The sequence below is a fragment of the Lissotriton helveticus genome, chromosome 9 (genome assembly GCF_964261635.1).
Source record: "Lissotriton helveticus chromosome 9, aLisHel1.1, whole genome shotgun sequence".
Lineage (NCBI taxonomy): Eukaryota > Metazoa > Chordata > Amphibia > Caudata > Salamandridae > Lissotriton > Lissotriton helveticus.
In genome coordinates, this window is record NC_136070.1 from 934963427 (window position 1) to 935251784 (window position 288358).

General features: G+C 44.6%; 1 protein-coding gene across 2 annotated transcripts; it reads right to left on the minus strand.

Moving 5' to 3' along the window:
• Positions 1 to 47550: 47550 nt before the first annotated feature.
• PCBP4 (poly(rC) binding protein 4) lies at positions 47551 to 223181 on the minus strand. Of its 2 annotated transcripts, none has more exons than XM_078661160.1 (13): positions 223033 to 223181; positions 112714 to 112876; positions 107234 to 107257; positions 107115 to 107147; positions 97556 to 97672; positions 90135 to 90266; positions 87428 to 87556; positions 78415 to 78489; positions 78021 to 78062; positions 77028 to 77103; positions 68872 to 68924; positions 68145 to 68314; positions 47551 to 49481 (listed from the first exon to the last, which is right to left on the minus strand). In XM_078661160.1, exons 2-13 carry the CDS (start codon positions 112807 to 112809, stop codon positions 49166 to 49168), a joined length of 1263 nt encoding a protein of 420 aa, XP_078517286.1. In that variant the 5' UTR covers positions 112810 to 112876; positions 223033 to 223181; the 3' UTR covers positions 47551 to 49165. The 2 variants fall into 2 exon arrangements, with proteins under 2 accessions (XP_078517286.1, XP_078517287.1); XM_078661161.1 differs by lacking the exon at positions 223033 to 223181 and adding an exon at positions 179946 to 180359.
• Between the last annotated feature and the right edge of the window lie 65177 nt (positions 223182 to 288358).

A 288358-nucleotide genomic window follows, 5' to 3' on the forward strand; every position in this document is an offset into this window, starting at 1 on the left:
CTTATGAATCATCTGGAGACAGTGGACACGAATGAATACATTCAAGTGGAAACTGCAGACACCAGAGTTAGCAAACCTCACAAAATATATGAAATAACTTTACGTATAGAAGGGGATAAGACTAGAAAAATAAGGGGCCTTTTTTGGGATAATCTCTCCAAGGGCTATGACATCCTTCTAGCTGAAAAAGATTGGCCACCAGAGTTTGTCAGGGAGTGCCCACATGGCGAAGAAATAATTATGCCTGCCTTCTCAAATCATATTCCAATTCATAAAAAATATACACTTGCAAGAAAGTGGGCAGTAGCTCAAGCTCCTGCTTTATATAAAAATCATGTGGGATGGGATGAGGAATCTCCTCCACACAAAATCCAGTTAAATCACAACCTACTGCACAAAGGCAGTATCCGATTAAGCAAGAAACTAAAAAACAGGTAAAAGAAATTCTAGATCAACTAGAATACCAGGGGGTGATTGAAACTTGCACCTCACAAATGAACAACCCTTTGTTTCCTGTCTCCAAACCAGACAATTCATATCGTCTAGTTTTGGATTACAGACACCTTAACTCATGTTGCAAAACTTTTGCAGTGCAAAACTCGCATAGTGCTGCACTAATGAATAACATAGTGCGCAAAAAATATAAAACAACATTAGACATCTCTAATGGATTCTTTTGTCAAAATATAGCACCAGAGAGCAGATACTTGTCAGCGTTCTCAATAAATGGCGCTCAAAAAGAATTCTGTCGGTTACCCCAGGGGTACAAGAACAGCCCAGGATTATTCTCAGCGAGAGTAACAGAGTTACTACAAACATATGATGACGAAGCATTATCTTATGTCGATGACATATACCTAACAGATGATGACTTGGATACTCACTTGAAGAGAGTGAACACCATAATACTTGGGTTCGCAGCAGAGGGTTACAAATTCAACTTTAAAAAATCTAGAATTGCCCATCTAACAGTCCTGTTCTTAGGATATGAATTATCAAGTGAAGGCAAAAGCCTGGCTGACAATTTCCTAGAGAAATGTGCCGTACTCCAAGCACCTAGAACACTAAAAAACCTACAGTCAATTCTAGGCTTCCTAAATTTCGGAAGAACATACATTGCAAATTACGCAGAAAGGGTCAAACCCCTTTATGATCTAATAAAACCAGATTTAAAAAAAAACAATTGGACTCAAATACACACAGAAATTCTGAGATCCTTACAAACAGATATGTTACTTAAAACAAAATTAGAAACACGTGATAACACACGCAACCTTGTGATTCGAGTCATCCCAGGAAGATGCGGATTCACATACCTGACCTCTAACGAGGGAGAAAAGGTACCAATTGCATTCAAATCACACTTGTACACAGAAGCTGAAAAGAAATTCAGCATTAAAGAAAACATTGTTCATGCAGTTCAAACCGCAATAGCTAGAGAAAAAGATAAAGCTGACGGTAGACACATCACAGTCAGAACAGCAGAATCAGCCTTTGAGGCATTAACAACCCCGTGTAATTTACCAACAACAGCATTGAATCCGGAATGGATACAATGGGTAAATTCCATTACAATGGACAAAGTAAAATACTACTTTGATCCAGAACTAAAGGAACTAAAATATCTAGAATATGAAAGAACATTCCCTCTGCCAATCGACATTCTGCCATTACGACAGTACGCTTGTGTAATCTATACAGACGGACATGCTCAACCCCCCGTTTGGGGAGAACAAGCATACAACCCCACATGTGAGATTACAAAAGAAGTGTGGCGCGGAGGTAAACTAAGACCTCTATTAACAAAAACACACTCAGTAGAAACTAATTCAGAACAACAGACTGAAATAATAGCATTGAAAATGGCGCTAGATAATGCAGATCGCGAATTCCCGACACTTATAGTGTCCGATTCATATTACTGCGTCAAATCATATAACAACGATTTGCAGAAATGGATTCAAAACGGTTACAAAGATGACACAGGTGCAACAATAAAGCAAAAACTGCTTTGGGAACAAATAGTTCTGTTAAAAAGAGAACTACCAAAGACTCACGTGATACACTCACTGAGTCATCAGCGTGATGGCGTTCACGTTGCAGGGAATTCATTGGCTGAGAAAGCCACAGCGGTAGCAACTGAATCGGCTTCCGTAGCTAGAAAAAAGCGTGCAGTAAAATACATTGACGGTGAAACAATGCTGGCGGTGAAAACGTCATCAAAAGGCGACTGCTCAGCGTTACCGATCAGTTACCCACTCAAATATACATACATAATCGATGCAAACTCCGTTCCTTTTGCTCGAATCCCTGGAGTGGGGGATAGAGTGATTCCAAACATGGACAGGAGAGGCTTGTTAATAGCAGACGCACATATGGGCGAGGGTCTCAGACACCTCAAACTAAAAGATTCTCTGGAAGAGTTACAATCAGTGTACTGGTGGCCAGGCATGGGCCTGCATCATACCATTTTTGTAAAAAACTGCCCAAACTGTAACAGAAATCGCAGTGGTGAAAGAAACGGTATATTACCTTGGCGTTTCACACCAGAAAGGATCAACAATAAAAAATAAACCCAATATGAAAAATGCGTCGTATTAACATACAGGGACTAGTTTTCACTTATAATGTAGACCCCAACTTTCGGCTGACGCCAGAACTGTTATATCAAGATTTGCAAGTCTATAATGGCATATACGCTAGAAGCATGCTACGTACTGACCAATATCTTTCCATTGCCTCTCGGGTTTGTGGGGAGTGCTTGGCCAGAATGAGCATTGCATTTGCGGGAATCTTCTCACTTCCTTCCTGAGGGATACGGGATGGTGTAAAGAAAAAACCAAAGGCAGAGAGCGATCTATAACAGCAAAGGTATTAGGTTCGGGAGCTGGGTGGGTCAAACATCTAATAAGTGTCCAACGTAGTCTAAACAACCTGCCAAGAAATTCTCTGAAGGGATTCAGTCCGTACGAATTATTGTTTGGGACTAGGATGTTAGTCTTAGATCTTGACAGTCAGACTTCAGTGGTGAAAGAAAAAAGCTTTGATATCAAAGATCGTTTGGCTATTTTGCAGGACTTAAACGAAACAAGAAAAGACCTGAGCAACATAAAGTTGAAACAACAGCCAACAACCACTGAAGAAACACCGCCTGTCCCAGCAAGACCTGTCTGGATTCCAAAAATCGGGGATCTAGTCAGAGAAAAGATCGCGGTAAAGAAGGAATTTGGGCCTTCTTACAGAAAAGCAGTTCCTGTCTTGTCCATCAACGGGACAAGATCAGTTGTACTACCGCCGCTTGCTGGTAAAAAGGAGAACCGAGTTGTATCCATCGACCTGGTAAAACCACAATCATGTGGCCGATAACAAACAGTAGGCCAAGTGGACTCCCGATAAGTAGTAGAACACCGAGGTTTGCTACAAGTACAGAGGTGCTAACTAAAAGGCTAATCACATTCGAAACGCCTACAGAACAACAACAAGGACTATGCAACAATGCAATGGAACTCACACCTCTGAAAACCCAAATAAAAACGTTTAGTAGAGACACACCAACCTACAATGAAGTAACAAATGAATATGCAAGAAACAGTAATCCTGAAGCAATTGGAACAATTGATAGAACAGCATCTGGCTACTTCATAAACTTCAATGATTCCTCTGAAGACCTCAGTGAATCAAAGACACAGCCATCAACAAAAACCCTTAAAGACAAAGCTAAGGAACTTTTGAAACAACTGAAAGAAACCTATCTGATTTCTCCATGGATTGAATTTTGGGTGTCCTTTGGTGTATTTATCCTCATACTTTGGCTCATCATGGTACTATGCTTGGGACGCTTCATTGAGGGAAAATATGCAAAAATGGACACAGCAAGCCAGAAAATCAACTTGATCCTCAAGCCACACACGTCTTCACACGTCGAGAAAAGAGAACTTTCTATAGTCAACTTCACAGCCAATCCTATACCGGGTGGGGTAGCATGGGACAATACTGACTATGAAATTTATGGTCCGGTTGAAATCCTCAAATATCCACACCAAATCAAGATCTCGTTGAGTGACTTTGTAAAAACCAAACTCATTTGCTGATGATTGGGACTTTGAAAGTATTAATGACATGATGTCTGACCTAGTGATGTCTGCTAAATTTACCAAACATGATTATTTGCAGGGTTCGTCTAATTATGATAGTATGTACTGCTACAACCACTATGGTAACCATTTTCTACATAAATCTGCACAACCTAGAAATGTTTTAAATTATAATCAATGGGAACATTGTGCAACCCCTCCAAAAGGAAGCTCAAGAACCTTTTATGACAAATATTCATATTTTTCAGGGTTCAATACAAGTAAAGCTGAAACATTTTATTTTAAATTGTCAAATAAGACAGGAACAAAAACCATGCTTACAAACACAAAATTGATATATTCTGACTCATTTTTTGAACAAATGAATACATTTGGTTTTGATTATAGGGACAAAAATGTGGAAGTGAAAAGTGTTTGGGGTACAAGAGAATGGCAAGTTCAGGGTGTAGAATCATTGTTTCGAGCCTGCATGATCCCAGAACAAATTATATTCTTGAATGACACTATTCAACAAACTACCTGTCTTGGATTAGCCAAAATCAAAGACTTAAATAAACCGTCTATTCCAAAACCAACAATGAACAGCAATAACTCTGCAGATGAAGAGATAGACGTAAACTATGTATTAAACCAAAACAGAACAAATCCTGATTGGAAACAATGGTTAATCTGGCCCACAGATACTAATAACTGTCAAGACAGATTCCTGAACAAAACACAGGGGTTCACATTGACCAGGCCAGACCCTAGATATTCCCAAAGACAACACCCAGGGATAATCACCACCTACAGTGTGGGCAAACTCTGCCTTCAATGGCTACAAACTTCTACACTGACAGAAATTAAGCAACACCTAACTTTACTTACTGATGGTGCTGACTTGCGTGATTTCATTATGGGACCGCGCAAACAGCGTCAAAAATGCTTCATAGCAGCCTCTATATATGCAGCTTACAACGAGGCCTGGAAGATAACTCAAATTGAGACAGCAGAAAGTATACGGGAAATTGACCGTATTAATTTGGAAAAATCGCTTTCTGTAGTGGACAATGGGTTAATGACTCTGTCCTCCAGAATTTTTTCATTGGACAGCATTGTGTCTTCAGCAATCGACATAATATCGCAAGACTTACTGTTGTTACAACACGGTCAGTCGCAATTGCGTTCTATTATACAGCTTGGATGGACGTTACAAAATCTGCGTTCAGGCTATGTGCCTTGGCGTTTAATCAACACAACGTCACTATTCAATATCTTTAACCTTACTGATAAACAAATCAGTATGGCACAAGAGGGTGCTGATTATACAATCCTGAGCATTGAGAAACTCGAGAGATTACCATTGACAATGTCAGAACGACCTGTCATTGAATGGATAATACATGGGATAATTAATATTCCGATATCTACTTTCAGGTTTCAATACTGCCAAAAATATATACAGGCTGGCATGTACGAAAAATTGGGAAAAGGGTACATTAAGTCAACATGGAACTTGCCCTATTCACATGCATGTGTCAGTAATAAAGGACAGAAAGTGTTCCTTAGTGACAATAATTGTGCAATGTCACTAAGCGGTACACTTCTGTGTAATGGAATTAGTTTGCATGGAGCCTGTGAAGGGAACTCAAATAACCTTTCATGTCACCAGCTAGGCACACCTGCAACACAGATAGAACCATTCTTTAAAAGACTCTATAACGGGAGTTACATCCTAATTGTGGATCGCAGATGTTGTAGTCTACTGCCCGGGGTTCCTTATCTCATAAGTACGACTGCGAAGGTCATGTGCTGTGGACGCTTATTGTTCCCCAGCTCCTTTCCAGACAGGGAGGCAAGGACATGGCCTAACTTGAAAATTACTTCTATTTGAATTGATACTTTAAGCAGAATGAAAACAGTGCTTCTTCAGACGCCGACCAGGCTCACGTCATCAAAAGAAACGTATGATCTCCTAGTCGCAAGGACGACTGCAGAGATTCACTCATTGTTATCAACTAATTCCCCCATACATTTCGCAGAAATCCTGAATGAAATCTTAAATATTTCTGATACCAGTGGAGTCTCAAATGTATTTAAGACATTGTTTTCAGGGGCATTAACACCATTCAAAGCCATACTGGGTATTTTTCCAGACCTCGTCCATTCGATTTTTGGAGGAGTTCCCCTCATTTTGGGACTAATTGCAGGAATCCTATTCTTGGTCCTTATATTTCGTTATGGCAAACCATGTCACAGACAAAACACCTGCGACAAGGGAAGAAACAATCCGAGCCATTGGATACCGGGACCGGATATCAAAAATCCCGGGACTAACCCGGCTTAGAGACCTGAACATGACTTGGTTTCTTTCATTTCGGCCGATATGGCAAAGATGTGTTTTACCTGTATTAAGGTGCATGCTGTGCGGAGAAGAATGCGTGTTGGACACCTGTCTGACGCTACAATCGGATGCGCCAATGGATGCAGAAACATTGTTGGGTCCGGTAACGGCTCATGCATTGTGCTGCCCTCAACGGCTGCCAATCCTGATGACGGCATTCGTGGAAACTTCACCACTACGATTGAGGGGTAGTGAAGATCAAGATGAAAGCAGCATCGATCAGGTACGACCTTCTGTCAGCAATACTACTCAAAACGTCAATGGAGACAATCATGCACATGAATGCATGGTTACATCTTATTCCAAGTAAGTGGAACTCTCACAGGAAGCTGTTGACAGCTTTTTCAGCAGTCTCAATGATATGATGTTCTCACCAGAGCAGAAATAACGACTCTTGAGCAAGCTAGCACACGGCGTTCCCGACACCTTGAATTTGGCCTTCAACTTTAATAATAAAGTAGCGAGAACAATTTTTTCCTCCAGTTCACGGACAGCAATTTTTTTAGCAGCCCCAAAATATTTTTATAAATTTTTCGGGACACTTATCTTCTGCTTAAAGTAAGAACTATTCTTAGAGAACTAATTTCTATTTTTAAAAACTTCATAGACATTAGCTGCCCGTTGGTATGTTCATAAATGTTTTTGAACTGTGATGAAGTGGTCTCGAACTTTTCTTCTGTATTAAGAGCCATTTCATGTGTAATTCTCATATTCAATTACTAATAATGTATACATATGCGTGATTAATTTAGCATTATTCTACTGCTTGAGTGCATATAGTACATGTGACTATTTTTTCCCGTATATTACATAATTTCAAAATGCATTATGTGTATTTTGGGGTGGTAAGGTATACACGATACTCTACAGTATGTTTTACTATGCCTAGATTCGTAAATATGGCCATAGTTAGCGTGGAGTGGGTGTGATGTATTCCTATAGGTTCTGTATAGATCCCCCTATTCCTGACCCTATTCTGGTTAACAAATTAACTAGCAGCCATCCCATGATGCAGAAACCGTTATCTGATTAAGCCAGACCACGGCACAGGAGCGCGTTATCTGATTAGGTCATAACGCTTGCCATCTAATTAGGCAAGCAATATTCCTCCAGCCCCTGATAAGGCATACGGAGTTCTCAAAACAAATCAAACCTATGACAACCTGGAAAAATCCCTGCGGCCATTGTTTTGATTTCTCAAAGAACTTCAGTAAAAGAATGTGCTAACGACCAGCTCGTATGACATCCTTATTGACGTATCTATGTCCATCCTTACGTCAATCTCGGCACCTTACAGGTATAAATATTACCGACATTGCCTTAAGCAAACACACGCGGTGGTGACGAGATCGGAGCAGCGAGAATTGCCGAAGCCCAGCAGAGAGCGAAGCCCACTGGCGCTGCCCCGCCTTCCTGACGCGCTGAGAACGAGACGCTGCCTTTCTCCTGCCGAGAAATCCAGCTCCGGCGCTTCCGAGCAGCCCTTGCAGGCAGCTTGGAATATCGAGACCACAGACGAGAGATACCATCCCTCAACCATCCTAGATCTCAGGTACAGAACTGAATAACCCCTTGCAGAGAATTCTTGAGTCAGTCACTTGGCAAAACAAACTTAACTCAAAACTGCTACTTTCTACTCCAGCCCACGTATTAGGCTTAGGTCAGGTACACCGGGGTAGGCGTGGTTAGAAGCACCAGTTGAGTACGATTAGTCGAATGTATATGTGTATGTATATATTCTATCCATTTTAAATAGCATATGGCTTAGCAACCATATCAATGCTTTTACAGTATTATTTTATACTTCTGCTTTTATTGTATGCACTTTACTTAACCATAAGTATTGCAATAATATCGATTCATTTCTCTTGTACGAGAAAAGAGACTGATCAATAAACAACATCTTTTATTGAACACGCCCGTCTCTTCCTTTTCTCTACAAACTGGTGAAACTAAGAATGCACGTACTGACTGAGTAAAATAAGTTGTCTTTTGTTTTCACACGACTCTAGAGATACACTCTTGATTAGGGGAGAGCAAAGTTGTCATGTTCTATGGTTGTCAGAAACTAAATCCCTTCTTGTCTATCCAGGGAGGTTCAACTCCTCCTTGCCTATTCGAGAAAGTTTCTAGTGAACTCTGAGCTAGCTGGCAAACCCAAAACTTTAAGTCTAATATCGACAGTAGAAGACCTAGTTAACGTCTGGTCTAGGTCTATACTATTGGAGGTATTATTCCAATGCGCAGAGCCTATTGGGATAATAGGAACTACACTACAGTAGGCCTTGCAGTATTGAAACACGAATTTAAGAGTTTTTTCACTACCAGGACATGTAAAAGTTAAAAGTACCCATCCAACTTCTTAAATACACTACACCCTGCCCTAAGGGCTGTTTAGGGCCTACCCTAGAGGCGACCTATATGTATTAAGAAGGAAGGTTTAGTCCTGGTAAAAGGTTTTTTTATCCAGGTAGAAATGGAGTTTAACCCTGCATATGCAGGCTGCAATGGCAGGCCTGAAACATGTTTAAAAGGCTAATTAAGTGGGTGGCACAATCGGTAGTGTAGACCCACTAGCGGTATTTAATTTACAGGCCCTGGGTACATGTAGTACTACTTTCCTAGGGACTTAAACATAAATGAAGTGTGCCAATTCGGTGTAAATCAATGTTAGCATGTTTTAGGAAGTGAGCACAAGCACTTCAGCACTACTTTGCAGAGGTAAAGTGAGTCCTAAGGCCAACAAAAACAAGATCAGCAAAAATGGAGGAGTAGGGCAAAACCTTTAGGGGAAGACCACCCTAAGGCTGACAGGTCTGACAGGGAACTAACAGCCTCATGCATCAATATTGCATTTTGCGAATCGTTAATTGCGAAAAATAAGGAATCGCAATTAAGGAATTGCAAAATGTAATGCATCAAAAAATCGCTAAAAAAATAGCGATTCCCTAAAATTCCATAATTGCGATTCTCTAGTTGAGAATCGCAATTAAGGAATACCACCCCATTCATCCCTATGGGCCTAGAGGCCCATAGGAATGAATGGGAATGACATTCTTAATTTGCGATTCACCATTAGAAATTCGCAAATTAAGAATGCAATTTCAAGGGTGCAGGGGTGTCCAAAGGACACCCTGTTGCACCCCTGAAATCTGCCCATAAGTACATTTTGCACACACACATGCCCCAAGGGCATGTGTGTGTGTAAAATGAAACTTTGAAAAATGCACTATAGTACATTTTTCAAAGTTTTCGCAAATTACCATGAAGGTCAACTTCATGGTAATTTGCACCCCTTATTTGCGAATTCGCAACTTTTTAAAGTTTGATGCATTGCATTTAAGGAATCTCAATTTGAGATTCCTTGAATGCAATCGCAATTTAAGAAATCGCAATTTTGCGATTTCTTAAATTGCGAAAATACCAAAAATGATAATGCATCCCAAAAATGTGAATTGCATTCGCAAACGGCCGAATTTTGCGATTCGCACCATTTGCGAATGCAATTTCCATTGATGCATGTGCCTGAATATATTTTGATGTCTCGGTAAGGCTTCCATTGCCAAACTTCAGTACTATCCATTGACTTGGGCCTACAGGGGCAAAATGGCAAAGTTGTCCGGCAGTACATGTGTGTTCTAAAGGAGAGGTTAGAAAAAACACTGAATCCACCATATTCAGCATGATCACAACATGGAATCTGTCTGTTGTAATGGGGCACTGTGTTTTTGAGAATTAGAGAGCCCTGGGTGACAGGGCTACAACAGGTTTGACTAAGCATGGGCAGGAAGTGAGGGTACGAAGGGGAACAAGGTGCATAGGGAGAACAGAAGCATGGAGCGTGGCTGCCATGTATGTAGAAATGGAAGAAATGCAAGGAGGAGAGTAACAAAAGACTGAGATGGGCAAGTGGTTGATAGAGCACAGTTGTGTGCCTGGGAGAAGCACAGGGAGTAGGGCTGCTGCAGGACAAATACATCTAGCAGGCCGGGGGGAGGGGGGTTAAAAGCTGCTGCCAAAAGCAGGTGCACCACAAGAATGAGGCACACCGCAGGGAGCAGGACTTTGAGCCAAGCAGACTATAGCACTGTTTTGAATCTTCCTCAATGATAGTAAAGGTGGGAGTGATTCGGTTTCAGGAGACTTCATGGTGTAAGTAAAGAGTTCCCAGTCAGCATATCTCCTGCTGTGCCTTTATCATTTTAACCATCTATACCCATTCCAGTCTATCTGTCCAGTATTGGGCCAATAAATCCCTGCCACATCTGATCTACACTTGCATTCCTCTAACTTGCACACTGGACAAAGCTAAAAGAAAACCTCTGTTGACTAACATTAAATGCACTGAAAGTCTCAGCGACAAGAATTGGCATTTTATTTCCAATATAGACAACTGGCTATACTTCCATTTGAGTCTAGTACACTCAAAGACTTGTTACTGAGTATGAGTTCTGCCACACCATATTTTTGGCCCACTGTCGCATTTGATCGAGGATAGCAATTCACTTTTTTATCCAACAGCAGCTCACCGCTTCAGTCATCCTACCCCCTTCAACTTCTCATTTAATTTGAATTAATGAATCAATCAATTTATTTGATAATGCACACAAATCACCCCCACAGGGGTACCTCAGTGCAGAGTGAGTACAGCCAGATGAAACTGGGTTAAAACAGAGCGGTTTTTAGTGCTTTCCTGAATTTCGTTGTAGTCAGGGCTGGGTCTGACATGAAATGGCAGTTTGTTCCAAAGGGTAGTAGATAGGAGAATTTTTTTTTACTTAGCTGGGTTTCGCATGTGAAAGCTACATTTCATGGCTCTGATATAGTACCCCTCTCCTTTTCATATAGTGATCAAAGTACTATTGTCAAGCAATGTAATATTGAGATCTTCCATGCTCCATTAGTTCATGAATGTCAATATATAGTTAACAGTTTATTACTCAGTCCCCTTTCTTGTAAGTAATAGACACAGATGTTCCTGCAGTTTTTGTTGTCTTAAGAGGAAATGAACCCTGATTGTTATGATGTAAAACCCCAGCAGGATGGTGCCTCACCAATGGTATCGGGTGTCTCTTAGAGATTCATGGCTTGGCAAGCGTCTCACTCAACTTGCTCCGCACCTAGCTTCTTGTTCAGTGTTACATAGCTTTCTCTTGCATGTGTGCATTCTTCGCTTTTTGCCCAAATTTAAGTGTTCATCATGTGCATTCCCCCGGCCTATACCTTCAGATCAGGTATTTAATGTTTTATAATATGCTTTTATTGGTTTTTTTGTTAGACAGGGGCACTTTAAAACATCATCTTACAATTACATTATTAATTATAGTGAGACGTATGCTCTTTATGTGCAGTTAAGGTAAGTAACTAACCTTACAAAAGAAACCCAATAAAAAGAAAAAGAAATTATCTAACAACCAGACCTGAATGTAAACGTTTCAGGCAAAACGTATCTTAGCATTCTAAGATTGTTTACCTGTTGGCCTACACTGCGATTATGACTACAGTGTGGGGTAGTGGGGTATTATGATCGTTTGTGGCTAGGCAATGTTCAGGCCATAGTATTGTATTTTGTCAGTGGCGGTTCCTTTTCTAAGGCGGAGGAGCGTCGCCCCACTGCTCAAAAGAAAAAAGAAAATGATAACGTATTGTTTTTATAATTTTATTTTTCCTATTGAAGTTAATGGCTCTCAGGGCATTGCGGGCCTGGCCAGAGCAGGGCGAGATGTGGTTTCCACTCCTTAAGTGCGCGTGACTGCTTGGCTGGCCCTCTCGAGCCAGTCAAACAATCTTGAGCACTTTGTATCGTCTCCACCAGGCTTGCTTTACACAGTCTGGTGAGGAACATGCAAAGCCTCTCAATCCCCATCTGAGTACTGAACCATCAGACCAATCACAACGCTGATCACATTGGTTTTCATGGGCACTTCATCCACTGCCCCATTAAATGCAAGTGCCTTCTTCTTACATTGGTCAATTTCTGTCCATGTATTGTCCTTTATTTTTCGGGAGAGACCTAGATGTTTCATAGTCTCGCACCTTCAGTGTTTCCTCTCACTTCTGTAGAATCCTGTACGCTCATTTCCGGCATAGCAGATCTCCCATGGCAATTGTGAAATCCAGCCTCGTTGTTGAGAAGGGGATAGCTTATTACTGAGTGGTTGTGATGTATCTATATTAGTTTACTCCAGTATGTATTGGTGCCTTCTTAGGCCATCATAGTAATGAAAATGTTTAAAATGTACATGATTGAGAGTTCAATTTGGGAACAGATTTACTAAGCCTGTCCTTGCGTTGCGCAAGAGAACACAAGGACAACGCAACGGCTTAAGTAAGATTTACAAACCCAAACAAGTGGTGATTTGCACTGCCTTGGTTGACTTTGCAAAGAAATATAATGCAACACAGTGACTTGCACTAAGTTACTTTATATTTTGAGCTAGGAGACGTTCCATGAGTGGATCATGGTCGCACCTGCGCATCACCCGATGGATATGACGACATTTCAGATTCACAGAGGTTTGTAAACCTGGGATTTTGTCATATCAGTACACCTCACAGAGGATGGCGTAACAAGAGATGTAACATCTTTTTTCTCTTCGTTAGTTCCTATTTCTCATTCTGCATCACACATAGAAAGAGGAAAGTGCCTCTTTGGATTGCTTTTGTGCAGGAAGGTACCCTTTCCTATAAGAAAACAATACTGCCCATAAAACAGGCACCCTTGCACTATGGTAAAAGAGTGTTTGCATTGGTGCTAGACAGCACACACTGCACCAGTGCAAGGAGATAGCAGAAATGCTCCATATCTTTGTAAAATATGGAGCATTTCTGCTCTCTTTCACACAACGCAGTACAGCAAGGTCCATTGCTGCACACGTTGCATGAAATAGTTAATCCAGCCCTTTGTTTGTGCTGTAAAAGCCTCACCACTAGAAATTGTTTCCTCTTCCCTCACTTTTCTGTCTAATGATTGTTATCTTGCGTCCTTGTAAGTGATTGTGGAATCTTCCTTATTTGCTATTCATATTTGTGGTAATCAGTAAGTTGCTCTTGTCTAGTATAAACTGTATATGGCCTGGGCTTCCCAGGGGCCTGCGTGTACGCGAACATCTTCATGGCCAAATTCGAGTTGGATTATATTCTGGAAGATTGCACCTGGCAAGAAGGCCTCGTGTATTACAAGAGATATATAGATGATGTCTTCATAATATGGAAACGACCAGTTGCGGATCTAATCCGAAATATCAAGAGCTTGAATCTCGCTAATCCGAGGATACAATTCACACACAACATCAACAAGGAAGCTTTACCTTTCCTGGATGTTTGGGTAGAACTCAGTGAAAACTCTATCAACACAACCCTTTACAAAAAGCCCACAGACAGAAACACTGCACTTCTTTACGGAAGCTTTCATCCTTCAAATCTTATCAATAACTTACCGGTCTCCCAATTCATGAGAATCAAGAGAATTTCTTCGGATAAAACTAGCTGTGACATGCACATTGAAGCACAAAAGCAACGATATCTGGATAGAGGATATCCACGAAAATTACTGGAAGCCCATGTGGATCACATCAAGGCTATTCCGAGGTCAGAACTTCTGGAAAAAAGACCCAAAACTGAGAATAAAAGAATGGTTTTTGTGTCGAAATACTCCACTGCCTCTAGAGACATCAAACGCATCATTTTAAAGAGGTGGGAGATAATACAAGTTGAGAAAGACTTTGGCAATTTATTCAGTGATAAACCTTTGTTTGCGTACAAGAGAGCGCAAAATCTCAAGGAACTGCTCAATAAACCCAGACGCAACATTGACACTAACCAACAACCTGAAGAGTACAAAGGCACCACACGCTGTTATAATTGCAAAAATTGCAACAATATAATACCGGGAAACATCTTGCTACACCCGAGGACAGGTGAAAAGATTCAATTAAGGCATAACACAACTTGCAATTCGGAGTATGTAATATACTCAATCAAATGCCCATGTGGCCTCATATACGTTGGCAAAACAGAGCGTAAGTTGAAATTGCGATTATCTGAACACAAGAGTCGAATCAGAAACAAGAATTTGACATCGCCACTTGCAAAACATTGGTGGGAAGCTGGACACACCATAGCACAGCTACGATTCCAGGTGATTGAACTACTCCCACAACGACTGGGCTTGGACAATTCCAAGATCCTACTGCAAAGAGAGGCTTTTTGGATTCGAAAATTACAGACATTGACCCCCTCGGGGCTCAACGACAAAATGGACATGGCATGTTTCCTATAATGGCATAAGAACCTGAAAACATTGATACCCTTAGGACACTCTCACACGTGGGTGCATACCTAACACAAAACACTAATTTAGTAAATTCCATAGTAATGACAAAGGCAGATATTATTTTGCATTTGAATGTGATACTTTATTTAAACTCGATTGTTTGATTGTTAAAATTTTCAACATAATAAGGCCCAGTATGTAAATAGGCAGAGTACGGCTTGCATCGACAGTGGAATTGTTCGAATTGTTCTAATCTCGACCTTTTTCTTCTTTTTTCATCTCTTTGTACATAACTTTATTATACACTTCACTTCAGGCAGTTTACATATACGTTCACCCGCAAAAACACCACTCTAAAATGGCCGTCATATTGCCTTCCTAGTCCTTCTTTAATGTTGAAGTCACTCGCTGACATCAAAAAGGGACTTAGCGTCAGCTCTCGTGTTATCCGAAACGCGGAGGCGCGAGCCCATCTTGGCGAATACTTGCACTAGCAGCCGGTAAGAAACCAAAATCTTGGTTACCGTGATTCTTTCCAAATGAAGTGTGCGCGCTGAGGCTAAGTTTAGTAACACGCGTTCTTTTCCTTAGAACGGACGTGTTTACCTACGAAGTAAAGCGGGACCGGCCACATTCCCCATCCCGCAGGTAAGCGGAAGCGCCCCTTGAAGGCGAAGAAAGTCAGCATTCTTTAGGCAATATTTTTAACTCCCACTCCTTAATTCCAATGTCTTGCAGGCAACCTTGTCAAAACAGCGACTTACTGGGGCTTAAAATTCACACATACCCTACAGGTAAATAGCATTTTCTTCCTGATTGCTTGTTCAAACCTCGCTACAGTTGAGCATTTACTAAAGGTTCATTATAATATGTCCACTCACGTTTTTTCAGACTGGACGCATTTTTGACAGCTTCAGGTGAGCGCCTTAGATTTATATAAGTGATTTATATAAGTGATGGCAATTCACTAAAAATCAGACAATTGATTGCATTATTCGCAATAAATAACTATACTGGTTCTCCACAGAACTTTGCAGGGAGAAGACATTGCACACTATTTATAATAGTGGCAACACACAAAACAGCAATAATTAGGTAAGCAACAAGTAAATAACCAGAGACTTAGTACGCATACACCTATCCCCCTTGATATCAAGAGTAATAAGGTTTTCTTTTTCTTTCTTTCTTTCCTTTCTACACAGACCCCTGACGAAGGGGCATGGCCCTGAAATGCATTGGGTGTTATTGCAATGTTTTGAATACATTCTATGATTTATTGATTTAATATTGATGTTTTGATGCATATATGAATTTTTGTGATTGTTCGTGATTCACCATACAAAAACATATGATGATTGAAATAATATGAATTTTTTGTGATGAATTATACTAGATAAAATACTTGACAGCTTGACAAAAGGAGTATTTCATAATTTTGTTGTGTGTGTTTGGAGTCCTGGTGGCCTTTTGGCACCAGGCCATATACAGTCTATATTCAAAGTGTGCAGGCACTAATCCTAACACAGCACACACACTGGTTTAACTTGCATAAAGCTTGAACACTTTGAGTGCAGCCCCCGCTCATACATTTCTTGTCTAGTATAAGGCATGTGCCCATTGTTCTTTGGAGAGTGAGGTCAACGCTCATGTTTAGAAAACCAGACAATTACTTAAGCAAATACTACTCTGAGGAAACTAGAAACCAAGAATGGGACCTCTCTATGCTGGCATTTCATCGATGCACTCTATTGCTGCCTCTTGTGATCCATATTAGATGGTACGTACCATGGTCATTCTTACAGATTCATCAGACTTAAGGTGGTAGAGCCCTCCTTCACTACTAGGTGGCATACTTCATCAGTGATCCCCCTCCTTGCTTGTGTGGGATTGAATACAAGCGAGCTCACCCTTCTATGGGAAGTTCTAAAGTCACAAGTATTGATGTATGAGAAAAGAGGCCATGGTGTTCTGGAGTGTCCTGATGTTTATTTTTATAAGGACAGAAGAAAAAGACACCATCACTTTGTCCCAGCCAGGTCGGGTGCAAAGTGTGGAGGATCTTTCTCTAATGGCAGAGGGACTGTAGGCATTGGTGGGCCTTCTGGGACACAGAGAGACCAAGGCATCAGTGATTGATTTGAATATATCCAACAAGAATAAGGGTCGTACACTTCTGGGGCAATTTGAGTAGAGGCAGCGAGAGTGAAAGAGATCACGCAATTTTCTATAGTTGTTTGGTTCACGCTACTATTCGCATTTTGCTTATCGTTTAGTGGGGCATATTACCAAGCAATAGCGATAATTATCGCTATTGCTTGGTTAGAGACAAAAAATTACCGCTGAGCTGCGGCGATTTTTATCGCAGATAAACCTTGGTATTACCAAGGTTTATCGCAAATGCGATAAAAATCGGCCGCAATGCATGAATATCGCTGAAAAGTCAGCGCTATTCATGCATTACCGAGCTAATGCTCTTAGCCATGTTATCCACCTCCCATTGGATAACATGGCTAAGAACTGCTCAGGGCAGGTGTTAGCTTTTGGAGATATTCGCGCTTAGCGCGAATATCTCCAAAAGTTGGTAATAGGAGATAGCGATGTTAGAGACTGTTTCCAGTCGCTAACATCTTGGCACGCCCACTTTGTATGTCATTAGTGATAAATATCACTGATATGCAAAGTGGGGCCCAAGATGGTCGCTATCTCCTACTAGCTGTCGCTAACTGGTGTTAGCGACAGCTAGGTAATAGGGAGATAATTTTATCTCCGCTTTCTTGGCTTTTAAAGCCAAAAAAGCGGAGATAAACCCCCTTGATAATATGCCCCAGTGTCCCTTGCAGTTTGTTGGGGTTTTCTTTTTCCCAGTTCCTATCACTTTTGAAGCTTCTGATGACTCTTACCTGACCATCATTTCCAGTCCTTGTTTGGAGAGACGTGCGGGGATTCTTTGATACTCACCGGTCCTGGAGCAGGATCCCTGGTACGACCTGGGACTTGTCAACGGCCCTTTCTTTAGAATATGTGTGAGAAGCTCTCCAAATGTTCTCGGCTTGTGCACCACTGAATCAATTATCCACATTTTGTTTCATAATTCATTTGGTTATTTATCAAGAACACCCCAGAGTAGATTCAACTATTCACTGCTACCCTCCTTGATGTAAAGTTTACAATAATGCTGTCACACCAGGCATTATGAGGCTGGGTGATGAAAACTGCAGTAAATCTCCAAAGAGGCCCAAGAGAAGACGTACACACTAAGGCTTTGGGAGCTGAGCTGAGACCAGTGTGTGCTTCTCTTCTCTTATGCTGATCTTTGTTTTCCCTAGGGCAACATTTCATGGCTTGCATAGATTTCAGAGAATCGGTGACTTATATCTGAACTCCTGTTTTAAATTTTTACCACCTCAAGAATTTAGACAACCATGCACCTTTGCACACTAACCATAGGGACACATGCGTAACAAAGGGTAGAAAAGAGATGTAGAATAGACCGATAGGGGTCGGTTCTGACAAAATGCCTGGACCCATGTTTGGGCATTTGAGTGTGGGCTGAAAGATGTTGACCGCATTAAGGATCTAGACAGGGCCCAGGACTTGTAGGTGCCCACCTACAAGTCCTGGGCCCTGTCGGGTCGGAATTATCACCGAAAGAGCGACTACCGCAACAACACTCTTTGTATTTCTAGCCCTGAGGAGTTGCGGGAAACTGTCCCCTGTGCGACGAACCACGTGTCGGCTGGTTTCTTTCGAACATTAAAGACACCACTGTTGAATCAACCTACTCCAAGGGCAAGATTTGTTATCATTTTGTGTTATTTGAAATTATTTGTTTGATAGGCTTTGTGTCCTTTCCTTTCTATGTCCACTTTGACAAAACTATTGTATATACGAGAGTGTGCATAGGTGATTTGTTTTACATGTTGACCTCATAGCAGGGTTGGATTATTGCCCGGTGAATATAATTTTAATCCTACAAACTTGTGAAAAGAATAAAATTGTAGATGCCTTCTAGGTGGTCGTTTTTGTGATCCGCAACATCTCTTTTCCCTCTGTTCCCATCCACCAAACAACAACAGGAACCCTTAAAACAGTGTGGACTCATTTAGCATACATAGATACTTAGGGCATAAGATCTTCTCCATTGGGCTGAGGCGCATGTGCTGGAACAATCCCACTCGAGCAAGGAGGTGTGCCACCTCTTGATGGTAAGGGGGTCCTTGATCCTTAACACTGATTGTCCATGACAATGGCAATAGTTCCACCCAATATGGAACACAAGGGACAGCAGTAGAGTTCATCAATTGAAATCCCAGCACTGAGAAGTCTAGATCTCTAGGATTTTTCACCGTGTTCGCTTTCTCCAAGTAATGTTAGGAGGGTGAACTCTAGACTGTGTTTCCCTCTGTTCTCCCCTTAGAAGACTTGTTTAGAAAAGCATCTACCCCTGAGATCACAAATGTGTCAGGTCATCTCTTACCTGGTTAAGTAGTTCCTTCAATGGGTATGCACCTGTTTCCTCCTTGTGTGCACCATGTATGGTACATATACTGGGTGTTTAAAAGTACATCCTTATTGTGTTTCTGGTTGTACTCCATATGACTTATTCCCTGAGGACTTCACTACATACAAGCAATGCACTATATGACTGTCTCAATGTTAGGTAGGCATGGATGCCTCGGTAATCATATTTTCATAATATCTCATGCTTATGCACAGCGACGTATGCTCCACTAAGTTTAAAGCACATCTCTGAACCTCATGCATCTCAGTCAACACCTTTCTTAGAGGCCATACTTCATTCACCTACCAAATAACTCTACACTCCAAAAGGTCACAAGTATGTTTTTGTATCCATCCATAGTAGCAGCCAGCCATGGCCAGTGATTGGAATGTATCCATTACGTAGACCAAGGCCAGGCAACCAATTATCCTGGTTGGGAAAGGTTAACCATAGGATTTGTAATACCACATTTCTTTCAAATTTAGATCCTGAATTTCTGGTGGCTATTGGCTTAGTGGACGAATGCGTCCACTGTAGATGCCTGTGTTGACCTCAGGGTCACAGGTTTAAATCTCGGCGTATCCACTCAGCCTTTCATCCTTCTGAGGTTGTCAAAATTCAGCGCCAAGATACCCAAAGGTGAACGAGCGATTTACAAATGCATGTTATGTTCTAGTGTATTTCATATTGTCATCTTTTATTCCAGAAGTAGGTCTCCAATAATTATAATTTCTAGCTATGATGACAGTTCTGAAACTAGATAACTTTGTAGGTAAATGTGCACTTTTATGGGATGTTTAGTAGGTGTACAGAAATTATTATTGCCACTGTTCATTAATAGTCAATTTAGTATGATGATTGCAGATAGCTCTGCCTGTTTCTCTCAATTATAACTGGATTTTGTTTTCATAATTAAATGTTTTGCACCCTTATTATTTTTAATCTGCAACACGTAAATGTATTTACCATGTGCTATTCATGTTAAAGTTAACCATAGCTAATGTAGGCCTCAATTTAAAATGACAGTTGCCATATTCCTTTCTTGTCATGTATTTTTCCTTCTTCTTGTTACTGCAGAAAGGCTGCTGTACCCGCAGATGTTAAACGATGTATATTTTGTTACATTTATTTTTTTATTTTTTTTTATTTTTGGAAGACCTTTATTTATAACGGTGGTACACAAAGCCCAACAGAAAGCCCGAAGGCTTAGTAGTACAGTATACAGCAAAACGTCAGTGTATAGAGGATTAGTTACAGATTTACAGAGGTCAAATTTCAAATTTCAGTTCGTAAGGAGAAGTAGTATCAGGATAATTTAAATCAGAACATCGATTTCAGCCGCTAAGATCAGGAGAAATAAGTACACTTTTCGTTTGTTATACAAATACTGCAACTATCCTCATAGGAGGAAGCATATGAATGATCAGTAGCACACACCAATTAAACTTCAATAATCGGGAAGTCAGTCCACTATATAGCTGATAAGAAAAAAGAAAAAAGAATAGAAGGCCCATAGAACAAAAAGAAATAAACGAAAAACCCTCCGTCCCACCCCCCACCCCGCACCCCTGCAGTTGGCTACGGCCTACCCCCCCTAGCAGTGTGCCTGTCGCCCCAAAAAAGGAGTCCCGAAGTATAGAAAGGAAGAAAAAGGTCCTAACCTATAACTACAATAAGAGTAGTGGGAAGCGGGGAGGAGCCTTCCACCAGTCCCTCGGCATCTCCCTCCCGTAAGTCAATAACAGCACAGAGTGTAAAGTCCGGTAACAAAAACCATCACTAGCAAACAAGTTTCATAGCACAAGTTCGGCATATGGCGCAATCAGGGAAATCAGCACGTCGCACATCTATCACGGTCAGCAACGAAGAAACTGTAGGATTGCAGTGGGCAGTGTTCATCCCTGTCCCTTCTTATCTTTTCTGCCACTGCTTACCAAAGTGTCCCAAGCGAGCGTGAACAGCAGCCCAAAAGCGTCAATTTGGTTCAACCACACCACGGCCATACCCTTCCCACGCTGATCCAGTGATCCCGGCCAGGGCCAAAAGTACATCTTCCACATGATACGCAGCGGAGCTTGGCCAGGGAGGAAAGACTCAGTGTGAAATAAAAGCTGGAGTGGCCCCCCGGGTGACCGGGAGCACGACTTGGGGCGAGCACTCACGTCGCGATTCCAATCCGAAGACCACATGTCGTCCCGGGCAAGCAATATTTTCAGCAAGGGACGTTTCGGGGCTAGGGGTCTCAAATCTGTCAGTGCCGCATAGTGCCGCCATCTTGTCGTAGTCGGGCATAGAGGGAGGCATGTCGCTATGTACCCTTTGAGCAGCCATTCTCGATCGCCCCAGTGCACACACGATATCATCCATCTTGCTGGTTAGGGTTCGGACATAATGCAGCAGGTCGTGGCGAAGGGCGACAATAGCTACCATAAGACCGCCATAGTACCCGTCTCTTCCGTGCCCCCTCTCCATCATGTCTCTCTGCTCCATACTTCCACGTCCCCCTCGTGACTCAGTCTCCTCGAGGCTGCACTCCATAGTGCACGTTGCGTTCATTGGCAGAGACCCACTGATTCGGGTCAGGCAACACACAAAGGAGCACCAGATATCTGCGTAGCGCAATAGTGACCGACAAAACCAATATGGTGCGATAAGCCACTATCTATAAAGGGGGGGGGGGCAGCCCCGCTCGATGTTAAGTAAGCAGAAATTCGGGAGCCTCCCGCCGACAGCGGGACAATGCACCAGCAGTTTTCCCGGCAGCAGATGATCAAAGTACCTGCGATCGTGCGATTCACCCCAAACAAATCGTCAGGCACGCCTAGGAGTCGTGCCTGCAGTCCAGCAGGATATGTGTCTCGAAAGTCGGCCGTTTCTCGCCAGAAATGATCCGACCGGCACCTCTCAGTCGCAGACGCCCGTTGTTGTTCACTTGGTGGCCAGCCCCGATATCTACTCGAGGCCCCGGTCACAGGGCTGCTACGGGCCGCAAACTCTAGCCGAGTGTTTCTCCTGTTTGCGAGTGGGCTCGAGCCTCAGGATTTCTCCGCGGGTCGTCGGAAGTTGGCATTTTCTTCAACATGTCGTTTCAGTGCAGGATCGCCGGCAGGATATGCGCACAGGAGGAGACGGTCTTCGGAGCCGAGGGACTAGGCGCCCGTCCCGGACGCCATCTTGGCTCCTCCCCTTTGTTACATTTCTTATGTGTGGGACTAAGAATGTCAGTACTGCATTTAGAATTTTATGAAGAAATACCAGTCAATACATTGTGTTTTCTGTCTCTCGATTTTTGATGTATATGTGGAGGCTTAAACAGAACAATTTTTCAAGCTAATGGTCTAAGTTTTACTTTGATTTGCCTCTTTTTAACAGTCTTTTTTAGGCTAATTCTGTTTTTTAATATGTTAACTTGGCTTTGTATGAAAGGTTCTTTAGTTTGATTGTCTTGAGAGTTTTTATGAACTGAAGTATGTAAAGCACTAAGGGCCCTATTTATGAGAAATGAATGCAGCACGGTGCCGCAAGTCATTTTGCTGCGATGCGCTGCGTTAGTTTCGAAGCACAGGGATGCGGCATATTTACAACAATATGTCGCATCTCTGTGCTCTTCCCTGCACTGGCAAACAAACTGTTGTCATGTGCAGGAGCAGGCACCATTGCACCATGGTGCAAGGATGCCTGCATCATGGGGAGATTGTTTTTGTGCAAGAAGGTGCACTGTCCTGCACAAAACAATCAATTGAAGTGATTTCCTCTTCCAATGTGTGCTGTAGAATGCAGCACGCTTCGAAATAGAAAAACAACAAGGAGAAAGGAAAATATTTCTCCTTGTAGTGCCTTGCTACGGCACCCCTAGGGTGGCGTAGCATTCTGACGCATTTCCAGGTTTACGATCACTTGTAAATCTGGAAATGCATCAGTAGGCATGGGTGTTGCGTGGGAACACCCACAGCAACAACCATGCACGCCCCTTACACACAAAGTGTTGCGTGAAAAGGGGCAATATTTACAAGCACGCAGAAAGCCACGCATGGTGGCTTTATGTGCTTGTAAATATCACGCAACATGACGCACCAGCGGCGCAAGGGACTTGTAAATAAGCGCCTAAGTTATGATCGGTTTGACTGGTCTATGAAATTGAGCTATTGTACCAATGTTTTTATTGTTTTCTTTTAAATATTTATGTATTGTGTTCTCAACCTGTTCTTCTATGGCCATTGTGCAGAAATAAAGATTTATTGATTAGAAAGTGTATCTTTGTGTATACTTCATAGAGCGAAATAATGAGCAAACACCTGGGAATGAGAACATCCTGGAAATAGTGTATCATCTTGCTGGAGATATGGAACTGAAAATTGGTTAGCAAAAACTCCATGGTGCGTTAGTCAGGGAAAATAACGAAGCTCACATTATCAGAAATGTACTAAACGTAATTGGTTCCCTTCATGGGATTCATGTGTAGCTCAAGTGAGTTTGTGAAATTGTGGGGCATATTACCAAGGGCCATTATCGCCACATTAGCGGGATTTTTTCCCGCTAAAGCGGCGATAATTTTATCGCCCAATTACCAAGCTGTCGCTAACACCAGCTAGCGACAGCTAATAGGCGATAGCGAGCATTTGGGGGCCCACTTTGCATGTCAGCGATATTTATCGCTAATGACATGCAAAGTGGGCGTGCCAAGATGTTAGCGACTGAAAACAGTCGCTAATATCGCTATCTCCTATTACCAACAATGGCTTAGTTTTGGAAATATTCGCGCTAAGCGCGAATATCTCCAAAAGCTAACGCCTGCCCAGAGCAGTTCTTAGCCATGTTATCTAATGCAAGGTGGATAACATGGCTAAGAGCATTGTCACGATAATGTGTGAATATCGCTGTATTTACAGCGATATTCACGCATTTCGCCTGTTTTTTATCGTTTTAGAGATAAACCTTGCTAATAGCAAGGTATATCAGCAATATAAACAGGTGAAGGGCGGCGATAGAAAAATTCCCGCTATGCCAACTTAGCGAAAGTTGTTGGTAATATGCCCCTGTGTTCTTTAAGTAATGAAATGTAGACTTTTAGTAGATGCCTTTTCTGCATCCTTATGGGATAATAAGGAGTTTGATTCTTGGGCAATCACCTTCCCCATTTGCTCTGTTTGATTCATAGACACTACCTTTAGACGCTATTCTGCCTGACTTTTTCCCACTGCTTCCTTAGCTTAGCTAAGTGGGGTATTTCCATTCCTGCAATCCTTAGTCTGCTTTTATTTATATTTTGAGTCAACATTATGATATTTTGTCTTTGTATTTATGTTTTTGTATGGTTTTGAAATATATTTTGTAATGCATTCATGTATTACCTACTGATTTAAGACTAATTTGATGTTAATTGTGTAACTTTGCTAATCCTTTAATAAACCTTCATGGTTTGCAAATCTAAACTCTGTCATTTTTGTTGGGCCAAATGTGCTTCACTTTATTGAAATATATTGGTCTGTAGGGCTAGCCTCAGTCGAAACTAAAAGTCTATCTACTTGATTGTAGGTGGTGAACATAGTAATAAAATAATGCTGTTAGATTCAAGATGATGCTACATTTAAAGGGGGGGACAATCAATCAGCAAGGCATTACCTGCGGTCACGCTGTGAGCTGCTCCTGGGTGGGGAACGCTGTGTGTCTCGCCGCTGCTGCTCCATCCTCGCGGCTGGAGACTACAGCTCCCAGTGAGCTTTGCGGGCACTTCCTGCCTCCCGCCCTCTTAGCGCCCGGAGGCGCTACAAAGTACGGACGCTCCCTCGGTGGAGCGGGGGGACAATCAATCAGCAAGGCATTACCTGCGGTCACGCTGTGAGCTGCTCCTGGGTGGGGAACGCTGTGTGTCTCGCCGCCGCTGCTCCATCCTCGCGGCTGGAGACTACAGCTCCCAGTGAGCTTTGCGGGCACTTCCTGCCTCCCGCCCTCTTCGCGCCCGGAGGCGCTACAAAGTACGGACGCTCCCTCGGTGGAGCGAGGGGACAATCAATCAGCAAGGCATTACCTGCGGTCACGCTGTGAGCTGCTCCTGGGTGGGGAACGCTGTGTGTCTCGCCGCCGCTGCTCCATCCTCGCGGCTGGAGACTACAGCTCCCAGTGAGCTTTGCGGGCACTTCCTGCCTCCCGCCCTCTTCGCGCCCGGAGGCACTACAAAGTACGGACGCTCCCTCGGTGGAGCGGGGGGACAATCAATCAGCAAGGCATTACCTGCGGTCACGCTGTGAGCTGCTCCTGGGTGGGGAACGCTGTGTGTCTCGCCGCCGCTGCTCCATCCTCGCGGCTGGAGACTACAGCTCCCAGTGAGCTTTGCGGGCACTTCCTGCCTCCCGCCCTCTTCGCGCCCGGAGGCGCTACAAAGTACGGACGCTCCCTCCGTGTCGCGGGACGCGCGCGGGCGTCGCCGGGCTGAGCCCGGGCAGAGGGCGGGCCGTCTGTGGCCGTCCGGGGCAGGAGGAGGCAGGGCAGGGCCTGTCACCCTGTCCAGAACCATGGGGAAACGCAAACACGTCACAAAAGAGGGAGAAGGTAAGAACGCCAAAGTTCCACGCAATTCAGAGTCAATCATCTCATTTCTTACCTCTGCGGTGGGGGCTCTGACAAATGAAATTGCAAATGCAGAGAAAGAATTGGGTCTCGTTCAGACTGGAGCGCCTGCCTCAGACCTCCCGGTTGATCCCCATTCTCACCCCCAGCATCAGACAGACTCGGCTCGTCCAATCCCACTTGAACCTAATATAATTTTGGTGCCCCCCCCCTTCCACTCGTATGGCTAACCAGTCACCACCCCAAGATAAGGGTAACGCTGTAGTACAGGAGCCAAAGCACTCCCCCATGCCAAACAGCACAAAATCCAGTGACAATACTCCCCCTCATCAGCCCATACCCAAGGCAGACTTAACAGCTCCACAGGGATTCCACGCCAATTTGGCAGACTTGGTTGAAGAGATGTTTGAATCCCGGCTGGAACCACTACTGGTAAACATCGCTAAAGACATTGTGGACACCTTGAAACAATGCGTAGACAATATTTTGCATAAATGTGGTCGCATTGACACCTGCCTCAAAGAGCTGGAGCTGCATACTCAGGGGAAGCGGGACTTGGGAAATTCTGATTTGATTGATAGCCACGAGGTGATTATGGCCTCTCCAGGGCAGGTAAACAGACCAGGTCCCATAATAAGCACAAATCCGCCCAAAGGCACTAAAACATCTCACGGGGAGGCACAGAAGACCATAGTCACGGGGGTCATACCTGAGCATAAGGCAGCCTATCCATCAGTTACAGAGCAAAGAAATAAGAGGTCACATGCAGGTCGGAACCACATAGTGGATCTCCCCCCAGATGCAGCACCCCTTGTTATCATTCTAACAGGAATCCCACGCCTAAATGGTAATCAGAGGGAATCAGAACAGGATCTACTAAACAGAACCAGAAGATGGTGCACACAATTTAGTACTGGGAGTGCAGATGTGGGAAAACATATCATAGCTGCAAGAAGGGTGGATTGGGTGGGGCGACGGGAGAAATGTATTCCCGGTGATTGTGTGATAGTCAACTTTAACATTCCCAATATGGCGAACACACTACTCTGGGACGGATCTGCCCTAGATGGTGCAGGTATAAGACCCCTGCCACTGGGTTTCTTTTATCCACCTCCATCTCATCCACAGCCTAACATAAGATCTTGGCACATCCCCTCACCATTAGGTCTCGTGGGGAGGGCAGGGACGGGGGAAGCGAGACACTACTCTTATCAAGCACACCAGGCTCGTCTATGGGCGGGGGTAAGGACTGTTACACCGGTACACATTGCCCCCGATAACTCAGCTGACACCAGGGCGGACCCTGTTGTGCTGAGTAATAGGTTCTCACCCCTCGCAGATCCTTCAACCCTGGATCTAGTGGATTGACAACTACCCAATGTACTGCCCGCACACGAGAACCACCCTGTAGCCAACCCATATCATAAAACATCGGTACTCAGCTGGAACATAGCTGGGCTAAGGAGGAAAGCCGGGGATGATAGATGGGTAAATTTTGTATCAGATTATGACATCCTGTGTTTCCAAGAGACGTGGGATACAATTGGTAACTTTTACTTAAACGGTTATCGTAGTTTTTCAGTCAAAGCAACTGCTGGGAGGGGAGGGAGGCCCAAAGGGGGCCTGTATAGAATCATTGCTTTAAAATTGGCAGGCTCCATGAAGAAAATAGATTCACCATCGGATAGTTTCTTATGTGTGGAATGGGCTAGGCCAAACCTCCCAATAATTGTAATTGTAAACTTTTATAATGCGCCTGATAAGGTTCCGGGTAACACTCACCTGAGTTCCTTATCCTCTTTTTTATGTCACTATAAAGCACAGCAATCAACTACATCAGAAATCATGCTCATGGGAGACTTTAACACACACCCCTGCGGATGGGACTTTTTTTCTAAACAACATATGGCACCCCCGTGTGGAAAAGTAAATTTTGCCATGTTCTGTGTCCCTACGCGTCCTCCATCATATGTTATGTGCGCATGATTAATATGCATATGTATTCCCCATGTTCGATTAAGGACGCAATTATATTTGTGCCCACCTCTAGTATGCCAATTTCCAGTTCTCGTGAATACTACGAATATCAGGCCTATTTAAAGTCACGTTGCCACGTTTCTCAGTGTGCACGTTATTCCATTGTAAAGTCCCCGTTTCTAGGCCTCAAAAGGGCCTGGACACCAGATTCAGCTCCTGTCTCCTGAGCCTCGCTGAGGAGCGATACAGCCCCCACCCGTGTTCCTGACCCTTCACTTACTTCCTGCCTCACAGTGCCCGGTTCAGCCTGGCTCTGCCTCTGAGTCTGCCAAGAGTATGTTATGATTCTAGTTATCAGTCCAGCCCTCCTTCTCTGCATTCCTAAGCTACTGAACCGCATCAATAGTTTCCGTCATTGTCTAGCCTTTACGTCTCCATGTAAGAGAAATACTGCATTTAATGGTCATTTAATATTCTTCATCACGCACTACATGTAGAATAATGCATGCACCATTCTTAGAGTCTGTTAGCCTTTACCCCGATAACTTTTGGATTCTATCAACATGTTCTCTAAACATCAGATACTAGATACTGCTTAGGTACATGTCGCCCTGACTCTCCAGACTTCAGTCTCTGCTCCTAGCACAGAGTTCATAGCCCCCAGCTTCTTCTAGTAACACGTCATTGCCAGTTTGCGCGCACCATTAGGTCAGAGGTCCCGGCTCCTTAGGTAGCCCCCTCCATGTTTCCGCCCCATTCATGACATATTCTGTTACGTTTGCATCACATGTCTATGTATACGCCTCTGTTACACCTACTTTCACCCTTATCTTTCGCGACTGCTATTGACCACACCCACTGCTCCGCCTATCGTATGTATTGTAATGCAACTGTTTTAGTATATATGATCGTGTATTGTTATTAAATGTTAGCGCGCTCATCCCAGATCCTGCCCGGCAGCTGTCGGAACCCCCCTGTCAAGCGCTGCCATCCTGTTCCCGTGCAGGTTGTCCTGTTCCTGTCCTTTATGCTGTAATAAACCTGCAAAACTCCTACTACCTCGAATCTTGACTCTTATTTATTGAGCTATCTGTTATTCATTTATCCATTCAAAAATAGAGGTATTATTTATTTATTTACCACATAATGGCGCCCGAATAGGGACTTGCCCTTTCCCCACGCGCCGGTGAAGCCACGCCGGCCCCCTGACCCTCTGCAGCCGTGACGGAACCATACCGTGCACGTGCAGATATTTCTGCTTCAAGTATCCCTCAGGCCCACGGAGGAGACGGAGGTGGCGGTCCAGCATCCAGACGAGGCGGTGGAGGAACGCGGCGAGTCCCGACCAGAGCCCAAGCCGAGAGTCCAAGGTCCGAGGTATCCGGAGGCCCACCCGTAACAGAAGTCCGAAGTTCGTCCGTCCGGCGTCGAAGCAGTCCAGTCCAGTCCGAGGCCTTCCGTTCTTGCTGCCCGGTGAGTACCGTTGCTGGGGTAGTATCTAGACAGGGTCAATCTAATTGACTCTGGTCCGTGGGTTGGTGGTACACAGACCCACAAACGAAGTGTCCACTTCGGTGGATGCGGGTCCTGACGTGTCTCTGTATGAGACCGGTAAGTTTCGTACTGTTTCAGCAGTGCATCTAGTTTCTGTTCTAGTCAGTTCTGTTCTCGAGAAAATTCATGTATTCTGTTTTCAGTATTCCAGGTAGTATTCTGTTCGAACTGTTATTCTGAATGTTATTCATGTATTTTAATGTCGTGGTATGAGTGTGAAGTAATTATTGTGTTTATTGTGTATTGTGTTGTGTCCAGATTATAGTTCAGTCATGCCGCTATTTTCAAAACTGCGTCAGTTAAAAACCAGAAAAGGTCTGCTAGAAGCAGCAGTTCCTGTCCCGCCTAGGGACAGTCCAGGTCATTTTATGTATCAAAAGCATGGCATAAGTGCCATACTATATCTAGATTTATGGGTAGAGTATACCAAACAGTTAGAAGAAAAGTATAGATGGCCCGTATCGGGTACATGGGATGCCGAGTGCATCATGAGAGTAGAAGAAGCATTATGGAAAAAGAAAGCCAGACAGTCACAGAAAGATGCCATTGAGTTATGGCGCAAAGAATCTCATAAAAGAACCGAAAAAGAAATCAGAAAGTCAGAATTAAGTAGAGAATCCTTAGAACGAGCCCAAGAAAGGGAATTAATCGAGATAGGTGAACGAGTCAAAACCGAACAGTCAGACAGACAGAGGCATGCTCTTATTAAGGGTATGTATCCTCTTCTTGCCGAGTGCTTGCCAAAAGCGACCCCGGAGGCATCTAGTAATTTTCCGCCACCATTAGTTCCGACCAAGCTACGTCACAAACCGACCGCAGCTGATATTTTCATTTCGTCCTATTTGGACGACACAGTCCCAGAATATGCAAATCCTGTTCCTGCTCCGCCAGTCCCTGTAAATCAGGCACTTCCCGCTCCTCCAGAAACCGGAGTACCTGTTACGGTACCCCCGGTCCAGCCTGCCATACAAGTCCAGCCTGCATTTCCATTTCCCACTCTGCCAGGACGAAGAGCATCAGTAGACGACTCTAGTTTAGGGGCCGCAGGGGGAGGTCCTCCAGGAACCCCGCCGCCACACAAGCGTTTAACGTTAGCCGAATTACATGCACAAGCGTCACAGCGTACGCCCAGGTATCAGTCTGTTGCAGAAATAAGAAAAGCCCTTACCGAATGTGGCTATGATCCAGTCCCAGGCGAGGATAATATGGTTTTATATTCATTACGCGTGAGAAAGGTGACCGAGTATCTAGTCACCCTACCAGATATGAAAGAAGATCTAGACAGAATATATCGTTTCATCCGTACAGGGAATGATCCAGAAAGTATTAGTGACGTCATGTGCCAAAGAAAAGTTGAAGTCCAGCTCATGATATTAAAGTTTCTGATTAATTGTCTAATAAGGGAACAAGATTATCCGACCAAAGATCGAGCCGAAATGAAAATCCTGACACGGTGGAGTGATAATATAGCCGAGGGTAAGCATAAGACCATCAGTAGTGTAGAGAGTATGTACAAGAAGATTCGTAAAGAAATAATAAGGATACACGAACAACGTAAAGAAGCACAAGTAAGCGAAAAAGAAAATGACTCTTCTACAGAAGAGGTAGAGGACGAGAATCCCGACAGAATAGCGTATGTAGGAAAATCTAGATTTCCAGATCGCCATTTGCGCCTAGAACACAAGTCAATTTTTCATCATCCAGCACCAGAACAAGGTTCTCTGGAACAAGTATTTCAAGCTACCGATCACATTCTGAAATCACGAATCGGTTATAGCGAGTTAAGTACTATGCATGAACAAGAACTAGTCCGATCAGCAGTCCGATGGATTACTGATTCTACCACTTTTCCAGACGAAATAGTGGCACAAATGTTTCTGAAAATGCCCCCAGCCGAGCAGCGACTGGCGGGTATGTATATGATCCAGCACCTCATCACATTGTATGAGGGTCAACATTCTGATCCAGGTCCGTTACACGATGTCCTGAACGAGTTACTCCAGTATAGATGGAAAGGTTTAGGTACTGATTTAATTAGTGTCATTCTAGAACAGCGCCACAAATACAGAACGTTTTTGAACCCGCATTTTGTTCATGTCTCACCTCCAGAAAGTAAACCCTTTTACATAGACAGACAGAATCCGTTACGAGAAGTACATCCAATTAAGACAGAGGGTGGTGAAATGCAACGAGTGTTTGTTTACACCCCTATCACAAAGATGGAACTCTTAGAGATGAAAAAGTTAATTCCCTGTCATGATAAAGATCCAGCAGGGTTCCACCGAGAATTAAAAGACATGCTCCGTATGGGAGAATACACGTATCCAGATATCATTAAAATGTTAAAAGTCTTGTTGCCCGCAGGGGTATATGAGAAACTCAAAGAAAAAGAATGGGAGGTGGGAGAGAAAAAGATCGATTGGACAGTCCTAGAAGCCGAAGACAAGGCACGAGTACCAGGTACCGGTCTTGGAGATAAATGTAAAGAATTACCAGAATTATTAATACAAGTTTTGCCTAGGTTATTGACAACTAGAAAAGAAGACTGGGATGCAATCTCAGCCTGTAAACAGAAACAAGATGAAGATATTAGTGATTATTATTCTAGATTTGAGAAATGTTTTACCATAAACAGTGGCCTCAAGACAAGTAGCGAATCATACCCTCATCTTTTTGTTACTAAATTAGTCGAGAATTCAAGTCCACAAATTAAGAATCGAGTTTTGAAAGTCGAAAGTACCTGGCAAGCTAATACCCCGTCCCAGATGTTACAGATGCTTCAATATCACCAGAATAGAATCAGAGAAGAGCAAGAACACGAAAGGAAACGTATGAAAGACACGAAAATGAAAGTACTAGTTGCACAATCCGTTCCTCAAGACAGTCAGAAAAGGGGTCCGAATCAAGCCAGTCATCCTGCAGCTCCCGTTAAAGGAAACTGCAATTATTGTAAACAGCCAGGTCATTTTATAAACGAGTGTGCAGTTCTGAAACACAACATAGCTACCGGTAAGACTAAAGAAAGACCACGTCCGCCGAGACAAGAACAAGTTACACAGACTCCGCAGTCACAGAATGCACCACAGACAGTTACAGCACCGCAGCCCATCGCTGCAACACAGCATGTTACACAGCAGATGTACCAGTATGCACAGTCTGAGTATCCAGAGTATCAGCCATATTCATGAAACAGCCTAGAGAGGGAGGTAGGCTTGCCTCTCATCGAGATACCTGTAGATCAAGAAGGTCCCTATGTTCATAGTCAAGTATTAGGGAAAGACAGAAAGTTTTTGATTGATACAGGGGCAAGTAGGACCACTATAAGTCACGCCGAAGTTCCAGGGGCTCCGCTCTCAGGCTCTAGAAATGTTTCCCTTGGATTTTCAGGAAAACCTATTGTAAATGAAATATCAAAGCCAGTTACTCTAGAAGTAGGTCCATTGTCCCGCACTACTGATCTGTTACTTACTAAGTCATGTCCAGAAAATCTATTAGGCATTAAGACACTGAAAGAGTTAGGTGCAGTTATATGCTGTTCCCCAGAGGGAATACGATTGTTCCTACGTGACTTCAAGGGTCACTATGTATTACGAGATTTTGATCCCAGATTGTCCAATGTTCCGCAGCATCTATGGGCGCAAGGTCCAACTGATGTTGGCTTTATGCAAATCACACCCCATCGTGTGACTCTCAAGCCAGGTGTAGTCCTGCCACGAATCAGACAGTACAGATTGCCACCTGAGGCTGTAGCAGCCTTATCCAAAATTATTGACGAGCTCATGGCTCAAGGAGTAGTTGTAGAAACTGACTCCAATGTATGTAATTCTCCGATCATTCCTGTTATGAAACGTACTGATCCGAATGCACCTCCAGTATATCGTTTAGTGATTGACCTTCGGGAACTTAATAAATGTATTATTCCCCAGTATCCAGTTGTCCCAGATATCTCTTCCCTGTTGACAGCCATTGATTCTGAAGCCTCATTTTTTACAGTCATAGACCTCAAGAATGCGTTTTTCAGTGTTCCCATTCATCCAGACAGCCAGTTTCTTTTCGGATTTTGTTTAAATGGAAGGAGCTATATGTTCACACGCGCTCCTCAAGGTTTCACAGAAAGTCCTAGTATTTACAGTCAAGCACTCAAGAGACAACTAGACAACATTCACATGCCAACTGACACTGCCCTGCTCCAGTATGTCGATGATCTACTGATCACAGCCCGTTCTGAACGTGCTTGCGAGCGAGCATCCCTTACAGTCTTGTATTTCCTAGCCGAGATGGGACACAAGGTGTCCCCTTCGAAGCTTCAATTCTGTGTCCAGCAAGTGGTCTACTTAGGACACTTACTGTCCAAGAGGGGTAGGCAGTTGACACCAGACCGTATCCAGTTAATAGCGAGTCTTCCTCAGCCCAAGACCCAGAAGGAGGTACGTGCTTTTATTGGCCTTACTTCTTACTGCAGACAATGGATTCCTCAGTATGCATTTCTAGCCAAGCCACTGATACAGTTAACGACACAGGAGGCAGTCGTATCGACTGTCCTCCCTTGGACATCTGAACATACACTCAGTTTCAATGAGTTAAAGAAAGCCCTATGCCAAGCTCCAGTTCTAGCAACACCGAACTACAGTAAGCCTTTTACACTTTTCGTCACTGAACGCGAAGGTACAGCATTATCTGTTCTTACACAAGATCAAGCAGGACAATACAAGCCTTGTGCTTATTTTTCAAGCACATTAGATCCTGTAGCCCAGGCTCTGCCTGCGTGCCTCAAGTCAGTTGCAGCCACAGCACTTGCTATCAGACAAAGTGATTCCATAGTATTAGGACATTCCTTGACAGTACAAGTTCCACACTCCGTGGAAGTTCTTTTAAACCGAACACAAACTCAGCACTTGACAATTGCACGTTTAACAGGTTATGAACTGACACTGTTCCAGCCACACATAGAAATCAGACGCTGCAACGTTCTAAATCCTGCTACATTGTTACCATCAGTTACTTCGAATTCTGCCACACACGACTGTGTGGAAGTAGTTAACATCATGACAAAGCCAAGACAAGATCTGACAGATATTCCATTACCAGATCCCGACCTGACACTTTATGTGGATGGTTCATGCATGAGAACTAGTACAGGAGAACTAGTAGCCGCGTATGCAGTGACTACTGACACTGAAGTTATTGAAACACACCGCATTGACACCCTGTCTGCTCAAGCAGCGGAGCTAGTTGCTCTGACTCAAGCCTGCATACATGCCAAGAACCTGAAAGTTAATGTTTACACAGATTCACGTTACGCATTTGGAGTTGTACACGACTTCGGAGTGCTCTGGCAAGAGAGAGGTTTCATGACTTCTCATGGAACCAAGATTCAGCATGGTCTCCTTATTCAGGCTCTGTTAGATGCTATACATTTACCGACATCCATTGCTATCATGAAGTGCAAAGCATATACGAAAGTTACTGACACTATTTCCCAAGGTAATGATCTAGCAGATCGCACAGCCAAGCTTACAGCACAGACACCAGACATACCAGTTAACAAGACACCGACATCCACTCTAGAACAGACTACCTGTATGACAGTTAAGGACCCTACTCAAGATGTCATAGATATCCAGTTACATGCTACTCCCGATGAAATCAAGAAATGGTCCGAACAAGGAGGGGTACAGACAGATCAAGGATGGTTAACGAAGGGTAAAGCCACATGGTTTCTCCCCGACTCTATGGTTCAAGTCATTATTAATACCGCACATAGTCCAGCACATTTAGGAGAAAAAGCTATGTTAGACAGTATCCAGAATATTTGGTTCAACAAGCATTTACGAGCTGCAGCCAAGCAGAAAGTCCGTACCTGTATGATATGTTGTCAGTTTAATCCAGGTAAAAGTGTCCCGGTGGAACAAGGTGGATTCCAGCCCCCTGACCACCCTTTTGAAGTCCTCCAGATGGATTACATTCAGATGGAGCGATGTCGAGGTTTCAAGTATGTCCTTGTAGTTGTATGTGCTTTGTCCAGGTGGACGGAGGCATATCCAGTCCCAGATTACACAGCCGCGACCACTGCCAAGCAGTTGGTTCGTGAGTTCTTCCCCCGTTATGGACTCCCTAGAGTCGTATATTCTGACAACGGCCAGCCATTCTCATCTGAACTCATGAAACATGTTTCCCTTTTGTTAGGGTACCAGTGGAAGTTCCATTGTGTACGCCATCCTGAAGCAGCCGGTCTCGTAGAGAGACATAATCAGACCCTGAAAATCCGAATTGCAAAAGTTTGTCAAGAGAAAGGTGTGGACTGGCTAATAGCTCTGCCGGTCGCCCTGTTCTATATGCGCATGGTCGCACATTCCAGATCAGGTCTGTCCCCGTATGAGGTCGTTTTCGGCCGCCCCCCTAACATGTGGGGTACACCTAGACCCCGAAGTATTACCGATGTTTCAAGTAATATGCTGACAGATTACCTAGCTTCCTTGATGTCTGCCCTCAACTCTTGTCGTTCACAGGTTGCCGCCGCATTTCCAGACAATACCGAGGTGGCACCGCATGAAATCGTTCCCGGATCCATGGTCTTAGTGAGAAATTTCGATCGTTCAAGTCCACTGGAGCCTCGCTGGAAGGAGCCCCGACAGGTCCTCCTGGCCACCCGCACAGCCGTGAAGTTGGAGGGACGCAAAGGCTGGGTGCATCTTTCGCATATCAAAAGGTTTTATGGATTGAAACCAGTTTCAAAGAACATTTCCGAACATTTAAAGGACTGCCAAAGTACTATTCTTAAGGACTGTCCCGCAAAAGACACTGATACTGCACCCTCCCTGTTAGAGACAACTCCGCAACAGGAGTATAAGAAGAAATTAAGGTCTAGTAAAATAAGTCAGCCAGTTTGATTGTCTAAGTCCTCCCCTAGGTGAAACGGTTAGACCGGTTTCTGACATGTATAAAATAGACCCCCATAGTGAGAGAGTTAGTCAAAACTCAATCCGATGTATCGTTTTTCTATGTTTCATATTATTTCTCAGTATTATGATTTCCTGCACCAGTTATGCATTTTACTTGTATTTTCCAGTTTCTCATGTAAATAAGTCTTCTAATGTTACAGTAGAGCACACGTTTAGTGATCTGCCTCCTCATGAACTCTCTTACCGCCTCGCTATGCGTAACAATTCTTTTATCCGCATGTTACATTATTCACACCAGACCAGCAATGCCACTAATTGTTGGGTGTGTGGTCGACTCCCCCCTTTCCAGACCCCGAAGGGAGTTCTGCCACTCTTTCCTTATCCATTTTCACAAAATGGTTCGTGTGGAGCATGGTCCACGTTAACGTCATCTTCAACAGATATGTCTTTTCTGAACAGTACATGTTTCCCAGACAAGCAAGGTCTTCCCCACAGAACAGGGTTAGATCTAGAAAATGAAGTTTATAATTTGGGTAATTATTCTTCGAATTTCATGGTCCTGAATGTTCAGTCTGATTCCACTCCAGACTTACCTGCTATTTCAGTACTACCAGTCAAAGGCGAATTATGTGTTAGAAATAATGGTTCCGTACATGTAGGACATAGCGATTGTACTACTATTGTCAAATACAGTGACAGTGGGAAATCTATTTTCAAAGCTTCACGTCATTCTTATTTTATTTGTGGTCAAACCGCATATGTTCGTCTGCCCCTCGATTGGGAGGGAACCTGTTACATTGCCTTCCTACTGCCACCAGTTTTCCTAGCTCCATCTGATTATCATAGAAACACACATCTAGTACACTTTAGACATAGAAGGGAGATCGAGTCCCCAATTGTCAATTATACTGAAACTGCTCTAGAACAATATACAGATTTCAATAGAGGTTTCTTTTTCTTTATAGGCCCTATCCAGAATAGTAAGCTAATTCGTAGGTTAACCAGAACCCTTGAAGCCGTAGTCAATGAGACTGCCTCTGCTCTAGGTAACTTAACTGAAGAGCAATCTGCTATGAGATTTGTCGTTTTAAAGAATCGTCTCGTCCTTGACGTCATACTGGCCGATAGGGGCGGGGCCTGTAGAGTCATCGGATCTAGTTGCTGCATTTTCATTCCAAATAACGCACCGTCTGTTTATTCAGCTATAACCAGACTCCATAAAATTGCCCATCTGTTACACCAAGATCCAGGCACCTGGACATGGTCCGGTTGGTTCTGGAATATAATTTCCGCTTGGGGATGGAAAGTCTTGTCCTTTCTAGGTATTGCAGTAGCGATCATATTCAGCTGCTGCCTCTGTATACAATGTGGCCCTGCGATTTGCGGCATTTGTGCTACCTCTTGTATTCCTAGTCCCAAGTCCCGTTCTAAATCCCGTTCCAAGAAAATTCGAGACGAGCAAATGATACTGTATGAAATGATAGATGGTATCATGAATATTGATGTTTCCTGATGGAAACGTAGTGACAAGGAGGGAATGTGGAAAAGTAAATTTTGCCATGTTCTGTGTCCCTACGCGTCCTCCATCATATGTTATGTGCGCATGATTAATATGCATATGTATTCCTCATGTTCGATTAAGGACGCAATTATATTTGTGCCCACCTCTAGTTTGCCAATTTCCAGTTCTCGTGAATACTACGAATATCAGGCCTATTTAAAGTCACGTTGCCACGTTTCTCAGTGTGCACGTTATTCCATTGTAAAGTCCCCGTTTCTAGGCCTCAAAAGGGCCTGGACACCAGATTCAGCTCCTGTCTCCTGAGCCTCGCTGAGGAGCGATACAGCCCCCACCCGTGTTCCTGACCCTTCACTTACTTCCTGCCTCACAGTGCCCGGTTCAGCCTGGCTCTGCCTCTGAGTCTGCCAAGAGTATGTTATGATTCTAGTTATCAGTCCAGACCTCCTTCTCTGCATTCCTAAGCTACTGAACCGCATCAATAGTTTCCGTCATTGTCTAGCCTTTACGTCTCCATGTAAGAGAAATACTGCATTTAATGGTCATTTAATATTCTTCATCACGCACTACATGTAGAATAATGCATGCACCATTCTTAGAGTCTGTTAGCCTTTACCCCGATAACTTTTGGATTCTATCAACATGTTCTCTAAACATCAGATACTAGATACTGCTTAGGTACATGTCGCCCTGACTCTCCAGACTTCAGTCTCTGCTCCTAGCACAGAGTTCATAGCCCCCAGCTTCTTCTAGTAACACGTCATTGCCAGTTTGCGCGCACCATTAGGTCAGAGGTCCCGGCTCCTTAGGTAGCCCCCTCCATGTTTCCGCCCCATTCATGACATATTCTGTTACGTTTGCATCACATGTCTATGTATACGCCTCTGTTACACCTACTTTCACCCTTATCTTTCGCGACTGCTATTGACCACACCCACTGCTCCGCCTATCGTATGTATTGTAATGCAACTGTTTTAGTATATATGATCGTGTATTGTTATTAAATGTTAGCGCGCTCATCCCAGATCCTGCCCGGCAGCTGTCGGGACCCCCTGTCAAGCGCTGCCATCCTGTTCCCATGCAGGTTGTCCTGTTCCTGTCCTTTATGCTGTAATAAACCTGCAAAACTCCTACTACCTCGAATCTTGACTCTTATTTATTGAGCTATCTGTTATTCATTTATCCATTCAAAAATAGAGGTATTATTTATTTATTTACCACACCCGGGTGCAACCAGTCCCCACTTTGAACATACGGCGCAGGGAATGGAGCTGGAAGAACTACTTGCCGACACAAACCTGTTTGAATTAGCGGGGCCCGAGGGCGAAAATAGGGCTCCGACGTTCATAGGCAGAGATGCAAATACTGTCATTGATTATATTTTTATTTCAACAGGCCTTGTAGAGGCGGTATCCGACCCCGAAGTTAAGGTGACAGCATTCAGCGACCACAATCCTCTGACCCTGACCCTGAACTCTGGGAGTAACACTGCAACCCAGGTTGATTGTCTGGGCGGCGGTAGTGATTCCATTATTCCTAAGGATCAGGGGAGAAGATTAAACTGGTCCAAAGTGGTCCCGGATACATTTTTTCACCATCTCAATGTAAATGCATAGGCAGATCTCTTAACATGCTCAGACAGTACGGCAGCTGATACAGAAATCATTAAATCTTTTTCTAACATTTGTACACAGGTATGCCATGACCTAACCCTAAAGAACAAGCGACCTGAAACTGACCGCCCTAGGTGGTTTGACAGGGAATGCTCTAAGGCACACAAGGGGCTCATGGAGGCCCTTAAACAGCAGCCGAGAAACCGTGAGAAGGTGACTCAGTGTAGAAAGTTGTACAGATTATCCATCAGTAATCGGAAAAAGTCTATAAAAAACGAGGCTTGGGACAATCTCACATCAATTAACATCCTCAGAGATAGTTCTAAATTCTGGGCTGTGATTAATCATCCCTATTTTGCTGAGGAGGAAAACTCCATCATGGATTGTGTTATCCCAGAGGAAGATTGGGTTGTCCATTTCAGCAAAATTTATAACAGCGAAGAGCCACTAGCCCTAGATAGTCTCCATCAGCTCACAGCCCCTGCTGTCCCCTCTCAGTTTAGCGAGCATGAGGTAAGCCGGGCCATTCTGGAGATGACAAAATGTAAGGCCCCGGGCCCAGACGGGGTCCCCGCAGATCTTTATAGGTCACCCTTGACCACGAGGGTAAAAATACTTACCAACGTTTTTAATTCCTCCATAACAGCTGGGTTCCCCAAATCTTGGTCCTCCTCAACCATCATCCCCATCTATAAGAAAGGTCCCCGATCAGATCCGGCCTGTTATAGGCCAATATCACTTATCGACTCAGCCGTTAAAATTCTAGGCAGAGTCATATTACAAAGACTGGGGGACTTCATCAAGGAGAAGGGGGTCCTCTCGGATCTGCAGTATGGGTTTAGGGCTAGGAGAGGAACCATGGACCAGTGTTTGAATCTACTTATGCTGGTTGGCAAATACACAAAGGCCAAGGAGGGCAACTTATATATGGCGTTTATGGACCTCTCCTCGGCTTTCGACTTGGTCAATCGAACCAAGTTATGGCCCATGCTTGTCAGCCTGGGCATTGATGCATCACTGGTAAACTTCCTAGCGGCACTCCACTCAGATCTGACAGCCTCCATTAGAACCGATCGGAAGGGCAACTGTACTCGGCCATTTCGTTCCAAAAGGGGTGTTAGACAGGGCTGTATATTGGCCCCCCTCCTATTTACTCTCTATATCAATTCACTAGGGAGAGAGCTGGAGCAATCATCACCCGATATTCCTCGCGTAGGGGATACCCTGGTGCCCACACTTCTCTACGCGGATGACGCGGTGCTCCTAGCCCGAACAGGGATCGGGTTACAGAAACTCCTTGATGCTTTTGGAGAGTTTATGGGCTCACTTGATCTGGTGATCAATAATAAAAAATCCCATATCATGGTGGCAGGGAAGCGCCGGAAAACTCAAAAAGTGAAGACGTTTACCTGCATTGGCGAGGGGGTGACCAGGGTACCAGTCTTTACCTACTTGGGTGTCATTTTTGAAGAGGGGGGGCCCTGGACGGCCCAACAAAATGCCAAAAGTCTAGCAGTCAAAAGATCAACCTCAGCTCTATTGAGGTTTGCAAGGAGATTGGGCTCTCGCCCAATGGATGCCCTACTGAAAGTGTATAAAACAAAATGTCTGTCTATAGCCAAATATGGCGCTCCCCTGTGGGGTTTTTCGCCATAAGGGAAAATACAAATTGCAGAAAACACTTTCCTCAGAACACTGCTTGGAGTTCCGCAATCAACACCAGTATTTTCCTTGCACACTGAGTTAGGCATAGGGTATGTCACTGATGAGTTACAACTGGCCCCCCTAGTCTATTGGGCTAAAATCTGGCTAAGCAACGAGATCCCCTTGAACCATTGCATTCTCAAGGATTGTATGGCGCTAGATAAAGTGTCGAAAATTCCCTGGCTAGCATATATTAAGAACATGGTGAATAAATTGGGTAGGCCAGACCTTTACAAACATCCTACCAACATAGTTAAAGGGGATATAAAATGGATCAAGGAAAATTTCTTGCTAAGGGCGTGTCAGGCCAGGGAGGAGGAGGAATTAACTAAGCCAAGAGTTAGAGCAAACTTTCTGCTCCTAACCACTCCTTCTCTAGAACCCTACCTAAAAATTGTAAGCAAACCCTTTCACCGCCACCTCCTCATCAGATTCAGGTTTAACATTATTCAATATTCCCTCGGGAATTTCCCAGTGTGGGGGGTACCTGACTCATCAAGTCCTTGCAGTTGTGACAATTTCTCAGAGCAGACCCTGATGCATTTTGTCATGTTCTGCGAGCACTACAAGGAGGGTAGAAGGCGTTTTTTAATTCCTATCCTGAGAGAAGTAGGCTTCCTACAAGTACGCCCAGCCTTGTTGTATCTACAATTATTGGGTACTACCAAAGTAATTTTCGGGGTTGCTAGCTTCCTGGTAGCTGCTATGCGTATTAAGACCAGGAAGCTATCCCCGAACATTCAGGTGGAGTGACTAAAGACACGGATCTTACTGTTTTTATTGTTTTTATTGTTTTAATCCATTTGTAGTATGCCCACTTTTAATAACTATTGAATGTATTCTTATCATCATGATTGTTGTATGTTCCTAAATTGATGAAATGTGCCATTTTATTGTATTGATTCTGCTTTTATGATTTTAATCAATCGAATAAAGCTTGTTTTGACTGACTGACTGACATTTAAAGGGTTCTACATCAGACAGGCATCTTGCTACCATGAGGATGCACTTCGAGTGGAAGAAAGAAAAACACTACCAGAAACAATGTATATTAGCTCTGGAGCACACCGTCGAGTAACAATAAATACATGCTAATCAAACAATACACAATTAAACCTTGAGGTCTTATTTTATTACCAAATGTGAAAGACGAGGTTAGTAGACCAATTTATAATAAAACAATATCGCTGTTCGTTTTTGCAATGACAGAATCCATAGAAAGAGTATTATGTAAGGTGTTCGAAGCAATCTCAGACATTACAACAAGTGATACGAGTAATAGTTCAAATTCATGGTCTGATGAGATTTATCTTGACTTGTCTCAAAGTTTAAATTACAAACAAGATGTGATCCAAGTAAGATTCCTAATTCATGGCCCGATTAAATTTAGCTTGAGATGTCATAAAAGTTTCTTGACAAAACGAAAAGTCAGCCGACACGTGTTTCGCTAATTTGCCTTTACCAAGGCTTAACTACAGTAACATAGAACTGACAATCCAAAAATTAAACAAAGGGAAATCTCCAGTAGGAATGTCTCAAGTGCCAGTGATAAAGCTGTACAGGTAACTTGGTATAATCTATATGAAGATTCTCTGTCATGAAACAAAAGCTCCATCAGTAGAAGCCCACACATCTACAGACCAAGCATGTCCTTCCGTTACTATGGGTGACTGACATGCCCTGACATCTTTGATATTTTGGAATTACACTTCTCATTGCTTTTGTTGTCTCTGTTCCTGCCTGTCAGCAGAGACAATCTTCAAGCCAGATGCAGAGTTCCTCTTCTCAGAGGCTTTATGCTCATGGTACATCTTAGACTTCTTCTGCAGCATCACTTCAAAGATCTTCCTTGTATCCTTTAAACTCTTTATCCTCTTCGACAGCTGTCTTCGGAGGTCTCAGGTTAGTGATTAGCTAGGGAGAGTTACATTTTTTTGTTTGGATTGTGAAAGGACTGTTGGATTCTTGAACAGCCTTGTCTTGTACGTTGTGCTGTAACAACAGTGTCTTGAGCTTTGTCATGCAAATCTTGGGGCATATTACCAAGGACCTTATCGCCGCTGTAGCGGGAATTTTTGCCGCTAAAGCGGCGATAATTCAATCGCCCTATTACCTAGCTGTCGCTAACACCAGTTAGCGACAGCTAGTAGGTGATAGCGAGCTTCTGGGGGCCCACTTTGAATGTCAGCGATATATATCGCTAATGACATGCAAAGTGGGCGTGCCAAGATGTTAGCGACTGGAAACAGTCGCTAACATCGCTAACTCCTATTACCAACTTTTGGAAATAATCGAGCTAAGCGCGATTATCTCCAAAAGCTAACCCCTGCCCAGAGCAGTTCTTAGCCATGTTATCCAATGGTAGGTGGATAACATGGCTAAGAGCATTTGCTCGGTAATGCATGAATATCGCTGACTTTTCAGCAATATTCATGCATTTCGGCCGATTTTTATCGCTTAGGAGATAAACCTTGATAATAGCAAGGCTCCTAAGCGATAAAAATAGGCGCAGCACGGCGATATAAATATAGCCGCTAACCAAGCTTAGCGATATTTTTCGCTTATGCTTGGTAATATGCCCCCTTGAGTGGAGCTTTATTTGTTTTTAAGCCTCAAAATTTAGAGCTTTAACAACAGCACATACAACTTTTCAACAGGACCAGTCTCTTGACAATTACTTTGGCACTAGCAAGATACAGGTGCTGTGCCATTGATACATTTAGTATTTACCATAAATGTTTAGCACAAGAAAGCCACTAGGAAGAGAGCACAGAACACCTGTGAAAGTTTACATTTGACAAGATGAGCTTTGTGACTACAGTCTGGTGATATCTCTAGTGTGCCTATCCCTCGCTATCCCTTGTAGACCTTCTTTACCATCAATATTGAGCACAATCTAGGCATGTTTGGCACTTTGCAACGGGGAAGAGATTGCCTGGTTTCACGTCATACCTACATCAACATTCGAACCCACAGGTTTGTGGGATCTTGACTTTGACTATAGGAACAGAGAACCCTTTGGCCCGGTCTTTAAACAAGCATTAATACAAAAAGTTGAAATTGAATCAATGCAGGTGCACTGCTGCACCCTTGAACGGGTAGCACATCACATGGTTACATTGAGTTCTCCATTTATATTGAGCCCTAGGCTTTGGTATGTGGTCACATTGTTGCATGGCATGTTTGTTGCATGTTAGCCATGTTTGTTCTATAGACAGTGGCTTTGTAGGGTTCCATGATCAAGTTGCATGCGACCTATGATCACTTTTGACCCACGGAGCTACTGTCCTGCGCTTTGTTAATTATCAGGGTATAACTCGTTCTAAGTATGGTTACTGGTGAACTCCTTTGTTGAAGCAGGTGGTTAATATAGTGTATTTGTACTCCAAATGATGTTGAGATTGATGTAGACATCCTACAGGTGTGGCAGCATGGCATTGTTTCTGTTGACACACCACGGTTTGTACTAATTTATCTTGAGCTATGAAAACATTTTGCGTCGACAACTAAAACAGCAACTGAGATTTAGGTATGGCCGTCTCACACTGATGAATTATCTGGATTTCTGTCTCCCCACACATGCAGATATTAAGCCAAATCACTTGGTCCTGAGCAGACCCTTACACTCAGAAGGGGTCAAAATGTCGACATTGCGCTGCAATGTATGCACATGTATACTAAGAAACTTCTTGACAAACCAGGAGGTTCCTATGGTGTCTTTCGTATATATTTCTGTAGTTTCTACGCTCAATTTAGCATTGCGTCGTTTGCACTTTGTTGATATTAGTTGTACTGTCATTTGCATATATATCGGAGGAGAGAATATATATAACTGCAATAAGAAAGCTTCTCTGTCTGAGGATTTATTTTTGTGTAAGCAATCAAAGTGAAAACTACCACTGGTTTATTGAAATAACTCATTAGTTGGTGGTTTCTCCAAATTAATGTTAGAGGTGGACCCGCTTGTTTAAAAAGAGACCCGCGGTATACTCTGTTCATATAGCTAATACTGACCCTGGTCCCCGTGGGCATATAGGGTGGTCCTTGTGACATAATACATCTTGACTTTGACAGCATTATCCAGTTCAGCCTAGTTGACAGCTTCAAGGGACTTTTTGGCCTCTGGTTTGATTGAGGAGAACATACAATGTACAGAGAATGCACAGACTAATCACAAGTTTGCCCAAAGCTCTTCTGCCTTCATGACACACAGGTCACTATTTCAGCCTCACCTGTGTCATCAACTCAGCACACTGAAATCTGATCTTCATTTAGTTTCTACCCAAAACCCCTGTGACATCTTATGGTGCAGGAGCTGTTGGGATATGGGTCTTTTTAGAAAATTACATGTGATAGAGGGACAATCTGAAAGGCTTAATTTCTAAGTCTGTTCACTCATCCCCTAAACACACGGGGGCATATTATCTAGGAAGTGGCGGTGGGAGGCATTAGCCTACATTGGTTTAACGCCTCTCTTCACCACCGGGCTGCATCATATTACCAAGGATATGGTGCAGCCTGGCGTTTCTCCCTGCGATGGTCCTAAGTCTTACGACTTACCGCCAACACAGGCACCCTTGCACCAGAGTGCTAGCAGCACACATGTAAGTTACAAAATGGCATAAAAAAGGTTTAATTATGTACAGCAAGGGACACCTTCCTGTGCATAAACAAACCGTGGCATTTTACTTAAGACCAGGATTTTTCTGGTCTTAAGTTTGGTGCTGCCACCTATTATCGCCTCTATTGATAATAGGTGGCAGCATCAAAGTGAATGTGTGTTGCGGTGGAACGCCCACCGCAACACCCACTGCACCCCCCTTTCACACTAATTGTAGCGTGAAAGGGACCATATTATCAAGGCAGCATTAAGCCACGTAACATGGCTTTTAGCCACGTTATGTGGTTTAACGCTGTCTTGGTAATATGGCGCTGACCCTATCGCCACCACAACGTCATAAAAAATAATGTTGTGATGGCTATAGGGCCTTGTAATATGCCCCACAGTTCCTTCACTCTGCTGTGAATAAAGGAATTTCAGAATGCCCTCTCTGGACATAGAAAACATGACCTGAATGCAGTTTAATAATGTCCCTGGGAAAGATAGCTCATCCCAGCACTACAGGATTCATAAAAGTACCATATTATGAAAGATGCATCTTACCTCGACCTCTCCAGGCACCTAGAACTATAAAAATACATTTTAATTACATTCAGGTGAAACATGTCCTGCAAGTTTCTCAAGAGTATGTACTAGTTTCAGGAAAAGGCCATCTCGGCGTTAAGGGGCCAGCAGTGCAGCACATCTGTTGTGTTGTTGTGATTTAGAGATTGTTTAGTATGTGTGTGAACAGTTAGCTTTCTTATGTTCATTGACTGCCCTCCAAATACGCAGCTCAGATGCAAACCAGATTGGGACAGAATATTGCATTCCTGCTTCCTGCAGTCACATTATGATGACCACAAGCCTTGAAATGACCCAAATGATAGTAATATTGCTCCACCGCAGACATGTTTTACTTTTTTTCATTTTGTTAAGAGCATTATCGCCGTCTATCGCTGGAATTTATCGCCCGGTTAGCGCGTTATTAACAACGCGTTTCTCCAGGGCAATAAAATTCAAGCGATAGGGGGGAAATGGCAAAAACATCGCTGGAAAACCAGCGTTGATCTCCTGAATACAGCGATAACCTTGCTGATACGACCATTTAGGTCGTATCACCATAACACCAATGTAAAACATACATAACTCATGTTTTTTGCAGATGTCTGGAATCAGCGTTAAGGGCGAGTTAGCGCTCAAAAGAATATTGCTACGCCGGACGGGGCTGCGTTGTAAATATCACGAAACCCCGTTAGCGATATTTCACAATGAAGTTTCACGAGGCACGCTCACCTTGCATCTCAACACGCGCTAGCGTGTCCTTGTGGATAGAGCAATAATATTGTAGCCGCTTTTCGCCCGGAAATGGACGCTAAAGCGGCGATCATGTTATTGCCATCCCTTGCTAATATGCCCCGAAGATCACAAATCCATTACCAAGAAAAACATGACCATAGATGTTCTGTGGGTGTGATCAGAAGAGAAATATGTAGGTATGAAGAACAGTGCGACCCCCCCTCCTCCCCCCCACCCCCCGCAAAAGGAAAGCAGCATTGGCAAACTCAAAAATCCTATTTGTGGTTATGGTTTCTTGATTTAGCGTACTGATAATGGTTTACCCGTTTACAGCATTGAAAATCGTCACAATGATACAGAACTGAATCCTTTCATCACAGCTCAGGACCAGGGCTTCTTAAGTGTTGCACAAAGTTGCAAATCATGAAGTACTTTCCACACTGCTATTGTTTCTCCCTCAACCTGTTTTTGTGTATTCCTATATTCCTTCTTCACAAGGTCCTTAAAAACAGCTACAGTTGTCACTTGAGAAGTTTAAATATTCAATATGTCAGAGCCAAAGTATCGAAAAAATCTCTTTTATTACTGCACAATAACTGGAAGCAAAATTTCATACAAATAAATTATTTTTTAAAAAAGTTTATAATTTGGAATTGTGAACCAGACCTTAACTTGGGAGGAACAGCTCTAAGGGCAACCTCTGTTAGCCTAATGAGACAACCCAAACTTGCCGTGCAAAGCATTGTGGGTGCTAATATACAAATTACTTAAATACGGATACATATGATGCTACGGGGAATGCTACAAAAAGTCCTGTCGTGCGCAAAGGAATCACGGCATGGGCTTACCCATAATGCTTTGCAAGAGGAAGGGTGACTCCACTTGAAGGAAAGTGATGAAGAGAATACCTTTGTATATATGTCACAAATGTGAGTGTAACAAAAAGAGCAAGTGTGTTATGACATGAAAGATGGAAACATATCACTCTCGATGGGGGACGTATGGTGATATATGGGGAGTCAGAATGCCCACCACCGTATGCAAAAAAGGGAAAGGTCACATGAGGGGAACAGTGCAAGCCATTACCAGTGTGTAATAGAGCGAGCTCTTGGAATTAGATTGACATGCCCCTGTTGGATCAAGGAAGGAAAACAACTGTCTCCAATTCTGGAATGCAAGGAAATCTGGAGTTGATGTGATGAATCCCTTAGTGTTTAGGGAGTCAGCCTTGCAGTGAGGGGGATGGAAGCAACGCCCTCTCAGTGTTGGATAAATGCATAGTTCAGGTTTACGGCGATAGAAGGTTCATGCCTCCTCCTAGTAGTAGATAGATGGCGTTCTCTGGTGAGAGGTAGAGACATTCACTTTCATTGTTGGGATGAGGGCCTATGGTGGTGACAGGAGTCAAAACATCTCTCTTTTTACAATGACAGAAAAGTGAGGGCAAATGGAATCTATCTAGTAAGGAGGAATGCAACACTCACCTCCCACAGGACACAAAGGGACAGCCCAACCAAACTGACGGGAAGGGTTTACACTCCTCTTCTGCCTGCGGGAGATCTATTGTGGGAGATGTATAACTCATCAATCTCAAAATCACAGAGGAGTCCTGTGCCCAGACATATGGAGAACAATAAAGCTCTAATCATAAAAGGAATAATACTGGCCTCTTCCAATCTAAAGCCAAGGAATTTCTTGGAGCGAAAGGAGCTCAGACGGCCCTTGCAGTGTCAGACAGGTGACCAGGTGATGATAATGGATGGAGGGAAGGAGTCAGACCCTCCCAGTGCAAGCTCTCTCAGAGACTCATCATCATTTTCTTCACAAAGAGCCAAAGATAAATTGATATGAAACACACACACCTATCTCGGCCCTCCTCCTCTTCCTTTCCCATCTCCTTCTGCCTGTATACTTCAATCATATTCTCTTCTATACATTAACATTCATGCCTCTTCTCCGTGGCTCTCTACGGTCTCTGAGAAACATGTCTGTCGTGGTGGGAGGGATCTTCTGATCTTCTTCCTAGTCCTCCTCCCTCTCAGTGCTGGAAGTGTCCTCTGAAAATTACTGTATGGCTTTCTAGTCCTGAGTCGTCCTTAGAAGGCACGATCTTCAGTGTACAGTTAGGGCAAACCCTCCACTCCTCGCTGTCCCAGATCACCCTTCTCTCTACATGCTCAGTATGGTGAGAACTTCTGCCTCTCTGCTTTCTTTGTTCCGTTGGCGGCGCATATCTTTGCCATGTAGGAGGACAGGCCGGCCGCAGCAGGGTTCATGGCTGAGGGGGCCATGGCCAACAGAGGATAGGGCTTGATCCCCAGGAAGTTGGACAGCGGAAAGGTGTATGGCGTTGTGAGGAAGGACGGAGAGTGCCCAGCTAATGTGGGCATAGCAATCGCCTGCTGCAGGTTGGGTGCTTGGGAAAAGCTCATACTGACTTCAGATGGAGATGATGTAGAGGCAGCCTGGGCAGATGATCTAGCGGTCTCTAAACTGCAGACGGAAAGAGAAAGAAGACACAAAACAGGTGGTTAGATAGACCAATTTACATATAGATATGTCTACTCATTAATGTTGGTATCTGGATCTGCCCACTCTTTCACTTATAACATTGACAGAAATTCATTGGAAAGGTTAGGAAGATAGAAAAGGGCAAGGTAAAGGCCAAAGGCCAGCGACCCAGTAAAATAAATAAATAAGAGAACCAGGAAAACTATAGAGTGAGGGATAAGTGCAAGCTAGAAACAAGGCTAAAAAGACCAGCGGATAGAGGACTAAAGTCACAAAACCAGAACTAAAGAGTTAACATTCCAACATAAATTTGGGCGAAATAGGAAGGAGAAACAGAACAATTCACAAAAGTATGTGAAAATGGGAGAGAAATAATAGCAAAGAGGAGCAAAAATCAGAGAAACAGAACACTGGTTAGAGACAGTAAAGAGGAGAACCAGTAATTTAGAAAAGAACAGATATAGAAAACAAGTATTAGAAAATAGATTAGAACATTGGAATGTTGGGAGCTCCATTGAAACAATGGAGTGCTCTGGGCTTATAATGGCTGGTATAAGTCTGGAGCTCCAACATTCCAATGTTTCTTTGTTCACAGCTCTGGCTGTGAAAAAAGGGTTCAGGGAAACTGAGGGGATTCCAATCCCCTCGCGCTCCCAAAAGGCTTTTTTTTTTTTAGAACATTCTGTCCTCTAGTGACAGAATGTTCTAATAGCCTTATAGCCCTTCGTAGATGGGCTATACCGCTATTAAAGTCCCTCTCCCTTGTTAAAGGCCCTCGCCTTCGGCTCGGGGCCTTTAACGCTGGAGAGGGCCTTTAATAGCCGGTATAGCCCTCTACGGCGGGCTATAAGGCTATATTAAGAGCAACGGAATCTGAGCAAAAGAGTGAGAAATACATGTAAGAATCATCATTAGTAGCAGGAATGTAGGTGAGATGTTTAGAAAACATACTCCCATTAGTTGAGCACCATTAGCAAAACCTAAAAGCAAAATATTAAGTATCTTCACCCAAAGGCTTGGAAATCAGAATATAATAACATGTCTTCAAATAGCACGTGATAACACAGTTTTGCAGTTCCTAAGTGCTCCACATTCCTGTCACATTAATTCAAAATGTTTTTATTTTTATTTTTTATGTAGTAATAAGATGCGCTCTGCAGCTCACTTCTCCTCTATGTCATAGAACAGTAAGACATAAAGAAAGCCGATGAGTGTGACAGATTGCATGGTAAATTGGTCTACTCTGAAAAGAGAAAAAGGTTTTACAGTACTTTTGAACAGCGGATCGAGCTGATTTCTTGATGGAGCCTATCCCATAATTTGGGGAGTGAAGAAGAAAATCTCCTCTCACTCCTCCATTGAAATGTGGACTTCAGGTCATGAAGACACGGCAAACTGCAACTACCCCAAATTTTAGGTTAACCCTACAGTTAGCTTTTAGCTACCTGTTATCAAAAACCTGGTGCGGACATACCAATACTTATACTGGGGCTAAGGGTCAGTTCATGTCAGTATTGTTTGCTTGTATCTTATTTTATGTCCATCTGCTGAAGCTGAATAGTTTCTATACCATCCTTTTGAATGGATGATTTCTGTCCTTCACATAACTTTTTTATTTTGCTTCCATCACTGCATGGGAGTGTTTGTGTGTTTTTTTGCTCTGTAACTCCTGTGTCCTGCCCATATCCTCTGTGTTACTTCTCCACTGCCTCAAGCTCGTCTTGCTCCCCCCCCTGCCGGACCTGGTTCTGCTTGCCTTTATGTAGTTTAAATGCCCCCAGAACAGTATCTCTGTTGGCCAAACAAATGCTCTTGTCTGCTTTTACTTTCCTCCTCCAGTCCGCCGCCCATCTATTGTTACTCTCACTTCCACATCATTTTTGTTTCTTTTTGGGAGCTGGGCTGCTCCTCTGTAAGAAAATTCTGTGTGGCCCACATGTTATATGTTTTTTAATTTACCACTCCAAAATGGCCAATCACTATCTTGGAGTGGTAAATGAAAACAATAGAACAATGTCTGCTGTCATGCTCATCACAATGGGGCTGCTGGAGTGTCATGAAACATAGGTGTGCATGTACTTTTTTGCCAGTGCTGTTCTGCATCAGAAAACACGTTTTTATTTTTTTATTTTGATAATGTGGAACAGTTTCGGCAAAAAGCAAACTAAAATGGTTGGGTAACGCCATTAAAAGGTGGGACCTGTTGGCTTTGACAAAGCTTGTTAACTTTGGACTGATGAGAAGCTAATTTGGCCATGTCTGGATTCAGACACACTTCTCTCACTGGAGACAGCATCAAGCAATTATGTCGTCTTGTAGACGAGCAATAAGTGGGGGACAAGGAACATGAATAAATGAATACAGGCAGAGCCAAGATTAAAACAAGGCAGGAAAAGACTAAAAAATATATCCTGTGAGAACCAGGACTTTTTACATTAGAGGGTGGGACAGTGTTTTAAAACAAACAGCAGAATCAGTGATAGGAGGAGGTAAAATAAGGAAACAGGAAATGTACATTGTGTAATGCACAATCGATGCAAACCCAGTATCGCCAGGAAACTCGCAGAACTACAAGTCAAAAAACATGAAAGAGCAACAAAAAAAGGACCAAACTAGAGAAATGAGAACCAAGAAACTGCCATGAGAACCAAGAGGACAAAAAGAAGGGGGAGTGACAAGGCCTAAAATGCATCAATAGAACAAGAAATGAGGGAAGTCGAAAGACCACTAGTCAAAGCAAAGGTAGAAAAAGCAGAAACAGAATTCAGGGCAACAGAACAAGACGTTGTGGCGGATGGTCAAGAAAAAGGCAGGAAAACAAAGAATCCATAATGTAGACCGAAGGTTAAAAGGCAAGAAGAACAACAGCTGGGAGTAGCAGCCAAGACAAAGCCCAACAAATTGAATCACAAAATAAGAGCAGTAGAGGGAGGATTAGATAAAGTGAAGATAGAAGGTCTAAATTAAAAGCAGCAGGAAGGGGGCCACTCAATACAAAACATGTCAACCATAAATAAAATCAGCAGAGGGTGGTAGTCAAGACAAAGGAAGGACAACCACAAATAAGATCAACAAAAAGAGTGGGAGCTAAGAGAAAGGAACAACATCTATAAAGTAGAGCAGCAGAGGAAGTGGTAGTCAAGACAAAGGAGAGACCTCCATAAAAAAGAGCAGCAAAGGGAAGACCAGTTCAAGATGGTAGCAGAATCATGAACAGCTACAGCGATTGGAGGAAAAGAGCCATGAAACATGTACAGGTCAATTACAAGAGCAGCTGAGAGATGAAAAGGGACAGGATACAGTCAATAAGGAAAACAGCAACAAGATTAGAGGGAAGCCTAAGGCACCAAGATAAAAAGAGGGATTTAGGAGTGAGCCACAGTGTCAAGAAATATGAATAAAATCAAGCACTGAGGTAAACAGAGGGGTGTCTAGGGCCAATATTCAGGCCACAACTGCACACACTTATAAAAAGCCTAGACTCATTTTTTTTTCATTTCATCAACTTTTATTCGATTATAAAATTTGTATAATCATAAAAAGTACAGTTTTATAAAGATCATTAAGTAAAACAATAAGTAAAAAGATCATTTACATGAGACGCTTATAATGTTAAGAAACGATTTTGCGACGGGTTATTGTTACTGATTTTAAGAAAGTCGCTACCAGTTTTGCTTCATGTGCGTTTTTCGGTGTCTGAAGATAAGCGAGTGCTGGATATGTATGTCTATGTCCACTTAAACGGAGGAGGGGCAGAATCCATTTTTTTCTTGCTGGTCTATAATATTTACAGAACAAGATGACATGGACCGTAGATTGTTGGGAAAGTCCGTCACAAGGGCAGCATGTCAGGTTTCGGGACCAGTTATTCAGTTCAGGAAATGAGACTATGCGGAAGAAAAGGTCGAACCGTAGTCTTGTCAATAGGAATTTTTCATAGTTCGAAAGAAAAAACGTCAAGTAGGGCTGCATCAGTTTCTCTGGCTGCAATATGCGGATTTTTTCATTTTGTGTTTTAACAATCTCTGCTTGGTTGCGAAGCTCTCTTAGATGGCCCAAGCAGAGTTCTTTAAGCTGTTTCTTTGAAATGTCTTCTATTGAGGGTGGTTCAAGAAAATATTGCTCGCGATCTAGGTCTTGGAGAAATTTATGGATGTAGTTGAGCCACGGTATTTTTCTCCAGTGTGCTAGGCCAAGGCATTCAGTAATAAGGGAACGTGTTATATGGCTTGCGGGATTACACCATATGCGGTGCCAGAGTATGAGAGGCTGGCATCGTATGGTGTCTGTTACATATTCCATGCCCAGCTCCCGATGTGTTGATAGAATCGGGGAGCTTTGGGGAAGGGCTAGGATATATTTAATAAAAGCGTTCTCCGTTACCTGGAGTTGGTCAATGCGTCCGTGGCCCCAAATGCCTGCTCCATACGTGGCCACACTATGGCATTTTGCGTAATAAATCGTTAGCAGTTCCGCTGGAGCAGGTTTTCCAAGTTTTCTGGAAAAAGCACTTAGTGCTGATACTGCTCGGCGAAAGTTGAGGTTCCTGGCTTCGATTGCTTTGTGCCAGGTCATTGTATCTTCCACAAGTATGCCCAGATAAGGGTATACCGATGTTTTTTCCAGCTTGTTATTGTTGATAAAAATTGATTTTGAGGCACCCCGTTTTGGTCCGATAGTCATTGTGAAAGTCTTTTTAATGTTTACTTTTAGACCCAGGGAGTCCATGAATGCCACGTATTTGTTCAGCTGTCGTTGGAGTTGGTTGGGGGTCCGAGCCAGGATGACCGAGTCATCGGCATACAAAAGGATGGGTATCGGGCGGCGTGCTATCTGTGGAAGGTCCTGGCTCCCTTCCAACATAGCCTGTTCAATCCCGTTGGTGTATAGATTGAACAGGAAGGGAGCCAGTACACACCCTTGCCGTACTCCTCGTGATATTTTGAAGGGGCGTGATAGTTCGCCGCCAGTGCCATAACGAACTCGGCCTTCAGCGTTGGTATATAATTCCCTGAGAAAGGCTAGTAACGATGGATCCACTCCAAGGCTAGTCATGATCTGCCACAGCTTTGCATGCTGAACGCAGTCAAAAGCCGCGCTCAGGTCTACGTAAACCAAGTAGATGTTGCCTCCCTTCGCGCGTGTATATTTTCCGGCCAGGAGGATCAGGTTTAGGGCCTGTTCCACCGTCCCCAACCCCTTCTGGAAGCCGTATTGCAGGTCTGTGATGGTGTTATTTTCCTGGGCCCAGGATTGTAATCGGTCCAGGAGTAATCGACCTGCAATCTTGCCCGTGGAGTCCAGAAGGGAAATTGGTCGGTAGCACGCAGGGTCATTACGGTCCCCTTTCTTGAATATTGGCAAAAGGGTGGATGATGACCATGATGGAAGAAGTCCGATTTCAGTGACTGCGGACATTACCCGGGTGATTATTAGTGACCAGTAATCGCTATTGTGTAAAAACAAATCCATAGGCACCCCGTCTGGGCCGGGAGCCTTACCGGTTTTTGAGGCTTTGATGGCCTTTCTAATCTCAGCAACTGTGAAACGTAAGTTAATGGGGTGGAAATTGTTCTTTACTTGTTCCCGAACTTCTGATTGGGGTGGATCCGTTGTTGAGCCAAACATTTTTATAAAATGATGGAGCCAGTCATTCTCTGTTATTGCCACGTCTAAATGATGGGGGTCAGTGATGTTATCCAGAAAAGGTGATCTTATTGTCTGCCAAAACGTGATACTATCTTTTTTTAGTGCACTCTCATGTAGTTGGCGCCATAGGTCTTGCTTTATCTGTCGCCTACGGCTTTTCCGTGCGTTATTGTACTTTTTCCGCCGGTATGAAATGAGTAGGGCATCTCTAGGTTTTTGTCGGAGAGCTTCTTTAAGAGACGTGAGGGCCTTTCGGCAGTCAGAGTCAAACCATCTCGTCGTGGGGGGTTTTAATTTATTTGATGTGTTTTTGAATAGCTCTTCCCTTATTGCTCCTTGGATGTTGTTAAAGGAGGTAATAATTAATTCGGGGGATGCCTCTGCAGACAGACAGTCCGTTAGCCATATCTGTGTTTTTGCGAGTATCTTTTGCGTGGTCTCTTCTGGGTCGATCTTTGACCATTTGATGGTGTAGCCGTTCTTTTTCTTTATGGCCAGTGATTGTTGGTCAAGAGAGGTGGCTTTTGTTAAAGATAAACCTACTTTTCCCGTAAGGAGTTCCACACTTAGGGGATAGTGGTCGCTGATTGGACTGGATCCTACTTTATAGTTTTTTAGTAAGCCTTTGCAGGTGTTTGAGGCTAAGATAAAATCTATGGTTGTCATACAGCCTCGCCCGTGAAAGGTGGGTAAAAATTCTTGCACCGGGTTAACTAGCTTATTGGCAAAGTCTAAGTCCAAAGTGAAGAGAATTTCATTAAGCTTATTTCCGCCCGGAGTGTGAACAAAATGAGGGATGGGATTTCCAGATTCGTTCTGTAATCCACAAATCCCACTTTTATGGTTTGGGCATAATGCTTGATTAAAATCGCCTCCCCATAAATAGTTGAGTGTTATATTGAGATTTGCACTTTGTAGTGATGATATGAATGCCATCATTTCATCTAGATGGGAGCAGCATTCTAGGGCGCCTGCATTGTTGTAATAGTTTATGAGTATGAATAAATTTTTCGTTGCTGCCACCTGATGAGTAATTTGAATGATTTGAAAGATAGATGTTTCCTTTAATAGTTTCACTCTGAGTGGGACGATGTTAGAAAAGTAAATCATGAGTCCACCTTTTGGCCTTCCCATGGCGCTCGGTGTTGCTTTAGTGAAGAAGGTCTTATAGCCCACTAGGTGAAGAGGGGTTGTGCGCCAGGTCTCTTGGAGGCACAGGATTTGGTGGGTCCTCGCAGTATTCAGCCATAAAGGACATGTTATTTTTGCGGTTAGGCCTGCGATGTTCCAATAGGCTATGCCTACGCTCGTGACATCTTTATCTTTCACATTGATGGATAATGACATGTTGTTGGTATTAGCTTCACTGGCTGTATCTAGCTCATTATTTGATCTTTGGCTGATATCCGCTTCTGCTGGGAGGATACTAATCCGGAGGTCATTTAGGTGGGGTAATGATATCTCAGGTGTAATGGGCAACTCTGGTCGTACTAAATGTTGTTTATCAGACACAGAGTGTTGTGTAGTGTCAGTTTTATGGTGACTAAGTTTGTCCAGAAATGGTCAGTCGACCATTTCGAGGCAGTCGAAACGATTTTGGGTTGGGAAGCCCTGCCATCCTTCGTATGCTTGGTACGGTCTGTCCTGCCAGTAAGGAATTTGTCGTTCTATGTACCTTTCACTTGGTCCACCCCTGACTGGATAGTCATGCGAGTATTCCGTCTGGTTCCATGGTACTTGGTGTCGTGGATCGTGATTTCGTGGATATTTGGGATGGTGGTGCCATTCCCACAATGGAGGGTTACGATGTTGCTTCGCTGGGGGGTAGAAGAAGGAAAGGTGACAGGCATCTATTCCCCCTTTCTTGTCGAGTTGAGGCCAAGCGCAGATGTAGTCTACAGTTGCAGGGTCTCTACAGGTTACGATGATACAGTCACCGCGTATTGTTTTTTTCGATTTGCCTATCCAGGCTGCCCTTCGGGCTGCGGTGATCCCTCCCGAAAGGTGAGATTCGAGGGGTCTGTTGATACTAAGCCACTGCATGGCCTTATTTTTAAGCGACCATGCAGTTTCCGATGTATCATCTGTTAACTCGGGTACTCCTGTTAGAACTATTGTATAGGGAGTAGCTTCCGGGGGCATGTGGGCAGGACGTCTAGCTGTGAAAGGTTTTTTTGGTGTGTTTTTGGGTGTATTTTTGAGTATTTTTTGAGGTGGCAGGGACTTCGATGTATGCGATTCGGACTTTCCTGGGCAGATTCTGCTAGAATCTATGTTTGCTGCTGGGCATGGAGTGCCTACCGTAGTTGTATCCATTGGTGCTGTTTGCTGTGCTATTTTAGGAGGGGGTTTCTCCTTCTGAGGATGAGGAATATTCACATTGGGTTTGGGTGTTGTGGTGGTTTGTTTTGGATTCCTCTGGGCTATTGAAGTTGGATTTGAATGAACAACTGTTGTCTGCGTGTGCAGTTGGTTTTGCTTTTTGGGTGGATGCACGGTGTTACGCTGCCCCTTTATGTCTATCCGGGTATTTGAATCTAGAAGGGTGGCCGAGATTATCGTTAATTGGGCTTCAAGGTTTCTGATGCTTAGCTGAATTGGCTTTAAGTATTGATATAATAGGTCTTTAGTTGTAGTAAGAACTTGCGAGGTGATTCTGCAGGTCTTACATTGGTTAGGGGTGGTATCATTTGAGATTGCCTTGTGTGGGAGAGTTGTTTCGGGGATGTATAGTATGCTATTAGACGTTGAGGAGTTTGAAAGAGGCATTGGATGTTCCTGACACTGTAGACTGTGTGTTTCTCCGCTGTTTGTTAATCGGGTTTTCGGTATTGCTCCTTCTCTCGCACCTTGCTGGGGCAAGCTGTCGGTGGGTTGGAAATCTCCCTGGGTTTGGCAGCCAGCTAGGTCGGGAGTTACTTCCAGGTCATCTGATGTTATGGAGAGGTCCGACTCGGAGTGCGTGACCGACAGGTCAACTACCGATGGTACAGTGTTTAGGTCGGGAGCTGGTAGGGTCACCGGAAGGGAGCTGTTTTGGGTGTTAAAGTTGATTGGGGAGGCGGCGTTTGCTATAGCACCTAATGAGGATCGCTTGGCATTTGCGCTCATAAGATCTAAAGATACTCTCTTCTCCATTAGAGCTATGCTTTGATTTATAGTCTCGTTGACCCGTGATATAAATAGGTCAATGGGGCCTGTTACTTGTGCTACCTCCTGCGCATGTTTGGATTTGGGTTTGGAGGTACTTCTTGTTTTGGCTGGCATATTTATTTTGTTGCTGGGTCGTTGATGAACGGGGGTGGCCCGGACCGGACTCTATCGGGCACTAACGGGCAACAACGGGCCCGCCCTTGGCCCGGGCTTCGCCCCGGGCTGCGTCCCGCGCAGCGGGTGACGCGAGAAGTTGTAGTGCTTCGCTGGGGGCGGGGCACTGGAAGGGGGCGCGGCTCTCACAGGAAGAGGACCAGCTGGAGATGGTGAATGCTGGTCCTCGCAGTCCTGGGGCCGGCGCCTCGTCCTCCTCTGCGTCCTCACGCTCCCGGTCGCTCAGCGGGGCTTTAACTGGAAAGCTGTGCTACTCCTGTAGCTGGGGTCGGCAGCAGGAACACAAAGAGAGTCTTTAGGCGGTGAGTCCGTCTCCACAAGCCTAGACTCAAGCATGCAACAGAAGTAGACCTGAGAGCAACGTGATGTATTTCTAACACAAGAAGTAGCGTAGGTGAGGAGAGGTTAGAATAACACATAGAGTAAAAAGAAAGTTGAGAAGATTGAGAAAACCAAGAAGGAATAATCCCAACAGAAAGATTAAGAACCGGGGCCAACACCAGGAATATGGAGATCAAATAAAAGGGCATTACAATCAGAGACAACAAAATTGAAACATGCAAAAAAGGATTGATCAGACCTGGAGAATCTCAAAGGACCTACTCGAAGGTAGCAATGTAGCCATCACTTGGCTGCTAAAAAGGGGCCATGAGTTATATGCTTGCGACTGATCCCTGTGTTATCGACAGGCCCCATGTTTTTAAAAACAAAGGGCCATATTATCAAGAACGGCGATAACATTATCGCCGCTTTAGCGGCAGGAAACTGCTGCTAAAGCGGCGATAAGGGGCTTGGTAATATGCCCTTGAAAATTCCCATAGAAGCCCAGGTTCTGGTGTGAAGGAGATCAAATCTGGGCTTCTATGGGAATTCACAAGGGCATATTATCAAGCCCCTTATCGCCGCTTTAGCAGCAGTTTCCTGCCGCTGATAATATGGCCCAAAATGTGTAACCAACTTTACTGAAAAGTTTTGCGGCAAGACAAAGCATCGCACGATGCAGGGTAAGATCAACAAACATACATGACATAGCAGCAGCCACAGCATCAATAATATATAACACTGCAGTATCAGATCGATAGAACGTAATAACTGCACCATTTTTCCCATATACGTTCATGCTTCTTAGGACAGCCACAAACTTCAAAGAGTGGCTTCTCGGGTGGGCACACCAATCCAGCCTGCACGCCAACTCCTAATTGTTGGCGGTTTCTGTTGTTTCCATACACAAGCCAAACCCCGTTTGGCAACCAGGCAAGCCATCCCGACAGGTCACTTATTTAAATACCAAAAATTCTATATCCGCCTTTCATCATCCTATCCTTCTTAGTGTAGTGCCATTACACTGACTGATAGAAGCTCTTCTGGTATTTTTAGTGTTGTAAAATGGCAAAACTGTGGTTGCAAGTGCTATAAAGAGAGCCTAACCTTATTCCCAAACTTTGTCAGACTACTTTTCATTTACCTCAATCTGATGGGGCCAGGGGCGTTGCACATTGTGCTACGATTTCAGCATACAATGTAGATAATTTTTACAAAAAAAATAATTAGGAACATCACACAATAGAGGCTATAATAGAACTAGGACATTGAGAGAAAAATAGCAACCGGAGAAACATAATGCAAGAAGAATCCATCAAACAGTTAAAAAACTGAATTTATTTACACTATGGGCAAAGATGACCAGCCTTGAAACTAAAGCCCTCATTCTTGTGCCAGGCTGTGATGGGCATAGTGGTGCAAGGTGCTCTTTGAGTATTCCGGTGCCAGATTGTGACATGAATGGAGAGAATGGATGTTCTAATGGTAATACTGGTGCTATGGGGAGATGGGCATTTAATTGAGAGATGCTCTGAGTGTAATGATGGTACAAGGTGCCTTTAAGGCATTAACCTTGGCCTACAAAGCCCTTCATGCTGTGGGAGCTAAGTATCTCCAAAGGAGACTCGCCTTTTACCACCTGGCCCGTTCTCTCAGGTCAGAATCTCTGTTCTTGGCGACGGTGCCGCGCGTAAAGAGAGCGCGCACTGGAGGACGCTCCTTTGGACTGCTGGCGCCACAGCTGTGGAACACCCTGCCGCTGACACTCCGTGGAGCCACTAGTTTATTTGCTTTTAGGAAGGGTCTAAAAACTTGGTTGTTCTCCCTTTAGGTTGCTTTTTTTTCTCTTTCTGTTACGCCCTAACTCTGTTTTTATTACTGTGTTGTGTTATTTTGCTGTAGGTCTCATTATTAAAGCGCCGGGACACTCTTTATGAGTAGCCGTGCGCTATATAAAAATAAATATAACATAACATAACATAACATAACAAGGCACCAGGAGGTGAAAGATTATCTGTATCCACTGCTAGTGCCAAGGTGTGATAAGAATGGAGGTGAGAGATGCTTAGGGCACAGTGTTGGTGCAAGGCTGTCATAGGCATGGTGAGGAGAGATGCTCATTGGGTAATTCTAGTCCTAAGCTGTGATGGGCATGCTCCATATACAATATTAGTGCCAGTTCACTATACATAACAAGTGAAAGTTGCTCTGTATGCATACAGGTGAGAGATGCTTCATAGCCAGTACTCATGGCGGCTGTAATGTGAACATTTATTTTATGTAAATATTTTACGCGCCCAAGAAGATTATTTCTTACACCCCTTTTAAAAGACTTTAGAGTCAGACAAGTCCTTGTCGCATTAATGTAGTTGCAGCTTCTGCCTAATGACCGAACGCTTTTTGTTGTAATGAATTTCTTGAAAGCCGCACTCAGATCCAGAAATTCCAGATGTGACTGAGCGCTGCTAGGGTTTTGCGATTTCACACAATTTTTTAAAATTAATTTTACATGAAATGTTGTGTTTTATATGTTGTTTTTTTACCTTTTATGGCTGTGATCACTGCTGAATAAAGATTATTATTATAATTATTAATGTGAACAAGTTGAAAGATGAACCAGGTAGCTCAAAGTATACCAGTCCTTAAAATAGGACCTATATTCTTATAAATATGTTGAATTACTCTATTAAAGTGTTGAACATTTTCATTTTGAGGTAAACGCATCATATCAGCAGTTGTCAACCGAAGGAATAAGAAATGGCTCCCAAGTTTAATAATTTGCTTTTTGGCTAAAAATCAGGGCGTGTGTCATCAACATTTTTCTCCCTTTGTATACTCATTCAGATTCTCTATATTTTTCAAAATTGCTAAAAAAGGAATTCAGCTGGTTTTTAGACCTAAAATTAGATCGAGGCAGTATAAATTTAACAATTGGTATGTTTAAAACTAAAGAATTGTTTATCTATTTTTAAGTGTCGGTCTCTTATTTAGCTTGTCGTGTTATGTTTACACTCCTAACAGCATCTTTTAACAAGTAAAAAGATAACTCTCCGAATTTTGACTGGGTCTGGACAGAAATATATTCAATTCTTATTTTTCATCATCTAATGTGAATATTTTTGCTGTGAGTTAATAGCCTTATTTTGAACATTTGTTCTAAGCTGTGAATGAACATCACTGACTTATGATGTTTGAAAAAGGCTTACATGGAAAGCTGAAGGAATCTGTCTGCCTGCCTAAATATTTTTCTTAGTTTTTGACACAGATGCACTCAGTTTCCTGTGGCTCAAACGCTGTATCTGGCGTTTTTTCTCTTTAGTTTTATATGTAAGGGATGGGAAAGGCGCAGCTATGAGTGGAAGCCCAAACCGATAAACTTGAAACCGATAAACTAGAAAGGATGTAGAATAAGCCTTAGCCAACAATGTGCCCAAGACCAGTTTTGTGGAAAATATTCTGAGATTGTCCATGAGGTTGTATCTTTGGACAAACTGAGTTGGGGAGCTAATCTGAAATTCCAGAAATATTCCCTCTACTATCCGTACTGTCAATGTTCAGGGGTCTGTGGGAGAAGTATTGTCAATATTACTTGATTCAACATGTGGGAGAAGAACACCTTCTGTACAACATATCCCAAGCAGGAGTCTGACATCTGATGGTTAAGGTAGCAGGACACTGATAGCTGAAGTTGCTTGAGCTCTGTACCTGGAATTGATAAACAACTTGAATAATCTAAAAACAAAGGCGTCCCTTGGCTACTCATGAAACTTTAGTTAGACCACAGGGGTAGAAATACTTTTTTACCCATATTAACACTGCTGCAACGTTAAAAACCCAAGTGCAGAGGACAGACAGGAGAGGATTAATCTGAGTGATCTCTGGTGTGCAAGCCAATTAGGTAACTGGTGGGAGCAGTACTTGGGGCATATTATCAAGCAGGGCGTAAAAAATGATCGCCGTTTTAGCGGCAGAAAACTTCCGCTAAAGCGACGATAATGAGCTTGATAATATGGCCTTGTGAATTCCAATACAAACCCATGTTCTGGTGTGAACGTGGACTTCTATTGGAATTCTCCAGGGCATATTATCAAGCCCATTATCGCTGCTTTAGCGGCAGTTTTCTGCCGCTAAAACTGCGATAATTTTAACGCCCTGCTTGATAATATGCCCCCTGGTGTGTTGGAGGTATATCTCTGAGGTGAGGATGGGTGCTGCGCTGGAGAAAGGTCCCTTTCACAGCTCTGGAGAGCACATGCCTAACCCTCAAATTCACGTTGGAAGCTGTAGCTTTTGACCCCTACCGTAGCACATATGACAATCGGATGTATGCGTTGGAGGTTCCATTGTCACATGGACTGAGACAGGACCGAGCAGGGCTCTGTTGTCTAAAGGGGCAAGCCATGTGTGCCTTCTCTATTGATTGTGACTACTATCAGCCCACTTGGCTGTAGATGACTGACAGAGGTGGCAGCAATACCATTTAAAGTGGCATGGCACCATAGGCCATGCCAAGGGAGAGTTGCTACTGGGTTCTCCCAACTTTTCAAATTAGGCTCTTTGTGTCCTGCATAGGATCCTTCACCAATCCAATTGGGGCATCGATGTCACATGTGATCACCGTATGGCATGTTTATATGGAGCATGAATGACACCAATGGCCAGCAACACTGTGATCCATTTTGTATTTGCTGCATTCAAGCGCTACTTAAAATGGCGGTTTGGAAGGAGAGTCCAGCCAACGAATGTGTATGGCATGGCTCCACTTTTTGGGGGTCTTCTGAAGCTGATCAAAATAATAAATATTAAGGACACAATACAAAAGGCCCATTGGAGCTAGGGCGTTCCTGCCCTGGCCCATTGTTCCCTGGAAAGGCTACCCCCCACAGATGAACAGGTAGTTAAGTCTGGAAGCCTCCCTTGCCTTAGTCCTCTTGTTTTGGGTCTCAACAGGAATCTTGGAGATCCACACCAGTTGCAACAGAGATACCCTTTGTGCTCTAGGGTTGGATTATCCACCATCAATTCTTGCCAGTGTTGGGACCAGAAATGTTGGGACTTCACCTAAGACTACCAGGAGAGGATCACTCAAATGAGATAGCTGACCATTTCTTTAGGAGGGGGACAGGAGATGTCCTTGCATGAGGAAGATGCTACTCAGAAGGGGGCCATGAAGGGGCTGAAGCAGGATGAGTTGCAGACATTCACTACCACATCAGGGTAGGACCTGCATCACTCTGCAAGGATGAGGTCTAAGTATCCTGGAATGATCTTGCAGTGGGAGTCAAAACATGTGCACCATGCACAGAGGATAAAGAAGAACTTACAGCCTACAAGTTTCATTTCAGAACTTAAGTATTAATAAGTCATATGGCATTAAAAAAGTGGACTACAGTCAGTGGGTGCAGCAACCAAGAGTACTGGACAACCACATCGAGTGACAGGCTTGTGCCAGCCTAAGTCCTAAGTACTCAAAAATAGAGCCTAGGTTGTTTCAAAGGTAGGTTTTGTGTTTGGGCCATAGGAAGAATCCAAGAAACAAGCCATGAGCATGCTAAATCCATTTTGCGAGTGAGAATAGCATTTCCGACTTGAAAGATGGGGCATCGATATGGTAGGTATCAGTGGTTTACAAGCGCATTTGCAGTTGCAAACTGAGCAGTTACCGCAACTTCAAAGGAGGTAGTAACTGATTCCTGTTTGACAATCACATCAAGTGACCTTGGGGGAGAGGGCAGGGAGGGGATAGGCAGTGATTCAGAGGACCATTTCTTGCTCTCCCCAATGTCTTCCCAAACATCAAATATATATATATATATATATTTTTTTTATTTTTAAAACGTTTCCCGTTTGGGAATTCAAATTTAGAGGCAGTGATCTGATGATCTTTGTAAGTTCACACCCTTGCATTGACAGCCAATCACATGGGGCCACAAATTGCGACCTCCCTAATTAGCATTCATTAGGCAGGCCATTTTGCGAATGAAGAATTTGCACAGGTCACGTCACAAATTGCATTCTCATTTGCAAGCCAGTCGGTTTGCAAACTGCACATGCCTAGTTTGCGAACGGGAACAGTACATCAGGCCCAAGGTGAGACAATGAATAAGGTACAGTGCAAACCTGTTGGAAGCAAATAAAGTGGAGGGAAGAAACTACTGCCAAAGGGTAGGGAATCTGGAGACCCACTTACTCAACCGTGGGGCAGTAATCTTTCTAGAGACCCTATGGCAACTAAATTACAAATGCCCCTGTGAGGGCCCCCATGACGAGCCAAGTGCTATTGCACATAAATACCCTAGGAGCTTGTCCGGTAGGAGTAGTATAGGAAACCTGCCTAATAATCATTGAGATATAGTAGTAATATATGCCAGCATAATTGGTTACCACTGTGATTGTGTGTACTGATTATGTTGTGTGTGTTTGAGTGAAATAGTTAGGGGCCGATTTACCAACATTTTTGCCACGGCAGAGTCATGCAAAACGACAAAAGGTTGCACAACGTACAGATAAAGTTTTTACTTGCTGAAAAGTAGCCCCTAAAGTAACACAAATAGGGGCATATCATCAAGCAGGGCGATAGGCAATTATCGCTGCTTTAGCGGCCGTTTTCGGCCGCTAAGCGGCAATAATACTATCGCCCTATTAGCAAGCTGTCGCTAACTGATCTTAGCGACAGCTTTTAGGTGTTAGCGACGTTTTGGGGCCCGCTTTGCATGTCAGCGACATTTATCGCTAATGACATGCAAAGTGGGCGTACCCAACCAGTTAGCGACTGAAAGCAGTCGCTAACATTGCTATCGCCTATTAGCAAGGCAGGCATAGCGATGGAAATATTTGCGCTAAGCGCGAATATCTCCAAATACTAACACCTGCCCAGACCAGTTCTTAGCCATGTTATCCAATGGGAGGTGGATAACATGGCTAAGAGCATTTCGTCGCTAATGCGTGAATATCGCTGTATTCTCAGCGATATTCACGCATTTAGCCGCTGTCGCTGGATATTTTAGCACAATGGAGAAAAACGTTGCTAATAGCATGTCTTCTCCGCTAACATATCTAGCGATAGGGAGCGATAAAAAAATCGTCGCTAAGCCTATTTAGCGATAATTATCTCTACTTGTTGGTAATATGCCCCATAGTCCTTTAAGATACGTTGCACTACTTGTCTTCATGGAAACATCCAATGTGTTTTATGTGGGCATTCCCACGCTACTACCAATAGTTTTTGATGCATAGCTTTATCAACTAAAATTGCTAGACAGGGCTTTGAGCCAAGAAATAACACCTGCTTGAGGCAAGCTCCAAGTAGAAGAAATCTTTTAATTTCCCCTAACTTTCACACACAACAGGTGTGATACACTGTACAGTACACATCCAATGTGTGAAAAGTTTACAAGTTAATTTAAGCATAAAATGTGTAGTGAAAGGGGACTCTTCCAGTACAAAACATATGATAGACATCATACACACGCCTAGCATTATGATGTAAAGGTGTGTATGGAGCACTAGGCAGCCTGTTTGTGCACCACCACTAGGGGAGTGAGCAGCAGCGCCATATCTTAGTTGCTATGTCTCTGCAATGCTTTCTCTCCCAGCGCAATATAGCACAGATCCTTTTCTTGCTACACTGTATTGCACTAATAATTAATAAATTTGCTGCTATTCCTTTCCAAAGAACAAGCTTTGGCTGACATTAAATTATTTACTTGTGTTGGTTAACTTGTGGCAGGCTGAGTTTCTAGCCCACGCCACCTCACTTAGTTGGTCTTGGACTGCTTGAGGTCTGAGAGTCAATTTCCAAAGGGGTGTGCTCGGTTTTGGGTCCATTAGTAGGGATAAACCCTAGAACAGCAGTGGTAATAGCTCTGATTGACATAGTCTTAGCCCAGTAAACTCTGACTGCCTTGGAAATCCTAAAAAGGGTCTCAAAGTTGGAAAATTCATTTTGAATGGCAGGCTCCTTAGACAGGTGTTATGTTGACTTGATTTTGTCTTTTGTCTCATCTGTATCCCTCCTGCTGCATCCAATAGAGATTCACTCATGCATCTAAGAGTTAATTATAGTTTTGTAATTTTGTTTATGTGGTTTGCACAGTTTCAGAATTTTCATAACCAGGAGCTCTGAATATGGATCTTAATATGGGGGTTGACGTAACACTTCCATGGGGTCTGGTGTGTTTCTTTTGTTGTTTCACATTTGTACCTGACTAATAAATAAGATTGAAAAGGCATGTTTGTTCAGCACATCATGTGTTCTCCAATACATCAAAGTTGAAAACTATTTTACATATTTAGAATTCCTTGTGACTTTTAAATCTCCCGAACAGGACTAACACTCAACATCAAGGGTCAGTTGGGCTCTCCGGAGACCTTTCTTTTTTCAGTTTGTTTTCTGGCCAGTTTTTGCATATTTAAGCTTTCATTTTCTGTGAATTGGAACGTCTGGAACTATCCTTCTTCTTTCTATACTGTGCAAAATTCTGTGTATATATCTGATTGTCTAACATGTTTTACAGGAAAAGAACCCTGCATTCAAACCGCTAACAGTGGAGACTAGGGGTCAGTGGGCCACAACACCATCCCACCGTTTAAGTTTAACCTGGCAGGTGAACTGGTAAAATGCACCCTTAGTCTAGACCAAACATTATCCTTACTCTATAGTTGCACAATAAAATGTTAATGTTAATGTTAATGTTATATGGACTTGTAACGCGCACGGCTGCCCCAGCCAAGGGGCGTCCCGGCGCTAAAACACAATTGTTCTATGTATTATGTTGGTGACAGGTTGTGATGTGCTCAGGGGTGAGAGATCCTCTTTGGGCAATGAAGGTGCCAGACTGTCATTCACCCTGAGGGACAGTAATGCTCCAGGTCTATCTGGATCTACTTTTCCTCCATCTCTGCCTCAATTCAGGAAGGACCGCAAGACCTGGCTCTTCGACTAAACAGCAGACTGCACCCCCCTCAGTGCCTTAAGACCCTTATGGGTGAGTAACTGCACTTTACAAGAACACTGATTGATTGATGGGTTGATAGATAGGCTTTCTTAGGCACTGACAGAGAGAGTAATGCTCCATAGGTGCCCTCCAGATGTTGGTGGCAGAGGTTTCACAGAGAGATATTAATTATCTGGGCTTCTCTTGGTTCTTCTTGCATCAGGTGTACCTGAAGAGGGAGAGATTACATCAGGCTGAAGCTTGCCCCTAGTGGCTATTGCCATGTTGGGCAGTGGGGTGGGAGTAGGGAAGTTGCAATAATCTTGTGGAATCCTGACCCTACTGGTGCCAGGAGATGATGGGCAGGGGATGGGACATATGCATTTTGTTCTGCCCTGTTTTGTCCTCTTACCAGGCTGTGATGAGGTACTGAGCGACAGTGATGCTGTTGGCGGTACCCGTGATGGTGACGAGCCGTTCCGCCGCTCCCTCCTCCTGACTCCCGATTCGAATTAGAGCCCCAGACATCTGACGGATTTCCCGGATCTTACTTCCTTGTCTTCCTATCACACAACCAATGCACTGTTGGATGTAAACACATGTAGAGATGAAGTGTGAGGTGCAAGTTAAGGAAAAGAAGCAGCGGAAGATGGGAAAGGTGGGGAACTGCAAGGCTGGTTAAAATCTAGATGATAAATATAGGGTAAGAGGTGAGTAGAACTAATACAATGAAGAACCAAGTAAAGGTACATGCTGGTAAAATATAGGGAGAGGAACTACAAGGGGACAGGCACATGAGAGAGCAAACAAGAAGGGCAAACATTATATGGCAGGGTAGTCTCAGTACAAATACAATTAGATTGTCTGTCAGATGGCAAGGGAGTCAAATACAGTGGAGTGTAAACATGAGTTGTAAATACAAGAGAAGAGCTTTTAGGGGATAGAAACATAGAGAAGTTCTATGGAAACAAATAACATAGACACCATTATATAGAGTAACAAATGCAAAGTCCAACTACAATAGAGAAAGTTAGCGCGGAATATAGTTTGCGTACAATGCAGTGCTTCTGTGGTCTCCCCACAGCCCATCCTCATCACATTGGAGACAGGTGTTAAGTGGGAAGAAGAGCAGCACTTACGTCATTAGGGATGAGGAACTCCTGGGAGGTGGTGGGGGCACTTGATTCTAGAGCTGCAGAGAAGAAGGGGTGGAAAGGAAAGAGAAGGAGAAGGAGGCAAGAGTAGAGAGGAGATTGAATGGGGCAAGAGGCCGAGAGGGTACAGGGAATTCGTGAAAGGGAGGTGAGGGAAAACAAGAATGCATGGATGGAGGCAGGGAAGGAGAAAGGACAGAAAAAAAGAATTGAAATTGAATGGAATAAAGCATAGGAAGAAGGGGTTTAATTAAATGGGAAGAGATTAAAGTTGGCACAGTAGAGGATGAAAAGTGGTGGCAGGTGGAAGGGGATATGTGATGGAGGAGGCAACAGTGAGATGAGAGTAGAAAGAACATGAAAGAAAGAATGTAAGAGTAATATAAGGAGAAGAACAAAATCAAGATAGAGAGGCAGAAAAACGGTATGGACGAGGAAAAGGCAGGGGAGAAGGCACAAGAGAGAGGGAAGGAAAGGCGTGGGATAAGGATGGGACAAGCAGACCCATGGGAGTGAGATAAAAAGAAGGGAGACGAGAACAGGGTACAGGAGAGGGAGAGCAGGATATTGGGAGGTGAGGGAGTTGGTGGGGGAGACAGAAAGAGAGATCATTACTGAACAGAAGTCTCAGTACAATTACAGGCTATGAAAGTTTCTACCGTGATGGTCTATCTCGCAGGACAGACTGACATCTCATACAAACTTGGCTGGGAGGGCCTTGTAGGAAAGGGTGCTGTGTGCCCAAACTTGTATGAGATGGCGTCTGATCATACTGAGAGGCACTTCAGACCCTCCACAGATGACGTAAGATCAGAGCTTGAAAGTCAGACTCCTCCATAGTGCAACATTTTTGGCGCTTTATTTTGAAATGGAAGAAAACAGGAGTGACTCTCAGTGAAATTTAAAATAACTTGTTTGATGGTTCTGACCTTTAAAGCAATGCGCCAGCTAATAAACACGCCCCACATTATTATGTTTTGTCACGTCCCTTTAATGTCTGTTGGCCGACTTTTCATTGGATATGTCAGCCAGGTGACACAATTTATAAACACTGGCAAATTATAGTTTTACTGGGAAGTGGCTCATTTAAAGATATATCTCAGCTCTAGGTCTGGCCAACCAGACTCTGAGTCACAGCAAAGTCTACTAAGTTCAAGTTGGTGATCAGCAAAGAAAGAGTGTGTTAGAGGCAGGGGCCAGAGATTTCTAGGCCAAAGCGGCCTAGGTACTAAGGAATGTGCAATGAACACAGAATAGCACAGCTGGAGATATTACAAAGATTTGCAGGCCAAATAACTCAAGGTATAGGGACATGTCCCACAAGCAGAGCAGAAAGGGTGTTTTTGAGGTGTCACTGTCAAAGATAGGTGGGATATATATGCGTTGATATCTAGACCTGCACCGTCACTGCAGGAGAAGGAATCAAGGAACAGGACCGCAGTGGCTGGGCCAAAGCAGACTATGTATTTAAACATGTGATGATTAGAAAGTCAGAGATACTAGGGAGATGGAAGTAGCAACTAGACCCTGCTATTTTATGTACTGAGACCTGTGTCATGATCTGAGATGGTCCTCGAGGAAGTGCAAGGATAAGGAGACCAAAAGTACCTAGATTTAGAGACTCTCCTGTCACCACACAATTAAGGATCCCAGAGAGAAGGTAAGGGTACTTAAACAAAAAAAAAGAAAAGTTACCTACCTGTAACAATAATGGGAATATTTCACAAGTTCATAACATCACAAACATTTACCAAAAGGTGGAGAGGGTCCCAGAATAGGTTTTTATACATCAACAAGTTTTAAGAAATCCCAATATTTAGAAACCTGGTCTTTGTACCTTTAAGTCTAAACGTTCTTTGGAAAACCCCCTAAAGCAATACTCCAGTGCTGCTATTTAGCTCTGGAGTAGTTCAATTCTGAAGACAATACGTGAGAAATGCATACCATTCTCCCATAGGCTTTGAAGCTCAACTTGACCAAAAATTAGCATTACAAGCAAGCACCTTTCTCTTGACTATCATGGGATCTTTTTCACATTCATAACCTATTTTACCCTTTCACTGCGGCGGCTTTTCCGCCGCAGTGCTAAGGGGCGGGGGGGCTGCGTGGCGCTCCCGCGCTGGTGGCGGAACCGCTCCGTCACGCCCCTAGGGTGAGCTGTGCTTTTGACGGAACGGTTCCGTCACGGCCCCGCCCGCTCAATAGAACGCTCAGCGCAGGCGCGGAATTCGCGCCGCGCAGGCGCGGCGAGCAGGCCGTGACGGAACCGTTCCGTCACCAGCACAGCCCACCCGAGGGGCGTGACGGAACGCTTCCATCACAAGCATGGGAGGGGTTACTAGAGCACAGTAACTGGAAGAAGAACTTTGAGGAAATAACACCCTTCCATAAAGGCTTTAGCAAAGTCTGACTAAACTGAGCATCAGCATGTTAACTGGAATTGAATCAGAAATGTCTATTAAGAAGTATGAACTGATCATCTTGTTGTGACCTGATAGATCTCTATTAGGGGTATGTGCCATAAATCAGCTGCTGTTGCAGCCTAATTACAAGAGGAAATAGTGCTTTGTGACCTGCTCATGAGCAATTTTCCTGCTCATGAGCAATTTTCCTTCAACCACGTACAATACAAGAGAGAATCTCTCTAAAAATTACTCCTTCAAGACAGCCCAGTGTGGTTTATTAGCTTCATGTACAACAAAGAAGCACCTAGAAAATGCTACTTCCTCATGCATGCTTCAGTTGTATCTTTCTCTAGGTGTACAAATGTTGTTGTTTTGTTGAAGGTTAGGCCTAGAAAAACAATTGATGAACATGAAAAGCAAAAAGAAAGTTTTTAAAAAAAAAGGATCTGGAACTTTACACAATTAAAATGTTCTTCCATATTTGCTCATACGTTTGTCATTAACTTTGCTTCTGTGAGGGTGTGCTTTTGCACGAATGTGAAAACAACAATTGATGGACAGAATGCAGAACAATGTCATACATTCACCCCAGTACAGAGATCTGGGCCTAATTCCATCTTTTTTTGCACTCCACACCACCCCCACGAATGTGTGCATTTTCATGTGTGTACTCTCCTAGCATTTCACTGTATCTATCAAATCTTTTTCACAAGTAGAAACTACCATAATTATTAAACGTAGCTGGTGTTCTCTTCTTTGGTTGAAGGCACTGTGTTGTCAAAAGTTGAGTATTTTAAAGCATCTGATACTGTCTATGAAAAGGGTGCCTTTTGTACCCCTTTGTTCGCCATAAGTTGGCAGGGTATGCTCAGACGTGAGTCCCTTGCTCACTTTGCCACTGGATTCAAGCAAGCCTGGCTGAAGACGGCTGTAATGCCAGAAACCGGCCCTAGGAAGCTTGAATCCCGTCCAGGGAAGGCAACACACCATGCTTGGGCTAGAGAAGTCAGGTTCGGGTTTGCAACCAGACTGCACCACCACGACGCTCTGATGTCACAGGCACACTTCTTTTGTGTAAGGTCAGAGTGCAGGTTAAGAAATTAAGGAACAACTTTACATATTTAAGTGTCTTTAATATGATGTTATTCTTTAATGTATTTGTTAATTGGCATAGGGAATCATTATACAGGTTACAAGAAGAAAACTGTTAATTTAAATGTATGTAAATAATACCCTAAAACTTACCATTTTCTGCCCCAGTGAGCCACAGGAATTTGTGTGGTACAACAAGTCAAAATCACTCATGTAACCTGCATTTTCTATTATCATTACCATACACCTGTGAGAAAGCCCTAGGCTTAGATGCCCAATAGGGTGAAACACATGTTGCTCAGTGAAGTGAACATCATGTAGAATTCTGGTAGAAAATCTGTGGATAAGAGATTTCCTAAAGCTGATAAACAAATAAATTATAAACAAAAGCATCAAATCAAGAACATTAAAACTATGTAAAGTCAAAACTGAATCTTGTGATTTACTCCAGCTCTAGCTTACAAGCCTGTATTCCTAAACATGGGGAAGCGAGTATCATCAATTATATACAGCGTAACCTAATGAATTTATCTCATCAAGAGAATATATTAAAAGTAATAAGGGCAGCGTAAGGGAAGTAAGACCCCCCTCCTTTGCTATTTCTTTCGTGTCCATACTGCATGCTAAGCTCAGAGGTGAAAGCACCATCTCACATGGATGCGAAGCTGGGTGCTGCCTCCATGTCCGCAAGAACAGCAGAGAGAATAGAAGGGGCCATTTTGGTCAGCATTTGGTATTCCTTTGTAGGAGGTTCACAAAAAGGTATTTATCTGTGTCAGGTGATTCCCTATGAAAAGGATTGGGGTAATAGCAGCCTACCTCACCTGTCTCATCCTTAGTCCTTGAGTCCCTTCTGAGGTGCTATGAGTGGTAGTGACTATCACTCTACCTCCCAACCTCATCTCGCCTCAAGAGCAGCATAGACGCCAATGCAGGCTAATTCCTAATCAGGTGGGAACAGATTCACACAATATTTACTCTCCTGGACACTCTAAAGACTAGATATCATCTGTTCGGAAGAAGCCTTAGAAAAATTGGTACAGAAAAATCTCAACTAAAATGACCGCCTAAGTGCATAGCTGTAGTGAAATATTTGGATCACTTTCGCAATATCAGAATCAACATTGGAACAGTCCAGCCCGAACTGCCAAGCCATGTCTTCCCTGGACCGGAATCAAGCATCCTAGGACCGCTTTGTTCGCCATAAGTTGGCAGGGTATGATCAGACGTGAGTCCATTGCTCACTTTGCCACTGGATTCAAGCAAGCCTGGCTGAAGACGGCTGAAAGCCAGAAACCGGTCCTAGGATGCTTGATTCCGGTCCAGGGAAGACATGGCTTGGCAGGTCAGGCTGGACTGTTCCCATGAGGCACAGGGTCAGACTGATTTGCATATGGCCATGTCTGAACTGGGGTGGCGTGGTGAGCAAAATAACGATGGATTAAACCCAGATTTGTGACTGGGGGTGAATGTTTTGCCATTGTGCAACATTCCGTCCATCATCTTGTGTGTTTTGCTGTTCACACTATGTGGGAAGGTTATGCCCAGACGTGGGTCCCGTGCTCACTAAGCCACAGGAGTCAAGCTATCCTGGCTGAAGACGGCTGATAGCCAGAAACCAGTCCTAGGATGCTTGATTCCGGTCCAGTGAAGCCATGGCTTGGCAGTTCGGGCTGGACTGTTCCCATGAGGTACAGCGTCAAGACTGATTTGCATATGGCCATGTTTGAACTGGGGTGGCATGGTGAGCAAAATAACGATGGATTAAGCCCAGATCTGTGACTGAGGGTGAATGTTTTGCCATTGTGCAACATTCCGTCCATCATCTTGTGTGTTTTGCTATATATAGATATAGATATATATATACTAACAAAATAAAATACAATTGACAAATTTACAAAATTCATAACTAATTTAATAATTAATTTTAAATTAAAAAGTAATGATTATTTAATTATTCCTGAATAAACTTGCTGCCCTTTATCCTTACAAACCTAGCAATCCTCACCTAAAATATAGCATAAATAAATAAGTATAACACAATTAATATAAGTTGTACTTAATTGCATAACTAATCAACAATGAAAAAATAATTGTTTATTAATTATTACTTAATTACCTTTCCACTCTACGAACCCAGCAACCCACAGCTAATATATAACTAAAATATATAATAACTACCCTATTTACATAAGTATTAATCAATTAAATATTTAATTATAGATTATTAATAAATATTTTTAATTATTTCTTAATTAACTTCCCACCCTATACCCATACAAACCTAGCAACCCAAAAATAAAAAATAACTAAAATAAATCAGTACTACATAATGTACATAATTAATAAATAAATTAGTAACTAATAATAAATGTACAATAAATTGTTAATTATTACTAAATTACCTTTCCACCCTACCCCTACAAACCCATCAGCCCACACCTGAAATGTAACTAAAATACATGATTACTAAACAATTTACATGATTAATAATCAATTAAATAATTCATAATAAATTAAAAAATAATAGTTAATTATTGCTTAATCAGCTTCCCACCCTATACCCCTTCAAAAGTATCAACTCACACCTTAAATATAGATAAAGTAAATCAGTATTACATAATAACATAATTATTATCAATCACATACTTAAAACTTAATTTTTAAATATTAATTATTACTTAATTAACTTCCAATTCTAGCCCCCCACAAACCCAACAACCCATTACAAGACTATTAATTATTATTAGCAATTAAATAAAACATTCTAAATCACTTAAAATTACAAACTAGGGGGCATATTACCAACAAGTAGCGATATTTATCGCTAAATAGGCTTAGCAACGATTTTTTTATCGCTGCCTATCGCTGGATATGTTAGCGGAGAAAACATGCTATTAGCAACGTTTTTCTTCATTGTGCTAAAATATCCAGTGATAGCGCCGAAATGCGTGAATATTGCTGAGAATACATCGATATTCACGCATTAGCGACGAAATGCTCTTAGCCATGTTATCCACCTCCCATTGGATAACATGGCTAAAAACTGGTGAGAGCAGGCGTTGGTTTTTGGCGATAGCGGGAATATTTCCATCGCTACGCCTGCCTTGCTAATAGGCGATAGCGACGTTAGCGACTGCTTTCAGTCGCTAACAGGTTGGGTACGCTCATTTTGCATGTCATTTGCGATAAATATCGCTCACATGCAAAGCGGGCCCCAAAACGCTCGCTATCGCCTAAAAGCTGTCGCTAACATCAGTTAGCGACAGCTTGCTAATGGAGCGATAGAATTATCGCCGCTTAGCGGCCGAAAACGGCCGCTAAACCAGCGATAATTGCCTATAGCCACCCTTGGTAATATGCCCCTTTATTCTTGACAACAATATTTCTGTATCATGATATTTTCGTATCACAATATTTTATTCCGATATTTTTGTCTCCCAATATTTACAGCTCAATATTTTGCCTAAGTACCAACATTTTGGCTCTGAAGTGCTATCAGCCTTAGGGCCAGATGTAGGTAGCCCTTTACCGATCGATAACGGCCGAAAATCAGTATTTTCGGCCGTTACCGACCGGTATTGAGCAATTGGGATGTAGGAAAGCGAAAATCGTCAGAATCGGTAAATTTTCCGAATCGGTAAAGTTACCGAATCGGTAAAATACCGAATCGGAAATTTTACAGAATGGGTAAATTCACCGAATCGCAATGGTCTGCGATTCGGTAAATTTACAGAATCGGTAAATTTACCGATTCGGTAAAGTTACCGAATCGGTAAAATACCGATTCGGTAAATTCCGAATGTCCGATACCAAATTTTACCGATTCGGTAAATAATACCGATTTTTCCCCTACATCTCATTTACCGATTCTTGAATACCGAATTGGTAAAATTCGGTATTTAAGAATCGGTAAATTACATTTACCTACATCTGGCCCTTAATCACTTGGGATCCCTGGTTTCTAAATAAGTGTCTTTGAATGCTATTTTAAAATTAAATGTATGTCTAAAATGGATTTCCTAAGTCTCCATTGTCCCTTGTGGGAAATGGTCTAGAGGTTATGAATATGAGGAACATCCCATGATGAGAATAAGCTAGTTATTAAGACTTGCAAGGGCACAAAAGAGAAGATGGTGAAATGCGTAGTGAAATGTAGGGGTAGCAGATATACTGAGAAAAGTAGCTTCACAATAGGACGCCCTATGGACAGGGAAGGGATATAAAGACCCAAGTGGCCAAGATTGTAAGACATCCACAATTTCCACACAGGAGAGGGCTCTGGAATGAGGGAACAGCATTAGGCAGCTTAACACAGTCGAAGCACTGAGACATGCATTGTCATAGATTTGAGAGACTCAAATGGAAAAGGAGAGGCAGGGAAAACAATCAAATCAGCAGGTTAACCATGCCTAGTTAGCCTTGGAAATGAGACCTGTGCCATCATTACAGATCAGTAGATCCTACAGTGAGTATGGGACTAGGTACGTGCATGAGCCAACACACCACCAAGGGATTGCAGATGTTGGCCAGTCCAAATCAGAGTGGGTATGGACCCTACTAGATACAGCAAACGGCCTTGGCATATGGTGCGGATAAATATTTACTTTTATGCCCCAATCAGCAGGCAGAGAATGTCCTTACCTGAAACCATGGTGGGCATCTGTGAGAGTGCAGAAAATGGGTTCTGATGCAGGGAATACTGCTGCAGTTTATTCACCTAGGGAATTCAAAGAGAGAGAAATGGCAACAACATTACTGAGCTTCATCACTCATGCACAGTGTACAGGAACAAGAGAGCCCTTGGAAGGTGGGAGGGCAGGTCTCCCAGAAAGGAAGAATTGGGAGAGGTATGAGTGAAGGACCTAAGGAGACTTGGGCAAGGCTACTGGCTGTAGGAGTCACATTGTTCAATTAGGGAAAGGCATATCTCTTGGAGTTAGTGGATATGTACAGCAGATGTGGCAAATTGTCTGGAGAAGACAACAGGGAAGGTGCTCAAGGGGTGGTGGGTGATTTTTCTGTGGAGGAAGGGAACTATAGAAGGCACCTGTGAGAGTGCAGAGAACGGATTCTGAAGGATGGCACACTGCTGCAGCTTTTTTACCTAGACAGCCAAGAAAGAAAGAGAAGTCAGAGCTTCAGAATTCCTCCTGAGGCAGAGAACGTGTTAGGAAACCACAGGCAGGACTGGAGAATGTAGAGGAATGTAGACTAGAGCTGACAACTCATCCACAGATAATAATAGTGCTCAGTCCTGAGGGGATCTGCTGGGATGATGGGACAAAGTAAAGTGAGCCTAGTTGTGTAGGTGGTACGATAATGGGAATTTGGGGAACTCTTTTAGAAAAGCGTATTTGCGCAGACTTTCCATGGCCAGATTTACTGCCTTAACATCAGAACTTGAATGATCCGCTTCTTGTTAGCTTAAAATGTCTTTTTTTGTGACTGAGATGTCACAGACTTTCTGTATCACATATATTAGCAAAGGTCTCCCTGGATGGATCTCGGCGTGGATGGGGAAACCAAAAGACGACTTCCAATCCATATATGGAACTTTCAGGAGATCTTATTATGATTTATCAGGAATATCGGTACAAAACACAATATGCCAAAAAGAACAAATGCAACTCTTACCTCTGCCTGTGTCACTGGGTATTGACCCTGAACTTGAAATCCCTACAAAGTAGAAACAGGCAATAAAGTCAGAACATTTTGGACATTGCTGGTTACCTTTCACCTGGAGGGTGATGAGTTGTTGTGCATACCACTAGATTATGACACTTTCTGACCACCTTCACTAGACTACTGGCAACATTCCTACTCCCCGTCCGGGATAGCTTCACGGCTACTGGTCAAGATGAACATTTACTGACTATGCAACTATTGGCAGCCCCATACTATCCCAAGGATATTGATCCAATACCATCTTAAGGAGAGACGGTTCCAAACCACATTAACTATAATATAAACAGCCCATGTTATAAATACTGATTAGGGAATCTGTACCTCATATTACACAAATCGTTACCTGATTGGCTGAGAGAAGAGCCATTCCCAGGGACATGTTTGGGCAATAGGGAATGGATGGTCCCTTTGGACTAGTCTGAAATGAAAGAGAAGAGTTGTTAACACCCACCACACACACTCAGACATTCTACATAGTATAATGAATCACATAGATCACATTCCTAGCTACATAGGATAACGTTTTTGTAAATGCATTGATGATATTATGGAGATAAATAAATGACCAGAGACATATTTATCATCACAGGCAGCATTCTTTATCATAGGCTTTAACTACACCTAGAAAAATACAGACCATGAGTTCCTCCAATGTTGTGACACTCATTTGTGCTCTTCCATTGCTTTTTGTCTTTGCCCAACATTGCCTCGTTGCACTGCCACACCTCTGTGCTCCTCCGTTTCTTTCCATCTCACCATCCTCAGCTCCTCGCCACCCCCTCCCATCACTCCCATCCTTGCTTTTTTATCCTTAAATTATTCTTTTTTCAAGATGGCCTACATATTGCTATTAGACGGCCTGCTTCTTTATTTTTTAGATCCCAAGCTTACATTTTTGCAATTTAAAATGCTGTTAAAATATGTCATCTGTTTGAATCGTAAATTGCCATATAAAAAAAAGCTAAAATTGTCACGGGTTCATTATGACACATACATGTCATGGCGCATCGGTGCCCACAAGTGCCTGTCTTGAAAAGCTTTTTCTTTCAGAACTCCTGCTTCAAGATGGCCACCCTTGCATGTAAATATGCTGTAATGTGGTAGCAGCAATCTAGAACAGGTTTTCCCATTAAGACAAAACATTACAAGATGGCCAGCGGTAATACCCGGTTGACTAGTTAGATTTTTTATTGAATTTATCAAGATGCTTTCCAAACAAGCATTGGCAAAACCAATAACTTAGTTCTTGTATTTTAAAGGCAAGACCTATTCGTTTTGTCAGTGCTCGCTGAACTCGAATTTGCAACCTATTGCGTCTAGAAGTGGCTAAGGCGACAAGTTAAGGAAAAACAACAAGGTATCTATGACAGACAAGCAGGTTTTTCTGATCGATAGGAGTCGTAATTGCCTAAATATCCAATGTATTTTTTGCAGTTATCATTTCCCTCCTTGGGTGTTGGGATATCAGAGGCAAATGGGTGCATTAGCACTATTGTACAAACGATATGTGGTAATGATGCAGTGGCGCAATGCAACATGATGAGCCCCCCTGAAGAACAGAAAGAGGGGTCTCTCAGTCCCCCATATCTCACAGATATTCATTTGCCTTCGGCTGACTATGGGCTCCACAAAGAGTAGGGGGACCCTGAAATGTTGAGGGCTCACTGCACAGCAGGGGCTTGTGTTACGCCACGGCAATGATGGTGGATCCGCATAAAAATATAGGGGCATATTATAAGGACAGGCGATACATTAGCGCCGCTTTTATCGGCAGGAAACCGCCGATAAAGTGGCGATAATGGCCTTGATAATATGCTCTATGAATTCCAATCGAAGTCCATGTTAGCTAACCTCTACGTAGATCACCTCTTTCAAGTATGAATAGACTACAACAAAGTAAAAACTCTGCTGCTAGACTAGTCCTAAATATAAAGCGACAAGCCCACATCTCCCCTGCATTATGGACCCTACATTGGTTACCGGTTGCCAGAAGATCTACCTTCAGCTGCTTTGTATCACTCACAAAGCAATACATGGAACAGCACCACTTTTCACCGTGAAGAAAATAACAAAATACATACACCAAAGAAACCGCTGCTCCAGATTGGCTCCCCACTTCAAAATCCCAGCATAAAGGAAAAAACAATATGGGTGGAACATCTTTCTCTGTTCAAGCAGCCAAACTATGGAATTCGTTAACCCAAAACATAAGACTCAAAGATAACCATCTTATCTTCAGAAGATTACTAAAGAGCTGACTCTTCCATTTAAAATACAAATGTCCAGCAATAGTATGCAGTAGACACCAATGGAGCATATATGTCTTTTTGTAAATATTTATACTGTGATTGTATGTATGCATTCAGATATGTGCATTTCTTTGTGCAAATGCATATATTACTTATGAATAAAAATATACATACTTTCTTGCATTTATAGTTAACAAATGTGCAAATGTATATTTATGCTTAACATGTACATAGGTCATTACATACATTAAATATATATTTGACTACATGCTAATGAGTCTCTAATATTATCACACATTACAATATATAAACTAGATTATACATAAAGTATTTGTAAATGTTCACTATTAAATACACTTAAAAATATCATAGATACATAAATCATAAATAATTAAATAATAATATAAAATGCAAACATTAATGGTAAAAAACAAACACTAAAATAATATGGGTATGTATCTGTGTGCGTGTGTGTGAAGAATAAAAAATAAATACATTCAAAAATACATAAACAAATTAACCAGTGTGTGTGTGTATATATATATATATATATATATATGTATCTTATATTTTCATCATAACATCCACATGTAAGTAGATTAATACATTAATACAAATACATGGTTATAAGTGTATGCTTATGGGTTTATTTAAGTATAATTTCACATCTGTCACAATGTGTAAATATGATTATAGCATATGTGTCCTTCACTATTGAAATGTTAGGGTACAAATATACATTTGAATACAGAAAATTATAGAAAATAGAAAATATATTTTACAGCAAAAATAGAAAGCCTGAATTTGCAAATATTTATCCATGTTAAACATATATGGGGCTTTTTATATACAATTGTATATCTCCTGATTATTTTGCATAGGCATGTCATGCTACAATCTGTATGTATGTATACCTTTTATGTGTGGTTATGTAGCTACATATTTATATATTTTCCTCCCACTGCAGAGAAAACAAAATATTAACTATTCTCTCCAAATCACTATTCTATGATGCATCCTATTCCTCTTTCAAAATATCTCCTATTCCACTCTCTGACTCACCCCAAACCTCTTTTACTACTGTGAACTCCCAAAAACCCCTTCCTAAACTCTGACCTCCTCTATCCATCCTTTATTCTGTTTATCCAACTAACAGGTTCACATGTCCACTACTCACAGTAACAACATATATTTCTCTCTATTAATCTAGCATGAATCCACCTTGGGTTCTGGAGTAGTGTGCTATTCGCCAAAAAACACTTTAACGTCACCTCAGGGGTGGTAGGCGCTATATAAATAAAATTGGGCCACTGCTCAGGGCATCCACTTCTAAGGTGCCACTGGTAAAGTGATCTTTCCCTCTCTCTATCTCACCTCTGTCAATTTCTCTATCAGATCCTCTCTGTTTTAAGCATGCATACCCTCTGGGAAAACCATATTACAGCTGTTTTTGTGTGAAAGTTCAATATTGTTTAGCATCATGTAGGCTTGATTTAGTAGAACATTGGTAATAAAATTAAAAGTTGTTCCAAATAGGGGGCCCAAAATGTATACACCGGGTAAAGAATCAGGTGAATTCATTAAGATGTCAACCAGAGCACCCACACTGCAGGTGTCATCTTCAGATTGATAGAATGTCCATTAAGTTCTTGGTAGAGGAACTAAAAATTATTGGAGAGAAGAAAGATAAATTGCTTAAGAGAAGTGTGTGATAGCCTATTTATGCTTTGTGGAAAAGTCAACAAATTAAAATTGAGAGTCTGTCGAGTGATTTGATACACGGATAACAAGGAAACACGTACGGAAACAATACTGTCAAGGGTAAGTGGATTGCACACGAGGGGAACCCGAAGAACGGTTATTCAAACCGGAGTGCAGCAATACACATCCAAACTGGATGGCCGAAAAAAACAATCTAACAATGGAGTAGATGCCCATGCACACTATCACCAAAAGGCGGAGTCACCTTACCTCGTGACTGGAAAGACTTATTCGAAGAATAACAACTTGCAAACATCCGGACCCAACACTAGATGGCAGGAGTATGCAAAGCATGTGTATCTACAGCACACATGCCTCGAACTTGGTATTTCTTTTTGGTAGGTCGGTGAAGATGTCTTAAGGCTGGCTTTATAGGGTCCTGTGCGTAAAATAGCAGATGAATTTTGGAGAACTTTCAGTTTCTTGGTAATAAAGTAGGGTTACAGATTTCTAAGATGTCTCTTCAGTAGTGCAATGTTGGATTGAATAATATTTCAGTGATGGTTCTAAAGTTGGCGCTGGAATTGTTTTCATGTTATGGATCCATTCTAGGCCTGAAATCTGGATGTTAATGTGGGACTCAAAGGAGACAAAGGGGTCCAGGATAACTTCACAACATTGAGCTTTCTTGGTATAGAAGTTTTTATGAGCCAAGATGACTAGACAGGTTTCTTAGATTCGGAGGGCGGTTACTGCTCCGGGAAGTCCTACAGTTAAGAAATCTGTTTTAAGATCTATTTACAGACACTGAGCGAGAACACACCAACATATCTGAGTTCATCCTGGCTGGGATGGAGTTCAAACTGTCAGAAATTTGGGACACGATCCTTAAAAGACCCTAAAAGGCTTACAAAGAGGTGTGAGTCACCAGCATGTATGTCAAAACCAAACACATGAAGCACTTAGCATGTCCCAAGTGGGGAACTGTAGATGTTCAGTACAACTAGAGCAAGAATATGTTGCTATGGACAGAGCTGCCGACTTTGAAACAGGGGAACCAGGTTAGAATCTTGTTTCGCTCAACAGCCTGTCATTTTTGGCAAATCATTTAATCCCTCTGTGCCTAAAAAAATGTGTAAGACCTTATTCAATGTGACTGGTTCTCATTTAAAAGACTTCAATAGATTTCTGTCATTAGAGCTATATAAATCTGTCAAAAAAAGAAGCAAATTGATCATTGAAGGACCTGAAGGTAACCAGGGCTGAAAGAGACACAATGGTCAACTTCTATGGCATGACTTAAATGTTCTCAATTAGCAGGTGGGACTCAAACAATATAGGAAATGTACAGTATTTTTGCATGTGCACAACCATATTTATTGTAAATTAGACAAATTAGGCATAGCTTTCTCAGTTATGGTTTAATTGCATTATGTTAGCAAGAAAGATAACAACTCATTATCATTAATATTCAGGGAGGGGGTATTCCTTTCCCAAGCTATCTCTGACTCAATTTTTAATGGCCCTTGCTGACTCTACAACTTACCACACAGATGCCTGTACCATGCAAACATTTCATGACGAATTCAGGATTACAGTTGGAAGCTGTACTACAAATGTTAAAGTGAGACTTCACATAGCTTTAGCTGTCATGGACAGCTTATGCCACCAACACACAGAACAGGAGCACCAGATCAGCTCCTCTCTGCCAAGTAGCGTCCTTCTCTTATTAATCATCCAGCATTACAGCCAATGGTTGTTGTAATTGACATTTTTTATATTTGAAGTACTGTTTATTCTGGCCATTTTTTTGGATGGTAGTTCTTTGACACATATTTTTGGTTTGTACTTTGTAGAAGGGGGGTCCAACAGTCCAGAACTTCCCTGGAAAGTATGACATTTGAGAGTCATTATTATTTATTATCATACCCCAAAAAAAGGTTTCCCACAGCTGAGTATGGAAGATTAACAGCTTAAAACAGCCAGGTCTTTAGGCCTTTACGGACTGCAAGTAAGGAAGTGCAGTTTCTCGGGGGCTCAGGAAGGGAGTACCACAGTTTCTGACCCAGAACAGAGAAGGAGCGCCCTCCAATGCGAGCCAAGTTAAACCTTGGGATAGTGCACAGGGTCAGGTTCCGAGATCTCAGAGTGCATGTGGGCTGATAAGGTACCATCAGATCCTGTATGTGGCGTTGGCCTGCTCCGGCTCTGGTTCGGAAGATGTAGCACAGAGTTTTTAACTGAATGCACTTTGAAACTGTGAGCCAGCGGAGCTCTTGGAAAAGGTGAGAGACCGAGGGATGCTTCGGAGCCTGTACAGGAGTCTAGCTGAATAATTCTAAACTATCTGTCAGCATTGGATGGATGCTTGGTCTATACCTAAGTACGAGACGTTACCATAGTCCAATCTAGACAAGATTAGCACTTAAACCACAGTCCTTTGGGATGTTTGGGGAATCATCCAGATGATCTTTTTCAACCACTTAAGCACAGTGAAACAGGCGGCAGTAATCTTGATCAACTGCAAAGCACAAATTCTTAACCTTAGGGGACAGGGAGGGGGAGACCCTAATGATTCCAGCCAATGCTGGGTTCCCCTAAGTAGGGGATTCTTGCCCAGGATCACGACCTTCGTCTTATCGCCATTTAGCTTGAGGAGTAATTATTCATCCAAGAAACGATGCAACACAGAGTGAAAACATTGTCCTTGCTGCCTTTATTTAAGGGTGGCTTGAGTTCATTAATTATGGTAAGGAGACTCTTCACCATAGCCTTTGTTACATTCTGGGTGTTCCACAGCACCATCAACGGTTTCTTCCTGGACCAGTGCTACCCAACTTACAATGAATTAATTTGTGTGGAATAATGCATTTGGCAATTTAGCTTTAGCATTGTATCAGGGCTTCATATCACTGCAAAGCACTGGGCCCTGATCCACACAAATGAATTTGGAAACAATAACTGTTATTGAAGTAAAATTTACATTGGACCTATGATTCTTTTAAAAAGACTATCTTCCTGACTACTTTGCTGGTTTCGTAACCGGCTGCCATCATAAGTGCATGGTGGTATCAGGACAAATTTCCAGATCACTAACCACAATATAAGGGACATAGCAGAACAGTCTTGTTTTATCTCCTAATACATGCTGCGGTAAGTGAATGTGTAGATGAACTAATTGAAGGGAATGTGTGGAACGAGCGCCAGGTACCCTAGTGTTGCCGATAGTGAGGTACAAGTACTTGGTTTAAATTTCACAAGAATTGTGGACATTTCACTGTGGGGCAAACACTGACACACTTTTGATGCCGGTGTTTGCCCCTGAGGTAATTGCCACTTTCTTGTTTTTAAGGAGGTTGCCCTCCGGACCCCTGCTCCCATTCCCACCTTGCCCAGGGGCATTTTGCCACAACTACAGCGCTGTTTAATTAAGGTCTGCAATGCAGGAGGCAAAAAGTCAGTCGGCAAGAAAGATGTGGCACAAATAAATTATTGTGTCATGAATCATTATGCATTATTTGTAGGTATTCAAAAATAAAGAGGGTGCAATCAATATCCGTGGTGGCCATACAATGCAGCAGGGATAATACACACACGCACATGGACATTCTCACACGCACGCACATGTACTCACACCCAACACATACACATGCACACACATACATTCACAGCATGCATGCACACACGAATACACAAACCCAATATTTAAAAAAGCACTTATCAGGCCGCAGTGAGGATCTCGAGTGACGGAGGGAAGCCTAGTTGGTTCATGGAGGATTGGGACTGCCGCCTCCTCTCGTTTCAGACCTTTTTATGGGTCAGTCAATGAGAGGAGGCAGCAGTCCCTTACTCATCACAGAGTGGGATGGGGTTAGGGAGACTGCTGACCCCGTCCCACTCTGTGACGAGCATCACTGATGGACAGTCCGCCGTGGGCATTTCAGGGCTTAAAACTGAGTCTATCAGTGACGTTCGCCCTCGTCATGAGGGGGAGGATCACCGAAGACTTTGCTGGGCTGAGGAAGTCACACTCACCAGGCTGTGAAGTCTTCAACCCATCAGATTGTGCCTCAATCAGCCAGGCGCCAGTGCATTTAGCACATGTTCAGCACTTGGTTGCCCGACCATGAAAGGTGCCTGTCAGGCTGACTTTTGTTCAGCCTGACAGACAATCTACCTGCACGGAAAAAAGGTGAGGGTGGGGCCCCTCTGCCCAACATGATAGGGCATGGCAGGCCAATATATCCACATGAAGTGGATCATGCACACAGAATAACATACAGCATAGCTGGGGTAAGCTTGTTTCAAATAAGTAGCTTTCCAAAAACGTATTACAATTTTTTTTAATTATTATAACTACCCTGTCTGGTGTAAATAATCAGCATCTCATACATTCTTTTTATGGGGCTATTAATAATTAGAATGACTTCAATAATTATCAAATATATCTATATATATTTTATTAAATTGTTTGTGCTAAATAATCGCTTTATAGCCTATTGGCCGTTTAGGAAATGTGACATCATTTCTATTTTGACGTTTAATTATTGACTGCCCCCCTCAAAAAAAAATCGAGTTGATGATTAGCTACACTTGACAGGGAAGCTATAATAAAATATAATTTGATACTGATTTGAAATGAAGCCCTGAGATGTGATGTATGTTGCTATTGTGTTATTTGAAGGAATGGCCTCCCTTTTGAGAGCTTTAATTTACTTCAAGAAAATGCTGAGGAAGTATGCACATTGTGAGTGTTCAAGATAAATCAGCGAAACGTTTGATGGAAAAAAAAACTTTTTATTGCCTAATACTTTTGATTGAAATGATTTGTTCGAAAAAAAATTATTTGAGATTTAGCTATTATCCCTTCCGCCAACAACATTCAGGGACTTAATAACTCTTGTCCTAGAATATTTCGGTCAAAATGCTTGTCAAAGAGGCTATGCCTCGTACATACAATGTTACATATGGTTATTCATTTTCAACATCGTTTTACTAAAACACAATTTCAAGGATGGCCATATTCTTTCCTCTGGTTCTTGGTATGGTATGGTATGCATGTGTGTTATTCAGCATCATGGATGAGTGCACAGTTTTCAATCTGGGACACTGCAAGGCCACTTTTTAAATGCATTGGTATTTTTTACCACCCTGGGGGGACAGGATTGTCACATCATTGCTTTGGATTTTCGCAGAAATCAGTATGGCTGAAGGCCAGCATACGTGGGTGGTGGGAACAGTGGTACATGATCATGTTATTGATATTATACTAGAGTTATCAACTGAGGGCCTAGATGTACATGTGTGGGTGTCTGGAGGAGGGTTGTTTGGAGAGATGGTGGATTTTATCACCACAGTGAATTGCATATTGATGAAGCAAAAGATAAAAGGGGAGAAGATATGCACCTCTAGTATCACATAACTGATTTGTTTGACACTCTCGATGACCGCCTCCGGTGTGCCGGTGAGAGTGACAGATCTCTCCGTAGAGTTGGGAAGCATCTCTCCTGCCACCTGGACTTGGGCTCCAGTGCTCTAAAGAGAAGAAAAGAAACATGATCTTAAAGAATCTGTTAGAAAAAGTATGCAAATTGAAAAGAAAGGTCACAGCAGAAATTATCCGCGGGGAAATGCTAGTTCTCTGCATCTTTCCATCCTTTCCTTCTTTTGCAGCAGCTAAGCATGAAATGAGCAAAGTAAGACGTGCTGTGTTTAAGGAATTTTGGAAAGCAGGGATTTTCTATGAAATGCCTTGAATGTGAGGGTCATTTTGTTTTGAGTTACCACTGAGGCATGCATAGAGAGACATTTGCTGTGGTGAAACATCATTGAAAGTTGGTGAGAGGTGGAGCAATGCAATGCAATGTAATGTTGGTGAGACCACAATGATCACCGCCACAGACGTCATGCGAACACTACTTGATAGCGGAGAAAGAATGACCCTGATTCTCCTCGACCGCTCTACTGTGTTCAATACGGTCTCCCACCATACCCTCTTCGACAGTCTCCACAACATCAGCACACAGCAGAATGCCCCCAAGTGGATCATCTCTTTCTTTTCAAGACGAACTCAGAGCATCGGAATCCCTGCTCCATCTCTGCACCAAAGAACATAATTTGCGGCATATCCCAAGGATCATATTCAGCACCACACTGTGCAACATCTGCATGAGCCCCCTTGCAGACGTCGCCAGATCCCATGGACTCAAAATAATTTCCTAAGCAAATGACACTCAGCTAATCCTCTCACTCACCGAGGACCCCTCCAATGCAAAAACAAACTTCTACAACACCATGACCAATGTAGGCAAATGGATGAGAGACAGCTGCCCCATACTGAACACCGACAAAACAGAAGTACTGATCTTCGGGAAGAACACCTCCGTAAGGGACCACAGCTGGTGGCCTGCAGAACTCTGACCAACACCCACACCGACAGACCATGCACACAACTTCGGCATCATCCTCGACAGCCACTGACCATGAAAAGATAAGTCAATACAGTTGCTTCCTCCTGCTTCCACACCCTTCGCTTGCTCCGCAGACTCTTCAGATGGATCCCCATCGACACCAGAAAGACCATCATGCAAGCCCTTGTTACCCGCTGCCTTGACTATGGCAATGCTCTCTACTCCAGAAACTCCACCCACTCAAAAGGCTTTAGACTATACAGAACCGCACAGCCTGACTCATCCTAGACCTCCCCAAATGGACTCACATCACTCCTCACCTCAGAAACTTCGACTGACTCCCCGTCCAGGAGAAGATGCCAGTTCAAGTTCCTAACACACGCATACAGAGCTCTCAATGATCAAGGACCATCATATATCGACCACCAACTGAACTTCCACCTACCCACAAGACACCTGCACTCCGCCTCCCTCGCCCGCATCTATCACAGCTGCAGCGGAGGCCACTTCTTTTCTTTCATCGCTGCCAAGACCTGAAATGACCAGCCCCTCCACCTCTGAACAGCACCCTCCCTGGCGGACTTCAGAAAGAAACTCAAGACATGGCTTTTTAACTGAGACACAGCATCCTCAGCACTCAAATGCTGACTGATTGAATGCTATTCTTGACAGCACCACTGGATTTTGTTTAGACTGTATGGATTGGGATGCCTGGGATAATGCTGTACTTAAACAGCATTAAGAGATCCTTGGATGTGTTGGGATTATCTGGTATCAAACAAACTGAGAGACTCTTGTCATTGAGACACACTGTGAGTAGAAACCAATAAGGAATAGATGGGAGTAGTTGAGTGACTCCATGCTTAGATCGTACTTAAAAAAAAGCGGAGAGTAATTGAGACATTCTGTGTAAACAATATATAAAATGGATTACATGGTCTGAGTTTAGGTACGGCAAATAGATACTGGGAGCATTCGGGCCGCCATGTGGTTGAGCAAGACTAAAGTGTCTGGAAGCAGTTGGGACACTCTCTGGGCAGACAGAACTAGGAGATGTTTCAGTGACTGGGACACTGGGTGGTTAGAAAACACTAAGAGATGCTTGGAGTGGTTGGAACACTCTAGTTAGAGAGCACTCAAAGGTGCGTGGGGTGGATAGGAAACTGAGTGGTTAGGCTGCACAGGGAGATGGTTGGAGAGGCTGGTACACTCTGGGATTAGATGGCACTGGGAAAGGCTTGGTTTGGTTGGGACACTCTGTGGTTAGAGAGCACTGAGAGATGATTGGAATGGGAGGAAATCGTTCGGATTAGCCAGCACAAGAGTTACCTGAATTGAGAGGGGTGCACTGTGGTGAGACAAGAAACAGAAATTGAAGTCAGATACCATCTGCCAGGCACTTTTCCTAGCTTTTTTTGTTCTCCCCAACCTTCCTCATTCTGCTACAATTCCATTTGTCAATTCCTAAAGTTAAATATCGCTCTCTGCCTCATACCCTGAATAACTATTACAAAGAACCTGATCCCAACATATTTGCCAGGAGGCTGTTTTAGCACCCACCAATCTATATGTTAAAAAAATCTTTCTACATTCAATCATTTTTGGTTCAGGTATCCCCACTCTATCTTCAAATTTACTCAAATAAACAGAGCTTTACTTCATTAGTACTCTCAAGCAAACCACAACCTGCATCAACAACTCACCTCTCGTATCTCCTTGATCCTCGAACCAGCTTTTCCAATGATGGAGCCACATTGGCTGGAGCGTACAACCAACCTTAGAGTTGCTGACGGTGTAACACTCTCTGTGCCATTATCATTTACATGACTAATATCCTGAAACAGAAGGAGCAGGAGATTGTTAACCTACCACTGAAACAACACATGAGCCTATCAAGAGGTGGCTCCACTTTGACACCATATTTGCCCTTTCTCAGGAAATGGACACCCTAACAACAGAGGGTATTGGTTTTGGCAATGCTAGAAGTTGTATGTTGAAATCTTGACTACAGAAACATCATGTTGCTGCTGTCAAAATATCAAGGACCAAAGTATTGAGAATGTGAGTGCATATAGTTAAGCACAGATTTATTGTTCTTAACTCCACATCTACATACCTTGAAGATATCTATAAAGTCAAGGTACGTATTAGGTGACTGTTTTTTTTAACTACGGCCGCTCAAGAGGTCTTACCTTACGCAAACCAGAGGGCCCTCTCACTGCAGCGATGCATTCATAGGTTCCTGCCTCTTTATGGAAATCTGCTTTACTAGTCTAACTAAGATTTTGAGGGGCTGGATTCAGATTATTCAAAATGCAGCAGCCATACTAATGTGCCACGTTTCTAAATTCTGTCATTCAAAAAAAAAAAAAAATTGTATGCCCATTAGAGCACGGTCAATCGTCAAGGCTATGTGCATCACCCACCGCTGGCTCTGTTTCTTAAATGTTAACACAATTATGTCCCCAAACATCCACTCCGCTCACCTAACTAGTGGACTCTCTTGGTTTTGAAGTGTCAAAGCATGGAAAAAGGTGGATATGCTTTCTGAGCTCTCCCGCTTTTACTTAGGAACAGTGGCGTAGCTAGCCCTCTGGCAGCCCATGGCGGTCCCTGTGTTTTCCGCCCAGCGGCAGACGCAGTGAAGAGCGGGGGGTTGCGCTGGCACATTTTCTCCGTTTGCCGCCCTGCAGCAAACGCATTGAGGAGCGGGGTGGGGGGGCTTGCTGTTGCCGCCTGAGGTGACAGGTAATAGCGGCCATAACTTGTGCCTCTGGGGAGCACTGACCCCCCCTTAGCTACACCACTGCTCACTGGCGTAAAAAAAAGTTGAGGGGCCCCCTTCAAGGTACATGGAAGGGCCAACTCCAGATTTAATCCGGAGCTCTCAGGCCAGAGCACTGTGTTGAGGGGGCCCCCAGCAGCTCAGGGCCCCCCCGCACCATGGGCGTAGTGTTACACCACTGCCACTGCTTTGGAATATTCTCCTGCTTTCCTTTTGGGAAATTCTGCACCTAATGCACTGCAGACATTTTTCAAGGCTTGGCTATTTCACCAATACATGTAAACTGCTTCACATCTCACAACACATTTATTTTGTTTAGCTCCATGCACCATATATGTATGACACACTTCAAAAATGCTTCCAAATCAACAAAAGAATTGTCAGGAGAAATACTTGGAATGAAATCTCACTCTTTGGTATAGCTTCCCCTGAGATTACTTCTAATATGAGATAACCCCAGGGTAAAATGAGGCATATTCAGCCAGTATTCAACAGTACTAAGTCCAAGGGTAGGAATTATAGATCAAAGCAAATGATGGGAATTTGGTACTGGAAGGAAATTTCTGATTTCCGCCCTTTTGGATGGCTGGCTTGAAATAGCTACTATCCGGGCTCGGCGGAGATGGGTAGGTGATCCCTCGCGGACACGGGCAGAGTAAGCCAAGTCTGAAGGCTTCCCCCGATGTACTGAACCGCCGATCACTCATGTGGTATTTAGCCCTTAACCCCTAGGCATAGGACTTTCCATGGAGGTAAACTGTATACCCATACCACACCATATACATGACACTAGCATGTTATTGAGTTAATTTTCTTCTTTATTTTTCACTTTTTAAGGTCCTGATGAATCGCAGGATAGTAATCCATTTGCGAGAAACATGTTGACCACTTGTTGTTTTTCAGAGCTCCACATAGGTCACTCTACCTAACGAGGTGACACTGAGTGAGCTTACTTTCACGATTTTAACTGCAATAGGGGGACCACCAGAATAAAATTGTTTCCGGTACCTCTTACTGCATTTTAACCTTCACCTCAGGCTCAGTTGCCTCCCCGCCCACACACCCACACTTCACCATAGGGCAGTTGGATACAAAAGATCTCCGCCAAAGTGCCCCTCTTTGAGGTGTACCATAGTGCAAGGGTGTCTGTGTGCAGGGGAGGATTGGTTATGTGTAGGAAAGTGTCCCTTCCTGCACATAAACAATCCTAAAATGCCATTTTGTAACTTTCATGTGTGCTGCTTCATGCAGCACACTGGGTGATGGCCAGACCAGCGCAGACCATCAGACGCAGCACCTCGGAACTGCACATGTCTTTGAAGACGGGCCCATGAGACCAGAGGTATGTGGCAGATGCAGCATGATCCGCAATCGACTCTCAGACAGCCTAAGTCACCATGCCTGTGCAGTCCCTCCCAGCGGGGGTGCTACTGATGTGGCCTGCGCCCCCCCAATGGTAAAGCCTGTTTTTCTCCACCAGACAAACCGTGAGCACCAGGAGCGGACCTAGATGCCCGGACATTTTGAGGATATTGATAAGCTCAGCCGGCCTATCCGGGGACGCCCCATAGTGCACGCGAGCCTCCTATTCTCTGTCTGCATACTACCCTTGCTGCCTGTTCTGCAATACTTGGGGCCACCATGATGCTGTTTCTTTCGGCCTTACTGTTCATACCTCACCCTGCTGACGGAAGTGCTCGCCCAGCATTCCTGCGGGCACCTGGGCCTTCACGGTAATGCACCTCTAGGATATCATCATCCTGTGCACTGCTACATTCCTGCCCATACCTTCCCGAACCAGACAATACTGCGTGGGCATTCTAATAGGGGGAGACTCCTCGTCCTGGAGTGTTCTCCTCGGGCCTTCCATCTCCGGAGTTGACTCATGGCACAGCAAAGTCCTCACAGCACAACACCAAAAAGGATGCCACTCTTTAAGATATGTTCATCAAACCCTGTCAAAGAAGCTCGACCAGCGTGGGGAAGCACTCTCGTTCACACCCCCACCCGCAGAGGTGGCTGCAAGAGGCTCATAAAATGAAGACGCACCAGTCACAAGGGGGATCCTGGAGACAATCTTCGGGACTGTCCAGGATGGCATCGTGGCACTCAAGAATTACATAATGGTGGGCATGAAGGATATCAGATGGAACTTAGGCGAAATGGTCAGCGTGTCGAGTCCTTGGAACAAACAATCAACTCCCAAGAGTAAGCACTGGATGGCCACTGTCTAGAACTTATTGAACTGCGGGAAAATAATTTAGAGCTCCATTATCAACTAGAAGATCTAGAAAACAGATCTAGATGTTCCACCATTCGTATATGAGGAGCCCCTTTGCAGGCTGTATCTGGAAACCTGGAGGACTATGTCATTCTCCTGTTTCGTCTTGTGGCCCTAGTACTTGTAGACCAGACGATTATCCTTGACCGTACCCATAGAGCTGGATGGCCTGTCCACTCCCCAGGACAACCACAAAATATCCTCAAATGTCTGTACTACTACAGATAGAAGGAAGCCATTGTGTCTGATGTACGGGATAGAAATGTAATCGACTTTGAAGGCACCATGGTTAGGCTCTACCAGGATCTTTCCCCAATAACACTCCAACGTCGTTGATCTCTTCAACATCTGACCAACTTTATCCGCAACATCGGGATCAAGTTCAGGTGGGGGCACCCCTTTCGGCTCCAATTTGTCTTGGACAATGAGACCAGGAGTGTCCGGACCCTAGATGAGGCCCATTCCCTACTGGATATGGCTGCCCTCCAGGGCACTCAATTGCCATTTCAACGCCCAACACCCTCTCCTGCAGGGATGCGTCGATGTTTCCACCCATCGAAGAAGCTGGTTCATAAACCTACGGAGAAGGAAAGCCAAAAGGAAAGGGCAGCATTGCTACGCCAATTAACACACCGCAATAGTGCATTGGATCCCGACAGCGAACATTGAATTTCTGGGACTTTTACAGATGCCTATATGCTGATGCGACGGCAAGCGATGGCTTCGACTTGTTTAGAAGCCACAGCCCCTGTTGTTTAATGCCTGCAACGGCTCGGAGGACCGGCCCGAATCCTCTGTTTTTGTAACCTTTTGGCAACGGGACTCCCATGCTAAAATGAACTGGAGGACTGCCACGGTTTGTCGCCAATGACATGGATCCTCAGGTTTTGGTATACCATGTTCCCAGGTGGGGAACTCATTTGGTGTATTGCTTATTGTTCTTTCCTCCCCCCACCCGACATCTTATACCAATGCACATACTCCTTGGGCACCACCATCAAGACAAACCTCTTGGGGATACAGGTTTGCTGCCAGGCCCCCCACCTGATTTATATGGCTCCCTGAAACACGCCTGCCTATGATTAACATACTTAGCTTGAATGTTCGGTGGCCTCAATGCCCAGTAAAATGCCTGGTGCTGCTATCCTTCCTTAGGGATGCTGAATGCGAAGTTTGCCTTATCCAAGAAACCCACCTCCTTAAGGCTTTATGGTGACTCCTGCATTCCCGATGGTTTGACCTTCAATACTTTTCTTTGGGCCATGGAAAGAGGGCGGGTGGTGTTTCTTTTAGCTACACATTTCCCAAGGAAGATGACACACCCTCATACAGAACTACCTGGTAGACTCCTCTTGATGCGAATAGATCCCAATGGCCACATGTTTATGCTGGATAACCTCTATGCCTCAAATGACCACCAAGAAGCCTTTATTAAGGATGCCATAGGCCGTGTTCTTGCCACCCCAGACTGCTTGAAAGTCACTTCCCATTCATCTGGGCCTGACAAGGCATAGGGTACTTGGGCTTACAAATTCACCCCACACCTGGGTGTACCGCTGAACGCAATTATGCTGCGCTGATGGCAACTGCCTGCTCTGACCTCTCCAAGTGGAAGGGACATGGCCTCTCCTGGTTTGAGCGCCTAGCTACTGTTATAATGACACTCTTACTAAAGATCCTTTACGTTATGCAAATGTTGCCACTCCAACCCCCACCACATGTACTCGATAAGTTACAATGCCTCCTTGAAGACTTTATTTGCGAGGGAAAGAAGGTATGTGTGGTGAAGAAGCAGGCTTATTTGCCTCAGTCTGAGGGTGGGCTGGAAGTTCCACATCTACTGTGCTATTATCAGGCAGAACAGCTGCACTACATGGTGGAATGGTCTAGACCTAGTACAGACATAGACCAAGCGGTGGCCAGCATCCATATTTGGAAGGTGCCCTGGCTTCAGAAACACCACCGGCCAGTAGGGGTCTATGTTTCACCAGTAGTCTGAACTATGATGGGAGTTTGCCACAGGGTGCAAGTCCAACGGAAACTGTCTACCCCCATTTCACCACAGGCACCTATTATACGCTACCCACCCAGATTCCTCTTCCCCCGCGTTGTGCGGCTCCGAGTTCACACACTGGTAGGAAGCCATCTACAAAAGGGTGGGTGACTTCTTTGACATGGATGGCCTCATGGACTTTACTCAAATCCAAGCAGCGCATTGTCTCCCGCCCACTGGCAGTATACTGCTATCCGACACTCCCACCTTCAGGTCCGCTCCCATGCTGGTAGGCCTCTTACCCACTTTGAAAAATGGGGCTTCTCACCCACTCTTCTGACACAGGTCTACTCTCTGACTTATACACATTTCTTAACACATCCCAGGCACCCTTTAAAATGCCTGCACAGTGATGATGGGAAGAGGAGTGAGTGCGCACATTTACCGCTAAAGAGTGGAGTGATATCCCCCACTGTGCCTCTGTCCGCAGCACCTCTAGCAAAGAAATACTTTTATTGGTACTATACACCAGCCAAGGGTCCCAAAGGATGAGAGATTCCTGCTGGTGATCCTGCAGTAAAATTGGTACTCTTAAGCACCTCCTTTGGCATTGCCCCAAAATAAGACATTTCTGGACAGAGGTCCTGGCAGCAGTAAGCGAAACATATCGTACAGATATCTCTAGATTCCTGAGCTAAATGCTACTGGGCCTTCCGAACACTCTGACATAGCCCCAAAAATCCACAAATGGACGCGCCATCACCTTGATGCTTGGAGCGGCCAAGAAACTCCTGCTCTCTTGATGGAGCTCAGACAAAATCTCAATGAATCTGAATTGGCTGCATAAACTGTTGGAACTAATGGGTATGGAGAAACTGACAGTGGCCATGAATACTAGCTACTGAAGTTTGATAAGACATGGTGGACCTGCATAAGATACCTTCCGGACTAACTCTAAGAATTGATCTACCTAACGTATCTGCGTGTTCTTTATCTGACACACCACAAGCACATGCCTGGCTGACCCACCGCGTGACTGGATACCCTTCGTCCTCTCCTACCCCGCTCCTCATTTTGTGATTGTATCCATCGCTCTCTGACAGATGTCATTCCCTTACACTACCCTTATTGACTCCCCACCTCCCTTTTTCAGACTCCTTCCCTCCAGGTTTCAGTTTGATTGGCTTGCCTGTTTTAGTTTGTTTATTATTCCTCACCGGCCAGAGGTTGTAGGTGGGAAGATTGTTGTACCTTTTGGTTAGACTCAATAAAAAAATGTAAACTATAAAGAAACAGAGTCCCAATGTGAAGTGTTCATCCCTGTACGCAGAGCCTATAACTCATCTTGCCTGAATGTGTGCCTGCTCCAGTATTTGTAGAGCGCATACCTAGCTGCTGTGTCACCCAAGAATTGTACAAATGAGGAGGTGTGATGACAGAGTCCAAGGATGAGAACGCTTCAGAACTACAATAGTAGTGAAAGGGAGATCGAGGGAGCTCTGCTGAATGATTGGCCAGGGGCTACTTAGGGCCAGGGTTAAGTTTCTTTTGATACTTATTTAGGCAGCAGGTGTGTCAGATTAACCGCTATATTTCCTGTATTACCCTACAACTCTCACTTACCAACAGTCCCTGCAGTGAATTACCTTACCACAGACCAAAGGCCCACCTTAGGCCTCTTTCATGGGGTCTTGACCCCTGAGTGCCCTCTCAGAATCCCTCTGCTAAACTGAGAATCAGTTCTCCACCTACAAAGCCTAAAAATATACTTCTTCATGACCAAACATCTAAATGCCTGTTCATAGTTTGACAGCAGGGAGGGGTGATGCAGTTTACAGTGGGAATTACCCAATTCAGTTAATTTCAATTCAATTCAATCGAATCTAATTCAGTTCAATTCAGAGAGATGTGTTAAAATATCTTCAAGTGCCACAGAGGGAGAGAGGAAAGAGAGATACATTGTTGGGTGCCTACTGCTAGGTGTGTTTTTCAGATATATGTGATTCCACCCATCAAGGTTCTGCGACAAGCATTCCCCATCCCCCACATGTGAATTACGCTTTACCTCTGTGAGTTTGAAGGTGATCATTGAGACAGCTTCAAAGACAGCGTCAGTGGGTCCAGTGATGGTGGTGATCCTGGAAGGAGATGGACCCTCAGAGATGGAGACCCGTGCACTGCTCTGAAACAAACAAGGGAAAGTTGGAGGCGGTGCAGTGACAGCCTTAGCAACAGTTCCTGCCACTCAATCAGCAAGAGAGGAATTGTAGAAGAATGGGTTCAGACACCTAATACTATCAGGCGTTATTTTTTCCATCCCTCACCTTGCTTCTCTTCCCACTGAAGTTTCAAAGATCATCACTTTCATATGTAAACTCACTTCAAGATAAAAAGAAATTAAACTCACTGCCTTCTTGAAACCATTCCATCTAACTATCTCTACTAGAAATGTTCCCAAGCTAGAAGTACATGTTACACATTGAAGTCAAATTTGTTCATTTCATCGTGTCTTTATTGTTCGTGATTAAAAAATACTTATAGCTGACACACGTTTCAGGCTCACACATTTTTTAAGGCTTCTCGAATTAATTTTTTGTTTGTTCTGATTGTCATGTCATCTTCACAGTTGGCAGTTTTTTTTTAGTTTTTTTTTAAATCTCTTTATTAGCATCAGATTGGTCCGTGCAAGCATACAATCACACAGTAAACTGATTACAATGAAAACGTAAGTGGTCATTATACAAGATAAGTAAGTGAAGGGCGAGACCAATAATATTACAAGCATCGCAAAACATTCTAGAACTCTGATTTTCCGTTTTCTAGATCGTAATGAAAAGCTCACGTGTGAAAAGTTGATACAAAGAGATATAACCTTTTTCAAACATAACGAAAATGAATGAGCCTTCGCGACAGAGAGAGCGACAAGCAACACATCTATCATGAGCAAGGTGGCAGCAACATTGGCATAGGCAGATGAGGGTTGATGGGACGACAAATGAAAAGACTTGGTTAATGCAACGTGTCCAAACGGGGCAAAGCAGGCAATGAAACGGAGGAGGAAAACAACCTGTACCCAACCAGCACACAGCTCAGAACCAGCAGCTCACGTCTACCCCTTTCCAACAGTGTGTACACGCTAAGCCCTTCAGAACGCAATAGTCAGCGCTCGGTTGTCCCACTAGAACAATCTAGCCAACTCCTTCCGGGACAATAGAACTAGCAGCTTGGGAGTGCGTATCTCGCGTTATCTTGCTAACATACTGTCGATATGGGCCCCAGATGTCTATCGGGCGTGAAGCAGTTGGGACCTGCGTGGAGTATTCCACACTATTGGTATTGCATTGGGCAAGGCTACGCAACCATGTCTTGGAATCGAGGATTCTTCTGGACCCCCAGAGTAAAGCTATTTCCCGTTTTGCCAGCAAGAAACCTATGGCAGCAAGTTTCCGCGTGGCACGGGGGAACTCAGCGACATACCCAAGCAGCGCAAATTCTGGCCTGGGCTGCAGTTCGCACTCTAAAATGTCGCCCAAGATGCAGTGTACCTGTAGCCAGTAGTTGTGTAGTTTTGGACAAGTCCATGTAAGATGCGCAAAATCGGCATGTGGGGCTTTGCATTTAGGGCAATTATGAGGTCTGGCTGGGTCGATTTTGTGGGCCAGCGCTGGCGTGAAGTATAGGCGCCTCAAAAATTTAAAATGTATTAGCTTATGTCTACTGTTGACGGATACCTCCTTAGTGGCGCGGCAACAGGCAGTCCATTGGACGTCCGTGATAGGAACACCCAGATCAGCTTCCCATGCCGCCCGGACCCTCGCGTCCGAAGCAGGAAGGGCCGCCATACAGAGTCCATACAACCTGGAAACTATATGGGCTCCTGTTTGTGACTGGAGTAGAAAAGTTAGCGCAGCCATGTCATCTGGCGGTAGTGGGAACGAGGAAAACTGCGCTCTAAGCATGGATCGCACTCTGGTCAGGACAAATGAATCCATAAACGTCCGGTCCGTGAAACACGGATCCTCGGACAACGAAAAAACATGTCCGTCTGGGAATAGGTCTCCTATTGTGGCGAGCTGGTATTTGGACAACGTTTTGCGGACCACTGTCTCCGCGGTGATGGGGAGCCAGTGTGGGTTCGGTAGTGGAAGGGCCGGAGAGTACAACACGTCTAACTGGAGCAGTCTACGTAGTTGCATCCAAGCCCACGATGTAGTGGACACCGTCTGTATGTCTAGCGGGTCTCGGGGTAAGCCTTTGGGCAATATTGAATTGAGGGCAAGCGGTAGTACCAAGTCCGCTTCAGGCCTTAGATATGGGATCCGAGCATCTGGATGGAACCAAGGATGTGCATAGGCGCATTGCGCGACTAGGTAGTAAAGATAAAAGTCTGGCACTCCAAAGCCACCTCTTTCATAAGGCAGTGTCAGGATGCGCCACGAGACTCTCGGGTTCTTGTCCCCCCACACCAATCGCAGCAACAGAGACCGGAGTTGGGTAAAGAAGATTTGAGTGAGCGGGATCGGTATGTTGTTAAATAAATAGAGAAACCGGGGAAGTATAATCATTTTGATTATGGCGATACGGCCAGCCATCGATAGAGGGAGGCGAATCCAGCGCGTTATATTATCCTCCAGAAAGTCCAACGCCCGGCCGTAATTCATACGAATCATGGACACCGTGTCCAGATGAATGTGGATACCCAGATATTTCACCGAATCAGCATTCCACTCAAGCGGGAACGGACATTCCCAGCGGGCTGTGGAGGGGGTGAGTGGAAAGATGTCGGATTTGTGCCAATTAATACGAAGGCCGGAGTACTCCCCAAAGCGCGTCACCTCTAGCAGCAAGGGCGTCAGATTGGTCTCCGGAGATCTGACGTATAGAATGGTATCATCTGCATAGAGGGAGATGAGTACCGGACCCGTCCGAAACTGGAGCCCGCGGTGTAGGTGGCGCTCCTGAAAGTGTCGTACCAAAGGGTCCATGGATATATAGTAGGGGGGACAGGGGGCAACCCTGTCTGGTTCCCCGGGAAAGAGGGAAGCTATCAGCGAGCGTGCCATTAAGGCGCAACCGCGCTCTAGGTGCGGTATAAAGCAACTCGACCGTGGAGACAAACAGTGACGGCATGCCCATTCGGTTCATGACCGACAGAAAAAACGACCACTCCAGGGAGTCAAAAGCCTTCTCGGCATCCAAGAACACCGCAGCCGCCGGCGTACCTGGGTCTATTCTGTGGAGCACAGAAAACAGCGTCCGTAGATTAAAGGAGGTGGATCTATGGGGGACGAATCCAGACTGGGCCGGTGAAATGATAGATTCCATAAGTAAAGACAGTCGTGTTGCAAGAACTTTCGCCAAAATCTTGTAGTCAAGATTGAGTAGGGAAAGGGGCCTATACGAGCCAAACCTCGTGGGGTCCCGTCCCGGTTTAGGAAGTAAAATGATGACTGCTTCCCGTAGCGTGGGAGGCAGACTCCCCGTTTCGAGCGCCTCCGCATACACCTCAATCAGGCGCGGTACCAGTTCCTCCTTGTACTCTTTATAAAAGTCGGCCGAAAAGCCATCTAGACCCGGCGCCGAGGAGCCCTTCAATGCATCAATGGCTTCCACAACGCAGTCCGGGTCGATAGGCATCGCCAGAAATTCTTGCATATGTTTTTCCAGGAATACCATAGAGATCTCATTGATATAGGGGCCTGGGTCGCGACAGTCAGCAGTCAGAGTGGAGGTGTACAATTCTTTGTAGTAGGATAGGAAGGCATCGCAAATGGCAGGGGTGGTCTGATGACGAACACCCAGGTCATCCACCATGTCAGAGATGTATGAAGCCTGGCGGGGAGGACGGAGCAATTGGGCCAAGAGCTTGCCAGGCCTATCTCCCTCTCCGTATTGTCTAGCTGAGTGTTGTGCGCAGAGATATGTCAGTTCCCGGTCCGCTGTGTCCCTGAACTCTTGCAGCAGTTCCAGCCTTCTCGCCTCTATCTTACCGTCTGTGTCTGTGAGCGCGTCCACGTCCAGCGTGGCAATTTCAGTCTCGATACGTGTCAGGGAGGCACGGATATCGCGCAAGGCCCCTACGTGTTTATTGATGCAAACCCCTCTAATAGTGGCCTTAAATCCCTCCCACAATGTAGTCCAAGTGTCCACTGTGCCCTTGTTGAGCTCAAAATACTCCTCAATTGCAGTACGAACGTCTTCTTTGAAGACCGGATCAGCTAACGCCTTGCCAGGGAAGCGCCATTGTTTCTCATATCCTCCCAGTCTGGGAACCAGGAGTGTTAGCACAATGGGAGAGTGATCAGACAGTGTGCGTGGGAATGATCCCCCACCCAGCCGGCCACCCCTGGGGAAAGAAGCCAATAGTCGATTCTGGTACTAGTGTTGTGATATCCAGAGTGATGGGTATATATAGGCGTTGTGTAAACGTGCCTCGATGTCAATTAGTGGGTAGTGCGTGCACATATCTGTCAGCACAGCGCGTGAGCGGGGTTTACTATCAGGGGAAGAGGAAGTACTGTCTCTGGCAGGGGTCATCAACAGGTTAAAGTCGCCCCCTATCACTAACATATCAGTGTCCAATCGTAGCAGAGCATCCTGGAGACTCTGGAAGAAAGCAGGGGAATCTGAATTGGGACCGTATACCCCAACAAAGGTGATCTTGAAGCCAAGAAGTATCCCTGTAACTATAACATATCTACCACCCTCATCCAATATACTGTCTGAGTGCAAAAATGGGACGCGCCTATGTATCAGTATCGCCACCCCCCTCGCGTATCTGCTATAGCTAGAGAAAAACCTGTGCATGCCCCAGCTTTTTGCAAAGGAGGAGTCAGACCTCACCAAGTGCGTCTCCTGCAGAAACAACACATCCACCCCATGACGCGCTGCATAGTTTAAAACCTGCCGTCTCTTTCTCGTGTCATTTAAACCTCGGACATTCCAAGACATGAGGGTAAGTCTGGAAGGACCAGACCGCTGGCCTACCTTAGCCATTCAAACCCGAAAGAATCATAGTAAAACATGTGTGTGCAGAACCGCCGCCTCCCTCCCGCAAAACAGGCATCATTCATAGAGAAAAACAGTGCATTTCCACAAGCATTAGAACTATAGCATAAAACAACCCCCCCCAACCTCCCCCCACCCAGCCACTCCTTAAGCCCTAGGAGGCTATTCCCACCCGAGGAAGAAAACCATTATCAACAGACAAAAACAGATGTCCAGTAGTGTACCTGAAAAGTAAAGACACAGCAAGAGAAAAGTACAGTACGGCTCGTGCCATGGGGGTTGGCAACGCTCCGCCATGCGAGAACCGCAACCGGGGCAACATTCAATTCTCAACAAGTATGTAAAACACTGCAAAAATTAGCAACATCATGAGATGCGTAATACTGAAGTAAATGGCCTGTCATGGAAAAAACAGTGCGGAAACAAGTCAACCCTGTCCGCTTTCAGCAAAAAGGTCAGCACTAGCCTGCGAGTCCGTGTGTGGCGGAGATCTTTGGGCATCGCCTGAGTTTCGAGGCGACCCCCTGTTTTTGTAGGCTCGACAAAAGTCCTGTGCCTCCGCAGGGGAGTCAAAAATGCGAAACTTGCCATGCACGTCCACTCTGAGCCTGGCAGGGTACAGCATTCCGTAACGTAACCCCAGTTTGCGCAAAGCAGCCTTGACACCAGTGTACTTACGGCGCGCATCTTGGACCATGATTGTGAAGTCTGGGTAGAAAGAAAGCACATCTCCCTGCCACCTAACCTCGCCCGCCTCTCTGGCAGCCTTCAGCGCCGCGTCCCTGTCCCAGAAGTTCATGATTCTGGCTATAATGGGTCGGGCGGCAGTCCTGGATTAGGCCGGGGCCCCAGCGATCTATGTGCGCGCTCCACTACGAAGCCAGCTGTGAACGTGTCTCGACCAAAAAGTTCGATTAGGAGATGTTCCACAAAAGTGTCAAAGCGTCCTGTAGCCGTCGTCTCCGCCACACCAATTATTCGAATATTATTGGGCCTACTGCGCGCTTCCAAATCTTCGTTCTTAATTGCGACGTCTTTAAGGATCTTTTCCACGCGCTCCAATCTTTTCAGCGTCGACGCAGCTCCATCCTCGATGTCGGAGACTCTGGATTCAGCCAAATCCAGGTGCCTATCGTGCAGTTGAATCGTCGCGCCCATGTCCGCCATTTTCTTTTCGAGGGTATCAAAGCGAGAGTCCAAGGCCTTGAATCCAGCACGCATCTCACCCATCATCTCAGCGACCATACCAGCGGTGTCTTTCGCCGCCGCCTGGCCCCCGGTGTCCGCAGCAGATGTAGGCGAAACCGCAGTCGTACGGAGGGACGCCGTACCAAAGGTAAGCCTCTTCTGGGTGGCATCTTTCTTCACCATGTTGGAAATGGTGGCGGGCAGGTCACTAGCACCGCAGGACCCAGAGACAGCTGCAACCAGTCAGAGTGTCGAGCACAGTCCCAGGACGCCCCAGCAGCAAGGCGTTCAGGCCGGGACCAATGGATCAGGGGCCCCCTATATCTCCTCGCTGTAGGGCTGGCCCGCACCGCAGGGGCCTCAGAGACGCCGAGGCCGAGTCACGCAGTATCAGGGGGCCTCTGTGTCGGGGTGGCCACCCCGTATGAAGCAAAGCGTTATAGGTCCCTCGTAGTAAGTAGGGTCAGAAGATGGCCGCGTCGATCACTCAGCAGCAGCCGGGAGGACCAGGACTCCGCCAAGACTGGCAGCAAATGGCAGCGTAGTAGGGGGACCAGGCACTCAGGTCAACGAGACACCAAAAGCAAAATTGGGCAAAGTCACACAGGTCATGTAGCCAGCGCAGGACCTGCAAGTGTTCAGAGACGTGTGGCAATGGTGGCCAGTGGCAGCAGCATGTGCGCTGGGGAGCGTGTAGTTCCTGGGCCCGCTGGGGGACAGACGCGGGTCTGGGGTGCGCGTTAGCGGTGGGGGCAAAGGTGACGAGCCCCCACCGAGTGCAGCGATGCGTAGCCTCCCAAGAGCGCCTCAGAGCTCGTCAGTCGCACCCCCCGTCACCCCCCACCCAACCCCGGAGCCCGCCGCCCGCTCCCCCCGCCCGCCGCCGCACGCCCCAGGCAGTCTCCGAAAATCGAGGCCCCGGCTCCCAAGGCCGGACCAGGCCGCAAGAGCCGGTCGCGCACCGAGGGACCGCCCCTCTACCAGCGGAGACCACCGGGGCAAAGCAGCAGGCCCGGGAGAGCCCAACAGCGACCCCAAGGCCGAGGGGGACAACAAAGAGGCCACCAAAAAGACTCACCAGGCGCTCCGGCGCTGCAGAGTAACGTCCCGCGAGGCACAGCAGGCCTCAACACCCTTCCGCTGTTCCGCCCGTTCTCGCCGTCCCCCGGCCACCAAACTCGGTCAGCTGCATCAGGTAGTGTTAGGGGTCGGTGTCAGGCATTTCCCGACCCCAGCGCAGTGCCGGATCTCACGTGAACGGCCCCGGTTCTCTCCCGCTCGGCGGAGCTCTACAATCAGGCGGCCATTGCGTTCGCCTGCGTAGCCACGCCCCCATCTTCACAGTTGGCAGTTGGCAGTTCCAAGCCATGCATGGCAACTGCCTCAGCTACCAAAAACACAGACTACGTGGACATAAACAGTCTAGACCCTTGAGGTCCAATTCACAAAATTTACAGTGCATTCGCCGTTTCAATAAGGCTCGAATGGGGGGGGGGGGGGGGGCGGCAGATCTATTACGCTCGGTGCAGCAAATCTGTGGAACTCCCTACGAGTAACTTCCGCACCATAGAAACAGAGACTCTCTTTAGGTAAATGGTAAAAACCTGGCTCTTTAGGGCAGACTGAGGGCCCCAGGGCCGTACCTTATGAGCTGTACAGCGTTGCACTACTGACCGCTTAGCACCAGGACACCTCTGTTTGAGGTAGCTGTCACGCTTTATAAGTGTCTGTATTATTATTATTATTCATTGCTTCTACACCCAACTCAGCAATGGCTGGTCATTGCACTTGGATCACTCAAAATCACACCTGAAGCAAAATTGGTTGAGAAAGTAACAACCATAAGACAAAGCCGTCCATGCTAATAAAATTAAAAATTAAAAATGATCCAACTGAAATTATTGTCCATTCCTCATAAATGCAAATTGCTACCACAATAAAGCCCTTGAATACCCTATTCATAGGAAGATACCAGCATGTTAAAAACATTGTTTAAACTGAAGCATTCAACACCTGGAAGAGTGTCTCACCAGTTTTAAAGTGATGTGACACTCGCTCTCCCTCAGCAACCAGCTCACCTTTAAAAGCACAGGAAGCATTCAGCCTAACTTATAACCCACTGTCAACTCGAAAGTTCCTACCATCAACACCATGAAATTCACCAGCTTAACCTTTTCAAATCATTAGATTGTCCTTGCTTTGAAGTGCCTTCAATGGCAACCATCATCAGTTGCATATACCTTCAGTCAATTTCTGTCTGCCTAGGACATTCTTGGCACTTACAGCTGCAGAAAAAGCTAACCATGTATGCTAATGATTCTTACATTTATCATGCAATACCAAAATGAAATTTCTAAGTGAAACTCGTTGCCGCTTTAATACCGTTGCAGATATATCCTAGTTGCCTTCCCAGTCACCACAGACCCACTTTGGATGCTGTTTACCTTGCCAGACGAGTCACAAAAATGAAATCAGATAGAAATTTCAAACATCTAAGACCAAAGAGCCAAAATGTGAGATCACCGAAAACGACAGAGGGTAGAATCGTCAGTCTTATTGCTGACTATGACATCATGACATCACTAAACTAACGGGCATTGCTTTGCTTCAAGTTTAGGCGAAAACTCTCCCCGACAATGATAGGACCCCAAACATAGAAGCAAAATTTACCCAGATGAGAAGCGGTGGAAAAATTTACATTCAATACTTCCAAAAATATGTCGCTCTCTAGAGGATAATGATGAGCAACTTACACCAGGGTTAGTACCACAGGCAGATGGGAAATGGTAAGGAAGGAAAAAAATAACTAAAGACAGCCATAGAGATGGATCCAGGGAGACAAAGGTTACTTAGGAGCTTGCAGCTGACCTCTGGTGTGACTCAAAGTCACCTGTTTAAAAACTGCCAGGAGGAAATAACAACCTTTTTTCTGTCCAAGGTTGATACATTTAGTCCCATTAAATTAGGTAATAATGGAACCTGTTCTTTTATAGCCCTTACAAACAGCAAAAACTGTGGTACTAATGACGAGCTAAATAAAACTAAGGGCCTGATCTAGATATGACGGACAGGTTACTCCGTCACAACGATGACAGATATCCCATCCGCCGAAATATAAAAACCCATAGGATATAATGGGGTGTTATATTTCGACAGACATGATATCTGTCACTGTTGTTATGGAGTAACCTGTCCACCAAGAACTAAATCAGGCCCGACGTTTTAATAGTATTATATGGAAAAAGGTTTGAACAAAAGAATGAAGGAACTAGGTGGATGAAGAGAAGGTGGTGATCACACAAGTGATACAGATAGAAATGAATTGAAGGAAGCGAAACGAGAAAGGGAGAGGCATGAAAGAGTTATGAAGCGGCTAGAACAGACATCACAGAAGGAGGAGAGAGAAGCACAGCCACACGTATTCTTACTTGTTCCCGGATTCCTTTGATCGTTTCTCCTTTCTGAAAGAATTAAAAGGAAAAGGAAATTGATCAAACTGTGATGAGGCCAACAATCTAGAAATCTTACTTGAGAGAAAATACATTACCTTTCCAATGATGCTCCCCACTTCCTGCAAAGAGACAGAAAGACAGAAATTAGACAGAGAGAAATAGGTGTACTTGGCTCTTCTGGTGGGGGGGGGGGGGTTGGATGGGTTGGATACTATAATGCAGAAGTGAGAAAACGGCATCCCTATTTGAGATATGAGTTGCCACTCGGGATATACACCAACATGTACTCGAAAGTAAGATGGGAAATGGATCATTGCTGATGTAAAGGCCTGCCTTGAACAGTGCTGATGATCTGCTAGCGTCCCTAATGTCGCCGCTATAAAAGGGAGAGCTACGAGATGGGGAGGGCAGTGATTAATTTCAGTGATTTAAGACCCTACCTGGGCAGCTATTGGTTTTCTGTGTAATTTGATGTCCGTTTGTTTACTAATGCTGATATGTACGCATTTTTGTTATTTTTTAAAACTCAATAAAAAACTAAAAACATCTATTTTTAAACGTCACTGACCCGTACGGGAAAGAGTTCCATCGTTATGCTGGTTATATACCCTGGATCTCTGAAGGATCCACCTATAGGAGGGGGGGCGATATTAATTGTCCATACCCTTTCTCGCCTTGTGGTTGCATACAGCAGTGAAGGTAACATTGAGTCACTGGGACGTTTAATCTTCTACTTAGTACTGGTGGCATCTCCTCTAGAGGTGAACATTATATTCCCTTCGCCATGCTGTGCTTAATTTGTTAAAAAATAAGTGCCATGACCATCGTCAGGAGGCCAATGCAGCTTGCACCACCCATTGTTCCTGCCAGCACTGCCAATGACATTACCCACACAACAACTAACCATCAGACTCTACAACTGAGACAATTCAGACTATTCCAGGCCCCCAAAGCTATATGAGTGGCTTGAGCGGGAGCTTTAGTCATTTTAAACGCATATTGAATGAATATACAACTGTTGTTGTGCTCACCTCTAAATTAGATAGACAGCACCACAATATGGCAGACTGTCATAAGTGCCGGTGTTGACAATTAAGTGCCTGTGCCGAGCACTGGAAACCAACGGCTCAAATTAAGCATGGGGTAGTAGGCTTATTTTGCAAGGTGTCAGCCCTAAGGCCCTCATTACGAGTGGACTGTTAACAGGTTTCGTCAGACATGGACAGCTACCGGACCCATCACACGTACGAATTCAGTAGGAACACTGCTGCTCAGTGGCATTACACCTGGATATTTCACCTGCTTCAAGCAGTCAAAGTCGCTGGGTGCAATAATGGGAAAAACTTGTGCAAATCAGTACAGTAAATCCTATTTCCAGATAGTAAGTGCTATTTTCCCAAAAATCATAATCAGCATTATCTCTCCGCCCTTACAAAACTATTGGGCTGGATAATAATAGCAGGATTTTTTTGGGCATTCCTAATGACAGCTTAAGCGTCAAAGGATTTTCAGTTAGAGCCCTCTCTATTTTGCTCTGCAGATGAATGACTTGTAGAGGGCGGAGTAGATTTGACTGTAATATCCATTCAATACTTGGTCTCCCTTTGGCTAGTCAACTTTGGAAGCAGCCATATGATTCTGCCACGTCCCCTTTCAATCCCTAGTCCAATTCTTGAAGGGGTACCTGACCATGAGTGTCTTCAAGTTCATCAGACTAAGAGTGTTTCCCAAACTATGGGTCGGGACTCACTGGGGGGACTCACAGGTGGGACTCAAGCCTATTTTTGATGAACAGTGGAAATCCTGGTTTATATGCAAGTAATATTTAAAATGATTAGCACTGCTGTGCACAAGTGCACAGATGCTGAACAATGCCCCTAAGTCAAGTTTTAAAACAAACCCTTGCAATTCTTCCCATGGAAGATTCCGGGTGAACCTGCTAATATTTGTTGCTGCTGTTTTTTTTACTTCAGAAAGCCATTTAAACATAGAATGTGCTCACTATACACAATCTGGGAAGGCTGGGAAGCCTTCGAGCAGCCATGCACTCTATAAATGCATATACATAAACATATACAGCCATACCACTTGTGTAAGACCTTCACTCACAGACTGAGAAATATCGATGTGGCCTAATGGCCAGAGTTGTCGTTTTTGGATCTGGGGAAGCAGGTTCAAGTCCTGGAGTTGGCTCAACATCTTTCCATTCTGGGCAAATCACTTAACCTCCTGTGCTTATAATAACATGAGTCTGACCTTATGTAAAGTAATCTGGTGCTCATCAAATTTATATAAAATATGCTCACTGGAAAAAACAAAGGTTAAAGGGATGTTACAGTGAAGATGTCAGTTAGAACATACCCCTCTAAATGAAGAAACCACTGAAATTGAGCAGTTATACATATCGCAAATAACTATAACTCGTGCCCTAAAGTAAATATAGCTAGTCTCTCACCATGCACTCCTTATGACCGCACATATTACATCACTCATGACATGTTCTATGACATCATTGATAACATCACTGCAACATCTGATATGACATCATTGATGACAACACTGAGCATGGCGTGCAAGTTGTAGTTAGTTTAGGGAATGAGTTACAGTTATAGCCCACACACAGACCTATCAGGCCAGTCTGTCGGGCACTGCCTGGTTACCCCAACGGCCAGTCTGACAGTGGGGGGGTTGGGGTCTTACATTTTCTAAAATCAGAGGCATCAACATCCAAGATTTTTCACGGGGTTTGTGATTTTAGTGAACGGATGCTAGAGGCCAGCACCTTACTCTGAAAAGTGTTACAGCTCCAGTGCAGTGCACCGTCTGCCACTTTTATGGGCAGAACAATATGTTCACAACAGTCCAATGTCAACGGGCATGGTCACGCTTGTGACATTTACAAACACCCTTATTACTAATTTATTACTTTAAAAAATCACCCCGCCTCCTGTCTCTTAAAGCTAGGACGGTTGCGAAAGTTTGACATTTTAAAAATTGGATTGTGATACTAAAATGTTTGGGAAGCATTGGTCTGAGGGCACACTCTCTGAAGATCTCTCTGACAATGGGATAGAAATTATTCTCTGAACCTCACTTCATCTTCACATGGTCTTTATTTTAGGATATTATTTCGTATTTACAAGGAGAAGTAAAGGGGGCAGTTATGGTTGGTCTAGGCCCGTAAATAAGATGGTAAAACAACAACAAAACAATGTTGTAGAAGGTGCAACTACTCTATCTTCTAAAATGAAGCTAAATCAATTTCAGGGTAAACTAAATAGGTTATTTACTGTTTGGTGGGTAGTGTCTAGCCATGGTGGCGGAGGTCATAACCTGCCAGATTTAGAGAGCCAGCCACATTTAGAGATGGACCACTGGAGGAGATCTCCGTGCCTTCTGGGGAGCTGCCACTATAGCATGTACGTTTGATGAGTGGCCACCATTCTTGATGTGGCAGATGAGCCGACAAAGAGGGTATGGATTTTGAAAAACAATAAACTCATGGCCCTAACACCTTGGCAGTTTCCTCCAAGGGTGTGGGGCCAAGTGTATTTTTTCTGGGGGCATCAAGAAGAATAAAGTATATCAGAACATCCATCCTAAACAGGGTGGAGCGTCTGAGGTACCTAAATCGATGGCCTGATGTCTGTGGGGCCCTCAGCCTAAGGTTTCCACTGCACAGCCAGAGGAGGAACTGTTGGTAAAAATAGGAGGGTTCATTTGATTCTAAATAAAGAGGGCAAACTTTCCTTACAGTGTGCTGGGTAGGGTACTTTGCCACATCTGTGGTGGAGTGCCTTACCCTGTTCACCAAACTCAAAAGAATTCCCTAAATTATTAATTTGGAACTAATGTATAAAGAAAGGATCCTGAAATTAAGTATTGCGGTAATATTCTACTGAGATAGATGTTATTAACAGGTCTGAAAAAATCGTATGGAACCATCGAGGACAGAGCTTGGCCATGAAATAATGAACCTCAGGTTTGGACAGGAGATAAAGTGTGTGGGAGTCTGGATAATTTTTTTCTTATTGTTTCCAAATTGTCATGATTTTTTTTCTTCACTTTTCCCCAGATCCACAGGGCACAGGTGGAACACTTGACAGAAGATCATAAAAAGCAATCAGGGAATTAATTCAAAAAGTTCTGAAACAATATTGTAATGTTTGAAGCAAAAGCTGAGCAGGGTGCGAAAAAGGGCCTTCTTTCAACCAGACAGGGAAACCGGCAGTCAAGTAGAGCTTGGTTGTCCTCATGCGCCAATACTTCTGCATCTATATAAGAAATCACAATGATTTTCTACACAGTTGTCGGAGTTGTTGAACTTTGTCAATTTCACAAAAGAAGCATCTTTAAATCAGCACGCTTGTGTGTAAAACCTAATTGGTACATCTACTTTAGGTCGCTGCAATGGGAGGTGTCTGACTGGTGATTTCATTCTCACAAACAGTGATGGGAGCTGACAGACTGGGGCATTTATTCTAATACACAGTGATGAAAGCTGCCCAACAGGTTTTTTTAGGCCGAGCCTGGGTAGCGCATTCACTGCACTGCGAGGCATGCTGTATTCAGGTATGGACTTGAAGCTCCGCCCACTCTCCGCCCATAATTTTCAATGGCTTGTGTCATTGTCCTTTATAAAATGTTGCTTTAAATTGGTCTATAGGCTTAGTAGTCCCTCATTAGTACTGCCTTGTTTCATATTGTAACCTCCCATAAAGACTAGCCCTCTTACTTGTGTTGTTACTCGTTAGGCTTTAATTACAGCCTCCGAGGACTATTTCTTTCAATGGTTTCACCTGCCTGCTGTTGCAGGCAAGACATGCTCTATCCTAACGCTTTATTATTATTTTATTTAATAGCATGGCACGCCACAGTGGGGGCCGCGCCTCTGTATTATTTGCAGCGGAAAACCCAGCCTCATGTTTTTTTGCACTATTTATTAACTTTTTATTGTTTTGTTAAGAAGTGCTCCATGCCGCGCTTTCACATTAATTGAGTCCACGCCCCTTTCTTCAGACAAGCCTTGTCTAAAGAAAGGACCAAGGCAGCTGTTAAAGTGAAACTGCGGAATGGGGCGCTTTTACAAAAAAAGCATTTGTTTGTCAACTTGACAAACAAATGCTTTTTTTTTTGTAAAAGCGCTCCATACCGCGCTTTTACTTTAATGGCGGCCACAGACTTTTCTTTAGAAGCAGCTTGTCTAAAGAAAGGAGCGTGGCCTCTATTAACGTGAAAGCGTGTCAAAAAAAGGATTTGCAATGCAATAGGTCTTGCATTTGCGAAAGTTTAAGATACATTTACAATGCCAATAGCTCAAACTCCCGTAAATGCGAGACCTATTGAATTACAAATGCTTGTTCATAGCAATGGAATCTGCCTGATTGGTGCACTCAAGCTTGTGGACTGTGGTGGAGGTTGCCTGATGGGTGCATTCCTTACAGCAGCTCTAGAAAGCTAATTTGCCCCCGGAGTCTGGGAGAGGTGTAGGCAGCAGAATGTTGGATCCCTGATCACACGGAGAGCAACTGAAGAATTGAGGGAGAAACTATTGAGGTTTGACCATTCCTCTCACCTTCCCAAGCATGAGCATGCGCAGTGTCAGCGTTATCTTCTGAGCGATGTCGTCCAGGACGCTGTCCTCCTCGCTCATTCTGTCTGGGGACGCCATGATGTGAAAGGGGATCAAACTTTTTCAGTCACTAGAGCACCTGCTGCCGCCTGCCGAGAAGAGAGACCTAAAAGACCAGCAGAAAAAGAGAGACCATGAGACTTTTGGGTTGGAGAAGTACGAAACAAAACAGGAGGTAGCGGTAGGAGGGAATGTTCAAACTGCGCAACATGACAGAAATATGTAAGAAACTGATGAAAGACGGGACAGAGACATGGAGAGAGTGAGGTCCAATTGAAGGAAAATAACTAAAGTGTAGAGAGAGAGGAGAGAATGGACAATACACCAACAGCAGACAGTCTATAAGCGTAGACTTATTTCCAACTGGGCCTTGAAGGCACTCACTTGGGAAGGACTCGTGTGGACCACGCCCCCGGTACTCAATTCAAGACACTCATTACAGTCAGTGGGTCAGTGTTACTGTGATGCATTTACTTCAATATTATGATCTCGGTGACAGCAGCCCACCACAAAAGATTTGCTGTAAACTATGACAACTTTTATTCTTAGGGGGCTAACAGCCAGTTTCATCAAGGGAAAATCGGCTCGCAAAGGGCCAGATTCTGAGAATCTGGCCCTTTGCGAGCGCAATTTTTGCATTTGGGATTCATCATCCCAAATGCAAAAATCACAAAATGCAAAATCGCTATATTGCGAGGAATTGCATTTAAGGAATCTCTATTTGAGATTCCTTAAATGCAATTCATGAACCATTTCAGAATTGCGAATTCGCAATTTTTGGCCACTATTTACCGCGAAGTCTGACTTCGTGGTAAATAGCAAAAACTTAGAAAAATGCACTTTAGTGCATTTTTCTAAGTGGTATGTTACACACACACATGTCCTTTGGACATGTGTGTGCGCAACATCAGCCTACATTTTCATTTCAGGGGTGCTACAGGGTGTCCTTTGGACACCCCTGGCACCCTTGAAATCGTATCCTTATTTGCGATTAGCAATTTGTTAATCGCAAATAAGGAAGCTGTAGAAATCGCAATTTTTTTGCGATTTCTACATGAATCCCGTTTTGCGAGTCTTTAATAGTGATTCCTTAATAATCGCTATTAAGGACTCGCAAAACGGGACATTGATGAATCTGGCCGTATAAGTCTTAGGTGCTCCAGATTCAGAGGTAAAGTGCTAGAGGTCAAAGAGTAGAGGTTAGAAAGGACTTAAGGGGCTTGTGACACAGTGTGCATTGTAGGGCTTGACCGTAAATATTAGTCCTGGTCGTATAGGAAATAAGCAACACAGCATGTGAACTGCTTCAACCATCTGCTCTTGACCCCAAGCACTGATCAAGTGATGCCTGTGGTCTTTGCAAACCTGGCAGCACTCTCATTTCTGAACATCACCCCCAGCCATATTGAGGTCATTGAGCATCCATTTGGAAGCAGAACACTTCACTTTGGCTTTGTTGCCTTCTCACACTTCCTTAACAGCCATCATGTAAAAATCCCTGCACTTTAGTAGAAGGACCAGCCACGGGTTAACCCCGCTCCCATGCGTAAACTGAGAAGATCATTTACAGACAGCGTGTCTCAGTTTAGGCCTTGTTTGGCTGCGCAGTTGTCTCAGACGGTTCAACGAGGCTGCCACTGGGAGATCTCAGAGAACGCTTCAGGTGGAGAAGGAGACAAGATGGCGGCAGCGCAGCCCCACAATTCCCACAGCTAGCATCCGACGCGGAAGACGAAACCAGCGTCGTCTCAGGGTTGTAGGATAGAGGGAGGGAGAGGGTGTAATGATTTGCAGAGTGGGCGGGGTCATTGGGAAAGTGCAAGCAAGTGCTCCTGAAAGACTGGTAGGGTTGGAGCAGAGCCAATCATGGATCAGGCCCTTCAAAGGCCTTTCGGAGGCGCAGACTGCACCGAGTGCAGATGTCTGCAGGATGAAGGACACTCTTTTATTCAGTAAGAAAGAGGAGGATGTTTCAGTCAGGCAGACATACATAAGGAGGCTGCTTGTCTTGTTAGACATCTATGGGGTCTCTGGGAGACAGAATACTCCTTTCTACACCAGTGATCATTTATTTTTTCTAGACGTGTGTGCATCTTTTATTTTTCCTTTGAGGTTTATGAGTAAAGATTATAGTTGTCCTTTAGTTTAGGGGTGGTAGTGGCTGCTTAAATCTGTCACAGCATTTGAGAGAATACCTGGAACCCATCCACTAGAAAAGGGCACATCCCAGCACCTGTCTCTTGATGTGGCGTGATTAATTAGCTGCAATATGATAATACCTAGTACGTGATTGCTGTGTACTTTTGAGATACTTTGGCTGTTGGCTGGAAGGACTCTGGAGGACTTCAGAGAATGTTGATAAAAATGGGATGTATGATGTTACAACGCATGCTTTTACCATGCATGCTGTTACAATGCAGTTTTTACAACACAAACCTTTACAACGCATAGCGCTTTGGGGTGCTGGATAGTGAATAGTTTAATTTACTATTCCAACTCCAGTCCCTGTGGACACTAGGGAAGGTGTTGGATAGTAAATTAAATCTATTCCCTATCCTAGAGCGCCCCCCAGCGCAATGCGTTGTAATGGTTTTCGTTGTAAAACCTGCGTTGTAAAAGTTTCGTTGTAAAGGATGTTTCCCATAAAAATGTGGTAGGGTCTGTGTGTGAGGAAGCTAAGATTCTGCTTTGAGAGGTAAGGATTGAGGTCAAAAGCAGATAGACAGAAGAGAACGTTTATGCATGTTCTCTGATGGAAAAGCAGATAGGCATATACATGCGTCAAGATATAGTTCATGGTCTATAGAACCTGTCAATCAGAAGCAAAACTGACAAAACTGGTCGTATGTGCACTGGTAGGTATCCACAGTGATACAGCTTGTCCAGGGTTGTAAATCACCATATGTAGGTCAACAATATTGACCTACAAATGATTGCATTGACTATCTCACCGCCTACTAACATCGCCAAAGCAAGTATATATTTACTACTAACTCCACATCTAGCAGTGAATGCAATATTTCTGTCAAGCTGTATATCTCATGCAATATGGTGACCCCTACCCTTGCCTGGACATACTAGCATAGCCTCAAAAAATACATGTATGTCATTGACTGCTTGAAGGTGTCCTACAAAAATACAAATCTTTTAATATCGACCTACAAGTATATAGATGCCACAATATTGACCTCCAGAATTTCATCAAGGTAAGTATGTGTGTAGTTAAGAGTGATAAATCTATATAATTCTGTATATTGGATTGCATTGATATTATATGTCAATATTATTGACCTTGAGATTTTGAGACACAGCCACTCTATTAAATAGTAACTTTAATATGGCCAACTGGTTAAAAGCCAAAATGGTCGAAAGTCAGATGTCACTAAAGTTCTCCAATAAGAAGTCCAGGAAACCTAAAGACTAGTGCCTCCTGTACATAACTGGGTTGGCTCCAGGCCAGATCAAAAGTAGAACAGAGGCTAAGGAAAGTGTCCCCATCATCAAAGATTTCACAGTGTCTCCTGCTGCCTCCAGCAACATCAGTCCCTCAAAAGACATTTGCAACAAACTCTCAGAATTGTTCTGCAACGATATCACCTCCATATACACCACCTTCGATGCTCAACTGGACCCCAACACTGTCGCAATTCAACTTCCCATCACAACCGATGAATTAACCCTGACATCGTGGCCTGCAGTCACCATCTTGGAAATCGCTGCTACCATGAAGACCATCCGCTTGAGGCTCCTTCTAACCCTTGCCCCTCCCACATCTTTACCAATGTACTCCTACAGATCAGCAAAGTGCCAACACCCATCCTCAATGCCTCCATCGACTCATGCACATACATGAGATACATGCCATCATTCATGCCCCTGCACAAGAAACCATCCCATGATCCAGCCAACAACAGACTCATCTCCCTCCTACCATACATGGCAAGGGTCTTAGCGAAATTAATCGACCAGTGCCTCACTGACCATCTCAGCAACCACCAGGTCCTTGACACCACGCCCCAACCTCAGTACAGAAATAGCAGTCATCACCGCCATAGACCACATCTGCATGATCCTTGATACAGGAGATATGGCAGCCCTAATATTTATGGACCTCTCTGCAACATTTTACATGGTATCTCACCCCATCCTCATCAGTCGCCTGCCCAAGATTGGCATCCAAGGGCCTGCTTTCATTTGGATTGGCTCCTTCGTATCAGATATAACACAAGCTGTAAACTTGACACCGTAGTCCATGGAAGCCCACAGATTCATCTGCGGAGTGTCTCAAGGTTCATTATTCAGCCCCGCCCTCTTCAACGCATACATGATCCGTCTGGCCAATGTCATTCGCGCACACATCAAAATCTTCTCCTAGGCAGACAACATGCATCTCATACTCTCTCTCTTGGACAGGACCCCCAACTCAAGAAACAAGTTTATTGCCTGCATGTCCAAAGTCACTAATTGGATGAAAGCCAACTGTCTCAAGCTCAAACCAAACAAGACGGAAGTAGTGATCTTCGGCAAGAGCACCTCACCATTGAACTCCAACTGGTGGCCAGCTGAACTTGGACCCACAACCACACTCAGTACCCACGCCAGAAACCTCAGAATAATCATCCACAGCAAATTGGACATGACCACACAAGTCAATACTGCCACTGCAACTTGCTTCCACACCCTGAAGATGCTGAGGAAGATCTCCAGATGGCTCCCAAGCAACAATAGTAAAACTGTCGCTCATGCCCTAGTCACTAGCAAATTGGACAATGGGAACACCCTCTACACTGAGATTACCAAGCAAATTACTAGAAGACTACAAACCCTCCAGAACGCGGCAGCCAGACTGATCCTCAATCTCCCACACAGAACTCACATCACACAACACCTCAGGGAACTACACTGGCTCCCAATACACAAACGCATTCAATTCAAACTCCTCACACAGACACACATTCAAGGTACTACACAACTCATGCCCCACCAACCTGAACAGTTGCATCTCCTTCCACCAACCTCCTATACACCTCCTCTCTGCACGACTCCAAATCACACACATCTCCAGCATACACAGACTCAGATCAGGAAGACAAGAGCGTCTCTTACATCACTCCAAAAGCATGGAATGACCTATCACTCCACATCAGAGCCTCCTCCTCTCTTCTTGAATTCTGCAAGAAGCGAAGACCTGGCTTTTCAATTAACTAACCTGCCCTATGCTGGGCTAAGTACACACACCAGCAAATATGCATAACATAACAATAGCACACAAGGCCAACTGATAAATAGGTGAAGTATATATCCTCAATTACCTTATCCCCTGTCAGCCTATTAGAAACATTTGTAACAGCAACAGGTAGTCCATTGGCCACTAAGTGCTTCAAGTAAAGGAGGTCAGGCAGTTATCTCCTGGCAGATCTTGGACTAGACCTCGGCAAGAGGCAACCATACTTATAGACAATCACTTAGGGTGTTATTTAGAGTTTGATGGATGTGGGACACCTGACAAAAATAGGTGAACCTGACAAAAATAGGTGAACCTCTCTATTAAAAGTATGCAGCCAGGTATACACTGGAAACAGGGTGCAAAATGACATCTGACAACTGTTGGCAGCTACCTTTCTTCTGTAAAGCTCCATCCTCCACCCTTGGGGGCTCATTTATGAGCCCTTGCGTCACTTTTACGCCTCTGGTGCGTCACTTTTTGTGACGCACCAGTGGAGTAAAAAATGTGCCTTGTTGCACCATATTTACAAAGTGATGCATCTAGGTAGATGCGTCACTTTGTAAACCCCTGCGCCACATTATACCTGCCCCAGGTATAATGTATGCAAGGGGGGCGTTTTGACGCAAAAAAGCCTCATAGAAGTGACGCAGTGAAATCTATAAGATTTCACTGCACCATTTCTTGGACACTAATGCGTCAAAATCTTGCGCCTGCCTCATGGCAGGCGTAAGACTGACGCAGGCACTAACAACATGGGACTTGCCCATGTGAAAGTATACATTGCTGGAGTTGCGTCACTTTTGTGACACACTACAGCAATGCGTCACTTTTGCGCCTACAGATACGTCAGAAATACTGACGTATCTGTAACTCCTTGCGACTTGATGCATCATACTGTAAATATGACGCATCGTTAGTGTCGCAGGGAGAGTGCAGTGAAAAGTGACGCATCGCTGTTTTCACGCAGCGATGCGTCACTTTTCATAAATGAGGCCCTTAGTTTTTAGGAAACACTTGGTAATTATGTTGTCTAAGAGACATTGGAGTGCCTTGCAAACACCATCTACACTTCAAATACTAGCTCTTGCTCATGCGTACCATCTTGTGGTGTGATACATCTCATGGAGTGGCATGTAGTGCATAATCAAAAAGTAGCATAACACCACAAAATATGTTCTTCTTGGTTCACCAGCCCCTGAAGAACAGGCAAAAGAAGAGAGGCCATTGTATTCATTTAGTTGGGTGAGCACTTTTGGATTCAAAGTATTACAGCATTTGTGGTTATTTGAGAAGATGCTGTATTTTTGAAAAATGACTCAATGCTGAAAGCCTAGAGAATGCTGGTTCCACAAAAACAGGATTTAATTACTGCGCACCCCAATAAACGAGGTCGCATTTGCCAGTTCTACAGGAAGGGTCTCGAAATTCATCTCTTCACTATCTTATACTAGCCTGGAAGCATATCTACTTTTTTAAATCTTACCTCTCACAATCTTTTCCTCTCCTTTCCTGTTTGTAAAAGTCCACTGCATCTGGAGCATGTATTCCTGTTTCTACGTAAAGTCATCTTCTGCCCCTAAAAATGCTGAGTTTGTGCAATTTAAATGCCCCAATAAAACAAATACAACATACAATGAACGGTGAAACGGGCACAATCCTGCTTTCTCTTTCACGTGGTTGAAGTTAAATGTTAGCAAGTCTAGGGGCAAAGGGGAGAAGGTGAGTAAGGACGATCTCTTCTTGCACGTTGTTTTGCACTGGGTCTTTTTTAGGTTAACGAAGCTTAATTAGGGGCAGATGTATCAAGATTCCATTTTGCAAATCCTAAATAGCGATTTTTTGCGAATCGCTATTTAGAAATCGCAAAATGGAATGTATGTACAATTTCGCTATTTTTTAGCGATTCCTTAATATTCTTTATTTGCGAATTCGCATCTTGCGAATTCGCAAATAAGGAATAATCACCAATGCATTCCTATGGGCCAGGAGGCCCACAGGAATGATTTTGAACTAATTCTCAAATTGCGAATTCGCAATTTGCTAATCGCAATTTGAGAATTATTTCAAGGGTGCAGGGGTGTCTGAAAGACACCCTGCTGCACCCCTGAAATGTACATGTGTGTGCATATGGCGCACATACATGCCCCATGGGCATATGTGTGCGTCACATGCCACCTTTAAAAATGCAAAATTGTGCATGTTTTGAGGACTTCGCAAATTACAATCAACTACAAGTTGGTGGTAATTTGCGATTCCTTAACAATAATTCGCAAAAAAAATGCTTCATACATAGCATTTAAGGAATCGCAAAATTTGCGATTCCTTAAATGCTATGGCAAATTAAGGAATCGCAAATTTTTGCGATTTCTTAATTTGCGAATTTTTGTTACATTCTTAAACATGCAAAACAACCATTTGCGAGTCGCAAAGGCCGAAATTCTGCGAATTTCGGCCTTTGCGAGTCGCAAAACGGTTGATACATCTGCCCCTAACAGCCTGATTCATCATTCTCCCGTTTTGCGAGCCCCTAATAGCGATTCATAACGAATCGCTATTAAGGACTTGCAAAACGGGATTCATGTAGAAATTGCATAAAGAAATGTGATTCCTACACATTCCTTATTTGCGATTAGCAAATTGCTAATCGCAAATAAGGAATAGCTCCCCATTCATTCCTATGGGCCAAAAGGCCCATAGGAATGAATGGGGAGTATTCCTTATTTGCGATTAGCAATTTGCTAATCGCAAATTAGATAGCGATTTAAAGGGTGCCATGGGTGTCCAACGGACACCCTGTAGCACCCCTTAAATGCAAATTGAAACAGGTGTTGCGCACACACATGTCCAAAGGACATGTGTGTGTGCAACATGCAACTTAGAAAAATGCTTTTAAAAGCATTTTTCTAAGTTTTCGCTATTTACCACGAGGTTTGACCTCGCGGTAAATAGCGGGCCGAAATTGCAAATTCGCAATTTTTAAATGGATGATGAATTGCATTTAAGGAATCTCAAATAGAGATTCCTTAAATGTAATTCCTCGCAAAATAGCGAAATCGCTATTACCGATTTTTGCATTTGGGATGATGAATCCCAAATGCAAAAATAGCGCTCGCAAAGGGCCAGATTCTCAGAATCTGGCCCTTTGCGAGCCGATTTCGGCTTGATGGATCAGGCTGTATCAGCCTGATTCATCAATATCCCGTTTTGCGAGCCCCTAATAGCGATTCATAATGAATCGCTATTAAGGACTTGCAAAACGGGATTCATGTAAGAATTGCATAAAGAAATGTGATTCCTACACATTCCTTATTTGCGATTAGCAAATTGCTAATCGCAAATAAGGAATAACTCCCCATTCATTCCTATGGGCCTAAAGGCTCATAGGAATGAATGGGGAGACATTCCTTATTTGCGAATAGCAATTTGCTAATCGCAAATAAGATAGCGATTTCAAGGGTGCCAGGGGTGTCCAAAGGACACCCTGTAGCACCCCTGAAATGTAATCTACATTGGAGTTGCGCACACACATGTCCAAAGGACATGTGTGTGTGTAACATGCAAAAGAAAAAAATGCACTAAAGTGCTTTAATCTATTTTTTCGCTATTTACCACGAAGTCAGACTTCGTGGTAAATAGCGGCCAAATATAGCGAAATAGCTATTTAAAATTGGTTGATGAATTGCATTTAAGGAATCTCTAATAGAGATTCCTTAAATGCAATTCCTCGCACAATAGCGAATTCTGTAATAGCGATTATTGCATTTGGGATGATGAATCCAAAATGCAATAATTGCGCTCGCAAAGGGCCAGATTCTCAGAATCTGGCCCTTTGCGAGCCGATTTTCGTTTCATGAATCAGGCTGTTAGTCCCTTAATCAGGATACAATTAACAAACTGGACTCTCGTCAGACAAACTACTGGCCCAGGGCGACGCTATCAAAAGTGCAGCAGGTGCAGTGGCACTAGGATTCAGAGGTTTGAGGGATCCACTGCACCCTGGTTTTTGAGACGGAAATTGAGGGAACGCAGGCCCAGTTTCACTTTCTGAATTAGGGTGCACGGACCCATGAAGCGCTAATCTCACTAGATGAGTTGGAACTTGGGCTGATAAGTTTACAATTTGAAATTGTCTGATAACTAGGCATCTCGGACCCTTCAAACTCATTACAAGGCTGCTTCGAGTCTTTATATGCTTCACCGTTCTTTTTTACGTCGTTCTCTTTACTGTTTTGTTTATTTATTTTATTTATTTAATGCATTTTTATATAGCGCGGACTTTACCCAAAGGTGTCAGAGCGCTTCACAATAGAACCAAGTTAAGTGTTCTTTATTACTGAGCATATGTCCACTTGTCTAATTGAAGCTTGATTTTAGTTTGGAATTGTCATAAAGTTTGTTGTCTTCAATGGAAGGTTTCGACTAAATTAGCCTAAATACAAAACAAAGATTGAGAAGTTTAATGTGTTTTTGAGAAAGTTTAGAAGGTTGCTTAGTGTGCTGGCTAGAGTTCTGCCAAAAATGGATTATTCCTGAGACATGCACTTGTAGTTAATAAACAATTCCACTAGATGGCGGCAGATACACAATTTTAGTCTGTGGCGGGTCTGACCTCTTTAAGCGTACTTGCATGCTTTGGCTTCGTGATTGAGTAATCGCTCTGCAGGGATAGCCGGTACTTGGTCAATACAGAAACACGAAAGGGAAGAATGAACAAAAATGTAATCTTCACACATGGCGCCAAAATACCTTGAGATGGCCTAGTACTGGTCTCATCCTCTCATAAATTCCATCAGTACTCTTGGAAAATACACTCTGGCTCGATTCAGCTTCACCACTTTCTACTTATTGCCATGGCCAATCAATAGTCAAATAATTTACATTTTGTAGCTTCCATCTACGCTTCAATTAGCTAAGTGTTCCCTTCCAATTCGTTGCCCTTTGATTGATGTAAACGTTTCATACCCATTGGCCAAAGGTGAATCTGTTCTAGCATTTGGTAGAGTGGCGACTTTTCTTTTATTTTTTTTGATCTCTTCAAACATCCTATTCTTGCTTCCACTGCAAAAACCCATTCACACTGCAGTACCACTCTGAGGTCCTCTCGTACGGCATTCCCAAATTCCCTCAATGTCATGTAGGTCTGTGAGCACTAATTTGCGGTACGCGAATTCACGCGAAAGCGTACTCGGGGTTCGCAAAATCCGCAAACTTTCGTGAGATTGTGGATTTTTTATTTTTGCGAGTTCGCGAGATTTTTTTCACAACGGCTTAGAATTTTTGCGACTTCGGGAAAGCGAGCTGTTCAAATCTCCCGCCGGATGTCAGCTGCGCGTCGCATCTACGTATTTGCTATTGTTTACTCTCGCGATATATGATCGCGGGCCCTTATGACTTATTCGCGTTCTCAAACCCTCGCAGTGCAAGATGGCGGGACTCCATGACATACTCGCGGTCGAAAAGTCTCGCGCGATCACGCAGCCAGATCCAAAATGGCGCATCGCACGCAAAGCGGGAGGAAAACAACTCTGCAAACTCAGAATCACAGTAAGTCAACGCCGCGCGTGCGAGATTATATTTTTGAAGAGCGAACAAGCAAAAAATATTCACCAACTCGCGAATTGCGGATTTTTGGGCAATTTCCCGAAATTGCCAAAAATCCGCAAATTCCGCGAGCGGAACAAATTATCCGCCCATGCTTAGTGAGCACTCGCCCTCGGCCAGGAAGTCCTCAGATTATTATGGCCCTAATGCACTAAAGTGGGTCGAGTGCTTAAGTGACCGAACAGAAGTTTGCACTGCACGCAAAGGCCTTTTTGCATCATGTTGTGGCACACCTAGACGTCTTCTCAGGCTGTCAGATTCCTTCTCCCAAGGCGGTAGTCTCATTACTCCACATTCATTTAAAACATTTTTGTTGCAGTTTTGGTCTTCTTATAATTGTTCTGTGACACTTTGTCACAGGTGAAGTTGGTTCACATGGTCAGCACTGTGATGGGCCGCGGATAGTGGTCAAACGGGTCTTCAAAAATGTCAGCAAGTTTCTTGATCAGTTGGTTTTCCTTTTGATCTAATCCTTTGTATAATTTCTCAATGAGTTTGCAGAGATTGTGGCACGCAGCCAACGGCACAAAACTTAAGTAAACCTTAGCCTTAGCAGCAACATAGCATCCGGTAGCTGTGAACATTTCTGCTACAGTACTCTAGCACCTTTTCTACACCAAACATCAACTGTTGTACTCCTGGTGGTGTATCAACCCTATAGCACATCTTTGCATTGTTGACAGATGCACAAAAAATGCCTTCCCATCCAGGGCCGGTACTAGGATTTTTGGGGCCCTGGGCAGAAGGGAAATGTGCGAGCCCCCTCTAATTTGCATAGACTTGACCCATTCAAGGCTATGTTGCATCTCAGTAGAAGCTGCAGCCCCTCCCTCTCAGCAGGGGCGGCTCTAGGCTCATGGCGGCCCTGGGCAGGGAGCGTAGGTAGGGGGCCCCGGAAGAGGGGTCCAGGCGGGGCGGAGCACGGAGGCCAGTGAAAGGGGCGGGGTCAGGGTGTTTGGAAGTGGTACAGAGCCGGAGACCGCCAAATTCCTGCCAGGGGCCACCACGCAAATATGCATCTATCCTCAGAGGATTATTATATTAAGGATATATATTGGTGTGGTGGCCCCTGGGGTTTGGTGGCCCTGTGCAGGTGCACAGCTTGCACATGCCTAAGGCCGCCCCTGCTCTCAGCCACCTACAAGAGCCTCTTATCAACTCATCAAGGGCTGAAGGTGTGAGGATTGCTTATCTCCAACTGCCAGGGAGCTAAACAGCGGCGCAATAGCCATCCCCCTGTGTCTCTGTGTGGGTGGGCGGTGGAGGCCTAATTGCCGGACTAACTTGAGTTTGCAACTGGGAATGGGACGGGTAGGGGGGGGTTGCCCTCCCCTCGGGTTCCCTTGCTACACCATAGCAGTGATGCCAGGGGAGGGGGCCTCCTAAGGTGACGCACTTGCAAGGTGGCACCTTTCATGCCATGCTCAGACTCTATCGCATTGGTGCGGGCCCCACGTTGGAGGGCTAACTACGGGGCGCTGGGCAGCTGTCCACACTTCCCATGCCTAGCTGTGGCCCTGTGCCCATCTCTCTGCACCGTTAGTTACTGTAAAAAGAAACTGTGATATCTCATTTATCACTACTTTTCATCAGAATGGAACCAATTTACCAGAACCATCTGACACCTGGTTTAACAATTCTTTAGAGACCAAAGTAGCTCCACTTGTTTACACTTTTTCTGCAAAGGCAGAACAAGTTGATGACACCCATCGCTTTTCTTTGGTCAAGTTCCCTGGTTGGCCAGTTACATTTATCTTTCATGATATTACACTTGGAAAACCATGATAGTGGGGTGCTTGGCACACTCTTTAGGTATTTGGCAATTCCTTTTTAAGTGATAACAGCCTGCTATAACATAACATAAAATAACATAACACAACGTGTATTTGTTAAGCACACGCTCACCCGTGGGTATCTTGGCACTGAATAACAGATGTTTATTGTTACCCAACTTTATGGTGTTAATTTTATTGACCTCAGAAAGATGAAAGGCTGAGCGGACCCGCCAGGATTTTAACCGGTGAACATGAGGTCAAACATAGGCCCCTACAGCGGGCGCATTAGTCCACTAAGCCACCAGACCCGCCATGCCTTAGGGCTACTGGCCTTCCCTTTGGCGCCTCCCTCGACTACCACTGGACCTTTCCCATCAATAGAGGAAAGTTGAATATAGTTCTAAGTGCCACTTCTGTCAAACTCCAAAGTGCTACCCCCTTTTTTAACCTACATTAGTGTTGATGTATGGCACAAGTCCTATTGCCTAAACTACCATAAGAGTTCCAAGCTCTTTTTTTTGACTCGTTCACAAATGGTTGCCATGTTCATTCCCATAGTTCAATCGTCTTTAGCTCATACTTTGCTACACATCTTTGCACTGTGAAGAGTGAAGAAAAGTTTTTAAACAACAATGTTGTTTCTCTTCCCCTGGCAGGCTGCTACACTTGAGCTTCCATGTCCACCCTTAAATTCCCTACTTTCTTTGAACAACTTTAAAAATGGTTACCTAGACGCCATATTGATGCGTGAATTTTCTCCTCCCTGCTTCTGCTCTCCTGATTGCCTTCCCTGCTTTGCTCTGCTTTTCCAGTTATGCCTACGGTTGTATGTCAGTACAACGCATGCTTTTACCCCGCATGCCATTACAACGCGGGGATTACAACGCAAGTCATTACAACGACTTGCGTTGGAGGCGCTGGATAGTGGAATAGTTGAATTTTCTATTCCAACTCCAGTCCCCGTGGATAGTAGGGAAGGTGTTGGATAGAAAATTAAACTATTCCCTATACAACAGTGCCCTCCAGCGAAAGTCGTTGTAACGACTTTCGTTGTAATCCCCGCGTTGTAATGGTAGTGCGGGGTGATAGTTGCGTCGTAAAGGATGTTCCCCATGCCTACTGCCCCCCGCTGCTGTGATATTATGTACCCACAAGAGCTGATCTTTTTTTACTCCAATGTATTTAATTGTTTTCTATATTTAGGTGTTTTACATTAATGTCACCTATCAGTGAGTTCTGGGCACATGGTTAGACAGAAATTGCATAGCAAGTGGAAAATACCAGAGTATGCAGTGCACATGATTAAATGTTTTGAAAGAGCACAAAGAGAGCTTCTCAGTTAAATGATCATGCGACTGATAATAGATTGGGTTAAAAACCAGTACCTGTGGAATGAGCGACACAGTTGCTGTTGAGGTAATTCTGGCAATGGTAAGAGGCGGTTAGTAATGAGGTTAGCAAGCATTTGCAATGCAATAGGTTGCGCATTTAGGAGAGTTTGAGCTATTGGCATTGTAAATGACAATGCCTTTTATGTACGTGTTGTTTTTAAAACGGATAATTAGAGGCATTGCCATTTACAATGCCAATAGTTGAAACTCTCGCAAATGCAAGACCTATTGCTATTTGATAAAAATAGTGCTCAGAGGCTGTAATTAAAGCCTACCGCGTAACAACACTCGTAACAGGGGGTGTCCCCATGGGAGGTTACAAAACGATGCAAGGCGGTACTAAGGAGGGACTACTAAGCTATTGACCAATGAAAAGTTGCAGTTTACAGTGGACAATGACACAAGTTAATGAAAAATATGGGCCGAGCTTCAATTCCCTACCTGAATACAGCATGCCTCACAGAGCAGCGCATGCGCTGCCCAGGCGCGACCTAAAAAGTGGGCAAGTGTATATACTCTGTGGTTAAAAGGTCGACCAATGCCTGCTGCAGACCTTGAACTCTGGAGTTCTGCTCCTGTGTTTCTGAATCTTGCAACCCATAAAGAGAGTGAACTGAGACTCAGATGAGTGGCTAGTACTGGCCATTTTTTTGTGCAGAACCAGTTTTTTGACTGGCCAAGGACCTTACCCCCAAAACCGTGTGCATATACAAAGGACTTTGGCCTTGATATGTGATTTGTCTTGGAGTGAGTAAAGAGATTTTAGTGCTTGTTTTATGCGGTCCTATTGTTTTGAATTTGTGGCCAGTCTTGCAGCTTGAGTTTGGACTCTGTCTAATCTGTTAGCTGACTTAGGGGTGAAGCGTGTGACCTTGGGCAGCATCCAGCCTTGCCTTGACTCGGAACTTGGTGACACTCCACTCTGTGACTTATTTGGAGGAAAAATGATATGTTACACAGTAGCCCCGCTGAGCACTGCGTTACATTCATGGGTGAAGGATAAATCAAAATCAAAAAGGACTTTCAGGTTTTGGGATTTATGGGAGGTGTAAGGGTGGACCCCCAACAATTACTGCAAAAAAATCTCTTAATAGAAAAAAATCTTCTGAGATTGGAATTTATTGAAACGTTGAACTGATTTGTATTAATTTGTAATCATGTAGTTGTAATTGTATTTTAATGCATCAAGATTTAGATGTTTTTAATACTACTACCATCAAATTAATAATTAATGATTAATATCAGTTTACATGTTGCTAGACTTTCTAAATAGACTCCTTAGGGTTCAGAACAAATCTGAGGACAGTTGTCACATTAAGATAGAAGAACACAGAAAGGAAATTATTTTGTTATTAATAAAAATGATCTTGAAACCTTCCTGAGTATATAGAAAGCAGGATTGGCAGGGACTGGAGAGTTGGAATTGAAGTAAGAACCCACTCCTGCTTTGGGAACAGCGCATTACTGAGAGATGAGCAATTTGTTTGAAGCCGCTGGTCCACCTTTTACTGTGCAAGCAGCAATGCAGCATGCATTTCATATCAGGAGCAGAGATCCCAGTGTAGATGGGTGCAGTGAGTGACTGAATCTGCCTGGAGGGGTATGTTGGAGGGATCCAAGGGACCCTTTTTCCCCCTTTCAAGGGGATCCCTGCCTATCTGACCTTACACCACCCCAATGAGGTGCACTTTCAATGTGTCTCTCGGGAGCTTCCTTCCCTCTATGCCTGTAATACGATGTGTTCTGTTGTGTCATGTGTATCTTTACAGCATGCTAATCACCCTTGAGGGCATCCCAGCGCTTTGCAAGTGGTGGGTCAGCTGACTCCTGGTGAGGTTAGTCAAAGAGAGAGGTCTTCATCTTCTTGTGCAAATCGAGAAGCAATGGGGAGGCGCTGATGTGGTGGAGGAGGTTGTTCCATGCTTTGGGGGGAGATGTATGAGAAGGCGCGGCCTCCGGCTCTGGTTTTGCGTATGTGGGGTATGTGTGCCAGTGAGAGTCCGACTGGGCGGAGTTGCTTGGGAGGTGTGCAGAAGTGTATGTGGCTGTTGAGGTATGTGAGGCCAGCATTGTGTAGTGCTCTGAATGTGTGTGTGTGTGAGCAGTTTGAATTGGGTGTGTTTGTGGATTGAGAGCCAGTGCAGTTATCTGAGGTGTGGGGTGATGTGGGTGAGATGAGGTAGGTTGAGAATGAGTCTTGCTGCTGCGTTTTGGATCATTTGGAAACGGTTCAGGAGTATTTTAGTGATTGATGCATAAAGTGTGTTTCTGTATTCGAGTCAGCTGGTGATCAGGGCGGTGTGACCAGTTTTCTGGCCTTCTCTGGAAGCAATTTGAAGATTTTTCGTAGCATACTAGGATGTGGACGCAGGTGGGGATCACTGTCTTTCCTTGGACTGTCATGTTGAGCTTGTCATCCAGGAAGATGCCTAGACTTCTTGCTTGGGGCGTGGGGGAGAGTGAAGGTTCGAGGTAAGTAGGCCACCAGGTAGAACCCCAGAGAGAAGTTGCCCCTCCGTAGATTACTACTTCAGTTTTGTCAGTGATCAGTTTAAGGCAGTTGGTTTTCATCCACATCGCTACCATGGTCATGCCGGTTATACATTTGTTTTTAGTAATGTTTTTTTTGTCTGACAGGGAGAGTATCAGTTCGGTATCGTCTGAGTAGGAGAGTTTGTTTTCATGTTGTAGGATCTGATGGGGTCAGCTGGCAGAGTGATGTAGATATTGAACAACGCACGGCTAAGGGAGGATCCTTGGGGCACTCCGCATATGAGGGTCTTTGCCTTTGATGTGTAGCGTGGCAGGTTAACTCTTTGTTTTCTTCCTATGAGCAAGGAGAAAATCCAATTGAGGACTATTTTGTGCAGTCTTCTTATCAAGGTGGCGTGGGAGACAGTGTCAAAAACCACGAAGAGTTTGAGTAGTAAATGGGCTGCTGTGTCTTCATGGTCTATCATTATCCTGTTGTTATTGGTTGCCGCAACCATGGTTTGTGTTTTGTTCGGAAACTTGACTGTGTGTTGTCCAGGAGCTGGTGGGTGTTGAGATGGTGAGAGTTTTGCTCGTTTATGGCTTTTCCGTAAAAGTGTATGGTAGAAGGGAGATCAGGCGGTAGTTCGCTAGCTACGTGGGGTCCCTGGGAACATCCTAGAAGTGATGGAGGTGTTCATAATGTAGGTGAGGGCTTCACTGACAGGGGTGGCTCCCATTTTGTATATATAGTGGTGGAAGGGGTCTGTAGGTGCCCCAGGGTGGATGGTTTCCATGATGCTGGCCATTTCTTCCGTGGTGAGAGCTTCCCAAGCCATCGGAGTTGTTCCTTTGGTGTTTGTGGGTAGGCTGAAGGTGAGGGTGTAGGGGTTCGTTTGGTTGTCCAAGTTGTTGTATATGGTTTTGATTTTGTTGCTGAAGAATTCAGAGAGGTTGTCACATAGTTCCTGTATGTGTTCATAAGCGATAAAATGAATGGTTGAGTTTACATGGATCAGTTACTTGTGAGCTGCAACACTGTGAAGCTTTAAGGCACAGAAGACATTAAGCTGTGCCCTCTCTGAATTCAATTTACCACATGGATGACAGATTTTCTACTCATAATTGATGCAATTCTTTTCCACCACAAAGGACAAGCTGACTGACATACAGTAGGCCATTTCCTTTCTGCCCAAAGGTTTGTGAAGGGAGATTAGGTCAGTCCTCCAGTATGCTTCCTGTCTCATTGCTAGATGCCTCACCACGGAGTATCTTACTGCATGGATTTAACCTCTTCTGCTGAGAATGTACCACGTATCGACCAATCAGCAGAATTGTATGTGGAATTAAAGAACGATTTAATTGGGCCACTTACCTTATCCCACTAACTGAATGTTTTGAAAGCTCCTGCTGCAACTACTTTCCTGGCAAATGCTTTCCATTGACTTGCACTGTGAATATCCGTCAAAAGTTTTGGTTGAAGTTGGTGGCGGCAGCTGGTGAAGTGAAGGCCCTGATGATCATGAATATTTCTTTTCTGCTGTTAGAGCGGGTGTCTATGCGCTCTGCTGGGGCTTTCTTTTTTGTTTCTTTGAGTTGTTGGTGGTAGCGTCTCAGGGCTTTTTTTTATGTCATTTTGCCATTTCTAGGTGGTTTGTTCTCCATTTTCTTTCCAGATATTTGCAATGTTGTCTTGATGCACGGAGTTCCCCATTGTACTAGGTGGCCTGCTTCTGTTTTCTTCTCTGTGCGTTAAGTTTGTGCGGTGCCAGGGAATCGGTGCATTTTATGATCCGGTCATCCACGAGTTTGATGTCGCTGTTGAGGACATTGTTGGAGGTTGGATGACTCAGATGCAGGGAGTCAGCCCGATTGGAGCCCTGGATGCTGCTCCAGCTTCGTTTGGCTGTGTTTGGGGTGGTGGGTCTTGTTGGATGGGGTACGCTGAAGAGAAATTGGAAGAGGCCTGATCGGCCCAGGTGAGTGGCATGGGTGTCATGATTTTAATGTTGTTTAAAATGGTGAAAATCAGTCCAAGGATATGTCCGGTGGAGTGTGTGGGTTCAGTGATGTGTTGAGTCAGTCCCAGATTCTCTAGGCTCTGGAGGAGTAAGTCATTTTTGACTTCGAGGTAGAAGTTGAAGTCTCGAAGGATGTAATTGCTGGAGTTAATGGTGAAGAGGGTGATGAAGTTGGCGATGTTGTCTACAAAGTTGGCTCAGTGTCCCAGTGGTACATACATAAGGGTTCCACTTACAGTGTATGTTGCCTGCATCTGCAGCTTGAAGTGCAGGTGCTCCATGTAGGGGGTTACAGTTTCTATGGTTGTAGTGCAGTTGAAGCATTCCTTGTATATGATTGCGATTCCTCCTCCAGCTCTGCGCTGGCGGTCTCAGTGTGCACGTCTGTTTCCTGCTGGCATAGCCGTGGCGGTGTCAAGTGCCGCTTCAGAGGCCAGCCATGTTTCATTAAGGAAGAGAAGATCTTGGGCGCCGCTGGTTATGAGGACCCAGATTTCCATGGCGTATTTGCTGAGACAGCAGCATGCATGATAACTTGTCATGAGGGGGTGTGTTTGTGGTTGGGTGCAGAAGGAATGCTGCTAGTGGATGGACTGGGTGTAGTGGGAGATGAGCCACAGGTGGAGTGGCAACGGGTGCTGGTAAAAGCTGCTTCTGTGTAGAGCGGCGTGGCAGCAGCACATGGATATGCACACCTAGTTCAGAGACCAGAGGAGCTCTGCGTAGTAGCGTGCAGGCATGTATGACATTACAACGCATGCTTTTACACCGCATGCCTTTACAACGCAGTTTTTACAACGCAAACCTTTACAACGCATAGCGCTTTGGGGTGCTGGATAGTGAATAGTTTAATTTACTATTCCAACTCCAGTCCCCCTGGACACTAGGGAAGGTGTTGGACAGTAAATTAAACTTATTCCCTATCCTAGAGCGCCCCCCAGCGCAATGCGTTGTAATGGTTTGTGTTGTAAAAGTTGCGTTGTAAAGGCACTGCGTGGTAAAAGTTGCGTTGTAAAGGATGTTTCCCAGCGTGCAGGGGTGGGCAGACCAGGGCCTGTGGCACTGGGTGTGGATGGGTGCAGACAGGCTTCCCTTTGGCGCTCCTTCAGGGTGGCAGTGACACGCCTGCTACCAACATCCGCTGGACGTCTGCACTGCAGCCACCATTAAGTAGGACCTTGGAAGGGGTAGGAGTACAGGGGCGGAGGTCGGAGCTAGTGTAGAGCACGGGAAGGACCAGCAGTGAGTGAAGACCAGGTAAGGAGGAGAGAGGGTGTACAGGAGGTGTGCGGCGTAAAAAACAAAGCACAAGGGAATGCCCAGAAAAACACAGAATAGACAAAAAAGGGTGAAAAAAGTACAAAAGGGTGAAAAAGGCACAAAAGGGTGAAAGAGACGCGAAAGGGTGAAAGACTGAAAGGCAGAGAAGGGTGAAAAATGCGCAAGAGGGTGGAAATGCAGGCATATAATAGAAGGATGAGAGCGTGTGAGCGAAGAGCGAACAGGCAACAGAGAGAAAAGAAAGACTGTGAAAAGAAGGCAAGAGAAGGGTGAGCAAAGAAGGCAAAAGGCAAGAAAGGCAAAAGTTAAAAGATGGCAAGCTTGAAGACGGAGGTGTCCCAGGCACGAGAGTGAGGTGGGCAGGAGGGGAGGTGGGAGCCTCAAGGTACTGGAGCCACTGGCACCTGCTTAATGGATGTGGGCACAAAGGCAAAGTATTGCTCATCTGCACGGGGCCACTCCATGCAATTGCAGGAACGCCCCATTGATATTACACGGTAAACAACCTTTACAACGAAACTTTTACAACGACCTACCATTACAACGCAACTTTTACAACGCAAACTATTACAACGCATTGCTCTGGGGGGCGCTCTAGGATAGGGAATAGGTTAATTTACTATCCAATAACCTTCCCTACTATCCACGGGTACTGGAGTTGGAATAGTAAATTAAACTATTCACTATCCAGCGCCTAAAAGCATTATGCGTTGTAAAAGCATTATACGTTGTAATGGTATGCGTTGTAAAAACCGCGTTGTAAAGGTAGGCGTTGTAAAAGTATGCGTTGTAACGTCATACATCCATATTACACAGTGAACATGTAGCAACAGCACAGTCTGAACTACAGAAGTGACTACCCAAGCATTTGCATCTTCTGTAATACCAAAATAACAGGGGGCGCATCAAGTGGGAGTACAAACCCAGAGTGCCCCCGGGGCACTTTGAGTCCTACAGCCCTTGATGTACATTGTTACCCAACTCAATGGCATTTGTTGTATTGGCCTCAGAAGGATGAAAGGTTGAGTGCGTCTGCTGGGATTTGATCCTAGGGCCACGGGTGTCGAACAAAGAACCAGTGAATGCATTAGTACAGTGAACCACCAGACTCAGCTAGTTAAAACGTTAAACCATGGAACCAAAACCTTTCTGTCAGTGCCCTGGATGTCTGAAATTCTCTTTCCTCAAATCCTTGCTAGCTGGGTTAAAGATTAAACGGTGAGGTTTTTACAAAAGGCGATTATCTGCAAGCATCAATTTGATATCAAGTTTTATAATCTAAATTTCTGAACGAAAGTATTTTTAATCAGAAACCTGCGGTTCAAGAACAGTGTTTTTAAATTTCTCACTTCTAAAACAGGACATTTTCACAATTTAAGATGAATTTGAGCTCAATTCCTAATAGAAGCTAGCCTTCAGTACATTGCTGCATCTAATCTCCCTTTCTCATTCCTTGCTGTTCCAATCTGGGAAACATCATTTACTACGAAGGCATCACCACGCATAACGTCTACCACGGTACACTTACCACGCAAACGGTTTTCAACGCGGGTGCCTTCCACGACCGTCTTTACCACGCAAGTACGTTCTGCGTGGGTTGGGGAGAGATGTGGTATTCCTTCCAGTCGTTCTGCGTGGGCTTGGGGGGGCTGGGAGGGTTCAGGGGGGGGCTGGGGGGTCTCCCCCCCAAAAATAACAAGCGGTTTACTTAAATAAAAAAAACGCACATTATTTTTGAAGTAAAAGGAAAGAGCCTCCCCCAAAGACGTGCCGTGTACGTCAAAATAGCAGTCCTTTTTTTTATTTTGGTAGACGTGTTTTGACGCTTGTTTCCATGGTGGATGGAAGTAAGGGCTGCTGGTGAAAGACATGCAGGTAAGACGTTTCTACGCGTGGTATAATCCTTCGTTGTAAATTCCAGCGTGGTAAAGTCACTTGCTATGTAAAATTTGCGTGGTTAAGCCATGCGTGGTAATTGTAAGCGTGGTATAATCATATATTCTTCCAATCTTGATACCATGTTCTTGCTGACTGTAAACTGAGGTTTTTCAGTAAAAGTTTGTTCATAGAAGTATTCATCTTGCTTAGAGCTCTGCATTTCCTCCCACATCCTTAAGTAACTATTGTTGGTAAAAAACAGTGACTCAGGAATTGTGTCAATGCACCTGATATGTGTGGTATTAACACGAATTGACTTTGTAATGGGGAACGAAACACAGAAACAGTGTATGAAAGTTCAGCTCCATTTATTGGTGTTTAGTTAGCACCACTTTTTGCTCGCGTCAAAGAGCTTATTACAGTATTTCGGTATTTTATTGCGGTAGTACCATAACACAATTAAATAATGGTAGATTACCTGTAAATCGAAATGTGGTAAATGTGCAGAAACAGATCCGAAGCTCTTTCGAGGAGGACTCTAGCCCTGGTCTGCACTTATGAATGAGTTTAGAAATGCAACTGTTCATAAGTGATAAAGGGAATGGTTGAGTTGGCATGGGCCAATGGCTTGTGAGCTGCAATGCTTCGTCATAGCCTTCGTCATCAAACTCTTCCTGCAGCAGCGGTAAATGCTCTGTTGAAGCTTTACAGGTCAGCAGTCATTGGGCTGTGTCCTCTATGAATTCTTCAATTTAGCACATGGATGACAGATTTTCTACACATAAGTGATGCAATTAATTTCCCCACCACAAAGGCCAAGCTGGATGACCTGCAGTAGGCCATTTCCTTTCTGCACAAAGCTTTGTGAAGGGAGATGACGTCAGTCCTACTGAACGATTCATGTCTCTAGCAAACATTGCTAGATGCCTCACACCAGCTCCTATCAAAGATCCTAGAATAGCCTAGCACAGGGTCTATTTAGATGTCCCAACAGACACACCTGTGTACTGAGATTGTATCTTACTGCATGGATGTAGCCCCGCCCCCTTTTTTAAGTGCGGGGGTATATAGTGCAAGCTTGACTCGAAGGCATGGGATCTCTTTACATGAGTACCAGTTGTGTTGGAGACGGGCACGGACACATTCATTTTTGTTAGGCACGGGGAGATAAAGTGATTTGCCCAGAATCACAGGATGCTGAGCGCCCCTGTGACCCTGTCGAGACTTAAACCTGGTTCCCCAGCTTCGAGGTCGACGCTCTAGCCGTTATCATGTATCGACCAATCAGCAGCATTGTATTTAGAATCAAAAAAAGATTGCACTGGTTCTGTTACCTTGTACCACTTATGTTTTGAAAGCTCCCGCTGCAACCACTTTCCTGACAATGGCTTCCCATTCACATCCGCTGTGTATATTGATCGAAAGTATTGGCTGAAACAATTTAACTTTAAGTTTCGTCACGTTGAACTTTAATTTCCATATTTTACCTTCAGCCTCACAATCCCACCTTGCACATTCTCCCACCAATAAAATACCCCAAAAAGGTTTTTTTCTTGCTTCACATATTTAGTTACTATCAAGGCCCTCTACCTGATTATTTGCTATTTATTATTTTGATATGTCTATCTGTGTTTATCATTATTTATTCTTCTCTGAGTTCATTGGTGGGAACCCCATCTATTTCTATAATATAAAAAAAAAGTCCCAAGAAGACTTTTCCACCAATAATCGCGTGAAAAATTAGCATTGGTGCCTGGTTTCCCATAATGTTTTTTATAACATATCAAGTAGGCACCTACAACACAAAAAAATACTTTCTTACTACTGCCTTGTTAAGCAAACATCACAGCAACTTCTATTGCAATTAAACCCAAATACATCCGAAGCACTGTGAATGTACTTATGTGAAAGTTGTTTGATTATGTGTCTTTGAAACAGAAGTCCTAAAGTCATGGTCATTGATCTTCAAGGCATAGTAACATCGTGGTAAGGTAATCAAAATACTAATTTAGTTTTGTTCTGTTTTTATAACTAAATGTAGGGAGGTGAACAGATTGTTTTCCATCTGTGTTTTGTGTGCCTAAACTGGAAACCTTGGTTATAATATTCTTGTTTTGGGTAATTACTGACCACTTCCCCTGCTTCTGTCTACATTTCAAAGAACACTGTGGGATCGATTCACAAAAGCATTGATGAGAGAGGACATTAGTACTACAGGGGTACTTGTTTACATACTCCTCCTTTCCTGAAACTTCCAACTCCCTATTAATAAAAGTGCAAACATGGTCTTTCTATTTGTGGTAACTGATTATGCATGTCTAATAGTCCTGTTATAGATGTTTTGGGGCCAGTTCACAAAGGTTTACAAATAGAACTACAACATTACTTCAACCACTCACATGAGATCCTTCAAGCAGAAGTCTTCTGCCATGGCGCCCCAGCTTTCAACCTAGTCAGGCAGTAAAAACAGTCATCTTTTATTCACGTGCACCCGGCAAGCCCACTGATAACTTTCTCCCTAGCAGCTCTCACAATGTATTCAGTTTCGAACACAGAAAGGCATTGACACATTCAACAAAGGAATTCATTGAGTTGCATTCAGCATATACATGCATGTCATGTGTCGCAGATTTCTCATGCCAAAACTGAAACCCCCAGGTTCTTGGCCACTAAATGTAGAATACTTCATCTCTTGAAATCTTGTCTGGCAGCACATTTTATCAAAAACACAGAAACAGAATTTCCTTTGTGCCTGCCCCTCCCTTCAATTGCAAATAAAGAACCCATTTTGCAATCGGATTAGTCCAGTTTTGGTGCACACTGGACTCCTTAATGTGAAAATAAAGAAACCTGTTACCTGGGTCACATTACCAATAAACCATTATCACAAACTCTATATTATTGAGTGCCATTGAGTTGGGTATCAATAACCATCTGTTATTCAGCGCAAACATGCCATTCTGGGTGAATGTGCGCTTTACAAATACAGGTTGGGGCATATTTACAAGCCTCTTTCGTCACGGAGTATCACTTATTTTGACGCTCTGGTGGCCTAGCGCCATTTTGCATATTTACAAGGTGGTGCTAAGCCACTTAATGTGGCTTAATGCCACCTTGTAAATATGTCCCTTTCCACTGCAGTCCTCTGGGTGTTGCAGTGGATGTTCCACCGCACTCACCCATTGCTTTTTGATGCTGTCCCAGATTTACAAGGCGGAGGGAGCGCCCAAAACTAACACCAGGGAATACTTGGTCTTAGCAAGGCGATACGAGGAGAAATTATTCATTTCTCTTTGTTTTTTGCTATTTCTATGTGTGCTGCATTCTGCAGCACACATAGAAAGAGCAAATCACCATTATTGTTTATGTGCAGGAAGGTGTCCTTTCCAGCACATAAACAATCACCCCTGCAGCACAGATACCCTTGTAACATGGCAATAGGGTGTCTGCGCTGGCACTAGGCAGTTTTCTTTGCACCAGCGCTAGGGCAAACACAGGGGTATGCCGTATTCTTGTCAATAAGGCGCATCCCTGCATTTAAAAAATGTCAGAGCGCGGCGTTGCCAAATTTGTCGTAGTACTGCGCTCCAACATTTTTTTAAAAATATGCCCCGTTACGTTATATTATATTGTACTTGGTCTGGTAGGTCAGTGAATAAATACATCCACTGTATGAATCTGTGTTTGGACGCGTTGCCACTGTTTCAAATTCCAGCTGGTCGCCTTAGGCTTCTATGGTCGATGAAATTAGTGCCCACAAGCATTTTTTATTTTACAAAAGTTGCAAAACATTCCTTCTGATCAATATGCTCTATCGTCCTATGCCAGGAATTGGTGGAAAATACTCACACATCTCGCTTTCCCCACCACATACGGGTGTAAATCACATAGGGTTCATTCCCTCCTCCACTATGCAGTTTGTGATTACAGGTTAGACATTTTCCCATATACAGCCATTTTTTAGGTCTCGCTGAGCCAACATGCATGCGTTGTTCTGCGAGAGTTTATTAAGGGGCTTTCAAAAGTGCTCCCAAACGCTGCAGGCGGATGAGGTACAGTGCATGTGCGCCGGGTGCGTGCCCCATTTGTCAGCCTGCAGCCTTTGGGAGCACTTTCGCGGCCGCTTTGATGTTCTCAGTGAACCGCGTGACAACTGAGAACATCAAAGCGGCCGGGAAAGTGCTCACCATTTGCCACCCCCTCCCTTATCCCACTTCCTGTTTGTTTGTCTTTACCATGGCCTCCTTAAAGGGCACAAATGTAGTGTCTCCTGTGAGGATGACTCCGTTTGGTCTGGGCCCACGCAGGTTTTCAAGACCGGCAATTTGTGAGCCTATCGTGTGTAATGAAAGGAACCATATCTACAAGAATGTCTGTAAAGTTTCAGCGTGTATCTATCTATCTATCTATCTATCTATCTATCTATCTATCTATCTATCTATCTATCTATCTATCTATCTATCTATCTATCTATCCATCGGCCTCACTCTTTCTATCTATCTATCTATCTATCTATCTATCTATCTATCTATCTATCTATCTATCTGTCTATCTATCTATCTATCTATCTATCTATCTATCTATCTATCTATCCATCGGCCTCATTCTTTCTATCTATCTATCTATCTATCTATCTATCTATCTATCTATCTATCTATCTATCTATCTATCTATCTATCTATCTACCTATCTATCTATCGATCTATCTATCGCCCTCACTCTATCTATCGCCCTCACTCTATCTATCGCCCTCACTCTATCTATTGCCCTCTATCTATCTATCTATCTATCTATCTATCTATCTATCTATCTATCTATCTATCTATCTATCTACCTACCTATCTATTGCCCTCACAATATCTATCTATCGCCCTCACTCTATCTATCACCCTCACTCTATCTATCTATCTATCTATCTATCTATCTATCTATCTATCTATCTATCTATCTATCTATCTATCTATCTATCTATCTATCTATCTATCTATTGCCCTCACTCTATCTATCTATGGCCCTCATCCTATCTATCTATCTATCTATCGCCCTCACTCTATCTATCTATCTATCTATCTATCTATCTATCTATCTATCTATCTATCTATCTATCGCCATCACTCTATCTATCTATCTATCTATCGCCCTCACTCTGTGTATCTATCGCCCTCACTCTATCTAGCTATCGCCATCTATCTATCTATCTATCTATCTATCTATCTATCTATCTATCTATCTATCTATCTATCTATCGCCCTCACTCTATCTATCGCCCTCACTCTATCTATCTAGCGCCCTCACTTTTTCTATTGCCCTCACTCTATCTATCTATCTATCTATCTATCTATCTATCTATCTATCTATCTGTCTGTCTGTCTATCTATCTACCTATCTTTCGCCCTCACTCTATCTATCGCTCTATCTATCGCCCTCACTCTATCGCCCTCACTCTATCTATCTATCCCCCTCGCTCTATCTATCTATCGCCCTCACTCTATCTATCTATCGCCCTCACTCTATCTATCGCCCTCACTCTACCTGTCTATCTATCTATCTATCTATCTATCTATCTATCTATCTATCTATCTATCTATCTATCTATCTATCGGCCTCAGTCTATCTATCTATCTATCTATCTATCTATCTATCTATCTATCTATCTATCTATCTATCTATCTATCTATCTATCTATCGCCCTCACCCTATCTATCGCCCTCACTCTATCTATCTATCTATTGCCCTCACTCTATCTATCTATCTATCTATCTATCTATCTATCTATCTATCTATCTATCTATCTATCTATCTATCTATCTATCTATCTATCTATCTATCTATCTATCTATCTATCTATCTATCTATCTATCTATCTATCTATCTATCTATCTATCTATCTACCTATCTATCTATCTATCTATCTATCTATCTATTTATCTATCTATCTATCTATCTATCTATCTATCTATCTATCTATCTATCTATCTATCTATCTATCGCCCTCACTCTATCTATCGCTCCCACTCTATCTATCTATCTATCTATCTATCTATCTATCTATCTATCTATCTATCTATCTATCTATCTATCTATCTATCTATCTATCTATCTATCTATCTATCTATCTATCTATCTATTTATCTATCGACCTCAGTCTATCTATCTATCTATCTATCTATCTATCTATCTATCTATCTATCTATCTATCTATCTATCTATCTATCTATCTATCTGTCGCTCTCACTCTATCTATCTGTCTATCTATCTATCACCCTCACTCTATCTATCTATTGCCCTCACTCACTCTATCTATCTATCTATCTATCTATCTATCTATCTATCTATCTATCTATCTATCTATCTATCTATCTACCTATCTATCGCCCTCACTCTATCTATCTATCTATCTATTGCCCTCACTCTATCTATCTTTCTATTGCCCTCACTCTATCTATCTATTGCCCTCTATCTATCTATCTATTTATCTATCTATCTATCTTCTATCTATCTATCTATCTATCTATCTATCTATCTATCTATCTATCTATCGCCCTCATTCTATCTATCTATCTATCGCCCTCACTCTATCTATCTATCTATCGCCCTCTATATATCTATCTATCGCCCTCACTCTATCTATCTATCTATCTATCTATCTATCTATCTATCTATCTATCTATCTATCTATCTATCTATCTATCTATCTATCTATCTATCTATCTATCTATCTATCTATCTATCTATCTATCTACCTATCTACTTATCTATCTATCTATCTATCTATCTATCTATCTATCTATCTATCTATCTATCTATCTATCACCCTCACTCTATCTATCTATCGCCCTAACTCTATCTGTCTCTCTATCGCCCTCACTCTATCTGTCTATCTATCGCCATCACTCTATTTATCTATCTATCGATCGCCCTCACTCTATCTATCTGTCGATCTATTGCCCTCACTCTATCTATCTATCTATCTATCTATCTATCTATCTATCTATCTATCTATCTATCTATCTATCTATCTATCTATCTATCTATCTATCTATCTATCTATCTCCCTCACTCTATCTATCTATCGCCCTCCCTCTATCTCTCTATCTCCCTCCCTCTATCTATCGCCATCACTCTATCCATCTATCACACTCACTCTACCTATCTATCGCATCACTACAGCATCACTCAGCACCACCACAGCATCACTCAGGGGCCCCACAACATCACTATGCGCTACCACAGCCTCACTGAACGCCAAAGCATCACTCGTCGCCACCACAACATCACTCAGCGCTACCACAGCATCAATCTGTGCAACCATTCAACAACAACTGGTTCAAATATGCTCTCTCAATGTTTCAAGCTTTATTACAAATGTCACAAAAAGATGTTAATATTTCACTTCTGTTCTTGGATTTTCGTCACAATAAAATACACTGAACATAATCATCACAAAAGTTATTTACAAAAGTTTAAGCTATTGCCATTATAAATTCCAATAACATTTATTTAAGTATTAATTATAAAAAAAATTAAAAGCCATTGTTATTTGTAATATCAATACATCTAAGTCACGTAAATACAACACATATTGCATTACAAATGCTATAGGTGTCACATTTGCGAAAGTTAAAACTATTGGCATTGTTAATGACAAAGCTATTAATTTCGCTATTCTCAAAACCAACACATAAATTAAAAAATTGTCATTTACAATACCAATAGTTCAAACATTCCTAATGAGAGACCTATTGCATTGTAAATGCTTGTTTTACTTTCAGTAAAGAAGGCAATTTTGTGCTTTGTTGTTGCTTAAGGAAAGTAATTTACTGTAAAAAGAAACATTCTGGCATGGTCTGTTTTTCTGCAACAAGGTGGACATAAGCATTTTCCTAGGACAGCTCTGACAGGGAAGCAGTGGTCACGGGCACATGGGCCAGGCTCCAATCTCCCTGCAATTGAACCCTCCCTCAGGCGCCCCAAGTGCTCTCAGATCTCATTGTAACAGTAATACCAAAGAGAGCAGAGGGAGCTAAGAGGGTGCATCAATGAGCAGCTCCTGAATATTTAATGTACAGCTTCCTTTTCCATCCCAAAACTTGTTTTCAGGCAGCCATTTTCTTGTGGTGTCTTGTTCAGCTGACAGCTGCGTTTGTGTCAGATCTTGCAGTTTTAGCTGAATTGCATGTGGGCGGGTCCTACTGCAGGGCAGTTTTAGGCAGTGGCCTAGGGCTGTGCCTGCAAATGGACACCATATCACACTTAGAAACATACATTTCACCTCTTTACCTCTATATGGGATGATAATATGACACTTCAACCAAAGGCATTAAAAATACTTGATACGTGAGAGTAAAAGCCAGGGTCAGATTGGGATATAAAATAAGCCCGGGCACCAAATTAAAAGAGGCCTAAATTAGCGAAGCACATAGTTTAAAAAGTGGTGATATCTGGGAAATAAACACTTAAAAATAACGAGATTTCCGACCCAAAACTTCTATAAAAATGGTCCACACACTAAATTAACAGACCAGACCATAAGGCACTGCCTGATTGCACTGTAGGCCAGCCCGACCCTGGTAGTAGCCCCACCCCCAAATAAACAGTGAATTTAAGATGATATTACACTGTTTGCTGGTGCACGCATCCTCTCTATGTACATCAATAGTAATGGACAGTGGTGAAACCCAAAGGTCTATGTGTCTCCCAGGCTCGTGAAATCAGTGTGAGTTCACAAACGCTGCTCAGTTATTTATTTTCATACGCACGGGGAGGTGGTGACTTGTAACAACTGTGCTTTTCATTTGATATTTATCATAGAGAGATTTAATAAAAAAAATGTTAATTTACTAATTTAGCTAAAATGTTTGTTGTTAAAAATTGAAGCGATACCAAAGAGGATGATGGACGGAGCGTTTGAGCAAATCAAACACTCACCTCCAGTCAACTGATCTGGGTTTAATCCATCATCATTCTTTAGCTCACTCCACCACCCCAGTTCAGACATGGCCATATGCAAATCAGTCTGACCCTGTGCCTCATGGGAACAGTCGAGCCCGAACTGCCAAGCCATGTCTTCCCTGGACGGGAAACAAGCATCCTGGGACCGGTTTTTGGCTAATCAGCCGACATTAGCCAGGCTAGCTTGAATCCAGTGGCAAAGTGAGCAAGGGACCCACGTCTGGGCATACCCAACCAACTTAGGGCGAACAAAGCGATACCAAAGGGGATGTGTTTTGCTGTTCGCCCTATGTGGGAAGGGTATGCCCAGACGTGGGTCCCGTGCTCACTACGCCACTGGAGTCAAGCAAGGGACCCACGTCTTGGCATACCCTGCCAACTTATGGCGAACAAAGCGATACCAAAGGGGATGTGTTTTGCTGTTTGCCCTATGTGGGAAGGGTATGCCCAGACGGGGGGCCCGTGCTCACTACGCCACTGGAGTCAAACTATCCTGGCTGATGACGGCTGATAGCCAGAAACCGGTCCTAGGATGCTTGATTCCGTTCCAGGGAAGACATGGCTTGGCAGTTTGGGCCAGACTGTTCCCATGAGGCACAGGGTCTAGACTGATTTGCATATGGCCATGTCTGAACTGGGGTGGCGTGGTGAGCAAAATAACAATGGATTAAACCCAGATCTGTGACTGGGGGTGAATGTTTTGCCAATGTGCAACATTCCGCCCATCATCTTGTGCGTTTTGCTGTTCGCCCTATGTGGGAAGGGTATGCCCAGATGTGGGTCCCGTGCTCACTACGCCACTGGAGTCAAACTATCCTGGCTGATGACGGCTGATAGCCAGAAACCGCTCCTAGGATGCTTGATTCCGGTCCAGGGAAGACATGGCTTGGCAGTTCGGGCTGGACTGTTCCCATGAGGCACAGGGTCAAGACTGATTTGCATATGGCCATGTCTGAACTGGGGTGGCGTGGTGAGCAAAATAACGATGGATTCAACCCAAATATGTGACTGGGGGTGAATGTTTTGCCAATGTGCAACATTCCGTCCATCATCTTGTGTGTTTTGCTGTTCGCCCTATGAGGGAAGGGTTTGCCAAGACGTGGGTCCCGTGCTCACTACGCCACTGGAGTCAAGCTATCCTGGCTGATGATGGCTGATAGCCCTAAACCGGTCCTGGGATGCTTGATTCTGGTCCAAGGAAGACATGGCTTGGCAGTTCGGGCTGGACTGTTGCCATGAGGCACAGGGTCAAGACTGACTTGCATATTGCCATGTCTGAACTGGGGTGGCGTGATGAGCAAAATAACGATGGATTCAACCCAAATATGTGACTGGGGGTGAATGTTTTGCCAATGTGCAACATTCCGTCCATCATCTTGTGTGTTTTGCTGTTCGCCCTATGAGGGAAGGGTTTGCCCAGACGTGGGTCCCGTGCTCACTACACCACTGGAGTCAAGCTATCCTGGCTGATGACGGCTGATAGCCAGAAACAGGTCCTGGGATGCTTGATTCCGGGCCAGGGAAGACATGGCTTGGCAGTTCGGACTGGACTGTTCCCATGAGGCACAGGGTCAAGACTGATTTGCATATGGCCATGTCTGAACTGGGTTGGCGTGGTGAGCCAAATATCGATGGATTAAACCCAGATCTGTGACTGGGGGTGAATGTTTTGCCAATGTGCAACATTCCGTCCATCATCTTGTGTGTTTTGCTGTTCGCCCTATGTGGGAAGGGGCATGCCCAGACGTGGGTCCCGTGCTCACTACGCCACTGGAGTCAAGCTATCTTGGCTTATGACGGCTGATAGCCAGAAACCGGTCCTAGGATGCTTGATTTAGGTCCAAGGAAGACATGGCTTGGCAGTTCGGGCTAGACTGTTCCCATGAGGCACAGGGTCAAGACTGATTTGCATATGGCCATGTCTGAACTGGGGTGGCATGGTGAGCAAAATAACGATGGATTAAACCCAGATCTATGACTCGGGGTGAATGTTTTGCCAATGTGCAACATTCCGTCCATCATCTTGTGTGTTTTGCTGTTCACCCTATGTGGGAAGGGTATGCCCAGACGTGGGTCCTGTGCTCACTACGCCACTGGAGTCAAGCTTTCCTGGCTGATGACGGCTGATAGCCATAAACCGGTCCTAGGATGCTTGATTCCGGTCCAGGGAAGACATGGCTTGGCAGTTCGGGCTGGACTGTTCCCATGAGGCACAGGGTCAAGACTGATCTGCATATGTCTGAACTGGGGTGGCGTGGTGAGCAAAATAACTTTGGATTCAACCCAGATATGTGACTGGGGTGAATGTTTTGCCAATGTTCAACATTCCGTCCATCATCTTGTGTGTTTTGCTGTTCGCCCTATGTGGGAAGGGTATGCCCAGACGTGGGTCCCGTGTTCACTACGCCACTGGAGTCAAGCTATCCTGGCTGATGACAGCTGATAGCCAGAAACCGGTCCTAGGATGCTTGATTCGGTCCAGGGAAGACATGGCTTGGCAGTTTGGGCTGGACTGTTCCCATGAGGCACAGGGTCAAGACTGATTTGCATATGGCGATGTCTAAACTGGGGTGGAGTGGTGAGCAAAATAACGATTGATTAAACCCAGATCTGTGACTGGGGGTGAATGTTTTGCCAATGTAAACATTCCGGCCATCATCTTGTGTGTTTTGCTGTTAAAAATTGAAAAGTACATTAAAAAAAATGTCAAACCTCTTTTTAAAAACGTAGAAAAATATGATGATTTAAAAGTTAAAACACTGTACAACCATAATCTCTTGGATGATTAATTTATAAAAGGAAATTATTGTCCTTTGATGTTATAAAAAGAGACATAAAAACGAAAAGGCTATCTCTCCTCGTTAACGAGTGTCGCCTTGCAATTAGACTGCCATAGGAAAATGGCATCACAACGTCACTATTGCTTAATTGTCCCACACTTCAAGTGGTTAGGTGCTTCGCTTTACACTTTTTACTCCATCAAATCTTGCCACACTATCACTAAAATGTACAAAAATATTTTATGCAGTGACAAGCCAGGGGTGTTTTGTAAATACAGGGTATTATCAGCAGCTAGCAAAAGGAATAAGGTACCCCCATTTTTGCAAACAACCCAGCACTAACAGCTGCTTCAGAGGTATCTACAGCGGTTACACAATTCCTTGATACTCCTAGATTGAAATGCAGGAACGTTCCTCCACTTGCTATTGCATCACAATTATACCAATTAATATGTGGAGGAAGTAGGAAGACATGGAATGCAGAGACCCTGAAAATTTTCCATCTCAACTATTGTCATCCCTTAGGTTCATCTCACAAGACTGAGGTCTTGTGTTAAAACACTGCTGCCATAAATGTCTCCTCCTTTTGACTCGACTTCTGACAGCTTCATTGGTGAGGACCACCATTTGCACTTGTGTCCTAAGATGCTGTGATCAACAACCTTTGTGGGGTTTTTTCACAAAAACGCCGAAAAGGAAAATGTCTGTGCTTCTCTTCAAATAATCTATAAACAAATTTAGGATATTTAGATAATTATAGAACAATTACCAAGTTATGTTTTGTGGCTATGGGGCAAGATTGGGGAAACTTCCCAGTTAACAGCTCATTGGGCTTATCAGAATCAGTTGGACAAGATTGAAGTGCTTCTTATGTAGGATCAACACTGTTGAATTCATACAACACGTAATATTGGATTGCCTCCTGTAGCAGTAAGAATGGAAATGGATTCCATTTTTGGAGATTGACTCTGCTAGAGGTAACGGCGGATGCCAATTACTTTTTTTAACTATGATCCATGATAACAAGACTGTTGACCGTCATTTTAAGGGCACACATAAATTATGTATCAAATGAATGTCTTAATAGTCTTGTGTAAAATGCTCTGTGTAGTTTGTTTGACAACGGTGTTAGTATTCATGCAGCTGTATAATACTGTATATTTTGTAACTTAAAATAAATAAATAAATAAAAAGCTGGACACTTTTGATTCCAGTTGAACGACAAGAGAACCTTATAATCGTATCTATCAAGGATGCATTTTAGATGGTAGGTCTTGGTGACATGGTCTATGACTTTGTAGTAGTAGGATTGTTACAATCGTCTGACAACATTCACCATTATGTGTGGTTACATCCACTAAACAGCACACCAGAAGGAGCCAGGTGGACTTAGCTGCGGTGCTTCCATTTACTAGGGCCTTGAGAGAAGAGATTCAGTTCCTTTTTCTCATCCGACAGCTCTTTAACTTTTAGGGCCAGATGTAGGTGGCCAATTACCGGTCGGTAACGGCCGAATTCGGCCGTTACCGACCGGTAATTGGAATTTGAGATGTAGGGCATGCATTTACAGAATCGGTATTTTACCAATTCTGTATTTACCGATTCGGTAAAATTACCGAATCGGTAAATACAGACTCTGTAAAATACCGATTCTGTAAATGCAGATGTAGCTGGCACATGTCAGAGTGCCACAGGGCTTTAAGAATCGGTATTTTACCACCCAATCCAATTGGGTGGTAAAATACCGAATCCAGGTGTGTATGCACATGTGTGCATGCACACCTGTGCCATGTGACACACAGACATGCCCGTAGGGCATGTCTGTGTGCCACATGGCGCACATGCCTATTTTTGGGGTGCCAGAGGGTGTCAAAGTGACACCCCCTGCACCCTTGCTAAAATCGGTATTTACCGAATCTGTAATTACAGATTCGGTATTGCCCATTGATTCCTATGGGCTGCAAGGCCCATAGGAATCAATTGGCAATACCGAATCGGTATTTTCCGAATCGGTAAATACCGAATCTTAACGATTCGGTATTTACCGAATCTGAAATACCTACATCTCCCCCCCCTCTATTTTACCACCTCTTAAATACCGATTCGGTATGAATCGGTATTTAAGAGGTGGTAAATTAAAATTACCTACATCTGGCCCTTAGTGTCTTATTTGTTTCATTTTTCGTCTTTGTCATTCATGAACATATTTTTTCTGACATTGTTAACCCAACTTTTCTATTGTCTAAATGGTGCTATCTATATTGGCCGCACACTCAAACTGATGCTTAGTCATAGAAGGGCTGCACGTTGCCCCAATATTTGGTAGAAATTGCAACAGGAGGAAGATTTAGCTTCTTGAAAGACAGAGTACTGTGGGGCAGTTTCCTGCTCCTGTTCCTACACCAAAAGTAAGGGTCCTGGAAGTTCTATTAGACACCACATTCTCAATGGACTAGTTACAAAAACACCTTATTTCAATATCCGACGAAGGCCGATACTGCACCAATTCAGGAAGAACTTCAAGACCTGGCTCTTCGAATGACCCCATCAGAGCTGCTCACACCCACCCCTAGTGCCTTGAGGCACTCACGGGCCAGTAGTGCGCTTTACAAAACCCTGATTGATTGATTGATTGAATATCAATGATGTTCATGCTAGATTACTGAAATGCAGTTCAATGTTGCTTTTGACAAAGCTGAAATCATGATTGCTGTTGGTAGATTATTATTTGGACTCTCATTAAGGTTCATTGGCTCTGCATTTGGATCACTTTTAGACCGCTGTGTACTTCTATGTATCCCTCAAGGCTACATTAAACTTGTTAGGGAACAATGAACATTTGAAATTATTTGTAGTTCCTATATTATAATAGCGAATTGTGGACCTGCAATCTAGAATTCGAAATGCTGACAGACTAACTGCCTCTTTATTTTTTCTCATTACATGGAGCCTACAACTTTTTCACTGATGATGGCGTTTCTTGTACTTTTTATTTGCGTTTATAATGTTTTTTACATTTATTAATTGTCTTTGCTCTTTATCCATGCCTTCCTGTTTGTCATTGTATTGATAACGAGCATATGCACGCCACATGCTGAATGTTATGCATTTCAATATAGATTGTTAAGATGAATACGAATTAATAGAAGATATGTTTCGGCCTGGCATATCTGTAATTTATTCATGCTACACATACATCTTTTTAAACATGCGCAATTTACAAGATCACGGCATTGTCTCCAAATAAGGAGGCATGTGTAGTACAGTTTGAGACAGCTTTCTGCAAGCAAAGTCCTCTCTAGAAACAATCCGTTTAGGTAGCTTTATAGATTTTCCAGTAGCCTTTTTGAGCTACCTGTTCAAAAAGGCTGTTTGTGGGGCGGGAGTTGTTTTTGAATTTCTTAGTTAAAAAAACCAATAGTTCCTCTAAAAATAAAATATGTCTGCTATAGGTTTTGCTGTAGGCAGCTTTCGTTTTCTGGGAGACATCATGTTTCCTTCAATTCTTGAACAAAAAGAATACTATGAAATAGTTCCGGGAGAGTAGAGTTTGGGTCTGCATCCTTCAGCCATTGACTTTCTTAGTTGGCCATTACTAAGATGAGCTGTCCTGTAAGACAGTTTACTTTTATGCATTGTTACATTTTTTCATTTGTGTTTCCATGGTTATGGTGGAGGGGCGTCAAGTAGTCATTTTGTTAGAATACAGAAGTAGATGATGGACGGAGCACTGAAACTTTTCAGACATTCACCCCCAGTCAAAGATCTGGGTTGAATCCATCATCGTTCTTTACCTCACTTTGCCACCCCAGTTCAGACACAGCTATATGCAAATCAATCTTGACCCTGTGCCTCGGGATGCTTGTTTCCGGTCCAGGGAAGACATGGCTTGGCAGTTCGGGTGAACTGTTCCCATGAGGCACAGGGTCAGACTGATTTGCATATAGCCATGTCTGAACTGGGGTGGCGGAGTGAGCTAAAGAATGATGATGGATTAAACCCAGATCAGTTGACTGGGGGTGAGCGCTTGCAATATTCAACACTCCGTCCATCATCCCCTTTGGTTTTGCTGTATTTACATTGCTGACACAAATATATTTCAATTTGGGATTTATGGCTTCTTTGTTTAAGAAGCATGTGCTGTTTGATGTCTTAACAGTTACAAAAAACTAAATTGCCCCAAGCGTTTGCTATATTTTGCTTTCATGATAACGTGTTGCTGTTTTTATAGTTTTTTTTATTTGTTCACAAAGTAAAGATGTACCCACAGATAGACTTCTTAAAGATGCAACTAAAACACTTGACCTTTGTCAATTTCTTTGCTGTGGGTGCCTTGTAAATGCACCACTTGCAATGTAATATTCATTTGACTCCTTTTCAGCAGTCTTCATGGAGGGTACACCATACAACTGCTAATAGGGCTGACCATTAGCTTTTACATTGTTGTAGGAAAGATGTTGCTTCATTATGGGATTTTCGTTTTATGATAGCATTTGAAAATTGTCCCCTAGCAAAAAGACAGACCTATTGGCTTGGTCAAGGGTTGCTTGAAAAGCAATCTTCTTGTCAATTCTTCACTAGCAATTTCACCCTCCTATTGCGATTACGCCTCAAAGGCTATGCAAATACAAATCCAGCACAGCATTTGTGTAACCTTATCTATTCATAATTACGTTTCCCTGCACTCTCAATCCTAAAACACATCTACCCAAGAAGACATAATGGTAGCTAAAACTCAATACAACATCTTCTTAATACGGGTTTCTCAAATTCAAAGTATATATTTCAAAGAAATACCACACAGGGGCCGATTCAAGAAGGTGGGCGTTTATTCCTGCACGTTACACCATTTGTGAAGTAACCTATGTATGAGCATGGCTTTTACCCTATTAAGTATTTTACCTACATTTACACACATGCTAGGTGTGCAGACCGGAATATATGTCTGTACATAAAAAGTATTCATGTACATCAGAGACTTACACTGTTCTACCTAGCCTATGTATATTGTTTCTACTCATATGTATGGGTGGGGGACACTGAACATATTTTGCTCATATGCTGCGAACAGTTTAATGAGCATAACTTATTTTTGGATGTATCACATTACAACGCATGGTTTTACCACGCATGCCTTTACATCGCAGTTTTTACAACGCATGCTGTTACAACGCATAGCGTTAAGGGGTGCTGGATAGTGAATAGTTTAATTTACTATTCCAACTCCAGTCCCCGTGGATAGTAGGGAAGGTGTTGGATAGTAAATTAAATCTATTCCCTATCCTAGAGCGCCCCCCAGCGCTATGCGTTGTAATAACATGCGTTGTAATAGTTGCGTCGTAAAGGCACTGCGTGGTAAAAGTTGCGTTGTAAAGGATGTTCCCCCTTATTTTTACATATCCTTTGCAACCAGCATTTTGCAGGCTAATTGCGCTGCAAATTACACATGATGCAATTACCCACTTCATTTGTATTCAATCTGTCAATCTCAGACTGATGAAGGGCTGAGTTGGCCATGCCGGGATTCCAACTAACAGCCTTCAGGTCTCAACAGTGAGCACTGTTCTCACTGAGCCAACTTGCGTCACTTACAGTTGTTTCCTATGATAGGGTGAGTCAATTTCCAAACCAATGTGTATAATGACACAATTACAGATTCATGGTGGTCCAACTAAATCACATCTCAGATCCTTAGCCAGTCATCTGGTATGTACCTAGATAAAACACTTTCCTACAACCAGTGTGCGTACAATACGTGTGCAGGCATCTAGTACTCACATTTAGATTACGCATATGCTGACATATGCACATCCACTTTTCCGTTCTGTCAGGAGTACAGTATGCAATCATTCCAGTTTGTTGACTCTGCCACACTGTACATTAAGTAGCATGAACGCCATTCCAATAAAAGGTCTTTCAGTTCTGACAACCGAGCCATTTTACCAGCAGCTCATGCATTATCCACAGGAAGGGACCGTGTCTGACGTGTTCCAACAGCGCGCGCAACTGAAGGGCGGAATAATTTGTAACCCTATTGGGTTTTATTTCTCTCACCCCTACTCCCCTTTTCACTCAAAGGGGAAAACATCATCCCAAAGTGGTTAAAACCTCGTCCTGGCAGGGGGTGGAAGACCCGACTCCTCTGTGTTCCTGGACCAGGAGAAGCACCCCGCAGGGAAATCCCTCAACACTGAATGACAGTGGACTCATTTGAGCTGGGAGATGGTTACCTCACCTTTCTGCATACCAATGTATTGAAAACCCACTTCCTAGAGACCATGTGACCTATGATTGCACTCCCTAGAGACAATGTGAACTGTGATTTCACTCCCTGGAGACCATGTGACCTGTAATGTCACTCCCCATAGACCATGTGACCTGTAATTTCACTCCCCATAGACCATGTGACCTATGATTGCACTCCCTAGAGACCATGTGAACTGTGATTTCACTCCCTGGAGACCATGTGACCTGTAATTTCACTCCCCATAGACCATGTGACCTGTAATTTCACTCCCCATAGACCATGTGACCTTTAATTTCACTCCCTAGAGACCATGTGACCTTCAATTTCCCTCCCCATGGACCATGTGACGTGTAATTTCACTCCCCATAGACCATGTGACCTTTAATTTCACTCCCCATAGACCATGTGACCTTTAATTTCACTCCCCATAGACCATGTGACCTTCAATTTCACTCCCTAGAGACCATGTGACCTTTAATTTCACTCCCCATGGACCATGTGACGTGTAATTTCACTCCCCATAGACCATGTGACCTTTAATTTCACTCCCCATGGACCATGTGACGTGTAATTTCACTCCCCATAGACCATGTGACCTTTAATTTCACTCCCTAGAGACCATGTGACCTTTAATTTCACTCCCCATGGACCATGTGACCTTTAATTTCACTCCCCATGGACCATGTGACGTGTAATTTCACTCCCCATAGACCATGTGACCTTTAATTTCACTCCCTAGAGACCATGTGACCTTTAATTGCACTCCCCATGGACCATGTGACGTGTAATTTCACTCCCCATGGACCATGTGACGTGTAATTTCACTCCCCATAGACCATGTGACCTTTAATTTCACTCCCCATAGACCATGTGACCTTTAATTTCACTCCCCATGGACCATGTGACGTGTAATTTCACTCCCCATAGACCATGTGACCTTTAATTTCACTCCCTAGAGACCATGTGACCTTTAATTCCACTCCCCATGGACCATGTGACGTGTAATTTCACTCCCCATAGACCATGTGACCTTTAATTTCACTCCCTAGAGACCATGTGACCTTTAATTTCACTCCCCATGGACCATGTGACGTGTAATTTCACTCCTTAGAGACCATTTGATCTGTAACTACACAGGTCATGTAGACGGTAAGAAGACCCACTAAATTCCATGGGTGTCCACCCATTGGGAAACCCTAAATCTGCAGAACCTATTATTCACCCCGTGGCTTCCAATAACTGAAGAAGACCAAGCAATCAGCATATACTGTGTTATGCAAACACCAGGTACCATAAATACAGCATAAGTTAAATGTGTTCAATGCCCAGAAATCACATAATAGTTAGTCATAATGAATCTAAATGTGGAATGAAGCATAGCAGTGGACATCAATAAAACCAAATGAGTCAAACCTCAATATAACAGTGGGAATGATATATGTGGATTTTGGTTCAAAACGACCAAAACTCATAAGATGTTGTTTTAATTTTAGTAGCTACCAGCAGTTGAGAAAAGTCTCACATTGAGCAGAGACACAACCCAGGAACCGGATTCTCGGATCGAACCTTAAGCTGAGACATATTCGCAGACAAAATCCCATTGACTTTGATGAGAATCTAGGCTGATGCAAGAGACGACAACGGCCTGATCAGCCATATTAGAGGTCTATGCAACCCTTTCACTAGGTTGGCATTTTGACAAACAGAACAACCATAGTCATGTTCTGGCAACACAATTCTCTATGCAGTTGTATGCAGTCATACAGTGAGTGAAGGCGTTACATAATGTGAACTCTCTGGTCCTAAATCTGCTATTCATAAATATCTCCCACATCTCAGATCGCCACCTCCTTTTTCTGTGCTACAATGGAACTAAAATAAGGGCATAGGTTTGTAGAAAAAATTATTAAACTGGGGATAAATAGATATGAGTTGAGAGTTCTTTAAAAACAGAAATTATTTTCTTTCCTTAAGCCAACGCCACTAGTGTAAAAGTTCAAAGCAATAAGTGTCTGCAAAATGTGCACCAGTCACCTGTATTTATAATACACAAAGCAAAACCAGAGTTAGTTATCTAGGCCTATGTAAAGTTGGTCGTAGCAATGATATGCAGACTACTGGGTAAGGGTTCATTGAGTATTTATTTACCAAGGTACAAAGTATGTAGAGGAGCGCCGGCCGGCAACTGCCGATAGTTATCTATCCTCGGCGCGTAATGGGGATGCGCCGCATCGCGCCAACATGGCCGCCGCACGTCACGTCTACGTGACGTGCATAAACTAGAGCGCACACTACATATCTCCCCTTTTTTACCAAGCTTTGCTGAGTCACTTACAGTTCAGTGTCCAACTCGAAATCTCGAAATCTGGAAGGTCTTACCACCTGCCTTCCACTCATTGTAATCCTGACCGGGTTCTCCATAGTCTCTTGGCTCTGCATCTCATGGCCTTCTGCTTCTTCACTCACAGCTCCACCTTCATACATGCTTCTCTCCGACCTGTCCATTTCTGTTCCTTGACTTCCGCTCCCTTCATCTTCTTCACCTTCCGTCCCGGCTCTTGCTCCACCTTGCTGCTCACTGGCACCTTGTCTCTTCTCCACGTTCGAATCATCCGTGTCTTCCCATTCAGTTCCCTGTTGCTCCCAGCCCAAAACCTTGTTGCACCTGGCCATACGGTCCTGGGACCACACATTCCCATCGCTCAGCAGGGCCGCTCGATCATACACTTCCACGACTTGCATCGGCTTGCTGTACTTGCTGTCTCCTTTCTTCTGTAGAGTGGCTAACTTTACTCTCACCCACTCTCCTTCTTCCAGGCCTGTCCTTTTAACATTCCTTCGTTTATTGTAATGATTGCTGTAAATTGTCTGTGCTCTTTCCAGGTTGGCCCGCACCACTGCAGGGGACCATTCGCTGGTGACGACCTTTTCCTTCCAGATCCTGTTGTCATGTGTGAATGGTTCACGCCCCCTCAATATTTGGAATGGGCTGTACCCCGTGCCAGTGGGGGTTATTCTGTAGGCCCACACCATGTTCTCTAGCGCTTTCTCCCAGTTCTGTTCACTTGATATGGCGGCTTGTATGGCTCCCATCACTACCCTGTTAAATCGCTCGACTAGGCCGTTACCGGCCGGATGGTAGATTGCCGTGTGTTTGACAGTGATGCCATTTCTTTGCATGAACTTGTTCCACCTCTCCGACGTGAACTGGGGCCCATTGTCACTCAAGATCGATTTGGGTATTCCTTCCCTAGTGAAAGTCTCTGACAGAAACTTTATGATGTTCTCTGTGTCCATGGACTCGTCCACTCTCAGCTCCGGCCACTTTGAATATCGATCCATGAGTACACACACATATTTCTGTGTGCCTTGGTCATCTAGGACAGGTCCCAAAATGTCTACAGATAGTTCTTCCCACGGGTTTGAGGGAGGATCAAACTTCCCTATCGCTGGCCTCAAAGGTTTTAAGGTCTTGTCTGCCCGTTGACATTGTGGACATTCCCTGACATGCCTTTCGGCCCTTATGTCCATGCCCGGCCACCAATAGTTTTGTTTTGCTCTTGCCTTGAGTTTCCCTAGGCCCAGGTGTCCCTCATGTAGTAGGTCCAAAAGTTTTGAGGCGAGGTTCCTTGGGGGGATCACCTTGTCTCCTCTGTAAAGGAATATCCCCTTGTCTCCTACCGACAGTTCTTCCCGCACTTCATAGTACGGCCTGAGGCTCGCCCTCACGTTTCTTTTATCTGGCCATCCTTGTACGATGTGCACCTTTACTTCCTTTAGGTCGGTGTCCTCCTCATATGACTCTGTCCATTCTTGTTGGCTAATTAATTTCTCTTGGTCTTCTATGTGAGCTACCAGCTCCCCACTGCCTGCAGGGTCTTCCTCTCCAGGCTCCATGGCGGCTGCCCTACTCAGGTAATCCGCTACTCGGTTCCGGTTCCCAGGAATATACTCCACGTCGTACCTGAACTCAAGTAACTTTAGGGACATTTTGGATATCCTGGGAGTGGCACTGGCATGTCCGCTCGATGTTAGCACCTTCACCAATGGCTTGTGATCTGTTCTGAGTAGGAAACGTGTTCCCCACAGAAATTGCCGGAATCTCGTCATGGCCCATACCACCGCCAGCATCTCCTTCTCAATCACGCTGTATTTACTCTCTGTCTCCGTCAATGCTCTGGATGCAAAACTGATTGTCTCCATTTCCCCTCTTCCTCTGTCTTGCATGAGTACAGCACCCAGGCCCTTGTCGCTGGCATCAGTCGTTAGTACGGTGGCGCCTTGTGGGTCGTAACCCTTGAGAGGAACAGCTCCTGTGACATCCTTTTTGATAGTTTCGAACTCTGCTTGGGCTTCCGGTGTCCACTGGAACACAGTGCTTTCCCTGGTCAGCAGCCTCATGTTGTGGGTCTTAGAGGCGAAGTGCACCACAAATTTGCTGTAGTACTCCGCCATCCCCAGGAACGACCTGACCTCTTCCTTGTTCCTGGGGGGCGGTGCATCCGCGATGGCCTTTACGTTTTCCGACTTGGGTGTAACGCCTTGTTGTCCAATCTCGTGTCCCAGGTACGTTACCGATTGTAGGCCCAATCGGCACTTTGTCCACTCCGCTGTAAGGCCTTTGTTCTCCAGCGTTTGTAACACGTTTCCCAGCTTCTGATCGTGATCCTGCCTGTCGCGCCCCATCACCAGAATGTCGTCCTGGAAATACTGGACGTCCTTGCAGTCTCGGAATAGTTGGTGCATCATTTTCTGGAAGACTGCAGCCGCCGAGGCCAGCCCAAACGGCATACGACAGAACTGGTAACACCCAAACGGAGTGATGAAGGATGTAAGACTTTTGCTGTCCGGGTGGAGTGCTATTTGGTGATAGGCCGATGTCAAGTCAATAGTGGAGTACCACCTTACTCCTCTGGTCTTGGCCAACATTTCTTCGATTCTGGGGAGGGGAAATTTCTCCACCACAATATTTTTATTCAGTTCTCTCAGGTCCACACAGAGCCGGACCTTCCCATTGGGCTTCATTACGACCACTAAGGGCGCCAACCATTCTGCACACGTTATCGGTTCTATTATTCCCTTCTTTTCCAACTCTTGGAGTTCTTTTTGGACCGCATCTCTTACAGCGATCGGTACGTTCCTCACTTTGTGAGCTACCGGGGTGGCCCCTTCCTTGAGCACGATCTTATGTTGGAATTTTTCCATCCGCCCCACCGTGCCTCCAAACACTTTTGGGTAGTTCTCCTTCCATTTGTTCAGGTCCGGCCATTCCTCTTGCTCCGTGAGTAATATTTGTTCTTTTCCTCCTGGATCCAGCTTTATTCCCAGGTCGCCCTGGTCTAGCCATCCTAGGACGGAGGGTCCTTTTTCTGCAATGTACAGCTTGCACCATGCTGATCGGCCCCTAAATTCGAACAACAGGCGTCGGAACCCCACCATTGGAATACGGTCGCCATTGTAGGTGACCGGCCGAATGTCTAGTTTCTCCAACTCTGGGCCCAACTGGGGTCTGAACATTTCTTCCCACACTGCCCATTGGACAATGGTGAATGGGGATCCGGTGTCTGCCACCACAGTGATGGTGATCCCGCCCATAGACATGTCCAGGATGGGTTTTGTTGATTTCTTCCCTTCTACACTCAGTACCTGGTCATATATGCACAAGACGGTGACCACCTCTTCCTCTGCGACCTCCTCCTGATCTTCTTCGCCTTGATCGATGCATTTCACCATTTCCTTGGGGTGTTTCTTCCTACACACCTTCTCATAGTGGCCTAAGATGCCGCAGTGTAGGCACTTGGCTCGGAACGCTGGACATCTTCTATCGCGCGCGTCGTGGGACCAACTGCCGCATCTGTAGCATGATTTCCTGCCGTCATTGCCCGTTTGCTTTCCTTGCCATCTGTTTGTTCCTTTAGCCGCTGGGTCTTTGCCTCTCTGGTCCTTGCGGTGGTCTCCCTCTTGTATCCTGTTCACCATCATTGGGGTGGCTACATCTTTCTTGGTTGCGTCAGCGCACCTCCTTGCGAGTTCCGCCCTCTTTACGATGACCATTACATCTTTGAGTGTGGTGTCGCCGCTTGCCCATAATTTGTCTTGGACATTTGTGCTCGTGGTATGCATCACGATTTGGTCCTTTATGAATTCGTCTTCCCACAGTGCGTACTTACATGGGGCGGCTAGCTTCCTCAGGGCCGCTACGTATTCTTCTATGGTTTCTCCAGCCCGTTGTTTTCTCTGCTGGAAGTTAAACCTGTCCACTGACACACAGATAGTGGGGCGATACCGTTCATCCAGATCTTCCAATGCATGGGCATATACATCCTTATCAGTGTCTTTTCTCTTTTTGGGCACCAGACTCTTGTAAATCCTGAGACCCTCCGGTCCCAAGTTCAGTAACAGGATACGTTTCTTTCTTTGGGGGGTGAATGTTTCTTCATTTTCGTCCTCCAGGACCCCAATGAAATTATCAATATATTCTTTCCAATCCTCCCACTTCATCAGGGGGTCCCCAGGTTTCGATAGAAATTGCACTGGTGCAATTGCATAGCCTGCCGGTGTGCTCATTCTCACCTCCTTGATCGCTGTCGCTTTGGCGTCTTTGCTGGTGGGACTCCCTGGGGTGCTGTCCTTTGCTTCCGTATTGGTGTCCTTCTGGGGACTCTTATTGCTGGTCCCCACCTCCTCTTCTTTGGTAGCCAGCGCTGTTCCTCCCTGACGCAGTGTCGTGGGATGGTCTGCGCGGGGGGCTATCTACTGCGGCGTGGTGCTGCCTCTCCGGCCCCTTCGCCGCCTCCCGGGTGGCCTTGGCTCTGCCACGCTCCTCAAACTCGCCGTACCTTGGTGGGCTCAGCCGTGCCCCCTTATGCCCTCTGCCAACTGGGCTGCGTGGAGCAGTACTGCGCTATGTCTGGGTGGTTGGAGGGCTGCCTTCCCTGCTGCTGCCCACGTGGGGGTCCGTTTTTTTTTTCTTTCCGAATTTGCCAGCTGGAGCCTCCCGACCTCGTCGCCACTGTAAAGTTGGTCGTAGCAATGATATGCAGACTACTGGGTAAGGGTTCATTGAGTATTTATTTACCAAGGTACAAAGTATGTAGAGGAGCGCCGGCCGGCAACTGCCGATAGTTATCTATCCTCGGCGCGTAATGGGGATGCGCGCGCATCGCGCCAACATGGCCGCCGCACGTCACGTCTACGTGACGTGCATAAACTAGAGCGCACACTACAGCCTAGATGTAGGTAATTTCATTTTACCACTTCTTAAATACCGAATTTTACCGATTCGGTATTTAAGAAGTGGTAAAATAGAGGGGGGGGGGATGTAGGTATTACAGAATCGGTAATGCCAATTGATTCCTATGGGCATTGAAGCCCATAGGAAACAATGGGCATTACCGAATCGGTATTTACCGATTCGGTAAATACCGATTCCAGCAAGGGTGCAGGGGGTGTCACTTTGGCACCCTCTAGCACCCCAAATACAGGCATGTGTGCCATGTGGCACACAGACATGCCCTAAGGGCATGTCTGGCTGTCACATGGCATAGGTGTGCATGCACACATGTGCATGCACACCTGGATTCGGTATTTTACCACCCAATTGGATTGGGTGGTAAAATACCGAATCTGAAAGGCCTTTGGGACTCAGAAGAGTCCTACCTACATCTAGCAGTATTTTACCGATTCAGTAAATTTACCGATTCAGTAAAATTGGCCCCCTACATCCCAATAACCCGTTTACCGGTCAGTAACGGCCGAAATCGGCCGTTACCGGCCGGTAAATGGCCACCTACATCTGGCCCTTAGAGCCTGCTCTTTACCAAGAACGCCTAAAAATGCAAGATTCTATATCAGAGGTCTCCAGCCGTTTCTGTATTAAAAACTACTTGTGCTCAATGAAAATCCTCCCAAGCTACTTATATTATTAGAGATGTAGCAGTAACCACATCGAACAGGAGTACACTAGTGGCCACCATATGCATGATTACTAGCAGCGATAATCTCTGTGCTTTAGATATGGCTGCTAGCAGCAATGTACAGCATTATTTGTCAGTGTGGAATGCCTCTACATGGGTAATGCATAGCAGCCATAGCTGCACTACTCCTAGCACCAAGTTAATAATAATAGTATTAGTCTCCCCAGTACCATTAGATAACCCAAATATCAGATTTAAATATATTTTGGAATTTCAACCTTTTTGTCCAAACAGCAGCTTATGAAATCCAAAATTGTACACATTTTCAAACACTTTCTTTTCAATTGTGGTAAATAAATATTAATTCAACCAAGAAAAAGCTTCTAATTTAGTTCTCTGGGCTGCACACAGGAGAGCCAAAGACCAAAAGAGATAAGTCTGCCCTATATGTTTTAATTAGAGGCTCAAAAAGAGTCCAACAATTTTCATAAGCACAAAATTGTGGGGCGTTATAATTGTAATTTTTCTATTGTGATGAAATTATTGTGATTTGTATATATTTGGATGATGTTTTTGCATATCTATTGAATAACATTTATATCCTGACAAATGAAAATAAAATGATATATTTATTCAAATTTTGTGTGAAGAATTAAAATGTGGCGGCCATAAATATCAATGAGCTCAATTTTGTGCTTATGAAAATTGTTGGACTCTTTATGAGCCTCTAATTAAAACATGTAGGGTAGACTTATCTCCTTTGGTCTTTGGTCTTCTATCCCCTGCTAGTCTGCCTTACATTTATTTCAGTGGGCCCCTTCCTGTATTAGTTGCACACAGGAGAGCTACTTTCATCTAGCTGGAGAGCTACCAGCAGGTCACAAGCAGCTCTTTTGAGAAGCCTGAGCTAGAAGATGTAAGAATGAGGTAATATTTCAGTGCCTCTGTAGGCTTGGCAAACCACTGGTTACCATATTCCTGAACTGCTGACCTGGAAAAAAGATCAGGAGGGGTATGAAATCAAGCAGATTGTATGGTTTAGTTAGAAAAAGTGATACCAATATGGCTTCTAGCTCTGGCTCTGATGTCATTACTAGCCTTATATCAAGTTTGTATTAACATCAAAAGTACCATATCACAATGTATTGATCACCCTGAATACACAATACACACTGGAATGCAGGAAGTACTTGATTGACCTTTGTCACGTCATTTTAGAATGATAGCTGGATGGCCCTTTGTTACCAGGAAATCAAGTTTCTGTTCAGGGCTTTCCTTTTACAAACCAGTGAAATAGACTGTGCAGGTATAAAATATTCAATTATATACAGTGTTTTATCTAGTGAAAACCCAGGACTGGGAATGTGGCATTAATGTCAAATTGAATCACCGAGCTATCTTAGGGTAGTAAATGAGGGAACTCTTTCATCAAACAGACGAGAGAAACAAATTGTCAACAAAACTCAAGCATTCCATCCCACATTACGATTTGCTCCACACACGCTTAAGCCCTGTGACTGATGTCAGGATAAGAGCATCACTCGGGTTAAGACACACAACACCACAATGATGCCCATCTAGCCCACACTGTAAATCAAAGTCCTCCCAACCAAGCACTCCCTACCATGTAGCACATTACTCATCCATTTGGCATCTCATCATGGGTATGGCCTACCGTATTAACTCGAGTACACTACATTTCATTTGCCATGTTCAGTTAAAGCATGGGACTATTGTAAAAATGTATGTATTCCAATGGAAAATGGAGGCTTGGCATCCCAACTGAGCTGAACCATAATCAACATTCGTATAACCTGCAATAACACAACAAGCATTCTAGCTTTTGAGCTACCAGGTGAGTAAGAAGACGTCGCTAGCTCAAGCAGTCAGGAATCTCTGGATTCGGTTTTGACAAAGACCTCTCATGTATACACAAGATTGCAACAGTTGTCGCAAGGCACCAATCACCAATGTACGTTGCTCACCAGGGCTTTTGCCCTACAAGACTTGACTACAACATACTTTACTTTGGAACACACACAAAAAAGAAAAATACTCAAATGACAGGGCATACAAAACCAAGTGTCCAGACTCCACCTCAGTGTGAAGAGATATGATCTAATCACTCCAGTTCTAAAACAACTCCACTTATTCCCAGCCGCCCAGCAGATCACTTTCAAACTAAGCTGCACAATATTCAGACATGGGAGAGAATATGTCAGAACTACCTACAAAACCTAACTTCACCATTTAAACCCAGCTACAACCTCAGATCATGCAAAGCAAATACAATTAGTCAAACCAGATTAATGATGGCGGACGAACAATAGTTGCACACTTTCAAAATTTGCTAAGCCCAGGCCTGAGAAACCTAACAAATTTCCTGTATTTCAAAATCAAATCTGAATGAGGGGTTGTTCAGAGAGGTTTTCCCTCCTTTTAGATTCCAGAGGAACCACTACTTCCTCCATTCAGAGGAAATGGCCATGTGTAGGCACTTTCTCCTGGGAAGATAGCATCCTTGTTGATTCTGTTTCTATTGACTGTTTTAAAAGTCATAATTGGAAACGTTGACTCTGAAAGATCTAGTGCTGTGAAGTTGCCCTTTGTCACAAGCCAGTACTTTACAAATCAATAAAATACATCAACTATAATACTAATTTTATCTCATCCCTCTCTCTTTTGATCAAAACTACTGTGTGGTTTGGACCACACCAACACATACGCAGGACTATCTTTCTGCAACCATGTTATTATCCAGTCCAGATCACCTTGGATAACACATCCAATGTGGTCAGAATAATGTTGGATATGGGAAAAGGCAGTCACCTGCTGTCTCATAGTAACTGCCTCATTTCTAGAAGAGCTGTGTAAGTACCCAAAAAGCATAGCACCTATTGTGTCTATGGAAAGAAATACAAGCACACAGTGCTGAGCAAGGCCTTCCCATTATGCGCTTTTCCCTAACCACTCACACATCCTGTCCTTCCATATGATCTGCTGTCATTCATCAAGGCGGCCATGTCACACTCCATTTCAGAGCTGGGATTATATCCAAAGTGATATCAAACAAAGGGAATAAAAAAGGACGATTATTTAATGGGGTCCAATGTACTCGTCCAACGCAGCAGCAAGCAAAAGAGCGTTGTACAGAGTTCCCCAGTGGGAGCCAGTGATATAGCTCAGTCGATTGTCTCTCTCAGTTAAGGTGGCGGGACAAGTGCATGGTGTAGACCCTTTTCAGAATTTTAGGATACCTCACACAAGTCACCGACAGGCCAACACCTGTTGTCCCAATCGGTGGCCGTCCAGCGTCATCATTGGTATCCTGCTCCTACGGCAGGCTGGCGGTGCAATGCCCGTCGGGCAGCCCAAAGGGCCGCACTTTGATGGAGATCTTTTATTCCGAGCCAGCGGGTGTATGTGTGTGAGGGGCCTAGGGAGTGCAATAGTGAGCAAGGGGGTGTGTGTGTAGAATTAAAAGAAGTCAGTCGAGTCCATTAAGAGTAACTTTAATGATCAGGCTCGCTGCTTTGTTAAAATTAAGGGGTATTAAGGAGTGATAGGCAATGAGACCAATCCTTATTCAACCCTTCATGTGAAAATGGTCGACATGTTTCTTGCCGTAAGGGCAATTCATCAGGACCTTAGTGCTCATATAATTGCTGGGTGTCTACTAGATTGCGAAGACCCTCATATACGACCTGAATAGTATCGTACTGGAATGGTTCCAGGCGGGAAACCTGCTGGAAACTGAAAAATTAAATAAACAGACATACATGATGTTAGAGTATGATGGTGGCAGTTTACATCAGCAGGTGCCTGTGTATCAAGGTGACTTGACCGTGCATGTCCCGTGAATACAAACGCTATGCCATAGCAAATTGCATGGTACTGTGAGAGAGAGGTGATTAATAAAACCAGTGCGCGCGGTCGAACACGCTCTGTATGTGAGCAGTCATGCTGTAGGTCTTAAAGCATGCATCTCAGTGCAAAGGGCGTGGCTAACGACTATGCGACTTGCCGAGTCTTATGTCAACCCAATATGCCGGGCCATTAGTGATGTAACGCCCCAACCCAGTAAGTTGGTAAGGGCGGCCCATGTATTCATTACAAAATTATGAATATACATATATGCAGACTGAATAGTTCAGCCAAACAGTCCAAAAGATAAGAAAAGAAAAGAAAAGAAACCGCAGATATAAACACAATTCACATATGTAAAAATACAGGACGCTCATATCCAGTCTGACACTCTGTCATGTGCTCAAGGTCGGTGTTTGCGTGGTGATCGCGGTCACAGGCACACAGTCAAAAAAGCCCAACACAAGGACAGTGCCCTGATTAGCGTGCGCGCGTGAGCGCGAACAATGTCAACAATGATGACAATGCGCTTACCCGCTAATGTGGATCCGGGTGCCTCACAAGCTGTCCATGTGGGGCCAACAGCGGGTGAGAGGTTCCTAGGGGGAAAGTAAGGCAACCCGCGGGGTTAACAGGAATAGTAAACACCATCACGCAGCGTCCCTCGTGAAGGGGATCCGCTGGCGGATGGCTGTCCGGGCGTCTAGCAAAGAGCGCGCGGTCTTTGAAAGTGGCTCCACACCTTACCTCAAGCGTCGCTGAAGGCGGGCATCTCAGCACCTACCCGTCCCACGGTCGCAAGTAGCAAGGACAGCCGGCTAGGTAGCCCGGGAGTCTACAGTGTAGTTAAAGGGAAATCGAAATGGGGGGCGCACCAAGCGGGGGGCGTGTCCCTCTGGTTGCTCCGCCCCAGAATGCAAGAGTGGAAAGTGAGAAGGGGTCAGCTCGAGGCAGCAGCTAGAACACCCTTCAATGCGGGGGCCATCTTGGAACGTACAATAGAGGCTGATTTATTATCTCAGTACTCATTAAGGGATGGACAATGAAGTCCAAAATCATGCCTATCTGGCGAGGGCAGTCCAGGGCACCCCCTCGTTCAGTCCCCGTTCCTCGCACTGTAATCTGTGTACCCATCTTTGTTCAAGTCGGAAGAGGGCTTGTTGATTGGAGTTAGGTACACACTCTAGATCAACACGGGTGTGAATCAGCGTGTCCTTCAAATTAGCTAATTTGAAGGACACGCTGATTCACACCCGTCCTAAGAAGACTAACACCCAGATTGCCAATACTCTTTGGGACCTTCCCCCAGTAACTGGACACTATCGCTGTGGGTCCTGCGTTGTCTGCCCCCAAACCATCCAAGGCAAGACCATTGTACTCCCGGGCGACTTCACATGGACAATGAACAAGCATACCAATTGCAATAGTTCCAAGTGCATCTATGTGTTGATCTGCCCCTGCGACCTGGTATACATTGGGATGACCATGCGTCCGGTTAAACAACGTATAATGGAGCACAACAGCAACATTCGGTGCCAAAAATCACACACTAGACTGTATGAACACTGTAAAATTAATCATCATCGTCCAGAAAACATCAGGTGGGCAGTACTAGAGTGTGTACCTAACTCCAATCAACAAGCCCTCTTCCGACTTGAACAAAGATGGGTACACAGATTACAGTGCGAGGAACGGGGACTGAACGAGGGGGTGCCCTGGACTGCCCTCGCCAGATAGGCATGATTTTGGACTTCATTGTCCATCCCTTAATGAGTACTGAGATAATAAATCAGCCTCTATTGTACGTTCCAAGATGGCCCCCGCATTGAAGGGTGTTCTAGCTGCTGCCTCGAGCTGACCCCTTCTCACTTTCCACTCTTGCATTCCGGGGCGGAGCAACCAGAGGGACACGCCCCCCGCTTGGTGCGCGCCCCATTTCGATTTCCCTTTAACTACACTGTAGACTCCCGGGCTACCTAGCCGGCTGTCCTTGCTACTTGCGACCGTGGGACGGGTAGGTGCTGAGATGCCCGCCTTCAGCGACGCTTGAGGTAAGGTGTGGAGCCACTTTCAAAGACCGCGCGCTCTTTGCTAGACGCCCGGCCAGCCATCCGCCAGCGGATCCCCTTCACGAGGGACGCTGCGTGATGGTGTTTACTATTCCTGTTAACCCCGCGGGTTGCCTTACTTTCCCCCTAGGAACCTCTCACCCGCTGTTGGCCCCACATGGACAGCTTGTGAGGCACCCGGATCCACATTAGCGGGTAAGCGCATTGTCATCATTGTTGACATTGTTCGCGCTCACGCGCGCACGCTAATCAGGGCACTGTCCTTGTGTTGGGCTTTTTTGACTGTGTGCCTGTGACCGCGATCACCACGCAAACACCGACCTTGAGCACATGACAGAGTGTCAGACTGGATATGAGCGTCCTGTATTTTTACATATGTGAATTGTGTTTATATCTGCGGTTTCTTTTCTTTTCTTTTCTTATCTTTTGGACTGTTTGGCTGAACTATTCAGTCTGCATATATGTATATTCATAATTTTGTAATGAATACATGGGCCGCCCTTACCAACTTACTGGGTTGGGGCGTTACATCACTAATGGCCCGGCATATTGGGTTGACATAAGACTCGGCAAGTCGCATAGTCGTTAGCCACGCCCTTTGCACTGAGATGCATGCTTTAAGACCTACAGCATGACTGCTCACATACAGAGCGTGTTCGACCGCGCGCACTGGTTTTATTAATCACCTCTCTCTCACAGTACCATGCAATTTGCTATGGCATAGCGTTTGTATTCACGGGACATGCACGGTCAAGTCACCTTGATACACAGGCACCTGCTGATGTAAACTGCCACCATCATACTCTAACATCATGTATGTCTGTTTATTTAATTTTTCAGTTTCCAGCAGGTTTCCCGCCTGGAACCATTCCAGTACGATACTATTCAGGTCGTATATGAGGGTCTTCGCAATCTAGTAGACACCCAGCAATTATATGAGCACTAAGGTCCTGATGAATTGCCCTTACGGCAAGAAACATGTCGACCATTTTCACATGAAGGGTTGAATAAGGATTGGTCTCATTGCCTATCACTCCTTAATACCCCTTAATTTTAACAAAGCAGCGAGCCTGATCATTAAAGTTACTCTTAATGGACTCGACTGACTTCTTTTAATTCTACACACACACCCCCTTGCTCACTATTGCACTCCCTAGGCCCCTCACACACATACACCCGCTGGCTCGGAATAAAAGATCTCCATCAAAGTGCGGCCCTTTGGGCTGCCCGACGGGCATTGCACCGCCAGCCTGCCGTAGGAGCAGGATACCAATGATGACGCTGGACGGCCACCGATTGGGACAACAGGTGTTGGCCTGTCGGTGACTTGTGTGAGGTATCCTAAAATTCTGAAAAGGGTCTACACCATGCACTTGTCCCGCCACCTTAACTGAGAGAGACAATCGACTGAGCTATATCACTGGCTCCCACTGGGGAACTCTGTACAACGCTCTTTTGCTTGCTATTATATCCAAAGTGACACGGTTGCTTATAAGTTCTTTGATTGTCACAAGTCGCAAATAGGGTTTTTTTTTTTTGCTGGGTTCTGGAAGAGATAATGCCAAAGTTATGTATAGGTGGGCAGCGGAAGCCAGCTGATATTTTTGTGAGGACAGTGGAGGCCACCAAGGCAGATATGGGGCAACCAGGATAGACCATTATTTGTTATTCTTTCAGATAAAGGAGAATATATCCCCAAATTTGGTCATGCGCACTGCTTACGTTTCTGAGGCCGACCAGAGACGATCCCACTGCTGGGCCTTCATAAATCTACTACCATCCCACAGACATGGCCATCAGGATACTGCCCACTAATCCTTATGAGTGGTCCTGCCCCACAGGCATGACCAAGTGGAGGTAGCACCCTAAGCCTCATGCCTGCTCCTGGCCCTTATCGCTGATCCTGCCCCACAGGCATAGCCAAGAGGATACTGCCCACAGACCCTCACCTCTGATCCTACCCTATAGGCATAACCAGTTAGGATACTGCCCACATGCCGACATCACTGTTGTTGCCACAAAGACATGGCCAAGAGCAGTGATACTCCCGGTACGGCCCAGGAGCCGCTTGCGGCCCTCTTGACCTTTACATGCGGCAACCCTGGTGAACGGTAGCACGAGCTGCTGTTTACTTGCTGAGCACTAATATTTAAAAAAAAGTTACATAAACTGACAAGCATTTATTTGCAGGTTAAATGAAGTAACTACTGTGGTGTCCTGCAACACTTAACTTTAGTTAACCTGCAAATAAAAGCTTGCCTGTTTATTTAAAATTGTTTTAGACCTCCTTACACAATCCCTGACCTACCTAGAACCCCCTACTGCCACAGTGCAGCCCTCCCTCATTTACACCACAGACCATACTTCGTGGCCTTTGGGCAAATGTTTACGAGTACCCATGGCCAAGAAGATACAGCCACAGGCCCTCAACACTGATTCAGCCCCATGCGACCCAGAGAAGCTAAACATCCACGGAGCTCTCATCAATCCCCGGACAACCAACCTCTGCCCCAAAGGGGAGAGATTCAGAAAAGGGGGTGGTGATGAACAGAGTGTCTGAATTAAGCAGACCACTCTTACCCAGTCCAAAGATCAGGGCTTGATCCATCACCGTTATTTAGCTCACTGCCCCATCCCAGCTCAGAACCTGGCTATATGCAAATTAGTCTGTCCCTGGCCCAGTGCATCATGGGAACAGGGCAGACCAAACTACCAAGCCAATTCTTCACCAGAAAGGAGACAAGCTACCGGGGACCGGTTTCTGGCATTTCAGCCTCGTCGGCCCGGCTTGCTTGAATCCTGATGGAGCAGTGAGCAAGGGACTCATGTCTGAGTATACCCTGCCACACCTAAGGGGAGAGAAGCACTGTTGCTGCCAGGGTGTACTTTACACCCAAAGCAGCGAGAAGCTGCGCATAGTAAATACGGGCTGACTGCGCTGACATGCAAAAACCTCGGAATCACTTGTCAACTTCCCAATCGATACTACTTGGTACAAATTCACAATGCAAGTGCGATGCCATAACAAATGAGATGGGAGACATACAAGTGCAAAGTAACACAACGTAATATAACATACATAACAACTGCAATGCACCACTTTCATACAGACTTTTCAAACTGAACAGGTTTGACTGAACAAGCTGCATTCGTTCCTTCACTTGCCCTACCGCCCACCCATTCCACTCGGCCATGTAGAGGAATAACCAAAAATATAAATGCACACATACATTAAAAATATATATATACAAAAGCAGGGTGAAAATATATTAGGACAATAGGGCGTTCAGAGCTCTGTTGAAGACAATAAAGTGGGTCAGGGCTAATAATGACTAGTATACATTCCACTGTTTGTCTTTCTGTCTCCCTCTTTTAATTTAGAGTATTCTATCCTCCGTGGGTGGAATGTTCTAATAGCCTTATAGCCCTTCTGCCTGTGCTATGCTGTTTGTTAAAGCCCATCTCCCTTGTTACAACCTTCAGGGCCTATAACAAACGGTAATAGCCCCTGCCAGCGATAATGATGGTCAGTCGAGAAGGGTTAAAAAACACAAGTAGGAAATGAGACGGACAACCGTCATCACTAATAAAGGGGAAACGTCGTTTACAACGCGGTGTTTACACCGCACGACCTTTTCCCCGCAGCTATTACAACGCAAGTAGTTACTACGACTTGCGCTGGATGGCGCTGTGGGATAAGGAATGTTTTAATTTTATAGTCCAATACCTTCCCTACTGTTACGGGAACTGGTGTTGGAATATAAAATTAAACAAATTCCTAAATCCGCGCCCTCCAACGCAAGTCGTTGTAACGACTTGCGTTGTAAAACCTGGGATGTCAAGTACCGCGATCTAAAAGATCGCGTTGTACTGACATACATCCCTAATAAAGATGTCTAAGTCATTGTCTCTTGCCATCACACTGAGCCGAAAGACCCTCCTGCCACCTTACCCTTCCACCAGTGCCGGAAAGAGGGAGACATTTCACCACTTTCTCGTTTACATTACATTGTGTTTCACATTCCCCTCGCTCATCTTACACTTTCGACAGGAACATATCACCCAGGGGACTGTGCTTCCCAGATACAGGATGAAAACATATTACTGGTACAATCAAAGCTACGTAGATGACCCCATTTCACCAAGGACACAATGCTCTAGGTCCGGGCCATTCTTCTACAAATTACTGATTTCAGGTGTGCAATGAGTTTGCACACCTGAAATCAATAATTTGTAGAAGAATGGCCTAGACCTAGAGCATCAAGCAATGTAATATAAGACTACAACTCCCAGAATGCACATGGTTGTTACCCGGAAGTCCATAACCAGAGCAATGTGAGCATGGTGATGTGGAGTCACCTGGTAACCTTTGTTACAATCAAAAAGACCTGCTGTATAATGGGAAGAAACTGACTGGGGCGCTTTACTAGCTAGCCACTGTTGTTTATCGATTAATGTACACAATCAGGAGACAGTTGTGAACAGGTAAATGTGTAAGGGAACATGAAGGTGCTTTACTTGGTCCTCATTGAGAGCTAAATGATCTGCAGTAATCAGTGTATTGCTTACATTAATTCCTGACCTATATTAAATCTGCATTCCTGAGACCATCTTTGTCATCTACAGGCCCACTATCAGAATGAACCCAACTGAATATTTAAATTCTTATAATTGAGGACAACATATTTAACATTAACATACCCTCCAACAGCTGCTAGTCGATTCATCCAGCTTTCTAGCCAGGAGTCTTGGTGTTAGAATGGAACATTCACTGAGGGCGTTTAGGGATCTGATTAGGTCTGACTAGGGATCTGGCTTGATGAGACTTTGTAGGAATGTACAGGTAGAAACTTTCATAGCAAGAGGGAGAAGCACTCAAACACAAGTGTACATAAACAAAATTGTCTATATAGGGACCCAAGATAGTCAAACGACCAGAGTTACAGGGAAATGTAGACATTGGCATCAAAGCACCACAACACATCTGTGTGGCATATTCATTCTTTATATATTTGCTTGTGTTAAAACAGTAAACAAAGACAGCTTAAATTTCCCTGTAACTCTTGTCTTTTGACACTCATTGGGATATGAGACCCTATATATACATTTTTGTTTATGAACACTTGTGTTTGGGTGCTTCTTCCTTTTGCTGTGGCAATGTTAAACTACTAGGGTTTTCTGGATGGTTGACCCTGGGAGTGAGCACTTACTTTTATGGGATCTGGCTAGAGAGTGACAATAGTGAGCCACAACCGTTCTGGGTTCTTCTTGAACAGGTAGACACTTTGGTTTTATTTGCCAAACATCTTAAAGAGCCCTTCCTCAAAGCCACGTTTTGCTAGCTTAATAAAATGTTGGCATTCTATGGCTGTTGGGGACATTTCAAGATATAAATTTATGTTTCCTGTGGACCACAGACAAAAATAAATAGGAACGTGCTGTTTGTGAATTCAAAGACACCCTTAAAACAAGAAGTATTTTTTTGCTCTGGAGTCCTCTTTAATTGCTTTTTGGGTGTTGTTAGGAGTGGGGTAGAAACGAAAAATGGGTTGATTTCTGGAAGAAGTGCTAGACTGGAATTCCTCTTTCAGACCTTATAAGATGAAGATAATCCCACAGGTAAATTGCCCCCTCATTCTTCACGTCTTCTGGATTTCCATTCCCACACAACTTCAAATCAGTCCCTTTATACGTGTCTGTCAGCCCTGCTCCAGGTGCCATGAGACAAGTAGGGCCTTCAGGGTTGTACAACCCCTTCAGCAATTGACTCTCATTAATAGCGATGGTGAGTAGTCAGAGGAATGAATGAATGAATGAAAAGGATCTTATCTTGCGCAGACTTAGCCCCAAGGGCGTCAAGGTGCCTAAATCAAATATATCAGCTTAGCCCCCTACAGTAACACTCAGCAGCATGCTCTCATTGGTAGGCCCTCTTAAAGAGACAGGTTTTAAGAGCTTTTTTAAATAGCTCAATTGTGGGAAGGGTTTTTATATCAAGAGGGATAGAATTCCAAAGCTGAGGGGCAACCACGGAAAACGCTCTGGCTCCCCATCTGGCTAGTTTGAAACGCGGAACAACCAATTGACAGAGTCCCGCAGACCGAAGGCCTCTTGTAGGGACGTAGCGCGTAAGGAGAGAGCCAATGGCACTGGAGGAACCTTCCGTCACAGCTCTGTAGGCTAAGCACAGAATTTTAAAAGAGATTCTGTGCTGCACCGGTAGCCAGTGGAGTTCTTTCCTAGCTGCAGTGGCAGAGGAGGTTTTAGGAAGGGCCAAGACAAAACGAGCTGCAGCGTTCTGCACAACCTGCAATCGATGCAAAAGGCTTTTATTGACTTCCGTATAAAGGGAATTGCAATAATCCAATCTCGATCCTACCAAGGCAACTGCAACCTGCTTACGAGCCTGAAGGGAAAGATACCCACGGATTTTATTGAGTATCCTAATCACACCCCAGTAAGTGGCCACGGTCCTGTTGACTTGGAGGGAAAGGGAAAGCGAGGTGTCGAAAATTACGCCAAGGTTTCTGGCAGATCGGGAGGGGGTGGGGCAGATGCCAAGAGAAGATGGCCACCACTCACTTGACCAAACATCTTGGTCCTTCCCAAAAATCAACACCTCCGTCTTTTCGCCGTTCAGTTTCAGGGAATTTATAGTCATCCAGTCTGCCACATACTGCATGCATACCCTGAAACAGGCGGCAGATGTCCTAACAGAAGAGTGAGCCAGTGACACCATGATCTGAGTGTCATCTGCATAGGATACCACCTCCATCCCCTGCGATCTTACTAGTCTTGCCAAGGGAGCCACATAGATGTTGAATAGGGTCGGACTTAAAGCCGACCCTTGTGGCACCCCACACTGCAATGACTTGGCAGGGGAGAGGTGGTTCCCCAGCATCACTCTCTGCTCCCTGTCCAACAGAAAAGAGTTGAGGAGACTCAAGGCCGTTCCCCTGACACCAACTTCCCTAAGCCGAGATGTCAGAATGGCCGGGGAGAGGGTGTCGAACGCGGCCGTGAGGTCCAACAAAACCAGGACCGTGGTTTGACCTGAGTCCACTTTAAGTCGGATGTTATTGACCACACAAGTGAGAGCGGACTCAGTGCTGTGGTGCTTTCTGAAGCCATGTTGCGTGTTGTCAAGGTACTTGGATGATTCAAGGAAGGAGGACAGATGAAAATTCAGATGCGCCTCAAGCATCTTGGCAGGGCCAGGGAGGAGGGAGATAGGCCTAAAGTTCTTCAATAAGGCCGGATCTAGGGACGGCTTCTTGAGGAGCGGTTTTACAATCGCCTTCTTCCACACAGCAGGGAAGGAACCCTGAGTAATAGCCATGTTCATTACCTCAAGCATAGGAGGAAGAAGGCTATTCCTACACTCTTTAAGTTTTTTCAGAGGTAGGGGGTCCAGGCTTCTCAGGGAGAACGTGTGGGAGTGCTCAAGCTCAACGCTCACCAATCACACAACCGCACCATATTGTGCAACCCAGTGCTTTACTTACAAGAATGAAAAATACTTTAATGCACACTAGATCAGAATAGTCCTCAGTGACTGTAGGCACCTGCCTGAAAAATGTGTCATTGGTGATGCTGCTTCTGTACATCTCTGCTTGGTGTAGACAGTGGTCTCGCAAGTAGGGACCCCAGTCAACACAGAAGATAGGATGACACACAGAATAGATGACCAGGTGCTCTGGGATTGGTACAGCCCAAATGGACTGATCTCCCAGCTGTGTGGCCACAAGCAGGCTGATCTCCGACTGGCAGTAGGAAAACACGTACACCAAAATGTGACTGGCAGTGCAGCCACACACCAATAGATCTCCTCTCTGCAACAAGACCATGCATGTTTTGGGCACTATGGCTTAGTAGAGGCAATGTTTCTTCAGGGCACTACAACTTACATGCTATGCTGGACTCCGATCACAGCTCCACGGTGCTTCGGAGGTCTTCAGCTCAAGTTGTCCTGGTTTCCTCCATGAACCGCTGTTGTAGAGACTGTAACACACTGACATCGGGGTGCACAACTTTCTCTCTACAGGCCTCCTCTGGAAGTCCCACCAGCTTCAGATATTGGCGCCTTGCTCCTCCTGGTCGGTCACTCCTCATGCAGGGTTGGTAGGCTCCTTCCCTCTCTCATCAGACAGGCTGATGTTAGGTGTAACAGGTCTTCCAGCAGGGAGCAGACTGTCACCTCACCTCTGAGAGCTGGATATCAGACAGATCCAAGCACTAGTAGCACAGCAGTCATCCCAGTACTCTGCAGAGCACTCTCATCCTTTGTCATAGAGAACTTGGATATGGAACAAGTGGGTGATGTTTTATAGTAACAGTAGACGGTAAATGGGTATCTACTATCTGAATTTTCAAAACTAGTTTAGGGTGTTTTCCATTCCAAGAATACTCCCCAGCCTGCTCTCCAGACACAGCCTTTGTGTAGAGTGATGCTACTCACAAGACAGGTGTCTGCTTCCTGGAGCACCACTAACAGAGGAACAAAGAAGTATCAACTTTCTGCATTTGGCTCTCATGAGCCAAACTGAAAGAGTGATCAGGAGTAGAGAAAAGGCAGGTCTTCACATAACGGGTACCTTTATCTTTGCACACCAGTCTGCAGTCCCACCCTTCATCCCCATCATCCACCAAACTTCAGTGCTTATGGAAGACTAATCAGCAACCCCTCACTCAGCATAAGGCCAAACTGAATTCCTAAAGGAAGCTTGTCTCCTGTTTCATCACTTCAGTATCTAGGTCTCCTCGTCCACCTTCAGGAATGGCAGCAATACACTTCCACTGCCTAGGAAATCAACCTCACATCCATCATATTCAAAGTACCATGCAGTTGTATTCAATTGAATCCTACAGGCCTCCATTACGATGGTTCACTCTCACACACCATGCATGTACCATGCAGGCTACACTCACAAACATGCACCACACACTTGGGATGTTAGCACTAGGAGTTGGGGAAACGCGGAGAAGCAGAACTTTACATGAGAGGTCCAGTAGCCCTCCACTCCAGTGACATATAAAAAAGGTCTGGCCGTAAATATGGAATAACGTAACATAGAACTGTGCCACCCCACTCTACGTGCTAAACCTCTGACATGTACAGTACTCCATTGTCAGGTCAATAAGGGTGCACTTGGTTTATACCTTCAGGTGACAGACAGGTCAAGGACCGTACTCATGGCAAGGGATAGATCCAGGCATCTGTGCATATGCTAGAATAGTGTTACACTGGAGCCAAAATAATAAAACACAGGATATCAGATACACACATTAGGGGACTAAAGCAGAAAACAAGACTGTACAGTATGCATGGGCAATCTCATCACAAATTCTTTTTTCCTGGCTCAATCCCTTGCCAAGAACTGGAAATATTTAACAGCTATCTCACACCACCCTTGGGAAGAGTACTGCCAAACTATTACTGTCAAGCTGATAGCACACAACTTTTGCAACAACAGTAGCCAAAATCGATGCAAAAATCTGGAACCGACCTTCAATCTTTCAAGCGAGGCACCCACCAAACACCTTCACCTGTCATAGGTCCCGGACCTTAAATCACACTGAGCAAAAAGTTCAAAGTAAAGGGATAGGGCACTCAATGCACATCCCTCTGACAACTCCAATCCTTCCTCCCCATTACCTCTCTATGAAGCCACCACTAATGGTGAAAGTTCTTATTCATGTTCACCTCAACTACATCAAAACCCTCTTCCCCTATCTGCCAAGAAATCACACCTAGGCCCTCCAAGTGGTCGAGGCACTGGGGCCAAAAAGATAGTTAGAAAGAAGTCCTGTGGTTTTATGGCAAGACAGGAGGCTAGCATTATGCATTAATCTGTATTCACCACTTCTGAGCAGCAAACACTTCAAAGAATCCTGAAATAGAACACTAAACATCAATCAATGGAAATTAGAACTCCACCGTTCAATAAAAGCCTCCTGTCTGCCATCATCTTCTTCTTCCTCTTTTGTTTGCTGCTTCTGAGCAGAAAAATATGTTAATTCTTTAATGTAATTAATTGATGAGTGGGTGATGTTTTGTGTTAAGGGTTTGACCCAATTTATGGGTCAGCTGAGTGTTTGAGCTGGGGCCAAAAAGGCAGGCAGAAAGAAGCTCTGTGATTCTAGCTCCACAACTGTGAAGCCTATTTACTGGCTCCCTGACAATTCCTGGATCACCTTCAAACCCCTCTGCCACATACACAAATGCATTTACTGGGGAGAAACTATCCGCTAACACTTCAGTGACCAATTAAAATGCTGCACTAAAATACAGCCATTTCCAGATCCGCGGACATGGTGATCCAAGAACCCTGGTAATTGAACAGTCATGCCCCATGGACATCTGAATGGGGATTAAACATCCTCCAGTGAGTAAGAAACACAATCACCCACTCTCAGTTCCCCACCTCTGTTATCAGAATGCGCCTTGAGGTGGTTCCGTTCGCAAAGCAGCACTGCATAAAATTCATTCATGAATTCATACAGTGTCTTTACATTGATTTGTAATTTTGTTAGAGGATTCATGTGTTACTCCTTCCTGGGTTGATGGATACCACCATATTTATATGTGTCTCCAAGAAGGCTGGAACGCCATGTCTTGGCAAAGGCCTCATAGAAGGCGAGTGCCTTATCAATGGATATGTTATCCCCTCCCATCTGCCACAGTCTGAAAGCCTCCATTAATCTGCCTCCTGTGTGACTGTTCAAGGGCACAGCTTGCGCCTGCACCGGTCATTCTAGAAGGAAACGAGGATTTGTGTCTGGTGGTTCATAAATGGATTACATTCCAGGCTTTTGCAGGCAGAAAGGCCAATGACCGCCTTGCCTCTGTTTTTGATGCCCGTGGTAGAGATTATATTTCTTTTCATCATTACCCTGCCACTGCCCCATTTGTTTTGTTTTTATTGTTTTTTGTTAGACATTGAGATTTGTTGGTAACACTCTATTCCCAAATGGTTGTCTGAGGCAAAATTGAAAAAAAAACTGAGCCTGACAATTCAAATATGTAGAGACCATTTTGCATGTATGCATGTGAATGTATTGATACTATAAATGTTCTGTTCGTAATAATAATTTGTCGATGATGAAAACATTATGGGGCATATTATTAAGAAAGGGCGTTACATTATCGCCGCTTTAATCGGCAGGAAACTGCCGATAAAGCGGCGATAATGTGCTTGATGATATGCTCTATGGAATTCCAATCGAAGCCCATGTTAGATGTCTTCACATCTAACATGGGCTTTGATTGGAATTCATAGAGCATATTATCAAGCACATTATCGCCTCTAAAAGCGGCGATAATGTAACGCCCTCTCTTGATAATATGCCTCTATATTTTCCCCGCAGCAGAAAGTGGGTTAACACTCTGAACAAAATATCCTGCATTGTGTGTCATGGTGAACTGAGATGGGAAACTGCCTTTACGGCGAGGTTTTTGCCACGTTGTACCTTTTCCACGCATTTTTTAGCACGCATGTTTTTAGAACGCATAAGCTTTCACAAAGTATGCCTTTACCATGCATTTAAGGTAAGTTATGGGGTGGGGTGTCTCCCCCCCCCACAAATCCATTGTTTATGTGTATATAAATATATAAATATACTATGTGTCGTAAAGCATATGCGTTCGTAAAGGCATGCAGAGTATTCCCCTGTGTTGTTTCGTCATACAAACACAGCAGCTTGTGTGTCGTCTTAGTTAATGTAGCCCACAATGACATACAACACACACTTCCCTCCATAATTGTAGTGTATTTTAGATGTGTGTGTTTTATTTTGTGCCCCATTTATTTTTCTTTCATACAGTCAATTGTGGAATGTTTAAATCGCCACAAAGTGCTGTTTCTATGTTGGAATGGAACCCCACATATTTGTATACGTATAACTTTCCATTACACACAGCAAGGCGAGTGCTGTTGGTGACATGAACGTTTAACCAGGCGTGTGGATAGAGATATGTTAAAAGACTAGTTCAGTAATGATTGGTGTCAGTTATTGGAAAAGTAAAATTCGTTTCGCCTTGCTCAAGATACCTGCAGTATTTAATGTGTATGAAGGGGTGTGCCAGAGGACGTTGCCTTTTTGTTGAGCTGGGTGCTTGGCTGTGCAGGAGTAGGTAGCCAGATATGTACTTATAACGTGATTATCTGAACGTGTGACAGGTCTCTAAATGTAACATGTAAATGTGATGACGCAGTGCTCTTCCCCTCATAGACTTCGGAGACCCACTGTGGTGTTGGGTTCTTCCAGACTCACCCAAACATCGCCTTTGCTTATATAACTCTATAGTTCACGCTGGTAGGGTTGCCACTTTCGCCAAATATACATACTGCCCAATTGTTTACGTTTTGATGCTCTGGAACACCCACGAGTTAGCAGATGAAACATATTTGGGTAAAATTGTCAAGACTATTTTGTGTGTGTGTTTGTTCTAATGATAATTCTGAAATGACTTACATATTGCTCAATCTTTGCTGTTTTAGGTTTATGTTTCAGAAGGGAAAAACACAAGTCGCTGCTTTCCCAATATCTTTAATGCCTTGGACTTAGAAATACAGGCAAGGCCGGTAAAAAAAGATGGCCACCCTTCTCTGCTAGGCACTGATAATTGCCACCAACTTACAAGCCATATTTATTTTATTTATTTATTTTATTTTGAGAGTTTTATATAGCGCTGGCTAGACCATATACTCTGTACATGAATGACAATTTACCATTGATATCTAAGCAAGAAAAAGAGCCATTCGCAGGGCACATTCCTGTTATCAGTTGTAAACTCTGCAAGGAAAAAATTATAGGTTGGTATTAAAGGTAGTGTTTGCATTATAGGGCAGAGACCCCGTGCCTTTGAGTCTAGTATTGAGAATAATATGTCCAAAGCATGGAGGCTTTTACTAAACCCAGCAGGGCAGAGGGCCATGACTCACTTTATATGCTTTTATAACTTCTTTTGGTGGCACATTCTTTTGTCCTACGAGGGGCCAACCTTGGTAGGCTGAGGACCAGGATGCTGTTTTTAGGGGTGGATGGATGAAGGGAAGAACATATATTAATTATGGCCGAAAGGGCGTGAGAAGATTAACACCATTTTCTTGTAGACGTATATATCATTTCTCCCTCCCAAATCTTCCTAGAGACAGTTGGAATTACTCGATACGCTAAGGGCTGGTATGAGCACATTTTCCAAGCTGCATTTATATTCCTCTGCAACTATATACTAGACTAGTAGTGACATAATTTTCCTCTGTTTGTGGGATATTTGTAACTATGAGGTCTACAGGGCGAGGAGGGAGCTCATTTTGTTACAAACGGCGTGTGTAGCTTGCATACATGTACCCTATGCCAACCTTAGAGCTGGAGACGCTCCTTCCCCACAGTGTCTGAATGGTGGGTGTTAATCAAATCTGTTCTAGGCTGGGATCCCCTACTTCCTCTGATGCTCACATTAATGTACACATTGCACAAGCGCTCAAAGAGGCACATGGCTCAATGTCTAACATTATTATCAATTATAAGCTTGGTGGGGCATGAAAGCTCCTCTTACGCACCATGCATGTATGCCGTATTCCCTACTGATGGTTCCTATCGCCTCCCCTGGATCAATACCTTTTACACTAACCCTTTAAAGAACATTGTCAAAAGAGTCTTAGCCTAAAAGATGCATAAAGAAACCATCAGCCCCACCTGTAACACAGTCGACTCACGCAGGACGTAGATAGCTTTCTCATAGGCCCAGGTTTTTCTCACGTAGTAATGTTCGCCAAGCTTGCTCCCAAAGCTTATAGATGGCCACTCCTCAGTAGTCCAGCCTTCTGTACTGCCCCGGCGAGAAAATCATGAAAGGAGTGAAGGAGAAGGTGGTGTAATCCAAAAGACAACGCAACATGAGCTTGGTCCCTCTTTCAGTTGACGAGCGGGATGTTAAAATTGTCGAAGCACTGTCTAGGGAGTAGTCCAGCCATCAGCAGAGCGACCTCCAGACCTTGCCAGTTCCTGCCAGCATGCGTTCCAGTTAGATGCCAATGAGACTGGTCAGGGATTCAAAACAACACCTCCTGCACAGTAGAAGCTGTTTTCAAGGCAGGCGATGTTTGGTGCACGGGGAATTGACTGCAGGGCTCTCCGCTGATGTCCAGCATCAAACCTCGACTCCACCACGCTCATCCACAAATACTGACGTCATTTATCTTCACTTCTGACACACCACTTCCTTCCCCTCCCTTCTACTTCGCTCTGCCTCCGTTTCTCTACTCGACCCTCCTTCTCCCCTCCCCCATGCTACTGCTCATCTTCCTGAGGACTTATCCGGCTTGTAGACAGAGTAAAATCAATTAATGGAGAGGAGCAGATGGGAACATTATCCATGAGCACTTAAGGAGAAAGCTTTCGTGTAACACCACCCCAGTGCGGCAAACAGTCCGCGGCTTATACAGTAGATGGCGCATTCAGAGCTGTGCATAGGGTGGGGCCGCGTTCTGGGTGGCGGCCATATTATTATGATCAAGGAAAAACGTCACCATTTTATTAAGGTAGTATAAGAGAAGCGAACATGGCCCGTCTCTAATCCTACAATAGAAGATTCATAAAATGGCGACCTATTGCATGACCATAATACAGCTGCCACTTGGACGTAGTCCAAAGAAGTCAGCGATCTGTTAATGTTTCTGCATAGTAATGATCTTTGTCTTTCGAAGTACAGGAGGGATCTCTAAATCCCAGCTGTTTTGCTGATGTCCAGGACCTCTTTGTCTCAAAATGTGATGAGTTTCCACAGTGGCTTGAATGTTATTTGATAATATATTTTTTAAATTATTCCTGTACAGTTTACCTTATAGTACATAGTTGAAATTAATCACTCCTTTGATCAAATCATGCCTTTCCAGCTTCTCTTATATATGCATTAGGGCAATGTAGGCTCTTGTTTCATGGTTTCGTATCAAATGTAGGGGGAATTCCTCTTGGATTTATCTTTGCCCTCTTCTCCTAGTTGTGTTGCCTGTCTTCAGAGTTTAAATCAGGAAGCGGGCATCACTAGGCATGAAAAGAGGCTACAGATACACAAGAGGCAATGTATGTATACGTGTATTTGGTATTTATATAGAAAAAACCTATCTTGACAGCAATAAAGTGATGTATTAATATTAACAACCGATGAGCGTGGTTGGACATGAAAAAAGGGACCCAAAAAAAGGAATTTAAACTTTAACTAAGATAAATGGTGGTGCAATAATTTAAAAAGAAAATTATTCTATATGTATACAGCAGGTAAGAGGAATAATATAAAAGAAGAACTAAAAATAAATAGGTAATCTCTAAATACTGCGAAAATTAATAGGAAGCAAATAAGGCAATGTGCAAACCGCGCGTTTTGCTAGTTTAATAACTGGATCTTTAAGCAAAACAGAATAAAGATACTACACTGGGAACCTCTATTAATAATTTAGAACTCCCAAACCTCCTAAACGAAGACTGAAGAGCCACAATCAGCCAAGCGTATCAGCCATAAACTGGCAGCCTAATCATAAAGATGCATTTTATTTTTACTCATAAATAATGGTAATAACATACTAAATATTACTTATGTCATGGAAGTATTCATTGTCTCTCGGTGCTAGAAAGGCATTAATGTAAGACTGTAAAAACATTGTTCTCCCCTTTGACAACTACATCTTTGGAAAGTGTGAGTCAATTATTAAATGTGCAGATTGTTTTGTTTTTTATTAAGTGTAATTTGAGCAAATTCATAATGTATTGAAACTGATGAAGGAAATGTTTCTCTTCCTTTTCAAATACAAATTAATGTGAATCCTGATTTGCAGACATACTGTTTCAATATTTTTTGCTCAGTGTTTGTCACATGCGCGGAGAATGTTATAAGTAGAAGTGATTGCGTTAAGGCGTGATTCATTTCACACTAATAAGGAAATTATTAATTTATCCATTTCGGGGTAGCCGATATTTAGAGTGTCCACCGTTGAATGGCAGATGGCAATCCCTCGGCTGACAGAAAGAAGCTGCAGCATGGTGGCCATGGAGCACAGTCAGCTGGGAGTCATCTGTTTACGTCACGGCAGACCAACCACAAGATCTGAAAAACTGGCCAATAGGATTCATGTAAACATTGAACAGCATGGGGTACAGTAACAAACCTTGTAGGGCACCACATGACTTGAAAAGTGGTAGGTGTAAAGATTGCAAGTGATCCTTCAAGAATGGGGACATCTCTAGAGCCAGGGGTCCTGAGATCCCTATCTTCTTGAGACATGTTTTGGGTATGGCGTGATCCACTGAGTCAAACATGGCAGATAGGCTAAACAGGTCCTTCCCCATCCAATGATCCCCAACTCCTCCAAGTGCCGCTGCCATTGCTGTCTGGCTGAAAGCCAGCAGCCCGGAGTCCAGCAGGTTGTTCTCTTCCAGGGGGTCTTGGATTTGTTTCCCAATGATTTCTTCAAGTTCGTTAGTGATGAGGAGGCAATTCTCCACAATAGCACCATTCATTGTCTCCTTTTGAACAGAGAAGTCATTGTTCTAGCGTTCCACTGGTGGAGAGAAACACACGTCCGTCAGGGATAGAATCAGAATTTTGAATCCTGTGGAGTAACAGTGTTCGCTAGAGGATGAGTAACAGTGTTCGCTAGAGGATGAAAGATGGACTTCGGACAGATATAATCTGGCGAACCATTTATATTTCTTTGTAGGTGTAAGAAGCTTTCCTGTGGATGTGTTAATAAATGAGGGTCACCAGGATGTAGCCACTGAACATGTTGGGAGTGGTGATCTATACAATGATCAGTGTTTATATGGCCTTAACAGTGCTTAATTTGTAAAGAAATAAGTGCGGGAGCCCTTGTGATGAAGCCACCGCAGTTTGCACCACACACTGCCACTGCCAGCTCTGCCGATGTCAGAGCATACACAACTATTAACCATCTCATTGCTACAAGTGTGACAATTCAGACTGGTCGAACCCCTTAAGCTTTAAGAATTGTTTGGGTGGCAGGTATTAGTTGTTTTAAACATGTATTGAATAATTAAACAAGTATTTTTGTGCTCATCTTAAAATGAGCAGCTGTCCTAAGTGCCGGTGCCGGCAATTAAGTGCCGAGCACCAGAAAGCACCTGCTCAAATTAAGCACTGGGCCTTAATGTCCTAACTCATATTATTGTGTAATCTCATGTTTTTCTCCCATGTCTATACTTGACTATGTAATTATGTAACCTGTAACTCACTGATCCTCATGTAAAGCGCTCTGATACCTCCGGGTCTAGCCTGCGCTATATAAAACTTTGCAAATAAAATAAATAAATAAATAAATAAATAGTATATTTTGGGGAGTTTAGTGATGAAAAAACATGAAGTGCTGGAATGCAGCCTCAAAGGATCGGCAGCCGCTTTTAAGTCAAGCATGCCTTCCATCACCCTGTCAATGGTTGAGACAGACGCCCTAAGTGTGAGAGGTATGTCCAAATATGGGTCCCATGTTCATGTGTAACAGGACTCAAGCTATACCTCACTGATGAGGCTTAAGTAGGCCAAGACTGGACTGGGGTTTCTTCTGTTAACTTCTGGAAGGGACATGATGTGGCAGTTCGGGCTCAGCTGTTTCTATTGGTGAAAGATCAGAGCTTATTGGCATATGAATGGTTTCTGTGTAAAGTGGCATAGTGAGCAACAAACAACGGACTGGAATGTGATCTAAAACAGCACCTTTTGGTTTTCGCCCATTTCTCTAGAAACCATCAAGCACCATCTCAGTATAATTAAACTCCTTGATCACAGAGCCAATTCCAATGTGTATAATGAGAGATAACGGATGTGAGCCCTCCTTCATAAGGTTATCAACTCCTCCTTGGCTCATGGCTTATTATCAGGTCTCAGTAGCAGAGAGTTAAGAAAATAACTTTAGGATTATGCATTTTCAGGCATATTACCATGGCCACTAGAATTGAGGGATTTTTAAGCTGTAACATATCCTTACAATTATGGAATTGTCACATGTACTGCATAATCTATCAACTGCTGCACAGTTTTCAGATTTCACCAATACATTTTTTTTCTACCACCAAGTTGTAATTTGCTAAATGGCAGACCTTTTTACAAGTTAAGAGAAACTGCAGATGCTATTGCTGTATTCAAGTGTAAAAGTACTACTAATTGGGTGCAACTTTGCACAGACAGTTTTTATAGGCGATTAAATAAAAAAATAATGAAATACTGTCACAGATCGTTTCGCTTTATGCTGCATAATTTCCATTTTCTTGCCACATAATTGTGTTAACCCTGCCACTTAAATATCTCTCCTTTGTGGCATAATTCAATTGGCCCTGCTCATTACTAATCTAGTTCTGCTGGCTAATTAACCGAAAAGTGTATTACCTCCCTGCTCCATGACCATATGTGATCCAGCCTGGTGATCAATCCTGCTACTTGATTTTTACACTCAATGTGGCAGTCAGAGACCAGTGGCTATGGACTGTGCCTGAGGGCAAACAATACATCCTCTCCCTTCCAGATCACTTCACTGTCATTAACCATATGAACAAAACACCTATATAGGCCCAATCTTAGGGTGCATCTGGGCGTATCTCTGCACTCAGATTTTTTTCACTGTATACTGAACACCCTCTAAAGAGGTTTTCTTATTTTTAATAGCCATTCCTCAGCAGAGTTTGGCCGTCAGAATACAGTGATTTCTTTTTTGTGCAAATTTCATCCTAGAAAGTGTCCTTCAATGGATTGACTCAATTCCATTACAGAATACACGTAATGTACTTATGTTACAATGCCGACATGGGATGGGTCGAGAAAGCAGAAGTCGGGGGACTGTATTACTGAATACCGAGTCCAAGAATATTGTCATACCAGGACATCGAGGGACAAAATATTGAAAGGTAAGTGCATATTTGGAAGTATACATTTACTATTCTTAATTCCACATTTACGTACCATGAAGATAGCACCTTGGCACACATATGTAGAGTTAGGTATAGGAAATCTGAACTTATTTACCTTTCGATATTCTGTATTTGACTTTTTGCCCTCGATATTTGCATGTGCCGATATTCTGATTAGATATTCAGGGTACTCTCCACCGGAAGGGGTGGCACGAGAGGCAGGGACTGCAGCAAAGGTGTATTGACTTCCTTTAGCACCGCAAGTCGGCTGCGGGAGCATTAGAGCACTCTAGTCTAATATAAAAAGAAGTTTGGATGAGTAGAGCAGCCTGCCCCTTTGTTTTATTGCCTTCTAAGTATAATGAGATTGATCTTAGGTAGATTTGAAAGAAAGACAATATGGCACTCTTCACCGATTGCTTAGAAAATAAACATTGTTGCAAAAGAATCGAAATGTGTTACTGCTGAAATTTTCTCTTTCATGTTTTACAAGTTAATCCAAATAAGGTTTCTTTGGCCGATTCAATATGTGTGAGTATATGTGTTTTCAGCAGACTTGTGTTTCGCTCAACTCATGTGAACCAAAGGTCTTCCCCAGGGCATTTAAAATCGTTTGAGACGTTGATGTCCTGAGCTAGAGAGACTTGTCCTTCTGTCTGTGAACACATTTTAGTGAGTTCAGACAATGCACACTTTCAGGATTAAGGGTTCTTAGTCTAACTTCATCAAACCTTCACTGCAATGTTGAGTAGCGCTTTGTAACCTCGTAAGTGTGTAGCGCGTTTCCGGGTATGATTGACTGATGGTAAGGTATGAAGGAATGGAAATAAAGATGGGCAGAACAAAAGGTGCGGCACACATGCACAGGGTGGAATTTTGCCCGCTCTTTTCACCACCCTTGTGCTGTTTTACTTTTTCCTTCATTCTCTTAATTGTAGATGTTTGTTCCCTTCTGTATCGCATTTGTAGTGTGTGAGTGCCCTTTAAACTCATGCGGTAAAACACAACTGTATCTTCATCGCTCTGGTCGCGAGATCGATACACGAAAGTCAATAACTGTCTGATTAGGATTAATGTTGAATGTTGGTTCCAACTAAGTCAGTCTTAAACTAGAGCTCCTTTTATACTATTTAGAAGCGAGCTGTCTAAAATTCCAAACCTGCCTGCCATTACAAGGTTGTGTTAAGCTCTCTTCACCCCCTCAAACACCTTTGGGAATTTTGGTGAACCTTTTTCATCCTGACTGTCCCTCTCACCTCAGACAATACTGTTTCTTTCTGCTTGCACTGCGTCATCATCCTTTGCTTTTCATTTCCAACAACGAGAGGGCTCCAACACCTGGAGCCTTGCCAAACCCATAAATAAATTGTGAGAAAAAAGAAAAAAGAAAATGCTGTGGTGCACTTGATTCACCGCTTCAAGAAATAAAATGGAGGCTCTAACCAGGGGCGGCCTTAGGCATGTGCAAGCTGTTCACCTGCACAGGGCCACCAAACCCCAGGGGCCACCACGCCAATATATATCCTTAATATAATAATCCTCTGAGGATAGATACATATTTGCGTGGCGGCCCCTGGCAGGTATTTGGCGGCCTCCGGCTCTGTTCCACTTTCAAACACCCTGACCCCTCTTCACTGGCCTCCGCGCTCCGCCCCGCCCGACCCCCTCTTCCGGGGCCCCCTACCTACGCTCCCTGCCCAGGGCCGCCATGAGCCTAGAGCCGCCCCTGCTCTAACTCATTCTGAGCTTTCCAATGGCTACAGGTCCCTACTCATATCAAGTTGTCTAAAGTGCTGACACTTCCCTAAACATATTTATGAGAAAAAGTCCTGCAACAGTCACTGTACACCCATTTGCTGCTCAATAGCTATGCTCTACTTCCGGGAGGAAGGTGAACAACTCAAAATATAAACTTTGTACATTAGTTCATCAAAATGTCAGTGGTAGAGAAAGTTGCCGGGCGGGGTGTGGTGGAGGAGGTGAGATCACAGAGGAGCAGGAGGGCGCATGAGGCTGAGGGACCTCTTGTCTCTCCGTCCTTGCTCCTTGGGGCGAGTGTAAATGGCAGGCAGGGGTGGTGAAGCTAGTGCTGCGGCTCCTTTCCGACAGCGTGGAGACGGCTGACGGTTGGTCAGTGTGGCTTGCTCGTTGGAGAGGTCCGCCCCACTTCTGTCTTCGTTTCCTTTCTGTTTGTGTCCGCTCCTATTTCTTCCCTACTGCCTCACCGTCACAACCCCTACTGTACTTATTTTTTGCACCCTCTTATCTCTCCTTTACAAGAGGGAGACTCTGTTTGGTTCATTATTTTGGTCTCCTGAGCTGCCTTGCCATTAGCTGCCATTTGGTCATAGGTTATTTAGCACTGGATATAGAGTAAGTTGAGACTTGCGAGTTGGCACGCTTTATGCTTGGGCTGAGAAAGTTACATCACATACTCTTTGAACCGATGACTCTACATAATCTTTGATCCCAAGAGATCACAGGGCTCATCCTTTGCTCCATCCCTAGTTCCTCAAAGCTAAGGTAAGGGCACGGAGTGGCGACCACACCAATTAAACAAGACACAGTGACCGGGGTTAGAAGACGCAGTGCTAGCGGTAGAAAAGGGAAAGCCAGTGATACAAGCTGCTACTCCTGGCAGACCCCCAACTGACAGATGAATATAAATGCAGCTGCCTAAGCAACATGAAGGACGAACACACAAGATCTAATCATATTGATGTCCTGGGCTCATCCTACAGAGAGTAATTCAGAGAAGAAGAACCTAAACTGACTAAAACATTAGGTGTGAAACTGGCAGACATGACCTCCTGCCAAAAGATGATGTTTTATATTTACGAAATGTAATGAAATCCCTTCTAAGAGGAATGGGGAGATCTCATATCAAAGGGCCTAGAACTCAGCGTGGCAACATTTAGTAGGGAAACGAGTCTTTGCCTTGGAGAATCAGAGAGAATTTCCTGGGATGTAGGAATGTATTTTCCTGCTGGAGATGAAACCTCCCCTTTGGCGTGATTTTGAGGGAGAGCCTTCCTCTCCAGCAAGACAGTGAATCTCCCTTAAAACCCTGGAGCCAGGTTAGAATTTACTGATCCCTTTTGTAAGTCTCATATCTGCATTTTGAATTTCCTACGGTTTGTAAGTTTGTTTTCTTGGAAAGTTTTCCAAACAGGCAATTTCAATAGACAACTGTATTGATGACAATAGCGCCAACCAATATCACTGTCAAAAAATAAGGAGTCAACACAGCTCAAAATAACCTGCTATAATCTGAAGAGTAAGATTAAGTGCCTTGTATAGGAAAACCCTGCAAGTTTTCAGAATGGGAATGTTCTTCGGAGGCTGCTGTCCTTGACTTTGGAACATCCATTGATTGTCCAAGGTCCTTAAAAAATACAATATTATCTTAAAAAACCAAACATAAGTATTTTTGTTTCATAACTACCTTAACGGGATTGATGATTTTCAGCACTTGATGACGCAGGTCAAATGGTGATTTGCTCCACATTGTGAGGTAAAGTATAGAAACAATGACACCCACTCACTCTCTCAGTAAATTAATTATTCACACCATTGCATGGTTTCATTCATGTAACCTAACTTGGAAACACTGACACCAACGTGAACAACACAGTGCAATTATGGGAAAACCAAAAAGGATCCCTGGCCTATGTGCCACCACTGACCCCAAGCAAAGCACCTTATTATCTTACATTGCAGGAGGCAAACGCCATGAAATATAAGCTCTCATTTTCAATGCACCCTAACGGCTCGTCTGGCAGACTGATCCTTTTCGGCTCCTGGTTCCCAAAGTGCTTTGACTTCCAGTTTGTGTCAATTGTGTTGGCTCTCTCTGCAATGGTATAGTGCAGGGTTCTCCAAAGTCGGTACTGGAGGGCCAATCAATGCCAGATTTTAAGCATATCCCTATTTAGTTAAATGTAGTTAACTTTAAAATCTGGCATGGATCCTGCTCTCCAAGACTGACTTTGGAGAACCTTGCAGCGCTTTGGGGTTTTATTTGCAATAAATCAGCAATGCTTAACTTGAATCAGTGGTTGCAGATGGGGGCCATTGACACTCATTGTTTGGAACCAGCACTTATTTTTCCTCATCAGACATTTTGTCTCAGAGCAAGAGAGTGAAAAATAAACGAGGGGGAAGGAACGTGGAAGAGAAAGACACAAAAAGTGTGACAAGTTGAGAAAGCATGGACCTTCACAGGTGAGAAAAATGGACAAGGAGTGTTTGGTGGTGGCTTGAAGATGCATGATGTGGAATAAAGACTAGGACCCCTTGGTGGTCGGCATGCTAGCATTCAGTAATGTCAAACGCAGGATTCTGAGCAAAACTTTGAGCCCCAGCACTTAATATTTTACAAACTAAGCACTGAAACAGAGATGTGTAATTATGTACTGGAAAGTTCTGCAGGTCAGAATGTGGATGAGTTTGTTCCCAACTAAAGCCTGGATTCTCAAAAAAATAACAGAACGCAACGCAGCAGCCAAAAATACTGCACTGAGTTGCGTGACAAGGAGGGAGCAGAAGAGCACCATATCTACAGAGATATGGCTATCTCCTCCCCTCTCCCTAGCACCGGCGCAGATTTCAGCGCCATGTGCTTGGCACACACCTTAGCGCCATAGTGCTAGGGTGGGTGCCTGATTCTACCATAAGTTTTGTACTGGAAGGGTACCCTTCCAGTACAAAATACTGTACTTAGACACACTCTAAAACTTTCCTACTTTGTATGTGTGCTGCACAGTGCAACATGCATGCAAAGTTGAAAACGAAAGGAGAAATAAAAACATTTCTTCTTTTAACACCTCCTTTCAAATGGTGTTAACTTTTGGCACTAAACCTTGTCTACTATTGTTTGTAAATATGGTTTTGCATCAAAAGGAATGGGCGGCTGCATGGGAACGCCAATGTACCACCATGTAACTCTCCCTTGGGGCTAAGTAACACAAAGCAGTGCTTCAAACTGCATTGTATTACTTTTAGGGCATTTTCTATGTGTCATATACATTGATATTAGATGAGTAATGCCTTGTGAAAGAGGAGCAGTTGATTAATTTGCAACGCTAGTGTTGCAATTTGGGGGCTGGTGGCAGGTGATTGTTTACCTTTCAGTCTTTATATTTGAGACCTCTGCTAAGAGCTGATGGCCAGATGTAAGAAGCTATTTAGCGATTGCAAAGCCTGCGATTGACTAAATGATAGAGTTCACATGGTTTGCGAATGCTGAATGGCTTTTACAATTGCACTAAACCTATTCTGTGGTTTGGTAACTGGTTACGAATTGTAAAAGGAGTCTTGCAATGCATTACGAATCATAATTTGGAAAGGGCATATTTAATGTCCCCTCTTCAAATTTTAATTTGTATTGCTGTGTATCAATGGTTTGTGACTGCTATTTCAGTTGTAAACCAGAGATACATTCCTTACTCCTCAAAGGAGGTGGGAACCCATTTGTATAGGAGAAAGGGTTTCAGCAGAACCCCTTGCCTTTGTGAATGAAAAAATATATATATATGGGAGTGGGCAGTGGTTCCGAGGACGACTCCCAACTCTAAAACAAATTTAATAAACAAAGATTTTTTTACTTATATACACCCCTGTTTCCTTTAAGGAAAGGGCTGAATTTACAAAAAGCAAATTGCATCCAATTGGAGTAAGTTTAAATTTGTCACTCACCTCATTAAGTTTCACGAGGTAGGTCAGATTGTTGACTCACTCCTAATGGAGATTTTGTGAACTGTCCCATTTGTTCACAGTTCGGTTTACAAAAACTGAATTCATTCACAAAAAGTCAGTTTGCAATTTGCAAGCTTTTTTTGTAAATCAAACATCCAACTCAGAGTTCCTTAACTTTTCACAAAGAGCTACCCCTATATGAAGATACCTGCATGATAGAACAGCCATGTGACCAATAAAAGTGAGGCATAAAGTTAGAGAGGCCTACTAGTCTGTAAACTGAGATAATTGTTGGAAGTGGGCCCTAAAAACATTTGTGATTATGTGGGAAGGAGCCCATGTACCACTCTCTTAAGGAGGATTGGAAAGACATGCTAATTTCTTCCTGTGTGTCTTGTTCATCAGGCATGTTGCTGGGTCCCCCAGCACATACATGCCTACAAGCCGATGTCTTGTGTAATAAAACAAAGGGTTAGATTTCAAAGTAGCCCAGATTCTACTAGATCTCCCTGCAGCCTTCAGCAGCACCGACCCAAACTTTCTCCTACACCGTCTTGAAACAGAAATGGGTGTTAGAGTTTCTGCAGTATAATGGTTCAGCTCTCTTCTTGTTTCAGACATAACAGGTCTAATTCTCTTCTTCTGACTGGACTAACACAAAACTGACCCGTAGGATGTTCAAGGGCCCAGTTGCTGCTATGCATCAATTACTAACATCATTCCAGACTGAAAATAACAGACAATGTAAGTAACCCACTAACTCCAGATTAGGTTATGGTCTGGCTTTAACATCCTCTCATCGTACATTAAAGCATTACGCGACTGCACACCGAAGTATCTGACTACGCTGTTTACGTCAGACTAACTGAACAGAAAATTAAGGTCAACCTCTCAAATAAACGGTGCTCATCTTTCTGAAAATTCCTCCTCACACAAGTCCACATAAAAAACTTTCCGAAGTTTAGGCAAAAATTAAAGGTTATCCTGTTCTGATCCATCGGTGGCTTATGATTGCAAGAAGACTCGACAGAAATAATGGGCATGTGAGGATTCCTTAGCGAGGCAGATTTTAAACCAATACCCACATCTGCCCACCTCTGATACCCCCGGTGACGTTCCCCATCTTATCTTTCTAATGAAAGTGCTTGTAAGTGGCCAGGTAGCAACATCAGAGCTTTACTCAGACTATACAAAGGAGAAATCTCAGTGTAGGAAGGGCCTCACTGCTGATAATTGTTGGTTACAATAGGACTGACACAGGAAGAAGCTGTTTCTTGGTACAGACATTAATATAATGGAATAATCTGACAAAGAAAATCACATCTATCAACAATCCTTTGCAATTTCAGAAGTGCTATAAAACCAATCAATCAGGGGTTGGTAAAGCGGAGTGAGGGTCTCAAAGCGAGGGTGGTAGGGCTCCGTAGTGGGCTGAGGTCATCCAAAGAGCCAGGTCTTAAGGTGGATGGGTAGGGTGTGCCAGGCTTTGGCTGCGAGGTAGGCGAAGGACTTTCCTTCCGTTCTAGTCTAGTTGATACGAGGGACAGTGGTCAGAGAGAGCTGGGCTGACCGCAGGTGTCTTTTGGGTGTGTGGAAGGAGACTTGACTATTCAGGTATGCAGGTCTGGTGTTGTGAAGGGCCTTGTGTGCATGGGTGAGGAGTTTAAAGGCATTTCCCATAACCAAAACCCAAGTATCTCTAAGACAAAAGGCCTAGCTGATATATAAATGCTGCTTGCATCCATATTCTCACACTTCTTTGCTTTCTGCTATACGCTTAAAATAACCTAACATGCCATATCCTCAAGTTTGGGGCACACTCTCTGCAGGCATTATGCACAACACAAATACTCATCACTAAAGGCCACATACAAGTGTTTACACAGTGCAGCAACGCTGCGCTGTGTTGTGCAAGGGGGAAAACACTGCGTGGATCCATACCTACTTATACTTCCCGCTGATGGTGTCATTCCCACTCCTGGTAGTGCCTTGAAAGATGCGCAGCCTCACACCATGGCGCATTGATGAATGTGTGCAGTCCAGCATGAGATTTGTACTGGAAGTGCACCATTCCAGTACATTTCTTATGCCTAGACAAATTCAGAAGAATCTTTTGCAAGACTTTGTATCACTTGCACCAGCGTAAAACTTTAAAATATGGGTCCAATAGTTGACATTTCACCAATAAACTTCTTTCATCAACACACTTTAGAATCAGAACTATTGACCACTGCTATGTCAATCGCTTTGGGACCCCAAAAAGTGAAATGACAGGGCTGTAGAAATTCTGCAATATAACACAAGAAACAATAACAAAGTAAATAACTTTAGATTTATGTCTGCAGGAAAGAGGCAGTACCTATGTTTGCAAAGTGCTGTACTGCGCTGTGAAGGAACAGCATTTTGATGAATGTTGAAAGCATGACCTTCCATCAATCAGGTCACAATACATTGTCTTCTTTAACTGACCAGACACTAGCTCCACAAAACGTTTAAAACTCTTGATGTGTGATGGAAAGAGTGGAATAGTATGGGCAGTACCAAAGACAAACAACATCACTACAAGGCGATATTGCAGATTGCGCTCCATACAAATTGGAATAACATTACACATTGCACTGTGTTCAAAAGATTTCATTCCATGGTCTCATGAGACTATCAGATGGGACTGTGTGGTACTTTTGGTAAGAAGGGTCCTTTCTTTAAGCTGTTTTGAGGTTCTGTTTCTTTGAAAGGATTTGTATCTCTCACTGGGCATGTTGTAAGTTGTGGTGGGTGAACAAACCAATGGATGAAGAGGCTGGCTGAATGCCCCTCTTGGTACTAAAAATTCGTACTAAAAACAAAAAATATTCACTAACATAAACCTAAAAAAAGTTACTAATCCTGTTCTACGTACACCTTCCTGCTAGGACGCACTATTACTTTTCTATTACAATTATGTGTGATGATTAATGTCTGTATGAAATGCTATGGGTCTCAGTTCTAGCTCATTGTGTTGTTTTTTAATTCGTTTTTTCAGCCCACTGGGTTTGTAAATAGATTTTTAGGTTGAACCTGGGCAGCGCATGTGCTGCTCTGAGAGGCTGTATTCGAGTATGTACTTGAAGCCCTGCCCACTGTCCACCCATATTTGTCATTGGCTTGTGTCATTGTCATTCATAAATACTGGCTTCTGATTCGTTAATAGGCTTGTTAGTCTCTCCTTAGTAATGCCTTGTCTTCATTTGTAACCTCCCATGAGGACTGGCCATTTTACTTCCTTTGTTACAATGTAAGTCTTATTTAGTCTGTAAGCACTATTTTCTTTAATTGGTTTCTACTACTGCAGGCAGGACATGCTTTCCTGTAACAAAGCTCTTTCACTTTCCACGCAGCCCGGGACAGTGGCAGCTGCTTCTCTGAAATGCAATAGGTCTGGCATTTACAAGAGTTTTGAGCTATTGACATTGTAAATGACAATGCCTTTTATCTATGTGTTAATTATCAAAACAGATAAATAAAAGGCATTGTCATTTACAATGCTAATAGCTTAAACTCTCACAAATGCAAGACCTATTGCATTGCAAATGCTTGTTGAGTCATCTTTGTAAGTGAGACTCTGTACATGTCTCTCTATTTGTAGCGCACTTGGTGAGGAACGTCTGTATGAAAGAGCCTGTGCTTGAATTTCAGTTTGTCAAGTGCTCCGTGAGTGTTGCTTGTATAAAAGGTGTCCTGCTTATTTCCAAGTTTGTAAAGTGCTTCGAGTGTGCTGTTAGTATCTGAAGCTCTGTGGTTGTTTGGAAGTATGTTTCGTGAGCAGTGTATAACGAAGGTGCTTGAGTTAGTAAAGTGATTCTTGAATGCTGTTTGTATGAGATGTCCTGAGCTTTGTTAAAGTTCTTCAAACAAAGGTTGGTGAGGGTATCTCTGTATTTCTAAAGCGCTTATTGGGCATTGTTTTAACACAAGGCACTCACTTATATCTGTAATTGTAAAGTACTTTTGCTCCTGTGGGTTGGCTCAGGCGCTGCGCTCGCTGTCGATGTGGGTTCGGTCCAAGTTCAAAGGCGGATTGGGCCTGCTCGTGCTTTCTTCCAAGCGGAAGCACGCTGGAGCACGCGGACTGACGCAATTACCCTCTGCGTCACACGTGATCGCCGCGAGCTGGTCTGCCTCCCTGTGCAGGGGGTGGGTTAAGAGGAGCTGTGCCGTCTCCGGGGCAGGGGCGGATGCTGCGTGTTGGCCTGGCAGCATTGCTGGGATGCCAGCAGTGGGCAGCCTCCTTTCAGGAGGCCAGTGGGCCGCCTTTGTGGGCACGCAATCGACCGCGGCCCGACCGTGACATTGTTCTGCAACACAAAGGCGGCCTCGCGCAGCCGGGCCGCTGTTCTTCTTGAACACCAGGGGCAAAAATAGATCTAAAGGCGCTTGGCTTTTCCTTTCGTGGAATCCCCAGGAAAACAAGCTGGAAGGTCTCGCTAAATCCGGGGACACGTGGCGAGGAGACAGCTGTGTCAATGCTGGCATACCTTTCTTGTGACCCTGCCCCTCCCTCCTGGCGCTGCCTTCTCTCGGTACTACCAGTTCCAGGCCCTCTCTCTGCGTGTACCAGCCCTATAGAGTCGAGATGAACAGAGACGTGGCACATTGTGTACTAAAAAGTCAGGGGCCAAGTAAAGATACCTGGGTGGGTGTGGGGCCAGAGTACAGACAGTGATGGCGGGCTAGGAGTAACCAGTAACATTTTCCTAGTCATTCTAGCAACTAGGATCATCATAACCTCTTAGCTTACCCTTATCAACTCTCATGCAACGTCCAACAGTCATGTGAGGCCTCTGGTCATCCTTTGCCATCTCTGAACAGTCTCATCACCGAGAAGGAACTGGTCAGGGGAAAATCCATTGGCAGGATGGAAGGGGCATAACACTGGAGCTCTCGGATTATAACCAGAAATAAGTAAGCAGATATTAAGGAAAGCATATACTTGTTTATGTGTGTGTTTATTTATTTATTAAGGCGTTTTGTAAAGCACTTCACATCACGCTGGCCACTTCAGAGTGTTGGAGATTAGCCAGATGCTTAGGTTGGACTGACAGCTGACTTTTTTCTAAGCCTGTCTGAGAAGTTAGGTTTCTGGGAGTTTCCTGAATTGAAGGTGAGAAGCTTCTTCATAGAGTCTACGGATGAGGTTGTTTCACAGTTCCAGGCTCTGGTTTCCCAGGCATATCCCACCTATTTTCATCTTTTAAAAGAGCCTTGTTGGATCAGATGAGCCACGGTGGATCTTAGGTACTGGGAAGCTTTGCTGCAGAACATATAGGGGCTTATTATGAAACGGAATAACTGGGCAATGTGTACTAACTGGACATTTTTATAAAAACTGGGACATGTGTAATTACTACGCTTTTTAGAAAACCTAGCAATGTGTACCTGAACATTGCAGAATCCCTGGTATTGTGTGATTAACAGCATTGTGGAAAGATTGGCAATGTGTACCTGGGCGATGCATTTTTATAGTATCTATCAGCAACTTTGTGTCATGAAATCCTAGATGAATTTAGCGTTGTTATTTGTAGGTATGGTTAGTTGGTTTGTGATCATTCAGTACACAGTATGTTCAGCACGGTGTGAAATTTCATTTCTCAGATTGGGCCATGGCTACAAGTACATCCAGGGCATAGCGAAAATCGGGCAAAACTGGGAGTCTGTACACTCTTCTAATTGCCTCTTGGGAGGGTATTGCTGGTCCATGCCTCATTTATGTAAGGGAATTAGGAATGCGATCAGATAGATGGCCAGAAATAAAGTTCCTGGCTCTAACTAACAAGTGGGAGAAATCCGTGTTGAGTACAAGGCTTTACTTGCACCTAGAATAGTAGAGTTGTGCACTGTGGCAAGAGAGAGATGAATAGGCTTCACCCTACTGCACACAAACCTGCAGTGGTGGTCCCATTGAACCTAGAGCGTGGCCCTGGAGATAGCGCTTCAGATAGTACAATATCGATGTTCAACCTCAACTATAAAATACTGGCAACGTTTTTGATAACCAGAATCCTAATTGTTCATGGTGGGCTACACACAGAGCTCTGCTAGGGTTGCATGAGGACGACTGTCTCCCCTCAGTGGCAGGTAGAGAGGGGCACACATCAAGATGAACTACTTTCCGCTCTCCATTTGGAGCCTCTGGCCTGCGTGATTAGACACAAATATTACCACAACATTTGACTTCGTGCAGATGATGTTCTCGTTTAAGTGCGTAATCTTCAACAGGATTTAGCCCCACTGATGGAGACACTGGACTGTTTAGGACGCATCTAGTTTAGGATTGAATTGTAAAATGTCCTGCTTATTGAAGCTGAGGCCCATTGAAAATTTGCTGCTGTCGACAGTATGCCATCCTCTGATAAAGTAGGTGCGAGGTATGCTTCAACAACTAGTATATTGAGTTCATATCCGTCACTCCAAATCCAACAGTTTAGATGGCAATTGTTGCTGAATTCTGCCTTTGCTAAAATGGTTGATTTCCGTTTGGCAGACACTTCTATAGTCATTGATATTTTCGCTATACTTCTTCGTTGCTGCGCCCGTGGTGGTACCGCAGGTCCTGTTAAAATCTCTTAGTTCGTTGTTGACTGAGATGATCCAGAATACCGGCAAGAGGAGAGAGGTTCTGAGAAGATGGGGGGGTTTGGTGCAGTAGATTTCACATTGTTTTCTTATATTGTATTTCAGCTCCAGTGGGTGGCCAAGTGGTGGGCATTGGTGGTGGGCAGGGGAGGAATCTGCAGAAGCATGGTAACAGGAAGAGGTGATCGGGCTGCAATCAGTTTCCAATGCCATATGGGGTGGTATGGAATGGGACAATCCTCCACTGTTATCTTCAAGGGTATCCAGCAGAATATTGCATAAATCTGATGTGATCTGTCATGTGTGCACCTTTATTATGTGGCAATAGAACGTGATTGGCTTTCGAGTATGTGCATGGGAAAGGAGCATGATCAGCGAAGTTAGAAAGACTATGAAGAAGGAGGTTGATACAGAGAACACGTGTAATTAGACTTCCTTTCTAAAAATTGGTTCTAACTCACTGTCCAACTTTCCTTCAGAATGACCCACTCCCTAAAGACTTGGCATATTATCAAGGGGGGGGCGATAGGAAATTATCGCCGCTTTAGCGGCTGTATTCGGCCGCTAGGCGGCGATAATTCTATCGCCCTATTAGCAAGCTGTTGCTAACAGCAGTTAGCGACAGCTTGTAGGCGATAGCGAACAGTTTGGGGCCCGCTTTGCATGTTAGCGATATTTATCGCTAATGACATGCAAAGTAGGCGTACCCGACCTGTTAGCGACTGAAAGCAGTCACTAACATCACTATCGCCTATTACCAACACAGGCCTAGCGATGGAAATATTTGCGCTAAGCGCGAATATCTCCAAAAACTAACGCCTGCTCAGACCAGTTCTTAGCCATTATATCCAATGGGAGGTGGATATAATGGCTAAGACCCTGTTAGCGATAATGCGTGAATATCGCTGTATTCTCAGCGATATTCACGAATTTTGCCGCTATCGCCGGGAATTTTATCGCTTTTGAGATAAACGTTGCTAATAGCACGTTATCTCAGCGATAAAATCCGGTGATGCGCAGCGATAAAATAATTGCCGCTAAGCCTACTTAGCGATAAATATCGCTATTTGTTGATAATATGCCCCGTGGTTCTCCAAATTCTAGCAATCCTCGATCGTAAACACACATTGGTGGTACAACTTCTGTGCAGACTGCCAAATTCTGGTACTCGCTGCCAGGCAAGATAAGGAATAGTCTGCATCACCTGTAAATCAGCAAGTCACTAAAGACTGGTACCCTTCAATACAGAAGACTCCTCTAACACAGGCACTGGCGAAACAATGCAAGATTAATACTCCCCCGTCAACATAAAATATAATCAATAAGCCACACAAATATGGTATTTACCAGCATGTGCGACTGTATATGTTACTCAAGCAATGAGTTTGCGGAGACCTGAAAGGAGCACCCCTCCGATTATCACACTTGGCACCCAACCTCTTGCCATCTAGGCCACTTTATAGCCCACACTTTAGCAACCAAGCATGCCAAATTTGGTAGATCCCCAAGAAGCACTTTAGGTCTATTCAGAGGTCTGCAGCTCTATACAAATGTTACTATTATACAATATCACTCTGGAATTGCCTAAAGAGGTTTACAGCATCCAGTAGGTGGTCAGTGAGCTTCTATTGGCTTGATTCGAGATGACTTCTGTCAGACTGCCAAAATTGACAGGTATGTGTTGCGAATGGCAGCATGTGTGAGCCTGCCAAATTTTATATATATTTTGGAGTGATGATTCTTACCTGTTCAAGGTATCGCCATTTGTTCCAATTTTCTGTTTACTACAAGTGCCAGGAGACCAAGAAATTGGCAAAATCTGGCTATATAAAAAACACAGAACATCTAATGAATGAAGGACATCTTTGGTAAATTTGAGTTCTTTGAATTGTTCTAACTCAGGGTGGATTGTTGTAAATTAGGTTTCCTTTTTATCTCTTAATTTGGTTGTTCTTCTGGACCTCCAGTATGTTAGAAGTCCAGTGGTAACATGTCTCATGGTGCTTCTGTTCTAAGTTGGAATTTAAGATAAATTCCATGTAATCTTTTCCAATGATCATTTTTTTCTGTAAGAGCTGTAGCTGTCCAAATCCTTTGGGATAACCATTTTTCCTCCTGAAAGGAGTTTGCTGATATGCAGTGTAGATTACTGAGACCGGTTTTCCGACGTTGCCGCTGGCGAGAAGAGCGACCGGGTGTTCAAAGTAGGACCGGGCCAAAAACCTTATTTCACTTTGCGTAGTGTCACATATCAGAGTGTACACTATTAGTATCTAGTCGAATCAAGACACTCAGAAGACCGTGAAAACCGTAAAAAGATTTTCTGTGCCGATCGCTGGTATATGTCAATATTCTTGTCCACACAATGCAGCTTCTTTTTTAAATGATTGGATACCCTTGCTTTCTTGAAAAGTTCAGAAGATAGTGATTGATTTGGAATTCTACATGGCTATATTAGCGTTTCTTTTTGAACATTTGCCCTGAGGAAGCCCAACCTGGGCGAAACGCGTTGGCTGTTTTGTCTGCTCATCTTTTATCAAGAGACTTTACACAGTTGGAGGTGAAGGAGGTATCAGGGTTTGAGCTCATGGGTTTTTCCATCATGGCCCAAGGCGGTACCCTGGTGGCGGGTCTTCTATGTTATAGTATATCAAGAAAGAGGGAGGCCTCCTTACGGGTAGGGGACAAGGAGAGAGTACTGAGAGAACTAGGACGAGTCCCAAAACATTCACTCATGTGTGGTCAACCCAATAGTGTGTCTGCCGTATATCTCAAATAGCTGTACAAAACCTTTTAAAATCTAAGACCAAAACAAAAATAACAATAATCATATACCATGTATGTATAAAATCAAGCAATTTATTAACAATCAATAAAACAGTGTTTGTACAGTACTAGTACCCAAGAATATATACACTATTAAAAAAACAGATATTCTCAAAAAAATACAGATATTCTTTAAAAAAACAGTTGCACAGTAAACAGATTATTCACAGAAGCATTACGATACAGACGAAGAGCAGGACTGCGAGGAGAGCAGGGAGGCCGAAATTGATTTTTAAGCATTGGGGGAATGAACGAACCTCTTTTTAAGTAAAAAAGTGCACCGACGCTGTGGAGTGAATTGAAGGCATCCAGTGGCGCTGCATAGAAGGGACCGTTATCCCTATATTGTTGGTGATTTTAATGTAACAAAATACGGTGGCCCTCCTCCAGTACCTCCATTCAAAGAAATCTCCTGATGGAATAAGGTCAACAAATCTGGAAGCAAAGACACCAGATGACCCACAAACCTGAATAATTCTGGAACCACAAACCCCATTAAATTGAAAAAGTGGATTTGTGCAAAAAGTCAACTTCCCACAGAATTGTTTGTCCTGAAGAAGGTGATATCGTTGGTACACCGAAACGCTGCGTCGACATCTACAACAATTATTATTCTGTGAATAATCTGTTTACTGTGCAACTGTTTTTTTAAAGATTATCTGTATTTTTTTGAGAATATCTGTTTTTTAATAGTGTATATATTCTTGGGTACTAGTACTGTACAAACACTGTTTTATTGATTGTTAATAAATTGCTTGATTTTATACATACATGGTATATGATTATTGTTATTTTTGTTTTGGTCTTAGATTTTAAAAGGTTTTGTACAGCTATTTGAGATATACGGCAGACACACTATTGGGTTGACCACACATGAGTGAATGTTTTGGGACTCGTCCTAGTTCTCTCAGTACTTCTATGTTATAGACCACCCTCCCCAACCTCCACGGATGTTCAGCCTCTGATTGACCTGATCTACGACCTCTCAAACTCTCACTCTAGACTATTGGTGCTAGGTGACTTTAACCTTTGGCCTTCTGGCCCTCAAGACATGGCGTACAGAGAACTATGCCAAGCATGTAGCAATGTACAACTTGCACAGCTGGTTAAGGCACCTACCCATACTAGAGGACACACTCTAGATCTTGTATTTGCCAACAGTGATTTAGTCTCTGTGGGAGAAGTCATGGCTCAATGCTGGACCGACCATTCATTGGTTCTGCTATCTGTCCTCTTGCCTAGTACACGGAGGTCGGGTGGCCCTGGTGCTGCTAGGACCGGCAGGCGGTGGTCACGTCTCTTGAAATCTTCAACCAGACCTACCTTGCTGTCCAAACCCTTTGTGGTAGAGGACAATGTGGGTAAAAGTTATCAGGCCTTCTGTCAGCAGATCGGAACATCCCTGGATAAACTGATCCCTTTAAGAAAAGTAGGGGACAGACCTAGAAGAACCAATGCCTGGTTTACGGAAGATCTGGGCCAGCAAAAACTTCGCTGTAAGCAGGCGGAGCGACTCTGGAGAGGAGAATATAGGGAAGCAGACAAGGTTGCATATAAAGCGACCTTGCAGGAATACAAGATCCAGCTGAAGAAAGCCAAAGCCCAGTTTTTGGCGGATACTTTGACCAGGGCTGCTAATAAATCGCAGGCATTGTTCAAATTGGTAAACAACTTAGCCCATCCGCCGTGTGCTGCCTCGACTATCCCCATCTCCCAGGACTTGTGTGATTCTGTGGCTGACGCGTTTGAGGAGAAAATTAGGAAAATTCTGAGTGGACTTCAGAGTTCTGATCAGTTAACATCTTTCTTGCTCTCCCCGATAGAACCATCTGTCATGGTGGATCAGCTGTCCTGCTTTCCGTGCCCCTCCCTGGAAGATTTCTGCCTCCTGGCAAACGGTGTGTCTTCAGGATCACCACTTGATCCTATGCCTCACAAGATCTGGAAGGCTTTCCAAAATGAGCTGTTCCCGCCGCTCCACACCATCTGTTGTCAGTCACTAAGCACAGCAGTGGTCCCAGAAAGCTGGAAAATGGCAATTATTAGACCATTGCTGAAGAAGGCTTCTCTGGACCCCTCAAATCTGGCCAATTATAGGCCCATCTCGCTCTTGCCTTTTATAATAAAGGTTGTAGAGAAGTGGGTCACAAGAACTCTATCCGGTTTCCTGGAAAACAACTCTTGCCTGGACACATCACAGTTCGGCTTTAGGCCGGCTCACGGCACGGAAACTGCATTGGTCGCCATGCTGGACGATCTAAGGGCGCGAGTCGACATGGGCAAATCAGCATTTTTAGTGCTGCTTGACATGTCGGCCGCGTTCGACGCGGTGGACCACGCAGTATTGCTGAGCCGTCTGCAGAGGGCAGGAGTCACTGGCCTGGCTTTGAGCTGGATTACATCTTATCTTAGTGACAGACAGCAGGCAGTGGCTTTACCACCTTATCAATCTGCCACTCACCGTGTGGAACAAGGCGTCCCTCAGGGATCGGCGATCAGCCCTATTTTATTCAACTTGTACCTCCAACCTCTGGTCGCCTTGATAAAGTCATTCGGCATATCGGTCATCAACTATGCCGATGACACCCAGTTGATCGTTTCATTCGAGGGCACCAAGGCAGTATCAATGGACACATTTCATCGATGTATGTCGGCTACAGCCGAGTGGCTGTGTGCGAATTCGCTCCAATTCAACAGCCTAAAAACGGAAGTGGTCCATTGCTCTTTAGACCGTACACCGCGCCCGCTTCCGGAAGATTTTTGGCCTGTATCTATTCCTGGCACGGTAGAGGCCGCTAAATCTGTCCGTAATCTGGGAGTTCTGTTTGAATTCAATCTGCAGCTTGATGCGTCGGTGAACAGAACCATAGCGACTTGTATGGGCCTACTCCGGGCCCTACGCAAGATCTTACCACTTCTCCCTGAAGAGGCTAGAACAGAAGTAGTGCGCAGTTCTATTCTTAGTCGGTTAGATTACTGCAACGCACTACTTCTGGGGGCCCCAAAAATCCTAATCCTAAAACTGCAGAGGATACAAAATATGGCAGCTAAGCTGGCCCTAGCGCGTCCTCGATCTGCCTCCTCCACTGGAGCATTGGCTGATCTTCATTGGCTACCTGTCCAGCAGAGAATATCGTTCAAGGCAGCTTGTCTTGTTTTTAGGCCCTGCATGGACAGGGGCCGATCCAAAACCTTTTCTCTTGGTACTGCGCCACTAGATCCTTAAGATCCTCCTCTGCGTTCTTAGTGACGGTCCCAAGGATAAACAGAGTGAGGATGGGCGGCCGGGCGTTTGGTTTCACGGCCGCTACTCTCTGGAACTCACTCCCGTTGGCACTGAGGAGCAGACAGGATCTCCCCTCTTTTAAAAGGGACCTGAAAACGTTCTTATTCCCAAGGAAAATGTAATGGCAGACCTGTTTGTAGCACGGATGCAGTCTCAGCGCCAGGATACCCTTTGGGTGGCAGCCGCGCTTAATAAGTAAATAAATACATACATACATACATACATACATACATACATACAGGATGCAATAAAAATGACCTGTGCATATCAATGAAGGACTATCACTCGTTTTATGAAAGCATAGTAAAAATCTGTTGTACACTCTCTATTTGTTTTTTCTGTTGCCTCTCTATTCTCATTTTTGCATGTTTAGGGTTCATTGGCAGTGGGCCTTAGAGGTGGGCAGCATACGCAAATAAGAATTTGCCGTGACTTTTGTGTATAGTGTGGGTGGTGCAACCAGTCATTCCTTACTGCCATTCCTTGCTTTTTTTTTTTTTTTGGTGGTTTACTGAGACAGTTCAGCGCACTCTGCTACAGATGATCTATGTTCTTGGTTCACGTATGATGGAATTTGTTACCTATTCCCTTGGTATATAGTTCATCTGCAGTGGCGGCTCTCCCATTGGGGCTAGGGGGCGTCGCCTCACGGCTTTCTTGCAGTGGGAGAAGGCAGAAACATAAATGGTAAAAAATACCATTTTATGTTTCTGCCTTCTCGCACGGCGAGAAAGCAGAAGTGCCTGGTTGGGGGTGGGCGGTCCTGCTTAAGGGCAGTGGGGGAGTGGCTTCCCCACGGTTGTTGGTACTGACTGTTTGGTCGGCCCTGGGGCCGACCAAATAGTCAGTACCCACAATAGTGGGGAAGCCACTCCTCCACTGCCCTCGAGCAGGACGGCTCACTCTCCCTTTTTCTCTATGTAGGATTCTGCATGCAGCAGCCTACATAGAGAAAATGGCCCGGGTGGGCGCGCTCCGCTGCGCCTCACCAAACACGACGCTGCCATTGCAGCTTTGTGATTGGCGGAGGGGAGGAAGGGTGGCTGCCTTTCTTTGATGGCGACCTGCAGTAATTGGAAAATCCAGGCCGGCGGGAACTGGAGTCGTGACGCGGGACGGTAAGTTTTATTTTTTCTTTTTCTTTAATTAAACCCCTCCCACCTCCCCCATCCCCCCGCGACGACCTCATTTCCACAAACACCCCCCCAACCGCCGGTCATGCCGGCCGGGCTGCGACTGCATTAATGGTGGTGTACTTCCTTAGAAGAGGGGCCAAGCCATCAGATGCATTTGTACCATGTAAGGGAATGACATGCCACAGGTTTTAATTTACATCGGATGGAAAACGAGTTGCCCAAGGTTTTAAAATGTGTATTTGTATTGTTCTTTGATAAACATGGATCACAGGTCACGCAGGACAGTCTGGGGGGTGAGTGTCTTCTCCGGGGGAGTGATTTCAAATTTTAACTAGGTTGCAGGTGAGGTGTGATTTTTTTTGTGTGTGTGAGGTATGATGAAGGTACGTGCTTGCCTGGCGTCAGAGGAGAGAGCCAGTGGTGTCTTATGGTAAGGGCAAGAGAGATAAAGGTGTCTACTGTCCATTGTCACTTGAGTGAGATGATCAGATCACTATCTCTGGGGGCAGGGGGCATAGTTTACAAGCGGATTATCTTCAAAGAATGGGAAAGAATGTGACTGCGTCCTCGGAATTATGGAACATCTCTCTTTACTGTGGATGCAGTTTTGTCATTATAGAAGGTGGTGTGTTGTAAATACTGCAAAGGGCTAAAGACTATAAAGATGTGTGTAACAATATCCAGGTTGCCAGCTTGGTATCTTTAGTACAGCTAGTAAATCATATGAGGTTTTTGACAAGAGCTGTGTTAGTGGTACATCAATTTAAAGAGAAAGAGTGCGCCGATGCAGGGGATCTCATGCGATTTTTGTATGTGGCCATAACCATCCGGTAGTGATTTCAAGATACTCTGACATGAAAAAGCGCATGCGGCATGTGGAGAGAAAACACGGGAGCAGGCGATATCTTATTCGATTTTATCTGTCATGAGGAGTGTGTCTAAGGCTCAGTGCCTGCCATGCCGACTGGTGATACTCGCCTCACAAGTTTTCTATAGCCATGACCTACCTGCATGCTGGCGCAGCACCTTTGCTATGAATTAACCACAGAGCGTGTGCCTTTTGATAAACTGAACATATTACATTTGCATTACAAGTTGTCATCAGGCTCCTCTCTGAGGAAGGGGCACTTTTTAAGAGCATTGTTGTTATACTGTGTTCTACCCCCCGTAGTGATGCGTTCTCATTTCTAGAATCATCTACTGACCTATTGCTTCATTGCGCTCAGTGTCTGCTGGTAAGATGCTTGGCAGGGGATGGATGGGTGGATGAGTGAATGGGAGAGTCTCTAGAAAAGGATGGATGAATGAACAGATGATTTAGCCAGGTTTTTCAAATCCAAAGTAGAAACTATCTTTTTTTCACTCACAGGTAGGATCAACGATACTTTGACGGAGATTAATTCCCCAAATCAAGGAAGCCTAGGCGCTTCGACAGAAGCACTGGAATACTTCTCTCCTATTAATAAATCAGATCTGGTTAAATCTTTGCTTAATACAAAATCGGGGGCACCTAACGACCCGTGCCCTGTTGATATTCCCAAAAAAGTGCCGGAATTGATTGGAATGGTGCTTACACCATTGATTAATGCAGTCCTACGGACAGGGATCTTTCCCAAAAATTGGAAGAAGGCCTCGGTGCTTCCGCTACTAAAGAAGCAATCCCTTGATCCTAAGGATGTGAACAGCTACCGTCCCATTTCCAGGCTCCCCTTACCGGCCAAAATTCTGGAGCAAGAGATGAATGTTCAAATAAGTAACTTCATCTCTGTTAACAACTCCTTGGACCCCTCACAATATGGGCTTAGAGCCTTTCACAGCACGGAATTGGCGCTAATCAAATCAACCGAGGAAATCAGAGAAGCTGTGAATAGGGGAGGAAATGCCATCTTAATCCTCCTTGATCTATCCACGGCCTTCGATACAGTTCACCACAAGGTTCTGTTGAACAGGCTCTTGGATATTGGAGTAAGGGGTGTTGCCTGGAAATTGTTACAGTCTTTCCTATCTGATAAGAGTCCAAATGGTGGATCTCGATGGGAACATCTCAGAACCCTTCTCTCTCCCTTTCGGGGTGCCACAAGGCTCGGCTTTAAGCCCTACGCTTTTTAACATCTATATGGCACCCCTGGCAAGCGTCATCCAGTCCTTCGGTTTCCAGCTCACCTACGCTGATGATACACAAATTGTGTTGTCACTGATGGAGGGTACGGAAAGGGAGGCAGGGGCAAGGTTCCATAACTACATGAGCACGATCTCTACTTGGATGTCGTCCAATTGCTTAAAACTCAACTCAGCCAAAACTGAGGTGCTGCAATTTGGAAATAATCCTCGAATCTGGACCCCTGACTGGTGGCCGGAGGACCTGGGAGCATACCCTACTCTATCCCGGAAAGCTAAGAATATGGGAGTATTGGTCAGCAACAAACTCTCTATGGGGGACCAAGTCAATCAGGTAACCTCTGCATGTTTTATGGTCCTTAGAATTATTTAAAAAATATTTTTTTTTCTTTCAGCAGACAATCAAAGGACAGTTATCACTGCTCTCATTATGTCCCGTCTGAACTATTGCAATAGTCTTTATCTTAATGTTCAGAAACTGCATATGAACAAGTTGCAATTGGTCCAGAATGCGGCAGCAAGAATGCTGACGGGAACCCCTAGGTTTGTTTCGATCAAAGGTGAACTTAAGAAACTGCACTGGCTTCCAGTCCCACTTAGATCTCGCTTTAAGGCACTATGTGTTGTTTGTAAGGCTGTTAATGGGATTGGCCCGGAGCTTCTTCAAGCTAGGCTCTCATGTCACGTTCCAAGTAGAACTCTCCGCTCCTCCGGATCTAAACTAGTCCAAACTTCCATCTTTAAGAAAACGAATTGGGGAGGCAGAAGCTTTTTCACTGTGCCTCCAAAGCCTGGAATGAACTCCCCTTCTATCTCAGAAACGCCTCAAACCTTACCTCCTTTCGTAAGGATCTGAAAACTTGTTTTTTCGCTTTTTAATCTGCCATCGCAACCAGGCAACAAGTACTTAGCGCCAGGACACCCCAGGGTCACAGTGCGCTTTATAAGTACAATTAACATAACATAACATTGCAGAGGATATGGAAACGTGAATGAATTAATGGGGGATGATTGTGTGAATGTTGTATGTTCTGAGCGTCCTTATGTCGGCTGGACTCGCAACAGTAAAATTCATGCCCAGCTTTTACGCCTCACCACTTTGAAATATGACCAGCCGCCACTGTTCATCTGGTAGGAGATGTGTTTATATCATACATTATATATACTATATATTCAATGCATTTTACATTAATTTATTAGTTTTCAACCTGGATCACTCAACAATGCCTGTGACCTAGATTCCTGTTCCAATGTATTTAAATGTTTTTTTAATTCCCCACATAGGAAATTTTAGAGAGAGACACCTTGAAGGCGAATAAAATAAGACACAAGAACTCGAACTGACAGTCCCTTCCATGAAAGAGACAGAGGGCTTAAAGTTGAAAGGTTGTTCTGGTGCCAAGTGACCAATAAGAGAGCCTGGCATTGTACCCTGAAAATAGGCAATTACCTTAATTTCTGAATACACTGCGAGCCTGCCTTCGCACAGAAGAAACGGCATGAGCGTGCCCTCACACATGGGAGTGACTGTGAGCCTGTCTTCACATCCAGGAGACAGCGTGAGCCTGTATCACTTCCTAGAAACGGTGTCAGTCTGTCTTCACGTCCAAGAGACAATGGGGCCTGTTGTAACATTCGGGATACATTGTGAGCCCGTCCTCACAGTCCAGGAGACAGTGTGAGCCTGTTTTCGCAATCTGGAGACAGTGTGAGCCTCTAATCACATCCTGAAGATAGTATCTGTCAGTATCTGTCTGTCTCCAACCAGTAGACACAGTCTGCATTCACCATCAGAAGGCAGTGGGTTCATTTCTCGTGCACAGGAGACTGTGAGGCCTGTCCTCACACCCGAGAGACAGTCGATGCTGTGGTCACGGCCAGGTGACAGGAGATAGAGCCTGTCTTCACATCCAAGTGACAGTACAGCTTGTCCCCAGAGGGAAGAAAGAGAAGGTAGCGAAGGGGGCCTGGAAGCGACAGACACCGGGAAGACCCTGAGATGGAGAAGGGGCAGTGGAGAGGGTGAGGGCAGGAAACAGCGACACAGAGGAGGGACGTGGAGCAGGCTCTGGAGTCTGGACACAAAGTCACCCTTTCTAGTGGATTGTTGCCCCGTGTTTCCTGATAACAAAGGCGTGCTCAGAGCCCGTGGCACAAAGGCAGGCCCCGCCACTTGCGAGCGCAGCGCAGGGGTGGGCGGGGGCCCACTGTCACATCTTCGGCTCATTCATGGCTGCCCCGGGGGAGCGTGTTCGGGTCAGAGGCTGCTGTCACCAGCTCCAGGGACAATCCACAGTGTGTTGTGCATTAGCTGAGCGGAGGAGGAGGGGGTGGGGGGGGGGGGGGTCTGGTCTGAAAGGCTCACAGGTCACAAGCCAATCTTGTTCTCCAGAGCTAGTCTGAGATGTATTTCATATGATACGAGAGGGATTTGGGGGGTCGGCTTGCCTTTCTGAAGTATAGCTAAGAGGGGGAGGGGCGAGGGAACAGACAGGGAGTGAAGTTAGATATTAATGAAGGAAGGGGAGGGTGTAGGAGAAATCGGGTTAGATATTCCTCTGCGAAAATGGGTCAGCGCGCTGCAGCAAAGAAGGCTCTCTCTCTTGCAAAGGATGTGCCACAGAAAGCTTAGGAATGCCAACTGTGCGGGCACCTTTTCTAGCAAACAGAAACCTTCTGTGATACCAAGCAAAATACAGGCATCTTTAATAGGTTCTTTGTGGATACTTCAGTAGGGTAAATGTGTTCCTAACCAGTGCTACCTTCTGATTTTAGTACATTACTTTATTAAACGACGGCCTTGGTTTTCCATGAAACTATATAGTAACGTGTTTACGGTGGCCAGTAGCTTGGCCTAGTGTGGCCAGAAGACATCTATAGACCATCACATTACTCGAACGCACCACCACCTATTGACAGCCGCCCTGCCCCATTAATCTCCACCAAGGCAGTCTTTCAGGCATATTTTACCTTTAAAGACTGTACCACCCGTTTCTCTATGAACTACTGTGTAGGTGATATTGGTGTGAGTTTCACTAGTCCAGTCCACCCAGCCACACCATCGGCTTCTCTGACACACAATCCTTTTCTGCCAGTCTCTTCCCTAGTAAGCAGATTTTCGGACCCGCTTGGGTTGCTGCCCCAGCTTCCCCCACTCACTACAGGCAAAGTAGGCTCCGGATCCACCTGCCATTTCTGCCATCCACCACTAAGGTGGTGGTGTATGACTCCCTCTTCCCAGGCTCATTGTTTTCAGACCTGGGCATCCACGTGACAATCTAATGCATTTTGGGTATTGTAGTCTTACTGGTTTGCTTCCACTGAGGTAATGAAGCTGAGTTAATGATAGCAATGATTTATAGCTTAAAAGCCGAGAAGTGGAAAAAGTGCTTTTGAGAAACATGGAGTGAAGTGGATATGCCACCCACCAACCTCCTATCTTCATACCATCCCACCGGAAACATTATGCCTGTGAGGCAGCCCTGCTAGATGTCCTTTTCAAGCTCGGATCGCCACCAAATATCAAGTGGCCTTGTGACACGTGTGTCATGTGTGACATCTTTATCCTGTCATGGTTTTCAAGTCAATAACATGTTGCCTTCTGGGGGTTGTAGTTAAGATTTTTAAACATTACAGGTGTAGGATACAAAATCCCAGCATGTATTGTATTGCTGGTCACACACAAAGGACTGTCAAAAGTCCCCCCTTGCAAGGGACTACGAGGCAGACTTGCTAGCTGCTTTAATCATAAGGCAGTGGTTCCCCTGGTTTTGTGTTGCCTCCCGTTGATATGTTATGCCAGTGTCTCCTCCTCCTCAGCCTGCACTCTTCCTCTCACTTTGTATAAGCTTATGGGCTACTTTGTCACCCACTCTTCGACTCGCTCTCCCTTTCTGGCCCGGCCAAGCCAGCTTTTGGCTTCCCTCAGACAAATAGCCTATTGTCTGATCTTTTTCTCAAAGCTTGTCCCAATTCTAGTCATGGGCGTAGTGCCCATTGTTTGCCTGGGGTGCAGGTGGTGAACATCAGCACTCATTTTTTGTGACCCGGACTTATTTACATCATCAGACTTTGACCATGAGTTAAAAAAAACTAAGGAATAGCCAAAAAGGGAAAAGAAGAGGAAGATAATATAGGAGAACAGTGAAAAAGAGTCTGTAAGACTGAGATAAAGAGCCAGGTAGTGTAGAGTAGTGGAAGAAAGAGGCACAATAAGGGAAAAGAGTAGGCAATCTTGATGTTGAGCAACTCTGACATTCGGCAGTGCAGGCAGCGGGCTCCTAAAAATGTTTGGACCCCTGCAGTTCTTTTTTAATTTAAAAAATGAAGCTCTCCATACCCCAGTATTGTCTCTCCTATCTCACTTTTTCCTATCTCCCTTCTTAGAAAATGCAGTTCGTCTCTGTGACTCAATGAGAGCAGCGGAGGAGAAGATAGAGCGTTCCATATGGGAATGGAGGAGGTCGACTTGGCGGCAGCAGCCACGCAGATTTAGAAAAACTCATTAGTCACCTGGAAAGTAGAGCAGGCTGGTGCTGGACGCAAAGGTAGCGCCGGCACAGTGGCAGGTAGCTTTTTAACAGAACAGGTGAGATACATGATAAGCAAGCGAAGACAACAAGCAAAACCATGAGGAGACTGAAAAAAGTGTTGTGGAAGAGCAGAAGCAAACAATGAGCCAGGTGTTATAACAGAGGCTCCCATCAAGCCTGGATATCCTAAAGTCAGCCCTGTGATTCTTCCCAGGCAGTAGATAAAGTCGTCCTTACGGTTACAAATACAATAGGTGTGTTTTGGGGCACATCAGCGTAGGTATTATCTTTAAGTTAAACGGTACTAAAGTCTTTCAGTGTGTCTGAAATTTGTAAAGATGCTTTGACGTTGGCACTAACTTGGTCAGAACTATATACAATGACAAAAAGTAAATAAATACGTAAAGAAATTCATTTGACAGATGGGGTGAAGTCAGCTGGGTAACTCGAAAACTGACCTGGTGTGGAGATAGACAGCGGGGTGGGTATCGGGAACAGTCAAGAAGGCTAAAGGACATGGAGAAATGTAACCACTAAAGCAGGTCTAAACTAAAGAAGACAGCTAAAAAAGGAACTTGTGTTTCACCATGTCTTTTCGGCTTGGAAAATTAAAGTGTATAGTAAAAAGTGTTCTATAAAATAGGTTACATTTTACCCAACATTTGTTAGAAACAACTATTTACACCTCTTCTCATTACTCCCTCCTTTACTTTTAGGATAGCACTAAATATGACCCACATTTCACATAAGGATCTAAGGACTGAGCCTGAGTTCATATTAAATCCATAGTTTGCCTAAATAAAAGGTCTCATTTACGACTTAGTGAGAGACATGACCTCAGTAAGGACTACATATCTTTTTTCCCAATGATGTAGTAAATATACCAATGTATAGCTGTTGTCCTTATTTCTCCACTCTTATTTTCTTTACATCCTTCTTGCACCATACTTTCAGTCTTACCTTGCGTTTTATGATTTATACCGGGCAAACAAGGTGGTGACTCTTGAACCTCAATGCTGCACAATGGAATCCATGAACTTCACCTAAAATACAATTTCTCTCAGGGTCTCCGTCTCATTCACAGATCTACTGAGGAAGGGCGATTGGTTCACTGAAACATACCATGGCCTTCAGGAACCAGGGACTCTTCTCAGGCTAGGCTGTGAGAGGTCCTGAGCAATTCTCCAAACCAAAGTTACCCCATGAACTATCTCAACAAAGGCTTCTTTCAGAGGTACCTGCAAAAATCTGTGGTCTCTGGCTTCTGTCCCGTCTCGCACTTCCAACACTTCAGCCTCCTTCTCCCAACTCCCTCACATTTTCTTCATCTGAGCACCATCCTTTCACTGATGACATCACAGGCACTTCAGTATGGCTGGTCCTAGATTCTTCAACACAACAACACTCACACAACATCTGTCAAACAGGGAAATACCCACAAAATAGAGTCTTAAGAAATGCAACCTCCATCTGGCAAAAAAGCAGTGTTGTAATATATGCTGTTCAGACTAAAGAGTAGTTACAAACACCACAGCCAGATTTACTCCTGCTCTCACAGGTAGTTCTAAGCACTAGCATCATTACATAAAGGGAAAGCCTGACTATAAAGTCAATAGGACGATTGCCCAGAGGGGACAGGCTGTACTGAGATTTTGGGAGAACAGGCCCTGGCTGCTTGAGGCTTTTCGGTCTGCCCCTCAGTCCTGGTTACACCTCAGGGGGTTACAGAGACTAGAAGGCTCCGGCACTGAACCTCCCTTGCTCACTTTGCCACTGGGTTCAATCTAGCCTGGCTGATGAGGGGTGTTACCCCAAAACCGGTCCCAGGATGCTTGTTTCTGGTCCAGGGAAGACCTGGCTTGGCAGTTCGGGCTGGACTGTTCCTTTGAAGAGCAGGTTCAAGACGGATTTGCATGTGGCTGGGTCTAAACGGGGGTGGGGAAGTGAGCTAAAGAATGATTATGGATTCAACCCAGATCCGTGACTGGGCGTGGTATCTGAAGAGTTTTAGCTCTCCGTTCATCATCTCCTTGTGTTTGCACTGAACATTTCTTGCTCAGAGTCTTAAGTTCAAATAAAAAAACTGTTTGTGTGGGGGCACTAGAAAAGGCACACTGAAAGTCACCCACCTCCAACTAAATGCCTCCGTCCTCCAGGCTTCTCAATGCGTCTGTGATTGGCTGTGGTCAAAAGATTTTTCACCAGGGTATCAAGTTCATTAATCCAAACCATACACTGTCAAAGCCAGCCCAGTCCTCAATGGTAGTGGCAGTCTGTCCTTCACTGTACAGATGCAATCATTTTTTTTTATCCTTTTCTAGGTCCTGTTCTGTACAGCATCAATCAAAGGTCCACTTTCATATTTAGTTGGGGACATTTTACCATTGCAGGGACAGAACGACTTTCATGGGTGCCCGACTGATTTTTCTTTAATTTTTCTTTTAGTTTAAGGAAACTATCTCTTAATTAGATTTGTTTGGGTTAATTTGTTTCTTAACTCACAATATTGAATGCTTTAACATATTATAATTTCTGCCTGTTACCATTGAAGATATGTTTAGCCTGAGATTGCTAACAAAGACATCAAAGCACGTATTCAAAGGGAATTATAAGTACAGTTAATAGCTGAGTTCAGTGGGCCCTTCTGGCCTGTGGGCCTGGTGCCACTGCACCTGCTGCACAGCGGAAGACTGAAGGCCCACCTGTTAAGTGTTATAATATCTTCTGCATCATGGAACTTGCAAGAATAGGGAGCCATCCTCAGCCTGAGTTTTTTTTACATTTTGGCCTAGAGGGGCTTTATTTTTGTGATGAGGATGTCTTTTAGGGGTCGTCAGGGGTAGCTGCTGCTACATATGTGTATTTACTTGTACCCGCCCCCTTGCCTTCTCCTAGGGGCCCCTGGATTATTGATGGTCAATCAAAATGTACCTCTGCTGCACCGTTGTGAAAGTGATTCAAGGTACACAGAAAGCTGGGAAGCTTTCAGTGATAATTGGATTTTTAATCAATATTAAACTAGAATCTCTGTCAAATAACAGTCACGTCAGCACTCCCTGCATGATTCTAAGCAGCTGTACAGTGAAACACAAAACAATATCACTGCATGTGTTTAAATAGAGTTTCATGTATTACAAAAAGTGCTGTAGTGTGAACGCTATATGAAATGTCTCTATTTGAACTACTGTGTCTTGCAGCTAGTGATTTGTATTCCCTGACTTTTAAGCGGACTAATGATTTATAACGTTTACAAAAACTACTAAGGAACATTTTCAGATGTGTTCCTTTTCTTTAGCCACCTTCAATTATTGCAGACCTGAACAAATGAATAGACAAAAGCTGGACCATTGCCGAGTCACTGCTGTCTCAAACGGCATCTGTCCTCTTATCTACTGTTGCGTATAAAAGAAATGTTTTAAAAAACAGTCTTACCAATTTTCTCACATTAAGGTATACATTGAGGGAACTAAACCAGGGGCGTGAAAGTTTGAAGAGGTAAAATGTAATTTCTTTAAACGACACAACGTTTACAGATTCCTCCAAATATTAGGAGGAAAATTCTAAGTCTAAATATTGCATGTATCACTAAATGGCTCCCTGACTCAGTAAAAAAAAAAAATCACAGTAACGCATTACAACTGTAGGCTGAATAGTTTTCCACGACTTCCAAAATGGTTTTCAATATTAGCGTCTGGGGCCTAGGTCACAAGACACCATTTCCTGGGATGTCATCATTTGTCTGGCCTGTGGGTCATCTGATGCCAATTCCTGAGGCGCCACCAGATGGCTGAAGTGTGTGGGCGAGGGGGTGGTGCTGCGACTTCTGCTACACCTAATATACTTTTTTACATCCGATTCTGCATAGTACCACATACAATTAATGTTCGCTAGCAGCAAAACCACCTTACATGGTAGAAAGACACTAGGAAGCCATTTCCCTCACTCATCATGCACATCCCTGCCTCCCATACCCATCTATGATTCTCTCACAGGCCCTTTACCTCACATGCACCGCTACCCATTACACATCCTCGACTCTCACTTACATCCCAGCTTCTTTGCCTAAAAAACACCCTCACCCATCAGGAAGATTCCAGACTCTCACACATAACCTTTTTTTTCTCACACAATTATTTTCCCACACCCATACCCGTAACCATCATCAGGTCCCCGAGTCCCACACACACATCCCTGCCTCTCACATAAGCCCTTCTACACATCCCTGCTTCGCCAACACTTCCTTTCCCTCACACACATCGGTGACCCTCGCGCACTCTTGCCCCTGCACACACAGCGACCTTCCCACAGATTCTTACTCCATCCTTATTTATTTATTTGTTTCTTTATTTTTCTGGGCTACAAAAAACAAAGCATCTTTCGACGTATGGAAGTTAGTCAGACATCAGAAGGATGGGAATTCTCAAACCAAAATTAGTCAGAAAAGAAGTAAAGAGATTAATTTTTTTCTGCCTCTGTGCTCCAAACATGATCCATCAGAGAAAGGCTGTCTAACAACGAGCCCTTCTGAAAGCCCCCCCCCCCCTCCCCACACACACACACCCACACATAAGGCGGTGCCTCACAGAGCCAGGGCACAGGCGCCAGCTGCTGGTCCCCTCCGCGGGCAGGGGCGGCACAGAGCTGCTTATAGACATGGCATTAGATTAGCGTGGCTTTCAAACTGCAGCTGAAGCATCACGGACTGAGGCCTGGACTTCAAAGAGCTGCGCAGACACTCGGCTCGTGCCCAGCAATGCTTTGTACTGAAGACAGACACGGGCAAATGCACCGTGGAGCGCGTGCAACCGCGCTCAGTCTCACCCCAACAGTACCGAGTGACGCCCTACTGCACCTAGGCTACGGGCAAACAACCCCAGGAAGTGACGCACAGTTCCACCGTCTGGCACTTGCACTAACTTAAGAACTGTACTGGGTGGAACACAGCTCCGTCGAGTGGTACCCAAACGGAACTTGGCACATATTTGTCGCTAAGTGGCATTCAGGTGCAGGGAGTGGCATTCAAGTGCACCAGGAGACACGCGTTATCAGGGGCTGCCCCAGTGCTTAGTTTGAGCCGGTGGTTTCCGGTGCTTGGCACCAGCACTTAATTGTCAGCGCCTGCATTAATGACAGTCTGCACATGGTGGCATTGTCAGTCGAATTTAGAGTTATGGACATCAGCGGTTTATTAATTCAACACAATAAAAAAAACTAATACCTACCACCCAGGCCGATTTTATAGCTCTGGGGGCCTGGAATTGTCTCACTTTTAAGTGTGCTGATTGGTAGTATGTTGGTGGTGTCATTGGCATCTCTGGCACAGACAACAGGTGGTGCAAGCTACAGTCGCAACCTGACGAGGGCCCTGGCACTTAATTTATTTGATAAATTAAGCACTGGGGTGCCCACATTGCCGGTACTGTACCACAGAGGATGGGGGTGTGGCTATCTCTGCTAAGCTGATTAGAGACTCTTAGCTCCCAGACCCTCTGCACAGCTGGTGGATTGCATTGCACTGAGCTGCTTAACTCCTCAGCTCTTAATCAGTGCTGCTCTTGGACGCTCATTTTCCACTTCGTCTAAATGCAAACAAACCCCACCCTCCTATTAACCATCTGCACTAAACGAGGTTGAACTGTCAGCTGTTTGTCTATTCTCTAATCGGCGTCCTATCATTGTATATGGGACGAAGTACACTCTAACATACATACCAAATATATTGCAAGTCACAGATTTACCACACAGAGGAATGAGGCCTAAGGGCAGAGTCTCTTTATAAAGTCACTAAACTTCAAGGTGATTTGTGATATGCTTATGATGTAGGACAGTATGTATTTTATTCCTTATAATACATGGCCACACCATCACTCTTCTCCTCAGACCTCATTTAAATCTGTGGTGTTTTGTTCATTCTTTTAAAAAAAGATGCTGCGGCTGAACCAATGTGGCGGATCTGTACTATGAAAAACATCAATGTACAGCTTTAATTTGATTGCCATAAATACATAACAGTTTAATACCGTGTTCTCCAAAGGGGCTGTAGTTCAGAATATGTCATAATATAAAAACATAAAAGAGTCTTTCTATGAACGAGCTCGAGCAAGGCAATACATATACTAACGTGTATCTCAGCATTAGTTAATTATTGTGATTATTCAGGTAATATAGTTAAGAAGAAGAAAATGATTTTATCCCAGGCATTGTTAATCAGCAGTTGCTTGGGACCTCTCTTCCCAGCTATCTACTAGTTTGAGGCGAAAGTATTATGGGTAACAATGTAACTGTAATCATTAATTACAGTAGAGTACTGTGATTTATTTTATACAGTTGTGTAGTGTTGTCACACAAATAAATCACAATAAGAAAATGTGAGAAATGTTTTATACAGTTATTACAGGCTTCCCTGTTTCACATTTGTATTATTTCACCATTCCATGTACACCAACAATGTAAGAGAATCTTGTATCCAAACACTTCACCACATGTGTTATCACATTCATATCACAAGTTTCATTGCCAATTCACCAAAAAGATTTATAAGCACTATAAATGACATGAAAGCAGAGCACTTTGGAGGGCAACGTTTCGTAAACGTTTTCATTCTAGTATGCGTAAAGAGCTTTATTTATGCAAACTTTAGAACATGCTTCCTAGCCTTCAAGCATCTTGTGTCAATAGTTGTTGTGTCACTTTACAACACCACATCACATTTGGTTCTTCATAAAATAATATTTATATATATATTGCAAACAATCCAAGCACGTATCCTAAGCATTTATAACATTTTATATGGAATAATGACAGGGCACTTATGCCAAGCTATGGGACCATCTTATCACCAACAGTTTGGGAAGATATAATTACATGGTGTGAGAGCCATTGAAGATTATAATCACGGAGTACCATTTATTTTTCAATCTCACACTAATTCATATATAGACTACAATCTCATTTTACTGTATACAACACTGTATACTCTCTCAAAACCACAAGTCATATCCAAATAGCTAATAGTGCAATATTGCTATGATAAGATACCACATATCATATACACTCTAGGAGGCCACATGACATTTCAAAGCATCTCATAATAAACTCTAAGGTAGAAGACCATATCATCTAAAAATATCTCATAGTACTACAGACTCTACGATTGGAAATCATGTGTCAGAACGCAATATCTCATGAGGTTATGAACTTTTATAGGATATTGCATACCCTATCAAATATCCAAGGCACCTGGAATCATGCGGCAGGGGAGGGTTAAATTATGCGGCAGGGTTCAGTAAATTATATGGCAAGAAAACGAAAATTATGCAGCCTAATGTGGCACAATTTGTGATAGTCTTACTACATTATTTTGTCATTTTTGCAATGTATGGGTATTGGTTGCACCAGTTTAACACCCCAAAATAGCAATAAGCAACAGTAAGGTGACCAGTCAACCTTTGCAAAAGACTGCGTGGCAACACGTGTCAGTGCATTTTTAGTACCTTTTAAACCATTTGAGATAGAAACAATGTCTTTTCTTTGTTACAATCTGCAGATTATGCAGCAGATGATGGATTATGTGGAAAATGTGTCAAATCTATAATTATCTGAAAAACGTGCGGTACCTGCAAATATCTCAATGCTACACTGATCTGCTGGGAGATTGGATGTTATATTCAGGACCACTGTAATCCTGCACAAATGTGCAGCCTCTGAGATTTTTGCATAATTATAGATTTGCTGCATTTAGCACATACTCCATCATCTTCCACATAATCTGTTGATTTTAACAAACAAAATAGTTTCTAGCTCAGACAGTTCAAAAGCTACTAAAAATACAGTGACACGTGTTGCAGCGCAGTGGAAAGTCCTTTGCAAAGTTGGACTGGCCACCTTTCTGTAGTGTATTGCTACATTTGGGTATTAAACTTGCACTAATGGGGTGCAACCAATGCCCAGCTAGTGTTAACAAGGTCAAAAAGGACGAAATACTGAAGTAATACTATTACAAAATGTGGCGCATTACGCCGCATAATTTTCCTTTTCTTGTTGCATAATTTACTCAACCCTTCCGCATAATTTGCCACTCTGTCAAATAATTCTAGTGGCCTTGGTTATATTCAAATAGCTCATAACGACATAGAAGCAAAAATACAAGGCCACGTCATATCCACATATATCATGATGTTGTAGAATGTAAAACAGGAGATGCCACGTGATATTCAAATTTTGTGCTACAGACTGTAACACAGATATCCACACATCATATGCTAGTACCATAGCCTCTAACAGAGGCGACCACATGTCATATCCAAACATCAAATAGTGTTTTAGGCTTCAACCAGGGCCGGACTGGCAGTAGCGGGCACCGGGCAATCCCCCGGTGCGCTGCACGGGTTGGGGCCAGTTTTGGGCCCCTTGAGGCCGTTTTTGTTACAGGGCCGTATTTGCAGAATAGCTGCAAAATCGTCCCTGTAACAAAATCGTCAAAAACCGGCCGCGGCAAAGAGCTCGGCAGCAACCCCAACCCCCCGCGGGGGGAGGAAGGGGGTCGACCAAGCACTTTGCCAGGGCCGGTTTTGTTTCCCAGTCCGGCCCTGGCTTCAACACAGGTGACGGCATGGCATATCCAAATCTGTCATAGTGCTACGCACAATATACAAATCTGTCATAGTGCTACGCACTGAGATTTTAAAAGCTTTACACCCCGATAGCTCAACGCAGTTTAATACTACCCTTTGGACAGCAGAGTAATCTTCAGGCTGTACACATATTACACAGGGAATGGTCAACAAAGCTATCCTTCATGTTGAACACATCTCACAATCCTAGGCAGTGAACACCAGAGTTATCCTTCAGATAGCATGCATCTTACATCCCTAAGCCCTGGTGAGTAGGAATAGTCTCAGTCCATGGGCTCCAGGACCAGCCTTCAAACTGTACACCTCTTACATTCCCAGGTCATGGGCACCAGGGATATCCCTAAGGTTCACACATCTTACATTCTCAGGTATCAGACACCAGGGCTATCCCTAAGGTTCACACATCTTACAGTCTCAGGTATTTTTATTTGTATTTATTTATATCATTTATAAAGCGCCTGAATCACCCCAAATGGGGTATCTCAGCACTAAGGACATGTAGGGGTATGAGGTACAGAATTAAAATAGCAGGGTTTTAAGTTTTTTCTGAAGCCCAGATAGTTAGTGGTAAGGCGGATATCCAGAGGCAGTTGATTCCACAACTTGGGAGCCAGATAGGAAAACTACTTTCCTCCCAGTCTGGCCTGCTTGATACAGGGGATAACAAGAAGGGCTTTCCCTTCAGAACGAAGAGAGCGTGATGGTGTATATTTAACTAATTTATCAGCTAGATAGGCAAGGCCCATCTTGTTTAGGCCTTTGAACACTATGCAGCAGATTTTAAACTGAATTCTTTTATGGATGGGCAACCAGTGAAGCTTGTGTAATAAGGGAAGTGATGGGGCACGATAAGGTGCACAGGTTACCAGACGAGCAGCTGTGTTCTGCACTACCTGAAGACTTTGCACAGCAGATTCCTTAGCAGAAATCAGCAAAGCATTACTGAAATCCAATCAACTATGTACTAGGGCGTGGATCAGAGTTTTGCGTGTTGTTACCGGAAGGAAATGGAAAACCTTCCGAATCAGGCTAAGACACCGAAGGTATCAGACACCAGGGCTATCCCTAAGGTTCACACATCTTACAGTCTCAAGTATCAGACACCAGTGCTATCCCTAAGGTTCACAAATCTTACATTCTCAGGTATCAGACACCAGAGCTATCTCTAAGGTTCACACATCTTACAGTCTCAGGTATCAGCCACCAGAGCTATCCCTAAGGTTCACAAATCTTACATTCTCAGGTATCAGACACCAGAGCTATCTCTAAGGTTCACACATCTTACAGTCTCAGGTATCAGCCACCAGAGCTATCCCTAAGGTTCACACATCTTACAGTCTCAGGTATCAGACACCAGTGCTATCCCTAAGGTTCACAAATCTTACATTCTCAGGTATCAGACACCAGAGCTATCTCTAAGGTTCACACATCTTACAGTCTCAGGTATCAGCCACCAGAGCTATCCCTAAGGTTCACACATCTTACAGTCTCAGGTATCAGACACCAGGTCTATCCCTAAGGTTCACACATCTTACAGTCTCAGGTATCAGCCACCAGAGCTATCCCTAAGGTTCACAAATCTTACATTCTCAGGTATCAGACACCAGAGCTATCTCTAAGGTTCACACATCTTACAGTCTCAGGTATCAGCCACCAGAGCTATCCCTAAGGTTCACACATCTTACAGTCTCAGGTATCAGACACCAGGTCTATCCCTAAGGTTCACACATCTTACACTTCCAGGTGATGGGCTCCAGGGCTAACCTTCAGACTGTACACATCTTACACTCCCAGCTCATTCACACAAGGACCATAGCTACGATTGCAGACAACTTACGTTCCCAGGCCATGGGCACCGGGGCTATCCTCCAGACATTGTAAACAGGTGGCTATCATCATCAGCTCACGGCAGCAAGGCCACCCGTCGGCCATACATTAAAGCCTCGGCCCCTGGAGGGGAGGATTCTCTCTTACGCTGTAGAGCACTCACGCTCCCTGGCCTTGGGCAGCAGGCATGCCCCCTGAGACTCCGACAATTACCAGCAGCGCGTGCATCCGCGCCTGCTGCGAGCTGCACTCTCGAATAATTGATTTGGGCTTTGGCACCAAGTGATAAAGAGCCAGAAAGGGGACGAAAACATGGAAACAACAACAAATGCAAGGAAGGCAGGCAGCCCAGTGAGTGAGTGAGGAGAGGAGGAAGAGAGGAATAAAGGTAGGAAGGCGGGTCGGACGAAATGAGAGAGAAAGGAAGGAAGCAATGAAGGAAGAACGCACAAGAGGAAGGAAAGAAGAAAGGGACGAGTGAGGATGAAGAGAATCAGAAAGAGAAATGCCTCTGAAGAGGGGAATGAGTCGACAGTAATGTGGAAAGGGTGCAGGTGCAGTGTAATTAGCTATGAAGAAATCAGTGATGAAAGGTAAGAACTAAGATGCGAGATGATGCAAAGCAGAGAGAGCGCGAAAGCGCTTAACAAATATTTTGAAAGGAGGACACACGAACGATGGAGAATGCACCACAGTGAACTTCAGAGGAGCTGCTTGTTATATAAATAAATGGGACATATAAAGGGGGGGGGGGGGCTAGAGCCGGTGACTCAGAGTGAGGAAGAGACTGGGCAAGCGAGGCGGAAACTGAATGAGTGGGAGGAGAGGACCCTGCGAGGCTCTCCGAGACACCCGCGACTCTTCAGTCAAATGACAACACCGCCGAAGCCAGGGCACGCACCACCACACAGGGTCAACGCGCGCGCTGAAACTTCCCATGTTCCCCGGGGGACAGTCTACGCCGGGGGACACTCCCTCCACGCCGGGGACGCGTCTTCCACGTCCGGGGCGCACCCTCCACGCGCGGGACACCCCTCACGCAACAAATCACACGGGATACTCGCCGTCCCTCTGGAAGTGTGAGAAAGGGCGCCGGACACCAACTCCCTCACAAACCTCGCAGCAGCGCGAGCCTGTCCCGGGTCTGCCGCCCTCCTTGACAGCGCGCGCGCAGCCCTCTCCCCCAGCGCCCGGCTCCCATCTTACCTCCACGCCGAACCCTGCACCCGGCGCGCGCACACAGCTCCCCTCCGTCCCTCGCAGTGAGCGCCGCGTCCTGAATGCACGCTGTCACTGAGGGAGAACAAGTGTGTGTGTGTTTGTGACATCAGCCGAGAACAATGAAATGCCAGAGAGGGGAGGCTGAGGGAGACCCCCTCCAGCTCGCCCCTCCCGCCGGCTCTGATTACAGAGAACATATAAGAGGCTCTCTCTGGTGCACCCTGGGTAAGGCCATCTGCCAAGGACAGGGGCACATTGTCCCTCCCTCTCCTCGGCTACACCCGGGCACCCTTAGCCTGGGATCTTCCAGGGCAGCCTGTCCAGCCATGGACCCCTCGCAGGTGCAGCAACACCGACAAGGGGTCAGGACTGTGGACATGCCTCTGATGAGCCTGTCTCCAGTTGAGGAAATACACGAATGCTAGTGTGCTTGGCCCACCATCCCGTGTGTGGAAATTTAGCACTGTTTCTGCTGAACAGAACACTTTACACCTACCTCTGGGAGAGAAGCTTGCACAGCAGCTGGACATTCTGCACCTGTCTATTCGAGGGAATCTTGCACTGATGATTGGCATTCTATGCCCGAGTATGTGAGGAGAAGTTTCACTGCTGATGAACAGTCTACGCCTATGTGTGGGAAGCTGGCGCCTGGACATTCAACACTTGTTTTCTGAGTGAAGCTTGCTACACTGCTGAATATACAAATGTGCGTAAAGGTAGCTGCCCCTGCTGTTGAATAATCAAATCTGTGGGCGGGAAGTTGACACTGGTGCTGGACAAACTATTCCCAGGTATCTATCAGGGGTGGATGGGGAGGCACCACGGGGCATTCCACACATGTCTATGCGAGGAAAGCTTGCACTGCTGCTGGACGTTCTAACCTAAGGTATCGGTGTGAAGGAAGCTTGCCCCCAGAAGGACATTCTGTACCTGTGTGTTTGAGGCGAGATTTCAATGTCGCTGGGCAGTCTGCACCTGTAGGGATGCTGGCACTGCAAATAGACATTCCACACTTGTCTTTTGAGGGAAGCTTGCTCTTGTGGGAGCCATACCCCAATAAACATCTGAACCCCAATGCTTAATCATCCCGATATTTTACGAAATAAGGGCCCTATTAGGATGGCAGACGGACCTGCATCCGTCCGCCACCCCAGAGGTGGAGGAACCGTCCGCAGGGGCAGCGGTCACATCCTGTATGTTTAACATTGCGGCGGGTGCTGCTTGAAGCAGCACCCGCCGCAATGTTAAAAATGCAAGCAGTGCATTTGCATGCACAAAGCGGCAGGCACCGCGTGGTGCCTGCCGCTTCGTGCATGCAAACCCCCCATGTGCACCCCCACCCCCCGTCACCCAGGGGGCCCCCAAAGAAAAGACCGAATGCCTTTTCGTGGCGGCATTGCCGCCGCAGAAAGGCATATCACAATGCAAATCCTAATATGGCTGGCGGTGTCTGATAGACACCGCCACCATATTAGAGCTTTTCCGCCGCGGTCTCGCGGCGGAAAAGAGGCGTACGGTCTCCACGTCCGCAGATGACCCCCCTGCCATCCTAATCTGGCGGGGGGTCATTTCTCACAACGCAGCGGTGAATCTGCATCTTCCGGGCCGGCGGTGGCTTCAGCCGGCCCGGAGGATGCGGATTCACCCCAATCGTAATCGGGCCCTTAATGTGGTTCCAGTGTCTTCATTTACTCTGGCTGTTTCAGACTTCTCTCCTCGTCAGTTAAATCAAATTCAGTAGTGTTAAACAGAAAAAACATTGGAAGCATAAATAAACGAGTTCTAGATAAAAAAACAATACAAAAAGTAAATTCAATACAGAATAATTAAATTGCAGAACAGAGAAAAAATACAATGAAATGCCATAAAGGCCTGATACAGAGGTACAGATAAATGCAGTCATAAAGCATACAAATTCGAAGTGTCGTACTCATAAAGAGTACTGACACAATTCAATTATAGAGGGAAGTCACCTGCAAGGAAAATGGTAAAGAATCGCCATCAAAGTAACAAGCATTGGCAAAGATAACAGGTCTTCCTTTTGCAAGAGCTATTGGCTTTGCCAATATGTTTTAGCCATGCTATACACCCAGCTGCTGTTTAGCATGGCTAAAAGTTAATGGTGTAATGGAGAGTGGTGTCAAAGAGTGGCATAGAATCTTGTAGAGTGGCATGGCGTAGAGTGGGGTGTCATAAGTGGCGTAGGGTGCTGTGTCATGGAGGGAGTAGAGTCTTGTGAGCGGAAGGGCGTAGAGTGTTATGTCATAGAGTAGCATGGCATAGAATGTCGTAGAGTGCTGTTGCACGGCATGGAGTGTCGTGGAGGGAGTAGTGTCTTAGAGTGAAAGTGCTTAGAGTGGAGTATAATGTCGTGGAGTGGCACAGAGTGTCATAGGGCGGAGAGGCATTAAGCTGGGTGGAGTGGCTTAGAGTGGAGTAATGTAATGTGGTGTTGCTTATAGGGAGTTTTGTAGAGTGGCATAAAGCGGAGTAGGCTGTCATAGAGTGGAGTGGCATAGTGTGGAATAGTGCAGTAGAGTGGAATGACAGAGTGGAGAAGAGTGTCAGAGTGCAATGCTATAGAGCGGAGTAGAATACAGTGGTGTACAGTAGAGAGGCGTAGAATGCATTGGCGCAGAGTGGTGTAGAGTGCAGTGGTGCACAGTACAGTGGTGTAGAGAGCAGTGGCCTAGAGTAATGTGGTGCAGAGTAGAATAGAGTGCAGTGGTGCAGTTTAGATTAGCATAGAGTGCTGGTTTTGTGTAAAGTGATGTAGAGTGTGTTAGACCTGACACCTTTTGGCGTGGTTCTTCCCCCATCTTTTTGCCTCTGACTCATGTGTTGTGATGCTGTGCTGGATTTCGTTTTTGCTGATTAAGATGCTTTGGACACTCTGCCACTGCTGATCAGTGTCAGAGTGTAAGTGCTCCCTCTGTAAATTGTGATATTGATGGAATATACCTGATTGGCATATTTGTATCACCACGAAGTCCCTAGTAAAGTGCACTGTGTGTGCCAGGGCTGGTGATGACAAATGCTACTAGTGGGCCTGCAGCGCAGATTGCGCCACCCACGTGAGTAGCTTTAAAATGGTGACTCAGGCCTGCCAGCGCAGAGCCTGTGTGCAGTCAGTGACTGCCATGTCAGCCTGGCCAGTGTCCCCACTGGCTAGGCCTAACCCTTCTCTGTCTGTGCACATCAGTCACCCCTATGGAAGGCTCGAGGTACCCCCCTGGGCAGGGTGCAGTGTATGGATAAGGTAGAGCATGTACTAGTGCAGGTAGTATGCTCTGGTAGTGGGCTGCAGCCATGTTATGTGCTCACTGCTGAAAGGCTATCTTGCTCCATAGAGTAACATGGAGGAGGCTGGGCCCATGTGAAACCAGCCTATCTTCCCATAGGAACAAGATGGGACATAAGTGAAAGATATCCCTGAACTCAGAATTTAATGACATCTTTTAGTGAAGGGTGTTTTTAAATCCTGTGTTGGAGAATAGCACTTTTAGAAAGTGGTTGTTCTCTTGTCTAAACCTTTCTGTGTGCCTGGGTTTGTGGAATGCTTGCCTGGTCTGGATGTGACAGGGGGGGCTGCAGAGCCCCAGAGGAGAGGGTCAGAGCCATCCCGGGGATGAAAGGGCACATCTGCCTGCCTGGGAGGTGGGAGGAAGGAATGCCTGATAAGTGCTGGGCTGTGCTGGTCTGCCTCCCACTGCTAGCCCCCTCCTGATGGTCAACTGACACCTCTGGCCCTGAAGCTGACAGGAAGAAATAAACCAGAGACACCTCAGTGCTCCGCAACCCCCAGAACTGGTTTAGACTGGACCAAGGGCCTCCATGCACAAAGACTTCAAAGACATTGAGGGGTATAAGGAAAGGACCCCTGACTACAGAAGGGAGATTCTGAAATTCTGCAACCAAGAAGGAACCTCGGCTGGAAGGAGGACAGCTAGAGAACTAAAGGAAGACTGCCTCGCTGTGTGCTCTAAGGGCTGACCTGTTCTACTGTCCAACTGGAAGCTAAGGAGGAGAAAGGGACTTTGCTGTGTGCTGTGACCCTGCCTACTTGAAACTGCCAAGACTCCGCTGTGTGCTGTGTCTACAACTGAATCTCCAAGGGCCTGAGAAGAGCTGGCCTCCTGTTGGGAACCCAGGGTTACAGGTTCCTAAAGCTTTGCCAGAAAACAGCTGCCAAATCGTGCTGTTGTGCCCTGGAACGTGTGGTGCTTGACTGAGGAGCGTGAGGAAAGGATCGGTGTGCTCATCGGCACATTTCCAGCGAGGGTCAGAGGCTTGTGGCGCCTCCCCTCGTGGAATCCGCTCCAAAGTGGTGGGGAGGTCGAGAGGGGGGTCTCTTCGTGACCAGCGCCCTCGAAAACCCTTTGCCGCCAAATCACCATCGCGGCCCGGGGCCAGCAACACCCCCTGCAACTTGCTTCGGTGTCCAGGAGCTGCGGGGCCGGAGATCGAAGCCGCCGCGCTCCCATTGGTCGAGGGGACCGAGCCCCCTCACTAACGCCGCGACGGGATTGGCCCGTGCGGCGCAGCGTCATCGTCATTGGTGGAGGAGCCGAGCGTCATTGAAGGCCTCTCCCGGGAGCCGCACTGCCATTGGCTGACTCCCGGGTGCTGCTGGAGGCTCGACCAAACGCCGCGACAGGATTGGTCCCCGTCATCGGGACCGCTGCAGCTGCCGAGTAATCACCGCCGGGACCGGGGAAGACTGAGGGCCTCGCCGGGGGAGCGCCGTGAGTACCCCTGCCCCTGGCCTGTCTGTCCCTGCTCGGAACGCCGAGCTTGCGCCCCCCCCCCCGCTCCCAGAGGAACCGAGAGCGGGCAGAGGGCTGCGGGGACCGGCTGGGGCAAGGAGCGAGTGTGCTCCGTTGGGTGCGGTGCGCCTGAGTCCCTCGGGGATGCGAGGCTGAGTGAGATCGGCAACAAAGGAGTCCCAGGACTATCCGGTGAGGCGTGCTTGCCGCACCTGGGCTTCGTGGCTTCAGAAAGCTGATTTGGGGATAACTTAGGATTGGCACTGCTTTGACTGCTCGTTTTTAGAGCTAAGTGATTAGAAATCGGTGGCATTATTTTTACCTTCTGATTGGAGAGACTTGAGACTATCTTTGTTTTCACATAAGAACTTCCTATTTACAAGTACAACCATTAAGAATTAAATGCAACCCTTAAGATAAAATGCTACGTTTGCTAAAGAAGTGATTATCATGCAACTGCTTCATTTACATGCTGAAACTAGATAAAACTATATATTTTTATAAAATATACTTACCTGTGTGGTCTCAGTTTGTGGTGGATTGGGGATTATTGTTGTGTTAAGTGCAAATGTTATCCACATTGCCTCTGTTTAGCCTAGACTGCTCGCGCCATGCTACCTAGAGGGTGAGCAGGGGTTATCTCAGAGGGTTATTCCGTCGCCCTGACCGGAACCAGGGGTCCCTACTTGGGCTAAGGTACTTACCTCTGCCAACCAGAGACTCCCGGTTCTAACAGAGTGCATTGGGCATAAAATGCAGTGGTGTAGAGTGCAGTAGTTAGAGTAGAGTGACATGTAGGGCTGTAGTGGAGTGGTACAGAGTAGAGTGCATTGGCGTAGAGTGCAGTGATAGAGAGAAGGGGCGTACAGTCACATGGTGCAGAGTAGAATGGATTAGCCCAGACTAGAGTGGTGTAGAATACACTGGCGAAGAATGCAGTGATGCAGAGTAGCGTGGCGTAGAGTGCATTGGCATAGAGTAGAGTCGTGTAGAATAAAGAGATCTAGAGTGTAGTGGCATAGAGTGGGGTGGTTCAGTGTAGACTGCAGTGGTGTGGATGGGTGCAGAGTAGAGTGTTGTGGCATAAAGTGGAGTATGCTTGGTGCAGTAACGTACTGTTATTACAGACAACACAACTTTAATTGAAATGACCATTACATTTCCCCAGACATGTAGTTTTGCTAATAAAATTATATAGTGCAGAAACGATAATGTGTGGAAATATCATAACCTTGTGTATGGATTTGTTTTGATCGTATTCAAATATTTGTTTCCACCACACTTCAGAATTACCAAAGAATTTGCTTCATTTGTGCTTTCCTAATTCTGATATATTCTTAAATACCTGCACAGTTAATTTACAGGCATTTACATCTTGCTGTGTGCTAGAAAAAAATAACATCCTCCAGCCACCCTACAGCACAACTCCAGTAGCCAGCATGATTGTCACATAAATCCTCTCACATTGAAGTCAGAGAAAGAAAGGTAAACATCAAGCAGCCTCAGAAGACAGAGCCCGACATTAAACCTCTGTCTTTGAATGCACGGCAAATGTGACAAGATAAGAACACGATTTAAAGGCCTGTTTACAGAAATCAAACACTGGTAGAAGGACATAAGGGGCCCTTGTAAAAAGGTAATGCTCCACTGAAGGGACAAACCCAAGCTGGACAGCCTAAACAAATAAAGCCAGCATATAGAAAATAAACAAATGTGAGTTACAACCACAAACCCAATTGTCAGCAATGGGCGGAATGTTTTCTGAATATTCCCAAGATGTGTTTAGCAAACCAGACAGCTGCGCTGTAGGCTTTAACCTAAAACAAAAAAAATCTCCAATCAAAACGAGAAGGAAAGAAAATCTTTCCCGAAACACAGAACCCGAAGGTTTTATAGACCAATTACACCAGCTATTAATAGATTCGGCAAATTCAGTTTGGTTTGATCATGGTTAGGGTTGCATTGGCAAATCAGAAACAACAATGTAATTTTCTAAATCGTTAGTACTAACCCATTTATTAAGGTAAGAGAAATATTATGCTTGCTTCCTCATCAATTGCTCTCAGGAGATGTACTGCACAAATAAAACATTTCTTAACCAATAGCTCATAGAATTAACACGACCACTAACACTTTCAGTGGATTGCATTATTTACACTTTTAAGTGACTTATGTAATTCATTCCAAGTGTAACATCATTAGTTCATCGGTTTTGACAGTATGCATCAGTAAAAACCTGAATTATCCGAATTTTCACAAGATATTTGCATATTTTGCATGTTTCCTATATTTGGAAAAGCGCTACAATACTGCTGAACATTAAAATCTATGTTGGGTGAGCTAGCACTGCTTCTGAATATCTACACCTATTGACAGGAAGCTGACACTGGTGCTGTACAAACTACACCTACCTATGGGGTGGGGAGCATTTGGCACTTTTGGGCATTTAACACATTTCTATGTGTGGGACGCTTGCACTACTGCTGGACATTCAAACGTGCTTTGCAGATTAACATTCTGTACATTTTACAGTGAGAAAAGCTTGCCCTGCTAATGGACATCATGTGCCTGTGTATATGAGAGGAGATTTCCCTGCCACTGGGCAATCTATGCCTACATTTGAGATGCTGGCACTCTTGCTGAACATTCAACACTTGTCTTTTGAAGGAAGCTTCCATTGCTGAACATTCAAATCTATGCAAGGAAGCTGGCCCTTCTGGACGTTCTACACCAGTCTATATGAGGGACGCTGGCACTTCTGGACATTTTACACCTGTTTATATGATGGAAGCTGACACTTCTGGACATTCTACTTCTGCCAATTAGAGGGTAGCTAACACTTCTGGACATTATACACCTGTCTACGTGAGGGAAGCTTGCACTTGTGGACATTCCTCACCTGTCTATGCGAGGGATGCTGGTACGTCTGGACATTCTACACCTGTCTGTGTGAGGGATGCTGGCACTTGTGGACATTCCTCACCTGTCTATGTGAGGGATGCTGGTACTTCTGGACATTCTACACCTGTCTGTGTGAGGGATGCTGGCACTTGTGGACATTTTACACCTGTCTATGTGAGGGATGCTGGCACTTGTGGACATTCTACATCTGTCTATGTGAGGGACGCTGGCACTTGTGGACATTCTACACCTGTCCATGCAACGGAAGCTGGCACTTCGGTACACACTGCACCTGTATATATATGAGGGAAGCTAGCACTTCTGTACATTCTACACCTGTTATGAAGGAAGCTAACACTTCTGACTATGTGGGGGACGTTGACACATCTGGACAATTTACACCTGTCTATACGAGGGTAGCTGACACCTCTGTACATTCTACAACTGTCTACGGAGTGATGCTGGCAACTGTGGACATTCTTCACCTATCCACGCCCTCTACGTAGGAATCACCGCACACCTCCTATGGAGACTTTAGACCATACAGAACGCCACAGCCAGACTCATCCTCAGCATTCCCAGACGAATTTCCATAACACCCCACCCCAGGTAACTCCACTGGCTCTCTTTTCAGAAGAGAGATGCCAATTCAAGCTGCTGACACACACACACATGGCTCTACACAACCAAGGACCCACATACATTAACCACTGACTGAACTTTACCCAAACGTCGAGAAGAGTACACTTTGCCCCCCTTTCGCTTGCCCTTACTCCCCACATCTACTGAAGCAGAAGTGAAGGATGCTCCTTTTCCCACATCACAGCAAAGACCTGGGACAGTCTCCCCACGCACCCCCGGGCCATCACCTAATTTCCAGATTTTTGAATGGCCCTCAAGACCTGGCTGTTCAAATAAGCCTCCGATACCTGTAAGCGCCTGGATACCTTAACGGGTGACTAGTCACGTTTTATAAATCCTGATTGATTAATTGTCTAAATGAGGAAAGCTGGCACTGCTGTTTGACATTTTACATCCATCTATGAGAGGCAACACTACATTGCTGCTGAACATTACGCCCGACTATATGCGGCAGGCTGGTGGAAGGGAAGATTGCCCTGCTGCTGAACAGTATACACAAGACTATAGGAGGCAGGCTGGCACTGTTATTGGACATTCTACACACACGTAGAGCAGGGAAGCATGCCCTCGCACTGCTACACCAGTCTATATCATGAGAAAAGCTTGCATTGTTCGAACAAATCTTGCATGACCCTTCTGCACAATATAACTCGTCAGTTTCCAAAGGATGCTTGCCGTGCAATTACAGTGCTGTACCTGTTTGGGAAGAGGGGAGCAGCACAGACCACTGACACCCTATTTGTGTGGAAAAGGCTGCTTTATTAAAACAGGTGCACATCACAAAAACAACATTGGCTTTTAGCCGTACAAAACTACAACCTCGCTATACAATGATAACCCCATGTTAATCTACCCCCCTCCCCTAATATAGCCCTCTCCATTCATAACGACTTAATGCCTCAACATTGTATCTGCTCCAATGTAACTGAGACCTCCTAGCAACCTTTCCCTCTTTCCTACATCTATTCATGTCTTAGTCCATTAAACTTCTAACCTAACCTTCAACTTCCTGTCTCATCCAGTCATGGACCTGACTACCTGTTCTCTTTCAGCCTGAACTGCTGCTGACAACAACTTTAAACTTCGGTAAACCACGGGAACTTCTCTGCCAACCGCCACCTAGAAAAGGGGGAGGCTGTGCTAACACACCACCCCTTTTTTCTGCCCCTCCTCCCATCCTCCGCTAGCTTACTGGGCTTCTGTCTACCTGATGTTAAGCACATCCATCAGACCCAGCTTAATCTGCAACAAGTAAAACTCCATTCCAATGAATGACAAGTGCACACTATCTGGGCAGAAAAACTCCACATCGTCATACTGTAGGTCTGAATGCTCAATCCTACCTTTACCGAGGTCCCTACAAAAGAAACGCATTTCCTTATTTAGCTTCCGTCTAGCCCTATCTATACGTGCTGGTTTCATTGCCCCGCGATACTCTCCTAGGTACAAACTAAGGAGTCGATTAGGATCGCGGACAGACTTAATTTAATTTAATTTAATTTAATTTAATTTAATTTTAATTTAATTGTGGGTTTATATAGCGCTAGAATCAACTCCCGGAGGAGTATCTCCGCGCTTCGACCGCTGGGGAACCCGTCCTGGCTCACCCTGAGAGATGGTCCCTAATGGGTATCTCTAAGGTGCGACCAGGCATCCCCGGCGGTCTGGGGGGCCGTTGTGAAGATGAGGCAAGCTAATGCCCAGAGTTGCCGAGTGTGGTCCCTGACTGGAGTAGGCACCGAGGCGAGAATTATCGAGCCCGCTGACCCTGGTCCACGACCCTGCCGCGTCGGGAATCGAACCCTGGTCCCGGGCCGTCCTCTGCTTACGGGTCTGCCGCCTCTAACCAGTGAGCCACACCACTCCACTCCACTTGAGTCCGTCCGCGACCCCAGAGGAGGAGGGAACATCCGCATGGGCTGCGGCGTTCCCTCCGTGCAGATTAGGATGTGACCGCCAGGGTGGCGGTCACATCCTCTATCTATAACATTGCGGCGGGTGCAGCTTCAAGCTGCACCCGCCGCAATGTTAAAAATGCATGTTTCGCATTTGCGTGCACAAAGCGGCAGGCACCGCGCCGTGCCTCCTGCTTTGTGCACGCAAATGCAGGGGGGTACCATAGGTACCCCCCATGTGCACCCCCCACCCCCCTTCACCAAGGGGGCCCGCAACGGGCCCCCGAAGTGAATGTCCGTATGCTTTTCCACGGCGGAAAAGCCGCCGTGGAAAAGCATATGATTTCCTCCATCCTAATATGGCTGGCGGTGTCTGATAGACACCGCCAGCCATGTTAGAGCTTTTCCGCCGCGGTCGGAAGGCGACCGCGGCGGAAAAGCTGCGGACGGATTTCAAGACCCACCACCATCCTAATATGGCGGTGGGTCTTTTGAGGCTCCGCAGCGGTTTTCCCGCATCCTCCGGGCCGGCGGTGGCTTCCGCCGGCCCGGAGGATGCGGGAAAACCGCTATCATAATCGGCCCTAAGTCCATATGACATGACATCCAGCACACCACCTGCGGATCTCCTTCAGATCTGCTTTCATGCACTTTATCAAGGCTAACCCCTTCTGTACAACTAAACTGTTCTCGCCCAAATGGATCAAGAGGATATCCGGACAAGTGTCTCCTATCATGATTCTGTTCAAACGAGGAAGCAGCTCCCCCATCTCATTCCCCCTTTACCATACCAACTTATGTGATACATGTCAGCATTAAAGCCCAGATTGACACATGTTCTGTGGACCTTGCGTGCCTCTCTGCCCATTAAATGAAGGAGTGTCCCACGATTCATATCTTCAAACCTGCAGCCTGAGGTCCGGAAACAGAAACAAAGTTGACAACCTACCCCATTACAATTAACACATCCTTCACACTCCAAACATATTTCCTAAAGCAGTTTGAGGACCACCTACCCAACTCCATGATGCATCCCTGCTCCCAACCTCGCCTGCTTGCTTCCGCGGACTTACAAATCCTAAATGAGCGTGTGCCAAAACCCGATGCAACCATGTGGACTATGACCAATGCTCCGTGCATGATCGCTAACAATTGATATGGTGTAACTGGCTTTCCGACCTTGTTCTGAAAAAGCCTTTCCTTCTCAGGTGCTGTTCTGGGCTGAATGGCTGCCCCCCAACAAACTGGGCGGAGCTGGGCCTGTGGGTACCTCCTAAGTCAAATGGCCTTACCCACATTCCTTTGATCTGTTTTTGATTTATATAGCCAAATCGTATTTCCGTTCTCCTGCTGCCTGACTTCTTCCCATATGAACCCCCTAGATCCCCTAACCCCTAGCAGTTCGGAAACCCAGAATTCTCCAAAGAACATCCACTACATATGGGCTGAGAAAAGCGCAAACTAATTTTCCCGCTCTACAAACTGTGGCGAGTATGTTCATTATAGCCAGGTACCCGCCACCGTGTCACCAGACAAAATGGTGGCTGGTTCCTTAAAATCAAAACATGTCAATTTTTATACCCAGTAGCCCAAAAATAGCTCAAACCCTGAGCAGTCGCCAGACTGCTCCACTTTCCCACAAACCCAGGGGCTGATCCCCAAATCCCCCTTGCGCATGGTAGTGAAACTGTATGGCTTCAGTCTGATGTGCGTGCAAGGGAAGCTAAGCCCGTCGCACACGCACATGTCTATGCACGTTTGGAGTGCAGGTGCCTCATGTGTACCTGCCTCTACGGTGGCAGTGATGCACCTGTTGTTTATTTGAGGACGCTTGTACCGGAGGAGCCTGCCTGTGATCTACAGGTTCTGTCTGTGTGGGAAGCTTCCTTTGAAATTTAGTTCTCACCAATTGCTCAGGGTTGGACAGGCCTTGAGAGGTTTCGGGCAGTGCTCGAAGGGCTGGTCTCACAAATCAGTGAGTTGCCTTTAGTTTTTAGCTGTTTGTGGGCATGTTTAATGGTCTGGTGGGTTGGTTTTTATTGTTTATTTGTTCTTATATTGCCTGCAGCAAGCACTAATGCATAGTGTCCCATACACTGCCAAAAACCTATACAGTGTGTTTTTCGTTCTCGCTGAGCCATCGCATGCGCTGCCCTCGAGACTTTTAGTAAGGGGGCTTCAGAAAATGCTATCACGAGCCTAGAGCTTGCAGTTACGCGCGCGCCTTACAGCGTCATCTGGCTTTCAACCCTTTCACTTTTGCCGCCGCGCGTGCGCGCTCACCACTCGAGCTTCTCCCCCTCCCCCACCATATATCGCGTCTCACGGGCAATGCTTGTTTTTAGAACGCGCTCAGCATCTCACGTGTAGAGCATGCGAGGACGGCTCACCGCCCACGGAAAACGCACACAGAAACTCCCTGGCAGCACCCACATGTGGTCACGTCTGTATTTAATATAAACACGAATCCGAAAGCTGTCAGACCGCGAAAGACGTTAAAACTCCCCGGTGTTTTTTTTTTTAGCCAAACGCTTGCGTTTTCTTTCACCCTTGGACGGCCTTCAATTTCTATTCCCCTCAATAGTGGACCTCGGGGGCTGTCTCATCCTACATTGCTTATAGGCAAAAAAAGACTTTGTGAGGGTGAAAAAGGAACGTTTTGTTCCCTAAATCGCTCGTTTTAGAGACGTCCTTTAACACATGTTGATTTGTTTGTTTGAGCTGGGTGTCCTGTTTGAATGCAGCGCATCTAATGACAGCTTATTTTACGTTATTTGAAGTTTCTAATTGTCTACATAATAATATGTGGCAAGTAAAATCCTAAACTGCGTAGTTAGTAGAAACTATCGATTTAATCAACGTCGTTTGTACAAAATCTGAAATTAATCACACTATTTATAAAATAAAATTTTCACACACCGAAGGAAAGAGAGCTTCCAATTCCTGAAGGTAGGGACGCAGCCCGTTGTTATTAAATATAGATCATGCTAACCTCTTAGAGAAGGGTGTCTACATTTTTGTATTTCATTTATTTTTTGTAGAATACATTGGTCCTGAGGAGAACCACTCTTAACCATCGGGTTCGAAACGCGTCGACCTGGTCCCATGCCAGCAAAACATTTTTTTGTATAAATAGTGTGATTAATTTCAGATTTTGTACAAAGGATGTACAACTTATGGAAATCTATGAATTCTTAGAGGATTGTTTACATTCTCTGTGTGTCCAATTTTGACATTGGGATTTTCTGTTTTGTCCCCTAAGGAGTGATGTTGCTTTTGAGTGATTGAGGTATGAGGATAAATGAGGTGTGAGTGTGATGGGCAAACATTTTTGCGGGTGTGTGGTTAATATGTATATAGTGGAATTATTTTGTGTATAATGTTTTTGTTAGTGTTTTCAACATTTGTTTATGCACAAAAAAAGTTTTACTTATTAAAAAAAAAATATGACTAATTAAAAACATTTAATGACGTAAATCAAAAAACAGACCGTTATGTTTGATTCATAAAGGTCCTTTAGCACTAAGTACGCAGAAAGTTTATCCAGTATTGGCATTTTGTTTTGTTCTTTTGTTAATTTGACTCAGCCTTACTGGGTCCGAGTCAAGACCCTTGGTTGTTTTCTTGATTTGAGGGCGGGCACCAGCTCGCGAGGTCCATTGAGGTAGGAGTGCACCTATAATTTTGAGGTATAGAGATCTTCCACACAGAGTGTTGTCTCGTGTCAGTGTGCATACCTGTTAATTGTTTGTTTATTTATTCTTTTTTCATTGTTGAACATAGTATGTCTGAAAAAGACACCTTCGCATACAGTGAGAACACATCCAAAAATGGATCAGTGCTCCAGCGGTATTTGCATCTGCTACCTTGAGCCTGACGGCGAAAACCCAAAATGAATCTGATAAATTGATCAGATTGTGAAAAAAACAGATAAGGACAGACCTACATGGTCATTTTTTGTTACAACATCTTCGTGCAGGAACAATTCCCACAGGGTTACAAATTTTTAATACCCCGGTCGTTTTAACCGACGATCCTGTATATAAGAAAGGGTTTAGCGGCATTGAAACCAAATGCTGTAGGGACCTTATGGTCCTGACGGTAGAAACAGCCCACAGGGTCTCATTGAAACAACTAGAAGAGATATCGACCTTGGAAACGGAAATCCAAAACAACCAACTAAACACGGATGCAAAAAGTCTATTGGAAAAAAATCGAAAAAGAAATCCTTGAGTTTAAGGATTATACTGTTACTCAGAAAAGTAACAAGTTTGATCTGGACACAAAGAATTTCTCTTTGGAAACGGTTTATCCATATTTCGAACAAGACTTTTACACCAGAACGGACTCAAGACGTTTTTTTCAAGACAATCAAGGACGATCGCGTACTAAATTTCTGACTTTCTCGGACACTTCTTCTTCCTCTGGAGGGGAAACTGATACAAGTGAAACAAGGAGCAATAGTAACCGTAGAGGGAACTATCAAAATCAAACGCAACAACAAAATTCAACGCCTTTTTTAGGCAGAGGCCAGCAGAGATCGAGGGGCCGCACGCGTTACAATCATCAACCATGGGAGATGACAACCCGCTGCCAGTATTACAAGAGTTAAAACCATCTCCAGTGTTTAATCTATCAAATCGGGTTCTATCAGCATCAGAATTATCAATTTTGGAGAAAGGACTGTCGTTTGTTCCTTCAAGACCGACAGATTTCGTGAAGATGAAACTTGAGACAATGGAATTTTGTCGAAAAATTCGTCTTAAAATGTTCTTTAAGGATACACCAGAACTCAACACGATGGAAGTTACGGGTCTGAGGAAAAAGTCCACGTTCTGTCCAGCAGGGTATAAAATCCCTAAGGAGGTAACAACCTTTGAAAGGACGGTTCTATCAGGAATAACGGCGATAGAAAAGAAAAAACATTATGTCAACCTCAATCTTCCAAAAATTGAGAAGGATGCGATTCTATCTTTAAAGAACGACAAATCGCTTGTGATTAAACAAGTGGATAAGGGCGGAGCGGTGGTCCTTTGGGACATTAACCGATATAAAAGGGAAGCCCGACGTCAACTAGATGATGTAAACTGTTACAGACGGATTGGGAAGAATCCCACAAGTGAGTTACAAAACAAACTCATCAGCATTCTTCAAAAGGGACATGAACTTGGCATTTTAGGATCGAAAGAATATATATATCTGCAAAATAAGAATCCTAGGATCCCGTTTTTTTATGTTCTGTCAAAAATGCATAAGAGCAAAACAGATCCACCCGGCCGACCAATAGTGTCGGGATGTCAATCTTTAACTGAACCTGTGGCGAAATATATTGATTTTTTCTTAAAACCATTCATCAATGAAATCCTGGCTCATCTGAAAGACACTACGGCTTTCCTGAACAGAATAGCATCTGTAGAATTTGATGAGACAAAGCAATTAATGGTAACTATGGATGTAGTTTCCCTCTACACGCAAATCCCTCAGGAACAGGCTTTGGAAACCCTGTCATTCTTTTTAGAACAAAGGGAACAACCAACAAGGGTACCTACAAGTTTCATTTTGCAACTAGCCAAATTCGCTTTGCAACGGAATTATTTCTCTTTTGATTCAGATTTCTTCTATCAGACCAAGGGAGTAGCCATGGGCTGTCCCTTTGCGCCAGAGTTGGCGGTGTTGTTTATGGGCTTATATGAGAGTAAATTTGTATACAACAACAACCTGTACATCGAATGTATCACAAAGTACATGCGGTACATTGACGATGTTTATTTAATCTGGTCGGGCTCACAAGAACAGTTGAACGAATTTATTGTATGGTTGAATTCGGGAACTGACGATATAAATTTTAGCTTTACTGCAACAAACAAAGTGGTAACTTTCTTGGATGTGAAGGTATATTCCTCTGACGGGAATTTGGTAACAACATTATTCCGGAAAACGACAGACATATGTTTGATTCATAAAGGTCCTTTAGCACTAAGTACGCAGAAAGTTTATCCAGTATTGGCATTTTGTTTTGTTCTTTCACTCAGATTATAAGGCTTATCCTAGGTGAATACCCATCCCTGAAGAGTCCCTTCTGTGACAGGCAACCTGTGCGCAGATATCAGGCTGCGCACCATGGTTTCACATGCACAGCTCACACATGCATGTGCACCCTTGTTAACATATAACTAGCCCAGAGCTTCTTACCCTAGCTGTGCAGTAGCAACCTTATCTTGGAAGAAGGACACTGGTGGTAAGCACAATCAGTCCAATTATAGTGAATATATGACGAGTGAGACTCAGGTATTGAGACTCGCTCACAGCAAAAATGCAAGAACTGTGCAGTCAACTGCAAAAAATCCTGGTGGAATAAATAGGCAGAACCCATTTTTTGCAATCGGAGTATGGATAAAGGCACGCAGTTATGTTAATTCTATTTAGAAAAAGAAAGTGTTCAGAGGCATTATTCTAACATGTATGACTTCAATGAAAATTGCTATGATGCAGAACCAGGACTACAGGTACTTAACTTTTTCTTATTTTGCACTAGGCAGGGAAAGTGTGCATAATCAGTGTAAAGTATGAGCACCTTTCCTTCTATTTAATATGTTACGCTTTCAGACACCATTATATCTCAAGGCATCCTTTTTAGATAGTTCAGTAATTCCTTTACCTATAAGATAATTTCCTTCTGATACACAGGATGTGCTTTTCATCTCCAGAGGGTTGTCTTGAAATAACACAGCTGGAGGTCTAACCATAGAGGAATCCGTTTGTAAGACGAAGGTTGAAGGAATGCCTCGTGTATGACATTGGGGGAAACAGTCTTTACAATGTGGCCGGAACAACGCATTACCTTTACCATGCGCCCATTACAACGCATATGCCTTTACCATGCATGTCTTTACCAGGAATTTTTTTTACCACAAATATGCCTTTCCCACACATGCCTGTACAACAAAAATGTAAGTATTTTGCAGGTAAGTGTATTATATATTTGTTATGAAGAAAATTCCACAAGTTGTCGTCGCTTCCACAGTTGCGCCGATGCCGAGATTCTGGCTGTGGGGCCCTTGCGAATGTTCAAAGTTCAAAAGTTAATCCATGGCACTGTTCACTGTGAAAAAATTAGGTTGCCAACGATGCCAATGGCAATGCGTTTAGGCTTTACTGCCTTTCTCAAATGTGGGTTCCATCCACTTTAGAAAATAAATAGTGCTAGCCAATCACCAAACTCAAAAACCCTAGAAAACAGACTATGTTATATCAAGAATCAAACAAGTACATCGATTTCTGTAAAATATATTTTCGTGGTTATTGTTCTTGTTATAATTACAACAGTATTATTGAGGTCAAATGATACGTCATAATATGTCCGCTCAAGATTCAGAGTTACATCACTCTGTTGGAAATATGGCATGTCTCCCCTTATGTGTATGTAAAAGAGTAAGCATGAAATCGGCACTCATCAACAAGGAAGGTGTCCCAGTATGACAGGGTCTGTAAACCTACATGTCTATTTCCAAAATGGTGGCCCATCATGTGTAGTAAACATTTCTATATGTAATGTTAAAGGCTTAATTATAATTTTAGCCTCGCCAATGGACCTGATGTCGGCACACTGTTTTTGTGTCTGATGGGGAGCCGAATATGATTCCTGCATATAGGCGGCTGAAATGTCACTTAAATGTGCTCGTATGGATTAGCGTGTGTGAGCTGAGTAGGTTCTGGCATGTACGCAGCCGAACATTTGCCATACATGCCCATACTTGTTTGTATGTGTGGGATTCTGAGTTAATTCACTCAGTGAAAGGTGTGGAATGGCTGTCTCACATTATATGTAGTAGCTGTGGACAATTCCCACTTGCACACAGCAGTGATATACCCTCTAAACTCCCTCACTGGTTATTGGGTGTGGCTGATACATGAAATATCGGTAACCACAGTCCAAGTGGGCTTATACTCATGTTGGGGAAGTGGGGAAACCAAGTACTTCTCCTGCATGCGTGCAGCCAAAATTCCACCACAATGTTCTCGTACTTGTTAGTGTGTATGGGATTCTGAGTCATGTCACTCAGTCGGAGGTAAGGCATGTCCCACATTAAGTGAAATGGCAAGGGGCAAGTCCCCCATGTGCGCAACTGTGATAAGGCATAAGGTCACCTTCACTAGTTATTGGGTGTGGGTGACACAGTCCAAGTGGGCTTCCACTCATGCTAGAAGAGTGGGTTTCTGCACATGGGAAATCCTATACATGAGCATATCTCATCAGTGATTTGTTAGTGTGTGTTGATCAGATCACAGTAAGCCTGCCTCACTTGTAATACATAAGCGATAGAGCCCAATTGGGCTTCAGTTCTGGGGAAATTGTATGTGATACCGGAAGATATGTGCAAGAAGCCTATCTCTTCAGTGATACTGATATAACAATACATAGATTCAGGTTATAAATATACTGACCCAAACATAATGCGAGTAAAACAGAATATCCTGTGAAAAGAAATGCAGACATAAGACTCATTCAGGGGACAAGCCATTTCAAAATTTGAATGAAGCAATGCAAGAAATGATGTACAATCAAATAGTATATATATAATATAACTTAAAATTAGAATGAACAATAGAAAAGTGTGCATATCCTCTGGCATAACCAGAGTGAGTCGTCAATCTGTGCATTGACTGTTGGGCAAGTATGAACATCTTAGTGATGTATGGTACTGACATTATAAGTGTACTGTCAGTTCTTCATCCATATTTAATCCGTTCGGGGGCCTGGTATCCAAACTGAGAAGGAAACGTAGTTCCATGATACGTAGGGACTTCTCCCTGTCTCCTTCTCTGATGGGCGTGTCCAACCTGTCAATGCCAAATAATCGGAGGAGATCAGGATTACTTTAGTGTTTCTGGTAAAAGTGTCTAGCTACAGGGTACGTTTTGTCATAATTTTTTATTGCACGGATACGCTCTAGTATTCTATTTTTGACTGGAAAAATTGTGCTCCCTATGTACCACAATTTGCATGGACATTCTAATACATAAATGTCAGTGGGGCATGTGAGGAAGCGTGCAATTTTTTGCTCCTTACCACTGGGCAGCTGATAGGTGCTTCGGCTGTTAGTGTGCTTGCAGGCTTTGCATGTACCACCCTTGTAGAACTTACCCTTCCTCCTTAGATCTGTTGAAGTGACTATGGGCTGGATTATGAGGCTGGCAGTCCATGGACTACCAGAATCGTGCAGAAGCAGGGATGGCAGTCTCCCGACCACCAATTACGAGTTCGGCAGTTGGAACGCCACAGCCTAGCTGCAGCTGCCAGGGAACTGCCGTTCCCTGGTGGTGTTGCAGCAGTCAGGAGGGATCAATAACCTTGTCTGGTCTGCGGCAATCCAGCCAAGCATATTACACGTTTCCTCTTCGCTGGCGGTATTATGGAGGTTCTTACTCCAAGTACACCATGGCGGATGCACACAGGGTGCCCAACATATGCACTCCTGTATGCATTCACCCCAGGACTTGCATGGCAGGGACTTTTTAGTCAATTGCGTGCAGGAACTCTTTTTGGCGTTCCCATTGTGGTGCCCATTTTCAGGGCACTGCCACTTTGAACATCAAACATAGCCCACCAGACACAAGAATAACTTGTAATCTGGTGGGCGGGCTCATCACAGGTTTGGGGGTGCGGCAGTGGTGCAAACCCGGTGCCGCACTGGCAAACTCCTAATCATGCCCTTAGTGTGAGTTAGTCTTTTAGTGATTTGGCTTTCCTGTATGTGGCACCTGCATGTGGACCCACAAAAGGTCTAAGCAACCACCCAGTCACAGACGAACGTAGACAGTGACGTATTCAGTGACAAACACACTCAGAGACTCAGCCTGCCACTGACAGAACCACTCAGACACTGATGTACCGACTGAGAGATCTACTCAGACACCCACTTACAGACCCACTCACACACTAATACATCCACAGAGAGAACCACTCAAACACTAACACATCCACTCATAGATCCACTCAGACACCCATGCACCCAGTCATAGTCCAACTCAGTCATTCATGCCCCTACTTAGACCCACTCAGACTCTTGTGCACCGACTCACAGACCTGCTAAGACATTCATGCACCCAGTCACAGACCCACTCAGACACTAGTAAAGGCGTATGTGTGGCTAAGGTCGCCACTACCCTGCCATCCCCCCCACCACCCCTACCCCCCACACTATCCCATTAACTACTTCAACCCTTCCACTGCCAAAAAACCTGCCTCGACCCCCAAACACAAAAAACGATCCCAACTACCTATTCCCCTCCCACTGCCCTAAGGCCTAAAACCGTACACTACCCCCACCCTCCTACCCCTCGCTGTCCCTTAAACTACCCCAACCCCTTCCACTGCCCTAAAACCTACCCAGACCCCCGCCCTAAAAACGAACCCAACTACCCTTTCCCGTCCCAATGCCCTAAGGCCTAAAACCCTGCACCCTAACTTACACTACCCTGACCCCACTGCCCCCATGCACTGTCTCTTACACTACCCCAACCCCTTCCACTGCCCTAAAGCCTACCCCGAACCCATCCAAGCCCTTAAAAAAACAGCCCCACTTACCTCACCGCTGCACTTCCTGCTTCCGTCTTCCTGCAGCTAGACCACACGCTGCCATAATCATGCATATGCCTGGTTAAGGCATATGCATGGTTAAGGCATGCATAGTAGAGCTTATGTAGTCAGAGCATGCATGGTTCAGACCACGGTGTTCCGACTATTTCCCGTATGAATGATGTGCTGATCATATAGAATGTTTTTCTTTGCGTTCTGGGACTTGTGGTCCTATTTTTTCCCTTGTAAAAGACGTGAACAACACTTGGAATTGAAAGATGGAAAATGCACTGTAGGTGTATATGAATAATAAGCCTGTGGAGCTTGTCAGATATACATTAGATGTAAATTATAAGACAAGTTGGTATATGCTTAGATGGTGAGATATGTTCTTTAACCTTGTGCTAAGTCACTTGTGTAGTATGAGGCCACTGGGCATAGTTAAACATGCAATGTGTAAACATGTGTCAAGTTTAGTAGTCAACTGCTGCTTTGGATTGTTAGTGATAGCTTATCTTCGAATGTCACATCTCTTTGTGAAGTGCACAATGGTTGTTTTATAGCAGATAACTGACATGTGCGATATGTTGTAGATATGCCATAAAACATTATCTTTTTTGCTTACAAAAAGTGAAAGTTGTTGTTTTCAGGTTTAGTAACTTAGTTATTGATGCACACAGTCTTACTGTAAGTACTACATATGCTATAGCAGTCATAATGTAGGTGAAAAACAAGTTTCCAATACAAACAGGAGGCAATTCATGCAGCCTCTTCCAGACACATTTACAGAAGCATACATGTTGCAAAGCCAGGCAGTCATTTATCAACAAATGACAGCCCCAGATAGGAACTGAGACACTCATTCAGATATTTGCAAAACAACTGACACTTTTCAAGTCTACCATGTAGAGAAGTATGCCTTAGATTATGTCTTGGGCCTGCTTCACTTGAGATTGTGCATGAAGTTTTATTGCTAGGGCTGGCATATCACTTAAAACCCCTCAGAAAGGTGTAAATTGCTCTTGTGCCACATATAAATACACTCGATCATAAGCTTTTATTCGATATGCAAGATATCTTATAAGCACATATACAAAACGTCATTACAAAATACAAAAAGACATAGCTTTAAGAAGTCAGTATAAGAACTCATTTAAAAAGGATAAAAGGACATAAAGCGCCCATAAATAACTTAGCTAAAAAAAGAATTAAATCGCTACTGACAATCTCTTACATCGAATAAGCCAAAACTGTTTTAAAAATTTAGCAATTCCACACACAATGGGGGGGGAAGTATCTGTAATTAAAATGCGCAAGGCGACTAGGTGGCTACGAGTACCCAAGATTTGGAAGAGGGGTTTCAACCAATACCTCCGGGGCCTGGCATAATCCGGACATTCAAATAGAACATGCACAATAGACTCAACCCTGTTCGGGCAACAAGCACAATTCGGGGAGGCACGGGCCACTGATGTCCAATTTGATACCACAGCTCCTAGCGGGAGGGATCCAACTCTAAATTTAAAATACAGGGCTCGGTCAAATGGGAGTGTGATCAGGTCCAAATAGGGTTCAAAGGCCACAATGTCTTTAGTTTGTAAAAAAGAGACCGTGGACTTGCAGTGCTTCGAGTTTGTGATTAAGCGCTCCGCCGTCCATTTCCAAAAGAGCGCTTTAACAACTTCTTTAGGAGGGGCTGTGCGTGAAGTCCAACAATCCCCAAGACCAATCTTCTCCAGGAGCTTCTTGGTTTCGCTCAGCCATCTGATCTTGGCCCAACCCCCCAAACTCATTATTTCCCCCAAACCATCGGCGTAAGATTTTAAGTCCTCACCCCTCCAAATTCGCGTCCACAGTAGGAGAGGGCGAAGCTGAGCCTGATCTTGGATGCTCTTACAGCCCGTGTCCAACAGCACTGGTACAGATGGCGTGCTCAGTGGAATGGAAATAATAGATTTTAGAAGTTTGGTCTCCGCTATCGCTAGGGCATCCAAACGGCAGTGGCCCCACAGCTCAGCCCCATACAAGGCTGATGTCACTACTTTAGCCTTGTAGATGTCAATTACTGGGGAAAGCGATCTCCTAGGTGAGGCCAAAAACTCCCTCACAAGTGCTCCTCCTACTCTTCTGTGATTTAGGACCATTTTCTCAATGTGATTTGCCCAGGACATCCTATCCGTAATCCGAATACCGAGGTAATCGAATTCGGCTACTTTCTCTAAGGCCACCGAATTGAGTGTAGGTGGACGGCCAAGTTTCCTGGGAGGATTTAGGACTAGGTATTTTGTTTTGTCCACGTTTATAATTAACCCTCTAGCAGCGCAAAACTCCTGGAAACGCGTTAGCAATTTCTGCAGGCCTTGGGGGGTCTTGGAGATCAGAAGCGTGTCGTCCGCAAAAAGCAATGTGGGGATACGGACTCCTCCGAGACAGGGGGCGTCGGCTGGTTCTTTTTGCAGATGTTTTACCACCCCATTCACATAAAGTGAAAATAGGGTGGGCGCCAAGACGCATCCCTGTCTAACACCCCTTGACACTGGGATCCTCTCAGTGAGTTCTCCGTCTTTGCCCCAGCGGACCTGCGCAAAGGTATGGTCATGGAGGCTAATGAGAAGGGACAAGATGTAAGGAGGTATTCCCAACTCATTGAGTACCCTCCAGAGCTCTTCCCGGGGGACTAGGTCAAAGGCAGTCTTCAAGTCTATAAAGGCCAAATAAAGACTGCCTTTGCCCAGATCCACAACCTTCCACCCCAGGAGTGCCAACCTAAACACCTGCTCAATAGTCCCCATACCAGCCCGAAAACCTGCCTGAAAGTCCGATAGGATTTTGTTTTCCTCCACCCAATGTAAGATCCTTCCAAGGACAGCTTTACCAGCTATCTTTTGGGTGGAGTCTATCAGGCTTATGGGGCGGTAGTTTCCCGGGGTTTCCCTACACCCTTTTTTGTAAATCGGGACCACCACCGCCCCTTTCCAGGATTCAGGCACTGCCCCTCCCATCATGATGTCATTTAAGAGGGCGGCAATGATCCTACCCCATTTTACTGGGTAAGCCTTCATAAGATCCCCTGGGAGACCATCTGGACCCGGTGCTTTGCGCGGGGCCACCCATCCTATGACCCCCTCAATCTCTAAGGGAGTGAAGAAATCATATGCATGGGGGTCAACCGCTAATCTAAATTCCCTCCCAACATTTAGTTCCCCATCTGGGGGGAGGTAAAGGGACCCGAAGTGGTTTACCCAATGTTGCGGGGGGATATTGCAGGGTCTCACAGATGCATCTGGTTTATTCCGTGTGCCTATGAGATTCCAAAAGGCCCTAGAATCCCTACCCTTACTAGCCTGAAGTAGGTCCTCCCAAAATTTGTCTTCCCACTCCTGCCTAGCAATCTTTTTTTTTTTTTTTTTTTTTTTTTTTTTTTTTTTGAAAACCTTTATTGGACAGAGAAAGCTCACAAATACGGGCCTACAACCCACCAGGGCTGGCCACCACATAGCAAACGTATCAGGAGTCATACACCAATTGTCACAGTATACAAAGGCAACGAGTCAGGGGAAAGAACAGGCATCGTAGAGCAGTCTAAGGAGCAATCAAATAGAAAGGTAGTTTTCTTTTAAAAGGAACGGGTATGAGAGGTCAGGCGCATAGCGGGCCGGGAAACAAACCAGAGGGGCGGGGCGCGGCGGGCAGCCACACAGCGATCTTAAAGACACAGGAGAAGCAAGTACGACAGAGGTATACCAATAAGTACCGGGCAAAACCACGAGCATGATGAAAGGCAACTGCGCACACTGTCCACTGCCCGCCCACCGCAGCCACCACCCATCCCACCAATCAGCACAATAAAGGACCCAAATACCAATACAATACGAAACGCACCCCCAGGTAGAAGAAAACCCCACAAAAGGGGAGGGGGAAGGGAAAAGGGGAAAAAAGAAAAGAAGGGACCCCAACCCAAGCACCCGCCCCCAGGTGACAAAGCAGAAAAAACGAAAGTCCGGTACAAAATCGATCACAAAATAGGAAAACAGACATAGCAAATCCCCATCTCTGCAATACCGGGGAAATATACCAGAAAGACACCAGGGGGATAGATGGCGAGACAGAGCCCCGAAAAAGGGGATACACAAGGGCCATAGAACCAATAAGGGAGAAAAAGAGGAGGAGACAGAAGCTCCCTCCACAAACAACAACAGACCCTCCCACCCACCCCACAAGCCCACCCTACACCCCTGCAGAGGGCTACGGCCTACCCCCCGGCAGCGTGCCTGTCGCCCTAAATAGAACCCGAAATGTAGAAGATAGAAACAGGCTAGAAACTAAGACAAAAGGGAAGGGACAGGGGAAGGAGAGAACAGCGCACACGGGGGGAGGGCGAAAAAACAGGATCATCTGCTTCCATCCCGCCACCCGCCACAAAGGAGGGGTAGAGCCCACGGAAAGTCAATGATATTAGGATAAGTTTCAGGAGTCTCAAGAAAGTACACAACATTACAACAGCACTTGTCAGTCACATATCAAAAGAAACAAGACTACCGCATATAGAAATAGTTTCAGCCCTGTCCGCTTTTGTCCAAAGTTGTAACCATCCGAACAAACAAAGAGCAAACAGTGAGGGACACAGGGCACAGGAGTAAGTTCCGCGGCAGTCCTAAGAAGAAACGTGAAAGAAAATACTGAAGGTCCAGGAAAGGCATAGCACAACAGTCGCATCGCAGGCTGAGTCCCAGGGACAGTGCGAACGAGGCAAGCCCAGCCGGGCCGGCACAGGCTTTTAGGCCGGGGTGTAGACGCGATGAGAAACTGGAAAGATCATCGAGGCCAGGCCAGGAGATAAGCGGACCGCAGACCAGGGGCCGAGGCAACCGAACAGGATGACGAGGAGCGCCGGAGACTTTCCGACCCAAGGATGCAGTCCCCGCCGGGAGCATAGAGTCCAGGAGCACAGCAGCCGCAGCCAGCAACGAGGAGGCCAAACCTGATGACGGGGGCCCGCACAGTTCAGAAGGAGGGTCCGCCCTCACAGCGGAAACAGGCGCCGCCACGGTAGTCCGCCAGGAGTTCAGTGCATCCAGGACAACTTGAAGCGTAGGAGAATCTGTACAAGATCCGACATCCGGGCCATGCGGCGGGCCCCCAGTGCTCGCCCAGGCCCGGCAGAGACTCCCAGGGCCGGCCGCCATCTTAGGAGCCCAGCAAGTCCTCGGTTTTCGGGGACCCCGGCCGGGGTAAGACCAGAGCAAAGGAAGGTCAGCCGAACTGCGGCAAGGCGCCCCAAGGCAGGAAGGAGAGCCAACAGAAGAAGGATGTCCGTCGGTCCCCCCGTGCCGCCGGCCCCGTTCTCCGGGCCCGGGCGGAAAAATTCAAAATGGCCGGGCCGGGGAACAGAAGGGGGACCCAGCCGAACAATTGAGTAGGCTCTCCCGCGAGGGGCAGCGTTCGTACCTCTGGGCCCAGGTCAGTCGGGTCGCCAACGGGCACAGCCGGCCAATTCGCACATCAGCCCCCGCGTCCAGCTCCACAGCGCCAGCAAGGGCCGAGCATCATGCTCCGTAACGTCTCGGCGCCGCAATGAGGTCCGGCCAGTCCGCCCCGGAGGCTCCGAGCGGGATCGCTGCACAGGATCGACAGCACTCAGGATCACCGGAGCAACGGGTAAGTGTCGGCGAAGCGACTTGAATACCACACACAGCAAGTAGGGCTTCCCGGGGCAGGAGTAATACAGGATAAACGAAGAGAAGCAGGCGGTTGAACGGAGCCGAGCTAAAACGCGGCCATCTCGGTCGCGAGCTAGGCTCCTCCCCCTGCCTAGCAATCTTAAGGGATTTATTATAGGCCTTCCTTGTTTCCTGTATCTCACTTCGGGATTTGCGTTTAACTGCCTCAACTAGTTTGGCCTTATGAAAACTGCATGTTTTAGTATACCAACCCTCAGCAGGTTTTCTAAATGTTTTTTTTGCCCAAGTTGATAGGATGGGATGAAAACACACTAGATAAGGCTTCAACCAGGGAGGGAAAAAGTCCACTCGCTCTACCCACCCCCTCTAAAGAGGTTCTAAGATCTGTTACCGCTTGATTTAAGAGGGTTAAGATTTCCCCTACCTTTCCCTCAGAGAGAATCAATTTTGCCCATTTTATTCGTCTACCACAATGGGAGACTTCGGACACATCCGGGGGTACGGCGACCGGGTAAATGTTATCCTTCATTAGGGGGCGCCACCACTGATCCATACTCAGGGAGAGTGAGTTGTGGTCACTCTCCGTCGTATGTGCCACCTGCATGTCCTTTACAAAAGACCATAGACACACATCTATTAGGATGTAATCCAACCTAGAGGTGTGTCCTGGCCTATTATACGTGTGAGCACCCCCCCTATCTGAGGTTGTCCTCCCATTTGCTGCCCTTAGATTAAATTCCAGGCTCAGGGAGTATATCTGGAGCGCCACTTCAGTCCACCTTCTGATCGGTGGGATGTCCAAAACCGGAATCCCCAACCTAACATCATCCTCATCCTGTTCGGTGGCAACGTCCGAGCCCAAGGGCTCGAACGTACAGTTCATATCACCCGCCACCATTATACGCGTCTTATGAGGGGTGTTTTTTAACAAGGACTCGAGGAGAGATATTACAGAAGACTTCCTCCCACCCTTGGTTCCCCGGGCATAAATGTTATAAATATTCAAAACAGATCTTCCCCTTGGATCTATTAGGGTAATGTTTTGAATGTCCGGGCAACCTGTGGGGAACTCCACTACTCTACAATCTAAAGAGGCTGCAACCCATATGAGAAGGCCGCCCGAGGGTCGCCCTCTCCCTGATGCCGAAGCCTGAGCAGGGGAAGAATAGGAGGAAAAACCCACCCTATGAACCGGGACCAAGTTTAGTAGTCAACTGCTGCTTTGGATTGTTAGTGATAGCTTATCTTCGAATGTCACATCTCTTTGTGAAGTGCACAATGGTTGTTTTATAGCAGATAACTGACATGTGCGATATGTTGTAGATATGCCATAAAACATTATCTTTTTTGCTTACAAAAAGTGAAAGTTGTTGTTTTCAGGTTTAGTAACTTAGTTATTGATGCACACAGTCTTACTGTAAGTACTACATATGCTATAGCAGTCATAATGTAGGTGAAAAACAAGTTTCCAATACAAACAGGAGGCAATTCATGCAGCCTCTTCCAGACACATTTACAGAAGCATACATGTTGCAAAGCCAGGCAGTCATTTATCAACAAATGACAGCCCCAGATAGGAACTGAGACACTCATTCAGATATTTGCAAAACAACTGACACTTTTCAAGTCTACCATGTAGAGAAGTATGCCTTAGATTATGTCTTGGGCCTGCTTCACTTGAGATTGTGCATGAAGTTTTATTGCTAGGGCTGGCATATCACTTAAAACCCCTCAGAAAGGTGTAAATTGCTCTTGTGCCACATATAAATACAGCTAAAGTAGGCTGTAGCTAGGTCATAGCTGATGGAGCTATGTGCTTAAAAGGTAAACCATGTACTATTGTCATAAGACACTCACCTGAACTACAGGCGGTTACGATGGGGCGACGACGGTTCCTCAATCCCAAAAAGACTTAATGGTGCAACGCTGAATGTACACAGAACTTCCCCATCAATCCTCAAGGGAAAACGGGAATGGGAAAGAGAGAGACAAAGAGAAATAATGGATAGTCTTCTGTGTTCGATTTCTCTCTGGCGGGAATTACATGGGAGTTGGGTTTGGGATACGGAATCTGCAGATGGTTCTTCCGGGTACCTGCTATAGCTCTTCAGTTTTATTTGTCTGCAAGTAAATGCAGATTCATTATTCATGTAGCTTTTGTGAGCAAGCAGCATGAATCAAACATGGATATGAAAGACATCACATACCAAAGCTCACATACCCTGGCTGATTACTGGGTAGAAAACTGTTTGTGTCATATATCATGGATGAGCTATGTAGTGCTTTGAAACAAAGACGTGTTGTTAGTACTGAATACACAGGGAAATCTCAATTGTATACAGACAGATTATATTCTCATACATATCAATAAAACTCTGGGAGCACTGTTAACTAAGGTTTCTGTGCGCATAACCTTGTGAATGGGATAGTAATCCTACAATGGTTTCTGGCTTGCAAATATCACCTTGCAAGCATCAATAAGGTTTTAAACAGTACCTTAACATTCTGAAATATAAATCAACTACGAGATATGAGTCTTGCTTCAAGTACACTGATGGAGTCTCTTTGTTCGTTTTGGATGTTATTGGTCATCCGTTCTTTACTCAGCTGATTTGGGCTCCCAGGTGGGGTCTGTATTAGCGGTGAAGATTCGCCTGAGTCAGGCACCGGGTCGCGTTCCTAAGCAGGACTCTACTCTCACAGCTCGCCCATTTTTCTAGTTCTTTTTCCATATCTCAATCATGCCCCCCTCCAAGTGCCTTCCAACACCTCGTTATTTCCTGTTTGGCTAGGATAAAAGCCAAGTCTTGGAACCTGCTAGTGACCCTCGTTTTGGAAGTGTGCGGGAATAAGCTGAGGAGGCAGTGAGCCGGCGAGTAGGGAACCGCTCTGTTAGTGACAATCGTCACTGCTGTCGTGACCTCCTCCCAATAACTGCGTAAAGTTGGGCATGCCCAAATCATGTGCAACATTCCCACACCGATTCCTCCTCAACATGCATACCCGCGTCCTCCCTGTGAAAGTATCTGTTAATGCGTTCTGGTGTGAGATATGCTTGGTGAAGGACATAGAAATTAATTAGTCTAAATCGGTCGTTTCTTGATACCTTGGGGTTTCTACCTAGGGTGTTCTCCCAATCCTTATCCTCCATGGGAATATCTAGGTCCGCTACCCAGCTTTCCCTCACTGCAGTCAATGGTCGTAGAGTGTCATTACCTATCGCTTTATAGAGGCATGTGACCCACTCAATTTTCCCTCCCCTCGTGCCAATATACTGACAATGTTGGAAATGGGATCCCCGGCCGACCAGGGCTTTCGCCAAAGTCAGTCAGAGACCACCACACCCAAGTCAGGGCAAGGGAGTTACACGCCAAGATAACCCCTACTCACCCTCTAGGTAACGTGGCGCGAGCAGCAAGGCTAAACTTGGAGGCGATGTAGGTTAAGTATTTGCGCACGCACCCCAGCAACAACAACCAAAGGCCCACCACAAAGGAAACTCCACACAAGGTTATATAAAAAATAGCCTTTGTATTACACCAAAACACATTAGATAAAACACACACTTTACAATGTGCCAGAGGCACGGGCAGAATTTACAAGGGATTATTTACAAGACAGGGCCACCTGGACCACTGTCAGGAATCAGAAGTAGCACTGTCAGAGATAGCACTTAGTACATAGAATATAGCACAAAATAGCACACAACCAGTAATTACTGGTAACCAGGATCTCACTAGCACCACCTGTACTAGGGAGAAAACAACCACCTATGTATCACAATACCTGTAGGGGTGTAAGGGGAAAACACATGATGCAATGCATGACATTCATTCAGAGGTGTAAGGGCACATGACGCATAAACAATACATTCAGAGGTGCATAGAACAATAACAATTGCGCCAAACTCACGTAAGTCACCACCTGTGACTGTCCCTAGGCCCTCTGGCCTTGTTGGGGCTAGGACGCCCTGTGTCCAAAGTGTCAGGGTCCTAAACGTAGCAGTTGCCCACAAAGTGCTGGGCAACTGGTGCAACAATGTTTGAGCCTGCCAGGGCTCAAGAACAACAGTGGGGGCTCAAGAGCCTCTCTGGGCCCTTCACAACCACTTTGGCGCCTGGAGCCTCTCTCCGGGCCCGAAGAAATAAATGTGGCCCTCCAGAGCCTCACTGGGCTCTAAGAACAAATGGGCTGCCCCTGAGCCTCTCTGGGCTCCTTAATACAACAATGTGGGACTCAAGAGCCTCTCTGGGCTCTTCAAAACAACTGATGCCCCCACGAGCCTTCGTGGCTCTGAGCAGACAGGATGACCCCCTGAGCCTCTCTGGGCTCGAAGCAAAAAGAACTGGCACCGAGCCTCTCTCTGGGCTCTGCAACAAATTGCGGGGATGGAGCCTCGTGGGCTCTAAAGCAATATATGCCCCACTCGTTGGAGTCCCGCTCGGGGGACTCTAAAGACACCAATGCCCCCTTTGCCGGTGGAGCCTCGCAGGCTCGAAAGAAGATGTGGGCGGGAGCCTCTCTGGGCTCTGCACAAATGGGGCGCCGTGAGCCTCGCACTGGAGGGGAGGGGCGGGCACCGTCAATGTGCCCCGACGCCCCCCTCTCCCTGAGCAGTCACTCACCGGCTTCTGCAGATGCTCCCTCGGTCTGGGGAGTAGCGCGTCTCCTCTGCCCGGCGGCTCTTCTTCTCCCCGGGGCTCCGGCAGGCAGCAGCTTCCGCCTGCCTCTCTCCTGCCCCCGGCCTGCCTGACTTCCGGGTCGCGGCTGCGGGGGCGGGACTTCCGGTCGGCCCGCTCTCCGATTGGCCGGCCGGCGAGAACACTTCCGGGTCGCACTTGGCAGCGGCCCGGCAACGTTTTTAAACACCCCGGGCTGCGGCGGTGAATCTCGAGGGGCAATGCCGGGTGGGCACCGGCCTTAATTACCATAAAGCGCGGTGGGCACGCGCTCGATTATTCAAAACCAGCGAGGTGGGCACTCGCTTTACAAGGTCGTTAAGGCGCTCCCAAGCGCCAGGGGGCAATCACAGCGCTCCCAAGCGCTACAATTCCAAATAAAGCGCTCTCACAGCGCTAGAGGCCAATAAAGCGCTCCCTCAGCGCTAGGACCAAAAGAAAGCGCTTTCAAGCGCTAGGGCCCCAAGTAAAGCGCTCCCAGGCGCTTAACAGAAGCAAAGTCCAGCAAAGTTCAGGGAAGTAGGCAGAGGGGCAAGGCTGGGCCCAGAGCCAGCTCACTGGGTCTCCAGGCAGGGAGACAGCCCAAGTGGCGGTCCTCTGGCCCAGCAGCAGCAACAGCCCCCTCAGGATCCTGGAAGAGAACAACATCTGTGGGGACACAGCCCCATTTTTATACAGTGCATTCCTTTGTTCAAGGGTGCAGAGTGGGGGCGGAACCAGTCGCAGCTGGTTCTTGAGTACTCTGTTTACCTCAACCACCCTCTCTATTCACTGGCAGGGCTTGGGTCATTAGACACACCACAGGGGGGCGGAGCCAGCATTGTGTGGGGAAAACCCAGCCCATCCAGGACACAGGTACACTCCTCCCACACATCACTCATGCTGATCTCCCACTCACCACCGGGCAGACCCATCCAGACTTCCTGGAGCCTGGCATGCCAGCCAGCTCCAGCCAATCACACGCCAGCACCCTCACAGCACACGTACAGCCATGTCTAGAAATGGCGCTTCGCTACTAGACACATACATGCTGCATACACCGTTGCGCAGCATTCACTCACACGAGTTCACACATACCAGACTCAAGCCTGTACACCCCACGCATCAGGAACTACCAGGGACACATACATTCCCCATGCATTCCTATGGGCGGGCAGGCCTAGCTCAGCACATGCACTCAGAGTGCGCACGCACTTTCCACTGGGACACAGTGAAAGTGCGCAGAATCCAAAAATCACCATCTCCAGGTCACCATTTCAAGCAAAAAGTCTAGGGGTGAACCTGCCCTAAGGGCCAAAGTCCAACATAACCCCCTTCCAGCCAAAACGCAGGGGAGACCAATCACCACCGTGATGGACTTCCCTGCTTGGGGCGATAGAACACGGACGCGGGCCCACAACTGCAGGGACACCCTCCTGTTCTACGCCACGGTGAACCCATGGGATTCCTTCTAAACACACTGTCTGGACCAACTGGGCTACCCCACTGGTAGTCCCAAGTTGTCCGCGGCCAGGACCAGGCCCTGGGCCACCCAGGTGCCACTGGTCCATGCCAATTCGCAGAGCGGGGGGTAGTAACCCCTGGCAAATAGGAGCCATTTTCCACTCTTCCTGTCCGCAAGACAGGACTAGACTGCCACTGGTACTCCAGCCTAGGGCCTACAACCTCAGGCGGACCAGGAGTCTCGGGGAAGGCTCTCCTCCCCCTACCTCTTCTCCTAGGGTTCCTCCTCCCTCTGCGAGGGGTACCCCTAGAACGCCATTCCAACCCAGGACTTATCCACTCAGGTTGCACCGGGGTCAGAGGTGGGCTCTCCCACCCTCTGCACCCCCTTCCAGAGGTCTGCCCTCTCCCACCTGGAGAAGTTCCTCTGGAAGAAGAACCGGTCAGGACACTGGTTACAGTCGTCCTACCCTTCAGGTCAGGCTGATCCTGAACCTGGCCTCCCAACCTCTGGTCTAGAACCTTCGGTGGAACAATTGCCTGGCACTCCAGGACTTCTGGTGATTCACTCGCAATCCCCCTGAGGCTAACAAATGTCACATCTGTTGCGTGACTGTCTGTCTGGCGCAGATCTCCCGCCCTCTGTCCACCTGACAGTGCGTGACGATCCCCCAGACCAGAAGTGGTGTCACCATGGTCACTACACGGGAACCTAGCCCAACTGGGTAGTCCCTGACCCACTGGTCCTTCCACTGGGGAACTCCCCCAATCACTCCTCACTCTGGACTCCTGTACCCTCCCTACCGGAGCGGTACTGCCAGACTCTAGAACCACAGGAGCTCTGGTTACAGACACTCCAGGTCCTCTACTCACTAGGAGATCCTCCTCAAGTGGACTAACAGGACAGCCTAGGTCCCCAACCTGGTGTTCCCTCAAGAAACCATCCAAGTCCTGAGGCAGGGCTTCGGGCGTCTGGGGAACCTTGGTCTCCCCCTCACTCCTGCTCCACTGAGCCAGGCAGTGAGCCCCTACACCCTCCTCGCTATCCTGGGACCTAGCTGGGCTACACTGAGCCTCCTCCACCACGCTGGGCTGGAAGATCCCTGAACCACTACTTTTGGAGTCACTCACCAATGACTCTAGAGAACCTCTGGCCCTTTCCCAGCGGTCGGCTTCCCTTGCCAGTAACTCTGTATCAGTAAATCCAACTTGCAACAGGTGTTGGCGCAACTCTGGCGAACAACCACTGAGCACCTGCTCTTTGACAATAAGATCAAACAAGACTTCAAAATCAGAGTCAGTGTGAACCTCTACCCAAGCCCACAGTGCTCCACAACATTCATCCTCAAACTTCTCCCACGACTGGTGAGGCAGCTTCCTACTGCCCCTGAATTTCAACCTATACTCCTCCTCTTGGGAAACAGGTACCAGACTGGGGGAACTGGGACTGGGATTTCCTACACTGGAATCTAAATAGCTGCCACCACTGGACCCAACCCTCCCTGGGGGATCCAGAAACTCAACACTGCGCGCAGGGGATAGTCTACCCTCCAGAGCTACTTTGCCTCTGGTGGCGGCCCTCTCAGCCTCCTCTATCCTTTCCTGCGCTAAGACCCTCTCGGTCTCCAGCTGTTGCTTTCTAATGCCCAGCTGTGCCATAGCCTGGGCATGCTCCAACCTGAGCCTCTCTAAAGCCAGCTGGTGCTCCCTTTCTCTCCTCCTATCTTCCAGCTCCTCTGGGGACAGGGAAAGGGATGAGGCGCTGCCTCCTATGCTGGACCCAGCAAGGGACTCCCTATCTATGGGGTCCTCACTATCTGCTGGCGTCCCTGTGCTATCATTTTCTTCCTCCTCTTCTGAATCTTCAGGGCTCCCCACAGACCCACCACCCTCCTGGTGTGAAGCCCGGGCCCTTTCCTCACTGCGCTCAAGGTCCCACTGACACTTTTGCCATAGGATCAGGCTGCTCCTAAGTTCGGACTGAGTGTCTAACTCATCCACCCCTATGTCTCTCTCTTCACAGAACCTTACCAACTCTCCCATACTGTATCTAAACAGAACACAGAAATCAAAAGCAGGCTCCATTCTGGCGGACGTTCTAGTGAAGAGATCACACAGGGAACCTAGGGGTCTGAGCTAACACAGGAGTACACAATTCACAAGGTATTCAGCAAGCTCTCTACCCCAGAGAACTCACACTCACTTGCCTAGTGCCACACACCATTCATCCACACACAACCCCCCCCTCGGACTAGTAAGGCAGTTTCTACCACCCCTGACTTCTCAACCTGACCACAAGTGACACAGGTACCAGACTCTGGGCGCGGGGCAGGGGAACAAATGCACTGGACACAATTGCACAATGATACCTTCAGGAGAAGAAAATATGAAACTTCCAAAAAAACAATCCCCTTAAAATGTGGTCATCTAAAATGCAGAGTTTTGTGGTGCAGCCAGCCGCTACTAAGGTACAAGGCAAACACAAATCCTTATCCCACCGCTTGCCGCCAATGTTGGAAATGGGATCCCCGGCCGACCAGGGCTTTCGCCAAAGTCAGTCAGAGACCACCACACCCAAGTCAGGGCAAGGGAGTTACACGCCAAGATAACCCCTACTCACCCTCTAGGTAACGTGGCGCGAGCAGCAAGGCTAAACTTGGAGGCGATGTAGGTTAAGTATTTGCGCACGCACCCCAGCAACAACAACCAAAGGCCCACCACAAAGGAAACTCCACACAAGGTTATATAAAAAATAGCCTTTGTATTACACCAAAACACATTAGATAAAACACACACTTTACAATGTGCCAGAGGCACGGGCAGAATTTACAAGGGATTATTTACAAGACAGGGCCACCTGGACCACTGTCAGGAATCAGAAGTAGCACTGTCAGAGATAGCACTTAGTACATAGAATATAGCACAAAATAGCACACAACCAGTAATTACTGGTAACCAGGATCTCACTAGCACCACCTGTACTAGGGAGAAAACAACCACCTATGTATCACAATACCTGTAGGGGTGTAAGGGGAAAACACATGATGCAATGCATGACATTCATTCAGAGGTGTAAGGGCACATGACGCATAAACAATACATTCAGAGGTGCATAGAACAATAACAATTGCGCCAAACTCACGTAAGTCACCACCTGTGACTGTCCCTAGGCCCTCTGGCCTTGTTGGGGCTAGGACGCCCTGTGTCCAAAGTGTCAGGGTCCTAAACGTAGCAGTTGCCCACAAAGTGCTGGGCAACTGGTGCAACAATGTTTGAGCCTGCCAGGGCTCAAGAACAACAGTGGGGGCTCAAGAGCCTCTCTGGGCCCTTCACAACCACTTTGGCGCCTGGAGCCTCTCTCCGGGCCCGAAGAAATAAATGTGGCCCTCCAGAGCCTCACTGGGCTCTAAGAACAAATGGGCTGCCCCTGAGCCTCTCTGGGCTCCTTAATACAACAATGTGGGACTCAAGAGCCTCTCTGGGCTCTTCAAAACAACTGATGCCCCCACGAGCCTTCGTGGCTCTGAGCAGACAGGATGACCCCCTGAGCCTCTCTGGGCTCGAAGCAAAAAGAACTGGCACCGAGCCTCTCTCTGGGCTCTGCAACAAATTGCGGGGATGGAGCCTCGTGGGCTCTAAAGCAATATATGCCCCACTCGTTGGAGTCCCGCTCGGGGGACTCTAAAGACACCAATGCCCCCTTTGCCGGTGGAGCCTCGCAGGCTCGAAAGAAGATGTGGGCGGGAGCCTCTCTGGGCTCTGCACAAATGGGGCGCCGTGAGCCTCGCACTGGAGGGGAGGGGCGGGCACCGTCAATGTGCCCCGACGCCCCCCTCTCCCTGAGCAGTCACTCACCGGCTTCTGCAGATGCTCCCTCGGTCTGGGGAGTAGCGCGTCTCCTCTGCCCGGCGGCTCTTCTTCTCCCCGGGGCTCCGGCAGGCAGCAGCTTCCGCCTGCCTCTCTCCTGCCCCCGGCCTGCCTGACTTCCGGGTCGCGGCTGCGGGGGCGGGACTTCCGGTCGGCCCGCTCTCCGATTGGCCGGCCGGCGAGAACACTTCCGGGTCGCACTTGGCAGCGGCCCGGCAACGTTTTTAAACACCCCGGGCTGCGGCGGTGAATCTCGAGGGGCAATGCCGGGTGGGCACCGGCCTTAATTACCATAAAGCGCGGTGGGCACGCGCTCGATTATTCAAAACCAGCGAGGTGGGCACTCGCTTTACAAGGTCGTTAAGGCGCTCCCAAGCGCCAGGGGGCAATCACAGCGCTCCCAAGCGCTACAATTCCAAATAAAGCGCTCTCACAGCGCTAGAGGCCAATAAAGCGCTCCCTCAGCGCTAGGACCAAAAGAAAGCGCTTTCAAGCGCTAGGGCCCCAAGTAAAGCGCTCCCAGGCGCTTAACAGAAGCAAAGTCCAGCAAAGTTCAGGGAAGTAGGCAGAGGGGCAAGGCTGGGCCCAGAGCCAGCTCACTGGGTCTCCAGGCAGGGAGACAGCCCAAGTGGCGGTCCTCTGGCCCAGCAGCAGCAACAGCCCCCTCAGGATCCTGGAAGAGAACAACATCTGTGGGGACACAGCCCCATTTTTATACAGTGCATTCCTTTGTTCAAGGGTGCAGAGTGGGGGCGGAACCAGTCGCAGCTGGTTCTTGAGTACTCTGTTTACCTCAACCACCCTCTCTATTCACTGGCAGGGCTTGGGTCATTAGACACACCACAGGGGGGCGGAGCCAGCATTGTGTGGGGAAAACCCAGCCCATCCAGGACACAGGTACACTCCTCCCACACATCACTCATGCTGATCTCCCACTCACCACCGGGCAGACCCATCCAGACTTCCTGGAGCCTGGCATGCCAGCCAGCTCCAGCCAATCACACGCCAGCACCCTCACAGCACACGTACAGCCATGTCTAGAAATGGCGCTTCGCTACTAGACACATACATGCTGCATACACCGTTGCGCAGCATTCACTCACACGAGTTCACACATACCAGACTCAAGCCTGTACACCCCACGCATCAGGAACTACCAGGGACACATACATTCCCCATGCATTCCTATGGGCGGGCAGGCCTAGCTCAGCACATGCACTCAGAGTGCGCACGCACTTTCCACTGGGACACAGTGAAAGTGCGCAGAATCCAAAAATCACCATCTCCAGGTCACCATTTCAAGCAAAAAGTCTAGGGGTGAACCTGCCCTAAGGGCCAAAGTCCAACAGACAAGTAGAGTGGTGTTTGGGTTCTGAGTTGCTCATCCCCCAATGCCATCTGATAGCCGCAGTCACCGCTTTATTGAGTAGAAAATGGCCTTCGGGTAGGTCCCACTCCACCTTAAAATCCTAAAATGGAGAAGCTCCCCCTCCCTGTACAGGACCCCCATTTTAATCGCTCCTGCCTTTATCCAGTCCTCTATGCCCCTTCACAGTCCCCGTGTGGCAGAATAAGTACCATCGTGATAGTGTGGTCTGGTGAGTAAGGGACCTGGCTGTGTGTTTTCTGGAGACATCTCCTCCAGCAGCTTTGCACCACCTGGAGCACACTCGTGCCCTCCCGTGGTGTCGCATCCACTTTCAGTAGCACCCGCAAGAGCACGTCTAGGTCAGGTACAAATTGTCCCATCACTCTTCTTTGCGTCTGTCGCCCTGCCAGCCATTGTGTGAACCAATGTAGCTGTACAGATAGGTAATAGGATTCAAAGTCGGGGACTGTGAGTCCTCCTTCCCCCTTCGTGCGCTTCAGTGTCGCCAAGGCCACCTGCCTATTGCCGGTCTCCCGATAAAGAAAATTATAAGAGAGTCCAGCTCAGGGAACCGTGCCCTCGGTATCCATACAGGCAACGTCGTGAAGAAGTACAACAGCTGCGGGAGTGCCACCATTTTTAGAAGTGCCAGCCTACCCGTAACCAAAAGAGGGAGAGTCCTCCAGAAATCCATGATAGCTTTCAGGGATCCTATGGCAGCCCCTATGGTACCTTCTTGCAAGTCGGGGTGGGAGTCGGGATCTGTACTCCTAATCATGTTAGGCAGTGAGGCTCCCTCAAGAAAATGTCCAGCCCATCGGGCAGGCCTCTACCCTCCATCATTGGCAAGAGCTGAGATTGTTTCTAGTTGACTTTAAGCCCAGACAGCAGCCCAAATTCAGCCATCATCTCTCTGGCGTCCTCCAGGGCTCCCCATAGGTTACCCAGGAACACAAATAAGTTGTCAGCGTACATTGCCATGTGATGAGTATGCCCCCCTAACTGTAGACCATGGTATTTGTTGTCTGTCCGAGCAAGGCATGCCAGCAGCTCCATGGCCAGGGTGAACAGCAAGGGGTAGAGGGAGCACCCCTGTTGTGCCCCCCTCTCCACCCTGTACTGGACTAAGAAGCCCAATCAGACCCTAGCCAGGTGATCCTTATATAGCAGCCTGACCCACAGCAAAAAGCCCAGTCCTACCTGTATTCAGTCTATGACTGAATACAAGAACCAACTGTGGATACAGGACTTGCACAGCGGTAATTCAATGTTTGTAATCAACGGTAAACTTTTGTGGCGTGCGAGCAGGGTTGAACGCTGTCTGTTCCTCCCAGCGAAACTCAAAACTAATACACAGCTCCTCCCAATGGAAGGAGACACCCTGTTGCACAGCTTATAGTTCAGACGATCAAGTCTTTCTGATTAGTCAACAAAATTAATCCTTCCTCATATTGGGATTCCAAAAAGTGTTTAATTTTTCATCAAGGTTTCCATGACATATAAGTTACTGATTGTATGTCCAACATTAACATAATCCAATATCATTCCTTCCCCAATGCATTTCGGGCTAATGTGAAAGCCCTTCCTCAGGGGACAACTCTACGAAAAAAGGAACAAATCAACATGTCACTGTGTGTATCGAGAACAATTACTGTACACACATCATTACACATCACTACGTTTGTGACCGTCATTTCAAAACAATCAGAAAGTGCCCAGAGATTTTAGTGGAAGCTCAAAACCATGCGTGCGTTATTAATCCTCAGTCACCCCGAGCATTGGTGCGCTTATTAAACTCAATCGGGCAGATAAACAAAAAATGCGTGTAGAAACAACCACATACCCCGGTCACCGAACAGTGTGTTTGGAAAAGATCTACGCGTTCCAACGTGCATTAACGTGAGCAGCATACTCACGGACTGTTTCAAAGAGCTGTGCCGCTGTCTCTGCAACAGCACAGCGTGTGTTAACTTTGAAACCTTCAGCTCGTTTGTGCAGCTAATAACGTGGTCTCGTGAAAAGTACTTACTAGGTGGTGCAATTAGAAGCGCGCATAGCCGTCAATCTATCGGGAATCCCAGAAGTGTTCTCCCTCAGTGCAGTTTTTACCAGCTCGTGCATACATGTGAAAAGTGAAAACGGACTACAACGACAGGGTAAAACCTAAAAACGCGGCGGCCATATTGTGTGAGGCATTAAAAGAAATATGTGTAAAAGAAAACGTGGTCACTTTCGATGAGGTTCAAAAACACTCATGAGAAACATAATACATGTAAATGAACATAACAGGTTACAAATAACACAAAAACTCCATTCGATCATTCAGACCGTGTGGCTGCATCGATGCCATATAGCGAATCCAAAAGTTCTCTCTTTTAAGCAATGTCTGTTTGTTGTTATGAGTGGGGGTGATTTGTTCAAGTATGACGAATTTGAGTTGAGCTACAGAATGTTTTTGTTCAACAAAATGTGCGGCAACAGTGGACTTCAAGTTTCCTGTTCTTATGTTGCTTTTATGCTCAAGTAGACGGGTCCTGATCTTCCTCTCCGTGTGTCCAATATAGCACTTGCCACATGGGCACTTAAGCATGTAAATTACATTGGCTGAATTACATGTGGCATTCACTCTTAATTTCACAGGGTGACCCTTCATAGGGTGACTGATGGTGTTCCCTGGGATACAATTATTGCAGTTGCTGCAATTGTAACAAGGACGTAGGCCTTTGAATATGGTTGGTTCACCCTCTTTGATGGGTTTCTTCAGAATTTCCTTCAGATTGCGACCCCTGGTGTATGCAAACATAGGCTGTTGATCAAAGATACCTCTGAAATCTGGTTCAAACTTCAATAATGCCCAGTGTTTACGAATGATGTTCTTGTAACAGTTACTCAAAATGCTATATTTGGAGACCACCACCATCCTTGTGTTCACCGGTCTGACAGTGGATTGTAGCAAGTCTTCTCTTTTCATGTCTCCGACTCGGCTGACTGCTGTATCAACGGTCTGTTGTGGATATCCTCGATTTTTGAATCTTTCCACCATGTTGGTGATTTCCTGTTGACAAGTGTTTTCTGAAGATACTATTCTTTTCACTCGCATCAGTTGGGATAAGGGTAGATTGCATTTTAGCCCGGGTCTGTGAAAACTCTGGTAGTGCAAGAGTGAGTTCCTATCTGTAGGCTTCCGAAAGATCGTGGTATTCCAGTTTCTATTGTCGCATTGTATCTCCACATCCAAAAAATGTATGCAGGCTCTGTCCATGTTCCAAGTGAATTGTATTCGCTGGTTAATGCCATTCCATGTGTTTAAAAATTCCGTTAATTCCAACTCCGTTCCTTTCCAAAGAATGAAGATGTCGTCAATAAATCTCAAGAAGATTTTCCCATGCCTTATCCAGGTGTTATGGTTGAGGATGTGCGTTTCTTCAAAAGCTTTCATCACAATATTCGCATAGGACGGCGCGGCACAATTTCCCATGGCGGTCCCATTCAATTGGTGAAACCATTTGTTGAACACCGTAAAGTAGCTATGGAAAAGTGTAAAAATCATTAATTCCATGATCAGTATTTTCATGTCTGAATCCAGATCAGAATTGGCCAATTCTTGTTCAATGGCGGTGATGCCCATGTCATGCGGGATTGATGTATAGAGTGAACAGACGTCCACTGTACACATTAGTAAATCTTCATCCTGGGATGTTTTGATCACTTCTTTCAATTTCACAAGGAAATCTGTAGTGTCCCTTATATGTGACCTGGTGTTCAATACGAACGTTTGAAGGTATTTGTCCAAAAATTTCCCGATATGTTCATGTATGGATCCCTTGGTGGATACTATCGGTCTAAATGGTGGTCTGGTCGGATGCTTGTGCATCTTCGGCAACATATACAAAGTCGGTGGTTTTGGGTTCTCCGGTGTGAGGTAACGTCGTGTCCGATCATTGATAGTTCCCTGATCAAACGCTTTGTTGATGATATCAAGTAATACCATCAGAAATTCATTTGTTGGGTCCGCGCTCAAGGCAGCGTAAGTGTTGTTGTCACTCGTGTGAGCCAATACTTCATCTTGATAGAACTTAGCGTCCATAATGACTAACGCGCCACCTTTGTCAGCTGTCTGACACACTATGTTGGGATTGTTGGCAATCTTTCGTAGCGTGTTTCTTTCAGTGATCGTCAAGTTTTCGCGTTTGGCTTTGGTTTGAAAAGGCAGTTTCGACAGATCGTTTTTCACCATGCTTTCAAATACATCAATAATCTTGTGACTCACTGGAGCCATGAATGTACTACGTGGTCGGAGCCCTCTTAGCATGTCATCATCAGTATCTGATATGGTAACTCTGTTTTCAAAGTAATGACGAAGTCTGATGTTCCTGACCAATTTGAACGTGCTCACTTCAAGCTCTAACGTATTAGTTTTTGTTGTTGGTACAAAAGATTGTCCTTTCTGTAATACTCGTAATTCTTCCTGTGATAGTTCTGTGGAAGAAATGTTTATCACCAAGTTGTCATTCGTGTTCATCTCCGACGGTAAGGTTTCTTGACTTTTGGCTGTTCTTTTGCCACCTCTGCGGGTTTTTCCCCTCCTGGGTCTGTAGTTTGATTTTGACCCTCCTCTAAAAAATGAACCGTGGATGTAGAAGTACCTGGTTGTTGTTCAGTAGGTGTTGCCTCGGTTGAAGCTCTCGTTGTTTTAGTTGCTCTGTTGTCCCCCTCAGAGGAGGAGGTCTCATTCTCCGAATAGGGATTATACGCTCGTTTGGGGCGTCGGCGGGCGTATACTTCTGCCCAAGTGTACACCTCGCCGAGCTTATAATCAATGGTGTCCCTCTTATACTTGCGTATTTTCCGTTCCTGGGTTTCCCGTGTATGTTTCTCTAGTTGAGTGTTCACATCTTGCAACAACGTTGCCAATTCAATGGGGTCCATGGCCTCGTCCAGTTCCGCCCTGATGGTTTTTATATCTTTAGTCAGTTCTTCCAGTGATTTGGATAATTCCTCCACTATCAGAAGTATTAGGTCTAGCGAACATTTGTTGAGGATAGCGAACCAACGCTCAACAAATTTCGCATTATTTTTGCACAAAAGAGGTTTCAGGGGAACCCGTAGGCCCCTAGGGATCCGCTGGGCACGATGATACCGCACCAACGTGGATGCATGTAGTTTCTGGTTGCATTCCTTTTTTAGCAAGTAGAGTAATTGTTTCAGGTTACTTTCAGAGCTGCGAGTGCTGGCAGCTGCTATAACCTCTTCCTGGATCATTTCGTAGATTTTATCTGCATCTCCCGCCGTAAAGGCGAAGGTATCTGCTTTTAAATCCGTCATATTGGTTATGCTTTCGTAATTCATGTTTGAACCCAATGGCGTGCCAAATCCTTGGACAGAAAGGGGTTAGATCAACTGTGGATACAGGACTTGCACAGCGGTAATTCAATGTTTGTAATCAACGGTAAACTTTTGTGGCGTGCGAGCAGGGTTGAACGCTGTCTGTTCCTCCCAGCGAAACTCAAAACTACTACACAGCTCCTCCCAATGGAAGGAGACACCCTGTTGCACAGCTTATAGTTCAGACGATCAAGTCTTTCTGATTAGTCAACAAAATTAATCCTTCCTCATATTGGGATTCCAAAAAGTGTTTAATTTTTCATCAAGGTTTCCATGACATATAAGTTACTGATTGTATGTCCAACATTAACATAATCCAATATCATTCCTTCCCCAATGCATTTCGGGCTAATGTGAAAGCCCTTCCTCAGGGGACAACTCTACGAAAAAAGGAACAAATCAACATGTCACTGTGTGTATCGAGAACAATTACTGTACACACATCATTACACATCACTACGTTTGTGACCGTCATTTCAAAACAATCAGAAAGTGCCCAGAGATTTTAGTGGAAGCTCAAAACCATGCGTGCGTTATTAATCCTCAGTCACCCCGAGCATTGGTGCGCTTATTAAACTCAATCGGGCAGATAAACAAAAAATGCGTGTAGAAACAACCACATACCCCGGTCACCGAACAGTGTGTTTGGAAAAGATCTACGCGTTCCAACGTGCATTAACGTGAGCAGCATACTCACGGACTGTTTCAAAGAGCTGTGCCGCTGTCTCTGCAACAGCACAGCGTGTGTTAACTTTGAAACCTTCAGCTCGTTTGTGCAGCTAATAACGTGGTCTCGTGAAAAGTACTTACTAGGTGGTGCAATTAGAAGCGCGCATAGCCGTCAATCTATCGGGAATCCCAGAAGTGTTCTCCCTCAGTGCAGTTTTTACCAGCTCGTGCATACATGTGAAAAGTGAAAACGGACTACAACGACAGGGTAAAACCTAAAAACGCGGCGGCCATATTGTGTGAGGCATTAAAAGAAATATGTGTAAAAGAAAACGTGGTCACTTTCGATGAGGTTCAAAAACACTCATGAGAAACATAATACATGTAAATGAACATAACAGGTTACAAATAACACAAAAACTCCATTCGATCATTCAGACCGTGTGGCTGCATCGATGCCATATAGCGAATCCAAAAGTTCTCTCTTTTAAGCAATGTCTGTTTGTTGTTATGAGTGGGGGTGATTTGTTCAAGTATGACGAATTTGAGTTGAGCTACAGAATGTTTTTGTTCAACAAAATGTGCGGCAACAGTGGACTTCAAGTTTCCTGTTCTTATGTTGCTTTTATGCTCAAGTAGACGGGTCCTGATCTTCCTCTCCGTGTGTCCAATATAGCACTTGCCACATGGGCACTTAAGCATGTAAATTACATTGGCTGAATTACATGTGGCATTCACTCTTAATTTCACAGGGTGACCCTTCATAGGGTGACTGATGGTGTTCCCTGGGATACAATTATTGCAGTTGCTGCAATTGTAACAAGGACGTAGGCCTTTGAATATGGTTGGTTCACCCTCTTTGATGGGTTTCTTCAGAATTTCCTTCAGATTGCGACCCCTGGTGTATGCAAACATAGGCTGTTGATCAAAGATACCTCTGAAATCTGGTTCAAACTTCAATAATGCCCAGTGTTTACGAATGATGTTCTTGTAACAGTTACTCAAAATGCTATATTTGGAGACCACCACCATCCTTGTGTTCACCGGTCTGACAGTGGATTGTAGCAAGTCTTCTCTTTTCATGTCTCCGACTCGGCTGACTGCTGTATCAACGGTCTGTTGTGGATATCCTCGATTTTTGAATCTTTCCACCATGTTGGTGATTTCCTGTTGACAAGTGTTTTCTGAAGATACTATTCTTTTCACTCGCATCAGTTGGGATAAGGGTAGATTGCATTTTAGTCCGAATACAAGAACCCCCAGTCTAGGCTAACAAAGTCCTTTTCTATGTTAATCACAAAGAAGGCCCCTCCCCCCCTCATGCCCATGTGCCTCTATTATGGACAGAAGACATTGTATATTAAATGCTGTGTTGTGGCATGGGATGAATCCTGCCAGGCCTGGGTGTATGAGGGTAGTCATAAATGGTAGGAGTCTCGCCGCTAATATCTTCTGCAGCATTTAAAAATCCATATTAAGCATAAATAATGGCCTGTAAGCTGTAAAGTGCAAAGGTGATTTACCCGGCACGAGGAGGTGAAAGACCAGTGCCTCCCGCGTTGTAAGGGGGAGAGCGCCCTCTTCTCTAGCCTCCGCAAAGATATCCACCACTCTCTGGGCTAACTCCTCTATGTATGAGGCATAGAACTCGACAGGAAGACTGTCTGTTCCCAGAGTTTTTCCCTGGCAAGAACTTTATTGGCCGCCCTCACTTCTTGTACAGTGATGTCTGCCCCCGGCATCGTCGTGTCCTTTTCTGTCAATGTGGGGAGGGGGAGCGCGCAAGGAACTTCACTATCAGCCTCTCCCCCCTATCCTGCTGCACTTTTGTATAAGGCTGCATAAAACCCAAGGAACCTCCTATTGATCTCCTCTGGTCTCTACAGTCAGTGTCCGGCATCGTCCTCTATTAACACTATTGGTGAGCCCCAACGGGCCGGATTGGCCAACTAAGCCAACAGGGAGCCTGCCCTATCTCTTTCCGCATGGGTCCATTCCATATATATTTTATATTCAAAACACCTACTGCTTCTCTTGGACGGCCACCATCTCCTTAGCGTCCATCAGTTCATGTCGCAGCCCACCGTGTCCCGGTCTTTGTCTCTCTAAAGTCCGTACCTCCCGGTCTGACTCCGTCACTTCTGCCACTAGGAAGCAGCGAACTCCGATAGATGTTGCCATGCAAGGACCCCAAATTAGTTGCTTAAAGGTGACCCATTCTGTTAGTCTGGACAAGGCGGTGTCAGCATTGTCTGTGAAGTATTGTACTATGTGTCCCCTAGTGTCTTCAAGAAAGACCGGGTCTTTCAGCACTTCAGGTTTGAGCTGCCAAATAGGAATGGTCTGATGAGGAGTCCCCCATCGCAGCTGCAGTAGGACCAGGTTATGGTCTGACACATTGTACATCAGGTATTCTACTCCCTGGACCATGTCATGGACATCCGGTGAGCATAAAAAGGTGTCCAGTCGTACGTGTAAGTCATGTACATGTGAGAAATAAGAAAGATCTTGTGTCATTGGGTGCATATGTCTCCATGTGTCTAATAACCCCCATCTGCCCTGCCAGTCTTTGAAGGTCGTCGCTACTCGGTGAACAGGAGTGTTCTGAGCGGAGGATGTGAATGGTCAAGCAGCGGGTCAGCTGTACAATTGAAGTCCCACCCCAAGATAGTGGAATTAATCAGGTATGGTGCCAGAGTGCCGCACAGGCCGTTCAGTGAATCACATTGGTCTGTGTTAGGCCCATAGATATTGATTTTTGCCAATGTTGGCCAACCGGTCTGCCAGTGACTACCACATTCCGGCCATTCGGGTCTATCAAATCATGTGTGTTGGAAGAGGACCCCTGCCCTGATCCAGTCCAACACTCCCCTGGTAAATGCTGAGTAAAAGTGTAGTATGCCTGACCTCACCACCTACGTTGTAGGGCAGCGTCCTCTGAAGCCAGTAAGTGTGTTTCTTGCAGGAGAGCAATATGAACCCTTTGCTTGTTCAAATAGGAGAATATTTTTATAGTGCTTGGTCATTATAGGCATCCCCCTAATGTTCCATGTGAGAATTGTATATGCTGTGATGTTATCCATTGGTTTACGTCAAGTAGGGCCGGGCCTGTCCCTTTTCATTGGATGCCCGCTGGCCAGGAAGATGGTAGCCAACTGCCATCCCTCAGCATGTCAGTTCCTGGTATGCGTCTACTGCAGTTCCCTAACTAAAAACCTTGTATCCCCCAATGCCCACACCTCAGGACAAGTGAGTGGAACTCCCCCATCCTCACTTGCACAAACTATGTAACTAAAGAATACTCATGGAGGTCCCTGCAAGACAGATATGCAGAGGGCAAGCCAATCTCTCCCAACTCCTCAGGGCCTTTCTCCCACTCAGCGATCAATATGTCTGTGATAAGTGCCGGCCTCAGGGACCCAACTTAGCGATGCAGTAGTCATTTCTCAACTCATGTACCCCCCTCATTACATGCATGCAAAAGAAGTTTTCAGAAAATGTCATCGGCTGTTTCGGGGGTCACCACAGAGAGCTCCTTGCTGGAAACCCCATCGTACTGGAACTATGGTCTGAGTCCAAGTCTTTGATGTTCTCCCCAGTCAGTGAGGGTGTCTCACCAGTTACAGAGATGCTGAGCGAAGCGATTGCCGCCTCCCTGGGGTGGGGTCTTGCCGGCATTCTAAGGGCTCGCACTAGTGTGTAGTATGGGGACAGACCTTCCTCTGCCACTTCCTCCGTAATCCATGTCTCTGGGTATTAAACCATGTCGTTGCCTTCCACCTTTTCTGGTAGACCCACTAAACTCAGGTTGTTGGGGCACAACCTATTTTCTGCATCCTCAGATCTGAGCTCGAGGGTGTGGACTTCCACCTCCAGCACGGTCAGTCTGTCGACTGTGGGAAGTCAGAGTCGGTCCCATGTCAGCTATGGCGCTCTCATTTGTGGTGACTAGTTCTGCCAGGTGGCGGTGGTACACCCTTAGGAGTCCCAAATTATTTCTGAGGGTGTATATTTTAGTCTCCTTAGCTGTCCTTGAGGCCGCTATTGCCCGGAGGATATCCTGCAGCATCGGTCCGTTGGGAGCATCCTGCTGTGATGGGTGACTGAGCCCCTCCTGGGTAGGTCTCCCAGTGTTTTCCGGCATCGAGTCTATGGGTTCAGGATCTTGCTTTCTGGCAGTTTTCCCCATTGCGCCATGAGCCATGAGTGGTATCTCCCCGCAGCAATGGGCCAGCCCTCTCCACTGTCTTTAGCGCTATTTAATTGCACCCCCATCCACGAACTTCTGGGAAGAGTGGATCTACTGCAGGGGTCCCTCTCAGTCGGCCACCCCAGCCTTCTCCCAGTCACTGTATCTCACCTTTTGATCCTCAGGGGCAGCCCAAAGGTGTAGTATCTCTCTGGCCTCTAGGGATTCTAGGCAGCCCCCTCTTATCCTTACCACAGTGCAATGCGGCCTCTCAAGGGGTTCAGTCATCCTCGTGATGCGCTCTTAGTCCATGGATAGGTACGAGACACTCCCCCTCCCACATTCACTGGCCACCACGTCAAGGGGGGCACTGCCCCTCCCATCAGAAGGTCTTCAACCTGGTCCCTCACATAGCTTATTCGGGCCGCTTCTGGCTCAGCTCCCTCAGAGGAGAGGTAGGAACCTCTCCAGTCCTGTTGGCAATGAGAAGCCGCCCCCCTCCAGGCCCTTAAAAATAGGCCCTTGTTTCGCCCATGTTGTCTATTTTTTTTTTTAAACTTGTTTTTATTAAGACTGCTTCCACTGTATCCAGAACAAGGACATACATGTACATTTTTTGGATTGTATAGGCAAAATACATCCTGTGTCGTTAACATGATAATAATAACAATCCACATTTGTGAAGCGCACAATCACCCGTAAGGGTCTCTAGGCGCTGGGGGCCGTCGGGAAGATTAAGCGAGCTATTGCCCAGAGTCACATGGTGCTGGGCTGACCTGCCGCCGGAGCCGGGGATCGAACCCTGATCCCCATATTCCAGAGTCAGTCGCCCTGGCCGCGGCGCCACACCTCTCCCCATGTCATCCTACAATTGCGTACAAGCTCACTATTCATGAGTGGCATTACTCATTCATTTTAACAGTGTTATGTTATAAATAATGTTATGTTATAAGATTGCGTTAAGCGCACAATTCACCCGAAGGTCTCAAAGCGCTAGCCTATCCCGCGAAACAGTAGAGGAGAAGGAATAAGAGAGCAGGCAGGAGGAAGAGAACTCAGAATAGCCAGGTTTTGAGAGCCTTACGGAATTTTCTATGGTCGTTCTCCATACGTAGATGCAGAGGGAGTGAGTTCCATAGGGTGGGGGCAAGATGCGAAAAAGATCTCCCGCCATTGACTAATGAACAACAATAATCACAATAGAGAATCTGGGTTTGTGCCCTGAATCGAACCCCTACCCCCACCCTTGTAACAGCAACAAACAGGTGGCACAGTACTCCTAATCCTATGTAGAGAACTAGTGGTGCACTCATAGCTTGTTCGTGAGTTATGCGTTCATGGCATGAAAGGGTGTGTCTGACAGCGTTGCTTCGGGATGTGTTAGAGTGGGCCTGGTGCTCTGCGAACTATGCACGCTCTCATTCTCACTCTCACTCTCATTTGTTGTTGTGGACACTTCAGTCAACATTTGCCTGCATTCCAGGAGATCGCTCTCCGCATTGTCATCTGTCCGCACTGCTTCAAGGCGACATTCCTCAGCTACTCCCCACTCCCATAGGTCATCCCTCCATTTTTTCCACGCAGGTGGTCTTGAGTGTACCCAGTGGATCGCAATCCGCCAGGACCAGTTCCAGTAGTGCAAACTTATAGCGCATCCAAGTCCCTTTCTTGGGTGTTGGGAGCACTCCCAGAAGACAGTGTTTTATGGAGACGTCCATTCGCACTGCGGTTGCTGTGCTAAGAGACATCACCACTTGGTGCCATTACCGCTGCAGATGCGGACAGCTCTAGACCATGTGTAGAAACGTGGCGGGGTCCATTCCACATCATGGGCATGTGGAAGACAACCCTGGGGTGAACCGAGCTCGCCGCTGGGGAGTCAAGTATGTGCGGTGAAGATAATAAAATTGGATTAACTTGAACTGTGCATTACTTGTGGCTTCGGCTACCTGTGCCAGTGCTCTTCTTCACTCACCATCCATCAAAGGGGTTGGGCGGTCGTCGTCCCAGCTTGCCCTAATCCTGTCTAGATTCGACCCCCGGTCCGCCTTTAATGTCCTATAAATGCTAGAGATAAGCCCTCGACTGGAACCTGGGTCCAGCAGTGTTACCTGTGTACTGGACTCTCCGGGTTTATCAGAAAATGTTGTCCACATCTCCCGGACAGTGCGCAATATTTTGGCGTACTGTAGAAAGTGCCCTGGAGGCACCTGAAACCAGGCCTGCACATCTTGAAAGGTCATTAACATGCCGTCTCACTACCTACCTCGTACCACTTTGAGAGATCCATGACACCTTGTATATTCTGGAAACCCTTCAACCATTGCAACGGTAGTGCCCTGGCATATGGGGGTCTTTCTGACCACCAAGGTCACTGCTTGCTCCCCGACCTCTGTAACCCGATGGATTATATGTGTGCACGTATTTGGGACCCTGGAGCCCAATATTAGGAATTGCTGCAGTTGCAGCCCCTTACTCCAGCCCCCAGTAAGTCTGTCTCAACTGTGTGCTCCCCCATGAACCACTGGACAGCCAGATAGTACAGTCGTAGGTCCAGCAGCCCTAGGCCACCCCATCCATGTCTAGTTTCAGTATATCCAATTTGGCTTTGCTACGTTTTTCAGCCCAGACCAGGGAGGTCCGGAGACTGTTCAGCATGTGGAACAACGACTTCAGGATATTGCAAAAGGACTCCAGCAGCATGTATAGGCAATGAGGCAACAGCACAATTTTTGATACTGCTACCCTCCCCATAACCCACAGGGGGAAATTGTTCCAAAACATTAGTGACGACCGCAGGCCATCAAGGACCCTTCCCATGTTCAAGGTCTGGTCAAGGTGCAATCTGCATTCCGAGATACCGGAAGCGATCGCACTTCCAATCCATGCCAACCACCGGGAGATCGTGAGCTGCCCCTCGCACCAACGCAGTGAGTGGCAACAGGATGATTTTCTGTCTGTTAATACGAAGGCCCAAGGAAGTCACGAATGCATTCAATATTTCCAGAGCAGCAGGGATCGCAATTTCCGGCTCACACATATAGAGGAGAGCCTTGTCGACATACCACATGCGTACGACCATCTACCGCCACACCCCATGGCGTCATTTCTCTGCGCTAGCATATCCGCAATGGCTCCATGGCTAGGGAGAACAACAGCGGGGGCAGTGGGCACCCCTGCTGTGTGCCCCTCCCAACCTAAATAACTTCCGACATGTGACACCAAGTCCGCACCGTGGCCATCGGTCCATGGTACAAGAGTCTGACCCAGGCTATGTACTCGCTTCCAAACCCCATTCTCCACATTATTTCCCAGAGGTAATCCCCCTGAGGGTATTAAAGGCTTTTTCAATATCCAGGGAGACTACTGAAGCCCTGAGGTTCATGCCTGCGACCGAGTGGAGGACATGTGACAGTCTAGCTGCTGTCTTTTCTATGGCCTATGCACACATGACCAGTCGTGGTGTGCAGTCTCAGGGTCTGCTGGCAGCAACCCCTTTCACGGGCCTCCGCTCCGCCTCTCTGGTGCCCGCTGCCGGTGGTACATAAGTCGGGAGGGGGCGAGTGGAGAAACCCAGTTCGCGGCTCATGCTGCCAGGGTAGGCACTGGCTCTTCTGCAAGCGCTATCTGCTTCTGATTTCAAGGGCCGCCGCAGTCCCTGTGCTACTACTTCTGATTGGCGTCCCCTGCCTGGGGTGGCCTGCCATTCTCCCCACAGCGAGCACGGGGTCTTCTCTTGCATCTCAGTAGTTGTCAGGGAGGTCCCTCTATCAGTCCAGGAGTTCAGACCATCCGGCAAAGGAGCTCCCACCCGGCTCCCGCTCACCACCGGCAATCTCTTCGGTACCCCAATTCAGGGCGATCAGGCTCAGTCAGAAAGTCACTTGGTCGGATGATGCCCTCCATAGGATTTCGAATGGCTGGCCCGCTCAGGGGAGTGCAGGTCGCGGTCTAAGCGGGAGTTGCAGGCGCCATCTTGACCCCAGCACCGTTCTCCTCTTCACTCCCGCATCAGGTCTCCCGACACACCCAGAAAGCAATCCTTGTAGCCCCTTATTGACACATTTAGAGAAACATACATGTCACAAGAGAGGCACATATTTACTAAGAAAGTTATATACAGATGCACTACCAGTCTCAAATAGGGACCCCAACACTTATTTAGATATCTGATAAAAGATAATGTTAACTATATTATAATAAAATAATTGTTTATGTTACTAATTAAATAGATAGGAAATATAATCTGATATAACAGAATTGAAAGGTAAATGTGGTATTTTTTTCATAGATTAATTTCTACTTTACTACAGAGAGTTACAATGCCATCAAAAAGTGAGAGAAGAAAGAAACAGCAGCAAGCATACTATCTCATCAGAACTGAGAAACAAAAGGGGCAAAATGCAGAGAAAGTGGTGAAAGAAAAAAGAACTCATGGTAAGGGAACAAAGCCATTTCTTAAAATTGTGTTTCATCAGCTTGAAAAAGTACAAAATGAAGGAAATAAAAAAAAACTTCACAATCGACTAAGAAAGGAGAAGAAGTCCCATATGAAGAGTAAAAAGTTGTGCAAAAAAGGAGAGACTTCAACCTCAAGACAAAGGCCGTTAAAGGAAATCAGAGTTAGAATGTTCCGTAGTAGAGTAATTCTTAATTCATTGAAGACTATGAAGAAGTATAGAAGAAGAGAACAAGCAGTCTAACAAAAGGAATGTGTTGAGGGTGTAGAGGATAAGGCATTTACTCTCAAGAGGAAGTTATTTTGATTCTAAACAGAATGAAGAGAGTAGACAAAATAGTGTTGTCTATGAGAAGGCAAAGACAAAATAATAGAAGTAACTTTTGCAAAGTTTTCATTTGTGAATGGTTTCATACTTCCAGTACTGAGCCTTTCTTTAATGAAGAAAGCTACTTGCAAGAGAACAAATGAGTGCAAGCAGTTAACAAATGTGGGCAACGTCATGAGGTCAAAGATGGGTGTCCTATTGCAAATGAGCGGATGGTACCTAGAAAATGTAAAGGCAGTCAAAACTGAAGAGATACAGCAAAGGCATAGCTAGGCCTCTATAGATAAATGGAACTGTAGCAGTGTTTGTAGTGTTCGGCAGGAATCTATTGATATGTTGAGAAATTTCCTACGTATGTTTCCCTGCAGGAGTCTCAAACAGAAAATAGCTATGTTACAAGTATTAGATTCATGCAAAATGAGAATGTAAACTAATTTAGAGGGACGTTTGCTAGCATGTCTCTCAAAGAAAGTATGCCAAAGCAACTTTCATCATTTTATAATGTTAGCTACTCACCACTCTGAAATGTGAAAACTAGTTAGGGAACTTTATTATGTTAAAAGCACTTTGCTATTTTTAGGAGAAATTAGTAGAGGTCTTTTACATGGTACAGTAGCAGAAATATAAAATGTTTGTGATGATGTTCAGTTTAGTTTCTTTGGTCCTGAGGAGCAGTGTAGGGAACATGAGGACTTGATATCTGCAGTAGTACTAGAACAAGAGACAGATATTACTGTTAATAATTTCCAAGGAGAGATTAGAAAGTTTAACAGTGTTTCTTCAGAGATACCACACTTTGTCTGCATTTGTTGCAGACGCACACACTACAAATGTCAAACTCGGAATGATGATTTGTATTTAAAAAGTGAAAAAGAAAACAATGATAAGTGGCAAGAATTTGTAACATATTTATGTTCTAGAGGAACGTTTTGACTGTTCCATTCGACAAATTATATGAAAGTACTGTTATAGTACGTTAGAGGATAATAAAAGAAGAAATGCATATCGGGTCTTTTCCAACTTCCGAAGATTCTTTGGTCTGGGCAGACTAAATCATTATACCCCTATTAAGAATAACCCAAATCTGTAATTAATTATTGGAAACTCATAGTTTCAGAAATGGTATAGAGCAGGAGGGACTAAATTGGGGGACTTGGTCACACTGGATGGGATCCGGTCTTTCGCGGAACTTAAAACACAGTTTCAGATCGAGGATAATCAGATCTTTCTTTACCATGCTGTTAAGAAGTTTTTTAGACTGTAAGACCGGTGGCCCAGTTGGCTTTGACAGATTGGAGTTTATAGACAGAATGCAGGAAGGTAAAACACTCCGGATTGGAGAAATGTATTCTATTTTGAAAAATGCCAGATGATCTGGAGAGAGTTGACGCAAAGTGGCAAATGAAACTGAATACTAGTCAAAAAACCTTCCATACTGCCCTGAAGCTAGCCCATAAATACTTATTATCTACTAAATTGCAGGTCCAATTTTATAAATCAGGGTTCTTTCTTTATATCACACCTAATAAAATAGCAAAATGGGGAACTGAAAGGGGAACCTTATGCCCCAGATGCCTTGAGTTTTCAGCTGACCAGATCCACATGTTCATTACCTGTCCAAATCTAAAATCACTACTAGAACAAATCCAACAATTTTTGGGGGTGGTATTGGAACAAGATATAAAATTAACCCCTTCAGTCATCATGTTGGGTCTAGATGATATTAGTCGGGCCGGTGCCCCTCTGATATTTGTTGCTATGACCATATATAGGATCTGTGTGGCTGCTCATTTGAAAGATCCGAATTCCCCCTCGTTCGCACAATGGCAGGCCAGGTTACTGGCCACTTGTAATCTAGAGAGTGCTATTTATGTTACAAAAGGCAAACAGGCCAAAAAAAGGGGACTGACGGTCTGGGACCATTTAGTTAGTTGGTTAGATGGGGTAAAAGGTCAAGCTGCTGTCTGATCATCCAGCTTATGATTGGAATGTTATTTCCTTCTCTCCGGGTATGTCTATCTTTTTTTTGTACATCTTATCTCTATTTTCTTTTCCTTGTTAATTTAGAGCCATTATCCCACTGTGTTTTGTAGAAGTAAATTGGAAAGTATTGAATGGTGTCAGGGTGGGGGGCGGGGTGCCGGAAAGTATTGAGGGAAGTAATGTATTTTGGTTTTTCTTTGTGACGGAAAAAAAAAAGAGGATAATAAAATGCCAGCTAGTGCAGTCCATAACAAGTTAGAAGTAGTTTAATTTCCGCTACAACTTAAAAATCTAAATGTGTATGAATCAATTCGTATCCAATGTGTACATCCATGCCAAGCTATAGTCCATAAGGAGCCAAAGACAGGGAACTTCCTTCTAAGTGAGCTCCAGAAAGGTCATAAAGGTAGAGTTGTATACTTTCCATTTGATTTGAAGCAGAATATTGAAACTGTAGGGGTACAGATAGACTTGGAAGAAGGACTTGTAATTGTAGTACATTGTATTCCTACCAAGAGCAAAAAGATGTGGCAAGAGTTAGTGGATGCTACCAAAGAAAAAAATGCAATAATATTTCTGTTAAAAAATAATATTTATTATAAAGATATAGATGTTCTCCAGAATGTACCACATATGGAGGATGATATCTCATTATCAAGAGGTCAGATTGAAAAAGTGGATCAATCCTGATCAGAATAAATCTATGACTATCCCTTTGAGATTGTACATATTTTTTGGGTGGTTCTTCACCTATATGGAATGTTCAATGTAATGCACGTAAATTTATAGATCTTTATATATCTATTTCTTTTCAGATAATTACAACCAACTGGAAGGATACTTCAAAGATTTCATATAATGCTTGGTGGAACTTGTTATGTCATCACCATAGGCTTGATCGGGCCTTTGCCACCACTGTACCTCTACATATCAAAAAAGACTTTTTATGGTTACCTTTAACTGGTTTTCTTTCTAGACATGTTCCCTGAATTTTACCTTTTACTCCCTTATCTTTTAATGATGTTTATTATTGCATTTAATTTTTATTTCCTTATAGCATTTTCAGGTATTGAATTTGTATTCTTAGTTGCCCTCTTTTTCTTCTTCCCCTTTCCCCTGTCTTTCTTTCTCTTTCTCCTTTCACTCCCGCAAAACAAAATACCTTTAAAAGCTTTGCTTCTTTATACAGTTTCTATTTCCCTTTTAAGGATTGTATTGCAATTTGTTACATTTTAATACTCTTTTATCTCGTTTTATTGTCACTGGTTTTTGTAATGATGTTTTACTTCGTATATCTTATTTAATAAAGCTTTCTAAACAAAAAAAAAGTATAAATCTATGAACACTATAGCATTCACCCTCTACATTCTAAAGAGATCACTGGTGATGCTCAGATGCTATTTATTTCTTCCAAATGAAAGAAGCAAAAGGAGCTTTGTTGAGTGTCTGGAAGAGAAGTTTAGAAGCTCAATGTTTTTTGCATCTCTTTCTCACAGGAATTGGTGGTAGATATGATGATCGGCCTGTACAGATTCCAGCAGGTGATTACAGATCAATAAGACCATACTCAAAAGATCCTAGATTTTGTCAGTGTATACCCAATATATTTAATCTTTTATTTGTAAGCTACTTGTCAGGACTATCTTATGCACTAAACCACATTCTCAAAACAGGAGTGAATCTGCCAAATATTACAGCAAGGTACTTTGTTAACAAAGTTCAAGGAAAAGATGAAAACTTGATTAATTTGATGGCATGCCAGCGTGGCGCCAACGAATATTGGTATTGTTGTCATGGTGAGTTGAAATTAATGTTGAGACACCTAGGAGTACCGCCTTGGTTTTAACACTCAGTTGTGCTGAGTATGCAAGGGATGCCTCCTTAATTTCCTCCGGGATGCAAATTCTAACATAAAAGACATCAATCTAAAGAGACCAGGAGAACTTTGTTCGCTGGATATTGCAAATGTTTGCAGATATTTTAACCACAGGTTTCAGGCTTGATAAGTTTTATCTGCAATAAAATAAATCCTCCTCTTGGTTAAGTAGCTGATTTCTTTTGGCACAAAGAGTACTAAGCTAGAGGTGCTCCACATATTGACATGCTGCTATGGGTAAACGATGCCCCAAAGTGTGAAAAAGACACTGATGAGTCTGTCTTGTCTTTTATACAACAGTATGTAACTTGTGTAATCTTAAAGGACAGTGGTGAAAAGATATTAAGACAACAAGTTATACGATTCCAAAATCATAAGTGTGGAAAATACTGCCGTCAAAAATACATATCGATAGGAAAATTTTACAAAAGATGCCATTTTGAATTCCCCCAACCTGTGATCTCGGAAGGGAGAGTAAACAACTTTTTGTCTAGTCAGATACACCCCCACACGAAAATCACAAACAAAATACATACAACCTGAAAAGAACAGAGGCTTAAAAAAATATTATTGATTACAATCCGGTTATTCTGAAAATGTGGAATGCATATATGGATCTATATTTTGAAGCAGACAACTCACTCACTGTTGCTCCCTATGTGATGTCCTATATAGCAAAATCAGAGAAGACAGCGATGAAAGAAATGTGGGAGGTTTTTGCAGAAAACAGTCTTACCAAAAAATTATATAGTTTCAGCTTTCTCACAGAGGAATAGGTTTTTATGAATGCTCGGACAGATTAAGCTTAGCTAGTTTATTTTCAAGAGGAAATATGTCTGTAATCCTATTCTTTGCAAGTAGCCATAATAGAGTATGAAATACTTTTCCAGAAACACAATACCTTGCAAAATTTAAACCTGAAAGTACAAATATTCTAAAGGCTAACTGACTGGATACATACTACCCAAGAAGGAGTCTGCATCTTGAAAACATGTGTCCCTATGAAGTACTTCAGCACTATAAAAACAAAACAAATGTAAATGAAAATATATAAAAAGGAAGATATGCAGTCCTAGGATGGGATGGTTGTTTAGTGAGACACAGCAAAGCAAATCTAATTAACCACAAAAATCTTAGTAGCCAAACTCCAGAGAAAAGACAGTTTTTCTACGTGACACTTTTACAGTTGATTAAGCCATGGCAGTCTGAATCAGAATTACTTTGACACTATGACTTGTATGAGGTCTCTTTTGATGCTGTAAGACATCATTGAATGATCAGTGTTTCCAAACTTATCTGCAGATATTAAAAAGATAAGATTGAACAGGGAGAAACCATTGCTGCTGAGATAGCCAAAGAGAGTTCTCAAAGCAGCCAAGGTCCTCCACCAGCAAGTCAAGATCCTCTTGGAGAATCAATAAATCAAAATGAAACAGCAATAGCTATGAATGAAGTGGAGAATGCAATGCAGCAAGCAGAACAGAAAATTGTAGATTTTGAAAAGTTAGTAAGGCTACTAAATAATGAACAGAAAGACATTTTTAATGAAGTTACACATAAAATAGGCCAGGGGTTCCTGCATGAAAAGAGACAGTGTGAATCTTCTTCATTGAAATCAATTCTACTATACATAAGTCATCAAGCCGGTACTGGAAAAAAGTTCTTCATTAAAGTACTTACCACTTATCCACAGAATACTACAGATTCAAATTTGTCAAGATTAGTTACTGCACCAAGAGGATTAGCTGCACATAACATTGAAGTAATTACTCTTCATCGACTATTAATGCTACATGTAGAACATGCACACAGACTACAATACCAGAAATTATCCAGAAATGCTTGGCATGATGTAGCAAAAGTATAGAAAAACGGAAGCTTCAAATTATTGATGAAGTAAGTATGGTCTCAAACCTAAAGATTGCTGCAGATATTGAAAACAAATTATGATATACTATTAGATGAGAAACATGTAATAGTATTTGGTGATCTACTACAACTAACACCTTTAAAAGGACAAACCTGTTTTCAAACCACATGAAACAAGAAATTCTTAATGGAAGTATTGGGAATGTAAACATTTGGATAAACTTTCAATACAAAGAGTTGGTGAGAAATATGCATCAAGCATCAGATTTGCAAAATAAAGACATACTAAAGAACATTAGAGTGGGAGTTCTTATAAATGAAGGCAAACATGCTTTGGATAGTTGCCTTATCAAGAAACTATTTCCATTTAATATTACAGCAGCACAATGTATCTGTAATTTTATTAAAGAAAACAAGTCTATACTCTGTTTAATGCCAACCCTTCTGGAGTAGTACAAATTCAAATAAGAATTACTAGGACTGGCGAAAGAACATTTTGGGAAATTATAGCTACTAATAAACCGGAACATTAGGGAGTGACAATACTACTCATAGAGAAACTTCAAGAAAAATGGGATTCCTTGGAGAAGTCTGTATCCAAAAGTGCAGGGTTAGAGAAGTGCTTATATGTCTACAAAAAGTGTTGTATAATTTTGAATTGGAATTTAAATGTTGAAGAATTGTTAGTAAATGGTACAAAGGGTAAAGTAAAACATTTAATTAATTATCCAAACAGAGATAAGCTGGAATACTTGGTCATAACATTTTATGAGGTTGATGGTTTCAAGCAGATTGGTTGATCCATTGTACGTTTTTTGCTACTGAAAGACTTATATGTCCAGTGAAAGCAGTTTCCATTGTTCTATAGCATATGCAGTAACCATCCACAAATCTCAAGGCTTAAGTGTAGATACAGCTTTTGTTATTTTTGGAAGTCTTTTATTCAAAGAAGGAATGTCATATCTGGCATTGTCGTGAATTAGAACATTGTCCAGGTTGTTTTTGATTGACTTTGATAAGAAGAAAGTTAGTGCTGATGCACGCTGTGTATAGGAACATAATTGGTTAAGAAATGTATATGCTCCTCATTTAGACCAGTAAAAAGAGGGAGAGATAGGGAATCATCAAGGATGAAAGAAGAGAAAACTGTTAGATGATGGAGAAGTTGTGGGTTCTCACTTCAAAAACAGTTCTGTAGGCAACTGCTATGCAAATGTTGTTCTGAATGTACTGTTCCATTTGCTACATGTAGTAAACCAAATTGACCAGAAAAGAGATAAGAGAATCTGTTCTGCACTATATAGTTTGCTCCAACGTTTATTGACTGACAGAACAGCAATACATTCAGTTTCAGGAATCAGAGATCTCATAGATATATCCACTGGATCAGTAGTGTTTTCTCTTAATATTTAACAAGATGCACACAAATGTATTATTGTAATGCTGGGAGAATTAGAGGAAGAATAAGTAAATATTAATTAATTATTTGGATTGAGTTACAAATGGAATCATGACTGCGAAGACTGTGGATCCACGCCCAGCACTGTAATGAATTCTGAATGATTCCTCTACTTGACATTACCATATATTAAAACTGTATCTTTTGACAAATTGTTGAAAAAGGCCAACCAAAATATGTTCTGCCCAAACAGCAGATCAGATGGCATGTCTACAATGTGCCTACAAACAACTGGAAGATACATTATACTGATGCTACAATGACGCCGAGCAGATGGCTCAAAATTGGAGACTGAAATTATAAACATTGTGGCTGGACAAAGATCAATTAAAGGAAGGACTTATACTACTTTGCTATCATCTTTCACAAAGGAGTTAATTCATCTGGACATTAAACTGTCTACTTCAGATCCCAGTCCGGATGGACAGACTGCAATGACGCTAATCTAAAATTCAAACCAAGGCTACGTAGGAGATCACCAAAATCAAATTTCTTCTTTATTTAACCAAAGTTCTGAGGGGTATTTCAGGATGAAAAACTGCTATATGTTGTTTTTTCATTACATGGTTTATATATTTATTAGAAAATATTTAGCCTATTGGGGGTAATGTCTTCAAAAACTTGATCCAAATGCAAGATTTATTTTACCTTCAACAAAGGAGTTTATATACCATCTAAACACTACATTCTCTAATTACAGCTAAAAGTAAATGGATATATTACAATTACAGCAGCCTAACGTTCAAACTAAAAAATGTTTTTTTGAATACTAAAACAAATGACCCGTTTTTCCTCCAACAACAACTTCTACATACTACTGTGTGGGATGGATGTACGTCGTTACAACGCATGCTTTTACAATGCATGCCTTTACAACGCAAGTCGTTACAACGACTTGCGTTGGGAGGCGCTGGATAGTGAATAGTTTAATTTACTATTCCAACTCCAGTCCCCGTGGATAGTAGGGAAGGTGTTGGATAGTAAATTAAAACTATTCCCTATCCTAGAGCGCCCCCCAGCGCAAGTCGTTGTAAAAGTTGCGTTGTAATGGTTGCGTCGTAAAGGTACTTCGTTGTAAAAGTTGCGTTGTAAACGCTGTTCCCCGTGTGGGATTATTCAGGCTACTGAGTGTAATGTTTTCAAAAACATCTTTGAAAATCCACAGTCATTTTATTTTGGAGAAAGGAGTAAATATAACAACTAAACTCAACAATATAATTAAAATCTAGAACTTGATTGATATTCTCCAAATACTGCAGCCTTAAGATAAAACCAAATACTGCCTTCAAAAGTAAAAAAAACTCTTTTGCTTCTCTAATTGAACTTGCACGTCCTATTTCTAGCAAAAAACTACTGTGTGGGATTTTGTCTACAAGGAGCATCGCTACTCCATACATCATTTCCCCTTCCAGGGGTGATGTTTCCAAAAGGATCTCCAAAATTGAAGACTGCTTCACATTTATTTCTGATTTTGTACCAGATATATTAATATGAGAAATAATTTTAAGATACGTTTTGTCACATTTCTGTAGTAAGTGTAGAAAAAGCCACTAATTAATGACTTGTAGTGAGTGAAATGCCTAGTATCACTTATTTGTAGTGATCTACTGTGCAGCTTTGTATTTTATTTTACAATCCATTGACTGTTTTTTCCCCACTGTTCGAGGATGATGCTTCATACAAACAATTGTTTAGGGTGAATAAGTATGAAAGCTGAGAACAGTAAAAAAGGCAAAATTGTATTTGTAGTGTATTGTGATATAATCTTACAGTATAAGAAATGTGTATTATTATGCATGTGTAATTTTGAGGATTAAATACCAACATATCTTTATCTTCTTTTTCTTTTACAATAGTGGTTGCATTTTAACATTGTTATACACCTCAGAAAAGTTCTTCTACTTCACACATATTCCTTACTAATATATACTCTCTGAATCATCCATGCACCACTCATGCACTCATTCGAATATTCATGACCACTCATATACTCATTCAATCATCCATACACCACACATCCTCTCATTCAATCACCCATGCACCACTCATGTACTCATTCTAGCATCCTTGCACCACTCATCCACTCATTCAATCATCCATGCACCACTAATGCACTTGTTCAATCATCCATACGCCTCTTATACAATCATACAATCATCCATGTACCATTCATGCACTCATTCAAGCATCAATGCATCACTCATGTAGTCATTTAATGAATGAATGAAGGATTTATATTGCGCACGGCTACTCCAGAGAGAGTCCTGCCGCTTTTAGGTATGCAAAAGGTGTATAGATGTGAAATCATTGCCTATACTCCCCCTTAGTCATCCATGCATCACTCATGCGCTCATTCAAGTATTCATTAACCACTCATGCACTCATTCAATGATCCGTGCCCCACTCATGCACTCATTCAATCATCCATGCCCCACTTAATCACTCATTTAATCCTCCATGCTCCATTCATGCACTCATTCAATCATCCATACCCCTCTCATACAATCATACAATCACCCATGCACCTCATGCAGTTATAGTAACACCCAAAGAGCACTCATGCACTCATTCTAACATCCAATCACCACTGATGCACCCTTGCAATCATCCATACACCACTCATGCAATCATTCATGCACCTCTCATGAAGTTATACTAACATACAAGCACCACTCATTCACTCTTTCAATTATCCATTCACAACTTATGCAATCAATCAATCATCCATTGACCTCTTATGCACTAAGTACACTCATACATAGAATGTATTCTTTTTTAACCAAGAAAGGTGATTTTAAAAAAAGACCCTTATATTTTTCTTTCTTTTTTTTGGAACTCTGTTTTCACTGTTTTATATATTTAAACATTTTGTATTTTTTTGTCTTTTTTTTTTAAAGATAAAATGGCAAATAAACGGGGGAAAACATAGTTAAAACAGAACAGCATTTGAAAAACTGAAGGAAATAATAAAAACATATATATATCTCTATACTTCTCAGCAATGTCCAAAATAATGTCAACAGACTGCTCTCCAGCAGTTAGGGTGACATTGCAATCCAAACTGTATGTACCCACACGGCGTAATTGAGGAGAGATATTAGGCTGGTGCCTCTGCACCTCAGATGGCGGTCTAATTACTGTTGCAGGTGCTGCTGCGGTAGATGTGCTTTGCTGGTCTGTCTCTGTCTCTCTCCTTTTGTGCCATTTTCAATTGTTGTTTGAGTTATGCTTTTAAGTGATATAGCATTGATGTAGTACCACAAGAGCAGTTTTTGGCAAATCCACATGAAAGATTTTTTTTGCATAAGGAACATTTTACTAATTTTGCAGCAGTCTTTCTCTCATCCGAATGGATTGGAGGCGGTTGGAGTGCGGGCATAGCTTGATCAGGATCTGGGGGCCAGTTATGACCTTGCCGTGGGCTCAAACAGGGATACGCAGAAAGATAATGATATTTGTTTTGAATGTTTAGTTTAGGATAGGAATGTCTATGTATTGAAAACTTGTTAAGGTTAGGCAACAAGACATATGTGTATAACTGTTTGGACTTTCTGCGTATTGTATACTGAATTGGTTAAATATTCATTTTTAATATTCATTTTTTAATTTTAATAAATACCGCCTGGGGTTTATGACCCCTAATCCAAAAGTTGTGTTCTAATGGATTGTTCGCTTTGGCCGAAGATGGGATGTGAGCAGTTTGGGACACCGAGAAGAGCCCCATCTTCACACTGGGAGGGGTACACAGTTAGAGGGGGACTAGGCCGTACCTGGCCATAGTAGGTTCTATGTATCATGGAAAGTTTGGGGGTGATCCGTGCAGTGGAGACCAAGAAATAGGGGCACAAAAAAAGGGCACATTTGTTGTCGATCCTACAGCCTGAACTGCTGGACAGAATTACACCACATGTGGGAGAAAGGTAGATGTTGTTACGCAGATTGTGCACTTTTTGTTATTTGGTGCAAATCCATCCAGTAGTTTTTGAGAAACTTAAGCCAAAAATTATAGCTATATCTCTGGCCGCGGATTAATTGCCCCAACGGGAATGCTTTGATTGGCTGGAAGCAACCTGAACAGAAAGTTGCGGCCGCTATTTTATTGTTCGGGAATGGTTCCCGGGGCTGAAAAGTTGTGTGAAAGCTAACATAAGAGGTCAAGGTTGAGATACTCTGACCCCATATTTAAGAAATGGGTGTGTTAGTGACCAGTAGCGGCCCGTGGTGGGAGTGCTGCTGGGTGCTGATGTGAGAAGAGGGAGGGGCAGGGTGGGGGGTAGTAAACTCTGGAATATGGCCTCACAGAGGTAAGTACACAAATTATTAAAACGAATTTCGTTGCATGCGCTGCATCGCCAAATGTGATGCAGCGTGCGCAATTAAATTCCTTTTATTTATTTGTGTACTTACCTCTGTGCGGCTGTATTCCGGAGTTTACTATCCCCCACCCTGCCCCTCCCCCGCCCCACGTCAGCACCCAGCAGCACTCCCACCACAGGCCGCTACTGTTAGTGACACAAGTTAAGTGTCCCAAACAGATTCTTTGAATTGTGCGTCATATTTGTGACGATGACGCAAGCGCCAGGGCAGCTCCCCGTGTCCCGTTATGGCAATGACCGTGACTATCTTGACGTCTTCACGAATATTGGTGATAATATAGAAAAAAATCTGCTTTTATATATATATATATATATATATATATATATATATATATATATATATATATATATATATATATATATATATATATATATATATATATATATATATATATGAGGCATACAACGTCTTGGCATCCGTGGAAAAAGACGAGGCGAACCCTTAAATAGTGCGGTATAATTTTATTGGAGCCCAAACACCACACCGAACATGACGCGTTTCAGCACTAGGAGGGCCTTGATCACATGACGAACGCTGAACAGGTGAGGTGACCCTTTTAAAGTGCTAGCGTGCATGTAAATTGAAGTAAACATAGAAGATAGACTAATGCATATTCCTCTATCATACCAAAATGACTCCATAGTAACATTAGTTTACCAAGAGCAAGCAATAAATAACAATATAAACACAGGTTAAAATGTAGGCGCAACAAAATGTTTTTAGAAGTATTTGGATATTGAAACTATGGGTACGGAATAGATGGCAAAAAACTAAACAACATGTAAAACCTTTAAAAGAAAGTTAATTACATATTAAAACGGTATCATGCCCTATCCCACTCATGTTTTACCGAATACATATACATGTTGCGCCACCCTGTATTAAGGACACGGGT

Coding starts and splice junctions, on each gene's coding strand:
- PCBP4 (XM_078661160.1), bottom strand. CDS start 112,809: ATGGCGTCCCCAGACAGAATGAGCGAGGAGGACAGCGTCCTGGACGAC. Junction 77,104..78,020: donor ACCCAGTGACACAGGCAGAG/GTAAGAGTTGCA, acceptor TGAATTCCCTAG/GTGAATAAACTGCAGCAGTA. Junction 49,482..68,144: donor CAGTACCTCATCACAGCCTG/GTAAGAGGACAA, acceptor TTCCGTCTGCAG/TTTAGAGACCGCTAGATCAT.